The sequence below is a fragment of the Ascaphus truei genome, chromosome 7 (genome assembly GCF_040206685.1).
Source record: "Ascaphus truei isolate aAscTru1 chromosome 7, aAscTru1.hap1, whole genome shotgun sequence".
Classification (NCBI taxonomy): Eukaryota; Metazoa; Chordata; class Amphibia; order Anura; family Ascaphidae; genus Ascaphus; species Ascaphus truei.
Genome location: NC_134489.1, coordinates 5,906,170 through 6,194,527, shown reverse-complemented (window position 1 = coordinate 6,194,527; position 288,358 = coordinate 5,906,170). Strand labels below are relative to the sequence as shown.

General features: G+C 46.2%; 4 protein-coding genes across 6 annotated transcripts; 2 read left to right on the top strand and 2 right to left on the bottom strand.

Annotated features, from left to right (window-relative positions):
- Positions 1–113,021: 113,021 nt before the first annotated feature.
- On the top strand, positions 113,022–197,872 carry LOC142498662 (tyrosine-protein kinase receptor UFO-like). Of its 2 annotated transcripts, none has more exons than XM_075606915.1 (21): positions 113,022–113,263; positions 113,460–113,601; positions 124,256–124,454; positions 126,514–126,614; positions 127,789–127,971; positions 140,795–140,875; positions 143,184–143,299; positions 153,483–153,678; positions 163,316–163,455; positions 164,213–164,357; positions 168,725–168,751; positions 169,392–169,434; positions 169,771–169,862; positions 175,812–175,907; positions 177,905–177,982; positions 178,209–178,301; positions 182,045–182,166; positions 182,675–182,784; positions 191,995–192,154; positions 192,873–193,009; positions 193,918–197,872. In XM_075606915.1, exons 2-21 carry the CDS (start codon positions 113,538–113,540, stop codon positions 194,330–194,332), a joined length of 2,598 nt encoding a protein of 865 aa, XP_075463030.1. In that variant the 5' UTR covers positions 113,022–113,263; positions 113,460–113,537; the 3' UTR covers positions 194,333–197,872. The 2 variants fall into 2 exon arrangements, with proteins under 2 accessions (XP_075463030.1, XP_075463029.1); XM_075606914.1 differs by having other exon boundaries at positions 169,392–169,527.
- A 10,652-nt stretch (positions 197,873–208,524) lies between these two features.
- LOC142498660 (olfactomedin-4-like) lies at positions 208,525–220,617 on the top strand. Of its 2 annotated transcripts, none has more exons than XM_075606911.1 (5): positions 208,525–208,672; positions 211,086–211,235; positions 213,992–214,204; positions 215,381–215,531; positions 219,468–220,617. In XM_075606911.1, exons 1-5 carry the CDS (start codon positions 208,613–208,615, stop codon positions 220,310–220,312), a joined length of 1,419 nt encoding a protein of 472 aa, XP_075463026.1. In that variant the 5' UTR covers positions 208,525–208,612; the 3' UTR covers positions 220,313–220,617. The 2 variants fall into 2 exon arrangements, with proteins under 2 accessions (XP_075463026.1, XP_075463027.1); XM_075606912.1 differs by lacking the exon at positions 208,525–208,672 and adding an exon at positions 209,981–210,089.
- Positions 220,618–221,283: 666 nt separating this feature from the next.
- LOC142498661 (tyrosine-protein kinase receptor UFO-like) lies at positions 221,284–240,479 on the bottom strand. Its single transcript, XM_075606913.1, has 3 exons — positions 240,011–240,479; positions 239,148–239,284; positions 221,284–225,489 (listed from the first exon to the last, which is right to left on the bottom strand). The coding sequence occupies exons 1-3, from the start codon at positions 240,155–240,157 to the stop codon at positions 225,075–225,077; spliced, it is 699 nt and encodes a 232-aa protein (XP_075463028.1). The 5' UTR covers positions 240,158–240,479; the 3' UTR covers positions 221,284–225,074.
- A 38,177-nt stretch (positions 240,480–278,656) lies between these two features.
- On the bottom strand, positions 278,657–281,682 carry LOC142498606 (olfactomedin-4-like). The gene is made up of 4 exons (XM_075606812.1): positions 281,665–281,682; positions 280,722–280,934; positions 279,846–279,996; positions 278,657–279,696 (listed from the first exon to the last, which is right to left on the bottom strand). The coding sequence occupies exons 1-4, from the start codon at positions 281,680–281,682 to the stop codon at positions 278,891–278,893; spliced, it is 1,188 nt and encodes a 395-aa protein (XP_075462927.1). The 3' UTR covers positions 278,657–278,890.
- Positions 281,683–288,358: the final 6,676 nt, after the last annotated feature.

The window sequence follows — 288,358 nt, the reverse complement described above, 5'->3', positions numbered from 1 at the left end:
GATATTTCTTGTGGATAGCAGAGAAAAGAAAGAATTTCCGGCTCAAAATCAGTCCTTTAAATAATAATAAATCCGAATAAAGACCAAACCGTCTCTTGCAAAGTCCCAAAAGTGTCCTTGAGCAAACAGGCAGTGAAGGGGTCAACAAACGGCTCACACCAAATGATACAAATGAAACAAACAGATAATGGTGCAGTACACCAAAAAAGTTGACATTAAAACATTAAAAACTCACACATGACAAACATAACACACAATGACAGACAGACACTAGCAAGACTAAAATCTTAACAAAAAGCTATTTATTAACATTGAAATACTGGGTTCCAGAGGATACAGCACTTAGGTCCAGAGGGGTAAAATTGAAACCCTACTTACAGGACAGTGGATGGTAAAAGCAGTAAAGCTGAAGATCGCTTGTGGATAGCCATACCTTTTGGCCTGGGTTGTAAGTTGGTGTCACGACAATGCCGATCTGCCTGTTTCTTCTACATGGATACTGATTTTTTGAGATTCTCTTGAACCCTTCCCGAGGACATTTGAAGTTGCAGAACCCAGTTGTCCGCTGCTGGCACTCCGGATCTAGGGCCTGTAGTAGGGAGAGCTGAGTGATGAAAGCCATAGATTGTTAAGAAGGGTGAGTCCTGTGTCGACTCATTATGTAGGTTGTTGTGAGAGAACTCAGCCCATGGCAGGAGATCTGTCCAGTTGTCCCGAGTATCAGAGATGAAGCAACGGATCAATTGCTCGGGTGATTGGTTGGTCCACTCTGTCTGACCATTAGTCTGAGGATGGTAGCCGGAGTTAACATGGAGAGAGATCCCTAGTTGTTGGCAAAAAGCCCGCCAAAATCTACAAATAAATTGAGAGCCTCGATCTGACACAATGACTTGGGGTACTCCATGGAGGCGAAATACTTCCTTGATGAATACCTCGGATAGTTTGAGGGCATTAGGTAGGCCCTTAAGGGAAATGAAGTGGGCCTACTTAGAGAAGCGGTCAACCACCACCAGAATGGTAATCCTCCCTTTGGATACCGGTAGCTCCACGATGAAGTCCATGGAGAGATGAGTCGATGGGCGTTCTGGAATCGGGAGAGATTGAAGCAAACCTGATGTCCTGTTACTGGGGTTTTTATGTTGGGCACAAGTAGAACACGCATTGACAAATTCTTTTATGTCCTTACACATCCCTGGCCACCAGAAGGTTCGTTCCAGAAGATCAATCGTCCTCCTTGTACCTAGATGACAGGAGCTTTTAGATGAGTGACCCCATTCCAGTACCTTCCTTCGAAATTCTGATGCCATGTATAGGCAACATTTCTCACATTTTGAGGCCCTCCAGAATATCAGACTGAGCTTGCGTGATGTCATCTAAAGAGTCAAATGTATTAGCGGAAAGAATACATGCTGGGGGAAGTATGGTCTCCTCTTGGTACTCCGTCTTGTCCTCTACCAATAATGGCCAGGAGAGGGTATCTGCATTTATATTTTTTTGAGCCTGGTAGATATGAAATAATGAAATTAAAGCAGGGAAAAAATAGTGGCCATCGCACTTGTCGTGACCCCAAGCGACGAGCACTTCGATGTATAAGATGTTCTGTGATCCGTCAGTATGGTAACTGGATTCTCAGTGCCCTTGAGCAAATGCCTCCATTCCTTTAAGGCCATCTTGATCGCCCGGAGTTCACGATTGCTTACATCGTAGTTTTGTTCGGCGGACAAGAATTTCTTGGAAAAGAAAGCACAAGGGTGTAGTCTGGCCTGAGGAGTCTTCCTTTGGGTCAGTACTGCTCTGGCCCCAATATCAGATGCATCTACCTCAAGGGTGAAGGGCAATCCTGGGTCAGGATGCATGGCCACGAGAGCTGATACGAAGGCCATTTTCAGCCTTTCAAATGCCTGAATGGCTGCAGAGGGCCACAGAACGACGTCGACTGACGGCATATGAATGGCATCCAATAGAATCTTATCGGTGTGAACTTCTCCAGTCTGTAGCTGGAAAGGAATGGTTTAGAGAGAAATAAAGGATGGTTGTAAGGGCCAGCCATCAATAGCCTCCAGCCCTATTGGATGGTTCCTGTGTACCAGGGGAATTTTATTTCTCTCTGCGAATCCCTGGTCGATGAAATTCCCCCCTGACCCAGAGTCCAGAAAGACCATGCGGTGGTCTTGAAGGTATCACCGACTAGTGTGATGGGAATTAAGAGCCTGGTTGGCAGTTAGGGAGGAGATGAGATACAGTTCCCAGTGTGAACCTCCCGGCTCTCACTGGGATTTGGTGTTTCCCAATTTTAGAGGACAAGCCGAAGCCTGGTGTCCGGTGTTACCGCAGTATAGACAGAGGCCGGCGCTGCATCTGCGTTGTTTCTCGCTGACAGATAGTTGGTTACTTCCGAGCTACAGTACAAGGGTTCTTTCAGGTCCGGAGGAGGGAGGTTAGGGGCCCCTGTGAATTGACTGTGAAGAGGCTGAGTACCTTGATTGCACCAGATTCTCTCATTTCTCCTCTCCAGTAGCCGTTGATCCACCCGGATGCATAGTGCGACTAGTTCCTCCAGTTCTGTGGGCTGCTCCTGTGCTGCAAGTTCGTCCTTAAGCTTTTCGGACAAGCTTTGCCAGAAGGCAGCTGTCATATCAACAGCTGGTCTCGGTGGCTATGGTCCAAAATTGGACCTCGTACCGGGCCACGGGTGACAACCTTGGGAGATATTCAAGAGAGAGAAGGCAGCAGTTACCTTATGTCCGGGGGTGTCAAATACTCTGCAGAATTCCTTAGTGACGTGTGTGATGACTCCGGTGAGGTCCGGCCATTGCTCCCAGATGGGTGAAGCCCACGCCAAAGCATCATCGGTGAGCAAGGATACAATGTATGCCACCTTAGAACGCTGGGACAGAAAGCGGGATGGTATCAGTTCAAACTGAATAGAACAATGGTTCAGAAAAGCACGACAGCCCAGAGGGTAACCGCCATAGCGGTTGGGAGTAGGTAGTCGTGGTTCGGAAGCTGGGGTCATAAGCATGGGTGCTGGGACAGGCGCCGTTGAGGAGACAGTGAGAGGGGTCATGTTGGGTCTGATCGGTAATAGCTTGCACCGACTTTTGGAGTAGCTCCATACATTGGTCATTTTGTGGCAGGTATTTCTCCAGTTTGTCAAACATGTTGGCGTGTGCGCTCAAAACTTGATTACCTCAGCTGCGTCCATGTTTATGGGGCTGAGTATACTGTAACGGGTGCTCACCACAAACACCGACCTACAACTACATAACTGTGTGCAGAGTGGTAGTCGTGTAGCCAGGTCAGGGTAGGAGACGTCAGGATGGTCATGATACTCACCGTGGTCTAGGATAGGAGAAGGCAGATTGTCGTTAAGCGTAGCCGGGGTCCAGAGAGTACAGAAGGTGGGAGTCCAATATCAAGCCGAAGTCAAGGGGTCCGAGAAGGTGGGGTTCCAGGTACAACCCGAGGTCAAGGGGTCCGAGAAGGTGGGGGTCCAGTTACAAGCCGAGGTCAATGTGTAAGGAGACAAAAAGAAAAGAGGTTGGGGCGCTCCCTATTTGTATAGGCTTGTGATGTTGCCTGTGTGGTAGTGTGTAACCAAAGAAAGGGTAGTGTATACTTGCCCTTGTTGTTTTCTGCAGCTAGACCAGTAGAGAAGATAAAGCCCGGAATCTTCTTGTAGTTGCAGTGGAGGTGGAGGGTTGGTCAGCGCACGGGATTTTGCTCAAACGTAGAGATAAGAGGATAGGAAGATATGGAACACGGTATTAGTGTTTTAGTAATCGAACGGTACAATACAGCCAAAAGAACTTTGGAATTAAAAATGTATGAAAAATATATTTTTAAAATAGCTTAAAAATCTTTGGAATTAAAGAACCTTGGTAATTAAAAGTAAAAATATATAAATATATGAAAAAATATATTTCTAAAATAGCTTAAAAATAGATTAGAAAATCCTTAAATAAAATCCTTAAATAAAATTTAAATGGAATTGTGTGGTTTTTTATAAACAGAAGCAGAATATGTGCTATATGTGGATGACTAACAGGGTGTGTTTACATAGCCTGTTGTTGGTCTGAGGTAAAAAGGGGATAATGGGGCTGGTTAGCAGAGTTTAATGTGCAGTCTTTCCTTCACGGAATGCTGCTAAAAACAATAACTTTCTCACCCTCCTGGTGGGGGCAGTACGTGAGTTGCTTTTCTCCCGGGGGCCCAAATAGGAAGAAAAGGGCCGAACTCGGTGAGTGAGCAAAATAGAATTTATTAGGTACAGAAAACAAAGTCAAAATAACACTCACAGTACAGCTTTAAAACAGCCCAGCATCAGCCTGATCGTCCGGTGATATTCCTCTCACCAGTACAGCTCCCGTGGTCGCGTCCGACGGCGGGACCGGAAGAGGAGGTCTTACCGGATGTCAGCAGGCTGGCTGGGTCCTTCAATCAATGGGCTCCGGCAGGGAACAACTAGTTTCGCAATAATGCTTCGTCAGGTTCCTGCCGGATGCCCTGTGTCTTCCCTCTTTATAGGCAAATACCTAATTGATGATTGGATTGGTCATCAATTGGTATTGGTACAATTAAATAATAAAATGTAAAAACGACCTTTATTGAGTGTTGGGTGTTGGACTAATGCCCAATAATATGAAAGACCAATAATGCTAAACTCTAAATACATACATAAATATGTTACAAGTAGTGACAATGTTATACACAGTAGATAATTATGCACACATGATCTCTATCAGTTCTATGAGACCTTCCCTCGCTCGAGGTGTAGGCAATTAGTAATCTACAGACATCTTTAAACAAATCTCTTAAAATTGGTAGCAGGTGCAGCACAATACATTGTGAAGTAAACCTCTAAGTAATTCCTTCAGCAAATTAATTTCATACCTAAAGTGGCCCTTGCACTTAGAACTTCTGTGATGTGTGACATTTAAACTAAATGCAAAAGAGCTCATGCTCAGATGGATGGATTTTAAGTGATATATAAAAAAATATAAAATAATAAAATAGGAATATAAAAATGTGTTGTAAATAAAAATATTGTATAGATGAATATATGTGTAATTGGGGCTACCATATGGTATCGCTTATATGTTTAGACTATCTGTCCTGAAAAATATATATATATATATATATATATGGTGTATTACCCAGGTTTAGGTGATATATGTTAAAAAGTACCCCTGTGTGTTTCTTGACTCCCCCTTGTGGTTAGTTTGGAGAATGTCAATGGTGGCCGGAATAGAATTGGAGTAGAATTATTCCTACAAATGTGATAGTTCAGTAATTCAAACATAGTGATCAGTAATTTAATGATGTATGGAACTTGGATGTATTTTCAGTATGGTTCATTTGGGGATTTGACCCCACGATCATATTAGGCCTTACTTAAAAGCAGAGTGATAAGTTGGCTGTGCTATACAGAGGCAGATGGACCTCATGTACTTGTTTGCACATATGCGATCAGAGAGAGTACAGAATTCTGCAATGAGAATAACAAATGTGGGTAAAGAGTATTGGTGTGTTACCCAGGCTTAGGTGAAATGTTAAAAAGTATTAAAAAGTATCTCAATAATTGAGAAATGTGGGGTACTTGAATTCTTAGTGTGTGTTTCTAGTATTTCATTGGGGATTTGTCCCCACGATCATATTGGCCCTCACTCAAAAGCAGTGTGATAAGTTAACTGTGCTACGCAGAGGCAGATAGATTTCATGTACTCATTGGTGCATATGTGAACATAGAGAACGTAAACATAGAGATTACAAAATAATATAATTGTGTACGGTTAAGCGAATGAAAGTGAATCATCCAATTGCGAAGTTACTGGTTCCAAATTCGGGAAGGGGATTGAGAGAAAGAAGAGAAGAATGGAGAGAAGAAGAGAAACGTGATTAGTGTGTTAAATATACATGTTTCATTCAAGAAAAGCCCCAATGTCGATGTCAATGTTAAGTCCTTGGGGTGCTAGCGTCTTTAGTTTATAAATCCATAGTGTCTCCTTTCTTGCTAGTTTTGTAAGTCTATCTCCCCCTCTCCAAAGGGGAGGACTCTGTTCTATGGCTCTATATGTCAGGCCTGAGGGGTCCCCATGATGCTGTAGTGAAAAATGTTTTGACACGCTGTGGGTCATAACCTGTCGTCGGATGTTACCAATATGTTCCAATATACTGTACGAACCCTCAGTGGTCGGCTGGTGCGGCCGACATACTGTAGTCCACAGGGGCAGCTTAGTAAATAGACCACGTAGTCACTCTTGCAATTGATAAAGTGCTTTGTTTTAAATTGTTCGCCTGTTACATGTGATGAAAAGTCTATTTTGTCGTTTGACCCTTGTTTGCAAGCTTTGCAAGTACTGCACTTATAAAAACCTTTGGCTGTTGATAGCCAATTCTCGTCCCTTTTGGAGTTATCAGTTCTAAATAGGCTGGGTGCTAATTTATTCTTTATATTATCTGCTTTTTTAAAGATGACCTTGGGTCTTTCTGGGAGGTAGTTTCTAAGGGTGTCATCTCCTTGTAGAAGGTGCCAGTGTTTATTAAGAATTTGTTGTATTTTGCCTGAATCCTGGCTGTATTGAGTTAAAAATGCGACGTTAAAATTTTCTGTCGGTTGTTTTTGTGTTGTTTTTAGGATATCTCGTCGTTGTAGGAGACCTGTCTTCTTAATGGATTCATCTAGTGAGTTTTTGTTGAATCCTTTGTTAATAAACCGATTTTTTAAAATGTCTGCTTGTTCTTTAAAAGTGTTACCGTCGCTGCAATTCCGCCTGATACGGCGGAATTGGCCTGGTGGTATGTTAGATAGCCATTTTTTGTGGTGGCAGCTTGTTCTCAGTAGGTAGTTGTTGCAGTCTACTTTCTTGAAAAATGTTTTGGTTTTGAGAGAACTGTTCTCGACATAGATGGTTAGATCTAAAAAATCTACAGAGATGGGGTTTGTGCAGGCCGTGAATTTTAGATTGATTTTGTTGTCATTGATATATTCTAAGAACCGTTTTAGATCCTCCTCGCTACCTTTCCAGATGAAGAAGATATCATCTATATATCTCCGCCAAAGCGCCAGATCTGCGCTAAATTCATGTGTTGACCAGATTTTGTCCTGTTCCCAGGCGTCCATAAAAAGATTGGCGTAGCTTGGTGCAAATTTCGTGCCCATTGCGGTTCTGCATTTTTGTAGGTAGTACTTTCCATCAAAGTTAAAAAGGTTATGTTTTAAAATAAAGTTAATACTCTCTAGAATAAAAGATTTCTGTTCTATAAGAACGTTTGGGTCATTGCTTAATGTCCTATCAATGGCTGAAATACCATCCTCGTGGTTAATGGATGTGTATAGTGATGTTACATCACATGTGCATAGTATAAAATCTGGGCTCCATGCTGTTTGTTCTATCAGATTGATAGTTTGTGTGGTGTCTCTGAGGTATGATTTCATCCCCACAACGTAAGGTTGTAGGGAAATGTCTATGTATTCTGACAGTCGTGAGGTGAGAGAGCCTATACCCGAAATGATCGGTCTTCCTGGTGGGTCTATCAGACTTTTGTGTATTTTGGGAAGGAAATAGAAAATCGGCATCACGGGGAATTTGACATTCAAGTATTCATATTCCTTGGTATTTATTACCCCTATTTCTTTACCCTTGTCTAGGTGTTTTGAATATTCTGTACAGAAATTCTTATGGGGATTTATTCTTAGACTCTCATATGTAATAGCATCTGAGAGGATCCTGTCTGCTTCTTTTTTATAGTTGGTAGTATCCATGATCACTACGCCCCCCCCTTTATCTGCTTGTTTGATGGTTATTGATTTATCATCCTCAAGTTTTTTGAGCGCAGTCTTTTCTTTAAGTGTTAGATTATGTTTTATTTTACTTCTTTTGCTATGGGTAAGTTTTTCGAAGTCTTCTTCTATTTTCTGGTGAAATGTCTCGATATTATGGCTCTTAGCCCAGCTTGGATAGAATTTAGATTTTTCTTTGAGAGTTGTGTGTTTGAATGTGTTTTCATCTATTGTTGTAGGTGTACTGTTACTTGTGATTTCCCTACTTTGTGCGTCTTTGGATAGGAAGAATTTTTTTAGGGTCAGTTGTCTTATAAATTTATGTGCGTCTATGTATAGATTGAAACCGCTGGCTACAGCGGCTGGAGCGAAGTTAAGGCCCTTTTTGATGAGGCTACATTCATCAGCATTCAGACTTTTATTGCTAAGATTGAAGATGTTACTGGTTTCTATTGTGTTGCTGGCCTTTTTCTGCTGATTTCTTCCTCCCCGTTTTCCTCGTGTGGTCTATTTTTGGCCCTTGTGTTCGGGGAGTCTTGTTCCCTCTGTCCTTCTAAGAGTATGTATCTGTTCTGTGTCATTAGAGGGGGGGCTTTCCTCACTGGGGCCTTCTCTAAAAAAGGCCCAGAATGTCCTGAGTGTCTAGGTGGTGACCTACGATCTCTTCTTGGGCTACGTTCCCTTTCATATCTATTTTCTCTCTGTTCTAGCGGAGATCTTGCTCTGTGGTTCTCTATGGGAGATCTGGCCCTGTGGTGGTGCTCGTGGTAATCGCTGTGTTTGGTGGTGTAGGGTTTATATTTCCATTGGTCATCATATTGGTGTCCCTGTCTGTGTTGTCTTTTCTCTTTGTCCCTTCTGTATGTGTCTGTTCGCTTATTATCTCTTTCGTGGTATGTATATCTATTCTCATTTGAATCTCTGTGGTTCTCGTGTTCCCTTGGTGCCCATTCCCTTGATGGTGCTTGTTTTTCATCATGCCTGAATTTTACATTCTTATTATTCGTGTTCTTTGCGTTAGATTTATTGTAGTCTGTGTTTGTTTGGTGGCTTGAAGTACTAGGACCACTTTCTATATTTATGTCCCTACCCTTATATTCAAATGTTCTCTTACGTTCCCTTGGAGTGCTTGGTGGGATTAGTGTGAGTTTCTGCCATCTTGGATTTGAGCCGACTGTGTAGTCTTCCTCATCTCGTCTGTATTTTTTGTTTTTTGATTCTATTAGAAGTCTTTCTATCGTGTCAATTTCATCTGCTAGTTTTTTGTCCCTACTTTGGAAAGTTGGGTTTTCCATTATAGGTTCTAGTCTTTTCTGGATCAAAACCACCTCCCTGTCTATATCTGACAGGGTTTTGTTGTGATGCTCTATGATGAGTTTCATGAGGGTAAAGGAGCAAGTGTCCATACTCTCCTCCCACATGACATTAAATTCTATATCTGATAATTCAAAGGAGGCTTTTTTAGAAAAACGCAATCCTCTTGGGATGCGTTTTGCATCTAGGTATTTCTGTAGATATACCTTGTCCCAAACTTTTTTTGTTTCTTTTTTGAGGAGTGTCTCTAGTTTATCAAACTCGTTGTTGATGGTTTCTATGTCCCCCATCTCGGCCGTCTCGACTTCCTTTATTTTATTCTCTATATTATTGCTTCTAAACAATCTTTTAGTGAATATACTTTCCATAATTTCATTTGTGTTTTCTGTTTCTAGGGTTTCTTCTTCCATCATGTGAAGGTCAGGGTGCTGCCACCAAAGCGGGTTTAGAATAATGTGACAAAAAGAAAAGAGGTTGGGGCGCTCCCTATTTGTATAGGCTTGTGATGTTGCCTGTGTGGTAGTGTGTAACCAAAGAAAGGGTAGTGTATACTTGCCCTTGTTGTTTTCTGCAGCTGGACCAGTAGAGAAGATAAAGCCCGGAATCTTCTTGTAGTTGCAGTGGAGGTGGAGGGTTGGTCAGCGCACGGGATTTTGCTCAAACGTAGAGATAAGAGGATAGGAAGATATGGAACATGGTATTAGTGTTTTAGTAATCGAACGGTACAATACAGCCAAAAGAACTTTGGAATTAAAAATGTATGAAAAATATATTTTTAAAATAGCTTAAAAATCTTTGGAATTAAAGAACCTTGGTAATTAAAAGTAAAAATATATAAATATATGAAAAAATATATTTCTAAAATAGCTTAAAAATAGATTAGAAAATCCTTAAATAAAATCCTTAAATAAAATTTAAATGGAATTGTGTGTTTTTTTATGAACAGAAGCAGAATATGTGCTATATGAATATGTGCTATATATGAATACTTGAATGTCAAATTCCCCGTGATGCCGATTTTCTATTTCCTTCCCAAAATACACAAAAGTCTGATAGACCCACCAGGAAGACCGATCATTTCGGGTATAGGCTCTCTCACCTCACGACTGTCAGAATACATAGACATTTCCCTACAACTTTACGTCGTGGGGATGAAATCATACCTCAGAGACACCACACAAACTATCAATCTGATAGAACAAACAGCATGGAGCCCAGATTTTATACTATGCACATGTGATGTAACATCACTATACACATCCATTAACCACGAGGATGGTATTTCAGCCATTGATAGGACATTAAGCAATGACCCAAACGTTCTTATAGAACAGAAATCTTTTATTCTAGAGAGTATTAACTTTATTTTAAAACATAACCTTTTTAACTTTGATGGAAAGTACTACCTACAAAAATGCAGAACCGCAATGGGCACGAAATTTGCACCAAGCTACGCCAATCTTTTTATGGACGCCTGGGAACAGGACAAAATCTGGTCAACACATGAATTTAGCGCAGATCTGGCGCTTTGGCGGAGATATATAGATGATATCTTCTTCATCTGGAAAGGTAGCGAGGAGGATCTAAAACGGTTCTTAGAATATATCAATGACAACGAAATCAATCTAAAATTCACGGCCTGCACAAACCCCATCTCTGTAGATTTTTTAGATCTAACCATCTATGTCGAGAACAGTTCTCTCAAAACCAAAACATTTTTCAAGAAAGTAGACTGCAACAACTACCTACTGAGAACAAGCTGCCACCACAAAAAATGGCTATCTAACATACCACCAGGCCAATTCCGCCGTATCAGGCGGAATTGCAGCGACGGTAACACTTTTAAAGAACAAGCAGACATTTTAAAAAATCGGTTTATTAACAAAGGATTCAACAAAAACTCACTAGATGAATCCATTAAGAAGACAGGTCTCCTACAACGACGAGATATCCTAAAAACAACACAAAAACAACCGACAGAAAATTTTAACGTCGCATTTTTAACTCAATACAGCCAGGATTCAGGCAAAATACAACAAATTCTTAATAAACACTGGCACCTTCTACAAGGAGATGACACCCTTAGAAACTACCTCCCAGAAAGACCCAAGGTCATCTTTAAAAAAGCAGATAATATAAAGAATAAATTAGCACCCAGCCTATTTAGAACTGATAACTCCAAAAGGGACGAGAATTGGCTATCAACAGCCAAAGGTTTTTATAAGTGCAGTACTTGCAAAGCTTGCAAACAAGGGTCAAACGACAAAATAGACTTTTCATCACATGTAACAGGCGAACAATTTAAAACAAAGCACTTTATCAATTGCAAGAGTGACTACGTGGTCTATTTACTAAGCTGCCCCTGTGGACTACAGTATGTCGGCCGCACCAGCCGACCACTGAGGGTTCGTATATTGGAACATATTGGTAACATCCGACGACAGGTTATGACCCACAGCGTGTCAAAACATTTTTCACTACAGCATCAGGGGGACCCCTCAGGCCTGACATATAGAGCCATAGAACAGAGTCCTCCCCTTTGGAGAGGGGGAGATAGACTTACAAAACTAGCAAGAAAGGAGACACTATGGATTTATAAACTAAAGACGCTAGCACCCCAAGGACTTAACATTGACATCGACATTGGGGCTTTTCTTGAATGAAACATGTATATTTAACACACTAATCACGTTTCTCTTCTTCTCTCCCTTCTTCTCTTCTTTCTCTCAATCCCCTTCCCGAATTTGGAACCAGTAACTTCGCAATTGGATGATTCACTTTCATTCGCTTAACCGTACACAATTATATTATTTTGTAATCTCTATGTTTACGTTCTCTATGTTCACATATGCACCAACGAGTATATGAAATCTATCTGCCTCTGCGTAGCACAGTTAACTTATCACACTGCTTTTGAGTGAGGGCCAATATGATCGTGGGGACAAATCCCCAATGAAATACTAGAAACACACACTAAGAATTCAAGTACCCCACATTTCTCAATTATTGAGATACTTTTTAATACTTTTTAACATTTCACCTAAGCCTGGGTAACACACCAATACTCTTTACCCACATTTGTTATTCTCATTGCAGAATTCTGTACTCTCTCTGATCGCATATGTGCAAACACGTACATGAGGTCCATCTGCCTCTGTATAGCACAGCCAACTTATCACTCTGCTTTTAAGTAAGGCCTAATATGATCGTGGGGTCAAATCCCCAATGAACCATACTGAAAATACATCCAAGTTCCATACATCATTAAATTACTGATCACTATGTTTGAATTACTGAACTATCACATTTGTAGGAATAATTCTACTCCAATTCTATTCCGGCCACCATTGACATTCTCCAAACTAACCACAAGGGGGAGTCAAGAAACACACAGGGGTACTTTTTAACATATATCACCTAAACCTGGGTAATACACCATATATATATATATATATTTTTCAGGACAGATAGTCTAAACATATAAGCGATACCATATGGTAGCCCCAATTACACATATATTCATCTATACAATATTTTTATTTACAACACATTTTTATATTCCTATTTTATTATTTTATATTTTTTTATATATCACTTAAAATCCATCCATCTGAGCATGAGCTCTTTTGCATTTAGTTTAAATGTCACACATCACAGAAGTTCTAAGTGCAAGGGCCACTTTAGGTATGAAATTAATTTGCTGAAGGAATTACTTAGAGGTTTACTTCACAATGTATTGTGCTGCACCTGCTACCAATTTTAAGAGATTTGTTTAAAGATGTCTGTAGATTACTAATTGCCTACACCTCGAGCGAGGAAAGGTCTCATAGAACTGATAGAGATCATGTGTGCATAATTATCTACTGTGTATAACATTGTCACTACTTGTAACATATTTATGTATGTATTTAGAGTTTAGCATTATTGGTCTTTCATATTATTGGGCATTAGTCCAACACCCAACACTCAATAAAGGTCGTTTTTACATTTTATTATTTAATTGTACCAATACCAATTGATGACCAATCCAATCATCAATTAGGTATTTGCCTATAAAGAGGGAAGACACAGGGCATCCGACAGGAACCTGACGAAGCATTATTGCGAAACTAGTTGTTCCCTGCCGGAGCCCATTGATTGAAGGACCCAGCCAGCCTGCTGACATCCGGTAAGACCTCCTCTTCCGGTCCCGCCGTCGGACGCGACCACGGGAGCTGTACTGGTGAGAGGAAGATCACCGGACGATCAGGCTGATGCTGGGCTGTTTTAAAGCTGTACTGTGAGTGTTATTTTGACTTTGTTTTCTGTACCTAATAAATTCTATTTTGCTCACTCACCGAGTTCGGCCCTTTTCTTCCTATTTGGGCCCCCGGGAGAAAAGCAACTCACGTACTGCCCCCACCAGGAGGGTGAGAAAGCTATTGTTTTTAGCAGCATTCCGTGAAGGAAAGACTGCACATTAAACTCTGCTAACCAGCCCCATTATCCCCTTTTTACCTCAGACCAACAACAGGCTATGTAAACACACCCTGTTAGTCATCCACATATAGCACATATTCTGCTTCTGTTCATAAAAAACCACACAATTCCATTTAAATTTTATTTAAGGATTTTATTTAAGGATTTTCTAATCTATTTTTAAGCTATTTTATACAACAATGGGAAAGGGGGAAAGGGGTGGAAACCCTCGCATCAGCCTCTAATCAAGAAAGAATTAACAACGGTGCAATAAGGGGAAGGAGCAGAATTATAACAATTAAACAAAAGACACCCTATGGGCAGCACTCGTTGTAAGCAAATATGAATTGGTGATAAATTTAAAATTAAAATGCTTTAATCGTATAATTTAAAATAGGTGTCAAAATTGTTGAAAAAATGGTCAACTGACTGTGGTAACAAAATACAAAGAAAACAGACAAAAATATATAAAATACTATAACTGAGGTCTAGGGGGGGAGGTGGAGAGCCCACCTAGCTGCTAACTAGCAGAAATCAACAATCAAGGACTGTAATAGTCAACCCCCTAGTTCAGCAATAACAAGGTTAAAAGGCCTGTAAAGTGGATACAGGTGACGGAGAACTACCCATGCAAAGGTATATACCTATGTGCTATGCACAATAGATTGAGAGCTCACTAATTGCTATTTGATAGTCCACAATGAAGATGGTGAGGAATACCCTAAATTAAGGGTTAAAGCAAGCCTAACTATAGGAGGGTTAATATGGTGGACAATGTGTTATATTATGGTGTGCACAAGAGCTCACAAAGTGTGGTACTTAGCTCTGGGGCACGGTTCTAGTCCGTATCCAGTTATAGCCCCCTAACATAAATGTGCCACTTATACATGCTTAATAATACCTCACAATATACACATAGGTCAGTCAGTGACTATCAATAGCTAAATGTACAAGAGGTTACAAAAAATGTATTTTGCAGCTCTGGGGCACGGATCTAGTCCGTATCCAGTTATGGCCCCCTAATTCAAATGTGTCACAGTAACAGAAGATGGTGAGGAATACCCTAAATTGAGGGTTAAAGCAAGCCTAACTATAGGAGGGTTAATATGGTGGGCAATGTGTTATATTATAGTGTGCACAAGAGCTCACAAAGTGTGGTACTTAGCTCTGCGGCACGGTTCTAGTCCGTATCCAGTTATAGCCCATAACATAAATGTGCCACTTAAACATGCTTAGTAATACCTCACAATATATACATAGGTCAGTCAGTGACTATCAATAGCTAAATGTACAAGAGCTTACAAAAAATGTATTTTACAGCTCTGGGGCACGGATCTAGTCCGTATCCAGTTATGGCCCCCTAATTCAAATGTGTCACAGTAACAGATAGGTAAACAGACTGTGATAACGTAGTGAGCAAACATATAAATGAGCCGAGGGGAGAGGGAAAGCACGCAATGAAAAAAGTAGTCAGCAGCAATTGCATTTACACGTGCTGGGTGAGGTGAGGTAATTGGTTATATACCGCATCCCTGTGTTAAGCGAGCAGAGGGTGAGAGGCTCAGTACAGAGCCGAGACGCGTGTTAAGGGAGTCTGGGTCCATACATCATAGACACCAGGTACTTTATGTGGTAGCTTATGGCAGCAGGACTTCGAACAGGAACCACAGGTACAATTGCTTATGTCAGCGTTACTCCGCGATATTAACCCTGACGAGGGCTTAACACAGGGATGCGGTATATAACCAATTACCTCACCTTATGTTATGGGCTATAACTGGATACGGACTAGAACCGTGCCCCAGAGCTAAGTACCACACTTTGTGAGCTCTTGTGCACACTATAATATAACACATTGCCCACCATATTAACCCTCCTATAGTTAGGCTTGCTTTAACCCTCAATTTAGGGTATTCCTCACCATCTTCTGTTACTGTGACACATTTGAATTAGGGGGCCATAACTGGATACGGACTAGATCCGTGCCCCAGAGCTGCAAAATACATTTTTTGTAACCTCTTGTACATTTAGCTATTGATAGTCACTGACTGACCTATGTGTATATTGTGAGGTATTATTAAGCATGTATAAGTGGCACATTTATGTTAGGGGGCTATAACTGGATACGGACTAGAACCGTGCCCCAGAGCTAAGTACCACACTTTGTGAGCTCTTGTGCACACCATAATATAACACATTGTCCACCATATTAACCCTCCTATAGTTAGGCTTGCTTTAACCCTTAATTTAGGGTATTCCTCACCATCTTCATTGTGGACTATCAAATAGCAATTAGTGAGCTCTCAATCTATTGTGCATAGCACATAGGTATATACCTTTGCATGGGTAGTTCTCCGTCACCTGTATCCACTTTACAGGCCTTTTAACCTTGTTATTGCTGAACTAGGGGGTTGACTATTACAGTCCTTGATTGTTGATTTCTGCTAGTTAGCAGCTAGGTGGGCTCTCCACCTCCCCCCCTAGACCTCAGTTATAGTATTTTATATATTTTTGTCTGTTTTCTTTGTATTTTGTTACCACAGTCAGTTGACCATTTTTTCAACAATTTTGACACCTATTTTAAATTATACGATTAAAGCATTTTAATTTTAAATTTATCACCAATTCATATTTGCTTACAACGAGTGCTGCCCATAGGGTGTCTTTTGTTTAATTGTTATAATTTAAGCTATTTTAGAAATATATTTTTTCATATATTTATATATTTTTACTTTTAATTACCAAGGTTCTTTAATTCCAAAGATTTTTAAGCTATTTTAAAAATATATTTTTCATACATTTTTAATTCCAAAGTTCTTTTGGCTGTATTGTACCGTTCGATTACTAAAACACTAATACCGTGTTCCATATCTTCCTATCCTCTTATCTCTACGTTTGAGCAAAATCCCGTGCGCTGACCAACCCTCCACCTCCAATGTGTAAGGAGGCAAGAAGAATGTTCAAGGTGAAAGTGATCTCAAAGGCGCTTACACTCAAAAAGTGCTCACTATTTTTAAAGTGACAGTGAAATATAAAATATATATAAACAATGCTACTGACAACAATTAAGTGAATATAAATAATTGAAAGTGAACAAGCTTGCGTACTCAATTTGGAGCACCAGGTAGATGCGCAGACTGCCTGCTGACCAGCGAAGGGATTTCGGAACTGACGCATACACACGGGAAGGAGCCGAAGCCGAGACCGCGGATACAATCATTGGGGAAGCTTCGGAGCGTGTGGGTTTCCATGAGTGAAGAGGCATTAGAACAGAGGCTGAGGTGGTGAGCAGCAGTGATCAGCAGAGTATATCAACACACGATAGGGTTACGTGCCTTTTTATTGTTGCATTATTGTTAGTGCACATTTTTTATTTCTCATACATAAACATTTTTACGTTATTGATCTGTGCTATGGCTGTGCTTTCTCCTTCCTGTTGCTGAGGTACACCCTTCCTGATGCTCCTGTTTGAAGAGAATCCCATATTGCGTACACCAGATCTAAAGACATACCACTGCCACACTTTGCGGGATACGCTTTTTTACCACTGACATCCTGTGAGTAGGCTGCACATACGAGCCAAGACACAAATTGCTATACCACTAATTAGCACTAAAATTGCACTTAGATTTGTTTTTGTATTGTCTTTATCTCCCACATGCTCCCCCTGGACTGCACATTCAAGTAACAGACAAGGCACCAGGATGCTTGAGGCAAGCACTACGTCACAAGGAGGAAGTTTATGCTCAGCCAACTTGCAGCAGGGCTGGCTGGGCATATAAATGACAGGTAACCAATGGCAGAGAAGCACAGAGCTGTGAGTAATGAACATGATCCGCTTACTGAGCAGTGAGTCGTCCACTGATAGGCAGGGGAGGGGCGTGCCTGCAAGTGTGGACTAATGTAAGCAGCGACTGTAATTGCGACCATGCGGCTCTTGCGTGTAGCTTGAGTGTGACGCGTGCCACCTGTGTCGTCACGGGACGTATCACGGGGCGGAGCCTGAGGCCAATCCCTGTGGCGTCCCCCCGGCTGACATCATGGTGCCTGTGCGCAACTTCAGCCTACTGCGCGTTGGTCTTGGTGCTGCGGGATGTGTCACGGGGCGGGGCCTAAGCCCAAACCTTTCAACCTGTTATTATATACCTTGTGTGTATTCGTTGTATTGGGTCCTGTGAAGGGGTTATCCAGCGCTGCTAGGATGCCTCACAGGTGGAGGCGCTGTCACCAGAATGAATTAGGTACACTGTAATTAAAGGAAGAATCCAGGAAGGAACAACTGGTGCACTGCCGAGAAAAGCAACGCTGGACGTGGTGACCACACAAAATATTTAGTGTATAAAATACATACAAGTGGGAACTTGTATGTATTTTATAGATTAAATATTCTGTTTGGTCACCACGTCCAGCGTTGCTTTTCTCGGCAGCGCACCGGTTGTTCCTTCCTGGATTCTTCCTTTTCTACACATATTTTGCCTGGGAGCACGCCTTGCTGGAGTCACCGCTGCGCACCGTGAGTTGTTCTATCAGACTTATTCAACACTATTGTGCTGTATAAGCCAGTTGACTTACAGTATATGTACAGTTGTGTGAAAAAGAAAGTACACTGTAAGAGACGCGTGCAGAGGTACGCAATAGACACTGGTTTTCAGGTGAACTAAAATAAGGCTTTTATTGCGCCTGCTTCTTTAACACATGAAAATCATAAAAACGTATACAAATAAGGGGTCAAACAAAGCTTCTGCTCCACTTGGGAGTATTTCTAGTTAAACATATGCAGTCCAGAACTCCCTTTAGATTTGCATGTTTCCCAGCCCCAAACATATATCTTGATATGTGCAGATATACAACAGTCTTAGAAAGTAAAGCTTATCTGTCTCTCTGGTAGCTGTAGGGGGGAATCCTTCTCTGCTCTCCTGGTGCAGTCTTTTTGTCCTAAGGCTAAGGCCCCGGTCACGGTGCTGTAATGCGCGCCCGCGCTTTTGGCTGCGCGTTCCGGCGATTCCCCGGTCTGCAACTCACTGCAGGAGCAGAGACCGGGGGGGCGTGGCGGAGGAGTGACGGGGGCGTGGCCATGACGTCACCCGGCAGGTTCGCCCTCATTGGCTGAACCGCCGGGGGGCGTGCCTAGCCGCTCGACGCGAGTTCCTGCTCTCAATTCTATTGAGAGCAGGAGTAGCTCTCGCGCGAGCGCTGCGGCCCCCCTCACAGCGGGCCTGGCGCCATTGCGGGGAGGGCTCTCGTGAGCGCAGCGTCCGCCACAGCGGACGCTGTAGCAGGCAGCGGGGGCAAGGCCTGAGACACATTCAGCTTTCAGGTTTTAGAAGTCTTCTCCCTCTTGTTGCCTTGTTGTCTGGCTGTCAGTCTACAGTCGCTCAAGACCTCTCTGTCCCTTCCTGGTTCAGCCCACGTGTGAGCTCAGGAGTCTCTCCTTCGTGTCTCAGGAGGAGCCTTTTCTCATACAAACCTCCAATCAGCCTGGTGCTGGTCAATTAACCAGCACACTGCTGGATTAGAGGCAAGTTTTCTGAAAAGGGATAAGTCCCCTGTTACATACACCCTCTTTGAATTCTATGGTTTTACATATCAGGACATAATAACAATCATCTGTTCCTTAGCAGGTCTATAAATTAGGTAAATACAACCTCAGATGAACAACAACACATGACATATTACACCGTGTCATGATTTATTTAACACAAATAAAGCCAAAATGGAGAAGCCATGTGTGAAAAACTAAGTATACCTTATGATTCAATAGCTTGTAAAACCACCTTTAGCAGCAATAAATTGAAGTAATCCTTTTCTGTATGACATTATCAGTCTCTCACATCGTTGTGGAGGAATTTTGTCCCACTCTTATTTACAACGTTGCTTCAGTTCATTGAGGTTTGTGGGCATTTGTTTATGCACAGCTCTCTTAAGGTCCAGCCACAGCATTTCAATCGGGTTGAAGTCTGGACTTTGACTGGGCCATTGCAACACCTTGATTCTTTTCTTTTTCAGCCATTCTGTTGTAGATTTGCTGGTGTGCTTGGAATGATTGTCCTGTTGCATGACCCTATTTCGGCCAAGCTTTAGCTGTTGGACAGATGGCCTCACATTTAACTCTAGAATACTTTGGTATCACCCCTCCACCACCGTGCTTTACAGTTGGTATGGGGTGTTTGTGCTGATATGCTGTGTTTGGTTTTCGCCAAACATGGCGCTGTGCATTATGGCCAAACATCTCCACTTTGGTCTCGTCTGTCCAAAGGACATTGTTCCAGAAGTCTTGTGGTTTGTTCAGATGCAACTTTGCAAACCTAAGTCGTGCTGCCATGTTCTTTTTAGAGAAGAGGCTTTCTCCTGGCAACCCTTCCAAACAAACCATACTTGTTCAGTCTTTTTCTAATTGTACTGTCATGAACTTTAACATTTAACATGCTAACTGAGGCCTGTAGGGTCTGAGATGTAACTCTTTGTTTTTTTTTGCAATTTCTCTTAGCATTGCACGGTCTGAACTTGGGGTGAGTTTGCTGGGACGTCCACTCCTGGGAAGATTGACAACTGTCTTGTACTGTATGTTTTTCACTTTTGAATAATCTTTCTCACTGTAGAATGATGGACTTTAAATTGTTTGGAAATGGCCTTATAACCCTTCCCAGATTAATGGGCAGCAACAATTGCTTCTCTAAGATCATTGCTGATGTATTTCCTCCTTGGCATTGTGTTAACACACACCTGAATGCTCCAGACCAACAAACTGCTAAAACTTCGGCTTTTATAGAGGTGGTCACACTTGCTGATGATCAATTAATCAAGGGCATTTGATTAGCAGCACCTGTCTGCTACTTAGCATCTTAATTCCTATGAAAGTAGTGAGGGTGTTCTTAGTTTTTCACACATAGCTTCTCCATTTTGGCTTTATTTTTGTGAAATAAATCATGACACAGTGTAATATGTCATGTGTTGTTGTTGTTCATCTGAGGTTGTATTTACCTAATTTTAAGACCTGCTAAGGAACAGATGATTGTTCTTATGTCCTGATATGTAAAACCATAGAATTCAAAGAGGGTGTACTTTCTTTTTCACACAACTGTATGTGCATACCCCCAGGGTTGGTGTAGCTCAGGCGGTGCTGGTACTGTAGCTCCGCTTATGCGGGACGTCGCGACTGCCTCCCATCTCCCTGATTAGGGATCAGGCACATCTTACATTACTTCATGCTGTTACATCTTACACTTATAGACAGTGGTCGACAAATCACCCAAAAATCTACTCGCCGAACCAAAAAATCTACTCGCCACTTAGCCCCGCCCTCAGCCCTGCTTTTTAAAAAAGAAATTGAATAAATTCCTAGTCAGAACAACACTGTTTATTGTATTACATTGATACTTTACTACAATTAGTCCTGGTTTCATAGTTACGTGTGTGCGTGTGTGTGTGTAAATGTCGGATCTAGAATAAAAAGCCAGCTGTGAATGACTAGTTTCCTGAACCACTTAACCAGTGTCTGGACGTCCCCGCGTCACAATATCTAAAGCAGCAATCCTACTTGGGATCTTACCTGATCCGCAGTCCCTCAATGTCCAGGTACCCTCATTCCCGCAATGTTATACATTGGACAGGAGGTGTTTTCTACCTGTCTTCCAGGTTAGGTGGGATTCCGATGTCTCCCGTGTGAAGCTTGAGAGGTTATTTCGGTGTAGGTATAGGGCAGTTAAGATATACAGGGTAAATAAGATATCCAAATCCAGAGTGTGAGAGAATGTGGTTGTGAGAGAGAGTGAGAGAGAGTGTGTGTGTGGGTGCGACAGAGAGAGAGAGAGTGTGGGTCTGGGTGAGAGAGAGAGGGTGCGGGTGAGAGAGAGAGAGAGTGTGTGGGTGCAGGTGAGAGAGAGAGACAGAGAGAGAGACAGACAGAGAGAGAGAGAGACAGAGAGAGAGAGAGAGAGAGACAGACAGAGAGAGAGATCGACAGACAGAGAGAGAGCAACATACAGAGGAGAGAGAGCGACAGACAGAGGAGATAGAGAGCGACAGACAGAGAGAGAGAGCGACAGAGAGAGAGAGAGAGAGCGACAGACAGAGAGAGTGTGGGTGACAGGGAGAGGGTGACTGTGACGGAAGGTGACAGAGTGACAGGGAGAGTGACTGACAAGTGGACAGGGAGGGTGACTTACAGGGGGACAGGGAGGGTGACTGACAGGGGGACAGTGAGGGTGACTGTGACAGGGTGACTGTGACAGGGAGGGTGACTGTGACAGGGAGGGTGACGGGTGAGGGTGACTGTGACCGGGTGACTGTGACAGGGTGACTGTGATGGGAGGGTGACTGTGACAGGGAGGGTAACTGTGACAGGGAGGGTGACAGGTGAGGGTGACAGGGTGACTGTGACAGGGTGATTGTGACAGGGGAGGGTGACAGGGTGACTGTGACAGGGTGACTGTGACGGAGGATGGTGACAGGTTGACTGTGACAGGGAGGGTGACTGTGACAGGGAGGGTGATTGTGACAGGGAGGGTGACTGTGACAGGGAGGGTGACTGTGACAGGGTGACTGTGACAGGGGAGGGTGACTGGGTGACTGACTGGGGGGGTGTCCTACACACACACACTACATGATGCAGCTTTGGATGAGGGGGTGGGGGAAGTCAGGCGATCCGAGCAGGCAGCTCCCGCCGCCCCTGTACCCACCGGGAGCTAGCCGCGACTGCCACTGCCCCGCTCCCCCCCCCCCCCCACAGCCATCTCCCGTGCCGGCATACCGCCCGCCCCAGTGCGACCATCTCCCACGCCGGCATACCGCCCGCCCCAGTGCAACCATCTCCCACGCCGGCATACCGCCCGCCCCAGTGCAACCATCTCCCACGCCGGGCGAGGGAATGTTGGGAGGCAAAAGACTGCATTGCCCCCTCCCGAGGGAAGGAACGCCCCAAACCCAGCCCCTCCCCCCCACCACCTCCCGGCTCGGGCGGGCAGCAGCCAAAAGACGGTGGAGCGGGAAGCCGCACTCGCGCCCTCCCCCCCCCCCACACACACAGACAAACAAATGTTTAAGTGTAGGTGCCGGGGGCTTCACTGGACACGCCAGCGGAAATGCATGGGGGACCGCATGGGACACACAAGGGGGGCCGCAGGGGACATGCCAGCGGGGCCGCACGGGGGGCAAGAAAGGACCGCAAGAGGGGACGCAGGCACTGCAGACAGACAATGAGGCAGGGAATAACAGATACATACCTTTTCCTGAATTGAAAAGGAAGGGCAGCTTCAATTCAATTCTGGAAGAAGTCTTATTAGACGAAACGCGTTGGGACTCACATTTTTCTCTTGCAAGGACTGCATTAGACCCCTTGGAGCTATCTGGAGCTCTGTAACCCCTCCATGTGATATCCTATGGCCATCACTGGGGTTTATTGAGAGTGGGGATTCAGCTGTTTCACTGCAGCTTTTTGGCTGTCTGTGTGCAGCTCTGCATCTGCTTTTATCATATAAAGATTAATTTCCCTTTTCCTGCGTCATTTTCCTTTTTCTTCTGGAAGCATCCTGTGACTACAGAAAACCCTTCAAAGTTGGTTACTTGAACAACCAAAAGCGAATGATTATAACACAATATGTGAGTATATTTTGTTTAGTACTGTACCTATCTAATACTTATATATACAGTATCACACTATTTGTGCTCTATCTACTCTACTGAGAATATCCTGCCATCGGTGAGCCTGCAGGGCACCGGGAGTCCTGCTGTTGGAGAATGTATACATCATCGGAGGTACAATACACCTGGTTTTAATAGGTACAGGGCATACAAAATTGGTACAGTGCCTGCTAAATAGGTACAATTGGAGAGTTTGTGACAAGGAACTTTTACTATAAGAAATAAATACTGTATACTGTATGTCCGTGATTGCAACATTGAAATCAGTGTAATGTCACATGTTACCCACTGGATGGCAGTGCTGCAACACTGGATATCTCCTTAGTGCCTTATTGTTTAAACCCCATTCAATCTTTTGTCTCCTAAATTCCATGCCCTAATAACCTTGTGTTTATTTCGCTCCCACAATAGTCACTGTGCCTTTAGAAAGTAGTGGTACTGTGCCCAATTAAAATGAATTTAAAACCTGGTAAATCGCTTCTGGAGCTCAGGTTAGAAAGATATATACAGGATCAACACAGTAAAAACAATACATAATTAAAGTAAATGACGTGGAACTATAACTATGTGAATAAAAAAGGAGTTGTATAGTGGTAGACTGGAGTTGTAAATAAAAAAAGTATTGGTCCTCTGTGTGTGTAAATAAAAAGTAGTGCTGCTATATAAACCATCAAGCTTTAAAGCAGCAGTTCAAGCAATATCCTACATGTGCTTTTGTTTTTTGTTTTAATCAGTTCTGTACTATGAGAAAATACTTGTAGCATTTAAAAATTAAAAAAAAAATGTTTTAAAGACATTTTTAATGTTTCTAATGTAGGAAGCATTTCCAAAGTGACAGCTCCTTCCCGTTCTGATAGGCTTTGGCTCTTGAGCCCCGCCCTCTCTCTAGGAATGAGCCAATTGTATCTAGTAACTGCCCAGTCAATCAATTCCAAGACTACATTGCCCACAATGCTGTGCAACAACTGAATTAAATAACCTGGAGCAAAGCGATTGATTGAAGGAGAACGGGTCGATCTGCAGTTTAGCTAATCACTTGTCAGTGTGCAGATTGTAATGATGCACATATTGAATGGGGAAAAAATATATATTTTTTTAAAAACGGCAGCTTGAACTGCAGCTTTAACTACCTGGCTTTCAAAAGTGTTATATTGCAATACCCGGGAGGCGTACCATGCAGCCACCTATAGGTGGCATCCTACAGTGCATGGCTAGTGCTTATCTGTACTGCAGCCATCTTGGAGGGCAAAGTGGTGCTTCTATGTTTCATGGGGCATGGTGATAGCACTGCCCTGTGGGAGTTGTAGTTCTGGGTGTGTTTTAGGATTGAAGAAAGCTGCTCTGGCACCATCTGTTTTTCTGTGAGCGGTGACGTCCCAGGAATGGATTCCTGACACACAGCAGCACCCACCCATATTACATCAGCTGAGACCCTTGGAGAGAGAGAGAGTGCTTAACTCTCTCCTTTCCTGTCAGTGACGACGAGAATTGCAAGCTGTGAGTGTACATTGTTGTTTACAGTGGGATATAAATACTACATACAGGGTGTGTCCTTTTTTTGTGTCACCAGAGGGACAGCCTCATTGGCCCATTGGTCCCTTCTGTCTGTGTCACCCTGTAGATGTAGAGACAGGCTTAGTGACACTAGGGTCCCTTCTGTCTCTATCTCCTTGTAGTGGGATGGACACTCTCAGTGGCCCATAGCTCTCTCCTGTCTGTTACACTATAGATGTAGTGATAGGCTTAGTGATATTTAGGCCCACTCTGTCTCCTTGTAGTGAGAGAGACCTGCTCAGAGGACCATACAGATGTAGCCAGACCATGGTGTTGCTGTCCTGTGCGCTTGGGTCTTAGTGATCTTGTTCCCCATGCAAGTTTAACTCCTCTGGCTGCACAGGGGTTAATGCTGCAGGAAGGACACTTTGCCTATACACAGGCAAGTGAGACCGGACTCACTGCAGAGTAACGGGGTGACTCCCAGCTCTGGAATGGGTCCCGCTGGGCTCCTCTCGCAGCTCCTGCCACTGACAGACTAGCACACACACTGCTCCCTGCACACGTCATGTCTTCTTTTATTTATACAGCGCCAACAGTGCACGCAGAGTGTTACAGAACAAGTACAGAGTACAGAGAGATCCAATACAACGTGCATCAAACGCACGCGCACGTGATAGGAATAGGGGACTCTGCCCCACAGAGCTTACAATCTAAGTGACATTTTAAGAGCGAGACTGGGGCTATTTAATGTAGATTTGGAACGAAAATGCAGGAGCTTTTTTAAACGCGCATTGGGAGATGGGAATTGTTATTAGAATGATGCGGCGGGTCAAAAAATGTGTTTTTTTAAACAAGGTCTCTCTTAATGCCAACTTTCACTTGTTTGTATCTTATGACGAATAAAGATGTTTTTCTACCCTCAATAAATGTAATCATATTAACCTACCCCAGAGGTGGCTGCATCGGTATGATGGTAAAGCGTTTTGGAAAGAGAAGGCACTGCATAAATACACAGGGTATTATTCTGAATTCCCACTCACATGTGGTCCCATCAATGCCTCAAAATTGTAGTTGTTAATAATACAAAGTATTATTCAGGATTCAAACCCAGATTCCGCTGTGGTGATGGCTGCATGAGTCCGAAATATAATTATAGCGCTTTCTTGGAATTACAGGCACTATACTAATATCATAATATTCGGGCTTTCTGTGTGGCTTTAGGTATGAATCTAATGTGTACATTATTTGCTTTTAGAATTACATTTGAAAAAATACTAGATATTACTCTGAATACTCCCTCCATAGCTCTGTGGCACCCCTCTCCTGTGAGCCTGCGGGGGCGATGTTTGGGAGCAAGTTTTATGGGATATTTTGTAGGATTGGTGCCGAGTCCCTTGCAAGGAAACTCCATGGTAAGAACCCTAACATCCAACTGTTTTTCCTGGCAACTGAATGACAGCTCACTGGGGGAGTGGGAGGTAGCTGTGACATGAGGTATATGAGTTGTATCTTTCTACAGTCCCATGTTTCTTATGAGTATAACCCCTTCTGTGCAGGTTTGGCAGTGTGTGTGGGGGAGGCTGGCATTGACCCTGCCCGAGTTGTAACTGTGCTGTGTACAGGTCATGGTATAGGTGTGTGTGTGTGTGTGTGTGTGTGTGTGTGTGTGTGTGTGTGTGTGTGTGTGTGTGTGTGTGTGTGTGTGTGTGTGTGTGTGTGTGTGTGTGTGTGTGTGTGTGTGTGTGTGTGTGTGTGTGTGTGTGTGTGTGTGTGTGTGTGTGTGAGACGGGGAGACTGGCACTGCCTCTCTGTAACGGTGCTCTGTACAGGTCATGGTATAGCTGTTTGTGTGTGAGAGGGGGAGGCTGGCACTGCCTCTCTGTAACGGTGCTGTGTACAGGTCATGGTATAGCTGTTTGTGTGTGTGAGACGGGGAGGCTGGCACTGCCTCTCTGTAACGGTGCTGTGTACAGGTCATGGTATAGCTGTTTGTGTGTGAGAGGGGGAGGCTGGCACTGCCTCTCTGTAACGGTGCTGTGTACAGGACATGGTATAGCTGTTTGTGTGTGTGAGGGGGAGGCTGGCACTGCCTCTCTGTAACGGTGCTGTGTACAGGTCATGGTATAGCTGTTTGTGTGTGTGAGGGGGAGGCTGGCACTGCCTCTCTGTAACGGTGCTGTGTACAGGTCATGGTATAGCTGTTTGTGTGTGTGATACGGGGAGGCTGGCACTGCCTCTCTGTAACGGTGCTGTGTACAGGTCATGGTATAGCTGTTTGTGTGTGTGAGGGGGAGGCTGGCACTGCCTCTCTGTAACGGTGCTGTGTACAGGTCATGGTATAGCTGTTTGTGTGTGAGAGGGGGAGGCTGGCACTGCCTCTCTGTAACGGTGCTGTGTACAGGACATGGTATAGCTGTTTGTGTGTGAGAGGGGGAGACTGGCACTGCCTCTCTGTAACGGTGCTGTGTACAGGTCATGGTATAGCTGTTTGTGTGTGTGAGGGGGAGGCTGGCACTGCCTCTCTGTAACGGTGCTGTGTACAGGACATGGTATAGCTGTTTGTGTGTGAGAGGGGGAGGCTGGCACTGCCTCTCTGTAACGGTGCTGTGTACAGGTCATGGTATAGCTGTTTGTGTGTGAGAGGGGGAGGCTGGCACTGCCTCTCTGTAACGGTGCTGTGTACAGGTCATGGTATAGCTGTTTGTGTGTGCGAGGGGGAGGCTGGCACTGCCTCTCTGTAACGGTGCTGTGTACAGGTCATGGTATAGCTGTTTGTGTGTGTGAGGGGGAGGCTGGCACTGCCTCTCTGTAACGGTGCTGTGTACAGGTCATGGTATAGCTGTTTGTGTGTGTGAGGGGGAGACTGGCACTGCCTCTCTGTAACGGTGCTGTGTACAGGTCATGGTATAGCTGTTTGTGTGTGTGTGAGGGGGAGGCTGGCACTGCCTCTCTGTAACGGTGCTGTGTACAGGTCATGGTATAGCTGTTTGTGTGTGTGAGGGGGAGACTGGCACTGCCTCTCCGTAACGGTGCTGTGTACAGGTCATGGTATAGCTGTTTGTGTGTGTGAGGGGGAGGCTGGCACTGCCTCTCTGTAACGGTGCTGTGTACAGGTCATGGTATAGCTGTTTGTGTGTGTGAGGGGGAGGCTGGCACTGCCTCTCTGTAACGGTGCTGTGTACAGGTCATGGTATAGCTGTTTGTGTGTGTGAGGGGGAGGCTGGCACTGCCTCTCTGTAACGGTGCTGTGTACAGGTCATGGTATAGCTGTTTGTGTGTGAGGGGGAGGCTGGCACTGCCTCTCTGTAACGGTGCTGTATACAGGTCATGGTATAGCTGTTTGTGTGTGTGAGGGGGAGGCTGGCACTGCCTCTCTGTAACGGTGCTGTGTACAGGTCATGGTATAGCTGTTTGTGTGTGAGAGGGGGAGGCTGGCACTGCCTCTCTGTAACGGTGCTGTGTACAGGACATGGTATAGCTGTTTGTTTGTGTGAGAGGGAGGCTGGCACTGCCTCTCTGTAACGGTGCTGTGTACAGGTCATGGTATAGCTGTTTGTGTGTGTGAGGGGGAGGCAGGCACTGCCTCTCTGTAACGGTGCTGTGTACAGGGGAATGGTATAGCTGTTTGTGTGTGCGAGGGGGAGGCTGGCACTGCCTCTCTGTAACGGTGCTGTGTACAGGTCATGGTATAGCTGTTTGTGTGTGTGAGGGGGAGGCTGGCACTGCCTCTCTGTAACGGTGCTGTGTACAGGTCATGGTATAGCTGTTTGTGTGTGAGGGGGAGGCTGGCACTGCCTCTCTGTAACGGTGCTGTGTACAGGTCATGGTATAGCTGTTTGTGTGTGAGAGGGGGAGGCTGGCACTGCCTCTCTGTAACGGTGCTGTGTACAGGACATGGTATAGCTGTTTGTTTGTGTGAGAGGGAGGCTGGCACTGCCTCTCTGTAACGGTGCTGTGTACAGGACATGGTATAGCTGTTTGTGTGTGTGAGGGGGAGGCTGGCACTGCCTCTCTGTAACGGTGCTGTGTACAGGTCATGGTATAGCTGTTTGTGTGTGTGAGGGGGAGACTGGCACTGCCTCTCTGTAACGGTGCTGTGTACAGGACATGGTATAGCTGTTTGTGTGTGTGAGGGGGAGGCTGGCACTGCCTCTCTGTAACGGTGCTGTGTACAGGTCATGGTATAGCTGTTTGTGTGTGTGTGAGGGGGAGGCTGGCACTGCCTCTCTGTAACGGTGCTGTGTACAGGTCATGGTATAGCTGTTTGTGTGTATGAGGGGGAGGCTGGCACTGCCTCTATGTAACGGTGCTGTGTACAGGTCATGGTATAGCTGTTTGTGTGTATGAGGGGGAGGCTGGCACTGCCTCTCTGTAACGGTGCTGTGTACAGGTCATGGTATAGCTGTTTGTGTGTATGAGGGGGAGGCTGGCACTGCCTCTCTGTAACGGTGCTGTGTACAGGTCATGGTATAGCTGTTTGTGTGTGCGAGGGGGAGACTGGCACTGCCTCTCTGTAACGGTGCTGTGTACAGGTCATGGTATAGCTGTTTGTGTGTGTGAGGGGGAGACTGGCACTGCCTCTCTGTAACGGTGCTGTGTACAGGACATGGTATAGCTGTTTGTGTGTGTGAGGCGGGGAGGCTGGCACTGCCTCTCTGTAACGGTGCTGTGTACAGGTCATGGTATAGCTGTTTGTGTGTGTGAGGGGGAGGCTGGCACTGCCTCTCTGTAACGGTGCTGTGTACAGGTCATGGTATAGCTGTTTGTGTGTGTGTGAGGGGGAGGCTGGCACTGCCTCTCTGTAACGGTGCTGTGTACAGGTCATGGTATAGCTGTTTGTGTGTGCGAGGGGGAGACTGGCACTGCCTCTCTGTAACGGTGCTGTGTACAGGTCATGGTATAGCTGTTTGTGTGTGTGAGGGGGAGGCTGGCACTGCCTCTCTGTAACGGTGCTGTGTACAGGTCATGGTATAGCTGTTTGTGTGTGTGAGGGGGAGACTGGCACTGCCTCTCTGTAACGGTGCTGTGTACAGGACATGGTATAGCTGTTTGTGTGTGTGAGGGGGAGGCTGGCACTGCCTCTCTGTAACGGTGCTGTGTACAGGTCATGGTATAGCTGTTTGTGTGTGTGAGGGGGAGACTGGCACTGCCTCTCTGTAACGGTGCTGTGTACAGGTCATGGTATAGCTGTTTGTGTGTATGAGGGGGAGGCTGGCACTGCCTCTCTGTAACGGTGCTGTGTACAGGTCATGGTATAGCTGTTTGTGTGTGTGAGGGGGAGGCTGGCACTGCCTCTCTGTAACGGTGCTGTGTACAGGTCATGGTATAGCTGTTTGTTTGTGTGAGAGGGAGGCTGGCACTGCCTCTCTGTAACGGTGCTGTGTACAGGTCATGGTATAGCTGTTTGTGTGTGTGAGGGGGAGGCTGGCACTGCCTCTCTGTAACGGTGCTGTGTACAGGTCATGGTATAGCTGTTTGTGTGTGTGAGGGGGAGGCTGGCACTGCCTCTCTGTAACGGTGCTGTGTACAGGTCATGGTATAGCTGTTTGTGTGTGTGAGGGGGAGACTGGCACTGCCTCTCTGTAACGGTGCTGTGTACAGGACATGGTATAGCTGTTTGTGTGTGTGAGGCGGGGAGGCTGGCACTGCCTCTCTGTAACGGTGCTGTGTACAGGTCATGGTATAGCTGTTTGTGTGTGTGTGAGGGGGAGGCTGGCACTGCCTCTCTGTAACGGTGCTGTGTACAGGTCATGGTATAGCTGTTTGTGTGTGCGAGGGGGAGGCTGGCACTGCCTCTCTGTAACGGTGCTGTGTACAGGTCATGGTATAGCTGTTTGTGTGTGTGAGGGGGAGGCTGGCACTGCCTCTCTGTAACGGTGCTGTGTACAGGTCATGGTATAGCTGTTTGTGTGTGTGAGGGGGAGACTGGCACTGCCTCTCTGTAACGGTGCTGTGTACAGGTCATGGTATAGCTGTTTGTGTGTGAGGGGGAGGCTGGCACTGCCTCTCTGTAACGGTGCTGTGTACAGGTCATGGTATAGCTGTTTGTGTGTGTGAGGGGGAGACTGGCACTGCCTCTCTGTAACGGTGCTGTGTACAGGTCATGGTATAGCTGTTTGTGTGTGTGAGGGGGAGGCTGGCACTGCCTCTCTGTAACGGTGCTGTGTACAGGACATGGTATAGCTGTTTGTGTGTGTGAGGGGGAGGCTGGCACTGCCTCTCTGTAACGGTGCTGTGTACAGGTCATGGTATAGCTGTTTGTGTGTGCGAGGGGGAGGCTGGCACTGCCTCTCTGTAACGGTGCTGTGTACAGGTCATGGTATAGCTGTTTGTGTGTGTGAGGGGGAGGCTGGCACTGCCTCTCTGTAACGGTGCTGTGTACAGGTCATGGTATAGCTGTTTGTGTGTGAGGGGGAGGCTGGCACTGCCTCTCTGTAACGGTGCTGTGTACAGGTCATGGTATAGCTGTTTGTGTGTGAGAGGGGGAGGCTGGCACTGCCTCTCTGTAACGGTGCTGTGTACAGGTCATGGTATAGCTGTTTGTGTGTGTGAGGGGGAGGCTGGCACTGCCTCTCTGTAACGGTGCTGTGTACAGGTCATGGTATAGCTGTTTGTGTGTGTGTGAGGGGGAGGCTGGCACTGCCTCTCTGTAACGGTGCTGTGTACAGGTCATGGTATAGCTGTTTGTGTGTGTGAGGGGGAGGCTGGCACTGCCTCTCTGTAACGGTGCTGTGTACAGGTCATGGTATAGCTGTTTGTGTGTGTGAGGGGGAGACTGGCACTGCCTCTCTGTAACGGTGCTGTGTACAGGTCATGGTATACAGTAGCTGTTTGTGTGTATGAGGGGGAGGCTGGCACTGCCTCTCTGTAACGGTGCTGTGTACAGGTCATGGTATAGCTGTTTGTGTGTGTGAGGGGGAGGCTGGCACTGCCTCTCTGTAACGGTGCTGTGTACAGGTCATGGTATAGCTGTTTGTGTGTGTGAGGGGGAGGCTGGCACTGCCTCTCTGTAACGGTGCTGTGTACAGGTCATGGTATAGCTGTTTGTGTGTGTGAGGGGGAGGCTGGCACTGCCTCTCTGTAACGGTGCTGTGTACAGGTCATGGTATAGCTGTTTGTGTGTGCGAGGGGGAGGCTGGCACTGCCTCTCTGTAACGGTGCTGTGTACAGGTCATGGTATAGCTGTTTGTGTGTGAGAGGGGGAGGCTGGCACTGCCTCTCTGTAACGGTGCTGTGTACAGGACATGGTATAGCTGTTTGTGTGTGTGAGGGGGAGGCTGGCACTGCCTCTCTGTAACGGTGCTGTGTACAGGTCATGGTATAGCTGTTTGTGTGTGTGAGGGGGAGACTGGCACTGCCTCTCTGTAACGGTGCTGTGTACAGGTCATGGTATAGCTGTTTGTGTGTGAGAGGGGGAGGCTGGCACTGCCTCTCTGTAACGGTGCTGTGTACAGGTCATGGTATAGCTGTTTGTGTGTGTGAGGGGGAGACTGGCACTGCCTCTCTGTAACGGTGCTGTGTACAGGTCATGGTATAGCTGTTTGTGTGTGCGAGGGGGAGGCTGGCACTGCCTCTCTGTAACGGTGCTGTGTACAGGACATGGTATAGCTGTTTGTGTGTGTGAGGGGGAGACTGGCACTGCCTCTCTGTAACGGTGCTGTGTACAGGTCATGGTATAGCTGTTTGTGTGTGTGAGGGGGAGGCTGGCACTGCCTCTCTGTAACGGTGCTGTGTACAGGTCATGGTATAGCTGTTTGTGTGTGTGAGGGGGAGGCTGGCACTGCCTCTCTGTAACGGTGCTGTGTACAGGTCATGGTATAGCTGTTTGTGTGTGTGAGGGGGAGACTGGCACTGCCTCTCTGTAACGGTGCTGTGTACAGGACATGGTATAGCTGTTTGTGTGTGTGAGGGGGAGGCTGGCACTGCCTCTCTGTAACGGTGCTGTGTACAGGTCATGGTATAGCTGTTTGTGTGTGTGTGAGGGGGAGGCTGGCACTGCCTCTCTGTAACGGTGCTGTGTACAGGTCATGGTATAGCTGTTTGTGTGTGCGAGGGGGAGACTGGCACTGCCTCTCTGTAACGGTGCTGTGTACAGGTCATGGTATAGCTGTTTGTGTGTGTGAGGGGGAGACTGGCACTGCCTCTCTGTAACGGTGCTGTGTACAGGACATGGTATAGCTGTTTGTGTGTGTGAGGGGGAGGCTGGCACTGCCTCTCTGTAACGGTGCTGTGTACAGGTCATGGTATAGCTGTTTGTGTGTGTGAGGGGGAGGCTGGCACTGCCTCTCTGTAACGGTGCTCTGTACAGGTCATGGTATAGCTGTTTGTGTGTGAGAGGGGGAGGCTGGCACTGCCTCTCTGTAACGGTGCTGTGTACAGGTCATGGTATAGCTGTTTGTGTGTGTGAGGCGGGGAGGCTGGCACTGCCTCTCTGTAACGGTGCTGTGTACAGGTCATGGTATAGCTGTTTGTGTGTGTGAGGGGGAGGCTGGCACTGCCTCTCTGTAACAGCGCTGTGTACAGGTCATGGTATAGCTGTTTGTGTGTGTGAGACGGGGAGGCTGGCACTGCCTCTCTGTAACGGTGCTGTGTACAGGTCATGGTATAGCTGTTTGTGTGTGTGTGAGGGGGAGGCTGGCACTGCCTCTCTGTAACGGTGCTGTGTACAGGTCATGGTATAGCTGTTTGTTTGTGTGAGAGGGAGGCTGGCACTGCCTCTCTGTAACGGTGCTGTGTACAGGTCATGGTATAGCTGTTTGTTTGTGTGAGAGGGAGGCTGGCACTGCCTCTCTGTAACGGTGCTGTGTACAGGACATGGTATAGCTGTTTGTGTGTGTGAGAGAGGGGGAGGCTGGCACTGCCTCTCTGTAACGGTGCTGTGTACAGGACATGGTATAGCTGTTTGTGTGTGTGAGGGGGAGGCTGGCACTGCCTCTCTGTAACGGTGCTGTGTACAGGACATGGTATAGCTGTTTGTGTGTGTGAGGGGGAGGCTGGCACTGCCTCTCTGTAACGGTGCTGTGTACAGGTCATGGTATAGCTGTTTGTGTGTGTGAGGGGGAGGCTGGCACTGCCTCTCTGTAACGGTGCTGTGTACAGGTCATGGTATAGCTGTTTGTGTGTGTGAGGGGGAGACTGGCACTGCCTCTCTGTAACGGTGCTGTGTACAGGACATGGTATAGCTGTTTGTGTGTGTGAGGGGGAGGCTGGCACTGCCTCTCTGTAACGGTGCTGTGTACAGGTCATGGTATAGCTGTTTGTGTGTGTGTGAGGGGGAGGCTGGCACTGCCTCTCTGTAACGGTGCTGTGTACAGGTCATGGTATAGCTGTTTGTGTGTGTGTGAGGGGGAGGCTGGCACTGCCTCTCTGTAACGGTGCTGTGTACAGGTCATGGTATAGCTGTTTGTGTGTGCGAGGGGGAGACTGGCACTGCCTCTCTGTAACGGTGCTGTGTACAGGTCATGGTATAGCTGTTTGTGTGTGTGAGGGGGAGACTGGCACTGCCTCTCTGTAACGGTGCTGTGTACAGGACATGGTATAGCTGTTTGTGTGTGTGAGGCGGGGAGGCTGGCACTGCCTCTCTGTAACGGTGCTGTGTACAGGTCATGGTATAGCTGTTTGTGTGTGTGAGGGGGAGGCTGGCACTGCCTCTCTGTAACGGTGCTGTGTACAGGTCATGGTATAGCTGTTTGTGTGTGTGTGAGGGGGAGGCTGGCACTGCCTCTCTGTAACGGTGCTGTGTACAGGTCATGGTATAGCTGTTTGTGTGTGCGAGGGGGAGACTGGCACTGCCTCTCTGTAACGGTGCTGTGTACAGGTCATGGTATAGCTGTGTGTGCGAGGGGGAGGCTGGCACTGCCTCTCTGTAACGGTGCTGTGTACAGGTCATGGTATAGCTGTTTGTGTGTGTGAGGGGGAGGCTGGCACTGCCTCTCTGTAACGGTGCTGTGTACAGGTCATGGTATAGCTGTTTGTGTGTGTGAGGGGGAGACTGGCACTGCCTCTCTGTAACGGTGCTGTGTACAGGACATGGTATAGCTGTTTGTGTGTGTGAGGGGGAGGCTGGCACTGCCTCTCTGTAACGGTGCTGTGTACAGGTCATGGTATAGCTGTTTGTGTGTGTGAGGGGGAGACTGGCACTGCCTCTCTGTAACGGTGCTGTGTACAGGTCATGGTATAGCTGTTTGTGTGTATGAGGGGGAGGCTGGCACTGCCTCTCTGTAACGGTGCTGTGTACAGGTCATGGTATAGCTGTTTGTGTGTGTGAGGGGGAGGCTGGCACTGCCTCTCTGTAACGGTGCTGTGTACAGGTCATGGTATAGCTGTTTGTTTGTGTGAGAGGGAGGCTGGCACTGCCTCTCTGTAACGGTGCTGTGTACAGGACATGGTATAGCTGTTTGTGTGTGTGTGAGGGGGAGGCTGGCACTGCCTCTCTGTAACGGTGCTGTGTACAGGTCATGGTATAGCTGTTTGTGTGTGAGAGGGGGAGGCTGGCACTGCCTCTCTGTAACGGTGCTGTGTACAGGACATGGTATAGCTGTTTGTGTGTGTGAGGCGGGGAGGCTGGCACTGCCTCTCTGTAACGGTGCTGTGTACAGGTCATGGTATAGCTGTTTGTGTGTGTGTGAGGGGGAGGCTGGCACTGCCTCTCTGTAACGGTGCTGTGTACAGGTCATGGTATAGCTGTTTGTGTGTGCGAGGGGGAGGCTGGCACTGCCTCTCTGTAACGGTGCTGTGTACAGGTCATGGTATAGCTGTTTGTGTGTGCGAGGGGGAGGCTGGCACTGCCTCTCTGTAACGGTGCTGTGTACAGGTCATGGTATAGCTGTTTGTGTGTGTGAGGGGGAGGCTGGCACTGCCTCTCTGTAACGGTGCTGTGTACAGGTCATGGTATAGCTGTTTGTGTGTGTGAGGGGGAGACTGGCACTGCCTCTCTGTAACGGTGCTGTGTACAGGTCATGGTATAGCTGTTTGTGTGTGAGGGGGAGGCTGGCACTGCCTCTCTGTAACGGTGCTGTGTACAGGTCATGGTATAGCTGTTTGTGTGTGTGAGGGGGAGGCTGGCACTGCCTCTCTGTAACGGTGCTGTGTACAGGGGAATGGTATAGCTGTTTGTGTGTGAGGGGGAGACTGGCACTGCCTCTCTGTAACGGTGCTGTGTACAGGTCATGGTATAGCTGTTTGTGTGTGTGAGGGGGAGACTGGCACTGCCTCTCTGTAACGGTGCTGTGTACAGGTCATGGTATAGCTGTTTGTGTGTGTGAGGGGGAGGCTGGCACTGCCTCTATGTAACGGTGCTGTGTACAGGACATGGTATAGCTGTTTGTGTGTGTGAGGGGGAGGCTGGCACTGCCTCTCTGTAACGGTGCTGTGTACAGGTCATGGTATAGCTGTTTGTGTGTGTGAGGGGGAGGCTGGCACTGCCTCTCTGTAACGGTGCTGTGTACAGGTCATGGTATAGCTGTTTGTGTGTGTGAGGGGGAGGCTGGCACTGCCTCTCTGTAACGGTGCTGTGTACAGGTCATGGTATAGCTGTTTGTGTGTGTGAGGGGGAGGCTGGCACTGCCTCTCTGTAACGGTGCTGTGTACAGGTCATGGTATAGCTGTTTGTGTGTGTGAGGGGGAGGCTGGCACTGCCTCTCTGTAACGGTGCTGTGTACAGGTCATGGTATAGCTGTTTGTGTGTGAGAGGGGGAGGCTGGCACTGCCTCTCTGTAACGGTGCTGTGTACAGGTCATGGTATAGCTGTTTGTGTGTGTGAGGGGGAGGCTGGCACTGCCTCTATGTAACGGTGCTGTGTACAGGTCATGGTATAGCTGTTTGTGTGTGAGAGGGGGAGACTGGCACTGCCTCTATGTAACGGTGCTGTGTACAGGTCATGGTATAGCTGTTTGTGTGTGACAGGGGGAGGCTGGCACTGCCTCTCTGTAACGGTGCTGTGTACAGGTCATGGTATAGCTGTTTGTGTGTGTGAGGGGGAGGCTGGCACTGCCTCTCTGTAACGGTGCTGTGTACAGGTCATGGTATAGCTGTTTGTGTGTGAGAGGGGGAGGCTGGCACTGCCTCTATGTAACGGTGCTGTGTACAGGTCATGGTATAGCTGTTTGTGTGTGTGAGGGGGAGACTGGCACTGCCTCTATGTAACGGTGCTGTGTACAGGTCATGGTATAGCTGTTTGTGTGTGTGAGGGGGAGGCTGGCACTGCCTCTCTGTAACGGTGCTGTGTACAGGTCATGGTATAGCTGTTTGTGTGTGTGTGAGGGGGAGGCTGGCACTGCCTCTCTGTAACGGTGCTGTGTACAGGTCATGGTATAGCTGTTTGTGTGTGTGAGGGGGAGGCTGGCACTGCCTCTCTGTAACGGTGCTGTGTACAGGTCATGGTATAGCTGTTTGTGTGTGTGAGGGGGAGGCTGGCACTGCCTCTCTGTAACGGTGCTGTGTACAGGTCATGGTATAGCTGTTTGTGTGTGTGAGGGGGAGGCTGGCACTGCCTCTCTGTAGCGGTGCTGTGTACAGGTCATGGTATAGCTGTTTGTGTGTGAGGGGGAGGCTGGCACTGCCTCTCTGTAACGGTGCTGTGTACAGGTCATGGTGTAGCTGTTTGTGTGTGTGAGGGGGAGGCTGGCACTGCCTCTCTGTAACGGTGCTGTGTACAGGTCATGGTATAGCTGTTTGTGTGTGTGAGGGGGAGGCTGGCACTGCCTCTCTGTAACGGTGCTGTGTACAGGTCATGGTATAGCTGTTTGTGTGTGTGAGGGGGAGGCTGGCACTGCCTCTCTGTAACGGTGCTGTGTACAGGTCATGGTATAGCTGTTTGTGTGTGAGAGGGGGAGGCTGGCACTGCCTCTCTGTAACGGTGCTGTGTACAGGTCATGGTATAGCTGTTTGTGTGTGCGAGGGGGAGGCTGGCACTGCCTCTCTGTAACGGTGCTGTGTACAGGTCATGGTATAGCTGTTTGTGTGTGTGAGGGGGAGGCTGGCACTGCCTCTATGTAACGGTGCTGTGTAAAGGTCATGGTATAGCTGTTTGTGTGTGTGAGGGGGAGGCTGGCACTGCCTCTATGTAACGGTGCTGTGTAAAGGTCATGGTATAGCTGTTTGTGTGTGCGAGGGGGAGGCTGGCACTGCCTCTCTGTAACGGTGCTGTGTACAGGTCATGGTATAGCTGTTTGTGTGTGTGAGGGGGAGGCTGGCACTGCCTCTCTGTAACGGTGCTGTGTACAGGTCATGGTATAGCTGTTTGTGTGTGAGGGGGAGGCTGGCACTGCCTCTCTGTAACGGTGCTGTGTACAGGTCATGGTATAGCTGTTTGTGTGTGAGAGGGGGAGGCTGGCACTGCCTCTCTGTAACGGTGCTGTGTACAGGTCATGGTATAGCTGTTTGTGTGTGCGAGGGGGAGGCTGGCACTGCCTCTCTGTAACGGTGCTGTGTACAGGTCATGGTATAGCTGTTTGTGTGTGTGAGGGGGAGGCTGGCACTGCCTCTCTGTAACGGTGCTGTGTACAGGTCATGGTATAGCTGTTTGTGTGTGTGAGGGGGAGGCTGGCACTGCCTCTCTGTAACGGTGCTGTGTACAGGACATGGTATAGCTGTTTGTGTGTGCGAGGGGGAGGCTGGCACTGCCTCTCTGTAACGGTGCTGTGTACAGGTCATGGTATAGCTGTTTGTGTGTGAGGGGGAGGCTGGCACTGCCTCTCTGTAACGGTGCTGTGTACAGGTCATGGTATAGCTGTTTGTGTGTGCGAGGGGGAGGCTGGCACTGCCTCTCTGTAACGGTGCTGTGTACAGGTCATGGTATAGCTGTTTGTGTGTGTGAGGGGGAGGCTAGCACTGCCTCTATGTAACGGTGCTGTATACAGGTCATGGTATAGCTGTTTGTGTGTATGAGGGGGAGGCTGGCACTGCCTCTCTGTAACGGTGCTGTGTACAGGTCATGGTATAGCTGTTTGTGTGTGCGAGGGGGAGGCTGGCACTGCCTCTCTGTAACGGTGCTGTGTACAGGACATGGTATAGCTGTTTGTGTGTGAGAGGGGGAGGCTGGCACTGCCTCTCTGTAACGGTGCTGTGTACAGGACATGGTATAGCTGTTTGTGTGTGTGAGGGGGAGGCTGGCACTGCCTCTCTGTAACGGTGCTGTGTACAGGTCATGGTATAGCTGTTTGTGTGTGAGAGGGGGAGGCTGGCACTGCCTCTCTGTAACGGTGCTGTGTACAGGTCATGGTATAGCTGTTTGTGTGTGTGAGGGGGAGGCTGGCACTGCCTCTATGTAATTGTGCTGTGTACAGGTCATGGTATAGCTGTTTGTGTGTGTGAGGGGGAGGCTGGCACTGCCTCTCTGTAACGGTGCTGTGTACAGGTCATGGTATAGCTGTTTGTGTGTGTGAGGGGGAGGCTGGCACTGCCTCTCTGTAACGGTGCTGTGTACAGGTCATGGTATAGCTGTTTGTGTGTGAGAGGGGGAGGCTGGCACTGCCTCTCTGTAACGGTGCTGTGTACAGGTCATGGTATAGCTGTTTGTGTGTGCGAGGGGGAGGCTGGCACTGCCTCTCTGTAACGGTGCTGTGTACAGGTCATGGTATAGCTGTTTGTGTGTGTGAGGGGGAGGCTGGCACTGCCTCTCTGTAACGGTGCTGTGTACAGGACATGGTATAGCTGTTTGTGTGTGAGAGGGGGAGGCTGGCACTGCCTCTCTGTAACGGTGCTGTGTACAGGTCATGGTATAGCTGTTTGTGTGTGTGTGAGACGGGGAGGCTGGCACTGCCTCTCTGTAACGGTGCTGTGTACAGGTCATGGTATAGCTGTTTGTGTGTGAGAGGGGGAGGCTGGCACTGCCTCTCTGTAACGGTGCTGTGTACAGGTCATGGTATAGCTGTTTGTGTGTGTGAGGGGGAGGCTGGCACTGCCTCTCTGTAACGGTGCTGTGTACAGGTCATGGTATAGCTGTTTGTGTGTGCGAGGGGGAGGCTGGCACTGCCTCTCTGTAACGGTGCTGTGTACAGGACATGGTATAGCTGTTTGTGTGTGAGGGGGAGGCTGGCACTGCCTCTCTGTAACGGTGCTGTGTACAGGACATGGTATAGCTGTTTGTGTGTGCGAGGGGGAGGCTGGCACTGCCTCTCTGTAACGGTGCTGTGTACAGGTCATGGTATAGCTGTTTGTGTGTGTGAGGGGGAGGCTGGCAGTGCCTCTCTGTAACAGCGCTGTGTACAGGTCATGGTATAGCTGTTTGTGTGTGTGAGGGGGAGGCTGGCAGTGCCTCTCTGTAACAGCGCTGTGTACAGGTCATGGTATAGCTGTTTGTGTGTGTGAGGGGGAGGCTGGCACTGCCTCTCTGTAACGGTGCTGTGTACAGGTCATGGTATAGCTGTTTGTGTGTGTGCGAGGGGGAGGCTGGCACTGCCTCTATGTAACGGTGCTGTGTACAGGTCATGGTATAGCTGTTTGTGTATGTGAGGGGGAGGCTGGCACTGCCTCTCTGTAACGGTGCTGTGTACAGGTCATGGTATAGCTGTTTGTGTGTGTGCGAGGGGGAGGCTGGCACTGCCTCTATGTAACGGTGCTGTGTACTGGTCATGGTATAGCTGTTTGTGTGTGCGAGGGGGAGGCTGGCACTGCCTCTCTGTAACGGTGCTGTGTACAGGTCATGGTATAGCTGTTTGTGTGTGCGAGGGGGAGGCTGGCACTGCCTCTCTGTAACGGTGCTGTGTACAGGTCATGGTATAGCTGTTTGTGTGTGTGAGGGGGAGGCTGGCACTGCCTCTCTGTAACGGTGCTGTGTACAGGTCATGGTATAGCTGTTTGTGTGTGTGAGAGGGGGAGGCTGGCACTGCCTCTCTGTAACGGTGCTGTGTACAGGACATGGTATAGCTGTTTGTGTGTATGAGGGGGAGGCTGGCACTGCCTCTCTGTAACGGTGCTGTGTACAGGTCATGGTATAGCTGTTTGTGTGTGTGAGAGGGGGAGGCTGGCACTGCCTCTCTGTAACGGTGCTGTGTACAGGTCATGGTATAGCTGTTTGTGTGTGTGAGGGGGAGGCTGGCACTGCCTCTCTGTAACGGTGCTGTGTTTAGGTCATGGTATAGCTGTTTGTGTGTGTGAGACGGGGAGGCTGGCACTGCCTCTCTGTAACGGTGCTGTGTACAGGTCATGTTATAGCTGTTTGTGTGTGCGAGGGGGAGGCTGGCACTGCCTCTCTGTAACGGTGCTGTGTACAGGTCATGGTATAGCTGTTTGTGTGAGGGGGAGGCTGGCACTGCCTCTCTGTAACGGTGCTGTGTACAGGTCATGGTATAGCTGTTTGTGTGTGCGAGGGGGAGGCTGGCACTGCCTCTCTGTAACGGTGCTGTGTACAGGACATGGTATAGCTGTTTGTGTGTGCGAGGGGGAGGCTGGCACTGCCTCTCTGTAACGGTGCTGTGTACAGGACATGGTATAGCTGTTTGTGTGTGAGAGGGGGAGGCTGGCACTGCCTCTCTGTAACGGTGCTGTGTACAGGTCATGGTATAGCTGTTTGTGTGTGTGTGAGACGGGGAGGCTGGCACTGCCTCTCTGTAACGGTGCTGTGTACAGGTCATGGTATAGCTGTTTGTGTGTGCGAGGGGGAGGCTGGCACTGCCTCTCTGTAACGGTGCTGTGTACAGGACATGGTATAGCTGTTTGTGTGTGAGGGGGAGGCTGGCACTGCCTCTCTGTAACGGTGCTGTGTACAGGTCATGGTATAGCTGTTTGTGTGTGTGAGGGGGAGGCTGGCACTGCCTCTCTGTAACGGTGCTCTGTACAGGTCATGGTATAGCTGTTTGTGTGTGAGAGGGGGAGGCTGGCACTGCCTCTCTGTAACGGTGCTGTGTACAGGTCATGGTATAGCTGTTTGTGTGTGTGAGGCGGGGAGGCTGGCACTGCCTCTCTGTAACGGTGCTGTGTACAGGTCATGGTATAGCTGTTTGTGTGTGTGAGGGGGAGGCTGGCACTGCCTCTCTGTAACAGCGCTGTGTACAGGTCATGGTATAGCTGTTTGTGTGTGTGAGACGGGGAGGCTGGCACTGCCTCTCTGTAACGGTGCTGTGTACAGGTCATGGTATAGCTGTTTGTGTGTGTGTGAGGGGGAGGCTGGCACTGCCTCTCTGTAACGGTGCTGTGTACAGGTCATGGTATAGCTGTTTGTTTGTGTGAGAGGGAGGCTGGCACTGCCTCTCTGTAACGGTGCTGTGTACAGGTCATGGTATAGCTGTTTGTTTGTGTGAGAGGGAGGCTGGCACTGCCTCTCTGTAACGGTGCTGTGTACAGGACATGGTATAGCTGTTTGTGTGTGTGAGAGAGGGGGAGGCTGGCACTGCCTCTCTGTAACGGTGCTGTGTACAGGACATGGTATAGCTGTTTGTGTGTGTGAGGGGGAGGCTGGCACTGCCTCTCTGTAACGGTGCTGTGTACAGGACATGGTATAGCTGTTTGTGTGTGTGAGGGGGAGGCTGGCACTGCCTCTCTGTAACGGTGCTGTGTACAGGTCATGGTATAGCTGTTTGTGTGTGTGAGGGGGAGGCTGGCACTGCCTCTCTGTAACGGTGCTGTGTACAGGTCATGGTATAGCTGTTTGTGTGTGTGAGGGGGAGACTGGCACTGCCTCTCTGTAACGGTGCTGTGTACAGGACATGGTATAGCTGTTTGTGTGTGTGAGGGGGAGGCTGGCACTGCCTCTCTGTAACGGTGCTGTGTACAGGTCATGGTATAGCTGTTTGTGTGTGTGTGAGGGGAATCTTTTTTATTTAAATACAAAATACAATTATTTACAAATACACACAATACTTACAGAATAGCATCCAGAGAATCACATACACATTACATTTATATTACAGAGATTCCTTTCCAAAGAGATTTAAACACATTTCTCTCCAACCTCTCAGATTCCCTCTGCCGAACGCTCGTTATATCCGACACAATGTGACTCAGAATTATTTCTGCCGGCATCACATACTTTTTTAGCGATACCATACATCTAGCGTTCCATAAATGGTATATAGATATCACGTTAATCAGCCACAAGGTCCTATTGTGATGCTGTTTCTGGGTTTCTGGAAAGAGTCCGTATGCTACTTGGGGGTAGCTCTGTTTGGACAAAATAGGGATTTTTAGATGACTTGCAATTTTTTTCCATAAAAATAAAGAAAATGGACATTGCAATAAAAAATGCTCCATGGTTTCTAAAACATTACAGTTTTCCCGTGGACAATTCCTATCATCAACATTCCTGTATTTTAAATTCTGCCTGACATACATTTTACTATGAAATAATAACCACGAGACATCGCTCATTTTCTGCGGTAATCTGGGATCAACAAGTTGCTTTAATACCACATCATGGCTGGTCTCAGGGCATTGTCTTAGCTCCAGGCTTATTGGGGGTGTTCTCTCTAGAATACTTTTATAGAGCTGCTTCCTTGAAAGCTGTTCCATTTCAGTCCTAGTTATTTGTAATTTTCTAATAACTTTAACCATCCGAATAATATATGGCGGTAAATATCCAATATTTTGAGTCATTCTTTTGATATTTCCCCCCTCAAACCATTTGTCAAACAGCGGTGACAACCATTCCTTAAAAGAATTTCTCCATATACTTTGTGAGAAAATTCCCTGAAAATTAAAACATAGGAATACTAAATTAAAAAATAACTCCGGGTTCACCATATTAAGACCTCCCTTATTTCTAGGCCTGCAAGTGATGTGTCTGCTCACTAAATTGAGTCTGTTTCCCCACAGCATCTGAAAAAACAAATTATTTAAAGAAACTACAACTTTCTCAGGCGGGGGAAATACAAAACTTAAATAGATGAAAATAGGCAGCAAAAAAGTTTTAACAATCCTGATTCTGCTCTCAAAAGAAAATTTCCAATGTTTCCACCTGGTAACTTTGGCTTTGCATATGCCAAGTTTTTCTTCCCAGTTTTGCTCACCAGAATCCTGACTATTAAATTTGATCCCCAAAATGCGAATATTTTCAGGCTCGTACTTTATACCAGATGGGAGCTCAAATTTATTTTCTTTTTTTCCTATCCACAGTGCAATGGACTTACTTTTATTTATCTGGGAATCTGAGATGTCAGAGTATTTTTTAAATTCAGAAAGTACACTTTCATAACATTTTCTTGATGTTATTAGAATAGATACATCATCTGCATACGCTATACATTTTATACAAATCTTTGGTATTGGCTGGATGTCTCTATTATCTTCTAACATACGTAAAAAAGGGTCTATAGCAAACACATATAGTAAGGGGCTGAGTGGACATCCTTGACGTACTCCTGATCTAATATGAAAGCAGGATCCAATCCAGCCATTTACAATTGGTTTCCCTTCGGCTTTGTCATATAGAGTTTTCAACCATGATATGAACTGAGTTGGCAAACCATAAGTCTCTAAGACACTAAAAAGATACAAATGATTGACTCTATCAAAGGCCTTCTCCTGATCTAAATTAACAATGTAACCTTCTAAGGCCCCACTTTTTGCCTGCTCAAATATCTCTCTGACACTTATAAGAGAGTTGGCAATCTTCCTTCCTTGGATCCCACAGGACTGGCTCGTACTTATGAGCGTTTCCGCTACAGATCCCAACCTGGTACACAAAATCTTTGCTAGAATTTTATAATCCGTATTCAATAACGCTATTGGGCGCCAGTTTTTTATATCTCTACTGTCACCTTTTTTATACAGTAAAGTTAATATGGACTGAGACTGCGAGGATGATAATCCGGTCTCATTCAAAGCCTCATTGTACAGATCGCTCAGTACTGGGCTCAGAACCTCACAGAAAAACTGATAGAACTCGGAAGTTAAGCCATCAGAACCAGGAGTTTTGTTTTTTCCCAAGGATCTGATGGCTGTTTCTACCTCCGTTACAGAGATGGGGGAAACTATGGCCGCACAATCCTCTGGTTCTAATTTAGGTGTATTACATTGTTTTAAAACTTTATTAATGTTGCTTTTTGCTATCTTTTTCCCATTAAATATCTTCTCATAAAAAGAAGACACCAAGTCAAGTAATTTCGCCGGATCTGTGACAGATTCCTGCTTTTCATCCCATAACTCATATAAAGCTCTCTTCTGTTTCCTTTCTTTACACTGCTCAAAAATATCAGGTGTGAAACGTGTAAAATCCCCACATTCCCCCTCATGGGTCAGGGAGGAGAGGCGATTATACTGTAACTCCTTCATTTGTCCTTTTATGTCACGGATGTATTCTGCCTTTACCTCTTCCCCACTTTGTATTGCAGAAAAAGCGCGATATAATTTCAATCTGAGTGACAAATATTTTTTATACTTCAAACTATGATAATTATGCGCTTCCTTCTTGAAAAACACCTTCATTTCGTGTTTTGTTTCCTCCCACCATGCACTAGAGTTTTCATACAAGCTTATTAATGTTAACCTGGCTTCCAGGAGATCTTTACACCTAGCCACGGTCTTATCACACTTTAGGATATTGGCGTTAAATTTCCAATAACCAGGCCCGGACACACCAGACTCTTCCAGATTTAGGGTCACCGCCAGCAGAGCGTGATCCGAAAACTCCACAGGCTTTAAAATAACATTATTAAACTTTGTTTGTTTTTTTACATATATTTTGTCTATCCGACTTTTAGAGTCACCTTTTATATATGTATACCCCGCTTTATTTGGGTTTTGTGTCTTGAAGACATCTACCAAACCAGCCTGAGTGCACATATTGTTCAGAAATATGGAGTCATACTGAATACAGTCTCTGGTTTTCCCTCTATCCTGAACATATGAGACACAATTAAAATCACCGCCAAAAATGACTATTTTCGCTGTATGTAAATACGGCCTTATTAAAGAAAACAAATCTTTTCTTTCGGTTCTACTTTGAGGACCATAAATGTTAATTAGTCTGTAATCAATAGCTTCAATTTTAACATCTAACAAAAGACACCTTCCAGGCATTATGTCAACTAATTTGTTGCAAATAACTGAAATCCCTTTGAAAACAATGCCTACACCATCACATTTATCTGGCCCAAAGGACCAGAAAGAGGGGCCCCAAATCCAGTCCCTTCTACACACAAAAACGTCACTTGTAGTGGTCAAGCGGGTTTCCTGCAAAAAGAAAACATCATTATTAAAGTCCTTTAGAATAGAAAAGGCTTCAGTCCTGGTCTTTTTTGTCTTAATACTGTTCACATTAATAGTTGCCACTTTCAGCGGAGAGGGGCACTTTGGCACATTTAGTGAGTCAATCACCGTCCTTTTTTTTTCTTTTTAGCACCATTTTTCTTTTTGACCATTTTCTTTCTCCCGGGGGGGCTCTCTGATGGCAGATTTCTCTTATTCGATGGTCCGGCCATCTCAATGTCCTGAATAGATCCTGACTGCTGTGAGGCCTGACTGTCCGACATATCGGGGTCTGCGTCATCCATCTTTTCACCCCAACTCTTTTCCTCCAATACCTCATATGTATTGTGCTGCGAGATCTCTTCTTGGACAGTTTCTGTAGTTTTCTTTCCAGCTGAGCTGGTTTGGGCAGTCTTGTTTTTACTTGTTATTGTTTCCCATTCATTATTGCCATCTTTGTGGGGTTTGCAGCCATCTTTGCGGGGTTCGCCACCATCTTTGCGGGGTTCGTCGCCATCTTTGCGGGGTTCGCCGCCATCTTTGCTGGACTCGCCGCCATCTTTGCGGAACTCGCCGCCATCTTTGCGGGACTCGCCGCTATCTTTGCGGGACTCGCCGCCATCTTTGCGGGACTCGCCGCCATCTTTGCTCAGATCGCTCCTTTGTTCTCCATCTGACCCCCTTTGGGCTGGAAGTGTATAGGTCAGACCCAGAGACTTTAAAACCTCTTCCACAGGTGTAAGTTGAAGACTTTCTGATGACTCTGTGGTATTCTCTTTATCACTAGGAGATGCTGTATTCTGTTCACAAGACATTTCCTTCTGCCTGTAATGGTTGTGTTCGGCTTCTGGGCAATCTTTAAAGGAATGACCACATTTATAGCACAGGTTGCAGACAATGTCCTTGTCACACTCAGAGCTGTGATGACCAATAGAACCACACAAAGTGCACCTGATTTTGTCACATGCTGAGCTAAAGTGCCTGGGGGAATCACATTTAAAACATTTTTTAGGCTGTCCCCAATAAAAACATCGCCCGCGGTCCCTTCCAATATATATGGCGTTTGGGAGGTGACATGCCACATTGTGTGTGTATCTAAGTTTAACTTTAAACTTGTAGCCCCCATTCCAGAAACCTTCAGCATCCATACTTTTCACTGGATCAGACAGAACATCGCACTGTCTTTGCAGCCAAAAATATATATCTTCAACCGCTACAGTCTCAATATCAAAGATAATATTCACTTCCACGGTCACAGGGCGAGAAACCTGGATAACTTTAAAGAATTCCCATTCTGGATTATCCTTCACTTCTCTGTAACGAAACCAGAATTTTTCTAGCCCTTCTGGTGTCTTAAAGCTGACTTCGTAGTTTCTGCTATTAGGAGCATGTAACAAAGCATACACCTCACTGGGTTGGAAGCCAAGAGAAATTTTGATCAAGTCTTTTCCTACAACAAATCTGTCCGGTATAGGAACCATATCCCCCCAATAATGTAGTCTGACTACGTTCCTGCGCTTTCTGGCATCATCAAATGAAATATAAGATGTACCTGGGCGTCTTGTACTCCATGCTGACTGCTGGGGGGGAGCTGGCTCGGCCGCTCCTGTTGGTTTTGCTGCCATTCCTGCTTCAGCTAAGGACTTTGCTTTTGCCGCTCCTGTTTCTGCTAAGGGCTTTGATGCTGCTGCAGGCTGTATGGATTTCTCTCCCACTTTAGGAATCTCCATTTCTTGCGCCTCAAAAGCCTCTACTGCTTCAGCGTTCTCCACTGCTTCAGCCATTTCTATTTCAGACACTTCTTCTTGTGCCTGAGCTGTTTGCTGCTCTGTCTCAGGTGTATTGCCAGCATCATTCAGGCTCTCAACCTGGGCTGTTTGCTGTGTGTCTGACTTGGGTGTGGCTGCTAATTCCTGCACCTGTCTGCTCCCCTCAGCTGCTTGTAGTCTCTCTGTATCAGGTGCAGTTGTATGCAGTTTCTCTGTCTCCGGTGCAGCTGTATGCAGGGTCACTGCATCAGGTACAGTTGTTTGCAGGGTCACTGTGTCAGGTACAGTTGTTTGCGGGGTCACTGCATCAGGTACAGTTGTTTGCAGGGTCACTGTGTCAGGTACAGTTGTTTGCGGGGTCACTGCATCAGGTACAGTTGTTTGCGGGGTCACTGCGTCAGGTACAGTTGTTTGCGGGGTCACTGCATCAGGTACAGTTGCTTGCGGGGTCTCTGTCTCAGGTGTAGCTGTAGTTGCCTGTGCATTTGTGTGTATGTCCTTGCCAATTTGTGGGATAATAATTTCTGTGACACCAAGTCTCCTTTTCTCATGCTCTGCCTGCCTTTTACTCTTGGCTTCATTAGACCTTGAGCTGGTTTTAGCCGCAGTTCTCTTACCCGTCTGGTTCTGAGCCGGACTTTCAGTATTCTCCATTTCAGCTTCTTTCTGCCCAACATTTTCATTCATCTCTTTTTCCACATTTTCTGACTCTTTCTTTTGCAAACATTTCTGCACTTTAGCTTCCAGTGAAACTTTCTTATCCGCATTCAGATTAGCTTGAGACCTGGTTCCAACTCCTCTCCCTCCTCCAGGGTCTGCCGCCATCTTGGCTCACAGCTCCTCCCCTTCCTGTGTGAGAGGGGGAGGCTGGCACTGCCTCTCTGTAACGGTGCTGTGTACAGGTCATGGTATAGCTGTTTGTGTGTGAGAGGGGGAGGCTGGCACTGCCTCTCTGTAACGGTGCTGTGTACAGGTCATGGTATAGCTGTTTGTGTGTGTGAGGGGGAGGCTGGCACTGCCTCTCTGTAACGGTGCTGTGTACAGGTCATGGTATAGCTGTTTGTGTGTGCGAGGGGGAGACTGGCACTGCCTCTCTGTAACGGTGCTGTGTACAGGTCATGGTATAGCTGTTTGTGTGTGTGAGGGGGAGACTGGCACTGCCTCTCTGTAACGGTGCTGTGTACAGGACATGGTATAGCTGTTTGTGTGTGTGAGGCGGGGAGGCTGGCACTGCCTCTCTGTAACGGTGCTGTGTACAGGTCATGGTATAGCTGTTTGTGTGTGTGAGGGGGAGGCTGGCACTGCCTCTCTGTAACGGTGCTGTGTACAGGTCATGGTATAGCTGTTTGTGTGTGTGTGAGGGGGAGGCTGGCACTGCCTCTCTGTAACGGTGCTGTGTACAGGTCATGGTATAGCTGTTTGTGTGTGCGAGGGGGAGACTGGCACTGCCTCTCTGTAACGGTGCTGTGTACAGGTCATGGTATAGCTGTGTGTGCGAGGGGGAGGCTGGCACTGCCTCTCTGTAACGGTGCTGTGTACAGGTCATGGTATAGCTGTTTGTGTGTGTGAGGGGGAGGCTGGCACTGCCTCTCTGTAACGGTGCTGTGTACAGGTCATGGTATAGCTGTTTGTGTGTGTGAGGGGGAGACTGGCACTGCCTCTCTGTAACGGTGCTGTGTACAGGACATGGTATAGCTGTTTGTGTGTGTGAGGGGGAGGCTGGCACTGCCTCTCTGTAACGGTGCTGTGTACAGGTCATGGTATAGCTGTTTGTGTGTGTGAGGGGGAGACTGGCACTGCCTCTCTGTAACGGTGCTGTGTACAGGTCATGGTATAGCTGTTTGTGTGTATGAGGGGGAGGCTGGCACTGCCTCTCTGTAACGGTGCTGTGTACAGGTCATGGTATAGCTGTTTGTGTGTGTGAGGGGGAGGCTGGCACTGCCTCTCTGTAACGGTGCTGTGTACAGGTCATGGTATAGCTGTTTGTTTGTGTGAGAGGGAGGCTGGCACTGCCTCTCTGTAACGGTGCTGTGTACAGGACATGGTATAGCTGTTTGTGTGTGTGTGAGGGGGAGGCTGGCACTGCCTCTCTGTAACGGTGCTGTGTACAGGTCATGGTATAGCTGTTTGTGTGTGAGAGGGGGAGGCTGGCACTGCCTCTCTGTAACGGTGCTGTGTACAGGACATGGTATAGCTGTTTGTGTGTGTGAGGCGGGGAGGCTGGCACTGCCTCTCTGTAACGGTGCTGTGTACAGGTCATGGTATAGCTGTTTGTGTGTGTGTGAGGGGGAGGCTGGCACTGCCTCTCTGTAACGGTGCTGTGTACAGGTCATGGTATAGCTGTTTGTGTGTGCGAGGGGGAGGCTGGCACTGCCTCTCTGTAACGGTGCTGTGTACAGGTCATGGTATAGCTGTTTGTGTGTGCGAGGGGGAGGCTGGCACTGCCTCTCTGTAACGGTGCTGTGTACAGGTCATGGTATAGCTGTTTGTGTGTGTGAGGGGGAGGCTGGCACTGCCTCTCTGTAACGGTGCTGTGTACAGGTCATGGTATAGCTGTTTGTGTGTGTGAGGGGGAGACTGGCACTGCCTCTCTGTAACGGTGCTGTGTACAGGTCATGGTATAGCTGTTTGTGTGTGAGGGGGAGGCTGGCACTGCCTCTCTGTAACGGTGCTGTGTACAGGTCATGGTATAGCTGTTTGTGTGTGTGAGGGGGAGGCTGGCACTGCCTCTCTGTAACGGTGCTGTGTACAGGGGAATGGTATAGCTGTTTGTGTGTGAGGGGGAGACTGGCACTGCCTCTCTGTAACGGTGCTGTGTACAGGTCATGGTATAGCTGTTTGTGTGTGTGAGGGGGAGACTGGCACTGCCTCTCTGTAACGGTGCTGTGTACAGGTCATGGTATAGCTGTTTGTGTGTGTGAGGGGGAGGCTGGCACTGCCTCTATGTAACGGTGCTGTGTACAGGACATGGTATAGCTGTTTGTGTGTGTGAGGGGGAGGCTGGCACTGCCTCTCTGTAACGGTGCTGTGTACAGGTCATGGTATAGCTGTTTGTGTGTGTGAGGGGGAGGCTGGCACTGCCTCTCTGTAACGGTGCTGTGTACAGGTCATGGTATAGCTGTTTGTGTGTGTGAGGGGGAGGCTGGCACTGCCTCTCTGTAACGGTGCTGTGTACAGGTCATGGTATAGCTGTTTGTGTGTGTGAGGGGGAGGCTGGCACTGCCTCTCTGTAACGGTGCTGTGTACAGGTCATGGTATAGCTGTTTGTGTGTGTGAGGGGGAGGCTGGCACTGCCTCTCTGTAACGGTGCTGTGTACAGGTCATGGTATAGCTGTTTGTGTGTGAGAGGGGGAGGCTGGCACTGCCTCTCTGTAACGGTGCTGTGTACAGGTCATGGTATAGCTGTTTGTGTGTGTGAGGGGGAGGCTGGCACTGCCTCTATGTAACGGTGCTGTGTACAGGTCATGGTATAGCTGTTTGTGTGTGAGAGGGGGAGACTGGCACTGCCTCTATGTAACGGTGCTGTGTACAGGTCATGGTATAGCTGTTTGTGTGTGACAGGGGGAGGCTGGCACTGCCTCTCTGTAACGGTGCTGTGTACAGGTCATGGTATAGCTGTTTGTGTGTGTGAGGGGGAGGCTGGCACTGCCTCTCTGTAACGGTGCTGTGTACAGGTCATGGTATAGCTGTTTGTGTGTGAGAGGGGGAGGCTGGCACTGCCTCTATGTAACGGTGCTGTGTACAGGTCATGGTATAGCTGTTTGTGTGTGTGAGGGGGAGACTGGCACTGCCTCTATGTAACGGTGCTGTGTACAGGTCATGGTATAGCTGTTTGTGTGTGTGAGGGGGAGGCTGGCACTGCCTCTCTGTAACGGTGCTGTGTACAGGTCATGGTATAGCTGTTTGTGTGTGTGTGAGGGGGAGGCTGGCACTGCCTCTCTGTAACGGTGCTGTGTACAGGTCATGGTATAGCTGTTTGTGTGTGTGAGGGGGAGGCTGGCACTGCCTCTCTGTAACGGTGCTGTGTACAGGTCATGGTATAGCTGTTTGTGTGTGTGAGGGGGAGGCTGGCACTGCCTCTCTGTAACGGTGCTGTGTACAGGTCATGGTATAGCTGTTTGTGTGTGTGAGGGGGAGGCTGGCACTGCCTCTCTGTAACGGTGCTGTGTACAGGTCATGGTATAGCTGTTTGTGTGTGTGAGGGGGAGGCTGGCACTGCCTCTCTGTAGCGGTGCTGTGTACAGGTCATGGTATAGCTGTTTGTGTGTGAGGGGGAGGCTGGCACTGCCTCTCTGTAACGGTGCTGTGTACAGGTCATGGTGTAGCTGTTTGTGTGTGTGAGGGGGAGGCTGGCACTGCCTCTCTGTAACGGTGCTGTGTACAGGTCATGGTATAGCTGTTTGTGTGTGTGTGAGGGGGAGGCTGGCACTGCCTCTATGTAACGGTGCTGTGTAAAGGTCATGGTATAGCTGTTTGTGTGTGCGAGGGGGAGGCTGGCACTGCCTCTCTGTAACGGTGCTGTGTACAGGTCATGGTATAGCTGTTTGTGTGTGTGAGGGGGAGGCTGGCACTGCCTCTCTGTAACGGTGCTGTGTACAGGTCATGGTATAGCTGTTTGTGTGTGAGGGGGAGGCTGGCACTGCCTCTCTGTAACGGTGCTGTGTACAGGTCATGGTATAGCTGTTTGTGTGTGAGAGGGGGAGGCTGGCACTGCCTCTCTGTAACGGTGCTGTGTACAGGTCATGGTATAGCTGTTTGTGTGTGCGAGGGGGAGGCTGGCACTGCCTCTCTGTAACGGTGCTGTGTACAGGTCATGGTATAGCTGTTTGTGTGTGTGAGGGGGAGGCTGGCACTGCCTCTCTGTAACGGTGCTGTGTACAGGTCATGGTATAGCTGTTTGTGTGTGTGAGGGGGAGGCTGGCACTGCCTCTCTGTAACGGTGCTGTGTACAGGACATGGTATAGCTGTTTGTGTGTGCGAGGGGGAGGCTGGCACTGCCTCTCTGTAACGGTGCTGTGTACAGGTCATGGTATAGCTGTTTGTGTGTGAGGGGGAGGCTGGCACTGCCTCTCTGTAACGGTGCTGTGTACAGGTCATGGTATAGCTGTTTGTGTGTGCGAGGGGGAGGCTGGCACTGCCTCTCTGTAACGGTGCTGTGTACAGGTCATGGTATAGCTGTTTGTGTGTGTGAGGGGGAGGCTAGCACTGCCTCTATGTAACGGTGCTGTATACAGGTCATGGTATAGCTGTTTGTGTGTATGAGGGGGAGGCTGGCACTGCCTCTCTGTAACGGTGCTGTGTACAGGTCATGGTATAGCTGTTTGTGTGTGCGAGGGGGAGGCTGGCACTGCCTCTCTGTAACGGTGCTGTGTACAGGACATGGTATAGCTGTTTGTGTGTGAGAGGGGGAGGCTGGCACTGCCTCTCTGTAACGGTGCTGTGTACAGGACATGGTATAGCTGTTTGTGTGTGTGAGGGGGAGGCTGGCACTGCCTCTCTGTAACGGTGCTGTGTACAGGTCATGGTATAGCTGTTTGTGTGTGAGAGGGGGAGGCTGGCACTGCCTCTCTGTAACGGTGCTGTGTACAGGTCATGGTATAGCTGTTTGTGTGTGTGAGGGGGAGGCTGGCACTGCCTCTATGTAATTGTGCTGTGTACAGGTCATGGTATAGCTGTTTGTGTGTGTGAGGGGGAGGCTGGCACTGCCTCTCTGTAACGGTGCTGTGTACAGGTCATGGTATAGCTGTTTGTGTGTGTGAGGGGGAGGCTGGCACTGCCTCTCTGTAACGGTGCTGTGTACAGGTCATGGTATAGCTGTTTGTGTGTGAGAGGGGGAGGCTGGCACTGCCTCTCTGTAACGGTGCTGTGTACAGGTCATGGTATAGCTGTTTGTGTGTGCGAGGGGGAGGCTGGCACTGCCTCTCTGTAACGGTGCTGTGTACAGGTCATGGTATAGCTGTTTGTGTGTGTGAGGGGGAGGCTGGCACTGCCTCTCTGTAACGGTGCTGTGTACAGGACATGGTATAGCTGTTTGTGTGTGCGAGGGGGAGGCTGGCACTGCCTCTCTGTAACGGTGCTGTGTACAGGACATGGTATAGCTGTTTGTGTGTGAGAGGGGGAGGCTGGCACTGCCTCTCTGTAACGGTGCTGTGTACAGGTCATGGTATAGCTGTTTGTGTGTGTGTGAGACGGGGAGGCTGGCACTGCCTCTCTGTAACGGTGCTGTGTACAGGTCATGGTATAGCTGTTTGTGTGTGAGAGGGGGAGGCTGGCACTGCCTCTCTGTAACGGTGCTGTGTACAGGTCATGGTATAGCTGTTTGTGTGTGTGAGGGGGAGGCTGGCACTGCCTCTCTGTAACGGTGCTGTGTACAGGTCATGGTATAGCTGTTTGTGTGTGCGAGGGGGAGGCTGGCACTGCCTCTCTGTAACGGTGCTGTGTACAGGACATGGTATAGCTGTTTGTGTGTGAGGGGGAGGCTGGCACTGCCTCTCTGTAACGGTGCTGTGTACAGGACATGGTATAGCTGTTTGTGTGTGCGAGGGGGAGGCTGGCACTGCCTCTCTGTAACGGTGCTGTGTACAGGTCATGGTATAGCTGTTTGTGTGTGTGAGGGGGAGGCTGGCAGTGCCTCTCTGTAACAGCGCTGTGTACAGGTCATGGTATAGCTGTTTGTGTGTGTGAGGGGGAGGCTGGCAGTGCCTCTCTGTAACAGCGCTGTGTACAGGTCATGGTATAGCTGTTTGTGTGTGTGAGGGGGAGGCTGGCACTGCCTCTCTGTAACGGTGCTGTGTACAGGTCATGGTATAGCTGTTTGTGTGTGTGCGAGGGGGAGGCTGGCACTGCCTCTATGTAACGGTGCTGTGTACAGGTCATGGTATAGCTGTTTGTGTATGTGAGGGGGAGGCTGGCACTGCCTCTCTGTAACGGTGCTGTGTACAGGTCATGGTATAGCTGTTTGTGTGTGTGCGAGGGGGAGGCTGGCACTGCCTCTATGTAACGGTGCTGTGTACTGGTCATGGTATAGCTGTTTGTGTGTGCGAGGGGGAGGCTGGCACTGCCTCTCTGTAACGGTGCTGTGTACAGGTCATGGTATAGCTGTTTGTGTGTGCGAGGGGGAGGCTGGCACTGCCTCTCTGTAACGGTGCTGTGTACAGGTCATGGTATAGCTGTTTGTGTGTGTGAGGGGGAGGCTGGCACTGCCTCTCTGTAACGGTGCTGTGTACAGGTCATGGTATAGCTGTTTGTGTGTGTGAGAGGGGGAGGCTGGCACTGCCTCTCTGTAACGGTGCTGTGTACAGGACATGGTATAGCTGTTTGTGTGTATGAGGGGGAGGCTGGCACTGCCTCTCTGTAACGGTGCTGTGTACAGGTCATGGTATAGCTGTTTGTGTGTGTGAGAGGGGGAGGCTGGCACTGCCTCTCTGTAACGGTGCTGTGTACAGGTCATGGTATAGCTGTTTGTGTGTGTGAGGGGGAGGCTGGCACTGCCTCTCTGTAACGGTGCTGTGTTTAGGTCATGGTATAGCTGTTTGTGTGTGTGAGACGGGGAGGCTGGCACTGCCTCTCTGTAACGGTGCTGTGTACAGGTCATGTTATAGCTGTTTGTGTGTGCGAGGGGGAGGCTGGCACTGCCTCTCTGTAACGGTGCTGTGTACAGGTCATGGTATAGCTGTTTGTGTGAGGGGGAGGCTGGCACTGCCTCTCTGTAACGGTGCTGTGTACAGGTCATGGTATAGCTGTTTGTGTGTGCGAGGGGGAGGCTGGCACTGCCTCTCTGTAACGGTGCTGTGTACAGGACATGGTATAGCTGTTTGTGTGTGCGAGGGGGAGGCTGGCACTGCCTCTCTGTAACGGTGCTGTGTACAGGACATGGTATAGCTGTTTGTGTGTGAGAGGGGGAGGCTGGCACTGCCTCTCTGTAACGGTGCTGTGTACAGGTCATGGTATAGCTGTTTGTGTGTGTGTGAGACGGGGAGGCTGGCACTGCCTCTCTGTAACGGTGCTGTGTACAGGTCATGGTATAGCTGTTTGTGTGTGCGAGGGGGAGGCTGGCACTGCCTCTCTGTAACGGTGCTGTGTACAGGACATGGTATAGCTGTTTGTGTGTGAGGGGGAGGCTGGCACTGCCTCTCTGTAACGGTGCTGTGTACAGGTCATGGTATAGCTGTTTGTGTGTGTGCGAGGGGGAGGCTGGCACTGCCTCTCTGTAACGGTGCTGTGTACAGGTCATGGTATAGCTGTTTGTGTGTGTGAGGGGGAGGCTGGCAGTGCCTCTCTGTAACAGCGCTGTGTACAGGTCATGGTATAGCTGTTTGTGTGTGTGAGGGGGAGGCTGGCAGTGCCTCTCTGTAACAGCGCTGTGTACAGGTCATGGTATAGCTGTTTGTGTGTGTGAGGGGGAGGCTGGCACTGCCTCTCTGTAACGGTGCTGTGTACAGGTCATGGTATAGCTGTTTGTGTATGTGAGGGGGAGGCTGGCACTGCCTCTCTGTAACGGTGCTGTGTACAGGTCATGGTATAGCTGTTTGTGTGTGTGCGAGGGGGAGGCTGGCACTGCCTCTATGTAACGGTGCTGTGTACAGGTCATGGTATAGCTGTTTGTGTGTGTGAGGGGGAGGCTGGCACTGCCTCTCTGTAACGGTGCTGTGTACAGGTCATGGTATAGCTGTTTGTGTGTGTGAGAGGGGGAGGCTGGCACTGCCTCTCTGTAACGGTGCTGTGTACAGGACATGGTATAGCTGTTTGTGTGTATGAGGGGGAGGCTGGCACTGCCTCTCTGTAACGGTGCTGTGTACAGGTCATGGTATAGCTGTTTGTGTGTGTGAGAGGGGGAGGCTGGCACTGCCTCTCTGTAACGGTGCTGTGTACAGGTCATGGTATAGCTGTTTGTGTGTGTGAGGGGGAGGCTGGCACTGCCTCTCTGTAACGGTGCTGTGTTTAGGTCATGGTATAGCTGTTTGTGTGTGCGAGGGGGAGGCTGGCACTGCCTCTCTGTAACGGTGCTGTGTACAGGTCATGGTATAGCTGTTTGTGTGTGCGAGGGGGAGGCTGGCACTGCCTCTCTGTAACGGTGCTGTGTACAGGTCATGGTATAGCTGTTTGTGAGAGGGGGAGGCTGGCACTGCCTCTCTGTAACGGTGCTGTGTACAGGACATGGTATAGCTGTTTGTGTGTGTGAGACGGGGAGGCTGGCACTGCCTCTCTGTAACGGTGCTGTGTACAGGTCATGTTATAGCTGTTTGTGTGTGCGAGGGGGAGGCTGGCACTGCCTCTCTGTAACGGTGCTGTGTACAGGTCATGGTATAGCTGTTTGTGTGTGCGAGGGGGAGGCTGGCACTGCCTCTCTGTAACGGTGCTGTGTACAGGTCATGGTATAGCTGTTTGTGAGAGGGGGAGGCTGGCACTGCCTCTCTGTAACGGTGCTGTGTACAGGTCATGGTATAGCTGTTTGTGTGTGTGAGGGGGAGGCTGGCACTGCCTCTCTGTAACGGTGCTGTGTACAGGTCATGGTATAGCTGTTTGTGTGTGCGAGGGGGAGGCTGGCACTGCCTCTCTGTAACGGTGCTGTGTACAGGTCATGGTATAGCTGTTTGTGTGTGTGATACGGGGAGGCTGGCACTGCCTCTCTGTAACGGTGCTGTGTACAGGTCATGGTATAGCTGTTTGTGTGTGTGAGGGGGAGGCTGGCACTGCCTCTCTGTAACGGTGCTGTGTACAGGTCATGGTATAGCTGTTTGTGTGTGAGAGGGGAATCTTTTTTATTTTAAATACAAAATACAAATATTTACAAATACACACAATACTTACAGAATAGCAACCAGAAAATGACATAAACAATACATTTATCTTATAGAGATTCCCTTTTCAAAGATATCTAAACGCCTCTCTCCAACCTCTCAGATTCCCCCTGCTATATACACTTTACATCTGATAGATAAACAATATACACTTTACTGATAGATAAATAACACAAAGTAATCAAGCAAATTTCCTGCAAAAAGAAAATCTAATTCTTAATGTCCTTTAGACTAGAAAAGACTTGAGTCTGTATCTTTTTCCCCTTAACACTATTCACATTAATTAGTTGCCACCTTCAGCGGAGAGGGGCACTTTGGCACATTTAGTGAATCACCACCACCCTTTTTTTTTCTTTTTTGCACCATTTTTCTTTTTGACCATTTTCTTTCTCCCGGGGGGACTCTCTGATGGCAGATTTCTCTTATTCGATGGTCCGGCCATCTCAATGTCCTGAATAGATCCAGACCGCTGCGAGGTCTGACTGTCCGACATATCGGGGTCTGCGTCATCCATCTTTTCACCCCAACTCTTTTCCTCCAATACCTCATATGTATTGTGCAGCGAGATCTCTTCTTGGACAGTTTCTGTAGTTTTCTTTCTAGCTGAGCTGGTTAGGGCAGTCTTGTTTTTACTTGCTATTGTTTCCCATTCATTATTGCCATCTTTGCGAGGTTCGGCGCCATCTTTGCAGGGTTCGCCGCCATCTTTGCAGGGTTCGCCGCCATCTTTGCAGGGTTCGCCGCCATCTTTGCAGGGTTCGCCGCCATCTTTGCTCAGATCGCTCCTGTGTTCTCCGTCTGACCCCCTTTGGGCTGGAAGTGTATATGTCAGACCCAGAGACTTTAAAACCTCTTCTACAGGTGTATGTTGAAGACTTTCTGATGACTCTGTGGTATTCTCTTTATCACTAGGAGATGCTGTATTCTGTACACTACACATTTCATTCTGCCCATAATGGTTGTGTTCGGCTTCTGGGCAATCTTTAAAGGAATGACCACATTTATAGCACAGGTTGCAGACAATGTCCTTGTCACACTCAGAGCTGTGATGACCAATAGAACCACATAAAGTGCACCTGATTTTGTCACATGCTGAGCTTAAGTGCCTGGGGGAATCACATTTAAAACATTTTTTAGGCTGTCCCCAATAAAAACATCGCCCGCGATCTCTTCCAATATATATGGCGTTTGGGAGGTGACATGCCACATTGTGTGTGTATCTAAGTTTAACTTTAAACTTGTAGCCCCCATTCCAGAAACCTTCAGCATCCATACTTTTCACTGGACCAGACTGAATATCGCACTGTCTTTGCAGCCAAAAACATATATCTTCTACCGCTACAGTCTCAATATCAAAGATAATATTCACTTCCACGGTCACAGGGCGAGAAACCTGGATAACTTTAAAGAATTCCCATTCTGGATTATCCTTCACTTCTCTATAACGAAACCAGAATTTTTCAAGCCCTTCTGGTGTCTTAAAGCTCACTTCGTAGTTTCTGCTACTAGGAGCATGTAACAAAGCGTACACCTCACTGGGTTGGAAGCCAAGAGAAACTTTGATCAAGTCTTTTCCTACAACAAATCTGTCCGGTATAGGAGCCATATCCCCCCAATAATGTAGTCTGACAACGTTCCTGCGCTTTCTGGCATCATCAAATGACAAATAAGATGTACCTGGGCGTCTTGTACTCCATGCTGACTGCTGTGGGGGAGCTGGCTCAGCCGCTCCTGTTGGTTTTGCTGCCGTTCCTGCTTCAGCTAAGGACTTTGCTTTTGCCGCTCCTGTTTCTGCTAAGGGCTTTGATGCTGCTGCTGCTGCTGCAGGCTGTATGGATTTCTCTCCCACTTTAGGAATCTCCATTTCTTGCGCCTCAAAAGCCTCTACTGCTTCAGCGTTCTCCACTGCTTCAGCCATTTCTATTTCAGACACTTCTTCCTGTGCCTGGGCTGTTTGCTGCTCTTTCTCAGGTGTATTGCCAGCATCATTCAGGCTCTCTGCCTGGGCTGTTTGCTGTGTGTCTGCCTTGGGTGTGGCTGCTAATTCCTGCACCTGTCTGCAACCATCAGCTGCTTGTTGTCTCTCTGTATCAGGTAGAGTTGCATGCAGTTTCTCTATCTCCGGTGCAGCCGTATGCAGGGTCACTGCGTCAGGTACAGTTGTTTGCGGGGTCACTGCATCAGGTACAGTTGTTTGCGGGGTCACTGCGTCAGGTGCAGCTGCTTGCGGGGTCTCTGTCTCAGGTGTAGCTGTAGTTGCCTGTGCATTAGTGTGTATGTCCTTGCCAATTTGTGGGATAACAATTTCTGTGACCCCAAGTCTCCTTTTCTCATGCTCTGCCTGCCTTTTACTCTTGGCTTCATTAGACCTTGAGCTGGTTTTAGCCGCAGTTCTCTTACCCGTCTGGTTCTGAGTACTTTCAGCATTCTCCATTTCAGATTCTTTTTGCCCAACATTTTCATTCATCTCTTTTTCCACATTTTCTGACTCTTTCTTTTGCAAACATTTCTGCACTTTAGCTTCCAGGGAAACTTTCTTATCCGCATTCAGATTAGCTTGAGACCTGGTTCCCACTCCTCTCCCTCCTCCAGGGTCTGCCGCCATCTTGGCTCACAGCTCCTCCCCTTCCTGTGTGAGAGGGGGAGGCTGGCACTGCCTCTCTGTAACGGTGCTGTGTACAGGTCATGGTATAGCTGTTTGTGTGTGTGAGAGGGAGACTGGCACTGCCTCTATGTAACGGTGCTGTGTACAGGTCATGGTATAGCTGTTTGTGTGTGTGAGGGGGAGGCTGGCACTGCCTCTCTGTAACGGTGCTGTGTACAGGTCATGGTATAGCTGTTTGTGTGTGTGAGACGGGGAGGCTGGCACTGCCTCTCTGTAACGGTGCTGTGTACAGGTCATGGTATAGCTGTTTGTGTGTGCGAGGGGGAGGCTGGCACTGCCTCTCTGTAACGGTGCTGTGTACAGGTCATGGTATAGCTGTTTGTGTGTGCGAGAAGGAGGCTGGCACTGCCTCTCTGTAACGGTGCTGTGTACAGGTCATGGTATAGCTGTTTGTTTGTGTGAGAGGGAGGCTGGCACTGCCTCTCTGTAACGGTGCTGTGTAAAGGTCATGTTATAGCTGTTTGTGTGAGGGGGAGACTGGCACTGCCTCTCTGTAACGGTGCTGTGTACAGGTCATGGTATAGCTGTTTGTGTGTGTGAGGGGGAGGCTGGCACTGCCTCTCTGTAACGGTGCTGTGTACAGGTCATGGTATAGCTGTTTGTGTGTGTGAGGGGGAGGCTGGCACTGCCTCTCTGTAACGGTGCTGTGTACAGGTCATGGTATAGCTGTTTGTGTGTGTGAGGGGGAGGCTGGCACTGCCTCTCTGTAACGGTGCTGTGTACAGGACATGGTATAGCTGTTTGTGTGTGTGTGAGGGGGAGGCTGGCACTGCCTCTCTGTAACGGTGCTGTGTACAGGTCATGGTATAGCTGTTTGTGTGTGTGAGGGGGAGACTGGCACTGCCTCTCTGTAACGGTGCTGTGTACAGGTCATGGTATAGCTGTTTGTGTGTATGAGGGGGAGGCTGGCACTGCCTCTCTGTAACGGTGCTGTGTACAGGTCATGGTATAGCTGTTTGTGTGTGCGAGGGGGAGGCTGGCACTGCCTCTCCGTAACGGTGCTGTGTACAGGTCATGGTATAGCTGTTTGTGTGTATGAGGGGGAGGCTGGCACTGCCTCTATGTAACGGTGCTGTGTACAGGACATGGTATAGCTGTTTGTGTGTGTGAGGGGGAGGCTGGCACTGCCTCTCTGTAACGGTGCTGTGTACAGGTCATGGTATAGCTGTTTGTGTGTGTGAGGGGGAGGCTGGCACTGCCTCTCTGTAACGGTGCTGTGTACAGGTCATGGTATAGCTGTTTGTGTGTGTGAGGGGGAGGCTGGCACTGCCTCTCTGTAACGGTGCTGTGTACAGGTCATGGTATAGCTGTTTGTGTGTGTGAGGGGGAGACTGGCACTGCCTCTCTGTAACGGTGCTGTGTACAGGACATGGTATAGCTGTTTGTGTGTGTGAGAGGGAGGCTGGCACTGCCTCTCTGTAACGGTGCTGTGTACAGGTCATGGTATAGCTGTTTGTGTGTGTGAGGGGGAGACTGGCACTGCCTCTCTGTAACGGTGCTCTGTACAGGTCATGGTATAGCTGTTTGTGTGTGAGAGGGGGAGGCTGGCACTGCCTCTCTGTAACGGTGCTGTGTACAGGTCATGGTATAGCTGTTTGTGTGTGCGAGGGGGAGGCTGGCACTGCCTCTCTGTAACGGTGCTGTGTACAGGTCATGGTATAGCTGTTTGTGTGTGTGAGGGGGAGGCTGGCACTGCCTCTCTGTAACGGTGCTGTGTACAGGTCATGGTATAGCTGTTTGTGTGTGTGTGAGGGGGAGGCTGGCACTGCCTCTCTGTAACGGTGCTGTGTACAGGTCATGGTATAGCTGTTTGTGTGTGTGAGGGGGAGGCTGGCACTGCCTCTCTGTAACGGTGCTGTGTACAGGTCATGGTATAGCTGTTTGTGTGTGAGAGGGGGAGGCTGGCACTGCCTCTCTGTAACGGTGCTGTGTACAGGTCATGGTATAGCTGTTTGTGTGTGTGAGGGGGAGGCTGGCACTGCCTCTCTGTAACGGTGCTGTGTACAGGTCATGGTATAGCTGTTTGTGTGTGCGAGGGGGAGGCTGGCACTGCCTCTCTGTAACGGTGCTGTGTACAGGTCATGGTATAGCTGTTTGTGTGTGCGAGGGGGAGGCTGGCACTGCCTCTCTGTAACGGTGCTGTGTACAGGTCATGGTATAGCTGTTTGTGTGTGTGAGGGGGAGGCTGGCACTGCCTCTATGTAACGGTGCTGTGTACAGGTCATGGTATAGCTGTTTGTGTGTGTGAGGGGGAGGCTGGCACTGTGTCTCTGTAACGGTGCTGTGTACAGGTCATGGTATAGCTGTTTGTGTGTGTGAGGGGGAGGCTGGCACTGCCTCTCTGTAACGGTGCTGTGTACAGGTCATGGTATAGCTGTTTGTGTGTGTGCGAGGGGGAGGCTGGCACTGCCTCTCTGTAACGGTGCTGTGTACAGGTCATGGTATAGCTGTTTGTGTGTGTGAGGGGGAGGCTGGCACTGCCTCTCTGTAACGGTGCTGTGTACAGGTCATGGTATAGCTGTTTGTGTGTGCGAGGGGGAGGCTGGCACTGCCTCTCTGTAACGGTGCTGTGTACAGGTCATGGTATAGCTGTTTGTGTGTGAGAGGGGGAGGCTGGCACTGCCTCTCTGTAACGGTGCTGTGTACAGGTCATGGTATAGCTGTTTGTGTGTGCGAGGGGGAGGCTGGCACTGCCTCTCTGTAACGGTGCTGTGTACAGGTCATGGTATAGCTGTTTGTGTGTGTGAGGGGGAGGCTGGCACTGCCTCTCTGTAACGGTGCTGTGTACAGGTCATGGTATAGCTGTTTGTGTGTGTGAGGGGGAGGCTGGCACTGCCTCTCTGTAACGGTGCTGTGTACAGGTCATGGTATAGCTGTTTGTGTGTGAGAGGGGGAGGCTGGCACTGCCTCTCTGTAACGGTGCTGTGTACAGGTCATGGTATAGCTGTTTGTGTGTGAGAGGGGGAGGCTGGCACTGCCTCTCTGTAACGGTGCTGTGTACAGGACATGGTATAGCTGTTTGTGTGTGTGAGGGGGAGGCTGGCACTGCCTCTCTGTAACGGTGCTGTGTACAGGTCATGGTATAGCTGTTTGTGTGTGTGAGGGGGAGGCTGGCACTGCCTCTCTGTAACGGTGCTGTGTACAGGTCATGGTATAGCTGTTTGTGTGTGTGAGGGGGAGGCTGGCACTGCCTCTCTGTAACGGTGCTGTGTACAGGTCATGGTATAGCTGTTTGTGTGTGTGAGGGGGAGGCTGGCAGTGCCTCTCTGTAACGGTGCTGTGTACAGGACATGGTATAGCTGTTTGTGTGTGAGAGGGGGAGGCTGGCACTGCCTCTCTGTAACGGTGCTGTGTACAGGTCATGATATAGCTGTTTGTGTGTGTGAGGGGGAGGCTGGCAGTGCCTCTCTGTAACGGTGCTGTGTACAGGACATGGTATAGCTGTTTGTGTGTGAGAGGGGGAGGCTGGCACTGCCTCTCTGTAACGGTGCTGTGTACAGGTCATGGTATAGCTGTTTGTGTGTGCGAGGGGGAGGCTGGCACTGCCTCTCTGTAACGGTGCTGTGTACAGGTCATGGTATAGCTGTTTGTGTGTGCGAGGGGGAGGCTGGCACTGCCTCTCTGTAACGGTGCTGTGTACAGGTCATGGTATAGCTGTTTGTGTGTGTGTGAGACGGGGAGGCTGGCACTGCCTCTCTGTAACGGTGCTGTGTACAGGTCATGGTATAGCTGTTTGTGTGTGCGAGGGGGAGGCTGGCACTGCCTCTCTGTAACGGTGCTGTGTACAGGACATGGTATAGCTGTTTGTGTGTGAGGGGGAGGCTGGCACTGCCTCTCTGTAACGGTGCTGTGTACAGGTCATGGTATAGCTGTTTGTGTGTGTGCGAGGGGGAGGCTGGCACTGCCTCTCTGTAACGGTGCTGTGTACAGGTCATGGTATAGCTGTTTGTGTGTGTGCGAGGGGGAGGCTGGCACTGCCTCTCTGTAACGGTGCTGTGTACAGGTCATGGTATAGCTGTTTGTGTGTGTGAGGGGGAGGCTGGCAGTGCCTCTCTGTAACAGCGCTGTGTACAGGTCATGGTATAGCAGTTTGTGTGTGTGAGGGGGAGGCTGGCAGTGCCTCTCTGTAACAGCGCTGTGTACAGGTCATGGTATAGCTGTTTGTGTGTGTGAGGGGGAGGCTGGCACTGCCTCTCTGTAACGGTGCTGTGTACAGGTCATGGTATAGCTGTTTGTGTGTGTGAGGGGGAGGCTGGCACTGCCTCTCTGTAACGGTGCTGTGTACAGGTCATGGTATAGCTGTTTGTGTGTGTGAGGGGGAGGCTGGCACTGCCTCTCTGTAACGGTGCTGTGTTTAGGTCATGGTATAGCTGTTTGTGTGTGTGAGACGGGGAGGCTGGCACTGCCTCTCTGTAACGGTGCTGTGTACAGGTCATGGTATAGCTGTTTGTGTGTGCGAGGGGGAGGCTGGCACTGCCTCTCTGTAACGGTGCTGTGTACAGGTCATGGTATAGCTGTTTGTGTGTGCGAGGGGGAGGCTGGCACTGCCTCTCTGTAACGGTGCTGTGTACAGGTCATGGTATAGCTGTTTGTGTGTGCGAGGGGGAGGCTGGCACTGCCTCTCTGTAACGGTGCTGTGTACAGGTCATGGTATAGCTGTTTGTGTGAGGGGGAGGCTGGCACTGCCTCTCTGTAACGGTGCTGTGTACAGGTCATGGTATAGCTGTTTGTGTGTGCGAGGGGGAGGCTGGCACTGCCTCTCTGTAACGGTGCTGTGTACAGGTCATGGTATAGCTGTTTGTGTGTGTGAGAGGGGGAGGCTGGCACTGCCTCTCTGTAACGGTGCTGTGTACAGGTCATGGTATAGCTGTTTGTGTGTGAGAGGGGGAGGCTGGCACTGCCTCTCTGTAACGGTGCTGTGTACAGGTCATGGTATAGCTGTTTGTGTGTGAGAGGGGGAGGCTGGCACTGCCTCTCTGTAACGGTGCTGTGTACAGGACATGGTATAGCTGTTTGTGTGTGTGTGAGGGGGAGGCTGGCACTGCCTCTCTGTAACGGTGCTGTGTACAGGTCATGGTATAGCTGTTTGTGTGTGTGAGACGGGGAGGCTGGCACTGCCTCTCTGTAACGGTGCTGTGTACAGGTCATGGTATAGCTGTTTGTGTGTGCGAGGGGGAGGCTGGCACTGCCTCTCTGTAACGGTGCTGTGTACAGGTCATGGTATAGCTGTTTGTGTGTGCGAGAAGGAGGCTGGCACTGCCTCTCTGTAACGGTGCTGTGTACAGGTCATGGTATAGCTGTTTGTGTGTGTGTGAGGGGGAGGCTGGCACTGCCTCTCTGTAACGGTGCTGTGTACAGGTCATGGTATAGCTGTTTGTGTGTGTGAGGGGGAGGCTGGCACTGCCTCTATGTAACGGTGCTGTGTACAGGACATGGTATAGCTGTTTGTGTGTGTGAGGGGGAGGCTGGCACTGCCTCTATGTAACGGTGCTGTGTACAGGTCATGGTATAGCTGTTTGTGTGTGTGAGGGGGAGGCTGGCACTGCCTCTCTGTAACGGTGCTGTGTACAGGTCATGGTATAGCTGTTTGTGTGTGTGAGGGGGAGGCTGGCACTGCCTCTCTGTAACGGTGCTGTGTACAGGTCATGGTATAGCTGTTTGTGTGTGAGGGGGAGGCTGGCACTGCCTCTATGTAACGGTGCTGTGTACAGGTCATGGTATAGCTGTTTGTGTGTGTGAGGGGGAGGCTGGCACTGCCTCTCTGTAACGGTGCTGTGTACAGGACATGGTATAGCTGTTTGTGTGTGTGATACGGGGAGACTGGCACTGCCTCTCTGTAACGGTGCTGTGTACAGGACATGGTATAGCTGTTTGTGTGTGAGAGGGGGAGGCTGGCACTGCCTCTCTGTAACGGTGCTGTGTACAGGTCATGGTATAGCTGTTTGTGTGTGTGAGGGGGAGGCTGGCACTGCCTCTCTGTAACGGTGCTGTGTACAGGACATGGTATAGCTGTTTGTGTGTGTGATACGGGGAGGCTGGCACTGCCTCTCTGTAACGGTGCTGTGTACAGGACATGGTATAGCTGTTTGTGTGTATGAGGGGGAGGCTGGCACTGCCTCTCTGTAACGGTGCTGTGTACAGGACATGGTATAGCTGTTTGTGTGTGTGTGAGGGGGAGACTGGCACTGCCTCTATGTAACGGTGCTGTGTACAGGTCATGGTATAGCTGTTTGTGTGTGTGAGGGGGAGGCTGGCACTGCCTCTCTGTAACGGTGCTGTGTACAGGTCATGGTATAGCTGTTTGTGTGTGTGAGGGGGAGGCTGGCACTGCCTCTCTGTAACGGTGCTGTGTACAGGTCATGGTATAGCTGTTTGTGTGTGCGAGGGGGAGGCTGGCACTGCCTCTCTGTAACGGTGCTGTGTACAGGTCATGGTATAGCTGTTTGTGTGTGTGAGGGGGAGGCTGGCACTGCCTCTCTGTAACGGTGCTGTGTACAGGTCATGGTATAGCTGTTTGTGTGTGTGTGAGGGGGAGGCTGGCAGTGCCTCTATGTAACGGTGCTGTGTACAGGTCATGGTATAGCTGTTTGTTTGTGTGAGAGGGAGGCTGGCACTGCCTCTCTGTAACGGTGCTGTGTACAGGTCATGGTATAGCTGTTTGTGTGTGTGAGGGGGAGGCTGGCACTGCCTCTCTGTAACGGTGCTGTGTACAGGTCATGGTATAGCTGTTTGTGTGTGTGAGGGGGAGGCTGGCACTGCCTCTCTGTAACGGTGCTGTGTACAGGTCATGGTATAGCTGTTTGTGTGTGCGAGGGGGAGGCTGGCACTGCCTCTCTGTAACGGTGCTGTGTACAGGTCATGGTATAGCTGTTTGTGTGTGTGAGGGGGAGGCTGGCACTGCCTCTCTGTAACGGTGCTGTGTACAGGTCATGGTATAGCTGTTTGTGTGTGTGAGGGGGAGGCTGGCACTGCCTCTCTGTAACGGTGCTGTGTACAGGTCATGGTATAGCTGTTTGTGTGTGTGAGGGGGAGGCTGGCACTGCCTCTCTGTAACGGTGCTGTGTACAGGTCATGGTATAGCTGTTTGTGTGTGTGAGGGGGAGGCTGGCACTGCCTCTCTGTAACGGTGCTGTGTACAGGTCATGGTATAGCTGTTTGTGTGTGCGAGGGGGAGGCTGGCACTGCCTCTCTGTAACGGTGCTGTGTACAGGTCATGGTATAGCTGTTTGTGTGTGTGAGGGGGAGGCTGGCACTGCCTCTCTGTAACGGTGCTGTGTACAGGTCATGGTATAGCTGTTTGTGTGTGTGAGGGGGAGGCTGGCAGTGCCTCTCTGTAACGGTGCTGTGTACAGGTCATGGTATAGCTGTTTGTGTGTGCGAGGGGGAGGCTGGCACTGCCTCTCTGTAACGGTGCTGTGTACAGGACATGGTATAGCTGTTTGTGTGTGTGTGAGGGGGAGGCTGGCACTGCCTCTCTGTAACGGTGCTGTGTACAGGTCATGGTATAGCTGTTTGTGTGTGTGAGACGGGGAGGCTGGCACTGCCTCTCTGTAACGGTGCTGTGTACAGGTCATGGTATAGCTGTTTGTGTGTGCGAGGGGGAGGCTGGCACTGCCTCTCTGTAACGGTGCTGTGTACAGGTCATGGTATAGCTGTTTGTGTGTGCGAGAAGGAGGCTGGCACTGCCTCTCTGTAACGGTGCTGTGTACAGGTCATGGTATAGCTGTTTGTGTGTGTGAGGGGGAGACTGGCACTGCCTCTCTGTAACGGTGCTGTGTACAGGTCATGGTATAGCTGTTTGTGTGTGTGAGGGGAATCTTTTTTATTTTAAATACAAAATACAAATATTTACAAAAACACACAATACTTACAGAATAGCATCCAGAAAATGACATAAACAATACATTTATCTTACAGAGATTCCCTTTTCAAAGATATCTAAACGCCTCTCTCCAACCTCTCAGATTCCCCCTGCTATATACACTTTATATCTGATAGATAAACAATATACACTTTACTGATAGATAAATAACACAAAGTAATCAAGCAAGTTTCCTGCAAAAAGAAAATCTAATTCTTAATGTCCTTTAGACTAGAAAAGACTTGAGTCTGTATCTTTTCCCCTTAATACTATTCACATTAATAGTTGCCACTTTCAGCGGAGAGGGGCACTTTGGCACATTTAGTGAATCACCACCACCCTTTTTTTTTCTTTTTTGCACCATTTTTCTTTTTGACCATTTTCTTTTTCCCGGGGGGGCTCTCTGATGGCAGATTTCTCTTATTTGATGGTCCGGCCATCTCAATGTCCTGAATAGATCCAGACCGCTGCGAGGTCTGACTGTCTGACATATCGGGGTCTGCGTCATCCATCTTTTCACCCCAACTCTTTTCCTCCAAAACCTCATATGTATTGTGCAGTGAGATCTCTTCTTGGACAGTTTCTGTAGTTTTCTTTCCAGCTGAGCTGGTTAGGGCAGTCTTGTTTTTACTTGTTATTGTTTCCCATTCATTATCGCCATCTTTGCGAGGTTCGCCGCCATCTTTGCAGGGTTCGCCGCCATCTTTGCAGGGTTCGCCTCCATCTTTGCAGGGTTCGCCTCCATCTTTGCAGGGTTCGCCGCCATCTTTGCTCAGATCGCTCCTGTGTTCTCCGTCTGACCCCCTTTGGGCTGGAAGTGTATATGTCAGACCCAGAGACTTTAAAACCTCTTCTACAGGTGTAAGTTGAAGACTTTCTGATGACTCTGTGGTATTCTCTTTATCACTAGGAGATGCTGTATTCTGTACACGAGACATTTCATTCTGCCCATAATGGTTGTGTTCGGCTTCTGGGCAATCTTTAAAGGAATGACCACATTTATAGCACAGGTTGCAGACTATGTCCTTGTCACACTCAGAGCTGTGATGACCAATAGAACCACATAAAGTGCACCTGATTTTGTCACACGCTGAGCTTAAGTGCCTGGGGGAATCACATTTAAAACATTTTTTAGGCTGTCCCCAATAAAAACATCGCCCGCGATCTCTTCCAATATATATGGCGTTTGGGAGGTGACATGCCACATTGTGTGTGTATCGAAGTTTAACTTTAAACTTGTAGCCCCCATTCCAGAAACCTTCCGCATCCATACTTTTCACTGGACCAGACTGAATATCGCACTGTCTTTGTAGCCAAAAACATATATCTTCAACCGCTACAGTCTCAATATCAAAGATAATATTCACTTCCACGGTCACAGGGCGAGAAACCTGGATAACTTTAAAGAATTCCCATTCTGGATTATCCTTCACTTCTCTGTAACGAAACCAGAATTTTTCTAGCCCTTCTGGTGTCTTAAAGCTGACTTCGTAGTTTCTGCTACTAGGAGCATGTAACAAAGCGTACACCTCACTGGGTTGGAAGCCAAGAGAAACTTTGATCAAGTCTTTTCCTACAACAAATCTGTCCGGTATAGGAGCCATATCCCCCCAATAATGTAGTCTGACAACGTTCCTGCGCTTTCTGGCATCATCAAATGACAAATAAGATGTACCTGGGCGTCTTGTACTCCATGCTGACTGCTGGGGGGGAGCTGGCTCGGCCGCTCCTGTTGGTTTTGCTGCCGTTCCTGCTTCAGCTAAGGACTTTGCTTTTGCCGCTCCTGTTTCTGCTAAGGGCTTTGATGCTGCTGCAGGCTGTATGGATTTCTCTCCCACTTTAGGAATCTCCATTTCTTGCGCCTCAAAAGCCTCTACTGCTTCAGCGTTCTCCACTGCTTCAGCCATTTCTATTTCAGACTCTTCTTCCTGTGCCTGAGCTGTTTGCTGCTCTGTCTCAGGTGTATTGCCAGCATCATTCAGGCTCTCAACCTGGGCTGTTTGCTGCATGTCTGCTTTGGGTGTGGCTGCTAATTCCTGCACCTGGCTGTAACCCTCAGCTGCTTGTAGTCTCTCTGTATCAGGTGCAGTTGTATGCAGTTTCTCTGTCTCCGGTGCAGCTGTATGCAGGGTCACTGCGTCAGGTACAGTTGTTTGCGGGGTCACTGCGTCAGGTACAGTTGTTTGCGGGGTCACTGCGTCATGTGCAGCTGCTTGCGGGGTCTCTGTCTCAGGTGTAGCTGCAGTTGTCTGTGCATTAGTGAGTATGTCCTTGCCAATTTGTGGGATAACAATTTCTGTGACCCCAAGTCTCCTTTTCTCATGCTCTGCCTGCCTTTTACTCTTGGCTTCATTAGACCTTGAGCTGGTTTTAGCCGCAGTTCTCTTACCCGTCTGGTTCTGAGCCGGACTTTCAGTATTCTCCATTTCAGATTCTTTCTGCCCAACATTTTCATTCATCTCTTTTTCCATATTTTCTGACTCTTTCTTTTGCAAACATTTCAGCACTTTAGCTTCCAGGGAAACTTTCTTATCCGCATTCAGATTAGCTTGAGACCTGGTTCCAACTCCTCTCCCTCCTCCAGGGTCTGCCGCCATCTTGGCTCACAGCTCCTCCCCTTCCTGTGTGATACGGGGAGGCTGGCACTGCCTCTATGTAACGGTGCTGTGTACAGGACATGGTATAGCTGTTTGTGTGTGTGAGGGGGAGGCTGGCACTGCCTCTCTGTAACGGTGCTGTGTACAGGTCATGGTATAGCTGTTTGTGTGTGTGAGGGGGAGGCTGGCACTGCCTCTCTGTAACGGTGCTGTGTACAGGACATGGTATAGCTGTTTGTGTGTGTGATACGGGGAGGCTGGCACTGCCTCTATGTAACGGTGCTGTGTACAGGACATGGTATAGCTGTTTGTGTGTGTGAGGGGGAGGCTGGCACTGCCTCTCTGTAACGGTGCTGTGTACAGGACATGGTATAGCTGTTTGTGTGTATGAGGGGGAGGCTGGCACTGCCTCTCTGTAACGGTGCTGTGTACAGGACATGGTATAGCTGTTTGTGTGTGTGTGAGGGGGGGACTGGCACTGCCTCTATGTAACGGTGCTGTGTACAGGTCATGGTATAGCTGTTTGTGTGTGTGAGGGGGAGGCTGGCACTGCCTCTATGTAACGGTGCTGTGTACAGGTCATGGTATAGCTGTTTGTGTGTGTGAGGGGGAGGCTGGCACTGCCTCTCTGTAACGGTGCTGTGTACAGGTCATGGTATAGCTGTTTGTGTGTGTGAGGGGGAGGCTGGCACTGCCTCTCTGTAACGGTGCTGTGTACAGGTCATGGTATAGCTGTTTGTGTGTGTGAGGGGGAGGCTGGCACTGCCTCTATGTAACGGTGCTGTGTACAGGTCATGGTATAGCTGTTTGTGTGTGTGAGGGGGAGGCTGGCACTGCCTCTCTGTAACGGTGCTGTGTACAGGTCATGGTATAGCTGTTTGTGTGTGTGAGGGGGAGGCTGGCACTGCCTCTCTGTAACGGTGCTGTGTACAGGTCATGGTATAGCTGTTTGTGTGTGCGAGGGGGAGGCTGGCACTGCCTCTCTGTAACGGTGCTGTGTACAGGTCATGGTATAGCTGTTTGTGTGTGTGAGGGGGAGGCTGGCACTGCCTCTCTGTAACGGTGCTGTGTACAGGTCATGGTATAGCTGTTTGTGTGTGTGAGAGGGAGGCTGGCACTGCCTCTCTGTAACGGTGCTGTGTACAGGTCATGGTATAGCTGTTTGTTTGTGTGAGAGGGAGGCTGGCACTGCCTCTATGTAACGGTGCTGTGTACAGGTCATGGTATAGCTGTTTGTTTGTGTGAGAGGGAGGCTGGCACTGCCTCTCTGTAACGGTGCTGTGTACAGGTCATGGTATAGCTGTTTGTGTGTGTGAGGGGGAGGCTGGCACTGCCTCTCCGTAACGGTGCTGTGTACAGGTCATGGTATAGCTGTTTGTGTGTGTGAGGGGGAGACTGGCACTGCCTCTCTGTAACGGTGCTGTGTACAGGTCATGGTATAGCTGTTTGTGTGTGTGTGAGGGGGAGGCTGGCACTGCCTCTCTGTAACGGTGCTGTGTACAGGTCATGGTATAGCTGTTTGTGTGTGTGAGGGGGAGGCTGGCACTGCCTCTCTGTAACGGTGCTGTGTACAGGTCATGGTATAGCTGTTTGTGTGTGTGAGGGGGAGGCTGGCACTGCCTCTCTGTAACGGTGCTGTGTACAGGTCATGGTATAGCTGTTTGTGTGTGAGAGGGGGAGGCTGGCACTGCCTCTCTGTAACGGTGCTGTGTACAGGTCATGGTATAGCTGTTTGTGTGTGTGAGGGGGAGACTGGCACTGCCTCTCTGTAACGGTGCTGTGTACAGGTCATGGTATAGCTGTTTGTGTGAGGGGGAGGCTGGCACTGCCTCTCTGTAACGGTGCTGTGTACAGGACATGGTATAGCTGTTTGTGTGTGTGAGGGGGAGGCTGGCACTGCCTCTCTGTAACGGTGCTGTGTACAGGTCATGGTATAGCTGTTTGTGTGTGAGAGGGGGAGGCTGGCACTGCCTCTCTGTAACGGTGCTGTGTACAGGTCATGGTATAGCTGTTTGTGTGTATGAGGGGGAGGCTGGCACTGCCTCTCTGTAACGGTGCTGTGTACAGGTCATGGTATAGCTGTTTGTGTGTGAGGGGGAGGCTGGCACTGCCTCTCTGTAACGGTGCTGTGTACTGGTCATGGTATAGCTGTGTGTGTGTGTGTGTGTGTGTATGCCACTGTGTCTCTGTAACAGTGCTGTGTACAGGTCATGGTATAGCTGTTTGTGTGTATGAGGGGGAGGCTGGCACTGCCTCTCTGTAACGGTGCTGTGTACAGGTCATGGTATAGCTGTTTGTGTGTGTGAGGGGGAGGCTGGCACTGCCTCTCTGTTACGGTGCTGTGTACAGGACATGGTATAGCTGTTTGTGTGTGAGAGGGGGAGGCTGGCACTGCCTCTCTGTAACGGTGCTGTGTACAGGACATGGTATAGCTGTTTGTGTGTGTGAGGGGGAGGCTGGCACTGCCTCTCTGTAACGGTGCTGTGTACAGGTCATGGTATAGCTGTTTGTGTGTGTGAGGGGGAGGCTGGCACTGCCTCTCTGTAACGGTGCTGTGTACAGGTCATGGTATAGCTGTTTGTGTGTGTGAGGGGGAGGCTGGCACTGCCTCTCTGTAACGGTGCTGTGTACAGGTCATGGTATAGCTGTTTGTGTGTGAGAGGGGGAGGCTGGCACTGCCTCTCTGTAACGGTGCTGTGTACAGGTCATGGTATAGCTGTTTGTGTGTGTGAGGGGGAGGCTGGCACTGCCTCTCTGTAACGGTGCTGTGTACAGGTCATGGTATAGCTGTTTGTGTGTGTGAGGGGGAGGCTGGCACTGCCTCTCTGTAACGGTGCTGTGTACAGGTCATGGTATAGCTGTTTGTGTGTGCGAGGGGGAGGCTGGCACTGCCTCTCTGTAACGGTGCTGTGTACAGGTCATGGTATAGCTGTTTGTGTGTGTGAGGGGGAGGCTGGCACTGCCTCTGTAACGGTGCTGTGTACAGGACATGGTATAGCTGTTTGTGTGTGAGGGGGAGGCTGGCACTGCCTCTATGTAACGGTGCTGTGTACAGGTCATGGTATAGCTGTTTGTGTGTATGAGGGGGAGGCTGGCACTGCCTCTCTGTAACGGTGCTGTGTACAGGTCATGGTATAGCTGTTTGTGTGTGAGAGGGGGAGGCTGGCACTGCCTCTCTGTAACGGTGCTGTGTACAGGTCATGGTATAGCTGTTTGTGTGAGAGGGAGGCTGGCACTGCCTCTCTGTAACGGTGCTGTGTACAGGACATGGTATAGCTGTTTGTGTGTGTGAGGGGGAGGCTGGCACTGCCTCTCTGTAACGGTGCTGTGTACAGGTCATGGTATAGCTGTTTGTGTGTGTGAGGGGGAGGCTGGCACTGCCTCTCTGTAACGGTGCTGTGTACAGGTCATGGTATAGCTGTTTGTGTGTGTGAGGGGGAGGCTGGCACTGCCTCTGTAACGGTGCTGTGTACAGGACATGGTATAGCTGTTTGTGTGTGAGGGGGAGGCTGGCACTGCCTCTCTGTAACGGTGCTGTGTACAGGACATGGTATAGCTGTTTGTGTGTGTGAGGGGGAGGCTGGCACTGCCTCTATGTAACGGTGCTGTGTACAGGTCATGGTATAGCTGTTTGTGTGTATGAGGGGGAGGCTGGCACTGCCTCTCTGTAACGGTGCTGTGTACAGGTCATGGTATAGCTGTTTGTGTGTGTGAGGGGGAGGCTGGCACTGCCTCTCTGTAACGGTGCTGTGTACAGGTCATGGTATAGCTGTTTGTGTGTATGAGGGGGAGGCTGGCACTGCCTCTCTGTAACGGTGCTGTGTACAGGTCATGGTATAGCTGTTTGTGTGTGTGAGGGGGAGGCTGGCACTGCCTCTCTGTAACGGTGCTGTGTACAGGTCATGGTATAGCTGTTTGTGTGTGTGAGGGGGAGGCTGGCACTGCCTCTCTGTAACGGTGCTGTGTACAGGTCATGGTATAGCTGTTTGTGTGTGTGAGGGGGAGGCTGGCACTGCCTCTCTGTAACGGTGCTGTGTACAGGTCATGGTATAGCTGTTTGTGTGTGCGAGGGGGAGGCTGGCACTGCCTCTCTGTAACGGTGCTGTGTACAGGTCATGGTATAGCTGTTTGTGTGTGTGAGACGGGGAGGCTGGCACTGCCTCTCTGTAACGGTGCTGTGTACAGGTCATGGTATAGCTGTTTGTGTGTGTGAGGGGGAGACTGGCAGTGCCTCTCTGTAACGGTGCTGTGTACAGGTCATGGTATAGCTGTTTGTGTGTGTGTGAGGGGGAGGCTGGCACTGCCTCTCTGTAACGGTGCTGTGTACAGGTCATGGTATAGCTGTTTGTGTGTGTGAGGCGGGGAGGCTGGCACTGCCTCTCTGTAACGGTGCTGTGTACAGGTCATGGTATAGCTGTTTGTGTGTGTGAGGGGGAGGCTGGCACTGCCTCTCTGTAACAGCGCTGTGTACAGGACATGGTATAGCTGTTTGTGTGTGTGTGAGGGGGAGACTGGCACTGCCTCTCTGTAACGGTGCTGTGTACAGGTCATGGTATAGCTGTTTGTGTGTGTGAGGCGGGGAGGCTGGCACTGCCTCTCTGTAACGGTGCTGTGTACAGGTCATGGTATAGCTGTTTGTGTGTGTGAGACGGGGAGGCTGGCACTGCCTCTCTGTAACGGTGCTGTGTACAGGACATGGTATAGCTGTTTGTGTGTGTGTGAGGGGGAGGCTGGCACTGCCTCTCTGTAACGGTGCTGTGTACAGGACATGGTATAGCTGTTTGTGTGTGTGAGGGGGAGGCTGGCACTGCCTCTCTGTAACGGTGCTGTGTACAGGTCATGGTATAGCTGTTTGTGTGTATGAGGGGGAGGCTGGCACTGCCTCTCTGTAACGGTGCTGTGTACAGGTCATGGTATAGCTGTTTGTGTGTGTGAGGGGGAGGCTGGCACTGCCTCTCTGTAACGGTGCTGTGTACAGGTCATGGTATAGCTGTTTGTGTGTGTGAGGGGGAGGCTGGCACTGCCTCTCTGTAACGGTGCTGTGTACAGGTCATGGTATAGCTGTTTGTGTGTGTGAGAGGGGGAGGCTGGCACTGCCTCTCTGTAACGGTGCTGTGTACAGGTCATGGTATAGCTGTTTGTGTGTGTGAGGGGGAGGCTGGCACTGCCTCTCTGTAACGGTGCTGTGTACAGGTCATGGTATAGCTGTTTGTGTGTGTGATACGGGGAGGCTGGCACTGCCTCTCTGTAACGGTGCTGTGTACAGGTCATGGTATAGCTGTTTGTGTGTGTGAGGGGGAGGCTGGCACTGCCTCTCTGTAACGGTGCTGTGTACAGGTCATGGTATAGCTGTTTGTGTGTGTGAGGGGGAGGCTGGCACTGCCTCTCTGTAACGGTGCTGTGTACAGGACATGGTATAGCTGTTTGTGTGTGTGAGGGGGAGGCTGGCACTGCCTCTCTGTAACGGTGCTGTGTACAGGTCATGGTATAGCTGTTTGTGTGTGTGAGGGGGAGGCTGGCACTGCCTCTCTGTAACGGTGCTGTGTACAGGTCATGGTATAGCTGTTTGTGTGTGTGAGGGGGAGGCTGGCACTGCCTCTATGTAACGGTGCTGTGTACAGGTCATGGTATAGCTGTTTGTGTGTGCGAGGGGGAGGCTGGCACTGCCTCTCTGTAACGGTGCTGTGTACAGGACATGGTATAGCTGTTTGTGTGTGCGAGGGGGAGGCTGGCACTGCCTCTCTGTAACGGTGCTGTGTACAGGTCATGGTATAGCTGTTTGTGTGTGTGAGGGGGAGGCTGGCACTGCCTCTATGTAACGGTGCTGTGTACAGGTCATGGTATAGCTGTTTGTGTGTGTGAGGGGGAGGCTGGCACTGCCTCTCTGTAACGGTGCTGTGTACAGGTCATGGTATAGCTGTTTGTGTGTGCGAGGGGGAGGCTGGCACTGCCTCTCTGTAACGGTGCTGTGTACAGGTCATGGTATAGCTGTTTGTGTGTGCGAGGGGGAGGCTGGCACTGCCTCTCTGTAACGGTGCTGTGTACAGGTCATGGTATAGCTGTTTGTGTGTGCGAGGGGGAGGCTGGCACTGCCTCTCTGTAACGGTGCTGTGTACAGGTCATGGTATAGCTGTTTGTGTGTGAGGGGGAGGCTGGCACTGCCTCTCTGTAACGGTGCTGTGTACTGGTCATGGTATAGCTGTGTGTGTGTGTGTGTGTGTGTGTGTGTGTATGCCACTGTGTCTCTGTAACAGTGCTGTGTACAGGTCATGGTATAGCTGTTTGTGTGTATGAGGGGGAGGCTGGCACTGCCTCTCTGTAACGGTGCTGTGTACAGGTCATGGTATAGCTGTTTGTGTGTGTGAGGGGGAGGCTGGCACTGCCTCTCTGTAACGGTGCTGTGTACAGGACATGGTATAGCTGTTTGTGTGTGTGAGGGGGAGGCTGGCACTGCCTCTCTGTAACGGTGCTGTGTACAGGTCATGGTATAGCTGTTTGTGTGTGTGAGGGGGAGGCTGGCACTGCCTCTCTGTAACGGTGCTGTGTACAGGTCATGGTATAGCTGTTTGTGTGTGTGAGGGGGAGGCTGGCACTGCCTCTCTGTAACGGTGCTGTGTACAGGTCATGGTATAGCTGTTTGTGTGTGAGAGGGGGAGGCTGGCACTGCCTCTCTGTAACGGTGCTGTGTACAGGTCATGGTATAGCTGTTTGTGTGTGAGAGGGGGAGGCTGGCACTGCCTCTCTGTAACGGTGCTGTGTACAGGTCATGGTATAGCTGTTTGTGTGTGTGAGAGGGGGAGACTGGCACTGCCTCTCTGTAACGGTGCTGTGTACAGGTCATGGTATAGCTGTTTGTGTGTGTGAGGGGGAGGCTGGCACTGCCTCTCTGTAACGGTGCTGTGTACAGGTCATGCTATAGCTGTTTGTGTGTGAGAGGGGGAGGCTGGCACTGCCTCTCTGTAACGGTGCTGTGTACAGGTCATGGTATAGCTGTTTGTGTGTGTGAGGGGGAGGCTGGCACTGCCTCTCTGTAACGGTGCTGTGTACAGGTCATGGTATAGCTGTTTGTGTGTGTGAGGGGGAGGCTGGCACTGCCTCTCTGTAACGGTGCTGTGTACAGGTCATGGTATAGCTGTTTGTGTGTGTGAGGGGGAGGCTGGCACTGCCTCTCTGTAACGGTGCTGTGTACAGGTCATGGTATAGCTGTTTGTGTGAGGGGGAGGCTGGCACTGCCTCTCTGTAACGGTGCTGTGTACAGGTCATGGTATAGCTGTTTGTGTGTGTGAGGGGGAGGCTGGCACTGCCTCTCTGTAACGGTGCTGTGTACAGGTCATGGTATAGCTGTTTGTGTGAGGGGGAGGCTGGCACTGCCTCTCTGTAACGGTGCTGTGTACAGGTCATGCTATAGCTGTTTGTGTGTGAGAGGGGGAGGCTGGCACTGCCTCTCTGTAACGGTGCTGTGTACAGGACATGGTATAGCTGTTTGTGTGTGTGAGGGGGAGGCTGGCACTGCCTCTCTGTAACGGTGCTGTGTACAGGTCATGGTATAGCTGTTTGTGTGTGTGAGGGGGAGGCTGGCACTGCCTCTCTGTAACGGTGCTGTGTACAGGTCATGGTATAGCTGTTTGTGTGTGTGAGGGGGAGGCTGGCACTGCCTCTGTAACGGTGCTGTGTACAGGACATGGTATAGCTGTTTGTGTGTGAGGGGGAGGCTGGCACTGCCTCTATGTAACGGTGCTGTGTACAGGTCATGGTATAGCTGTTTGTGTGTATGAGGGGGAGGCTGGCACTGCCTCTCTGTAACGGTGCTGTGTACAGGTCATGGTATAGCTGTTTGTGTGTGTGAGGGGGAGGCTGGCACTGCCTCTATGTAACGGTGCTGTGTACAGGTCATGGTATAGCTGTTTGTGTGTGTGAGGGGGAGGCTGGCACTGCCTCTATGTAACGGTGCTGTGTACAGGTCATGGTATAGCTGTTTGTGTGTGTGAGGGGGAGGCTGGCACTGCCTCTCTGTAACGGTGCTGTGTACAGGTCATGGTATAGCTGTTTGTGTGTGTGAGGGGGAGGCTGGCACTGCCTCTCCGTAACGGTGCTGTGTACAGGTCATGGTATAGCTGTTTGTGTGTGTGAGGGGGAGGCTGGCACTGCCTCTCTGTAACGGTGCTGTGTACAGGTCATGGTATAGCTGTTTGTGTGTGAGAGGGGGAGGCTGGCACTGCCTCTCTGTAACGGTGCTGTGTACAGGACATGGTATAGCTGTTTGTGTGTGTGAGGGGGAGGCTGGCACTGCCTCTCTGTAACGGTGCTGTGTACAGGTCATGGTATAGCTGTTTGTGTGTGTGAGGGGGAGACTGGCACTGCCTCTCTGTAACGGTGCTGTGTACAGGACATGGTATAGCTGTTTGTGTGTGTGAGGGGGAGGCTGGCACTGCCTCTCTGTAACGGTGCTGTGTACAGGTCATGGTATAGCTGTTTGTGTGTGAGAGGGGGAGGCTGGCACTGCCTCTCTGTAACGGTGCTGTGTACAGGTCATGGTATAGCTGTTTGTGTGTGTGAGGGGGAGGCTGGCACTGCCTCTCTGTAACGGTGCTGTGTACAGGTCATGGTATAGCTGTTCGTGTGTGAGGGGGAGGCTGGCACTGCCTCTCCGTAACGGTGCTGTGTACAGGACATGGTATAGCTGTTTGTGTGTGTGAGGGGGAGGCTGGCACTGCCTCTCTGTAACGGTGCTGTGTACAGGTCATGGTATAGCTGTTTGTGTGTGAGGGGGAGGCTGGCACTGCCTCTCCGTAACGGTGCTGTGTACAGGACATGGTATAGCTGTTTGTGTGTATGAGGGGGAGGCTGGCACTGCCTCTCTGTAACGGTGCTGTGTACAGGTCATGGTATAGCTGTTTGTGTGTGTGAGGGGGAGGCTGGCACTGCCTCTCTGTAACGGTGCTGTGTACAGGTCATGGTATAGCTGTTTGTGTGTGAGGGGGAGGCTGGCACTGCCTCTCTGTAACGGTGCTGTGTACAGGTCATGGTGTATATGTGCATGTGTGAGAGGCTAGCACTGCTGATTTTGTGCTGTGACTCGTCTATATATACATGTCATGGTGTTCTAGTGCAGAGGTGCACAAACAGGGGGGTGCCACATTTTCGGGGGTGGGGGGCAGCACTTACAGAGGCCCGGCGCTCTTCCCCACAACATTTAAATTAAATGCCGGGGGTGCCAGGGGAGCTCGCGAGGCCACTGTAAATACCTTACCTGGTCTCTGGCGGCTTCTAGTGACGCATCGCCATGGCAACGTAGCAGCAAATGACGCCGTGGGGTCACATGAAAACGCCAGTGAAAAGATAAGGGGGGGGGCACAAGCAGGTGGGGAGAGCAGGCAGGAGGGCGCGGACAAAAAAGTTTGTACACCTCTGTGAATCTAGTGTTTGAGGGCGAGGCTGACACTGCTCTGCCTGCACTGTGTATAACTTGAACACAAATAAAAGTGTAAAGGGCGCACCTTACAACAACAACAATACTGTTACAAATGGGAAATACTCCTATAGATATAAAGTGGTTTAAACATATAATAGTGATACAGTATATCTAATCAATGTGATAAATAATACAAAATGTGGGAAGCGCAAATTCCAAGTGACGGAGAAACAGAAGAATAAAAAAAACACAAAAATAGTGCAAATATGTTTCCTCTAGATTATAAAGTCCTATATACTGTAGGACTCCGGAGGAAGCTAAACCAGCGAAGCGCGTAGGGTCACTGCCCACTGCTGAACCTGGGAGATGTAGCTGCACCGTTCCCCAAGTTGGAGACAGAGGAGACCGGAAGTGACAGAGACAAGTCACGGCTTACGCAGCTATTGATTGAGGTGATGGTGGGGTTCCAGCAGCTATTGCTTCATTGTCCTGCTTGAAGTATTGTTATACTGATGCAGCCACAAGTATCCGAACACTTGCCTTTGAAAATCTGGGGCAATACCCCAGTAATGCTGCAACATTTCTGTGACATTTCTGCAAATAGACTAATGGCCCATCGGATTAACACAGCGGGGGTCCCTGGCAGTCCCACTCAAACTGAATGAGACTGCCAGGGACCCCCGCTGTGTTAATCTGATGGGCCGTTAGTCTGTTTGCAGAAATGTCACAGAAATGTCACAGAAATGTTGCAGCATTACTGGGAGATTGCCCCAGATTTTCAAAGGCAAGTGTTCGGATCGTCGTTGCTGCATCTGTACTTTCATGCTCTTGTTATATGGAAACTTTGAAAGTGTGCATTTTAAAGTTCAGAATATTTAAACTTTTATAAAAAAAACAATCTTTTGGGATCGTTGCACTATTGTTTGCTCTTTTTTTTCAGGGACATCCGTTACCTGTACCTTACGAGCTATTGAGGAGGCTAGCAAAGTCTCCTGACGTACCTTTAGAATACAAAGTAATTTTCCTGTATGGTATTATGCAGTGGATGTGAGTGTCGAATCTGCTGTTTCCGTCCATATGCGCAAGTTCCCTACTAGCCAATAGGAGACTAGTGCAGTATATTTAAGAGTAGTGAGGGGAGGAAGACGCTACACTCCTGACGAAGCAAGTTAACCCTATCTTGTGAAACGCGTTGAGTGGAAGAGGAGGAGGAGGCAATCCGTTCCCGGTTGATCGTGACGCCAGACGCCGACTCCAGTCAAGCTGCACGAGAACCCCAGCGGCCGCTTGTGGGCACCGTCAGAGACTGCCAGAAACGGAGGAGATGCACACCGGGCAGCATTGGCTGTAAAGATACCCTTATGTGCCCTGAGTGGCAGTACAGAGTGTGAGTACGCCCTCAGGGGGGGCTTTTTTATGCGTCATTTATTAAAGGTGTTTTATATTACTACACCATCAGCCCCTTCTTTGTCTCCTTCCCCCCCCACCCTTCCCATTTTTCTTCCCCACCAGCTCTAGCTTGGCTACCAGGCAGTTCATCATCTGAAGCTGCTGCAGAACACCATTGGTCAAATCTAGGACACACTCCCTCATCCCTTGCGTTTTCAGGGTTTCCCCTTGACCAGGAGCACCGGTAACAGCAAGTATCTGCTATTTACTGTATGGTGTGCAGCGTTAATATTGTATTATCAATCCAGTGGAAACATATTTGCACTATTTTTTTTTTTTTAATTCTTCTATTTCTCGTCACTTAAAATTTGCGCTCCCCGAATTTTAAAGAAAACTGTGTATAACTGTCAGGTTTTGCAGTGTGTCAGTGTATATGTGAGTGTGAGGCTGGCATGCCACTGCCTGTGCTGTACCAGTTTAGCGAATCCATGTAGTATTTGGCAGGACAACGTGTATATGTGATAGGGAGGCTGGCACTACTCTTGCAGTGAATACAGAAAAATACTTCAACTTGTATCCAGATCCATGGCACTGCTGTACCATCACACAATAGCAGACAGTGTGTTTCCCAGAGACCCTGCGTCCTGGAGCAGCTCTGCATGAATAGACCTTCTCTCCCAGCCCGGCCCCTAGCTCTTTATCTCCAGCTTCTTGTTTTCAGATTCTTGTGTTTTGCTGTGGAATTTCTGGGTCACAGTTCTCTCTCTCTCTCTCTCTCTCTCTCTCTCTCCTCCCTCTTTCCCCCTGAAAGGAAAAAAAATAAAAACAGGTTTTGCTGAAGGAAAAAAGAAACACATTTTCTGTCCATGCTGCGACAGGGAATTTTTCCCAGGAAGTTGAGAAGCTGTCATCCATGAACTTGCACAGCAGGCTCTATCAGTGCTTAATGCCTCTTTACTGAAAATCCTTTCATATTAACTGGGTGTTTATTTCATATTGTTATAAGAAACTGGACGGAAATGGGAGACAAATAGACAGGAGGAGGGGGGAACAGGTGTGATGAGTGTCTGTTATTGTTATTATCATTTTTTTTGTTGGCATTTATTAAGAAGGCACCTATATATCCCACAGCACAGTACAGTTCGGGAAAAGTACAGTGACATCTACATATATTAAAAACTTAACACTTACTCATACTTACAATACGGTAACAGGGTAGAGACTCCAGAGGGTTCACAGTAAGTCATTTGGCACATCACTCATTGAAAGATAGTCTCATTCATTGGATGGAATCTCACTTATTGGAAGGTAATCTCACCCAATGGAGGGCAGGCTCACTCATTTAAAGGAAGACTCACTTGTTGGAAGGAAGACTCACTTGTTGGAAGGAATACTCCCTTGTTGGAAGGAAAACTTCCTTGTTGGAAGGAAGACTCCCTTGTTGGTAGGAATACTTCCTTGTTGGAAGGAAGACTCCCATGTTAGAAGGAAGACTCACTTGTTGGAAGGAAGACTCACTTGTTGGAAGGAAGACTCACTTGTTGGAAGGAATACTCACTTGTTGGAAGGAAGACTCCCTTGTTGGAAGGAAGGCTCACTTGTTGGAAGGAAGACTCACTTGTTGGAAGGAAGACTCACTTGTTGGAAGGAAGACTCCCTTGTTGGAAGGAAGACTCACTTGTTGGAAGGAAGGCACCCTTGTTGGAAGGAAGACTCACTTTTTCGAAGGAAGACTCACTCAATAGAGGAGAGGCTCACTTATCGGAAGGAAGACTCATTTATGGGCAGGCAGTCTTACTGCAATGGAGGAGAGGTTCACTCATTGGAAGTCAGTCTCACTCATTGGAAGGAAGGCTCGTTTATTGGAAGGAAGAATTACTCAATAGAGGGGAAGGTCACTTATCGGAAGGAAGGCTCACTTATGGGCTGGCAGTCTTACTTCAATGGAGGAGATGTTCACTTATTGGAAGGCAGACTCACTTATAGGAAGTAAGACTCGCTTATTGAAAAGAAGGCTCACTTATTGAAAGGCAATCTCACTCACTGGAAGGAAGACTCACTATTGGAAGGCAATATCACTGGAAAAATGAAACAACTTATCAGTGTAACTAACTTAGAAACATTCATTTTCTTATAGTAAAAATTTTCCTTGTTTATATCTTATGAAAAATGAATCATTTCCTTATTTTTGGCGCACCGAACTCATGCTTATCACATACTTAAACATTTATCTGTGTGACTAATAATTTCATCGTAATTACTTTACCACGGGCAAAAGAAATGTAGATCTGAGGACTGACACAGAAAAACCCGGAGCTTAATATTGCTAATTGTTTCAAAGCTCAAAATTCCACCTTACCCGTTACCCAAGCAGGACGCACTCCTGATGTTCTAAATAGCTGGAATACCTTCTCGTTTACCTCCAATGCTGTACATTCACCTCTAGGGAAATCATCAGCTAATCTGTCCCTGACCTATGACATCACTCACCGCCTGGGGCATTATTCAAACTCCTTCACTAATGCTGTTGTTTTAACCTCTGCACTGGGCAAGAGGCCAAAACCTCTTACTAAAAAGGGTCAGCCCTATGTATAATCAAAGACACCCAATTAGAGGGACATGTTTAATGGGTTAAAGGGTAAGGCCAACCTTAGACCAAAGTGACCCAATAAAAGTAACATGTTTAATGAGTCAAAAGGGTCTGTCCTACATAGGGCCATAGAGACCTAGGGGCCTACGGTATGTACTAATATCATAAAGTATACATCGTGTCCATGAAGGTTTGTGTACATGATGCATAATTTGTTGTCTGAAATTAATTTTGATGCGTTGCATCGCGATGAACACCCGATTGGTACAATTTAAATCAGAATAATGTGTGTTTTTCATAACTAGTGTTATAAAAATGATAACTCATTAGTTTAATGTTATTTATAGTTGTCATACTTTGAAAATAATGCAAATGTTGTTAAATGAAACATCCATGCGGCGTCAAATACATTTTTGATACATAGCAAGGTAATTCTGCGCTAACAATATAATTTAAAAAAGTACAATTTAAGATGAGATTTCTGTGTGCCAATAAATCTATTTACAAAGTGTTAGTGACATGATTAATGAGTTGAAGGATTCAGCTGCTCCTATGTGGAATTGACTGTTTGACCCATTAAACACAGGTATTGTCTATTTTTAACCTAATAAATTAAATTGGGGAATGCAGATACAGTATTTGCACTTGATTGATTTTGGATAGCAATGAAAGCCCCATTGTGAAATCTCTGCTGAAATATTACCTGTCCCTCGCTAATTAAGAGATCGGCTTATTCCAGTACATTGCCAAATACACTTCCAACTAAACAACTTTCTATTCATTATGCTAATTAAATCGCTCTCTTATTTTCAGTACAGCAGATGTTTCATGTAAAAGGAACATGCTCCAATGTTTAGTTATGCCGAGTATCCCTATACACTTCCAGTGCAATAATGAATGGGCTGCACAGTTTAATGAAGATATGGATCCATACATTTCCAGGCCCTGATAATGAACATGCTGCACTGCATAATGATATTGAGTACCGCTATACACTCATCAAGAGGAACAGGCCTGTACTGTATACTAGTGCTAATAATCTTTATACTCTTCCTGCCCCTTATAATAAACATGCTACACTGTATAATGGTGCTAGATATCTTTATACACTATTACTTTTATACTGAACATGCGGGCAATATAATAATGCAGAGTATCTCGTTTCAACTACAGTATGAGACTAAACTTAGCAAACATACAGTTACAGTATAATGTGGGGATTTGCATGAACACGTTCAGTCCCAGAGCCCTTAACACATCCCTGGTCCCTCCTGCACTGCATGGGTTTGATATCTTTTGGGGTGAAATGTCCCAGATGTTCATACAAAGCTGTTTGCGGAGTGTCCAGTGTCTTCAACCTCCCACCCCCCCCCCCCCTTCTGTTGACTGTATTATTTTAGTCTGTGTGGGGGACAGTCTCCCAAGAGAGATTTGTAAAAGAAACATGTTTGATAATGATCCGCAGACCTCCTGATCTTGTTGTCTCACAGGATGCAGTCCTTGAAGTTTCAGTCATGGCAATTGTTCCCTTGATGACAGATTCACACCACACACCCTCACGCAGAGAGGTAAGGCTTCCATCACACAAACTGCGCTGATGATGATTACTCGATCACTGGATCATTTCTCCTTAAGATGCAAAATGTGTCAGACAGCACCACCCGGTAAGAAACAATATTTGCGGTAAATAATAATCCGTGCCGAAGACCATAGAAATCCGTCCTGCTCGTCTCCTGCTCTCTACCCATAACTGTCTCCTTTCCACCTCTTTCACCTTTACTGCTTTCTCCCCTTAAACCCTTTTTCCTCACTGCACCTTATCTGTGGAACTTCCTCAAACTCCGTACACGCCATGCACCTTCAAGACAAATCTGAAAACCCACCTCTTAAATGAAGCATTCCAATAGCTTACACTTATGGCTACCGTCCCACAGTCACTCCTGCCAAGCACTGCCATCTCCTGCATTTATTTCCTCACCTTCGACTAGCACCCTCTCTATCCACCTTTAAGACCCATCTTAAAACCCACCCAACGAAGCATACTGTAAGAGTAGCTCTGTGGCTGATACTATACACCTCATACATCGACCTTGACCCCTTGCAGACACACTTACCAGAACACTGTCCTACTGTCTCTGTACGTTCTCCCTACTTACCAATTAGATTGTAAGCTCTTCGAGGCAGTGGCTCCTTTTCCTAATGTTATTTTTATGTCTGAGGCGCTTCTTCACATTGTGTTATTTGTATTATAGCACAATCAGCTATAACGCGATCCGCTTATAACGCGGTTTGAGCATGGACCCTGAATTTAAAAATAAATAAATTAAAAAAAACATTTTTTTTTAAATTTAAAAAAAATTTGCACACTGCACACAGACTGCACACTGCATACACTCACAGCACACTGCACACACTCACAGCATCAGCACACACTGCACACACTCACAGCTCACTCACAGCACACTGCACACACTCACTGCACACTGCACACGCTCACAGCACCAGCACACAGCACACTGCATACACTCACAGCACACTGCACACCCTCACAGCACACAGCATACTGCACACACAGCACACTGCATACACTCACTGCACACTGCATACACTCACTGCACACTGCATACACTCACAGCACACTGCACACACTCACAGCACACAGCACACTGCATACACTCACAGCACACTGCGCACACTCACAGCACCAGCACACTGCACACACTCACTGCACACTGCATACGCTCACTGCACACTGCATACACTCACTGCACACTGAATACACTCACAGCACACTGCATACGCACACTGCACACACAGCACGCTGCACACACTCACAGCACACACACAACACCACACATACAGGCCCCCCTACCTTTGGTGTCACAGTCCAACTTTGTGGGCAAGGGGCTGCTGGGGGGGGAGGGAGGAATGGTGCAAGGCTGGGGGATCGGCGCAAGGCTGGGGAGCCAGTGCGGGGATTGGCGCGAGGCTGGAGGATAGTTGCGGGGATCCGTGGTTGGCTGGTGCAGAGCTGCTGAGGGGAGTGCGGGGAATGCTGGGAGAACTACAGTGGCTGCTAGGGGCCATGTAGGGCTGCCGGCGCCTCACTCCACCTCCTCCCGATCGGGCGCGCGATGCCATTTTTTTTGTAAATTAGCGCGATCGGATCGGGTGGCCCCGAGGACCGCGCTATAACGGAGTTGAGCTGTATTTGTTATTTATCTTATTATGTCACGTGTATTACTGCTGTGAAGTGCTATGTACATTAATGGCGCTATATAAATAAAGATATACATGCATAAATACCTTCTGTCTCTGTAAGTTTCCCAACGTACCACTTAGATTGTAAGCTCTCTGGAGCAGAGATTTCCTTTCCCATGGTCTGACTTTGTTGTGCTTATTGTATTATAATTCCCTGTATCGTATTGTCTTTATAAAGCACTGAGTACACTGTGGGCACTATATAAATAAAGATATACATTCTGTATGTAGCCCTGTGTGGTTTGGGCTATAGGTCTGCCCTCCTCCTGGCAGTAATTCCTGCATAAGGGCAGGTTTGCCAGGATCAATCATGGGTTTCCCCACTTGAGGCAGTGAAGGCAAGTCATCAGGCCCTGTGTCCAATCAGAAGACACGGGCGGTGCCTGTTGGAACTACTTAGGGTATTGCCATTTCCTATTTGTGTGAGTCTGTCCCTGGAGTGGAAGGGACAAGGGTGACACAAACCAGCCTGCCAGGACAGGCAGGCTTGAGGCCTCCCTCCGGGGAGTAGAGTGTGCACCCCATACCTCCTACCCTGCCTAGAGGTTAGGGGAAGAGCTAGACCCACTCTTGGTGCCCTAGGCCGGGAGTGAGGTCATGGAAATCCTGAGGGAAAACAGCTTGCAGTGTAACCTGTCTACTGAGAAAGAGAAGAGACAATAAAGAGCTTGCACTTTACCTATACTCCTGCCTGAGAGTGAAGTGTATCAGGAGGAGGGGAAGGAGAACTCTCTTGTAGGTACTTCACCCCATACAGCTGGGGGCTGCAGGAGATGGAGGCTCTGCACCAGTAGAAGAGATGGAGGCACAACCCCAGAAGCCTGTCCTGTTCTCCCCCATGTAATTAGACTGTAAGCTCCTCAGGGCAGGGACTCCTCTTCCTTAATGTCTAAAGCACTTATTCCCATGATCTGTTATTTATATTATCTGTTATTTATTTGATTACCACGTGTATTACTACTGTGAAGCGCTATGTACATTAATGGCGCTATATAAATAAAGACATACAATACAATGTCATTGCGGGAGACTCAGGGCCCCCTGTTGCCAGCAGGTATGCACCACACTGAGACATGTAGCCTGAGCCTTAGACTCCCTAGGAGACCCTATCTGAGATTGGGTGGGGGTAGGAGGGTTACATGTACAAGAAAGGAGGTACGCAGCATCAAGTAATTAGAAAAAAGATATACTGTATCTCTTTAATGAATACATGTAAAGGATGTCCATAAAAGGAGTGGATAGTACCAAAAAAGGGTGGATGGGGGGGGGGTTCTAAATAGAGAGGCAATAATATGAAATTAGAGAAAACTAAACAAATACTTGTCCACTCCCATCAAAACACAAAGCAGGTCAATGTGCGAAAATGGAAAATAAAAAGGAAGTTGGGGGGGGAGGGAGAAATATATACAAAAAACAAGCCCAAAAGAGAAAAACATCACTACTAAACAGGAGATAAACAGGGGGAAAATAATTAAATGCAAAGGGGGGCACTGTTTCGGGGAGAACACCCCCTTCTACCGTCATGTTCCCACGGGTGCCCCTGTTGGACGGTGATACTTCCCTTTTCTTGTCCTAATGAAAAAAGTCTTCTTGAAGAAACAACTTCAGCAAGTCCCCTGTACAGCGACCATTAGTCCTGATTGGGGCCCATGGGAAAGGGACGGTAGAAGGGGAAACGCTGCACCCCTTTGCATTTAGTTTCTTTACCACTGTTTTTGATCTCCTTTTTAGTAGTGATTTTTTTCTCTTTTGGGCTTTGTTAATGTATGTATTCCCCCTATCTCTTCCCCCCACATCCTTTTTGTTTCCCCTTTTTGCATAGTAATCTGCTTTGTGAGTTTTGATGGGATAAGGCCGAGTTTACAGTAGGGCCGTCCTACAGCGATACCTGCACTCTGGTGCAAGAGACCAGAGATCGCGACTGGGGGGCGTGGTCGTGAGCGGTTCGCCCTCATTGGTTGATCCGCTCATGTGCCCGTGGCGTCACCCCTCGAAAAAAGTAGGCATTAATTAAAATATTTTAAAAATGTGACATTTGTGTATATTACACTTCGCAAAATAGGGTCTCTTGTTCTCCTTGTGGCAGTCAGTGACATCACTGCCATGCAGGGCCGCAGACAGCTTTCTAGGGCCCAGAACCAATGTTTCCACCGGGGCCCACAACCCACGTTTCCGCGGCCTTGCAAGAACCCCCCCCCCCTTCTCACACACAACCCCACTCTCACCCCACATCACACTCCCCAGTCACCCTTTCCTTTCCCCCCTCTCTCCCTTCTCCACCCCTCTCTCTCTACCTTCTCCCCCCTCTCTCCCTTCTCCCCCCACAACAGATGTATTAACTATTAACTGTATAAACATCAATAATATATATAAATATCTCTCCATATACCCGACATAGGAGTAAAAAAAAAAAAAAAAAAAGAATTCACTGGTTAATCTCTTGAGACTCCCGGTCTGTTTGCCCCAAGATTCTCAAAAATTATTTTTGCCCTAGCTCCTAGGCCTCCCCTCACTTGACCATCACCGGGTCCAAGAATGCAGGACCCCCGAAAAGGGTCGTGCTGGCTGAGCGGGTCGCGCCATAGGTTTCAATGGCGGCGGCAGAAGCAGCACGAGAAAACGGCTAAGTCCGAAACCCGGAAAATCATAAGCCCATATCTCCGGTTCTGAAGGGTCCAGAGGGCCGAGGTTTGGGGTGCTGCAGTCACTGTTCCGGCATGACCGCAGAACCTTTCCCGACCCTCTCCGACCAACCCGACGGAGTATGGACCACCATAAAGGTTCGTGAGTTTTTCCCATAGACTTCAATGGCGGCCGTTTCCCATTGACCGGCTATGGCGGAGAAGCCCCATAGGCTTCAACAGCGGCGGTGCCCCGTTGTAAGTCTATGGCGGCAGACTCCCATAGACGCCAATGGCGGAGGTTCACCATTGAAAGTCTATGACGGCGGAGCCCGTTGTTTTCAATGGGGAATAAGTGAAAAACTGTGATTTATTCTACAGCAGAGACATTTGCATTAAAAGAATAAACAGTTTATGTTGTATTTGTGTATCTCCGGTTCTGTAGGTCGCAGCGGGCTGAAATATGGCCACTATGGTGAGTCAGTTCCGGCATTAAGAACTGGGCCATTTCGACCCGCTGGACCAAACCAAACCTTATATTTTAATATGGTTGTATATTCAGAACCATACTGTATTTCAAAGTGGGGACAAAAGCCCGCAAGGATTTCTGCACACTAAGGAATGTAAATGGTCAGGGGGGCGACCCAAAGTCTAAGAACCAGGCCCTGATCAAAAGACTCAGCCACTCTAACTGTTTACATGAGGGCGGAGAAGCGTGAAGCTGGAGTGGTTTGTATAACTCACACCTATAACTCACACCTACAACTATGCTATAACTCACACCTACAAACAAAGAATATCCTGCCAGATACCCCATCTGGCAGACTGCCCAGCGCCCCTGATTTGGGTGTGGGGCTACAGAAATGAGACCCTCAGGGTCCCAGTACGCATGTGCCATCTAGCTGGGGGGCATGGGTTAATAATGTTCCCACGTTTGAGATTGGGTGCAGGTAATTGTTCTCCAATAGTCTGCACTCAATAGTAAGAATAGGGTTGCAAAGATATATATAAACTGTTGTCAACCCTACAGTCTTTGTCTTCTTGATACATCTTGATTGTTACCTGATTGCTGGAGAATTGCTATGTGACTACTTCTTCATTCCAACCCCTAAGTAAGTGTTACCTTCTTGTCTGTTAATTGTACTATATTGCTGTGTTCACCTATCTAAGGAATAAATATACTTTATTATATCTAAGCCTCGTTCAGTTCAACCCAGTTATTTGGTGTATATTAGATCTTGTCATAAGTTACCGTGACACCCTTCTCCCCCCCTCTCTCCCCCCTCTCCCTTCTCCCCCCCCTCCTCTCTTGTCTCCCCCCTCCCGCCCCTCTCTCTCCCTTCTCCCCCCTCTCTCCCTTCTCCCTCCCTATCTCCCTTCTCCCCCCCTCTCTCCCTTCTCCCCCCTCTCTCTCCCAACCCTCCCCACTCTCTCCCCCGACCCTTCCCCCTCTCTCCCCCCCTTGCTTTCTCCTCCCCTCTCCTCTCTCTCCCTTCTCCCCCCCTCTCTCTCCCTTCTCCCCCCCTCCTCTCTCCCTTCTTCCCCCCTCCTCTCTTCCTTCTCCCCCTCTCTATCCCTTCTCCCCCTCTCTCTCTCCCTTCTCCCCCTCTCCTCTCTCTCCCTTCTCCCTTCTCTCTCCCTTCTCCCCCTCTCTCCCTTCTCCCCCCTCTCCCTTCTCCCCCCTCTCTCCCTTATCCCCCCACCACACCACTCTGTTTGCCCCCCCCCCCACAGCAGCAGTCCATTTGCCCCCCCCACCCCACAGCAGCAGCAGCCCGTTACCCCCCCCCCCACAATCCCAGCCCGTTTTACCTCCCCCACCACCACCCCAGCCCATTTTACACCCCCCCACAACCCCAGCCCGTTTTACCCCCCCCCCCCACCACCCCAGCCTGTTTTACTCCCCCCCACCACACCAGCCCATTTTACCCCCCCCCCTATGTCCATTTTACACCCCCCAGCCCGTTTTACACCCCCTCCCACCCCACTCCAGCAGCAGCCCGTTTTACACCCCCACCCCTGCAGCAGCCCGTTTTACACCCCCCACCCCTGCAGCAGTCCGTTTTACACCCCCCCACCCCAGCCCTGCAGCAGCCCATTTTACACCCCCCCCACATCACCCCTGCAGCAGCCTGTTTTACACCTCCCCACCCCTGCAGCACACACACCTCTTAGCTCAGCACATCCTCCTCCGGTACTAAGCCCCGCCCCCGGCATGCTCTGACCTCCAACCAATCCCCTGCTTCTACTCTAAAGCCCCGCCCCCAGCATCCTGCTATTGAAAAAAAAATACTCACGGCCGCTGCATCCTCATGCTGCCCCCGCGCACTGCCGCCGACTTGCACACGGGACCAGGGGCAAAATCCGGGACATTTCTGGGACGGGCCGTCACCTGGGACAGCCCAGAAAAAAACGGGACTGTCCCGGCAAAACCGCGACGACTGGTCATCCTACTCCTTTTTCTAATGTTACTTTTATTCCCACTATGTGTTATATTATTATGTCACGTGTATTACTGCTGTGAAGTAAATGGATGGCGCTATATAAGTAAAGATATACATCCATTGTACGCACCACTTTACTAAATTACAGTGTTGGTGCTATATAGATAGAACTTTACAATAATAAAAGATAATAATAATACACTGGGAAAAATAAAGGATAGTTATTGAAAATACACTTTTAAAGCAGTGTGTGTGTGTGTGTGTGTGTGTGTGTGTGTGTGTGTGTGTGTGTGTGTGTGTGTGTGTGTGTGTGTGTGTGTGTGTGTGTGTGTGTGTGTTGTGTCAAATGAAATGTTAAAACCAGTCCTAAAGTGCTAAACTGTGAATGATGTGTATGGAAGTCCAAGACAGATTTAGATGATCTCATGGATCTCCAATTCAGCTTCTGAAGTGATTTAATCAAATCACACAAAAAGCTCTATAGCGTAACTCAATAAAACAATTTAATAAAATGAAAAAGTCACAAGGACTTGTACCCACAAGGGGAATATTTAAACTTGCATGTCAGAGTAATACTCTACTGTATCAGACGTCCCGTCGCGGAATGGATGGAGATCGGTACCGGCACACCAAGTGGACCATTGACACCTACCAGAAGAAAAACTAGAGAGGAGCAGACCAGGCAAACGTACCTAGCCCAATTAAGGCCTCGGGCATGGTCAGTGCTTATGCGCTGACCCGTGCTGAGGTGCGCTGCTGCTCGGCACTGAGCCTCTGCAGCCGCAATGAGAGCGGCTTTAGCAGGGGCTCGCGCACGCGTCCGCACGCTTGGGAAGCGTGTGTCTCACGGAGGTTTCAATTTGGCACTCGGCGGAGCGCAGGGCTGGTCACTGGCCCGCCACCGACACGCCCACGGACGGCGCGCTGTGTAAGGCCAGGGAAAGCACCGCTTTCCCTGAGCCTCAGTGCGCCTTCGTACTGATTAAACAACTATGTCCCAGGACTTAGGTGTATCCACAAACAATGTAAAGCCTGCCAATTGTCTGCATACAGAGCCGTGATCAGTCCAACCTCCTGCAATAGTCACTTCTTCTGCAACACCTGGTATGCGGACATCTGTGCCCGTCCCAATGCGTTTCGCCACATCCGTGACTTCATCAGGGATGTGATTGGATGGTCTGTAAATACCCAATGTTGCTAAGCAACAGGATACACAAATTAAACAATCAACTAGTTTTATGTGAAAACATGTCAGTATTAACTGGATACAATATAATAGAAATATACAACAACACTCTTACATGAATCCAAATGACAATGGATCCACAATGTTAACATATATTGTTAACGCATTCATTATTAGTTCTAAAATATTTAATGGATATTAAAAAGAAAAAAATTATAAAAATTAATTATTAAAAAAATTGAAAATGTGTACTATGTATGTATGTATGTATGTATGTATATATATATATATATATATATATATATATATTTTTTTTTTAATATATATATATATATATATATATATATATACTAAGAGAGAGAATGAACCCCGCATACACACGACTATATCAAGGTAACCAAAAAACTGACAACATGAATATTAACGAAATAGTATGTCAGGGGTGCTACATGGGTCTAATTGTATGTACAGTAAGCAAAAGAAAAAAGAAGCCCAAACTTATAGCACTCTGGTGTACCGTATGAGATAACAAAATACAAATGTATTCATTAGTAGTCACAAAACATGATTAAAGATAGCATAGAATATTTTAAATAAGCCATGAATCCCCTGTACGTAAACCACAGCATTAGCTCTATAGCAAAACAATCACATCAGACACAGTATCTCACATAAGAAATCACAGACAATATAGGTCTAAAGCATGAGGAAAGTGACTGCGCATATAACTCCCATAAAGCAATGTAAGAGAAAGGACTGAGACCAAAGTTATTCCATATGAAAAACCACTGCACTTGGAGTAAGGTAAAAGATTCCCTAATATGCTCCACCAGGCAAAACATGAATATAATGCTGCGGAAAAACAGGAGTAACCATGAGACTGTCTAGTAACAAAGTCCTAAAGCGAGTAGAGTATATAGTATATAGTATAAGTATGTTCCTGATGTTGATGTTGAAACTCTCTGTATAAGACTGAATCTGGCCTTGTTGAATTGATATATAAGTTAGTATGTTTGAATGTAAAAAGTATTTTTTTTTTTTTTTTCCTCTTAACTCTGTGCTGTTAATTGACCAAATGGAACAAGGTGACTGATTGGGGAGGGGGAGGGTCATGTGACCTTTTTTTGTGTATAATACTAACAGCTCAGCTGCATTGGGCAGGAACTGCATTAGGCAGTGAGGCATTTAAAGTGAGCTTTTTAAGTGATACAGTTAGACTACAGTTTGACTAGAGGTGACTGGGGACTGCTTTTTTCTGCAAACTCTTTAACTCAAGACAACAAATGATAAGCTATTCAGATCACACTATGATCCCAAGCTTGTTAGCCTGCATAGTTTAACCCCCCACCCCTTTACAACTTCTTTCACTGCAGCCTCTCCCAAAACTGACTGCACAAAACACTGAAACCCTGACTTGACCCTAGCATTGCAATGCAGCAAAACACATGACAAGGTACAGGTTCACCCCTGCTGTTTAGTCTGCACACACTCACTCTGCTCACAACAGCTCCTTGCAGCACTGTCTACCTCTGGCATCATGAACCTGCTATGTCTTCTAACTTTTTTCTTTCTCCTGGCCTCATGGAGATGTTACTCCCTCTCTCCACTACAAACTCCTCCATCCTGGCCCGCACCCAACATCACCATACACCCTGGACTACTCAAAAGCCTTTCATTATCTATGGAATGCTGGTGGAGAACTCTAAAAACCAGCACACCAACCACTGCTCACTCTAATGGAAAACACCACAAATTTACAACTTGTAAACAACTACCCAAATTTCTTCTCATACTATTACTCTCTCTAGCAGGTGATATTGAAACTAACCCAGGTCCTCCCATTTCAGCTCTGCCCCATGCCCCTGAGAATTCCACCTTTAAATTCCAAAAAGGGCTATCTGTCGCCCATATAAACATCCGGAGCCTGCTGCCCAAACTAGACGAACTAAGGGCATGGTGCCTTATGCATAAACCCAAAGCCATCGTTCTTACAGAAACATGGCTATCCTCTAAAACCCCTGATGCAAATATCGCCATTCAGGGATACTCCATTTTTAGGAGAGATAGGTCAAAGAGAGGAGGAGGGGTGTTATTTTATATTGCAGACACCTTACAATTTACACTGCTACATTGCCCACCAAGTCCACCCTCTTTTGAAACTCTAGTTGGCAAAATCTGCCTCCCCTTTTCTAAGCCCATCTTGCTTGCTGGCATCTACCGCCCCCCTAAAGCCCCTCTACAATCCTTGACTGATATCACCCAATTTCTTGCCTCCATTTCCTCTCTGAATGAGAAGAGTGAGCTGCTAGTTCTTGGGGATTTCAACTTCAATTGGCTTGACCCTAAAAACCACAAAATCCAGATACAACTCAAGTCACTTAACCTATCGCAACTCATTTCCCAACCCACACGAATAAACCTGAAGTCGCATAACCATTCCTTGCTAGACTGGATTCTCTCCTCAAACCCCAGCAGAATCCAATCCTCTGGCATCCTTCCTGACATTTTCAGTGACCATGCAATAGTGTACTGTGTAAGGAAAATTAAACCGCCCCATTCAAGCCCCAAAGTTCTCCTCACTAGAACATTTAAAAACTTTAACCCACAACAGTTTCTGGATGACCTTACCAACTGCCCATGGCACAGAATCGATTTAATCCCCGACCCTGACTCTGCGCTCGACTATTTCCAATCCGAGTTCTTAAAACTCTGCGATACCCATGCTCCACTACGCAAAATAAGGGTACGGGGGGCCCACCTTCCATGGGTTACACCTGACCTTATAGCACTCTACCAGTTCAGGGATGCCTTGTGGAAAAGCTACAAAGTAACTGGCACTACCAAGGATCTCAATCACTACAGATGCCTGCGGAACGTGTGCACAAGGCAAACAAGGCATGCAAAAGCACAATATTACTCTGACAATCTCCTCCAGAATACATCAAACCCAGCTAATTTCTGGAAGGTTATCAACAATATATTCCAGCCTCCTAACCATCAACAACCAAGTAATATCACTAAGGGGGATATTACTCTGACAAACCCCACTGACATTGCAAATGCATTCAATGATTACTTTGTGGGGTGTGCCACTAACTTATTAGCGAAACGCAGCACAAACCCCAAACCTGAATCTCATCCTGGGAGTACCCCTATAGTCCCACCCCCTCCCAACACTGCCCACAATTTTCAATTTAGCCCAGTATCTGAAGAGGAGATTACACAAGCGCTCCTCAAACTAAAACTAAGCAGCCAATGTGGACCCGACTTACTACAATCTAGGTTCCTACGACTTGGTGCCCCAGCCATTGCCAAACCAATTGCGTCCATAGTCAACTCTATCCTGTCTGCAGGCCATATCCCTAAGACCTGGAAAACTGCCAGAGTTGTCCCAATCTTCAAAAGTGGGGACAAAAACACTGTCTCAAACTACAGGCCAATCTCACTTCTCCCAATTCTATCCAAAGTTATGGAAAAATGTGTCCACTCCCAATTAAGCGATTTCTACACCAAGACAAATTTCCCTAGCCAATTCCAGTCTGGGTTTCGTCCCAAACACTCCACCGTAACTACCCTGCTAAAAGTTTGCAATGAAATCCAGTGTGGAATGGAACGAGGACAACTCACTGGTGCAGTATTCCTAGATTTTGCAAAGGCTTTTGACACAGTTGATCATGCTATCCTGCTTAACAAACTCCAGAGCTCTGGAATAGGGAAACATGCTTTAAACTGGTTTCAGTCCTACCTATCAGGAAGATCCCAACATGTGTCCATCTCAGGCTCTAACTCCAACCCCCTGGATATCACTTGTGGTGTCCCGCAAGGCTCTGTTCTGGGGCCCCTACTCTTCTCAGTGTTCATTAATGATCTTCCCACAGCTTGTAAGGAAGCCTCAATACACATGTATGCAGATGACACAATCCTGTATGCACACAGCCATAGCCTCTCTGACCTTCAACACATACTTCAGTCTGACTTTTTGAGACTCGAAAACTGGATTTCCCAAAACAAACTGTTTTTAAACACTGACAAGACTGTAACAATGGTATTTGGGACCAAGACTAAATTTGTAAAGCTTCCAGTGACTGAGCTCCTGATTAGAACCAACGCTAAAACCACCCTAACACCTGTCACTAGTTTTAAATACCTGGGCTTATGGTTTGACTCCCACTTAACATTCGGGATGCACATTGATACCCTGACAACCAAGACCTATGCCAAACTAGGGGTACTTTACAGGAACAAATCCTCCCTAAGTCTCCTGGTCAGAAAGCGTATTGCACAGCAGATGCTAATGCCAATTATTGACTATGGAGACATAGTATATGGCTCGGCTCCTCAAACCCACCTTAGCAAACTTGACACCCTCTACAATTCAATTTGTCGTTTTGTTCTCCAATGCAACTACAACACACATCACTGCGAAATGCTCAAAGAACTAGATTGGTCATCACTAGAGTCTAGGCGCAAAGTTCACCTTTCCTGTCTCACCCTCAAATACTTTCTGGGCAAGCTACCCAGCTACCTGAACAAGCTCCTCACCCCTACCACATGCAGTACCTATCACCTGAGATCAGACTCCAAAAGACTATTCATGGTCCCAAGACTCAACAAAGTATCCGGACGTTCCTCCTTCTCCTTCCGTGCACCCCAAAACTGGAACAACCTACCAGAGACTCTCATATCCACCACCAGCTTAAGTTCTTTCAAATCTAAGGCTGTCTCACACTTTAATCTGGTCTGTAACTGTTTTATACGCTCATAATATATATTTTCTTTAACTGTGCATGCAATGTCTTGTATATAAATGTATACCTTGTTCATTTATGTAACTGTATTTGTAACCATGTATTATTTGTTTTACTCTGTGCCCAGGACATACTTGAAAACGAGAGGTAACTCTCAATGTATTACTTCCTGGTAAAATATTTTATAAATAAATAAATAAAATAAATATAGCACTCTCCTACCACGCATAACAAGCAGCGTCAGAAAAATGCATAGAGCAGCAGCTCAAGGTATATTTACGTGTCCCAGAGAGGGGACAAACCAGGGGATTCTGCCTACAGCACCCACTCCTACGCGTTTCGGCGAGATGCCTTCAACTGGGAGCGGTCGGGTAGGCAGAATGAATAACAAGCTTAAAAAGGATGCTATAATTTAGAATGTAAAGTATATGTAATGGGAGGATGTAGCCAGGTCCCCTTTACCTCCTAGTCCGTGGGGTAGGGGATGGCTGCAGAGGAGTTCGGTGCTGCTGGAATTGCAGGCGGACCCGGCTGGACACAGGACTTGCTCCAGGTAAGCTGCAGGCTGACCGGGGGAGCTCCGGAGCTCCTCAGTGGCCCGAGTATTCAGGGCGCCCCCATCTTAGTGTCGCGCATGTGCATTGAGTGCCTTGTGCATGCACAGTACAACTGCAAGCAGCGTCCATCTTAGGAGAGGCTTCACGTAGGACTACGAGTCCCAACAGCCTCAGGTGCTGCTCAGAAATGGGGCAATACAGCCAATAGGGCTGGAGGATTCACGGCAGGCACAGGGAGCAGTTTGGCGCGAAGCAGAGCTGCACTTCAGTTGTTAGCAGGACGCCAAGGAGAGAGGTAGTGTCTCAGGTGCTAGTGGCCCTGAGACTAAGCCAGATCTCCCCTATAGGCCCCAGCTAGTCCTGACTCACAGTAGTGGCAGAGTGCGCATAGGGAAGGCCCCTTTAGTGTGCTCTTTAGTGTTCCTGTACTAGTGGACAGAGCCATGATCTGCAGCCTACAGTCTGAGACTAGGCCACAGGCCCCCCTAATAGACATTTACATGGACACACTCCAGCAGTAGATCCTTCCAGAGATGGACGCTTGGCGGATAAAGAGGATCCGGTAGACCACGTCGGGGGATCACAGTGCGGACTGACGGATTACCATCTAAGTAAGCCTGGTCTGGCCTAAAGGTACCCATGTGCACCAATGCCATAGACTGGGTAGCGCTACTCCACACACAGTTGTTGGGTGGGCCTGACCTTGTGGACACCTGGGTGGTTAGGTGCCCAGGGCACCTCAATACTTTGGGAGTTCCCCTGGGGTGGCGTATGGTGTGGGTATTTGTTGCCTTGTTGGGCATTGACTGGTATTGTATTGTACTGTGTATTGTGTTGATATGTGTGGTATAGTAAATCAGTATATACTTGTGTGCGTATTTTTATACACATTGTATTGGTTCCTTTGAGGGGTTATCCTGTTGCGCTAGGTACCCTCTCAGGTGGATGCGCTGTCACCAGAGAGAACGCGATCACCCCAGGCTCCCAGTGGCGGAGGATCAGGCCTCCTGCACGCCAGACAGGTATGCAGACTACTGTGCGTAGTCACGGGGAAAAGGGCTATATATATATACAGGTAAACCCTGTTATAACGCGGTCCTCGGGGTCCACCCCGAGACCACCGCGTTAGTAACGGGGTCGCGCTAATTTTTAAAAAAATGGCCGCCGTGCGCCTGTTCGGGAGGGAGTGAGGAGGGAAGGAAAGAAGAGGTGTCCGGAAGCTCTACATGCGGGCCACATGCCTCCTCCCTCCCTCTCCCTCCCAGCCCCCTCCCTCTCCCTCCCAGCCCCTTCCCTCTCCCTCCCAGGGCAAAGGGCCGTGCCCGTTAATTTAATACAGTACAGTATATGTTAAAATAAAAAAAACTGCACCGGCACCTATCGACAGGTCTGCCGGAAGTCATCAGCTCCGGCGCGAGAGGGAGGCCCGGGGAACAGCTGTAATCAGCCGCCTGGACCCCCGCAGCACCAACCCCCCCATCCCCAGCACCGTCACCTGCCCCAGCACCATCACCCCCCCTCGCAGGACCGGGCCCCCTCGCCCCGCCGTAGCGCAGGGTCGTCCTGCCACTCCGCCGCAGCACAGCGCAGGGCCCCGCCACCTCCCCACAGCACAATGACGTCCCACCCCCCGCCCCGGGGCGTACCGCCAACCTACCCCCACCTACCTGCCCCCCCGCGCTGCACCGGGCCATCCCACCAGCCCCCGCAGCCATCACCCCCACCGGCACGCAGCGCCCCCCCCCCTTGCAGCCACAGGCCTCACCAATCATCCCCAAGGTAAGGCTGATTTATGTATATGTGTATTGGGAGGGTGTGTGTGTGTGTGTGTGTGTGTGTGTGTGTGTGTGTGTGTGTGTGTGTGTGTGTGTGTGTGTGTGTGTGTGTGTGTGTGAGCAATGAGCAGTGTGTCAGTGTGTGCAGTGTGAGCAATGAGCAGTGTGTGTGCAGTGTGAGCAATGAGCAGTGTGAGCAATGAGCAGTGTGTGTGCAGTGTGAGCAATGAGCAGTGTGTGTGCAGTGTGCAGTGTGTGCAGTGTGAGCAATGAACAGTGTGTGTGCAGTGTGAGCAATGAGCAGTGTGTGTGCAGTGTGTGGCAGTGTGAGCAGTGTGTGTGCAGTGTGCAGTGTGAGCAATGAGCAGTGTGTGTGCAGTGTGAGCAATGTGCAGTGTGCAGTGTGTGTCAGTGTGAGCAGTGTGTGTGCAGTGAGCAGAGTGTGTGCAGTGAGAGTGTGTGCAGTGTGTGCAGTGTGCAAAAAATTAAAACCCGGGAGCCACGGGAAAACCGCGTTATAACCGAATCGCGTTATAACGAGGCGCGTTATAACGGGGTTTACCTGTATATATATGTAACGGGTTTTCTGACCTGGCCTGACCCCCCCAATCTCATATTGGCCCCTGTGGTCTAACCAGTCCCCATTACGGTGTAGTGTCTGGTGGTGCACCTGTTGGCTACAGGACTCCTGAGTCTCCCGCATGATGGTGTGTGGGGATTTGCCAACCCAGACAGGCAGCTGAGGTAGTGTGCTGAGTCCTACCTAGATCCAGTGCAGCGCCTCCACCTCATCAGGATCCCGTCGTCCGCTTGGGGATGAGTCTGACGAGGAACTCCTCTGTGGTGCAGCCCCCTGTGTAATCACTCCACACTTACACACAAGGGTTTCTTTTATCAGCAACATCTTTATTGCACGGTGGGCCAGCTGCCCTCCACAATGGGGTGTAATCAACCCTCCATTGTTCAGCTGCTTCCCTCTGAAAGGTTCCTCCGTTTCTAATGGAGTTGCTTCCACCTCTCCCCTAAGGGAGATTCACCAGCTTCTCTGTCTGCCTTGTGCTGCCAGACTCACAGCTCTGCATCAGACTACTGCAACAATGTTGCAGACCTCCATGTGCCTCTTACTGAACAGAGGCAGCCAACAACAGGAACTGAACTAACTTTAGACAGTGCTGTGTCTTATATCACCTAGGAACAGGCACATCTCTAACCGTGGACACCAGCATGTTGTCACTTCCTATGGGACATATGACACCTCACCAGGGTGTGAGGGCAAACCTCCATGATAACTACTGGCATTCCTGCATACTTACCAGGTTTACTGCCAGCATGAGAAAGAGATATGTACACCAATTTTATACATGGCTACATTCTCTCCCTGGTGGAACCCAACGTCCCGGCTGGGATCTAAATTTGCGGAACCTTCCTTCAGGTAGCACTGCAAAACATAACAACACACATTACAGTACATATCTTTTCATCACAAACATAACAGATACATCCTAACGTAGATGATGTATAACAACCAGGATTACTCCCTGCTGGAGTATCCATTACTGGTACTACCATACCCTCTTACGGAGGCTTGCACACAGCATGGTCCACTGGGCTTAGAGCAGCAATGCTGTAACCCTCTGGGTGACACTTCTCATATAACCCGCCAGGATCCCAATCTTCTTCCCCTGATCCTTCCTCCTCATCAGTGCCATATTCCCTATCCTCATCAGTGGAACCCATCTTAAACTCAATTTCTCCCTCCATGAGGGGCTCAGGGACGTATGGGTATTCCAGGCCATGCGAGTGTTTGTACTTGGCTATAATAGCCCTCTCGGCTCGGCTGCTCCTAGTCAGCTCTGCGTTCCCTGCCCTCCCTGGCAACACCCATGACAGGGGCTCGTCTGTGTCCACGGGGTCAGATAATATCCCAGGCCCCATAGGCTCTATATTATGCTGACATATCTGAAACCATCGTTCCTGCATCTTCCTCTTCCTCTGGGCCGGTGTAAATTCCCCCACCGCCCACCATCGGGTCTCCTTACGTTCCTCAGACCCCCACTCTAGTGAGTCCCCCTCTTCTGTATCCCCCCAAGAAGATACCCCAGAGGTCCTTGATGAAAGAGGCCTAGACCACCTCTCTTGTTTGGAGCTATCCTGAGACTTAACTACGGCCACACTAGGTACCCATCGGGACTCGGATACTTTTCCCAACCGCCCTCCACCCCTCGACCCACCATCAGAGGCATAGCTGTTCAGTCTCTCCCCAGTCCGTTCCTCACCGATTCCCTGGGACCTTCCCGACACTCCCAAACTGGATGTGGACCCACAGGAAAAGGTGACAGGGACAGGGGCTTTAGCTAGGGCATGTGGTTGGGCATAGGGACAGGAAATGGGCATCCGCGGGGTTCCGACCCGCTCTCTGCCTTCGGATAGTCCCGTATAATTGTGCGGACGTGCCGCTGGTTGGGCCTCACCCGTCTCAGCTCTCCTCGCAGCCTGCCAGCTCGTTGTTGACACAGGTGATCGGGAAGCACTGCCCGATCGCCGAGGCGTTGTGGTTCTCTTTCTGGTCGTTCCTCTACCTCCGCCGGAAGTGACGTCATCACCGGAACCGGATACTCCGCCATCTTGCGATGGATCCCCATGCGGGATCTCTTCCTCCACAACGACATCCGCCGCCGGAAGTGATGGTTCTGCTCTCCGCTCCGCTCGGGGCTGGGCTAGGCCTTCCTCCGCCGTTGCCACCACCGGCGCCTGGGGAGGGTAAGGATGTATCTCACCGCTCCGTCGGGTCGGGATGGGATCTTCTCCTCCTTCCGCGCTGTAAGTCACCACGGCCGTGGGACTCCGCCGCTCCGGTTGTCTCCGCACAGGCGATCTCGGCACCTCGAGACTCCGCTCCGCTGCGACACAGGTAAGTGATGGTTCTTTTGCAGCACCGCTGTAGTGGTCCACCGGTAGGCGCATCACCACTGATGTCGGGCTTGCCTGCTCCTCATCCGATATAGCAGACTCCGACGCTAGTAGTGGCACTTCCACAGGGGACCGACAGTGAGGTTCCGGGTTCTCACCGCGGTTGTAGACCCCTTTCTCTCTAGGCTCCGTTGCGATCATTAGGAGCGATCCCCATTCTCCGGGATCAACTGGTTCGGTGCAGGCCGCACGCGGGCCTTCAGCCGTCAGCATGGCTGTGTCCGCTCCCGCCTTGACTACCAGGGAGCCTCCTGGCAATAAATAGGGATATACCCCAATGTCTATCTCGCTCTTTGTTGTGCTGGTTACGGGAGACACTTTGCACAGTGGTCTCTCCTGTTCCATAGATAACGGGGCAGGTGATTCCTTATCTCCAGCTTCACTGGTGTGGTCTGCCGGCTGGGGCATCACCACAGCTGGGTGTTGGTCATGGGAGGCACTAAGTAACTTCTCCCTGAAGACAGCCTGAACTTCAGCAGGACTCATAGTGATATAGAGTCCCGGCTCCTCCTCCTGGTGAACAGAAATGGCTGATGACTGCTCAAAACTCGCTCCCCCTGGTGGAATTTAAAGGAGGGGCGGCACACTCTTTCACGTCATGGCCCCTAATTGGCTCTGAGTCCGTCACAGTCTTTGAGGGCGCGGCTACAGCTTTCGCGCCATACCTCCCCGCAGGGTGTGGTTTTCTCTTTGGCGCCAATCCCGGCCAACTTTCTGCAATTTTAGCATTTGCAGAATTTCCTGCAACTGGCCCACACGGTCTCCCAGGGAAGCGGGAACCGCCATTTTGGGTCGCTCTGCTATCCATATTAGCAGCAGCTGTAACTTCGTGTTTCTCTATCTTCTCCACTAGCCACTTCCAGGAAAGGGGGTCACCCCGCATCCAAGAGCACCTCATCATGACCACAACAGGATGGTCAGGTATCGCTCCTCTCAGAAATTGATCACAACAGAACACATCCACTTCGGTGGCCGTAATATGATCCCTTCTCCGCATCTCCCACAAGACTGCTCCAATCCGCAGGAGGAACTCAGATAGCTCCTCTCCGTCTTTCTGACGAAGACTGTAGTACCGCTTCATCAATTGTCCCCTGTCCTCTTTACACACAACGGACTGATTGAGCATTACTACTGACTCCAACGCCGTCGCCATCTTGCGTTGCGGTGTTTGTTCTGATTGTATATGGAGCTCCTCTCTGCGGGGCAGCTGCCATACCGGTCAATAAAGATTGCCCTGATGCACCACCTTGTGTACCTAATGTAGGCTGGACTCATGTATGTACTACCTCAGGCTAGGCTCACTCTCTCAGTGTCTGCTGTATCTCCTTCCTCCCAGTCTGTGCTCCCTACGGTAAGAGGTCTGGAATGGGCTAGAGTACTCTGGGGCTCCCATGCAGTACTTGGGGCGTCTACCTGTCTTGGTTAGCCTAGCTCAGACCCTCTCCAGGATTCCTGACCACGTTAAAAGGCTATCCCTTCTGGCATCCTACCAACTAGCACTACCTCAAGGTGACTAGGACAGCTATAGCCCGGCTCCAAACCCCCAACTCCTTTCAGGCCCCTAGGTCGTCCCTGAGAACTGACATACGCCATCAGCCCCCCCCCCCCCGACTGCCCCTAGGTCCGTCCCAACGCAGCACAAAGTGGCAGCAGACACTTCTCCCTGTTTCCCAGTGTGCCTAGCAAAAGCCTGTCCTGTTGACAGGTCTACTTATCTCAGCAGCGCCACCAAATGTAACGGGTTTTCTGACCTGGCCTGACCCCCCCAATCTCATATTGGCCCCTGTGGTCTAACCAGTCCCCATTACGGTGTAGTGTCTGGTGGTGCACCTGTTGGCTACAGGACTCCTGAGTCTCCCGCATGATGGTGTGTGGGGATTTGCCAACCCAGACAGGCAGCTGAGGTAGTGTGCTGAGTCCTACCTAGATCCAGTGCAGCGCCTCCACCTCATCAGGATCCCGTCGTCCGCTTGGGGATGAGTCTGACGAGGAACTCCTCTGTGGTGCAGCCCCCTGTGTAATCACTCCACACTTACACACAAGGGTTTCTTTTATCAGCAACATCTTTATTGCACGGTGGGCCAGCTGCCCTCCACAATGGGGTGTAATCAGCCCTCCATTGTTCAGCTGCTTCCCTCTGAAAGGTTCCTCCGTTTCTAATGGAGTTGCTTCCACCTCTCCCCTAAGGGAGATTCACCAGCTTCTCTGTCTGCCTTGTGCTGCCAGACTCACAGCTCTGCATCAGACTACTGCAACAATGTTGCAGACCTCCATGTGCCTCTTACTGAACAGAGGCAGCCAACAACAGGAACTGAACTAACTTTAGACAGTGCTGTGTCTTATATCACCTAGGAACAGGCACATCTCTGATGTCACTAACCGTGGACACCAGCATGTTGTTACTTCCTATGGGACATATGACACCTCACCAGGGTGTGAGGGCAAACCTCCATGATAACTACTGGCATTCCTGCATACTTACCAGGTTTACTGCCAGCATGAGAAAGAGATATGTACACCAATTTTACACATGGCTACATATATATATATATATATATATATATATATATATATATATATATATATATATATATATATATATATATATATATATATATATATATAAAAGCTCACTCCATGGCATCTCCAACTATCAGGGGAACTTGCCTGCATGCAGTGTGATTGTGACAAATCTATTACAGAGTGCTTTTCCTGGTAATGTACAGGTTAATAAAAGCTTCAATCAGACTTAGAACTTTTGCAACTTATATTGACAGATTTATTATAAATCATTCTTCCTGGCAATGCACAGGTTATTAAGAATTTATATTAGTGTAGGGACCCTTGAAACGTGGTCTGCCGTGAAGTTTGGCTCAAGGGCTTACAACAATTTGGCCAAAATGTTAAACTAAAAGACCATTTTATTTATTCATTTTATTTATTAGTTATTTATACATGTATATTTAGGCACTGTACCGTATATAAGTTTTTCTGGATGTGCACTGAGCTTTGTCTGTGTTTTATGTTATGTCTCTGGTTTTAAATATATATTGCCATGCTCAGTAGCACTCCTCTGTGAAACTTATATGCTTATATATATGTTGTGGGTATTTTGGGGGTTCAATTTGAGCTTGTAGGTGTTCTGTATGATATATATATATATATATATATATATATATATATATATATATATATATATATGCCTATAGGGAACCATGTTAAAAATGGTTATTGAGGCAAAAAGTGACACTGTGTGCTCATTTGCATGTCATTTCCCAGAATCCCTTGCTGCAGTGGAAGTGCTGTATGCTGGGTGATAATGGGGAAAGGCGGGGTTGCAGACCTGCCTAAGACATGCAGATGAGCATACAGTTATATTTGCATATTTGCTTTCCTGTGGAGGGTTTTTGTCACTTTTTTTACTCACCATAACTTAACTCAGTATTATGGTTTATATATATATATTTATTTGTGAAAGTGTTCTATGTGTCCGTGATTGTATGTGTCTCCCTGTGTCCCTCCCTGTGTCCCTAGCGGCAATCTCATTGGCTCCCTTGGCCCGCCCCCGCACACCTCTCATTGGCCGGACACACACATACACTCACACAGAGATACACACACACACACATGGTGACACACACAGGCAGGACACTGAGACACACTCAAAGATACACACACACACTGAGATACACAGACAGGACACAGATAGACAGACAGGACACACACACACATATACAGACAGGACACACACACACACCCCCCCCCTCTGTCCGCCCCCCCCATCACGTGTGCCGCCCTGCACCGGCTCCAGACGAAGGGAAGCGCGGCCCTCCTACCCCAGCCGCTCCCTTACCTCCCCGGCGCTACCTCCCCCTCAGGTAAGTCACAGCACTGCGCGTCCCGCCTCAGCTTATAGCGCCAGTAACTCTCCTATTTCAGGCGCGAAGCTGCAGGCCCACACAGTCCCACACAGGGTGCTTCCTGCCGCCGCCTGCACGCCTCACTCAGCCGGGCAGCACATCGGGGGACCAAGCGGGCGCCGGGGGGGGGGGGAGCGCGAGTCACGGGGAACGGGGGGGGGGGGCGAGTCACGGGGAATGAGGGAGCGACCACCCGCCGAACCAGCGGGGGGACGGACGCCCGGAGGGGGGGGGGGACGGACGCCCGGAGGGGGGGGCATGCACATACATAAATTATGACAATACATATGCCCACTGCTCTCCACCCCCCTCCCCCACTCCCCTTTCTCCCCCCCCCCCACTCCCCTTTCTCCCCCCCCCACTCCCCTTTTTCCCCCCCACTCCCCTTTCTCCCCCCCCACTCCCCTTTCTCCCCCCCCCACTCCCCTTTCTCCCCCCCCCACTCCCCTTTCTCCCCCCCCCACTCCCTTTTCTCCCCCCCCCACTCCCCTTTCTCCCCCCCCACTCCCCTTTCTCCCCCCCACTCCCCTTTCTCCCCCCCCACTCCCCTTTCTCCCCCCCCCACTCCCCTTTCTCCCCCCCCCACTCCCCTTTCTCCCCCCCCACTCCCCTTTCTCCCCCCCCACTCCTCTTTCTCCCCCCCACTCCCCTTTCTCCCCCCCCACTCCCCTTTCTCCCCCCCCACTCCCCTTTCTCCCCCCCCCCACTCCCCTTTCTCCCCCCCCCACTCCCCTTTCTCCCCCCCCACTCCCCTTTCTCCCCCCCCCACTCCCCTTTCTCCCCCCCCACTCCTCTTTCTCCCCCCCCCACTCCCCTTTCTCCCCCCCCCACTCCCCTTTCTCCCCCCCCACTCCCCTTTCTCCCCCCCCCACTCCCCTTTCTCCCCCCCCCACTCCCCTTTCTCCCCCCCCCACTCCTCTTTCTCCCCCCCCCCACTCCCCTTTCTCCCCCCCCCCACTCCCCTTTCTCCCCCCCCACTCCCCTTTCTCCCCCCCCACTCCTCTTTCTCCCCCCCCACTCCCCTTTCTCCCCCCCCCACTCCTCTTTCTCCCCCCCCACTCCCCTTTCTCCCCCCCCACTCCCCTTTCTCCCCCCCCACTCCCCTTTCTCCCCCCGCTCCCCTTTCTCCCCCCGCTCCCCTTTCTCCCCCCCACTCCCCTTTCTCCCCCCCCCCCGCTCCCCTTTCTCCCCCCCCCCCCCCGCTCCCCTTTCTCCCCCCCCGCTCCCCTTTCTCCCCCCCCCGCTCCCCTTTCTCCCCCCCCCCGCTCCCCTTTCTCCCCCCCCGCTCCCCTTTCTCCCCCCCCCGCTCCCCTTTCTCCCCCCCCCCGCTCCCCTTTCTCCCCCCCCGCTCCCCTTTCTCCCCCCCCCGCTCCCCTTTCTCCCCCCCCCCGCACCCCTTTCTCCCCCCCCCCGCTCCCCTTTCTCCCCCCCCCCGCTCCCCTTTCTCCCCCCCCCCGCTCCCCTTTCTCCCCCCCCCCGCTCCCCTTTCTCCCCCCCCCCGCTCCCCTTTCTCCCCCCGCCGCTCCCCTTTCTCCCCCCCGCCCTCCGCTCCCCTTTCTCCCCCCCGCCCTCCGCTCCCCTTTCTCCCCCCCGCCCTCCGCTCCCCTTTCTCCCCCCCGCCCTCCGCTCCCCTTTCTCCCCCCCGCCCTCCGCTCCCCTTTCTCCCCCCTGCCCTCCGCTCCCCTTTCTCCCCCCGCCCTCCGCTCCCCTTTCTCCCCCCCGCCCTCCGCTCCCCTTTCTCCCCCCCCCGCCCTCCGCTCCCCTTTCTCCCCCCCGCTCCCCATTCTCCCCCCGCCCTCTGCTCCCCTTTCCCCCCCCCGCCCTCTGCTCCCCTTTCCCCCCCCCCGCCCTCCGCTCCCCTTTCTCCCCCCCCGCCCTCCGCTCCCCTTTCTCCCCCCCCGCCCTCCGCTCCCCTTTCTCCCCCCCCCGCCCTCCGCTCCCCTTTCTCCCCCCCCCGCCCTCCGCTCCCCTTTCTCCCCCCCCCGCCCTCCGCTCCCCTTTCTCCCCCCCCGCCCTCCGCTCCCCTTTCTCCCCCCCTGCCCTCCGCTCCCCTTTCTCCCCCCCCCCGCCCTCCGCTCCCCTTTCTCCCCCCCCCCGCCCTCCGCTCCCCTTTCTCCCCCCCCGCCCTCCGCTATCCTTTCTCCCCCCCCCCCGCCCTCCGCTCCCCTTTCTCCCCCCCCGCCCTCCGCTCCCCTTTCTCCCCCCCCGCCCTCCGCTCCCCTTTCTCCCCCCCCGCCCTCCGCTCCCCTTTCTCCCCCCCCCGCCCTCCGCTCCCCTTTCTCCCCCCCCGCCCTCCTTTCTCCCCCCCCGCCCTCCTTTCTCCCCCCCCGCCCTCCTTTCTCCCCCCCCGCCCTCATTTCTCCCCCCCCCGCCCTCCTTTCTCCCCCCCCCGCCCTCCTTTCTCCCCCCCCCGCCCTCCTTTCTCCCCCCCCGCCCTCCTTTCTCCCCCCCCCGCCCTCCTTTCTCCCCCCCGCCCTCCTTTCTCCCCCCCCCGCCCTCCTTTCTCCCCCCCCCCACCCTCCTTTCTCCCCCCCCCACCCTCCTTTCTCCCCCCCCCGCCCTCCTTTCTCCCCCCCCCGCCCTCCTTTCTCCCCCCCCGCCCTCCTTTCTCCCCCCCCGCCCTCCTTTCTCCCCCCCCCCCCGCCCTCCTTTCTCCCCCCCCCCCCCCGCCCTCCTTTCTCCCCCCCCCCCCCCACCCCCCCCTCCTTTCCTCACCTTTCCTCCCCCCCTCCGCTCCCCTTTCCTCCCCCCCTCCGCTCCCCTTTCCTCCCCCCCTTTCCTCCCCCCCCTTTCCTCCCCCCCCCTTTCCCCCCCCCCTTTCCCCCCCCCCTTTCCCCCCCCCCTTTCCCCCCCCCCTTTCCCCCCCCCTCCTCCCCCCCTTTCCCCCCCCCTCCTTTCCCCCCCCCTTTCCTCCCCCCCCCTTTCCTCCCCCCTTTCCTCCCCCCCCCTTTCCTCCCCCCCCCTTCCTCCCCCCCCCTTTCCTCCCCCCCCTTTCCCCCCCCCTTTCCCCCCCCCTTTCCCCCCCCCTTTTCCTCCCCCCCTTTCCCCCCCCTTTCCTCCCCCCTTTCCCCCCCCTTTCCTCCCCCCTTTCCCCCCCTTTCCTCCCCCCTTTCCCCCCCCTTTCCTCCCCCCTTTCCCCCCCCCTTTCCTCCCCCCCCTTTCCCCCCCTTTCCTCCCCCCCTTTCCCCCCCCTTCCTCCCCCCCTTTCCCCCCCCTTTCCCCCCCCCTTTCCCCCCCCTTTCCCGCCCCCTTTCCCCCCCCTTTCCCCCCCCCTTTCCCCCCCCCCTTTCCTCCCCCCTTCCCCCCCCCCTTTCCTCCCCCCTTCCCCCCCCTTTCCTCCCCCCTTCCCCCCCCTTTCCTCCCCCCTTCCCCCCCCTTTCCTCCCCCCCTTTCCTCCCCCCCCTTTCCTCCCCCCCCTTCCTCCCCCCTTTCCCCCCCCCCTTTCCTCTCCCCCTTCCCCCCCCCCCCTCGCCTTTCCCTCCCCCCTCCTCCCCTTTCCCTCCCCCCTCCTCCCCTTTCCCTCCCCTTTCCCTCCCCCCTCCTCCCCTTTCCCTCCCCCCTCCTCCCCTTTCCCTCCCCCCTCCTCCCCTTTCCCTCCCCCCTCCTCCCCTTTCCTCCCCCCTCCTCCCCTTTCCTCCCCCCTCCTCCCCTTTCCCTCCCCCTCCTCCCCTTTCCCTCCCCTTTCCCTCCCCCCTCCTCCCCTTTCCCTCCCCCCTCCTCCCCTTTCCCTCCCCCCTCCTCCCCTTTCCCTCCCCCGTCCGCCCCTCCTCCCTCCCCCCTCTTCCCCGCCCCTTCCCCTCCCCCTTCCCCTCCCTTCTCCCCCCCCTTCCCCTCCCTTCTCCCCCTTCCCCTCCCTTCTCCCCCTTCCCCTCCCTTCTCCCCCTTCCCCTCCCCCTCCCACCCCCCTCCCACCCCCCTTCCCCCTCCCACCCCCTATTGAAATAAACTTATGAGTGCTAGTAAAACAGCACACATAAAAAATAACAACCAAGGGGGGTAACAGGGGAGGAAAAGGGAAAATAAATATAACACTCTAACCCTGTATGAGATAGTCCAAAAAATGAAACACTAAAGCATGCTGAGGTGTCAACAAGCACTATGGCAAGGAGCAATACGGGAGACAGATATGAGTAAGTCTGCTGCCCAGCTCGGCATCTATGTTGGTGCTAAAAAGCATATGAAAAAGCCTGTGCTGTTGAAAAGTCCTGTAATTGACAAAAGAATACTCATCTGTAGACACCCATGTTTCAGTCCTTATAGAGCCCAGTCTTTATAGAGCCCAGTCTTTATAGAGCCCAGTCTTTATAGAGCCCAGTCCTTATAGAGCCCAGTCCTTATAGAGCCCAGTCCTTATAGAGCCCAGTCCTTATAGAGCCCAGTCTTTATAGAGCCCAGTCCTTATAGAGCCCAGTCCTTATAGAGCCCAGTCCTTATAGAGCCCAGTCTTTATAGAGCCCAGTCCTTATAGAGCCCAGTCCTTATAGAGCCCAGGAGAGGAGTAATTCCATCTAGAGTCTCAATGAGAAGTCAAATGTCCAGGAAATACACCAAAAAAATAATCACTAGCAACATAAGTCAGGGGGGGTCCTGCCATCAGGGACACTCGATGCGTTTCGCCCTTAAGGTGGGCTTCACCCCGGAGTGATCTGGCACATTTCAGGGCACTGCCATCAGTGTTTGTATGGTTTAAATGTTAGTGTTTTCTACTGCTACTGTATTAAAATCATAGACCTTTCTTCAATTTTACTTTGGTTCCCGTTTTTTTGTGTTTGATTCTCATATGTTACTTTAGGCATATTTTGAGTGCTGTTATAAGGGATCTTGTTAGTCTTTTTTGTGTGTCTATATACATATATGTATATATATATATATATATATATATATATATATATATATATATATATATATATATATATATATATATACATATATACATGTAGAGGTATCAGTACCGTGTTAGCCCTTCCATATTTTCATGTAGAGGTATCAGCTTGCTTCATTCATTGTAACATCGCCGGAAGAAGAGATCAGTGTATCTCGAAAGCTTGCACAAATAAAAGCATTTCGTTAGCCACAGAACGGTATCATCTATTTATTTTTTGATTATACATATATATATATACAGACTTCTTGATACCTGCTTTAAAGGATTAGCTACAGTGTTGAGTTATTTACAACATGCCCCTTACATTGTAATTGAGTAGTATAAAAGGTGATGAGCAGCTGAGTGCTTTCACCCTTAGGCTGCGCTTATAGTGCCGGCGACGGTGACGTCACGCTGCGGTCGCTGGAAAAATCAAATTGAGATGACTTCCAGCGATCGTGACCAAGCCGTCACTCCGTCGCATCGCCGCGCTTACTATAAACGCACGCAACGGCGGCAATGCATTTGTTTTGACGCGACATCGCTGTCACCTGCACTATACTGTAAGCGCAGCCTTAGGATGTGTCTGCTTGTAAAATTAAACCTGTAACCGCTGCTTTGCCAGAGAGGCTACCAATGTAATGTACCCCTGTCTCTCTCTCTCCTCCCCTCCCCTATCTCTCGCTTTTATTTAACTCTTCAGCAGCTGCAAGGAACGCTCCTCCCTACACTGAAAGTAGGAAGAGCTACGAAGGAGTTATTCCATCCTCTCCTATTGTACAATGTGAAGAGTGGGTGGGTGTGAGTGTGTGTGAGTCAGAGCAAGGGAGAGAGGAAGGATCCCTCACTCTACCCCAGCCTCATACACTTACAAGACTGTTCTCACACTCACCACTTTTCATTCTTTATAGTATCGACTTTTATAGGGGCTCTACATTTCACCCACTTCAAGACTAACAGGACTTTGGGAAGACGTGAAAAGAAATGTCACTTTTCAAACTTTTTTCGTGACTGTAAAAAGTGAGTTTTTTTGTTTTAATAAACTATTTTAGTTTTTTATACTTTGTTTTCCCCTATTCTGAGGATTACGCACTTTTTTCCCTGTGTCTCTGTGTTTTGGGGACGCACATATTTTTGTATCTGGGGTGTCAATGCGTTGAGGTTTAGGAACCGGAGTTTTGCTGTGTTTGATTTCTGCTTCCTCTGCTTTATTCAGCTCTCACTTCAGATGAGGAGTTAGCCGCACAGATTTCTCTGTTTGGGAATTCAGTGGGGACTTTGCCTTGTCACCAGGATGGGACAGATGCCTGTGCTGCTCCTGTTGCTGGGAACCTTACTAGGTGCCTCTGCACAGACTGGTGAGTACAAAGGCTGCTCGAAGCTATTGTTTGTTGTTTATCTGTGGTGAGACAGAGAGAGATAGAGAGAGACAGTATGAAAGGGGCAGGGTACAGTCTGAAACTAGGCACTGATAACATGCACTTGTAACCTTGAGACATCAGGGACACATATCTCGCAGAACCTCCTAATATACAGATACATATACCTCTCCCCGCTTCCTAATATACAGATAGCAGAGACACAAACCTCTCACCCCCTCCTAATACACAGACATTATGTATGTATAATTTTGTTAGTATAGCCCCAACCCTGTACTCAGCACTTTACAACATTTATAGGAGGTAAACAATATACATTATAAACAATCGGAATAAGTGCAACCGTTAAATGGCAACATAAGGCTAAAAAAGACCATGCCCCAGGGAGCTTAGCTTACAATCTAATTTATTGTATCCAAATCACTTAAGTATCATGGATACATCCCTCTCATCCCTCATGATACATAGACATTAGGGACACATACTATCCCTAACCCCCTCCTCCTAATACACAGACATGAGGAACATGAGAGAGCAGAGGTGGGTTAGTGAGTGAAGACCCTGGTTCAATTCCTGGTGTTAGCTCCTTGTGATCTTAAATAAGTCACTTTGGGGCCTATGCAGAGAGCAGCGCTATTTCGAAATTCGCCATTTTTTGGAGAAAATCGCGCAGAAAGCAGCAGAAAATGGCGAGTTCCGAAAAACGCGCCAATTTTTCTTTTCTATTTGTAAAACTCACCTCGCGGCTGGCGAGAACCTCAATCTCGGCAGTTTTAAAAATATCCGTATGCAGAGAGGCGCGAACGGCATCTAGCGGCTGTTCGCGCCAGTAAAATGGCGCGATTGTCTCCTTTTTGCCTCGCCAGAAAAAACTGGCAAGAAGCTGCCGCTCGCGGCCATTGCAAAGGGGAAAAAAAAGGCGCGAATTTGTTTTTACACGTTTCTGAAGCGCGCATCTCGCCAATTTAAACTCGCCACACGCATCCATGTTAAACATAGCAGAATTCGCACTTTTCTGCATATGGAGAATAAAACTCTCCAAAAAAGCTACTTTTTAATAAATTCGCCAATTTTAAAATTCGCTGCTCTCTGCATAGGCCCCTTTATCTCCATCTGCCTCAGTCACCAAAAATATAGATCGTAAGCTCATCTGGGCAGGGTCTTTGTCTGTAAACATTCCTATGCGCTACATGAAATAAAGTTGTTTTGTTTTTTTCTGTTACATACTTCTCCACTCCTAATAGACATCAGTAACATATACCTCCCAACTCCTCCCAATACACAGACATCAGTAACATATACCTCCCAAATCCTCCCAATACACAGACATCAGTAACATATACCTCCCAACTCCTCCCAATACACAGACATCAGTAACATTTACCTGCCAAATCCTGCCAATACACAGACATCAGTAACATATACCTCCCAAATCCTCCCAATACACAGACATCAGTAACATATACCTCCCAACTCCTCCCAATACACAGACATCAGTAACATATACCTCCCAAATCCTCCCAATACACAGACATCAGTAACATATACCTCCCAACTCCTCCCAATACACAGACATCAGTAACATATACCTCCCAAATCCTCCCAATACACAGACATCAGTAACATATACCTCCCAAATCCTCCCAATACACAGACATCAGTAACATATACCTCCCCACTCCTCCCAATACACACACATCAGTAACATATACCTCTCAACTCCTCCCAATACACAGACATCAGTAACATATTCCTCCCAACTCCTCCCAATACACAGACATCAGTAACATATACCTGCCAAATCCTGCCAATACACAGACATCAGTAACATATACCTCCCAAATCCTCCCAATACACAGACATCAGTAACATATACCTCCCAACTCCTCCCAATACACAGACATCAGTAACATATACCTCCGAAATCCTCCCAATACACAGACATTAGTAACATATACCTCCCAAATCCTCCCAATACACAGACATCAGTAACATATACCTCCCAAATCCTCCCAATACACAGACATCAGTAACATATACCTCTCAACTCCTCCCAATACACAGACATCAGTGACAAATATCCCCCCCCCCCCCTAAATATCTTGTACACTGCATGTTTTTGAGTTCTGTAATGCTTCGTCCATAGTGCAAGCTACGTAGTTCGCGCTGAAGCAAACACTAGGACGGCTAGGCACATGAGCTACAGGGAGAGCAGCGCTTCGCAATAAAAACAAGGTTCGGTTGCAAGCGCGACGACGGGGAGGAGGAGGAGCGCTGAGGCTAGCACGTCCTACTATGGACAAAGCGTAACACCAGCTGTATGTTTTCAACAGAGAGTTTTTGTATGCATGGTAAACTGCATAGGTTAGGGCAGGGGTGCGAGATTTTTCATGGGCGCGGGCGGTGGCATTTAAATTAAATGCCGGGGGATCGCGTGAGGCTCCTGCAACACTCCACTTACTGTGCTTCAGCCGGCTGTGTGACGCGTCGCCATGGCAATGCGGTGTCAAATGACGCTACGTGCCGCATCATTTGACACGAATGCAAGGTAGGGGGTGGGCTCGAGAACCAGGGCAAGCAAGACAGGGGGACACAGCAGCAAACGTTTGCACTCCCCTTGGTTAGGGGACTTCCATAGAGGTTGCTTGGAAGTAGCTCCATCCAGCAGGAGTAGAGGAACTACAGTGTTACCTAATTTTTATGTGCAAAATGTTGAAGGATCTGCATACCGTTCTCCCCCTCCTAATATAGAAATACCACGGATACACATCTCTCACCCCCAACTATTGCACAGATATCAGGAAAATATACTTTTTACCACCTCCTAATACACAGACATCAGGCACACATACCTGTTACCCCTACTAATACACAGAAATCAGGGACACAGACCTCTTACCTCCTCCTAATAGACAGACATCAGGGACACGTACCTGTTACCCCTACTAATACACAGAAATCAGGGACACAGACCTCTTATCTCCTCCTAAATACACAGACGACAGGGACACCTATCCCCTTGCATTCTTCTAATACACAGACATCAGGGACAGATACCTCTCACCTTCTTCTAATACACACACATTGGAGACACATACAGTACATCTCACATTTTTCTAATAGACATCAACAGGGACATCTGCCTCTCGCATTCTTGTAATACACAGACATCAGGCACACATACCTCGTGTCTCGTCGAATACTCAGACAACAAAGACAAACACCTCTCACCCACTCCTAATACACAGACATTGAAAAGACATACCTCTCCCCTCCTCCTAATACATGCATATCAGGGACACATACCTCTCCCCTCCTCCTAATACATGCATATCAGGGACACATACCTCTCCCCTCCTCCTAATACATGCATATCAGGGACACATACCTCTCACCTCCTCCTAATACATGCATATCAGGGACACATACCTCTCACCTCCTCCTAATACATGCATATCAGGGACACAGACGTCTCACCTCCTCCTAACACACAGACATCAGGGAAACAGACTTCTTATGCCACGCTTATAGTGCACGCAACAGCGACGCGACGGATGATGTCACCCGTTAAAAGCAGAATTTCGCTTTGCAGCGATGTCGCTAGCGACCTTACCATTGATTGGTTCAGAGGCTGTCACATGTGGCGATAGCCTGTGAAAAATCAAATTTGACCGGCTACCAAATTTTTGGTCGTGACGTCGCTCCTGTCTATAAGCGCTGGCGACGGCGACAATGCATTTGTTTTGGAGCGACGTCGCCATCGCCAGGCACTATAAGCGCAGCCCTACCTTCTCCTAATACAGAGACATCAGGACATATACCTCTCACCTCCTCCTAATACACAGACATTGGCGACACATACCTCTCGCATTCTTGTAATACACAGACTTCAGGCACACATACCTCTCACCTCCTCCTAATACACAGATACTGGAGACACATACCTCTCACCTCCTCCATACAGACAGACATTGGAGACACATACCTCTCACCTCCTCCTAACACACAGATACTGGAGACACATACCTCTCACCTCCTCCTAATACACAGATATTGGAGACACATACCTCTCACCTCCTCCTAATACATAGATACCGGAGACACATACCTCTCACCTCCTCCTTACAGACAGACATTGGAGACACATACCTCTCACCTCCTCCTAATACACAGATATTGGAGACACATACCTCTCACCTCCTCCTAATACATAGATACCGGAGACACATACCTCTCACCTCCTCCTTACAGACAGACATTGGAGACACATACCTCTCACCTCCTCCTAATACACAGATATTGGAGACACATACCTCTCACCTCCTCCTAATACACATATACTGGAGACACCTACCTCTCACCTCCTCCTTACAGACAGACATTGGAGACACCTACCTCTCACCTCCTCCTTACAGACAGACATTGGAGACACATGCCTCTCACCTCCTCCTTACAGACACACATTGGAGACACATACCTCTCACCTCCTCCTTACAGACAGACATTGGAGACACATACCTCTCACCTCCTCCTTACAGACAGACATTGGAGACACATACCTCTCACCTCCTCCTTACAGACAGACATTGGAGACACCTACCTCTCACCTCCTCCTTACAGACAGACATTGGAGACACCTACCTCTCACCTCCTCCTAATACACAGATACTGGAGACACATACCTCTCACCTCCTCCTTACAGACAAACATTGGAGACACCTACCTCTCCCCTCCTCCTTACAGACAGACATTGGAGACACCTACCTCTCACCTCCTCCTTACAGACAGACATTGGAGACACATACCTCTCCCCTCCTCCTTACAGACAGACATTGGAGACACATACCTCTCCCCTCCTCCTTACAGACAGACATTGGAGACACATACCTCTCTCCTCCTCCTTACAGACAGACATCGGAGACACATACCTCTCACCTCCTCCTTACAGACAGACATCGGAGACACATACCTCTCACCTCCTCCTTACAGTCAGACATCGAAGACACCTACCTCTCACCTCCTCCTTACAGACAGACATTGGAGACACATACCTCTCCCCTCCTCCTTACAGACAGACATCGGAGACACATACCTCTCACCTCCTCCTTACAGACAGACATCGGAGACACATACCTCTCACCTCCTCCTTACAGACAGACATTGGAGACACATACCTCTCACCTCCTCCTTACAGACAGACATCGGAGACACATACCTCTCACATCCTCTGAATACACAGAAATTGGAGGCACATGACCTTGGAGAGTGCGAGGAAGCCCCCCGCCCCCTCTCTATTCTCAGTGACCCCATAACATAAATAAATGTCCACAAACAGGGTCTGGAAGTACAAAGCCGCAGCTATTTATTAAAACATAAGTTAACCCAATAAGTGCCAATCCCCTACCAGAGTGCTCGCTCATTGGTTAAAGGCCAAAGGTACTCCAACCAATGGCCGAAACCCCCCCAAAAGCCGGGTACCGTCTGGCCCGGCCCTTTATCAAGAATGGGCCCCAGCAACTCACGTTTAAATGAGCCCTGCCCACTCGCCACTCCCAACCACCACCGACTTTACTCACCATTGAGCTCCGTCTGGCAAGGTTACTCACACTCCCCCGCCCTCCCCCCAACTGCCACCGCGACAAAGGAAACAACGCACCTCAACATTTTTTTTACCCCGTAGGGGTAACATAAATGGAGACTTGTCCTCCTCGCTCAAGGAACTTCTGTCCTTTTCTCTCATATATCCTTCAATATACATATCACCTAGCATACAGGGCTTCCACTGCAGCAAGGGATTCTGGGAAACAACATGCACATGAGCGCACAATGTGTCACCTTTTGCCTGAAAGACCATTTACATGGAGCCCATATAAGCAAATGCAATGCTGTTCACACAGCTTTTAAGCACATCATGGGATTTGATGCAATGCCAGTCAAACCACTCACAGACATGTTTCAACCTTAATGGGTCTCATCAGTGTGAGGTTGCTTTATACTGGCTTTGCCATTTTCAAGGCTGGGAAGGTTTACTATATACATTTTACCATATACACCCAACATAACTTAAAATGTATATGGAAAACCTACCCAGCCTTGAAAATGGCAAAGCCAGTATAAACCAACTCAGCCGGCTGTGTGACACGTCGCCATGGCAACGCAGCGTCAAATGACATCGCAGGGTCATGGCGTGATGTCACATGACCGCCGCACACAAGAAAGCAAAGTGGAGGGGGGGGGGGGCACGGGCGTGAGCGCGAGCACCGGGGAGATCAGGCAGGGGGGGGGGGGGCGCAGCGCGAATAGTTTGCACACCCCTGACACAGACATTGGAGACACATCTCTACACTCCCCCACACCTATATCAGAAACATTGAAACATTGTACTATATAAAGAACATTATACAGTATCTTTTTATATTCCATGATCACCCAGTTCCTGTGTGTGCAGTTTGAAGGCTCCAACAACCTTTGATTAGATAGTAAGCTGCGTAGGGGAAAATATATTCTATACCCAGTATCCTGCTTAACATAAACACACTTTTATTATTTTTAAACAATTTGTAAATTCTTTTTATAAATTAAAATTATTTTCTATTATAAGAATATTATTTTTCGCAACATTTTTTTTAGCGTTAACCCTTTGATGTTAGAGGAGCCAGCAATACATTGAAAAGCGCGTGCTGAGCATTGTGAAACCAATTCAGCATGTTCATTGTCAGGGGAAAGACAAGTACTGAAATACTCCGTTTTGTTATATCCACATCATCATTATTTATAGGTCTGCAAGTGTACAAAGACACTCACTGCCAGAATGCCCCCCGAATTGTAGTACACCTTCACTCACTGCTGGGCAGGCTCATGCACTAGGCAGGGGTGCGCAAACTTTTCTTTGTGTGCCCCCTATCTGCTCTCCCCCCCCCCTGCTCGCGCCTCCCCCCCTCCCTTACCGCCTCTCTGGTATTGATGATGTCATACGGCATCATGACATCATGTGACATTGCGTTGCCATTTGACCCCGTGGCGTAATTTGACACAGCAGGTAAGAGGGCGTTACAGAGCCCTCACGCCTCCCCCGGCATTTAATTTAAATGTTGTGGGGAAGAGTGTGGGGCCTTTGTAAACACGTTGTCCTGCCCCCCCCCACCCCCAGAAAATCTCACCCCCCCCGTTTGCGCTCCCCTGCACTAGAGGGTGGTCTCGCTAATTCTCACCATGGAAAGCCTCCCGAATTTCCATCATTGAATTCCCAATTATTCCATGGATTGTCACAATGTTGGATATAACCCCCAAATGTGACTCATACCTGTGAGCCCACTGCATATCTGCATATATGGGCGCCACTTGGCTCCGGGGTTTCACAGTTAGGGGAAACTCCATCAAATCTGCAGGAAGGATCATTTTACCTTATTAGGAATTAAACCATCCCTCCATCCTTCTACATTACTTCAAAACACGAATAAAACTGTTTCCAACTAAAAATATAAAACCAGCAGAGACCAACGTGTCGTGTTACAGGACAGGACCACTACTTGTTATATAGATTGTTATGTTTACATCGAGTTGTCAATATTCCTATCTATTTCTCATTTCCCAGAAGCCCTGTCTGCAGTTGAAAGCACTGTATGCTAGGTCAGGGGTGTGCGCAAACTGGGGGGCGCAGGATTTTCTTGGGGGGGGGGGGGCGGGGGGGGGGGCGTTTGCAGAGGCCCCGTGCTCTTCCTCAAGGCATTTAAAGGAAACGCCGGGGGATCGCTCGAGGCCTCTGCAACTGAACTTAACGAGGTTCAGCCAGCTTCAGATGACGCGTTGACATGGAACGCAATGACGCTGTGGGGTCATGGAACGTCACGACCCCGCTTTGACGCCCATTGCCATGGCAAGGCGTCACATGATGTCGCGTCACATGACCCCGCTTATGCCGACAGGCAGGTAAGGGGGGCGTGAGCACCGGGGGTGTGGATGCAGGGGGGTGCAGCATCAGACGTTTGCGCGCCGCTGTGCTAGGAGATAACGGTGAAAGGCAGCGTTGCAGACCTGTATAAGACATGTGAATGTGCTCACAAGTGATATTTTCATTTGCCGTACAGTATACGGTTGAGGGTTTCAGTCACTTTTTTTTGACCCACCATAACTTATTTAATGTATGTTTGAATAAGAAACAATGGGTTATGAAACCAGGTAAATGTTCTGAACTACAGTATAATGATGTGTACTGCAGGGTGTTCCAGCGCTGCGATCTGTGTATAGAGTACCTGTTTGTACAAGGTAAGACCGTGCCTACACAGCACTGAGTGGTGAGATGGGCTTAAGGGTGAGTCCCATTCCTTATAGGACCATATTGACCGAATGACAGTGACATGTTTAATGGATTAAAGGGAAGTTGCTCCTATGACCAAGTGACCTAATAAATGGAGATAAAGGGAAGAACAATAAGAAGAGAATGACACAATGCCCTAATAAAACTGATTCGTTTTTACCGGAAGCAGATTGGTGAAAATGTTACTTGACGGGTTATTGCATCTTTGTGAGGAAGCCAGTCACATTGATAAGACGTTTGCAAGAAAAGAAAACCTTGTGCGACTAGAGATGGACGAACCGGTTTGCAAAGAATCTGACACATTTTTGTAAACATTTGCAAATCCGCGAATATTCCTTGTCGCGGTTTTCTGTAAAACGTCCTCGCAAAAGCATGGCAATCTGCCAAAGATTTCATTTCGCTTGAAAGAAAATATATATATATATATTTATTTTTACCATTGATTCAACTGATGTTTCCAAACATTGGTCTAATTCTGTGTGGAAAATGAGAATACTTTGCACAAACACCGCTGGTTGCTTCGTCTGGTCTCAGAGGGGCCCGCGGATATTTGCTGCGGATTCTACATTGTGCGAATAATGTGCCGTCTCTGCTAGGGACTGACCCTTTAATGCCATGGCCCTTTGTATCCTAAAATGAGAATAAGAACTGAGAGAGGAAGTGAAGAAAGGGGAAGATGGTGGAAGGTGAATGGGTGAAAAGGCAGAAATCAGAAACTGAAAGAGTTATAAAAAGGAAAAGCACAGCCCATCAAAAATCCCTCTGCCGCTGATAATAATCATGCTGTACTGTATAATAGTGATGAGTATACATTGCCAGCCCCTGGTAATGAACATGTTGTTTTGTGATGATACGGAGTATCTGTATACACTTTTAGCCACTGATGATAAACATGCAGTGCCGTATAATGGTGATGAGTATCTGTATACTCTAAGAACATGCTGTGCTGTAGGATGTTTCTTAGTTTCTCTATACACTGATGATAAGCATGCTGTGTTGTATAATGATGCTAAGTATCTCTATACACTGATAATAAACATGTTGAACGGTATAATGATGTTGAGTAATGAAGCCAAGCCCTCCATGGGAAGTCTTTGTATGGAGATTTCTTGACAATGAGGCCCTGTGGTTTGGTGAGTGAGTCACAGGCCCCCATTTAATGCAGGGGATTTCAAAGACAATTACTGCTAGTGCAGAAGGAAACGTCTTAATCATTTTAAAGGAGCCGTACCTCCGACAAGCAAAGTGAACAGTTTCATGTTTAATAGGTTAAATACAGCACCATTTTCTTTGAAGAATCACACAAGTTTTATATTTTTAAATAATTTTTAAACTTGTGACATAACCATGATGAACAAAACCTTTTTGCGTTTTTACGATCCAATGTATTTTGATGAAAAGACTGTTTGTCAGCCCTCAGAGGCACAGCTGAAATGATCTTTAATCCTGACCTGTTGGGGGGTCGTGAGGCCTGGACTTGAGAACCCCTGAGTTAAACAGGTGCTTTTAACCCTTTTAGTGCCAGAGTGGTGCAGCCCCACCGGCATTCGTTATCGCTTGACCTCTCTCCAAAGCAGTCACGTGATCACTCTGTCGCTGCTGACAAAACGGGGTGAGTCATGCCGCTTCCATCCGCCACCATTTCAGATCGCGTCTGTGGAGCAGCGCAGGACGCGATCTTCCTTAAGAGAATGAGCAATTCATTTTGACGTAGCTACTATGTCGTAGGGCACCCAAAGGGAATAGGGGGATCAATCTTTCTATGGAAGCCGATTACACGGAGTTAACTTTTTTTATTTATTTTTTAATGAATCTGCTGCATAGTATTAATCCTGACTTTCCCCTCCCAATGATGGGTATATTTGTATGGCTACTGAAAGTGGAGAAAGGACTATAGCAAGATTTGGTAACAGTTAACACAGATTTGTTTTATAACTTGTGCTCATTTCTGTTTCATATCAAACAGTGGTTCCCCACTTCTGTCCTCAGGAACCGCCCACAGATCAGATTATAAGGATGTCCCTGCATGAGCACGGGTGGCCCAATCAATGGCTCACTTTTTTTGACTGAACTACCAGTGCTGAAACATGGATATAAAAACTGTCCGGCTGGGGGTTCTTGAGTACTGGAGTTGGGAACCATTGTTATAGAGGATAATTTCATAACGGTCTATGGACACCAACAGTTATTGTAGAAAGGGATCCCATCAAAGTCTATGGGGACAAATCTTTTCTTGTAGAGGGGGATTTCTTGAAGTCCGATGTAGATCTTGACATATAGGATCCAAATAACATCTCCTCTGCTTCTTCCTCCCAGGTGTTTATTTCACAGAGGACCCCTCCAACTTGACATCATCCCTGGGGAAGGACATTGTGCTAAGGTGCAGCGTGCGGGTAATGGGGGAGCGTCCCGAGGTGGACTGGCTGCGAAATGGGGAGTCTCTGTACTTAGCTGACATCAACCAGATTCAAGTGCCACTGAATGACGAGGAATGGATGACCATAAGTGATCTGAGGTGGGTGAGAGGGCCTTCTTATGACAAGTGATAAACCCCTCTCCCACATGTTCAGTCCCTCTTAGGAACCCACAGGAAGCAAAAGCAGAGAAAGCAAATACACCATAAATTTATATAACTGAGTTTCATAATCAGCTGAGCACAATGATTGTTTAAGCCGCAGGGGTGCGCAGACTGGGAGGTGCTTCCCCCCCATTGTCTGGGGGGGGGCACTTACAGAGGCCCAGCGCTCTTCCACAAAGTATTTAAATCAAATGCTGGGGGAGCGCACGTGGGCTCTTTATGTTACTCGTCTTGTCTCCGGCGATGTCAAATGACCGCCGCGGGGTCACACGACATCACGTAGGAGTTAGAAACTTACACATACATCAAGGGTTTCAATAAGGTGCAGGAGTGAAGCAGAGGGAAGTGACAGAACAAGAGGCCATTCTCTTTAAGCTGGAGGATGGAACGTTCTGATGAAGAACTTCTTCACTGAAAGGATGGGGGATTCAGGGAGTAGCCTTGCAGCAAAGGTGCCTGAGGCTGGTACAGTAAGGGAATTTAAAAACATGCCCGAGATAGATATATGGGGGTCCTAAATATGAAAGAAACTAAAAGATCTCAGAGGGTCTGAGTTTTTCCATCAGATTGCATGGGCGGACTGGGTGGGCCAAGGTGCTCTTCTCTGCCATCAAATTCTAGTTCATTTAATTACACTGTAAATGAAGTTTAACAAAATACTCGCAGATTATCCTTGTCCAATCACATGTCACTATTGTTCGGTCTCTTTGGTATTGCGTACGACTGACCATTTAAACCATTAAACACATCAATTTGCTTAGGTTTCCTAAATCCTACATTGGGTCTGATTCTTTAACCCATTAAACACGTCACTGTCATTAGGTACACCAGTTATTTTGATGGTACCACCTGTGCTGAAGCAGGGATAGCCTTACAATCCGTCCTGTGGGTGGCCCTTGAGGGCTGGAGTTGTGCACCCCTGGTCTAACCCTTTATCAATGCTAAGCGAGCGGCCATTTATATTTCCTTGTAGGCTCGTCTAGAAAAAACCCCCAATGTAATATAAAAGCGAGTGTGGATAAAGATCCACCCCCCTTAACAACCCCCAACGCCCAACCCCCAACCCCCCCCCCCCCCACCCTCCGCCCCATTTGGATTTGGCATCTGGGAGGTTAATGAGCAGTGTCTGGTCAGGTCTCTACTTGCGCATTGACTTCATCTCTGGCACGGATTACCGCAACTTCACCACGAAAGGAGCCGCATGCACCACTGCAGACATAGCTCCTCTCTCCCCCCCCCCTTCATTAACTTTATGAACAAAGGGGGGAGGTACCGCCCTGGGGTCAGACAGAGGCAGAGATTAAGGGGCCACTCCCTGTACCTGTCCTCAGGTCACTTGTCACCTGGCTTGCCAGTGGCTGGAGTCCAATCAGATTTGTCTGCAGTTGTCCATTAACCCCCTAACTGCCAGAGACGCTGTGATCCCTACTGGTTAAAGGCTAATTCATTAGAAAGGTCCAAGCATTAGTATTCAGCACAGTACCAGGTAGTTAGCGCAGTTATTTCTTACACTGCGAGAACTGATTGAGCATCCTGACCTGCATCCCCCTGTACTGTCCTCTTCCACCTCCCTCCTAAGGCTGCGCTTATAGTGCCCGGCGACGCGATGTCGCTCCAAAACAAATCCACTGAATCCGTCGCATGCGCTTATAATAAGCGCGACGGAGCGACCAAAAATTTGGAAGCCAGTGAAATTTGATTTTTTTTAGCGTCGCCACATGTGACTGTCTCTAAACCAATCACAGAGCGCTGTCCTCCGCCTTGGTGACATCACTGGCCTAGTCGCCAGCGACGTCACTTAAAACTAAAGTTCAACTTTCACCAGTGGCGATGGGTGACGTCATCGGTCGCGTCGCCGGCACTATAAACGCGACCTTACACACATACAGCTCAGTCCCTGGACCTCTATCCTGCAGCATTTAGTCTCACACCCCAAAGTTTTGATAGGTGCCATTTATGGCTGTGATAAAAATGCCCCTGTCCCTTCCCCTCCCAGCATCCCCTCGCTGCAGCTCTCTGACGCCGGACGCTACCAGTGTGTGGTCATCATGGAAGAAGAAAAGATCTTGTCTGAAGAGGCTTATCTGGAGCTGGAAGGTGAGTGTGTGTATACATGTGTTTGTGTGTGTGTGTATATATATATGCATGCACATGCAGATGAGCATACAGCTATATTTGCATATTTGCTTTCCTGTGGAGGGTTTTTGTCACTTTTTTTACTCACCATAACTTAACTCAGTATTATGGTTTGGCCTATCCTATAAGCCTCTCTTGCATTCCCAGTAAAATCAACCCCACACTGATGAGACCCATCAAGGTCAAAACAGCTGTCTGTGGGTGGTTTTCTGGGTATGCACCTTAACCCTGGCTGTGCTCAAAGCTGTGACCATGCAGCAAGCTTAAGCCTATAGGGAACCATGTTAAAAATGGTTATTGAGGCAAAAAGTGACACTGTGTGCTCATTTGCATGTCATTTCCCAGAATCCCTTGCTGCAGTGGAAGTGCTGTATGCTGGGTGATAATGGGGAAAGGCGGGGTTGCAGACCTGCCTAAGACATGCAGATGAGCATACAGCTATATTTGCATATATATATATATATAATATACATATACATACAGTGGTTGACAAATCACCAAAAAATCTACTCGCCACCTAGTACCAAACGTGTGCTGCTTGGGCCAATATTTACTCGCCCAGGGGTTTAAATCCACTCACCCGGGGCGAGCAAATGTATAGGTTTGTCGAACACTGTATATATATATATATATATATATATATATATATATATATATACTGTGTATATATACTGTATATATACGGTATATATTTGTGTGTTTATAGAATGACAGAAAGTGGTTGATTTGTGATTGTACGTGTGTGTTACTTTTATTTAACCCCCACACTACCGCTACTATTTTTTTTTTATTTACAATCTTACCATTACACATTCCACTCGAAAAGAAAACGTGGTGTATTTTACAGATCTCCCCACCCCCAACCACACCCTTCCTGTTGTTACAGCATTTATATTGCTACAGTCTTTCTACAAAGAGCTTGCAATCTAATGTTTGCTGCCTTTGGCACAGGGGGGTAAAGTGACTTTCCCAAGGTCACGGGGAGAGCTGACACTGGGTTTCAAACCGGGATCACCTACTTCAAAGGCAGTGGGCAGTAGAAACTCCAATAAATGTTGCCAAGCAGGTCCCTCTGACAGCAAAGGGGTTCCCAAACTGTCTGTCACTAACCCGCTTCTTGCTCTACCCTTGCCAGGCCTGCCCTTTTTCACGGAGGAGCCCCAAGACCTGCACACCAACTCCGACATGACCTTTAACCTCAGCTGTGATGCCCAGGGACCCCCCGACCCCGTTCATGTTATATGGCTGCATGACGGGGTGCCCCTAAATTCCCTGGATGATGATGTGGCATTAACCCCTTCTATTCTGAATGTGAAAGGTAAGAAGGGGGCACTACCCATGTGACAGGAGGAGAGGCGCTATATATATATATATATATATATATACATATATATATATATATATTATATTATATATATATATATATATAACATATATATATATAAGGTTACTATCCTGTGTATAACATAATAAAGTAGGAGGGCCTGGTCTAGTCTATACTTTTACTCTAAGAACATGGGTATCTACTCTCCCCGAGGCTCCTCTCCTCTTGTACTCCTGGAACCTGACTTTCTAGAACAGTCCCTTTTCCTTACATACCCCTGCGTGACGTCTGGATTCCCATAGCAACTCAGGGTGAAGCCTAGCATACACTAACCATGCTAGTAACCCTTTAGGATCGGGGTTACGTGTGTATATATATATATATATATATATACTTCACCCAAACACCAGGTTACTATAACAACCAACTTTTTGGGACACCGAGGGACCTTTATCAGGGCAGTGTGCCTACTATACATACATTTTTTAACGTGTGTGCATATATATATATATATATATATATATATATATATATATATATATATATATATATATATACACAATGCTTTTTCTCTGGGGGTACGCAGGACTACGCCGTATCTCCACCTTTTTCATACGGCTACAGTGTAAGCCAAGGGTGCGCAAACTGAGGGGCACAAGATTTTTTAAAGGGGGCTGCCGATTTGTGGTAGCAGAGCGGCAGCAGCAGAGGTGGGTGGCGGGAGAAGATGACGGCAGCCCGCCAGTGGTCCGACCCACAAGTCTTCAATGACTTCCGGTGTCTGCCGTTGCTACCGCGTGTTCCTCCCTGGCAGTCCTTATCTGCCACTGTCCAACTCCTCTGCTGCCCTCCTCCACTCTGGTGGGCCACCATCATCCTCTCCCGCCGCCCGCCTTTGCCACCACCGCCACCCTCCTCCACTCGCGAGGTCCACTACCGAAGCCAGGTATTAATGGGGTGAGAGGAGGAGGTAAAATGTGGGATGAGGAGGGTGAAATGAGGGGTGAGGAAGTGAAATGAGGGGATAAGGAGGTGAAAGGATGGGATGAGGAGCATATGAGGGGATGAGGAGCAAATGAGGGGATGAGGAGGAGAGCGGATGAGGAGGGGAGGGGAGGAGTGAGGATGAGGAGGAGTGAGGATGAGGAGGAGTGAGGATGAGGAGGAGAGAGGAGGAGGAGAAGGAGAGAGGATGAGGAGGAGAGAGGATGAGGAGGAGAGAGGGAGAGGATGAGAGACGGGGAGAGGGGATGAGAGACGGGGAGGAGGGTGGGGGGATGAGAGATGATGAGGGCGATGGGTGAGAGAGATGAGGTTAAGAGAGAGGAGGCGGGTGAGTTAGAGAGAGGAGAAGGGTGGGTCAGAGAGAGCAGGGTAAGAGGGAGGAGGAGGGAGGGTGAGAGAGATACATTACAGTCGATATTATCTTTTACTACTACACTGATTTATTTTAAAAACTCATATACAATTTGTCATGTTTTGCCGTTTTAAAAATGTTGAAATATGCAAGTATTTGACATATTTGTATTCACATTTATATTGTATACCATTTAATAACGGGGTTTTTTTTCATGGGATTTGGATTACATCAGACAGGGAGGGCCCAACTAATATCACGGATGAAAAGGCAGTCTCGACTTAAAAAGTTTGCTCACTCCTGCTAAGCTATTCACACAGTATCTGTCAGCGCATGCATGAGCTCTCACGCACATGCGCAGACAACTACTGTGTTAATAGCCTCTCACAAAAAGATTGTTGGAGGACCACATTATCCCCACCTTTTTTCGCAGAAAAAAGCAGTGTATATATATATATGTGTGTGTGTGTGTGTGTGTGTGTATGTATGTATGTATGTATATATATATATATATATATATATATATATATATATATATATATATATATATATATATATATATATATATATATATATATATATATATACAAATCTCTCTGTATATTAGTAGGTTCAGACATTCCCTTCTCCACAGAGCTTACACTCTGTTGTTTGATAAGATGACTTGTTGAAGGTCTCAGGGAGTTAACACAGTGTGGGATTGAGGTGACAGAGTTTAGAATATGGGGGAGACAGTATGAGAATAGCAGATGTTGCAGGGCAGGATGGGGGTTCAGTGACAGCTGTGTGTGTGAGAGAGGCTGGACAGGAATAGTAGAGAAAGCAGCAGGTCAGGATGGAGGTGCAGTTACAGAGCGGTGTGTGGAGTCCATACACGAGTGGTAGCGGTGACAGTACGGGAATAGCAGAGAGGCTGTAGGGCAGGATAGAGGTGCAGTGACAGAACTGTGTAGCATAGTAGAATGGAGGGGTGGGTGTGAGCTCTGTAGAAGTATAGCAGGGCAGGATGGCGGTGCAGTGTGTGTGGGGGGGAGGAGTCAGTACATGGAATAGCAGAGCAGACTGCAGGGCAGGATGGCGGTGCAGTGTATGTGGGGGGGAGGAGTCAGTACATGGAATAGCAGAGCAGACTGCAGGGCAGGATGGCGGTGCAGTAATGTGTGTGTGGGGGGGGGAGGAGTCAGTACATGGAATAGCAGAGCAGACTGCAGGGCAGGATGGCGGTGCAGTAATGTGTGTGTGTGTGTGGGGGGGGAGGAGTCAGTACATGGAATAGCAGAGCAGACTGCAGGGCAGGATGGCGGTGCAGTGTGTGTGTGGGGGGGGGGAGGAGTCAGTACATGGAATAGCAGAGCAGACTGCAGGGCAGGATGGCGGTGCAGTGTGTGTGTGTGTGTGGGGGGGGGGAAGAGTCAGTACATGGAATAGCAGAGCAGACTGCAGGGCAGGATGGCGGTGCAGTGTGTGTGTGTGTGGGGGGGGGGAGGAGTCAGTATATGGAATAGCAGAGCAGACTGCAGGGCAGGATGGCGGTGCAGTGTGTGGGGGGGGGGGAGTCAGTACATGGAATAGCAGAGCAGACTGCAGGGCAGGATGGCGGTGCAGTGTGTGTGTGGGGAGGGGGGGAGTCAGTATATGGAATAGCAGAGCAGACTGCAGGGCAGGATGGCGGTGCAGTGTGTGTGGGGGGGGAGGAGTCAGTATATGGAATAGCAGAGCAGACTGCAGGGCAGGATGGCGGTGCAGTGTGTGTGTGGGGGGGGGAGGAGTCAGTATATGGAATAGCAGAGCAGACTGCAGGGCAGGATGGCGGTGCAGTGTGTGTGTGGGGAGGGGGGGAGTCAGTATATGGAATAGCAGAGCAGACTGCAGGGCAGGATGGCGGTGCAGTAATGTGTGTGTGTGTGTGTGGGGGGGGGGAGTCAGTACATGGAATAGCAGAGCAGACTGCAGGGCAGGATGGCGGTGTAGTAATGTGTGTGTGTGTGTGGGGGGGGGGGAGGAGTCAGTACATGGAATAGCAGAGCAGACTGCAGGGCAGGATGGCGGTGCAGTGTGTGTGTGGGGGAGGAGTCAGTACATGGAATGACGCTGCAGGGTGGAGGTGCAGTCACTAAGCTCTTTGTTAGTGCATAGCTGCATTCCTCACATACTGTAGAAGCACTAACACACAGGCTGAGAGATCAGTTAAACATTCCCACAGCACAGCATCCCCTCTTAATCCTGTAACATGATTAGGCTGAGGAGTGACTCAGGGGACCACAAAGCAGATGCAGGAGTGACAGGGCTCTGAGTCACTGACATGTGGGGGTCAGCAAGGCACCTTTTCACCCCCTCAGATGCACAGTATACAATGCAACCGAGTCTTATTGAACTAATGTCCAAGATACCATCAAGAGATAGAGGATTCGCAGGAATTCTGATTCCAACATTCCAGCGATTTGTTTCATTCTCAATGGGGCCATATTTAATAGACCCCGCAACAATTGTTTTACATCAACACTGCAAACCTTTGGAGAGTTTGACTGCAAATGTTGTGAGTAGAATAAAAAAAGGGAACATCGTTTTCTAAAAGAAAAATATTCTTTGAGTGATTGAAGTGGGTTCGAGATTTATACGGCAGATCTCCTAAAATCCCAATAATTGTGTCCCATACATGTTCCTACAGCCACTTTCCAATAAGTTATTTAGAAGGTGCCGCCATATTCCAAAGCTCAATGCAATGACATGGAACGTATCATACACACGTTATCAAATAAAGCTAGAACTTCTTGATGACAGATCCTCCACAGGACACTCACAGCGAACCTGAGAGCTAATGACATGTCGTTAATGAGGGCTCTTTTTTCAATAATGAGGGGTCTTTTTTACTGGAACAAACATTTCCTTGTTGACAGATGCATCTTTAAAAAAAACAGCTGTCTGCATTCTTCCCTCACCCCACCCCACCCCACAGAGGTCGGTCGTTAAAGTTTTAGTCCTACTTAGGACCATGGTGACATTTGGTGATTGATAACTTAACCCTTTTACTGACAGAGTCAGACCCTTTAACCCATTTAATGTCACTGTCTTGAGGTCCCTTTGGTTTTATGTGGGACATGTTTGATGGATCAAAACCTCCCAGGTCTCTTCTTCATGTGTACAGAGCTTTCTAAACCCAGAGGTCTCTTCTTCACGTATACAGAGCTTTCAAAACCTCATCGGTCTGTTCTTCATGTGTACAGAACTTTCCAACCCCTGCAGGTCTCTTCTTCACGTGTACAGAACTTTCCAAGCAGAAGGATTGATAAATGTGTGCCTACCATTTTATTCTCCCTCATTCTGACAACTTGCCAGGGACTTTTGTATGTTCCTTTATTATCCCTATTCTTAGATCTGGGGTTTTTTTTCTCACACGTCTTTCTGTGTTTTCAGGGGGAAATTCATCATTTCCATTGACATCTGCCACGGAAGGGGGAGGTGGGGGTTGGATATTGTAAAACTCCAAGCTTGGCAGGGAGAGAGTGCAAGCAACCAAATGCAAACCAGAAGCACCATCAGTGCCAGTGGGGCCAGCAACAAACGGTTTAAGCTGAAAACAGTTCCACTCGGGACACATTAAGTAAAATGTTGATTTTTAAAGCGTCAGTATGCGCTGATCACCATTTTCTGAGTATTTTATTTTTCACTTACTCTAAGGGATCAGGGGGCAAGATAGTAACATTATATGAGTTCAACCAGGGATGGCCAACTCCAGTCTTCAAGGGCCACCAACAGGTCAGGTTTTGGGCATATCAGTGCTTCAGCACAGGTGGCTCAGTCATTATGATTGAACCCCCTGTGCTGAAGCAGGGATATTTTGAAAACCTGGCCTGTTGGTGACCTCCCCTGCGTTAAACTCATAAAAGGCCTCGGGGTGGGGTGTGGGGGGAAAAGGGGGGAATGCTGGTTTATAGGGACCTTCCCATTTATTGCGTATACTTAGAGGTGAAAACAGACACCATATTGTACAATATGGGAAATATATATTTAATGTATACATGTAATGTAATATATTTAAATTATATTTAATCCTTGGAGCAAAGTGATTTAAGGATAGTCACATCTTTAATAGGTTAAATGTTGCTGATTGACAACTTGTTTTGTTTTTCGATGAAAACATTTTTTTAAAACTTTTAAGCTCTAGGGTTTGGTTGTTTACAAATGTTAGTGTCTTTTGATGATGACTGTTTGCCAAATAATTATGATTAGTCATACAGATAAACAGAAGTAGCTGGAATCCATTGTTCCTGGAGAAAAGCAAAACATATTCACTTTTCACAAGGTACAAATAAATGACATAGCCGGTGTGAATCTTTTGTAAGGAAACAATTACACAACCTAACAAAAATAAATGAACATGCAGGGGAGGAGGATCTTTTTGAAGCAGATACAGAAGAGCCTATGATGCTATGTAGAGAGGGGGGAGACGGGGGGGACAGAGAGACAGAGGTATGAGGGAGTTATGGAGGTGGGGCACTGGGAATGCTTCGCCCTCTCTGATGTCACTGAGTTGACCACATAGCAGCTGTGTTTTTGTCTCGCTTACTGCGTCTAGCAAGGGGGGGGGTGATCATTTACAGATGTTGCTGTACCCTCCTGGATACAGCACATCTGGCACGAAAGGGGTTAGAGCCTCTGCCCAGCTCTGCATGCTACCTGTATGACATGTCAATGGGGTCTAACATCGTTACAAAGTACTTACATAGTAGATGAGGTTGAAAAAAGACATACGTCCATCAAGTTCAACCTATGCTAAATTTAGATGACAGATACTTTATCCTATAACCGTACTTACAGTATATTGATCCAGAGGAAGGCAAACAAAAACCCCCAGTGTCATATCATCTAATTATATTATTTCATAAGGGGAAAAATAAATTCCCCCCTGACTCCAAGAATTGGCAATCGGATTTCTCCTGGGATCAACATCCTTCCCATGTTTACTTATTCGGTATATCCTTGTATACCTTTCTTTTCTAAAAAGATATCCCAACAAATTTGAACAGATCTATTGTATCTGCCATCACAGTCTTCATACATAGACATACAGTCATGTGAAAAACAAAGTACACCCTTTTTGAATTCTATGGTTTTACATATCAGGACATAAAAATAATCATCAGTTCCTTAGCAGGTCTTAAAATTAGGTAAATACAACCTCAGATGAACAACAACACATAACATATTACACCGTGTCATGATTTATTTAACAAAAATAAAGCCAAAATGGAGAAGCCATGTGTGAAAAACTAAGTACACCTTATGATTCAATTGCTTGTAAAACCACCTTTAGCAGCAATAACTTGAAGTAATTGTTTTCTGTACGACTTTATCAGTCTCTCACATCATTGTGGAGGAATTTTGGCCCACTCTTCTTTACAACGTTGCTTCAGTTCATTGAGGTTTGTGGGCATTTGTTTATGCACAGCTCTCTTAAGGTCCAGCCACAGCATTTCAATCGGGTTGTGGTCTGGACTTTGACTGGGCCATTGCAACACCTTGATTCTTTTCTTTTTCAGTCATTCTGTTGTAGATTTGCTGGTGTGCTTGGGATCATTGTCCTGTTGCATGACCCAATTTCGGCCAAGCTTTAGCTGTCGGATAGATGGCCTCACATTTGACTCTAGAATACTTTGGTATACAGAGGAGTTCATGGTCGACTCAATGACTGCAAGGTTCCCAGGTCCTGTGGCTACAAAAACAAGCCCAAATCATCACCCCTCCATCACCGTGCTTGACAGTTGGTATGAGGTGTTTGTGCTTATATGCTGTGCTTGGTTTTCGCCAAACGTGGCGCTGTGCATAATTGCCAAACATCTCCACTTTGGTCTCGTCTGTCCAAAGGACATTGTTCCAGATGTCTTGTGGTTTGTTCAGATGCAACTTTGCAAACCTAAGCCGTGCTGCTATGTTCTTTTTAGAGAGAAGAGGCTTTCTCCTGGCAACCCTTCCAAACAAACCATACTGTACTTGTTCAGTCTTTTTCTAATTGTACTGTCATGAACTTTAACATTTAACTTGCTAACTGAGGCCTTTAGAGTCTGAGATGTAACTCTTGGGTATTTTGCAATTTCTCTGAGCATTGCACGGTCTGATCTTGGGGTGAATTTGCTGGGATGTCCACTCCTGGGAAGATTGGCAACTGTCTTGAATGTTTTCCACTTTTGAATAATCTTTCTCACTGTAGAATGATGGACTTTAAATTGTTTGGAAATGGCATTATAACCCTTCCCAGATTGATGAGCAGCAACAATTGCTTCTCTAAGATCATTGCTGATGTCTTTCCTCCTTAGCATTGTGTTAACACATGCCTGAATGCCCAGACCAGCAAACTGCTAAAACTTCGGCTTTTATAGAGGTGGTCACACTTGCTGATGATCAATTAATGAAGGGCATTTGATTAGCAGCACCTGTCTGCTACTTAGCATCTTAATTCCTATGGAAGTAGTGAGGGTGTACTTAGTTTTTCACACATAGCTTCTCCATTTTGGCTTTATTTTTGTTAAACAACACATGACACAGTGTTGTTGATCATCTGAGGTTGTATTTACCTAATTTTTAGACCTGCTAAGGAAAGGATGATTGTTATTATGTCCTGATATGTAAAACCATAGAATTCAAAGACGGTGTACTTTCTTTTTCACATGACTGTATGTGATAAGAGAGTGTCTCAGACACAAGGTGGCTGGGAGTGAGAAGGGGAAGGAAATATACTTTTCTGTCTGTCTCTCTCCCCCCACACCCTCTCGCTCCCCCCCCCCCTTTTTTCTCTTCTTCATACTCTATACCTATCCGTCCATGGGGCCTATGCAGAGAGCAGCGGTAAGGTGAATAGCGGCATTTTTTGAAGAAAAATGCCTGTAGAAAGGCAGGTACTGGCGAGTTTTAAAAAAAGCGCCATTTATTTTTTTTATTTGCAAATTTCGCCGCGCGGCTGGAGAGAACCTAAATCTCTCCAGTATTGAAAACTGCCGTATTCAGAGAGGCGCGATCGCCATCTAGCGGCTGTTCGCGCCAAAAAAATGGCGCGATTTTCAACATTTTGCTTCTCCAAAAAAATTTGGCAAGAAGCTGGAGCTCGGTGGCCGGTGGGGGAGAAAAAAAAAAACGCGATTTTTTTTCCACAAGTTTCAACAGCGCGCATATCGCTGGTTGAAACTCTCCATATGCAGACAGGATTCTAAATGCAGTTTTCGGACCTTTCTGCATATGGAGAAAAAAACTCTCCATTAAAGCTACTTTTTATTCCCCTCTCCAATTTTAAATATCGCTGCTCTCTGCATGAGGCCCCATGTGTTACTCTTCCCTCATCCTCCACTTTCACTCTTTTTTCTTGTCCCCTGTTTTTCTCACTCAATCTGGTATTTTCTCTCCCCTTTCTCACGTGCTCTCTCTTTTTCTACCTCTGTCTGGTATTTCCTCTCTCTCATTTTCTAGTATTCTCTCTGTATGGTATTTCCTGTGTCTCTTTTCTAACATTCTCTCTCCCTCTCTGGCATACTCTCTCTCTCTTATTCTCGCTCTCTCTCATTCTCGCGCTCTCTCATTCTCTCTCTCTCTCATTCTCGCTCTCTCTCATTCTCGCTCTCTCATTCTCGCTCTCTCTCTCTCTCTCTCTCTCTCATTCTCGCTCTCTCTCATTCTCGCTCTCTCTCTCATTCTCGCTCTCTCTCTCATTCTTGCTTTCTCTATCCCTGGCATTCTCACTCTCTCTCTCTCTCGCTCTCTCTCTCATTCTCGCTCTCTCTCTCATTCTCGCTCTCTCTCATTCTTGCTTTCTCTATCCCTGGCATTCTCACTCTCTCACGCTCCCTTAAGCCCAAGTCCTATTATTTTAAGAATCTTCCTCAAAGCTAAATTTAAACAGGAAAAATTGGTTAGAAAAGTGAGTTGTTTTTTTTAACAAGCAAGAATTCAGTCTGTTTAACCCATATAGTGCCAGTAATTCATTGCACACTTTAGTACAGATATACATTGCTCAAACACCTATACAAACACACACATGTACACTATATTCTCACACACAGACACAGCACAGATATACATGTTACAGACAGAGTGGCTATATACAGTACAGCATAGCCAGCGCCAGCCTCCTGGACCACACACTTCTATACGATGACGTATACAAAGCATGGATCCTGCACATGTAGTGTGCCAACCTTCCCCTCACATACACACAGTGCTACATACATGTCATGTATAGCCAGCACAGATATCGTCCAGGCAGCAGCAGTGCCGGCCTCCCCCTCACAAACTGTACACACATACACCATGACATGTATACACAGCGCGGGTACAGAATGGGTAGCTGCAATCTCAGTCTCCCCCTCATATACACACATACACCATGACATGTATACACAGCGCGGGTACAGAATGGGTAGCTGCAATCTCAGGCTCCCCCTCATATACACACATACACCATGACATGTATACACAGCGCGGGTACAGAATGGGTAGCTGCAATCTCAGTCTCCCCCTCATATACACACATACACCATGACATGTATACACAGCGCGGGTACAGAATGGGTAGCTGCAATCTCAGGCTCCCCCTCATATACACACATACACCATGACATGTATACACAGCGCGGGTACAGAATGGGTAGCTGCAATCTCAGGCTCCCCCTCATATACACACATACACCATGACATGTATACACAGCGCAGGTACAGAATGGGTAGCTGCAATCTCAGGCTCCCCCTCATATACACACATACACCATGACATGTATACACAGCGCAGTTACAGAATGGGTAGCTGCAATCTCAGGCTTCCCCTCATATACACACATACACCATAACATGTATACACAGCGCGGGTACAGAATGGGTAGCTGCAATCTCAGGCTCCCCCTCATATACACACATACACCATGACATGTATACACAGCGCGGGTACAGAATGGGTAGCTGCAATCTCAGGCTCCCCCTCATATACACACATACACCATGACATGTATACACAGCGCGGGTACAGAATGGGTAGCTGCAATCTCAGGCTCCCCCTCATATACACACATACACGATGACATGTATACACAGCGCAGGTACAGAATGGGTAGCTGCAATCTCAGGCTCCCCCTCATATACACACATACACCATGACATGTATACACAGCGCGGGTACAGAATGGGTAGCTGCAATCTCAGGCTCCCCCTCATATACACACATACACCATGACATGTATACACAGCGCAGGTACAGAATGGGTAGCTGCAATCTCAGGCTCCCCCTCATATACACACATACACCATGACATGTATACACAGCGCGGGTACAGAATGGGTAGCTGCAATCTCAGGCTCATAGCATAGGTACTGTACAGCACGGGCAGCAGCAGTGCCAGCCTACACCTCAAACACACTGCTACGCCATTACATGTATACATAGCATAGGTACAGCACGGCCAGCAGCAGTGCCGCCTACACCTCACACACACTGCTACGCCATTACATGTATACATAGCATAGGTACAGCACGGGCAGCAGCAGTGCCGCCTACACCTCAAACAACTGCTACGCCATTACATGTATACATAGCATAGGTACAGCACGGGCAGCAGCAGTGCCAGCCTACACCTCAAACACACTGCTACGCCATTACATGTATACATAGCATAGGTACAGCACGGCCAGCAGCAGTGCCAGCCTACACCTCAAACACACTGCTACGCCATTACATGTATACATAGCATAGGTACAGCACAGGCAGCAGCAGTGCCAGCCTACACCTCAAACAACTGCTACGCCATTACATGTATACATAGCATAGGTACAGCACGGGCAGCAGCAGTGCCGCCTACACCTCACACACACTGCTACGCCATTACATGTATACATAGCATAGGTACAGCACGGCCAGCAGCAGTGCCAGCCTACACCTCAAACACACTGCTACGCCATTACATGTATACATAGCATAGGTACAGCACGGGCAGCAGCAGTGCCGCCTACACCTCAAACAACTGCTACGCCATTACATGTATACATAGCATAGGTACAGCACGGGCAGCAGCAGTGCCAGCCTACACCTCAAACACACTGCTACGCCATTACATGTATACATAGCATAGGTACAGCGCGGGCAGCAGCAGTGCCAGCCTACACCTCAAACACACTGCTACGCCATTACATGTATACATAGCATAGGTACAGCACGGGCAGCAGCAGTGCCGCCTCCACTCTCCCACATTAGTATCATGTGTTACTGCAGCAGTCTAAGCTGTTTTTTTCCCTCTCTCCCATTTAATATGTGTATCAATGATAAATAATTAGCTACGTTGTCGATCGATCTGTTCTCCTGTGATCAAATCAGTGAAGATTCAGCTCGGGTGGTTCACTAAATGGCGGTCAGTGCAGCAGAAGAGGACCAAAGTTCTGTGGGGAAGATCATGTGACCAGGCAGTCACTAGATACAATTGGTGCACTCCAGAGAGAGGGCATGGGTGTGCCAGAGCCTGTTTCAGAAGAGGAAGGAGATGTGACTTTGTTAATGGTTGCTGTAGAAACAAAACATGCTTGTTACATTATAATACATTAAAAATGTCATCCAGAGTTGTTTAAAAAAAAAATGCTACAAGCATTTTCTTATAGTACAGAACTGATTTATTAAAAAAAAAATAAAAAAAACATAGCCATTGCTTGGACTGCAGCTTTAAAGAAGTGTGAAGAGTTTTTGATAACACACTCTGGGTTGATAGTCTACATGTCTGGTACATTGTAACATTTATGGCGTTCCAGATGTTTCCTAGCTTTCAGAAACTGCCCCTGTAGTGAGGGGGCAGATACAAAAATGTATGACGTCAAAACAATCCAGGGTTTAATAGGTTAGATCATCTTAATTATAACATATTACAGGGAGTACTTGTACTTGTTCTTTTTCTTATGGAATGATTTAAATTATTTGAAGCAATTGTATGTTGTTTTTAATAGCAAAAATATTCCCTTGAGGCATACACACACACACACACACACACACACACACACACACACACACACACACACACACACACACACACACACACACACACACACACACACACACACACACACACACAGTGCGGGCAGCTTCAGTGCCAGCCTCCAACTCACACAAATGGGGAGATTCATACCCTCACACACACAGTTAATCCCTCATCTATACAGAAATAAACAGACTCACACTCCTATAGACACACACACACTAACACATATCTTAAGAGAGATACACTTATATAGTTACACACACTCAGACTCAGAAAACTTCTGCATGCACTCACATACACAGACACACTTGTATACAGAGACACTGCAACAATAATACACTGATACACAGACTTAAACACACACAAGACTCTCACCCTTTCAGTCACTAGGTCACACTCACAGGCTGCAGCCTTGTGTATCCTGACTGTTTTCTCTCTCTCTCTCTCTCTCTCTGTGTCTCTCCAGGGCTCAATAAGTCCTCACTTTTCTCCTGTGAAGCTCACAATGCTAAAGGGGTCACCACGTCCAGGACCGCAGCCGTGAAAGGTAAATGACAGCTCAGACAGGTAGCAGCCCCTTCCCGGCAGAGGGGCCCGGGACCCCTTGTAAGTCAGTGAGAGTTTTACATATCCCCACTGTATGTGCACAGTGCTAAACGGATATCCTTTATACCAAACCCTTTTATAGGCTCAGCCCCTCAAAGTGTATAGCACAGTGTACAAAGAGGCAGTGCCAAGGGATCAGTGGTGGGTACATTGCACCAGGAGTAAATCTGGAACAGATAAACGTGCTGGAAGAACTGCAGCGTTAAAAGCCAGAACAGATATTGTAAGGAACAAGGGGCCAAGATGAAAACTCGTTGCAGTTCCGTATAATATTAATCAGCATATCTTTTTCTTCGCATGCAGCACTGATAGTGTACACAGCACTGATAGTGTACACAGCACTGATAGTGTACACAGCACTGATAGTGTACACAGCACTGATAGTGTACACAGCACTGATAGTGTACACAGCACTGATAGTGTACACAGCACTGATAATGTACACAGCACTGATAGTGTACACAGCACTGTACATAGAATGTTGCAGGTGCGAGTCCCTGCCCTGTGGCGTTTACAATCTTATGTTGGCGCCTGAGGCACAGTGAGGTTGATTGACTTGACCAAGGTCACAAGGAGAGTGGACACTGGGATTGGAAACAGGGTCTCGGCGTTCGGCTGTCACTAATGAAATCCACCTGCCTGAAGGCTGTGACAGATTACCAGATTACCGTATCAGAAGCGGGAAAAATCCGTCTGATTCACTTGTTTGTCTGTGAGGTTAAAGCCAAGCAGTCTGACTCAGTACCCAGTCACCCTGCTGGCATGCACGGGGGAGGTGAAAGGGGTCACAGGAGGCGTCTTAACCTCTTAATGTCACAGTGGCCAGCAAGGCATTGCAGAATAATGGGGTTGAAGGTGTAATTCCTCTCCCCCCCCCAAAAAATGACTTGTCTTAAAGGAGCAATCCCACCTAAATCCTAATTATTTTCTTTTTTTTACGGCATTGAAACAGGGGATCCTCTAAGGCCGAGTCCATAGAAGGACAGGCCGTGCTGAGGCGTGCGGACGCTCAGCGCGGAGACCCCGCATCCTCAATGAGGATGCCTTGAGAGGGGGCTCGCGCGAGCATCCGCAGGCGGGCTCAGGCTTTGGAGTTTTCAGCCGAGCGCCAAGCTGTTTTTCAGCGCGCTGTCGGCTGAAAACCTCCAATGAGAGCGGGGCTGCGTCAACGTCACGGCGCCGTGACCTCAACTTCAGTGCGTCGCGGGCGATTGGCCCAGCGACGTCACTGCCCCGCCTCCCTCAGTCTCCCCCCACCTCCGGTCGCGGACGCTGGCTCGCCTGTATGTGCGTGGAATCGCACAGCTTCTGCAGGCGAGCCTCAGAGTCAGCGCGGTGCAGCAGGGCTCCCCCCCTCTATGGCCCGGGCCTTAGCTAAACCGCACTACTTGTAACTCCGGCGAGCCAGGGTAACCGCGATCAGTTTAGCAGTGTTTTCTGTGGGAATTTAAATGGGTATCTAATAGGAGGTCACCAGCTATGATGTAACCGGCCCCTTCTGGCCGGCGGGCCAGTGAGATTAGTGAGCCATTGGTTTCCCCTGGGGGAGAGCAGACACACTGGTATCTATGCGCAGACGGGATTGCTGCTTTAATAGTGAGTGCAATGTAATGCACTTTAAACCACATTCCCAACTGTATGTTGATATTTTTTTCCTAGATGGTTTTTATTTCAGTTTTTTTTAAGAATCTGCACAGCTTGCAGTAGACTGTCCATGTGGCAACCCCCACTGATTATTCTCACGGGCCCCACTCCAGAACACAGAACTGAGCGGTTTCATATGGAAACTACATACTGCAGGGCCCTATAACAGAAACGGACTTATTCTGAGGTTCTCTGAAATGTAATAATGTCACAATATTTGAGTCATTTAGCTGCCATGTTAACTTGATTTTTAGGCTTATTTTTAAGGAATAAAGCTGCAATTTTACCCACAGACCTTAAAGGCTGCTCCTATGGCAACTTGGCACTGAACCATCCATCAACTTTTGTGCCATTTAAAAATTTATTTTTTTAATATTGCTCTTATAGCTGGAGAAGTGGTTAAACTAATGCAGACTCATTCTGAACACTTTAGCTGGTCCCACATTACATACAGTATGCAATGCTGCAATAATCAGAAGGTAAACAAAAAAGAGTTTTAAAACAGGTCACAGCACACTACCCTTGGTGGCCATTTTTAACACCCCCAAGGAATGTTTGTCTGTGGAGGACCTGTTTTTAACACCCTTCCCTGGTCTCTCTCCCAGTCCTGCCAAGAAGGCCAACAGAGCTGCAGTTAATATCCCGGGGACCAACAGAGCTGGAAGTATCGTGGGAGCCTGGAAGAAGTGGGACTCACCCCCTGTATGTGTGCACTGTGCAGGTAAGTACAGACAGTTAAAGGGTCAGTCCCTCCCAGAACCAAAGTGTACTAATGGCAGTGACCTGTTTAAGGCTGCGTTTATAGTGCTGGCTACGGATGACATCACCCATCTCCGTAGCCCTTTCAAAAGTTGTAATTTGAGTTTTGGAGATCTCTTGACAGACACACAAACACACAATCACACACACACACATCCCCCCTCTCCTTGCATCAGAAGCTATCTGATTGGTTACAGCCTGTCACATGATGAGACCGTCGCTGTAAAAATCAAATTCTACGGACTACAGAGATTCAGGTCATTCTGTCGCGCTGTCGCGCCTACTATAAGCGCATGCGACGGATTCAATGCATTTGTTTTGACGCGACGTCGCCAGCACTATAAGCGCAGCCTAAGGGTCAGACCAAAGTGAACTAAGGCTGCATCCACGCTGCTGCTGAGCACGCTTGATGCATTTACTTCAGTGAATGTGAATCTGCACGGCCACACTCACGCGACACACGTGCTTGTGCACGGGCACGTACGCTCTCCCAAGCTCAGCGCTTGGGGAGACAAAGAAAATTGATTTTGAAGCAAGCTCAACAGCAGTCAATGCGCGCACACACACACACAGCCACACACACAAATACACACATTACACACAGAAATAGCCCCGATCCACGCCCCCCCCCCCCCCCCACTCACGCTTCGCAAAATGATGATGGACAGCCTGCGCTCATGCTTGGAGAGTTGGTGATGTCACCGCTCTCTAGCATTAATGCACTCATCGGCAGCACGGCCGCAACCTAAAGGCAACAACATGTTTAAGGGGTCAGCACCTTTTAGCATCAACGTGTACTAACATCAGTGACATGTTTAAGGGGTCAGTCCCCCTAAGGATCAAAGTGTCAAATCTGACAACTATAAGTTAAAATCATGTTTTAGAGTTAGGGCCTCATGCAGAGAGCAGCGCTATTTAGAATTGGAGAGGGGGAAATTTTTTTCGCTTTATTGGAGAGTTTTTTTCTCCATATGCAGAAAGGGCATAAAACTGCATTTACAATCCTTTCTCCATATGGAGAGTTTCAACCAGCGCTATAAGCGCTATAAGCGCTGTTGAAACTAGTGGGAAAGAAATCGATTTTTTTTTTTTCTCCTCCACCGGCCGCGGAGCGCCAGCTTCTTGGTGGAGAAGGAAAATGTTGAAAATCGCGCCATTTTTTTGGCGCGAACAGCCACTAGATGGCGATCGCGGCTCTCTGCATACGGCAGAAAAAAACACTGGAGAGATTAGAAACTCTCCAGCCGCGCGGCGAATTTCAAGCAAAAAAAAATAAATGGCGCTTTTTTTTAAAACTTGCCTTTTTCTGCTGCTTTCAGCTCGATTTTCGCCGGAAAATGGCGAGATTGCTATTAGCGCTGCTCTCTGCATGAGGCCCTTTGTTTGTAAACAGTGTCAGCTGAGACTTGGGAGGGGTTTGAGTTCCCCTGGCTGCTCCCTTTTGTCTGCTGTTGCCTTGTGGTGAGCAAGCACAGGCAAAACCTTTTCTCTTCCCCCCTCCCCTTATTTATATGTCACTCTTATAAGAACACAGTGAGCTAACGCTAAATAAAACACGTGACTGGCACCTCCCCATTCAGAGGCCCTGAAGAAATTCAGTTTGAAATTGACGTCCAAAACAACTAAAACAACCAAATATGTACTATTAGCACGGTTATATTTGTTTATGGAAGCCAACTAGGTCAGTCAGTTCTTTACCAAAGGTTTTTTTCTCTGACCAGCTACTAGGGATTGCACCTTTAAGACTATGGGAATGGGGTGTGCTTTAACAATGATTTATGAGGGTGGATTTTAATGCCCAGGAGAAAGCAGCCTTTCAACACATCTCTTTTAATGGGCAGCACAGGTGAGAAGAGACATCTGTTGACTGAGAAGCTGTTTTTACAGGTGGGGTTGGTGATTAATTAAAGGGGGAAGATTTTGAACCCCAGTTTTGGGCAGAGCAAATATGTGGAAGGCACACATGTTAACCCTATTGTGGCCAAAGGGATGATCAAATCTTCATAGAGCAATATAACGACATGTGGAGAGCGATATAATAACGTGCAGAGCGGGGTAACGTCATTACGTGCAGGGTACGATGTCATTACTTGCAGGGTACGATGTCATGACATACAGGGAGTGATGTCATGACATACAGGGAGCGATGTACATACAGGGAGCGATGTCATAACGTACAGAGCATTATAAATATACAAAGACACTGGGTCTAAACCCTGAAACGCCGATATAAACAATGATGATACAAACAGACCCGCACATGTTCTATAATGCTGTGAGTTAGCACAGGAAACAGTAGTAGATCTTTTAAATCCGCTGTCCCACTCGGTTAAAAAAAAAATGTTATATTGTGGAAATCACCTTCACATTATTGTAAAACATTAGTGTAATTTATGGGGCCACCGAAATAGGACTACCACTAACAGAAAATAAACTATTAAAAAGGAAGCAACCTTTGCAATGAAGTGACTTATACAAGCTCAGGTAATTTTGTGTACAGGAAGATGTCGCTGTAATATATACAGTAATATAACGCTGGTTATGAGCCCTCATCTCCACAAGCATTCTGCATGTATCCTACAGTAGGTTTCTAAATATACACAAAGAGGAAATGTAATAAGCTGAATTCAATGTTTTCTTGTTGTTTTGTCTGAATCAAAACTAACTACTTCTGCTTTCCTTTATCCGAGTACGAACACAGGACTAATGAAAGAGGAGAGATAGTTTTAACAGGCTAATTGGCTTCCTTAAACTAATCTAACCATGCTGATAGCAAGTACACAGCTGCTAATGTTTCCCTGAAAATTATTTGCAAATTGCATTTATTAGGGGCCTCTGAACAGAGAGGACTGTTTATCAATTAAGTGTTTTCTTTATGCTGATCCCATCCTGACTTTCTCAGAGAGACAATAAAGATAAAGGTAGTGGGAGGGTGCTTGCCTGTGCAAACTCTTGTTGAGCCCACAGTGACATACTGTAAGGCTTCGCTTATTGTGCCGGCGACAGCGATGCGACGTTGTGGCAAAACAAATGCATTGCCGCCATCGCGTGCGCTTATAGTAAGCGCGACATGACAGAGCGATGGATTGGTCGCGATCCCTGGAAGTTATCTCTATTTGATTTTCCAGCAACCGTCGCCTGTCCGTCGCGTCGCCGGCACTATGAGCGCAGCCTTAGGCAAAAGGGGGCAGCTTGAGGAGATCTAACCCCTCCCAAGTCTCGGCTCATCAGGTTTACAAAGTAAATTAAACATTATTACAAATATTTATAGGTATCGCATTTGGGGAAAAAAATCACCAGTAACCCAGATGTAATACCTTAAACATATCACTGCCACTAGTAACATATCACTGCCACTAGTAAACATATCACTGCCACTAGTAACATATCACTGCCACTAGTAACATATCACTGCCACTAGTAACATATCACTGCCACTAGTAAACATATCACTGCCACTAGTAAACATATCACTGCCACTAGTAACATATCACTGCCACTAGTTTCATATCACTGCCACTAGTAAACATATCACTGCCACTAGTAACATATCACTGCCACTAGTAAACATATCACTGCCACTAGTAACATATCACTGCCACTAGTAAACATATCACTGCCACTAGTAACATATCACTGCCACTACTAAACATATCACTGCCACTAGTAAACATATCACTGTCACTAGTAAACATATCACTGCCACTAGTTTCATATCACTGCCACTAGTAAACATATCACTGCCACTAGTTTCATATCACTGCCACTAGTAAACATATCACTGCCACTAGTAACATATCACTGCCACTAGTAAACATATCACTGCCACTAGTAACATATCACTGCCACTAGTAAACATATCACTGCCACTAGTAACATATCACTGCCACTACTAAACATATCACTGCCACTAGTAAACATATCACTGTCACTAGTAAACATATCACTGCCACTAGTAAACATATCACTGCCACTAGTAACATATCACTGCCACTAGTAACATATCACTGCCACTAGTAACATATCACTGCCACTAGTAAACATATCACTGCCACTAGTTTCATATCACTGCCACTAGTAACATATCACTGCCACTAGTAACATATCACTGCCACTAGTAACATATCACTGCCACTAGTAAACATATCACTGTCACTAGTTTCATATCACTGCCACTAGTAAACATATCACTGCCACTAGTTTCATATCACTGCCACTAGTAACATATCACTGCCACTAGTAAACATATCACTGCCACTAGTAAACATATCACTGTCACTAGTAAACATATCACTGCCACTAGTAACATATCACTGCCACTAGTAAACATATCACTGTCACTAGTTTCATATCACTGCCACTAGTAACATATCACTGCCACTAGTAAACATATCACTGCCACTAGTAAACATATCACTGCCACTAGTAAACATATCACTGTCACTAGTAAACATATCACTGTCACTAGTTTCATATCACTGCCACTAGTAACATATCACTGCCACTAGTAAACATATCACTGCCACTAGTAAACATATCACTGCCACTAGTAAACATATCACTGTCACTAGTTTCATATCACTGCCACTAGTAAACATATCACTGTCACTAGTAAACATATCACTACCACTAGTAACATATCACTGTCACTAGTAAACATATCACTGCGACTAGTAAACACATCACTACCACTAGTAACATATCACTGTCACTAGTAAACATATCACTGCCACTAGTAAACATATCACTGCCACTAGTAAACATATCACTGCCACTAGTAAACATATCACTGCCACTACTAAACATATCACTGTCACTAGTAAACATATCACTGCCACTAGTAACATATCACTGCCACTACTAAACATATCACTGTCACTAGTAAACATATCACTGCCACTACTAAACATATCACTGCCACTAGTAAGCATATCACTGCCACTAGTAAACATATCACTGCCACTAGTAAACATATCACTACCACTAGTAAACATATCACTGCCACTAGTAAACATATCACTGCCACTACTAAACATATCACTGCCACTAGTAAGCATATCCCTGCCACTAGTAAACATATCACTGCCACTAGTAAACATATCACTGCCACTAGTAAACATATCACTGCCACTAATAAACATATCACTGTCACTAGTAAACATATCACTGCCACTACTAAACATATCACTGCCACTAGTAAGCATATCACTGCCACTACTAAACATATCACTGCCACTAGTAAGCATATCACTGCCACTAGTAAACATATCACTGCCACTAGTAAACATATCACTGCCACTACTAAACATATCACTGCCACTAGTAAGCATATCACTGCCACTAGTAAACATATCACTGCCACTAGTAAACATATCACTGCCACTAGTAAACATATCACTGCCACTAGTAAACATATCACTGCCACTAGTAAACATATCACTGCCACTAGTAAACATATCACTGCCACTACTAAACATATCACTGCCACTAGTAAGCATATCACTGCCACTAGTAAACATATCACTGCCACTAGTAAGCATATCACTGCCACTAGTAAACATATCACTGCCACTAGTAAACATATCACTGCCACTACTAAACATATCACTGCCACTAGTAAGCATATCACTGCCACTAGTAAACATATCACTGCCACTAGTAAACATATCACTGCCACTAGTAAACATATCACTGCCACTAGTAAACATATCACTGCCACTAGTAAACATATCACTACCACTAGTAACATATCACTGTCACTAGTAAACATATCACTGCCACTAGTAAACATATCACTGCCACTAGTAAACATATCACTGCCACTACTAAACATATCACTGTCACTAGTAAACATATCACTGCCACTACTAAACATATCACTGCCACTACTAAACATACCACTGCCTCTAGTAAGCATATCACTGCCACTAGTAAACATATCACTGCCACTAGTAAGCATATCACTGCCACTAGTAAACATATCACTGCCACTAGTAAACATATCACTGCCACTAGTAAACATATCACTGCCACTAGTAAACATATCACTGCCACTAGTAAACATATCACTGACCCTAGTAAACATATCACTACCACTAGTAACATATCACTGTCACTAGTAAACATATCACTGCCACTAGTAAACACATCACTACCACTAGTAACATGTCACTGTCACTAGTAAACATATCACTGCCACTAGTAAACATATCACTGCCACTAGTAAACATATCACTGCCACTAGTAAACATATCACTGCCACTAGTAAACATATCACTGACCCTAGTAAACATATCACTACCACTAGTAACATATCACTGTCACTAGTAAACATATCACTGCCACTAGTAAACATATCACTGCCACTACTAAACATATCACTGCCACTAGTAACATATCACTGCCACTAGTAACATATCACTGCCACTAGTAAACATATCACTACCACTAGTAACATATCACTGTCACTAGTAAACATATCACTGCCACTAGTAAACACATCACTACCACTAGTAACATATCACTGTCACTAGTAAACATATCACTGCCACTAGTAAACATATCACTGCCACTAGTAAACATATCACTGCCACTAGTAAACATATCACTGACCCTAGTAAACATATCACTACCACTAGTAACATATCACTGTCACTAGTAAACATATCACTGCCACTAGTAAACATATCACTGCCACTACTAAACATATCACTGCCACTACTAAACATATCACTGCCACTAGTAAACATATCACTGCCACTAGTAACATATCACTGCCACTAGTAAACATATCACTGCCACTACTAAACATATCACTGCCACTACTAAACATATCACTGCCACTACTAAACATATCACTGCCACTAGTAAACATATCACTGCCACTAGTAAACATATCACTGCCACTAGTAAACATATCACTGCCACTACTAAACATATCACTGCCACTACTAAACATATCACTGCCACTAATAAACATATCACTGCCACTAGTAAACATATCACTGCCACTAGTAACATATCACTGTCACTAGTAAACATATCACTGCCACTAGTAAACATATCACTACCACTAGTAAACATATCACTGCCACTAGTAAACATATCACTGCCACTAGTAAACATATCACTGCTACTAGTAACATATCACTGCCACTAGTAACATATCACTGTCACTAGTAAACATATCATTGCCACTAGTAAACATATCACTGCCACTAGTAAACATATCACTGCCACTAGTAAACATATCACTGCCACTAGTAAACATATCACTGCCACTAGTAAACATATCACTGCCACTAGTAAACATATCACTGCCACTAGTAAACATATCACTGCCACTAGTAAGCATATCACTGCCACTAGTAAACATATCACTGCCACTAGTAAACATATCACTGCCACTAGTAAACATATCACTGCCACTAGTAACATATCACTGCCACTAGTAAACATATCACTGCCACTAGTAAACATATCACTGCCACTAGTAACATATCACTGCCACTAGTAAACATATCACTGCCACTAGTAAACATATCACTGCCACTAGTAAGCATATCACTGCCACTAGTAAACATATCACTGCCACTAGTAAACATATCACTGCCACTAGTAAACATATCACTGCCACTAGTAAACATATCACTGCCACTAGTAAGCATATCACTGCCACTAGTAAACATATCACTGCCACTAGTAAACATATCACTGCCACTAGTAAACATTGGCCCTAGAAAGGACTGACCTTTTAATGATCAAACACTTCAAAAACAATGATCACACATACATGACATGCTGCACTGGTTAAAAGTGTGTGTCTAATTGAGTGGAGAATGCAGCATTGACTCCAATGCTGCAGTGATTAGGGCTGCAGGTTTAGAAAATCCCAATGTTTTTTAATTTGGGGATTTCTCCCAAAACAGGAGGGCATAGAGGGATTTCACAATATGAAAACTGTATGTACAAAGTAAATGAGGTATCTACATGGGAGGTCGTTTTAAACATGACAGTTTGGGAACGTACAGCAGAGAAGGTGTCATTTGACTGAGCTCTTTCATCTTGTTGCCGCATCAGTCAAGGGGATTTAATGTTAAAAATGGTTATTGAGGCAAAAAGTGACACTGTGTGCTCATTTGCATGTCATTTCCCAGAATCCCTTGCTGCAGTGGAAGTGCTGTATGCTGGGTGATAATGGGGAAAGGCGGGGTTGCAGACCTGCCTAAGACATGCAGATGAGCATACAGCTATATTTGCATATTTGCTTTCCTGTGGAGGGTTTTTGTCACTTTTTTTACTCACCATAACTTAACTCAGTAGTATGGTTTGGCCTATCCCATAAGCCTCTCTTGCATTCCCAGTAAAATCAACCCCACACTGATGAGACCCATCAAGGTCGAAACAGCTGTCTGTGGGTGGTTTTCTGGGTATGCACCTTAACCCTGGCTGTGCTCAAAGCTGTGACCATGCAGCAAGCTTAAGCCTATAGGGAACCATGTTAAAAATGGTTATTGAGGCAAAAAGTGACACTGTGTGCTCATTTGCATGTTATTTCCCAGAATCCCTTGCTGCAGTGGAAGTGCTGTATGCTGGGTGATAATGGGGAAAGGCGGGGTTGCAGACCTGCCTAAGACATGCAGATGAGCATACAGCTATATTTGCATATATATATATATGTCTGTGTTTTGTGGAGGAGCTGAGTCTTGGCTCCTTTCTGTAGGGATCAACAACAAGAGACCCCATGTATGAAATGATTAAGATTGGGGCTGGATACTGACTAGGAGAGAGGAAAAATGCCTTTATTTTAACACCTTATTTTTAAGCTTAATTATTTATAGCAGTTTACATATAAATAAATGTTTATTTACTTAGGGTTCTGCCACATTTTCCCCACATAAAAGACAGACAGACAGACAGACAGACATTCAGATAGATAGATAGATAGATAGATAGATAGATAGATAGATAGATAGATAGATAGATAGATAGATAGATAGATATTGGTTGTTTTCACTTTAAAGTAACAATCCCAACCGGGAAAATTTTTGTTTTATTTTAGATTAATTTTAGTTACAGAATTGGAAGCAGGGGATCCTCCAAAATGAAGCTGTGCTATTTTCAGCTCCAGGGACCACCCTTTCCTGAGATACATCCCAGCGTACTCATCTGTACTCCCTCTTGGGGAACCAATATGGCCACCAAATGTTGTGGGACAATGTGAATTCCCAGCATCCTCAGTTGCGGCTTCCTATTGGACGATGCCGAGTGCCATATTGCTTTCTACACAGGAAACTCCTGCACCAAAAACGTTCATTATCTCGGGAACCCCAGAGCTGTTCCCCAGAGCTGAAAATAGCGCAGTTCAGCTCTGTTGGATCCCACTGTCTCAGTTGTTTAAAACATTATAATAATTTACAATTCTGGCAGAATAGCAGCTTTAATGGTCAAGTTGCCCCAAAAATGACCTTGAACATGACCTTAGAGATGTAGCAATACTTAATGTCTCCGGCACCAGGCTAAGATGCGTAACCGCCGCCCCGGCGCCGGCGTTATCGCTGTGGAGGGTCCGATCTGAAAGCATGGACTTCCTGCAGCGATTTTGCGGCAGCACTATTTCCGGAGACATTAAGTCCTGCTACATCTGCATTTTTATGTCCTTGCTGTTTCTCGTTTTTATTTTCATTTGTATTTAGGAAGGGCTCAGACACTGCACTCTTGTGTTCTCTGCTGTTTATTCTCACTTGCTCCACTCCGCCAGGCAGCACAGAGCTGATTTTTTTTCAACTGTAACAAAGGGGCTTATGCAGAGAGGTACGGGAAGGACAATTTCGCCAGGTTTGTGGCAAAAATGTCCGCATTCAAAGAGTTCTTGGCGAGAACTTGGCGGGAAAAGTCAAATCCGCCAGAATTATGTACTTTCCAAAATTATTAGCCAGACGGGTGTCGAGAAGCTTGATTTCGCCATTTTAAAAACACGCACTATTCAAGTAGCTCTGATGCGCATGTACGCGCCAATCGGAGCTACTATATGGCGCATATATATATTATATATAATAAAATATCGTTGGGTGTCCTCCTTATGTGCGTTGTCTCTGTCTCCCCATCCTCTCTTTTCCCTTCTCCCCTCTGCTGTGGCTGTAAAGGCCTCGCTGCCCCAAACGGACCTCAGCACAGCCCCGCACCACAAGATCTACAACCAGAACCTGAACGTGCCCCCATTCACCCACGTGATAGGAGGCCTGGCTCCCTTCACCACATACAGTGTGCGCGTGGCCTGTCGGAGTAGCGAGGGGGTGTCACACTGGACCGACTGGGTCGCCATGGAAACCATGGAAGGAGGTATGACACGAAGATGCACATGGGTCGTGAGTGTGTGTGTGTCTGCGCGTGTTTGTATCTCTCTCCCTCCGAGAGAGCAAGCTGTATATAGAGGGAGAAAGATACATATTAACCTGTGTGTTTTCATATATATTATTAACTATATAGACACCTAACTATATACACACACAGATACATACATACTGTAATTAGAAATGTATATGTGAATATATAAATATAAGGCAATCAGGCTGCCACTAAAGAATTGCTTTCTATGGATTCCAGTGTATTGCTGAGCACCCGGGCAATATATATATATATATATATATATATATATATATATATATATATATATATATATATCCATAACTATATATATGTGTGTGTGTGTTTGTATATATTTAATTTCTAGAGAAACAAAAGTAGACTGGTCTTTGTTTTTAGCATGGTTACGTCTGTTTACGGAAGGCAATTCAATTGTTACATTCTTTACCGAAATGTTGTTTGTTGACCCCTTTAAATGAATTGGTAATTTAAAAAAAATAATAATAATATTATTATATAAAGTTGCAATGAGCAGATCTCATCGCTGGCTGATTTCTGACTGAATCATAATAAAACTCAGATTCCAGCTCTAAATAGAAGAATGCAGTTGCTCAGCTCTGTTTTTCTTATGCAAAATATACTTTGTTTTCATAGCTGCAAGTAAACACACACACATGGGAAGAATTGTCCTTTAAGCTGCTGCCTTGGAATGAAAAAAAAAAACAATGTTGCAAAAAGTTCAGAGCAGGACAATGTGTCTCATCCCATGCTGGGTCCCTCACAGAACCAAGGTCTCTGTCTATTTGTATCAGCCCATGAGGGCAGAGGGAACATTCCTTACCTGTTCTAGTCTCTTTGTACAGTATCAGCCCATGAGGGCAGAGGGAACATTCCTTACCTGTTCTAGTCTATCTGTATCAGCCCATGAGGGCAGAGGGAACATTCCTTACCTGTTCTAGTCTATCTGTATCAGCCCATGAGGGCAGAGGGAACATTCCTTACCTGTTCTAGTCTCTTTGTATCAGCCCATGAGGGCAGAGGGAACATTCCTTACCTGTTCTAGTCTCTTTGTATCAGCCCATGAGGGCAGAGGGAACATTCCTTACTTGTTCTAATGTAACAGACAAGCAACATTGTGTGCATTTAACCACTTCGCTGCTGGGTTATGTTTTCAATCATCACGCCAGCGGTAAGCGTGTCCGAGGCCTTATGTTTTCAATCATCACACAGTGTTCAGTGTGGGGGGCGCAGGGAAACGGGGGTTGCACGGAGGTGCAGGATACTGACACTGCCAAAATACTGTAGCTTTGTATAAACATTGGGGAACATTTCAGCCTCGAAATATATCAACCCCATTCACTGCCATCGGGGTTCAGCGATATGTTATGGCAGGGGTGGCCAACTCCTGTCCTCAAGGGCCACCAACAGGTCAGGTTTTTTTTTTTAAAGATATCCCTGCTTTAGCACAGCTGGCTCAGTCAATAACTCAACCAAATATGCACAAGCAGAGATATCCTTAAAATATGACCTGCTGGTCGCCCTTGTCAACAACTGAGCCATTGATTGAGTCACCTGTGCTGAAGCAGGGATATCTTAAAAACCTGACCTGTTGGTGGCCCTTGAGGACTGGAGTTGGCCGCCCCTGCTTTAGTGTTTGGCACTGAAGAGGTTTAATTAAATGAATCCCACATTACAGCACAGGGTGTCCTATCTGTCACAGTCTTCTCTGATTCTCTTTGTGACTGCCTCTCTTTCTCTGCGCCTGTCCCTGTCCCCTCTGCTCTTCCTCATGTTAAATGTCACTTTCTCCCGTGGCCCTGCTCTGTGCCACATGCTGGAGGAAGCATAGGAGTCTGGGAGACTTCCTCCCCCTACCCCCCCACCACCGGCCTCTTGCACAGCCCACAGGTTAATTGATAAACAAGATGCATACACTTCTCTCTTTGTCAGCAGTCCTGCCACAACCACAATGCTGCATTTGCTGACTGTGTCTTTTCTAGCGTTCTGCTTGTGGGATTAACACTAACACAGGTTATACTCCACAGCTCAGCTGCCTCATTGGGATTTAACTACTTTTTGGCAGTGAAAGGGGTTAAGCTGTGGTATAAGGAGAGGGGGGTGGTGGACTCAAGTTGTTTTTCTTGAGTCTCTGTAGTCCTTCTGCAGCCAAGACTGGTAAAGCTCGAACATTAACAGATAAAGGGTAGAAACAGAAGGCTGCAGAACTAAATATGTACAAATGGAGAGGTGTAAAGCTAGAGAGAAAGGCGGGTACTGATGGAGAGGAGGAGGAAGATAGTTTAACTGAAGATGTTGAAATAAAAAAATATTCCAATTGCACCAACAGTTGGATAAAATAGAAATAAAAAGTGAATATGTAACATTTCAAGAGAACAACATTAGTGCTCCAAAAAGGAAAAAAATAATCAATGCAAGTTAATATAACATGTATCAAATAAGAAATATATCTGCGTTAGGCTAGAAAAGGGGCAGCCAACTCCAGTCCTCAAGGTCCGCCAACAGGTCAGGTTTTAAAGATATCCCTGCTTCAGCATAGGTGACTCAATCAATGGCCCAGTTGTTGACTGAGCCACTGTAGGAGCCACCTGTGCTGAATCTGACAAGTTGGTGGGCCCCCGGGGACTAGACTTTGGACAGCCCTGGGTTAGAGTGGGTTAAAAAGCTGTTGTTGCACTTGTTGCCGTAGTGGTGAATTTCCCACAATGGCCCATATTCTTCAAAAGTTCATAAACTTGTCCATTGAGCACAGACAAAAGAGACAAAAGAGAACGGGAAGAACCCAATATGGTGTAAGCATATCAATAAACAATGGGAAGAAAACACAGTTATTCAATTGCACTCACAAGCATTGTATGGCCAGTATAATCACAAGGTAGGACTCTTCTTGACCCAAATTGCTGAAATTATCTTTCTTTGGAAACTATTAGCATTGAAAATGAGAAATAATGGATAAAATCACACACGGTAACAAATTTATTACACAGCCATTAAAAGTCATGTTGCACTCACATAGGCATTAAGAGTAAGGGCCTCATGCAGAGAGCAGCGCTATTTGCAATATCGCCATTTTCAGGAGAAAATCACGCTAAAAACAGCTGAAAATGGCGAGTTAGGAAAAAAGCGCCATTTTTTTTTTCTATTTGAAAATCTCGCCGCGCGGCTGGCGAGAAACTACATCTCGCCAGTCTGAAAAATATCCGAATTCAGAAAGGCGCGCTCGCCATCTAGCGGCTGTTTTTGGCGCGATTTTCTCCAATTTTCTCTGCCAACTAAAGTTGGCAAGAAGCAGGAGCTCGCCGGCTATAGGGAAAAATATAAAAATGCGCGATTTTTTTTTCCCCTTTCAGCTGCGCGCATCTCCTCATTTACAATTCTCCACATGCAGTAATGCTAAAAATAGCGGATTTCGCCCATTTCTGCATATGGAGAATAAAACTCTCCATTAAACCTACTTTTTCTTAAACTCTCCAATTTATTCTAGCGCTGCTCTCTGCATAGGCCCCTAAATGCTTATCTGCCTCTCATATTTATGAATTGCCACCTGGAGCCTTGTCCTTGATCCTGTCTCCATGACTGGTTAGCACTGCCCTTCGATGACTTCAGTAGAACTTGTGATATTTGTCTCGGATCTCCAAGGTAGGTATCTGGTGCCTCACCTCCTCGCTGCCAAAATTCTGACCTTACGCTTTTTGCTACAGTATGGCTTCTTCAGGAGTTATAGGTAGGAAGAGACTGCCTCCTTAAATACCCTAAAGCCTAAGCCTATTCTAACCAAATTTAAGCGCATATATGGAAATAGTATATATAGCCAGACTTGTAATAAATATAGAGATAAGTTAATAAAAGAACTACTGTTCTCAGAGTCCGTGCCTTTACATGGCCTCAATATTGACATTGATCTGTGTTCTTTTCTCACTTGAGGTATTACGTTATTTATTATTACAAATGTAAATGTCATATTTTATTAATCTTATTTCTAATTGTTAATAAAAAATAAAAATAAATTAAAACCTTTAGGGGTTAAGTGAAAATTGTGCACTCACTGGTATGTTCCCAATTGGTAATTGTTCCTATATATAAATATATATATAGTATATAAATAGTCAATATAAATCTAGTATGACTCAAAAGTGCATATCCATACAGAATATAAAGCTCTAAACAGTATACAAGAATAATGCAATATGTAACCTACCTGTATCAGACCTCCTAAAATACAAATTCTTAAAAATATATATAAGGTGCTCATATACAGTAGTGTCCATATAAAGTCCATTCCTTATGATATAGGAAGGGTGTGGGCAAAAGCAAAAAAGGGGGGAGAAGTGAAAGGGAATACCAGGAGAAAGAAAGAAGGGGGGGGCGTAAAAAATAAAAATATCTAAATATGAACATTTCAAAACAGGATTGATGTGAAAGATAAAAAAAACTTCTGGAAAGATACAGCTTCAAAAAAGGATCTCCACGGCCTTGGATTTTATCTATCAAGCAAGAAAGAAGTGCAAACTGCTGTAGTGAAGTACGTAACAAAAGTGTATTTGTAATTAATAAAAACAACCCTTATAGAGGTTAAATAATATTAGAGCCACGAAACGCGTAGGAGTGGTGCTGTGCTTTAGTTGTTTAAATTGTGGGTCGTGTGAGACGAGACCTCCCAGTCCTACCAAGAATTTGCCAAGGCATCGGAGAAAATCCTCACATCATCGACAGTTCATGATAAGCTCTCATTTATTTTACCCTCTGTAAGGGCACGTCTGTTGCTTTCATTAATTACAAATACACTTTTTGTTACGTACTTCACTATGGCAGTTTGCACTTCTTTCTTGTTTCTTATATTTTGTATATTGTAGTTAAGTTATTTTGGGTAAAAAAAGTGACAAAACAACCTCCACCGAAAAGCATGTAGCAAATGGAAATATTACTGTGCGCTCAATTGCATGTCTTATACAGGTCTGCACCCCGCCTTTCACCAGTATCGGCTGCTCGAGGCTGTTGTCTCGAGCAGCGGAAATTGGACTCCAGAAGCATTTACCATTCATAAGCCTCACGAGTGGGGTCCTCGTATACGGTAATACAAATTCTGTATTTTATGTTTGGGTTCTAATTAGAAACCCTTAGAGAGAGAGCGCCCTAGTATTTTCTATAATACATTTCACCATTATCGCCCAGCATACCGTGCTTCCACTGCAGCAAGGGATTCTGGGAAATGACATGCAAATGAGCACACAGTGCCACCTTTTGCTTCAAATCCATTTTGAAATGGACCCCTATAAGCTTATGCTTGCTGCACTGCACAGCTTTTCAGCACAGCCTGGGTTAAGATGCATAGCCAGTAAACCTACTCATAAGGCAGCTGTATCGACCTTTTGGGGCTCATCAGTGTGAGTGAGACTGGTTATACTGGCTTTGCAATTTGAAGCTTGGATAGGTATCCACCACACATTAGTTAAGTTATGGTGGGTAAATAAGTGACAAAAAACCCTCCACCGTAAAGCATATAGCAAATGGAAATATTATTGCGTGCTCATTTGCATGTCTTAGACAGGCAGCTTAGCACCCTTTTCTTCTTCTGGTCCTATGATTTTCATTCATCTCTAAATTTACTACACATCTGTAAGGAGCTTGACCTTATTTAGGATAGGGTATTTAAGAAGGAAACCACCTACTATCCGCAACCCCTGAAAAAGGAATAGCAAAACGCACAGTGACAATATCTGTAGCAAGGAAATGAGGGACCAGATACCACCGAGATCCAAGGCGGATGAGGCAAGGTCCGCTGACAACATGAAGCGGGCAGAGCCAACCAGTGACGGAGACGCTGTATCGAGAAAAAGTATTTTGGTGCCACCTCGTTACCATGTAAGGCAGATAAGGCCTCTTTGTTCATTTCTATGTGATGGCAACATCTCTTACAGTATTTATGTCATAAATTGGTTATACTATATGTTTTTTCTATATATTTCTCCTTTCCAATGCTTAATGTTTCAAAAGATAACTCCAGTAGAGGACATAAAAGAAAAGTCCTATCTTGTGATGATACTGGCCATTATCAAGACTATTGTGAGTGCACAAGAAAGTCTTTGTTTTCTTATCATTGTTTGTTGATCTACAACAACAGTGGTTTTCAACCTTCTTGTTGGTTATGGAACCCTATAATTATATAGTGAAATTCTGTGAAACCCCAACCCTCTCTAATAGCGCGTCTGAGATCAGATGCATTGTAAGGAACCCCAACCCTCTCTAATAGCGTGTCTGAGATCAGATGCATCATAAGGAACCCCAACCCTCTCTAATAGCGCGTCTGAGATCAGATGCATTGTAAGGAACCCCAACCCTCTCTAATAGCGCGTCTGACATCAGATGCATTGTAAGGAACCCCAACCCTCTCTAATAGTGCGTCTGAGATCAGATTCATTGTAAGGAACCCCAACCCTTTCTAATAGCGCGTCTGAGATCAGATGCATTGTAAGGAACCCCAACCCTCTCTAATAGCGCGTCTGAGATCAGATGCATTGTAAGGAACCGCAGCCCTCTCTAATAGCACGTCTGACATCAGATGCATTGTAAGGAACCCCAACCCTCTCTAATAGTGCATCTGAGATCAGATTCATTGTAAGGAACCCCAACCCTCTCTAATAGCGCGTCTGAGATCAGATGCATTGTAAGGAACCCCAACCCTCTCTAATAGCGTGTCTGAGATCAGATGCATCATAAGGAACCCCAACCCTCTCTAATAGCGCGTCTGAGATCAGATGCATTGTAAGGAACCCCAACCCTCTCTAATAGCGCGTCTGACATCAGATGCATTGTAAGGAACCCCAACCCTCTCTAATAGTGCGTCTGAGATCAGATTCATTGTAAGGAACCCCAACCCTTTCTAATAGCGCGTCTGAGATCAGATGCATTGTAAGGAACCCCAACCCTCTCTAATAGCGCGTCTGAGATCAGATGCATTGTAAGGAACCGCAGCCCTCTCTAATAGCACGTCTGACATCAGATGCATTGTAAGGAACCCCAACCCTCTCTAATAGTGCATCTGAGATCAGATTCATTGTAAGGAACCCCAACCCTCTCTAATAGCGCGTCTGAGATCAGATGCATTGTAAGGAACCCCAAACCTCTCTAATAGCGCGTCTGAGATCAGATGCAGTGTAAGGAACCCCAACCCTCTCTAATAGTGCATCTGAGATCAGATTCATTGTAAGGAACCCCAACCCTCTCTAATAGTGCATCTGAGATCAGATTCATTGTAAGGAACCCCAACCCTCTCTAATAGCGCGTCTGAGATCAGATGCATTGTAAGGAACCCCAACCCTCTCTAATAGTGCGTCTGAGATCAGATTCATTGTAAGGAACCCCAACCCTCTCTAATAGCGCGTCTGAGATCAGATGCATTGTAAGGAACCCCAACCCTCTCTAATAGCGCGTCTGAGATCAGATGCATTGTAAGGAACCGCAGCCCTCTCTAATAGCGCGTCTGAGATCAGATGCATTGAAAAGAACCCCAACCCTCTCTAATAGCGCGTCTGAGATCAGATGCATTGAAAAGAACCCCAACCCTCTCTAATAGTGCGTCTGAGATCAGATACATTGTAAGGAACCTCAACCCTCTCTAATAGCGCGTCTGAGATCAGATGCATTGTAAGGAACCCCAACCCGTTCTAATAGCGCGTCTGAGATCAGATGCATTGTAAATTCTTCTGTAGTTGGTACAATTTTCAAATGACATGAAAACTGGAAGGAACGAGTGCCCGCTGTTGAACAACACAATATTAGGTTCTTCCCTGTTATTTCCCCCTTTTTTGTCTCTCTCATCCTGTTTGTGACCAGTGGACACATGTATGAACTTTTAAAGAGACTGAGTCAGGAAAAAGGGGGTAGAAGGAAAGAAATATGAAGGATGGCTCAAAGACAATGAAAAATACATGTGGGGAAAAGAAGAGAAACACGAGAGGAAGGCAGAGAAGTAAAGACTAAAAATAAAGCATACAATAGCGAGCATGAAAGCAGGAGAGAGAAATCAAGGGAGAAGAAAAGGAAGAGAGAAGACAAAGACTGTTGTAAAAAAGGAGGGGGTGAGAAAAGGGGATATGAGAGAGCTTCCCACAGGGAGACAGCTTACCACATGCGGAAGTAGTTTTAAAGCTTCAAGAAAACTGGAAGCAGAGGTCAGCCCTGTCCAGAGTTGCAACATGCTTATTGTTGCAGCCACAGTCATGACAGAAGGCGGAACATTTCACTTTTACAAGGTCATAGTCCCTTCCCTGGGTAGGTGCCATGAGCTCTGCAATTACTTGCAGTTTATCCACTGTGATTTTTCTCGTGATAGGAGTTTGCAAGTGAATATTTCCATAAATACTATAGCAAAGGACCCCTTTGTGAACCCCCCCCCTCCCCCAACAAACTTTGCTAAAGGTACAATCCCACGCAGACAGCCAAAAAACATTTGTTCAAGAATGTAACAATCTTATTAGCGTCACTAAACAAATTTTTGCTGTGACCCCCCAAAAATGTGAAGTTACATAGTAGATGAGGTTGAAAAAAGACATAGGTCCATCAAGTTCAACCTATGCTAAATTTAAATTTAAAAGTTCTGGTTTCCCTGTAAATCGATTACAAATGACATTTCTACGGGGCCTCTCAATGGGGTAGTGTTTGTAAACCCCGTGAGAGCTGATGGCTACTTCCACCTTCGGGGCCACACACCTCCCGGCACTAGCAATCATTAAGTCACTTCCATTGATAGAGGGCCCTTCCGTTTAGATTGTGGTTATAGACAAATAAGCAAAATCCCATGAAATACAGGGTAGGGTATAAGTGCCCCCCACCCAGTGTCACCCTTTATGAGGTACGCTGTACATCAGGGGTGGGCAACTTCAATCCCCAAGGGCCATCAACATGTCGGGTTTTCAGAATATCCCGGCTGCAGCACAGATGGCTCTACCAGTTGCTCAGTCGAACACGATAGAACACTGAAAGGGTTAATCAAGTGTTTTCTTTATGCTTATCCTAGCCTGTCCTTATCAGAGTGCCTAGAAAGATAAGGAGAGAGGGATGAAGGGGTCTTTGCCTGTGCAAAATCTTGTTGAACACACAATGATTTCAGACAAAAGGCAGTCCCTCCCAAGTCATTGTCAGCTCACCATGATCGTAAGCCCGTTTTCAAATATTTCCAGGTTTGATTTGGGTAAAAAAAAGCATTAATCACCCGAATGTTAGCCCTTAAACATGTCACTGCTATAAGTTTACTTTGGTCCTAGGAGGGACTGACCCACTAATCATGTCACGGTGTCTAGTACACTTTGGTCCCAGGGGAGATGGTCTTCTTAAACATGTGACTGCCAGTAGTACGCTATGATCTTCGTAGGCAAAATAGCGCCTTAAACATATCACTGCCATTAGTACACTTTTGCCCAAGGAGGAACTGACCATATGTGTTTTAAAGTAGCATGGAATGTATCTTTCTGAAGGTATCTCTGTGTATTTTTTGTATCCCTGTTATATTCTGTGTTTTTAAGGCTTTTCCTCCATTCACTACTAAAGAGATGTTAGTCAAAGTTAATATGGGATTAATTGTTCTGTCTCCTGACAGTCCCATCTGCCCCTCCTGAAAATGTCACAGCGTTCAGGAACGGGAGCATAGCCACTGTGACGTGGGCACAACCGCGAGCATCTGTGAACGGCATACTTAAAGGGTACAAACTGGCCTATCGCACCAAGGACCTGCCAGAGGTAAAACTACACATTAGCTGGGGACTGGCACTGCCTGCCCTGCACCCGTTTCAAATATACATTTCATGGTGTAGGAGTGTGAGTGTGTGTATGGAGGTGAGGCTGGAGTGTGAGTGTGTGTATGGAGGTGAGGCTGGCTCTTCAGTAGCCCACACTATACCTGTGTTGTGTATACATTTCATGGTGAAGGTAATGTGTGAAGGGGAGGATGGCTCTGCTGCTGCCCGCGCTGTACATGTCATGGTGTAGCATTGTGCGTGTGTATGAGGGAGAGGCTGGCACTGTCGCTGCCTGTGCTGTGTATACATGTCATGATGTAGTAGTGTGTATGTTTAAGGTGAAGACTGGCACTGCCACTGCCCACCCTATAACTTTGCTGTGTGTACATCATGGTGTAGTAGTGTGTGAGGGGCAGGCTGTCACTGCCTAGGTTGTGTGTACATCATGGTGTAGTAGTGTTTGATGGGGAGGCTGGCACTGCCTAGGCTGTGTGTACATCATGGTGTAGTAGTGTTTGATGGGGAGGCTGGCACTGCTGCTGTCTGCGCTGTACCTGAGCAGGGTATAAACATCACTTTGGTAGGGAACTGTGAAAGAAAAGGCTGTGTGTGTGTGTGTGTGTGTGTGTGTGTATGTGTTATATACAGTATATATGTGTGTGTATATGTGTTATATACAGTATGTGTGTGTATATGTGTTATATACAGTATATGTCTGTCTGTGTGCGTGTGTGTATTTATATATCTATGCCCTGCAGGTTGTGGTGGATGCTGGTCTAACCAATGAAGTGATTCTGGAGATGGTGCTTCCTATAGAAAACCTGACCGTGCGGGTGGCACCTTACACTGTAGCAGGTGACGGCCCCTGGAGTGACCCTGTGACAGCATCTCTCAATAGTTACGGTACAGAAGCTCCCTCTTCCTTCACCTCTGGCTGGTCACCCCCTTTAGTCTCCTCTAGCCCTTCTCTGCTGCCTCATACTTACATGCAATGTCTCTGCTGCCTCATACTTACATGCAATGTCTCTGCTGCCTCATGCTTACATGCAATGTCTCTGCTGCCTCATGCTTACATGCAATGTCTCTGCTGCCTCATGCTTACATGCAATGTCTCTGCTGCCTCATACTTACATGCAATGTCTCTGCTGCCTCATACTTACATGCAATGTCTCTGCTGCCTCATACTTACATGCAATGTCTCTGCTGCCTCATACTTACATGCAATGTCTCTGCTGCCTCATGCTTACATGCAATGTCTCTGCTGCCTCATACTTACATGCAATGTCTCTGCTGCCTCATACTTACATGCAATGTCTCTGCTGCCTCATACTTACATGCAATGTCTCTGCTGCCTCATACTTACATGCAATGTCTCTGCTGCCTCATACTTACATGCAATGTCTCTGCTGCCTCATACTTACATGCAATGTCTCTGCTGCCTCATACTTACATGCAATGTCTCTGCTGCCTCATACTTTCATGCAATGTCTCTGCTGCCTCATACTTACATGCGATGTCTCTGCTGCCTCATACTTACATGCGATGTCTCTGCTGCCTCATACTTTCATGCAATGTCTCTGCTGCCTCATACTTACATGCAATGTCTCTGCTGCCTCATACTTACATGCAATGTCTCTGCTGCCTCATACTTACATGCAATGTCTCTGCTGCCTCATACTTACATGCAATGTCTCTGCTGCCTCATACTTTCATGCAATGTCTCTGCTGCCTCATACTTACATGCAATGTCTCTGCTGCCTCATACTTACATGCGATGTCTCTGCTGCCTCATACTTACATGCGATGTCTCTGCTGCCTCATACTTACATGCAATGTCTCTGCTGCCTCATACTTACATGCAATGTCTCTGCTGCCTCATACTTACATGCAATGTCTCTGCTGCCTCATACTTACATGTAATGTCTCTGCTGCCTCATACTTACATGCAATGTCTCTGCTGCCTCATACTTACATGCAATGTCTCTGCTGACTCATACTTACATGCAATGTCTCTGCTGCCTCATACTTACATGCAATGTCTCTGCTGCCTCATACTTACATGCAATGTCTCTGCTGCCTCATACTTACATGCAATGTCTCTGCTGCCTCATACTTTCATGCGATGTCTCTGCTGCCTCATACTTACATGCGATGTCTCTGCTGCCTCATACTTACATGCGATGTCTCTGCTGCCTCATACTTACATGCGATGTCTCTGCTGCCTCATACTTACATGCAATGTCTCTGCTGCCTCATACTTACATGCAATGTCTCTGCTGCCTCATACTTACATGCAATGTCTCTGCTGCCTCATACTTACATGCAATGTCTCTGCTGCCTCATACTTACATGCAATGTCTCTGCTGCCTCATACTTACATGCAATGTCTCTGCTGCCTCATACTTACATGCAATGTCTCTGCTGCCTCATACTTACATGCAATGTCTCTGCTGCCTCATACTTACATGCAATGTCTCTGCTGCCTCATACTTACATGCAATGTCTCTGCTGCCTCATACTTACATGCAATGTCTCTGCTGCCTCATACTTACATGCAATGTCTCTGCTGCCTCATACTTACATGCAATGTCTCTGCTGCCTCATACTTACATGCAATGTCTCTGCTGCCTCATACTTACATGCAATGTCTCTGCTGCCTCATACTTACATGCAATGTCTCTGCTGCCTCATACTTACATGCAATGTCTCTGCTGCCTCATACTTACATGCAATGTCTCTGCTGCCTCATACTTACATGCAATGTCTCTGCTGCCTCATACTTACATGCAATGTCTCTGCTGCCTCATACTTACATGCAATGTCTCTGCTGCCTCATACTTTCATGCAATGTCTCTGCTGCCTCATACTTACATGCAATGTCTCTGCTGCCTCATACTTACATGCAATGTCTCTGCTGCCTCATACTTACATGCAATGTCTCTGCTGCCTCATACTTTCATGCAATGTCTCTGCTGCCTCATACTTACATGCAATGTCTCTGCTGCCTCATACTTTCATGCAATGTCTCTGCTGCCTCATACTTACATGCAATGTCTCTGCTGCCTCATACTTACATGCAATGTCTCTGCTGCCTCATACTTACATGCAATGTCTCTGCTGCCTCATACTTTCATGCAATGTCTCTGCTGCCTCATACTTACATGCAATGTCTCTGCTGCCTCATACTTACATGCGATGTCTCTGCTGCCTCATACTTACATGCGATGTCTCTGCTGCCTCATACTTACATGCAATGTCTCTGCTGCCTCATACTTACATGCAATGTCTCTGCTGCCTCATACTTACATGCAATGTCTCTGCTGCCTCATACTTACATGTAATGTCTCTGCTGCCTCATACTTACATGCAATGTCTCTGCTGCCTCATACTTACATGCAATGTCTCTGCTGACTCATACTTACATGCAATGTCTCTGCTGCCTCATACTTACATGCAATGTCTCTGCTGCCTCATACTTACATGCAATGTCTCTGCTGCCTCATACTTACATGCAATGTCTCTGCTGCCTCATACTTACATGCAATGTCTCTGCTGCCTCATACTTACATGCAATGTCTCTGCTGCCTCATACTTACATGCAATGTCTCTGCTGCCTCATACTTACATGCAATGTCTCTGCTGCCTCATACTTACATGCAATGTCTCTGCTGCCTCATACTTACATGCAATGTCTCTGCTGCCTCATACTTTCATGCAATGTCTCTGCTGCCTCATACTTACATGCAATGTCTCTGCTGCCTCATACTTTCATGCAATGTCTCTGCTGCCTCATACTTACATGCAATGTCTCTGCTGCCTCATACTTACATGCAATGTCTCTGCTGCCTCATACTTACATGCGATGTCTCTGCTGCCTCATACTTACATGCGATGTCTCTGCTGCCTCATACTTTCATGCGATGTCTCTGCTGCCTCATACTTACATGCGATGTCTCTGCTGCCTCATACTTGCATGCGATGTCTCTGCTGCCTCATACTTACATGCGATGTCTCTGCTGCCTCATACTTACATGCAATGTCTCTGCTGCCTCATACTTACATGCAATGTCTCTGCTGCCTCATACTTACATGCAATGTCTCTGCTGCCTCATACTTACATGCAATGTCTCTGCTGCCTCATACTTACATGCAATGTCTCTGCTGCCTCATACTTACATGCAATGTCTCTGCTGCCTCATACTTACATGCAATGTCTCTGCTGCCTCATACTTACATGCAATGTCTCTGCTGCCTCATACTTTCATGCAATGTCTCTGCTGCCTCATACTTTCATGCGATGTCTCTGCTGCCTCATACTTACATGCGATGTCTCTGCTGCCTCATACTTACATGCGATGTCTCTGCTGCCTCATACTTACATGCAATGTCTCTGCTGCCTCATACTTACATGCAATGTCTCTGCTGCCTCATACTTACATGCAATGTCTCTGCTGCCTCATACTTACATGCAATGTCTCTGCTGCCTCATACTTACATGCAATGTCTCTGCTGCCTCATACTTACATGCAATGTCTCTGCTGCCTCATACTTACATGCGATGTCTCTGCTGCCTCATACTTACACGCAATGTCTCTGCTGCCTCATACTTACATGCAATGTCTCTGCTGCCTCATACTTACACGCAATGTCTCTGCTGCCTCATACTTACACGCAATGTCTCTGCTGCCTCATACTTACATGCAATGTCTCTGCTGCCTCATACTTACATGCAATGTCTCTGCTGCTCATACTTACATGCAATGTCTCTGCTGCCTCATACTTACATGCAATGTCTCTGCTGCCTCATACTTACATGCAATGTCTCTGCTGCCTCATACTTACATGCAATGTCTCTGCTGCCTCATACTTACATGCAATGTCTCTGCTGCCTCATACTTACATGCAATGTCTCTGCTGCTCATACTTACATGCAATGTCTCTGCTGCCTCATACTTACATGCAATGTCTCTGCTGCTCATACTTACATGCAATGTCTCTGCTGCTCATACTTACATGCAATGTCTCTGCTGCTCATACTTACATGCAATGTCTCTGCTGCCTCATACTTACATGCAATGTCTCTGCTGCCTCATACTTACATGCAATGTCTCTGCTGCCTCATACTTACATGCAATGTCTCTGCTGCCTCATACTTACATGCGATGTCTCTGCTGCCTCATACTTACATGCAATGTCTCTGCTGCCTCATACTTACATGCAATGTCTCTGCTGCCTCATACTTACATGCAATGTCTCTGCTTGCTTTTCAGACGGAAACATTCCCCTGCACCAGCAAGGTAAGTGAGAGTGCGTGCTGGGAACCAGGTGCTGCCACCGATCTGTGTCACTGTCACCTTCCTGTGGGAAAGAAAGACTTAGAATTCACGTCTGTCTGTGTCTCTGAGGGACAGGCCCCACTTCCCATAGCTCCCTTGCATCTGTACCACTGTGTCTACTTAAACTGGGAGGGACAGATTAGTCTACATGCACCACAGATCCCTGCTGTCTGTGTTAGGCTGCGGCCCCAGTGCACACGCTGCGCGCACGACGCGGTGCCTGGCGGCGCTCGTTCTCTGCATCAGTGCGATCTGATTGACTCCAGGCTACGACAGGGACGCATGGCAGGGGTGCGGCCATGATGTCACATGGCTGGTTCGCCCTCATTGGCTAAGCAGCTGCCGTGACGTGGCCAGTGCTCGGCTGCCGCACCAAAAGACAAAAATCTGGTCTTTTGGCCAAGGCGGTCGCGCATCGCGCTTTGTGAGCGCGCGCACACATAACGACTGGGGCCTGCCCCATAGAGGGCTGTACTTTATGTGCGGCATGCACGCCATCGCGCACGCAGCCGTGGCCCCCGGGGATGAAGCCGTACCCTGCAGTAGGAGGAATCCCCCCTGTGTCTGTATAACTATATAATGCAGTGTCCCCTCTCCACAGCTGTAAGAGAGAACTCTGCTCCCGTCTTCTCCTGGCACTGGTGGTACGTTGTCATGGCGGTAGCTGTGGCATTTTCCTGTGCCATTTTTGTTGCTATTTTTCTGGCGCGTCTGCGAAAGAAGGAGACGCGCTATGGGTAAGTGCTGGAGGGTATCATGTTACTGCATTTAAATTGGATTTTTAATGCAGTGGCTTTCCAGAGTTGGGTAGCTGCAAAAAAACGATGTCGCAGGGTCACTTCTAGGGCAATAAGGCACTTATAAGAGGGGGTACTGCCTTGCAATATTATAGAGTCACTTTCAGGGCAGTAAAACACCCAGGGGTTGGGTTACCGTATAAAGAGAAACAAGGCTGATGCAAGTGTTATGTGTGATTTCAGGGAGGCATTTGAGCCCACAATGGAGCAAGGGGAGCTGGTCGTACGTTACAGAGTGAGGAAATCCTACAGCCGCAGAACCACAGAGGCTACGTGTAAGTAATCTTTATATACATATACATATATATATATATACAGTATATATATAGTGTTGCAGAAGGAGGGAGGGGGGTAGGGTGAGAAGTGCAGGAAATCAGGGACATTTAAATACCGGTATATCAACCCCATTCAGTGCCAGAGGTGTCAACGACGTGTTAGGGGGATGTCCTCTGTGTCCTTTCTACTGTTTCTCACTGACTGACCTTTTTAGCGCACCCCCCACTCCCTTTCTATCTCTGTACACAAATCAGGGACGTCTCCCTGAAATGAGTTGAGGATCAAGAGGGGTAGCCAGTAAGCAGTAATATGATGGACAGAACGAAAAGAGAACGGGGAGGTGGAGGACCCCGCAGGGCCTCTCTCATTACTCTATCCACTTGGCTGCGGTTCAGGAAAATGTAGCTCATTTTATATGTTCTGTGATGGAGACAACAGGGAACAAAACAGTTACGTAGCTGAAGCGGGACCCTCAGTCTGACGTCTCCTTTCAATACATGTCCCTGTCCTTTCACTTCGTCCACATTACCAGCTGCCTGCAGTGTGATCAGAAAGGAGTTTTGGTTCTGGTTTTTGCCATAACTCGATTGTGTGGTTTTGGATTTTTTTAGTAAATTATGGGAAAAAAACTAAAACTAAGCAGGAAAATAGCAAAATAAAATGTAAACATTGCCTATAATAAGTATAAATAATAAAACAATTAGAAAACAAAAACAATATATAACTTAAAAACGACATGATTAATAAAAGAGCAAGAAATATGGCCTGTTTTGGTTTGAAATATTTGGGAGGTTTTGGTTCTACAATATCTTAAGGGTTTGGGTTTTGGAATGTAAGATTCTGCTCGGTTCTGATTTCACGCCCTACTTTTTGCCCATGCCTAGTTTGAAAAACTTGTCTAATGCAAGACGGGTCATCAATAAGGTGCATAGTGGAAGCATTTTCCATAAAAAGAGGAATGCTAGAACAATAGGTCCTGCTCTGAAATGGGAGGGTGGGAGTTTTGGGGCAGAAGTACGGAAGTGTTTATTCATTGTGAAGCTCAGACCCCATTTGATCCCCTTGTTTCTATCCCAAGCAGTTATATTGTATTAACCTCCATTGCTTTTGCTGGGAGATTGGTCTGTGTATCACACTACCCTTCCTAACGTCTCCCTGAGCCTCCCACCAGCCAACTTCAGAGCAGGACCTCTAGTTCTACCATTCTTCTTTTCTACAGGAAATTCTTGTAGCGCCTGCAACTTACTGAAACGTTGTTGTTTGTGAAAGTTTCTCCCACATTCGCCTCTGTTCTTTCTCTCTTATATTCCCTCACTTCTCTCTCTCTTATATACCCTCACTTCTCTCTCTCTTATATCCCCTCACTTCTTTCTCTCTTATATTCCCTCAGTTCTTTCTCTCTTATATCCCCTCACTTCTTTCTCTCTTATATTCCCTCAGTTCTTTCTCTCTTATATTCCCTCACTTCTTTCTCTCTTATATTCCCTCACTTCTTTCTCTCTTATATTCCCTCACTTCTTTCTCTCTTATATTCCCTCACTTACTTTCTCTCTTATATTCCCTCACTTCTTTCTCTCTTATATTCCCTCACTTACTTTCTCTCTTATACCCCCTCACTTCTATCTCTCTTATATCCCCTCACTTCTATCTCTCTTATATTCCCTCACTTCTTTCTCTCTTATATCCCCTCACTTCTATCTCTCTTATATTCCCTCACTTCTTTCTCTCTTATATTCCCTCACTTCTTTCTCTCTTACAGTATATCCCCTCACTTCTTTCTCTCTTATATCCCCTCACTGCTTTCTCTCATATCCCCTCACTGCTTTCTCTCTTATATCCCCTCACTTCTTTCTCTCTTATATCCCCTCACTTCTTTCTCTTTTACAGTATATCCCCTCACTTCTTTCTCTTTTATATTCCCTCACTTCTTTCTCTCTTATATTCCCTCACTTCTTTCTCTCTTATATTCCCTCACTTCTTTCTCTCTTATATTCCCTCACTTACTTTCTCTCTTATATTCCCTCACTTCTTTCTCTCTTATATTCCCTCACTTACTTTCTCTCTTATACCCCCTCACTTCTATCTCTCTTATATCCCCTCACTTATATCTCTCTTATATTCCCTCACTTCTTTCTCTCTTATATCCCCTCACTTCTATCTCTCTTATATTCCCTCACTTCTTTCTCTCTTATATTCCCTCACTTCTTTCTCTCTTACAGTATATCCCCTCACTTCTTTCTCTCTTATAACCCCTCACTGCTTTCTCTCATATCCCCTCACTGCTTTCTCTCTTATATCCCCTCACTTCTTTCTCTCTTATATCCCCTCACTTCTTTCTCTTTTACAGTATATCCCCTCACTTCTTTCTCTTTTATATTCCCTCACTTCTTTCTCTCTTACATTCCATCACTTCTTTCTCTCTTATATTCCCTCACTTCTTTCTCTCTTATATTCCCTCACTTCTTTCTCTCTTATATTCCCTCACTTCTTTCTCTTATATCCCCTGACTTCTTTCTCTCTTATATCCCCTCACTTCTTTCTCTCTTATATTCCCTCACGGCTTTCTCTCTTATATCCCCTCACTTCTTTCTCTCTTACAGTATATCCCCTCACTTCTTTCTGTTTTATATCCCCTCACTTCTTTCTCTCTTATATCCCCTCACTTCTTTCTCTTTTACAGTATATCCCCTCACTTCTTTCTCTTTTATATTCCCTCACTTCTTTCTCTCTTACATTCCATCACTTCTTTCTCTCTTACTGTATATTCCCTCACTTCTTTCTCTCTTATATTCCCTCACTTCTTTCTCTCTTATATTCCCTCACTTCTTTCTCTTATATCCCCTGACTTCTTTCTCTCTTATATCCCCTCACTTCTTTCTCTCTTATATTCCCTCACGGCTTTCTCTCTTATATCCCCTCACTTCTTTCTCTCTTACAGTATATCCCCTCACTTCTTTCTGTTTTATATCCCCTCACTTCTTTCTCTTTTATATTCCCTCACTTCTTTCTCTCTTACATTCCATCACTTCTTTCTCTCTTATATTCCCTCACTTCTATCTCTCTTATATTCCCTCACTTCTTTCTCTCTTATATCCCCTCACTTCTATCTCTCTTATATTCCCTCACTTCTTTCTCTCTTATATTCCCTCACTTCTTTCTCTCTTACAGTATATCCCCTCACTTCTTTCTCTCTTATATCCCCTCACTGCTTTCTCTCATATCCCCTCACTGCTTTCTCTCTTATATCCCCTCACTTCTTTCTCTCTTATATCCCCTCACTTCTTTCTCTTTTACAGTATATCCCCTCACTTCTTTCTCTTTTATATTCCCTCACTTCTTTCTCTCTTATATTCCCTCACTTCTTTCTCTCTTATATTCCCTCACTTCTTTCTCTCTTATATTCCCTCACTTACTTTCTCTCTTATATTCCCTCACTTCTTTCTCTTTTATATTCCCTCACTTACTTTCTCTCTTATACCCCCTCACTTCTATCTCTCTTATATCCCCTCACTTCTATCTCTCTTATATTCCCTCACTTCTTTCTCTCTTATATCCCCTCACTTCTATCTCTCTTATATTCCCTCACTTCTTTCTCTCTTATATTCCCTCACTTCTTTCTCTCTTACAGTATATCCCCTCACTTCTTTCTCTCTTATAACCCCTCACTGCTTTCTCTCATATCCCCTCACTGCTTTCTCTCTTATATCCCCTCACTTCTTTCTCTCTTATATCCCCTCACTTCTTTCTCTTTTACAGTATATCCCCTCACTTCTTTCTCTTTTATATTCCCTCACTTCTTTCTCTCTTACATTCCATCACTTCTTTCTCTCTTATATTCCCTCACTTCTTTCTCTCTTATATTCCCTCACTTCTTTCTCTCTTATATTCCCTCACTTCTTTCTCTTATATCCCCTGACTTCTTTCTCTCTTATATCCCCTGACTTCTTTCTCTCTTATATTCCCTCACGGCTTTCTCTCTTATATCCCCTCACTTCTTTCTCTCTTACAGTATATCCCCTCACTTCTTTCTGTTTTATATCCCCTCACTTCTTTCTCTCTTATATCCCCTCACTTCTTTCTGTTTTACAGTATATCCCCTCACTTCTTTCTCTTTTATATTCCCTCACTTCTTTCTCTCTTACATTCCATCACTTCTTTCTCTCTTACTGTATATTCCCTCACTTCTTTCTCTCTTATATTCCCTCACTTCTTTCTCTCTTATATTCCCTCACTTCTTTCTCTTATATCCCCTGACTTCTTTCTCTCTTATATCCCCTCACTTCTTTCTCTCTTATATTCCCTCACGGCTTTCTCTCTTATATCCCCTCACTTCTTTCTCTCTTACAGTATATCCCCTCACTTCTTTCTGTTTTATATCCCCTCACTTCTTTCTCTTTTATATTCCCTCACTTCTTTCTCTCTTACATTCCATCACTTCTTTCTCTCTTATATTCCCTCACTTCTTTCTCTCTTATATTCCCTCACTTCTTTCTCTCTTATATTCCCTCACTTCTTTCTCTCTTACATCCCCTCACTTCTTTCTCTTTTATATCCCCTCACTTCTTTCTCTCTTATATCCCCTCACTTCTCTTTCCTTTATATCCCCTCACTTCTCTCTCTCTCTCTTATATTCCCTCACTTCTTTCTCTCTTACATCCCCTCACTTCTTTCTCTCTTACATCCCCTCACTTCTTTCTCTTTTATATCCCCTCACTTCTTTCTCTCTTATATCCCCTCACTTTTCTCTCTCTTATATCCCCTCACTTCTATCTCTCTTATATCCCCTCACTTCTTTCTCTCTTATATCCCCTCACTTCTTTCTCTCTTATATCCCCTCACTTCTATCTCTCTTATATCCCCTCACTTCTTTCTCTCTTAAATCCCCTCACTTCTTTCTCTCTTATATCCCCTCACTTCTCTCTCTCTTATATCCCCTCACTTCTATCTCTCTTATATCCCCTCACTTCTTTCTCTCTTAAATCCCCTCACTTCCATCTCTCTTATATCCCCTCACTACTTTCTCTCTTACATCCCCTCACTTCTTTCTCTTTTATATCCCCTCACTTCTCTCTCTCTCTCTCTCTTATATCCCCTCACTTCTCTCTCTCTTATATCCCCTCACTTCTCCCTCTCTTATATCCCCTCACTTCTTTCTCTCTTATATCCCCTCACTTCTTTCTCTCTTATATCCCCTCACTTCTTTCTCTCTTATATCCCCTCACTTCCATCTCTCTTATATCCCCTCACTACTTTCTCTCTTGTATCCCCTCACTTCTCCCTCTCTTATATCCCCTCACTTCTTTCTCTCTTATATTCCCTCACTTCTCTCTCTCTCTCTCTCTTATATCCCCTCACTTCTCTCTCTCTTATATCCCCTCACTTCTCTCTTTTATATCCCCTCACTTCTTTCTCTCTTATATCCCCTCACTTCTTTCTCTCTTATATCCCCTCACTTCTTTCTCTCTTATATCCCCTCACTTCTATCTCTCTTATTTCCCCTCACTTCTCTCTCTCTCTCTCTCTCTCTCTTATATCCTCTCACTTCTATCTCTCTTATATCCCCTCACTTCTTTCTCTCTTATATTCCCTCACTTCTTTCTCTCTTATATCCCCACACTTCTTTCTCTCTCATATCTCCTCACTTCTTTCTCTCTCATATCACTCTCTCCATCCATTCTCTCCCAAACCCTTATCCCACCTGTTTTTCTCTCATATCTATCTCCCCTTTCTCTCGTCCCCATCCCTCCTTTCTCACATCCCCCTCTCACTTATCTCTTTATCATACTCATTCTTCTTCCTTTCTCTAATATAATCTGTTCCTTACTTTATTCCTCCATCCCAAAATCACTGCCAATAAGAAAGCCCTGATGAGATGGATGTAGGGTGCATGATGTAGGGTGCATGATGTAAGATACATGAATTTACTCTTTCCCTCTACTGTTCCTCAGTAAACAGACTGGGCATCAGCGATGACTTGAAGGAGAAGCTACGAGATGTCATGGTGGATAGGCACAAGCTGGCGCTTGGCAAGACCCTGGGGGAAGGTGGGTGCCCAGATAAATAGGATGGCACAGAAAATGACTATGCTATTGGAAATGTGTGTGACATTGAAAGACTTGGGGCTAACTGATGCTGTAGGAAGAAATCTCTCTCAGCTTCAATTTAGGGACTTATTCTAAATGCGACAAAGCAGCCATTTGGGCCATTTTCAGATGAAAATCCCTACTGACTTCAGTAGGGACTTGCATTCGGGAACAGCCATCTCTGTGTGTACAATTAATAGCACAAAGCTCACTTACAGATTATGATATATAGAGAGACTGCATAAGGAAGACTGCTCTAAATTAATGACCCTGCCGTGTAGTGAGTTTCCCTGCCTTGACCCAGCCTTGTACTGAGTGACCCAGCCTTGTACTGAGTGACCCAGCCTTGTACTGAGTGACCCAGCCTTGTACTGCGTGACCCAGCCTAGTACTGCGTGACCCAGCCTTGTACTGAGTGACCCAGCCTTGTACTGAGTGACCCAGCCTTGTACTGAGTGACCCAGCCTTGTACTGCGTGACCCAGCCTTGTACTGCGTGCCCCTGCCTTGAACTGAGTGCCTCTGCCGTGAACTGAGTGCCCCTGCCTTGACCTCAGTGCCCCTGCCTTGACCTCAGTGCCCCTGCCATGAAGTGAGTGCCCCTGCCTTGAAGTGAGTGCCCCTGCCTTGAAGTGAGTGCCCCTGCCTTGAAGTGAGTGCCCCTGCCTTGAAGTGAGTGCCCCTGCCTTGAAGTGAGTGCCCCTGCCTTGAAGTGTGTGCCCCTGCCTTGAAGTGTGTGCCCCTGCCTTGAAGTGAGTGCCCCTGCCTTGAACGGAGTGCCCCTGCCTTGAACGGAGTGCCCCTGCCTTGAACGGAGTGCCCCTGCCTTGACTTCAGTGCTCCTGCCTTGACTTCAGTGCCCCTGCCTTGACTTCAGTGCCCCTGCCTTGAACTGAGTGCCCTTGCCTTGACTTCAGTGCCCCTGCCTTGTACTGAGTGCCCCTGCCTTGTACTGAGTGCCCCTGCCTTGTACTGAATGACTGCCTTTTAATGAGAGAGATCACAGGAAACTGTCTACTAATGAGGTAGGCTGGCCTAAAGTGAATAAGACTAACTCCTAATAAATGATAACCTCTTTATGAGTGAGCCTGCCTTCCAGTGTGAGTGGAACTGCCCTTCAATAACTGACACTTCATTCCAATGAGTATGACGCTCCTAATGATTGAGACAGTGCTGCAGTGAGCTAGACCTGGCATGTTTGCCCATGTACGGGAATGCTGACACAATACTCAGTAACATGAACCCTGCAGATCTCACTTCCGTTTGCTGTCTGGAAAAGCCATCGGAAAACAGCCCTTGGTGGAATGGTTTCCTTTCATTCTCTCCTGGGATGCTGGTATCAAGCCAAAAATCCATCATTTATTCCTGAAGGGGCAGCCACACAGTCTTGTTAACCGTTACAGCACAGGGCATACTGCTCTGTGCTGTTTCCCATGGAGGAAATAGCAGCCATTTACTTTTAGCCCTTAAAATGTAAAGATTACAAGTTGTTATCTCATGGAAAGCAAGGTTAAGGTCACTGCATACAGCACGAATAATTAAAAGGGCACGGTGACAAAATATAATGTTAAATAATAGAGTATTAGGTATTTAGGCTTAACAGGAAAATTACATTTTTTTTTTCACTGAATCTGTTTTACATATAATTACCTTAACTGCTGTAAAGTTAAGTAACTTGTTATAACCTATTTATCTGAGGAAGGAAATTCTACTTGAAATAATTGTCACAGAAATGCTGAGTAGCCGAGGGTTAGATTTACAAATGATAACCAAAAACAAAGGATTTCTTTGAAATAGTGAGGGGGGAGAATGTGGCTCATGCTGAAGGGGCTGGATGAGTGTTGGTCTTCTGGAATCCTTTTGCTCGTTATAAGTTTGGTGGGGGAGTGTGCCCTGTGCCCTGGGATAAACGGTGAGGAGCACAGGCCGGCATGTGATGGGATTTTTTTTATTTTCTAGGTGAATTTGGCTCTGTCATGGAGGGTCAGTTGAATCAAGATGACTACATCCTCAAGGTTGCTGTAAAAACCATGAAGAGTGAGTTTTATCAATGCTCCCTTCTGTCTGTCCCTGAGTTACATTGCAGTGGGAATGGTCCCTTCCGTTTGTGTCACTGTCACCTTGTCTTTGGAGGGACAGTCTTTGTCCTATAGTTCCCTTCTGTCTGTAACTGTATCATTATGCGGTGGGAGAGACAAGGTTTGTTCTGTATCCCTCCTGTTGTGTGTCACTGATTTCACCTCTTGCTTTCCTCCCCTCCCAGTCGCTATCTGCACCCGCACTGAGATGGAAGACTTCTTGAGCGAGGCCGTGTGCATGAAAGAGTTTGACCATCTCAACGTCATGCGCTTGATCGGTAAGGGGGAACCTCTTTCAATGTCCAAACACTGTTTGGCTTAAATCTTAATCATGTTTTGTAATTTCTAGTCCCGAAAACCTTTAATGGGGTTGTGTCACGGGAGACCAGGCAATTTGCACATTTTCTACCAGGATCATATGATTGAGCAAAACAAGCAGGTAAAATAAATTGTAATTTATTCCAGGAAAAGACATACACACAGTGGATCACAATATGCAATAGAAAACACACTTACTGGGGATCTGGGCTAATGAACTAAACTTTCCTAGTCCAAATGGCTACAAAATGAAGTCTGTACGAGCCCTTTTCAGTGGCCGGGAGGTACTCACAAATGTCCTGGAACTCAATTCGGCATACAGTTCCAGCCGCGACCCCTACTGTACGTTCCGTTTTCAGAACATGGCCTCTGAAAAGGGGCCTTGAAATCTCTGAAGCCGGCTCGCGTCTCAGAGCATCTTGAATTTGCCGCTGGTGGTTTGGTGCTTAGAATCTGAGGTCCTGAATGGCTGCTTGGTTTTTTATAGGTTTTGGAGTCCCATTCACAAAACACTACAGCCAATCAGCGTGTGGGAATTTCTCTGCCAGCCTATCACCGATTTGCCGGTACTCTGAAGACGGGCGGGCACAGATTTCAGTTCTGCTAAGGGGCATGCGTCAACGTGGCACCTCTGCCTCTTAGCATATTGAACCCTCAGCTGTGCCAGGCTCCTCAAAGTCTGAGGCAGGGCAAATGATGGCCGGATAGCCCTTTGTTATACCAAGACATGGGTACTCGAGTGTAACTCCAGTACCCCGTCTGTTCTAGAACCTTAACATCTTTGAGGCTTTCAAGTCCAGGATCTGAGCAGACAGAGTGGCACCAAGCCTGGTGGCCAGCTGGTCTCTCGGAACCCGGGACTTGGAAATCCCACAGTTCATACACAGGTTACAAGCATACAGTATATACCTATTAAATGCAATCCTTTAATAAAATATACCTTTACACTGTATCTGGTGCTAAAAATGGCTAAGTCCCCCTTTCTGGTGTCAGGGATAGAATGAGATATACCCTCTACTCTTATCCCTGCCACACTGTAGAAACCTGACTTTACATTTGGCACACAAATAAAACCCTCACAGCTTTATCACATAGCTGGAGCACACCCTAAACCCCTATACCCGGGTCAGGGTGACTTGGGCATGAACTGGGCATCCCCTCTTATACTAGGGACCCCGGTACTGTTCTGGGGATACCTTGATTCCCCTATGCCCTTTTTACCTTTCTGGTCTGGATTGAAGCAGGGACTCCTGGTGGTGAGTCGCAAGAACATTCCCAGGGTAGGATTTTGACCGGAGCACCGGGCTTCAATGTATCCGAGAATCACACCTGATTCTCGGGCACATCTGGGGTATCCCGTAACTCGGGGACCCCGCTACATAGCCACAATCTGAAAAGACTTTCTCCGTAAAACCTACCCTGAAACCCCTAGCCAAGCAATCTCTGCTTGCTAGCACTCCTGGAAAGGCAAAAACACAAAAACTCTTTATTGTCGCATAATTTACACACAGTCACAGTAATGCATGTGCAACAGCCAGGTCCAAGAGCTGGCACTCTAGGACCCCAAAACACGGATCAGGGGTAACCAAGTGGGTTTAAACTTTATTATTGAGCCTGGTTACCCCCTCACGTCACAGTTAGGCAGAAAAATACCTAGACAGAATACATTTCCATCTCTGCATCCATGGGGACAGATATAGAACTGGCCACTTCAGTTTACTGAGTCAGTGTAACAATCCCATATGAGACCTTAATTGGGACAACATTGACAAGCTCAAATGTGGATCTGAAATCGTGACCCAGTGCACTGAAATGTTACCCCTTTGTTAACAGAGGTGTCTGGAACACATTGTTGAAGGGTTATCGATGTGTTGTGCCTTCTATTTTTGAGCGATATAGGTATCCAGGCAGATCTCGTCTGACAGTCGTTTGAGGTGCAGTATAGTGGTTAAAGTGTTGAATGCACAAGTTTGCAGGCTCTATTCTAGCCCCACCCATTTATTGCTAAGTCTGCATGATCTTAAATTAGGCCTTTTTGGGTCAAATTTACTAAAAGCTCTGCAATAAGACACTCTCGCAGTAGAAGACACCTCACACACTGTTAACTTGAATAGGCCACAAGGTATCGAACAGCACAACTTACCTCCCTGGTCAAATGCTATAGTGTTACACCCCACTAGACAAAGTGGGCAGCTGTGCTGTTATTGGGGTAATCCTGCAGTGCTGAAAGCTCTGTGTTTTATGTCCCAGGCCATCTCTGGCAGCAGAGTGGTTAAACTGCATTGAGAAATAGTTGAGTGTCATGGGATTGAAAGGACCACAACCCATTATGGATGTCTGCACAAGATTGTGAAACGCTCTCTATATAAAATCCCCAAAATGACCAGATCCTCCCTTGTTTGTATGAGTTGTAGGTTTACCCAGAGAGATTGATGTATGTGTATTCGAAATCTGCACTCGCTTACGCCAATCGGTGTCCTGTCCCCTCTCGCCCTCTTGAGGTGGAACCTATGAACAACATCTACTTCATTATAACAAGCATCTTTCAGTGAATCTTTTACAGTTGATATTAACCATTCTGTTTCCTATGTTCGTTCCTGCCTCTGACTGTTTGTTTCTTTATCCCCACCCCTTGTGAGTGTTTTCTTTCTTTTTATTCTCTCTTGATCACTTTTTTTTTCCTGTCTCTGATTCTTTTACATCTTTATCTTTCTATCTATCTCTCTCATTCACTAAGTCTCCTTATACATTTCCTTTTCCTCTTAATCTCCATTGTTTTGCATTTTCTCTCCATATTTGTCTTTTTTCTGTCTCTCTCGCTCTTTCTCTTCATCTTCTTAGGTTTTTCTATCTCTTTAGCTTTTTTCTGTTTCTCCCCCTCCATCATTTTCTCTTCCTCTCTCTCCCTTTACAATGTCTGACCTCTAAAAGAACTACTCCCTATGTTCCACTGAACTGTTTTGCTGAAGAAATCACCCAGCTGGTTTTGGGTGGGTCTGAGTTAATGCAATATTTTTGCATTTGTGGCTAGATGTGTCCTGAGTTCTGATTACATTATCCCTTTAATGGGACAGTTCAATCTTGGACCAAAATGTACTAATGCCTTGTTTAAAGGACCAGTTTCCCCTACAGGTTCATTATTTTTTGTTAAAGATTTATTTCCCCTATTGTGCAAAATGGTATCTGTTTCACCTCTCTAGTTTTTCCCTGCAAAGCCAATTATTTTTTTTAATCTTTTTTAAAGCTGCGTATTTTATTCCTAAAAACGTAATGGTAACATTAGTAAACCTCAAAGAACCTTATATGAAAAGATTCAGATAAGACATTAGAGAGAAAAGGGAGGTGCAGGGGAGATGTCTCGAGTAAAATGTTAAATATGCTAAGTACTGGGTTACTGGCCTGGTCCATCTTCTCCTGGGAAACCAGATGTGATGTGAGCAAGAGAGAAAGCGGATGGAGAGAGAGGAGGGAAAGGGGGTCAAGGGGGAGACAGATGTGGAGGGAGAGAGTTAATAGGATAAGGAGCAAGTGAGGGGAGAGATGAATGATTTAGGGGAGAGAGAAAGATAAACACTGTTAAGTACATGTGCCATTTGTCGGTGTCACTGTGTCACCCTGTTGAGGAGAGACAGACTCCATGTCCATAGCTGCCTTCTGTCTGTGTTACTCAGCTCAAGTCCTTGTTCCTTTCCCTGTCTCCCAGGTGTGTGCCTACAGAATACAGAGAATGAAGGCTATCCATCTCCTGTGGTCATTCTGCCATTTATGAAGCATGGAGACCTGCACAGCTTCCTCCTGTATTCACGCCTGGGAGAGACCCCTGTGGTATGTGGTGAGCCCTGCAGCCCCCTCCATGCAGTGTGCTACTTATGGTATCTCCACACATGTAGGATATTGTCAGACAGCTGGTATTGTGTATCCTTCTCATACTGTATCTACCATTGTCCCATCCCTGAGCTAATCATCTATAACTGTACAGGCCCAGAGATGCCAGTGTTAATGTCCCCAAAGCTGTCCTGTCATAGAGGTGTGAGTCTCAGTGCCTCGTGAGCTGGTCTATCCTATCGCTGCCAGTCTCTATGCCCCCTGAGCTGTCCTTTTCTAGAGGTGCCATTCTCTGTCCTATCCTAGAAATGCCAGTCTCTTTGCCCCTGTACTGTTCTGGAGGTGCAAGTCTTTATACCCACGTCAGGTCTGTCCTTCTGCCCCAATTAAATAGCAAGGAAGTCTGTTGGGTTTTCCTAATGGGATTAGATCTCTCTCCCCCTATTGGAGTTAGAATCAGACAGCTATTTTCTAACCCTAAGACATGACATTTTGCTCCCTCTCTCAGTTCCTTCCCACACAGACATTGGTGAAGTTTATGACGGACATAGCAAGCGGCATGGATTACCTGAGCAGCAAAAACTTCATCCACAGAGACCTGGCAGCACGAAACTGCATGTGAGTCCCGGGAGCAGCTGGGGAGCAGGTCCACTTTCATGTGTACTCTGCCTTTGTCACTCTGAAGGGATGGGGTATAGGCACTATAGGATTCAGATCCATGCAGTCAATCTCACCACGTGGTGGGAGGGACAAATGTGATGTGCCATAGCTCCCTTCTGTCTATACATACCTTTCTGTGACATTTCCATTCTTATGATAGGGGTGAGTGACTCTTTCCCCCCTTACTAAGTGTCCTCTCTCACTCTCTGCTTCTCCCTTTTTTCTTTCGTTACTCTTTTTCTCTCTTGCTTTGACTCACACCCCCTCTCTTCACCCTCATACTGTCCTCCCCTCTCAGTCTCTGCTTCTTGCACTTGCTGTGCTCTTGTTTTTTCTCTCCCTATCTCACGCACTCTTCTCCCTTTTTTGTTGCATTTTCCCTCCGTGCTTTTTTGTCCCTCTCTTTCTACTCGCTCCTGCTGCTTTCTCTCCGTCTCTACCTCCCCCCTCTTGTTGGTTTTTCTCATTTCTGTACTTCTTTTGTTGTGTTTTCTCTCTGCCTCTTTCTCTCTTCTCCCTGTTGCTGCATGCTTTCTCTTTTTCTATCTTCTCTCTTTTACTGCATTTTCTCCCTCTCTCTCTCCCTCTTTTTCACCATATAAGATATACTGTAGGGGCGGTATCACAAAAATTGTGTGGTGCTCTAAAAGCCTTAGGCCAAAATGCTTGATTAGCTCACAATATCAAACAGTCCTCAGATGGAATCCCGCTCTGGTATCATAATAATTTTAAATACACCTCCAGAAGAACATCAAAGTCCCACAAATATTCGAATTAGCTGGAATAATTGCTATAAGTGGTGTATAAAATGAAAGCCAAGAACTCACTTTGTGTGCAGCGTCCTGATGAATAAATACCTTCGTCCTGGGGTATGAGGTGTGTTTCCGTTTTCACAGCATACATGAGAAGAATTGAAGAAAACCGAGCACCACTTCCAAGCAGGTAGAAATTAGTCAGGCAGAGAGCGTACCCATGATGAACAAATTATCACATTTCTTGGATCATATAAAAAAGCAGCATATTAGGGCAAGAAAACCCACACCTACGCGTTTCGAGCATTAGCTCTTTATCAAGGTGAAGAAAATATTACTCACCGGGGTGTATAAGTACCTGTTCTGTGCACTCCAATACCGCGGGAGCTGTGACGTGGGAGCTGTGACATCAGCGCGCAGAGGCAGAGAATAACAATAGCAAAACTTTATTAACACAAAACATAAAAACACTAAAACTACGGCTGAGAAAATGCTTATTGGGGTTAAAAACTATGACAAATAACAGAAAATAGGTCAAATTAATTAACTAACATTCAAAATTATAAGCAATGATAATAAACATTCAATACAAGCAATTCCCTGACGAAACATTATATCGCTTTGTGTAAATCACAGCAACATGACTGATAAGTCAAGGAGACAAAGATAGCAAGTATGCTTGTAAAAAGAATAGTATATGTGCTTAAGTATACCGATAATAGCAAAAAGAAAGAATGATTGAGTGAGCTATATAAAAATAAATGGAAAATAATATATAAACTTTAATAATTAATAATATAACGATATCATTACTTAAGTGATATTTACATTGATCATTTTGCCAGAATTAAATAATCTCTTAAATCTATTTAAATAGCTCCAAGGAAAATTGGATAGTCCTGAAAGAACAAACAGTAATATTAATATTTGCATACATGTATAACTCCTAACTATAAATGATCAAGCAATAAATGTATGCATGTGTAAATGGAGACCATCAATGTAGGAACGGACCAAGATCCCAGTCTGACTTTAAGCCTTGGGGTAATCTAGTCTTTAAAGTAAAAATCCAAAAAAGATCACTTTTGTCCAATATTTTTGTTCTATTGCCTCCTCTAACAGGATTTGGAATATGTTCAATGCCCATAGAAGTAAATGAGTCTTCACTGCCCAGACTACAGTTTGAGAAATGTTGTGAAACTGGATGAGTGAGATCATTTTTACTAATGAGGCACAAGTGCTCCATAATGCGGACCTTTAGGGCCCTGTGGTTCGACCCATATATTGTTTACCACATCCGCAGTTTAATAAATAAATTACGAATGTGGTATTACAATTGATGAAGGATTTGATTTGGATTTTGGATCTAGTGACACTAGAGGTAAATTGTGTGACTGCTAAGCATTTAGATACCCCAATAAGCATTTTCTCAGTCTTCAGTGTTTTTATGTTGTGTGTTAATAAAGTTTTGCTATTGTCATTCTCTGCCTCTGCGCGCTGATGTCACAGCTCCCGCGTCAATTTTGACACTCCAAGAAGGAGACGGGATTGGAGGTTACAGTGCACAGAGCAGGTACTTACAGCCATACCCCGCATTAATGTATGCAATGGGACCGGAGCATGTATGTAAAGCAAAAGTGTGCTTAAAGTGAAGCTCTACCTTTTCCCCACTTATCGATGCATGTACTGTACTGCAATCGTCATCTACGTGCATAACTGATGTAAATAACGCATGTGTAACAGGCTCTATAGTCTCCCTGCTTGCGCACAGCTTCGGTACAGGTAGGGAGCCGGTATTGCTGTTCAGGACGTGCTGACAGGCGCATGTGCGAGCTGCCGTTTGCCTATTGGGCGGTATGTCCTTACTTGTGAGTGTACTTAAAGTGAGTGTCCTTAAACCGGGGTATGCCTGTATACACCCCGGTGAGTAATATTTTCTTCACCTTGATAAAGAGCTAATGCTCGAAACGCGTAGGTGTGGGCTTTCTTGCCCTAATATGCTGCTTTTTTTTTATATGATCCAATATTTTTGATTATTTTTTCATCATGGGTACTCTCTCTGCCTGACTAATTTCTACCTGCTTGGAAGTGGTGCTCGGTTTTCTTCAATTCTTCTCTTCTAAGATATAGGGGCCTATACACTAAGCGCTGATAAAAAAAAAATCTCTGTACTGTATAAATTGCCATTTTATACAGTGTTGCTATCACGTTATGCATAAAGCCCAGAATACCAGTGATAGAAACATTTGCTAAACTGGCGAGTAGCCGGCGACGTCCTGATTGCCTCGCTGAAAAGGACTCACCCGGCGATTTCTTTCTGCAGCAGGGTGAGTCCCTGCGCAAATCTCTCCAGAGATCTAACATTTTTAATATAAAATGTTATACTAGTGTATTGTAGCAGGGGGTCTCCGGAGCATAACCACATTGATTTGGGGTCCGAGGACCCCTGCTTCCCGAGATACAGGCCCCGTTATGGGGTTCCGGTATCACCTATGCATTTTATTCCCACAGTCACGTGACGTGGGACATTTAAATACATAGGAGATACTGGCACCCCATAACGGGGCCTGTATCTCGGGAAGCAGGAGGTCCCCGGACCTTAAATCAACGCGGTTCTGCTAAGGAGACCCCCTGCTGCAATACACTAGTATTAATACCCCAATAAAAAATGAAACAAATTTGTTACCGTAGATGAAGCGTTTTGATTTCAACCTCGGTGACCCCCTGCTTCCCGAGTAACAGGAGTTACAGACCCTGGTAGGGGGCATCGGGTGGCGGTATCGCCGCCATTTTTAAATCATCCGCACCACGTGACCGGGGGATTTAAATAATGGAGATACCGGCACCCCATATCTGGGCCTGTAACTCGTGAAGCAGGGGGTCCCCAAGACTGAAATCAATGCGTTCATCTCAGGAGACCCCCTGCTTCCGCACACTATTAATACAAATTACATGAAAGCAGCTTCATTACTTTAGCAGATAGTCGCAAAGGCAATTAAGGGGTTAAGGCACAATAGCAGGTTTATTGAGGGCTGAGGGGGTGAGTAATTGGCAAAATAACTATTATCCATATATGGATAATAGCTCATTTGCCCATTATTAAAACAAACATTAGCCAGCCAGCATAAATAAACTAAATAAACCTTTCTACTTAGCCCTGTCATCATGAAGGGCATCCTCGTCAGCATACTGCAGGTCCATGTCCTCCGATGCCAGCAAGAATACATGAAAAAATACAATGTAATGGTCTTTAACCCCTTAATCACCTTAGCGGTTAATAACCGCTATAGTAATTAAGTGGTTAACCCACCCTCCCCCGCTACCCACCGGGAAGCCTAACCACCCACCCCGGGACCACTAGTCACACCCTGTACCCATTGATTGGCATAGTGGTACATCATGCCCGTATAATATGGGCATGATAAGCCACTATAGCAGCCAATGGTCACCCTAATCAAAAAGCATGAATGACAAAAATACACAATAATAAAACATATACACAAGCACCTAAATACCGCAATTCAATAAATAAAAGCATTAGCCAACAAATCAATTAATTAATTAATTAATTTTAAACAATAGACAACAAAACAATAAATTCATTTTAACCAGTAGCCAACAAATCAATTAATTCATAAATTCATAATTCATAAAACCAGTAGCCAACACAAAAAATGTTGTAATAAAAACAATAAACAATAGGAAAATGAAATCAAAACAAACCATCCAAATTACAAACAATTTAAGCAAAACAATAAACAGACAAATAATAAACAACAATCAATAGAAAAAAGGCTATTGCCAAAACAATGCATTGACTGTTACTGTATTTATCTGTACCCTAAACGGGCACAGATTAATACATTATCAGCAATGGGCAATGAAAAACATAAAAATAAAATAAAAAAATGAACAAACTTGAATGTATATAGATGTAATTTTTTTCCAATATTTTTCTTACCTATAGAAGCGTTGACCCTCCGAATCCCGGCGTTTCAGGAAGCTCTCGTACCCCGATGTCATCAAAGTCAATCCAACGCCATCCACCTTGAAGATCCAGAACAGGTAGCAAAATTCTTCTTTCTTTTATCTTCTATCACCTATCTTCAACTGTCATTATTTCTTAATTTTCTTTAATCTTCTATCTTCATCTGTCAATTCATAACCCCATGGTAAATCCACAACACAATGTTGTCTCGTCGGTTTCTTGAGGTAAAATGAGACATCAAAGCCTTATATTTGACCTGTGACATAACATTTTCAGGTCAGATGGTACAGCTCCAATCTGATTGGACGCTTTATCATGTGCCCGCCTCTTTTTTTTTTTTTTTTGGTGAAGGATATGACGTCATCTCCAAGGAAGGTACGTCACATCCTTCAAACCACATGACAAAAGGATGTGACATCATCCCTTAAAGTGACGTCAAATCCTTTAGAACTAATGTAACCTATCATACAGTATGGTACAGCAACCAATGTGATTGTCTTCAATCCCATTGGCTGTAATACCATGTGATATAGTAGCCATGTGGTTTGAAGGATGTGACGTACCTCCCTTGGTGATGACGTCACATCCTTAACCAAAAACAAAAAAGAGGCAGGCACATGATACAGCGTCTAATCAGATTGGAGCTGGACCATCTGGCCTGAAAATGTGACGTCGCAGGCCATATATAAGGCCTTGGCGTCTCTTTTTACCTCAAAATGCCGACGAGGCAACATCGTGTTGTTTTACCATGGGGTTATGGATTGACAGATGTAGATAGAAGATTAAAGAAATAATAACAGATGAAGAGAGAAGAAGGTGATAGAAGATAAAAGAAAGAAGACTTTAGTTACCTGTTCTGGACCTTCAAGGTGGATGGCGTTGGATTGACTTTGATGTCGCGGTACGAGAGCTTCCTTATATGCCGGGATCTGGTGGGCCAACGTTTCAAAAGGTAAGAAAAAAATTGAATATATGTAGATGTAGTTTTTTTATTTTTATGTTGTTCATTGCTTATTGACCGATGATGTATTCGTCTGTGCCCCTATAGGCTACAGATAAATACAGTGACAGACAATGCTTTTTTGGCAAATGCTTGTTTTCAATTGATAGGAAAAAATAACTATTTCTGTTTATTGTTTGGATTAATTGTTTGTAATTTTGATGACTTGTTTTTATTTATTTTTCCGATTGTTTAGCATTTTTATTTAAATATTTCTTTTGTTGGCTTCTGGTTTTAATTGATGAATGGGCTATTGGTTTTATTAATTAATTGATTTGTTGGCTATTGTTGTTATTTATTGAATTGTGGTGTTTAGGTGCTTGTAATACATTGGGATGATGTTTTAGCAGGGAAAATGTAGAAGATAAATGGGCAGTCTTTAAAACATTGTTAGAAAAGCACACTTATCAGTTATACCCTTGGGTAATAAGTATAAAAGAAATAAGTTAAAACCAATGTGGCTAAATAAACAGGTAGGGGAGGAAATGGACAAGAAGAGGAAGGCGTTTAGATTCTTTAAGTCAGAAGGGACAGAGACATCGTATCAGAATTATAAGGAATGTAACAAAAATTGCAAAAGGGCAATCAAATTAGCAAAAATGGATAATGAAAAAAGGATTGCAATAGAAAGTAAGATCAACCCCAAAAAGTTCTTTAAGTACCTTAATAACAAAAACGAGAAAAGCAAATACTGTATTGGACCCTTTCAGTGTGAGATGGGCAGGCAGATTGTTGGAGATAAGGAAAAAGCAGAGGTATTAAACAAATTCTTTGCCTCTGTGTTTACCAGGGAAGAATCATGTTCAATAGCAGTGCCGCAGGAGGAAGCCACAATCTCCATATTAATGAACAATTGGTTAACTGAGGAAGAAGTTCATAAGCGGCTTTTAAAATATTAAAGTAAATAAGGCACCTGGCCCCGGTGACATACATCCAAGAGTTCTCAAGGAGTTAACTTCAGTAATAGCATTACATTTAATATTCAAGGATTCCTATTTCCACAAGCTCAGTACAACAAGATTGGCGTAAAGTAGATGTGGTGCCTATATTTAAAAAGGGAGCTAGATCACAACCGGGGAATTACAGACCTGTGGGCCTTACTTCAATAGTGGGGAAACTACTTGAAGGTTTAATACGGGATAATATTCAGGAATACCTAATGGAAAACAAAATTATTAGTAATAGTCAGCATGGATTTATGAAGGATAGATCATAAACCTTATTTGTTTCTTTGAGGAGGTAAGTAGGAATTTAGACAGGCTAATGCAGTTGATTTCGTCTACTTAGATTTTGCAAAGGCTTTTGATACGGTTCCACACAAGAGGTTGGTGTACAAAATAAAGCAAATTTGACTCACTAATAATGTATGCACCTGGATTGAAAACTGGTTGAAGAATAGACAACAGAGGGTTGTCATAAATGGAACTTTTTCAGGTTGGGCTGAAGTCGTGAGTGGAGTACCTCAGGGATCGGTACTGGGACCCCTGCTTTTTAACTTGTTTATTAATGACCTTGATTTTGGCATCGAGAGCAAAGTCTCCATCTTTGCTAATGGTACTAAATTGTGTAAGGTAATAGAATCAGAGCAGGATGTAATTTCTCTCCAAAAGGACTTGGAGAGACTGGAAACGTGGGCAGGTAAATGGCAGATGAGGTTTAATACAGATACATGTAAGGTTATGCATTTGGGATACATATAAACAGGCGCCTTACAAATTAAATGGGGATACATTGGGGAAATCCTTGATGGAGAAGGATTTAGGAGTGCTTGTAGACAACAGGCTTAATAATAGTGCCCAAAGTCATGCAGTAGCTGCAAAGGCAAAAAAGATCCTACAGTATCTTGCATTAAACGGACAATGAATGGAAGGGAAGTAAACATAAATTATGTCCCTTTACAAAGCATTAGTAAGACCACACCTTGAATATGGAGTACAATTTTGGGCACACTCCTTAGAAAAGACATTCTGGAACTAGAGAGAGTGCAGAGAAGAGCCACCAAATTAATAAAGGGGATGGACAATGTAACTTATGAGGAGAGGCTAGCTAAATTAGATTTATTTATATTAGAAAAGAGGCATCTAAGAGGGGATATGATAACTATATACAAATATATTCGGGGACAGTACAAGGAGCTTTCAAATTAACTATTCATCCCACGGGCAGTACAAAGGACTCGGGGGCATCCGTTTAGGTTGGAGGAAAGGAGATTTCACCAGCAACAAAGGAAAGGGTTCTTTACAGTAAGGGCAGTTAAAATGTGGAATTCATTACCCAATGAGACTGTGACGGCAGATACAATACATTTGTTCAAAAAAAGGTTGGACATCTTTTTTTTTTAGAAAATAAAGGTATACAGAGATATACCAAATAAGTAAACATGGGAAGAATGTTGATGCAGGGATTAATCTTATTGCCAATTCTTGGAGTCAGGAAGGAATTTATGAGATATCATTGGCTGATGTGACTCTGGGGTTTTTTATTTGTCTTCCTCTGGATCAATAAGTAAGTATAGATATACTGTAGGATAAAGTATCTGTTGCCTAAATTTAGCATAGGTTGAACTTGATGGACGTACGTCTTTTTTCAACCTCAACTACTCTGTAACTAATGCATGGGATTCATGCCGGGGTCTCCAGTGCTCATATTAATGGGAATCAGCTTCAGAGACTCCCGGCATCAATCAGATGCAGGAAAAGCGCATTTTTCTTTCTAAGTCCCCTCTCGCCGCTTCTCTGCAGCTTCTCACCACCTTCCTGCCAACTTTTCCTGGTGGGACGATTTTGAGAGGAAATCTCTAATCAAGAGCCTCGATAAGCTAATCGGGGCTACTAGAAAAACACAAGTTTAAAAACCTGCCGATAAGTGGCTTATTTCCGCTCGTTTGGTGATTTTTTTTTTCTTGGGAATTTTTTTTGCCGAAAACGGCTTTTATCGCAGACTTATTGGGGCCTACTGAATTGCTGTAGGCTTTTTTGGCGATAAGGAGGCGATAAGTAGCTTATCTCTGCTTAGTGCATAGGCCCCATAATTGGCAAATGTTTCAAAGGTTTTTTTTTGTTTTCCTTCCTTTGTATCAATATAAATATAGGACGAGTATCTCAGCCGATTAAATTTAATATAGGTTGAACTCGATAAACATGTCTTTTTTTCAACCTCATCTACTATGTAACTCTATTTTCTCCATCTTGTTGCATTCTTCTCCCTCTTGTTGTGTTCCCTCTATCTTCTCCCTCTAGCTGCATTCTCCCTCTCTTCTCCCTGTGTTGCATTCTCCCTCTCTTCACCATTTTGTTCTGTTCTCCCTTTGTGCTCTCGCTACATTTTTCCTCTCTCTTTCTGAGTTCCTCCTCTCTCTTCTCCCTCTTACTTCATTCTCTCTTTCCCCCCTATTGCTGCATTTTCTCACGCTGTTTCTCCCCATTCAGGCTGAATGAGAACATGAACGTCTGCGTGGCTGATTTCGGCCTCTCCAAGAAGATCTATAATGGCGACTATTACCGGCAAGGCCGGATCGCCAAGATGCCAGTGAAATGGATTGCAATAGAGAGTCTGGCAGACAGAGTTTATACCACCAAGAGTGATGTGGTGAGTCTGTAGATACAACAGTGTCGAGGAACTCACTGCTACCCTCAATAAATGAGCCAGTACCTTATTACATAATGTCTGATATTTTGATATTTAATGGGTAAAAGATAAAATAGCAACAGTCCACACTCCAGAGGTCTTGAAAAGCATGTGAAGATCCTACATTAAACCTTCATATGTTTTCAAGACCTCTGGAGGGTGGACTGTTGCTGTTTTATCTGAATGCCACGATGTGTGGATATTTCGGCATCCAAGGCAGTTTGCAGTGTTTATGCTGTACATGACGTCATATGACCCCGCAGCGTCATTTGATGCAGCTCTAAGGTAGGGAGGGGGGCACGGGCGACGCAGTAGGGAAGACGGGGTCGCAGCACAAAAAGTTTGCACTCCCCTGGGCTAAGGGACTGATTCTATACAGCATGTGTCAAACCAGCCGATTGGGTTGACTTGTCCGAAATTTTTCATTGACCTCAATGGGGAATTGAGGGTGAAAATGGCCTGGTGAAAATGGCCTGATTGGCCACTTCGGCAAATATAGGATCGGCCCCTATGTGGTCAGACCCATGTGGGATCAAAGTAACCTAATGGCAGTGGCATATTTAATAGATTAAATGGTCAGTCCAATGTACAGTAGGAACAATGTAATAGATTAACGGGTCAGACCCATGTAGGATAGTACTGTAAACTGTTGTATAACCCTTCTTTGTCCCAACCTCAGTGGTCTTTTGGAGTCACCATGTGGGAAATTGCAACCCGCGGCCAGACACCTTACCCCGGGGTGGAGAACAGCGAAATCTACGACTACCTGAGACAGGGGAACCGGCTGAAGCAGCCTCCAGACTGCCTGGATGGACTGTGAGTTGCAAAAAAAACCGCGCCTTTGTAGCATATTAGTACAATTTTAGTGGCGTATTGGTCCTGGAGAAGTGTAGACTACTTGCAGGATATGATACCTTTTTAATGGACCAGCATGCGGGTTCTTCTTAGGTGAAACTTTAGCGTACAGATTAGTGCATGTGAAGAAGAGACCTGTGAGATTCAGAAAGCTTTGTAAAAATGAAGAGACCTGTGATTTTTGGAAAGTTTTGTACACGTAAATAAAAGAACTATAATGTTTAGAAAGCTCTGTAAACCCTGTTACATCTATGATGAACTCTCTTAATGCGCCATTAAAAGTTATAGCAACCTACATGGTATCTAATATAATAATAATAAGGATGAGTTCCAGCTAGCTGTGCTCTTAAGTTAAATATATGAGTTGTGCTCATCCTTGGATCTGGGGAGATTAGTATCTGTGTGTGGTGGCAACTTTATTACTCTTTGGCCCCCCATATATATCAAATTAATCCCCATTAAGGTTAAAGTAAATCTAGAAAAAAAGGCAAGGATCTAAAAGTCTGTGAGGTTTCACAGTAGATAGGGGAATAGGAGGGTAGATCAAGTGGTTTTTATCTGTCATCAATATCTATGTTCATATGTAAGTTTTGTGCTCTCTAATAAAAACAACAAATTGTGATTAGACCTTAGTCACCAGATATGAACGTTTTTTACACTATTTACGATAAGCTAGTACGCGTAACCTCCTCATGCTGGAAGCAGGGAGTGGGTGATGGGGTGGGTCATGGTCTATAGGTGCTCTGCTCTGTAGTGTATTTAGAATCATCTAGTGCTGTAGCTGTTGCAGACAGGATACTGGCCTGGTCTGACCCTACACTAGTACTCCTTGTGTTCTTCTGTAACTTGTGCTGTTGTCCCCTCTTCAGGTATGAGCTGATGTCTAGCTGTTGGCTGCTGAATTCCAAGGAGCGCCTGTCCTTTGAGACCCTCCACGGAGAGCTAGAGAGGATCCTCAAAAACCTCCCACCGGTCAAGGACGCCGAAGAGATCCTTTATGTCAACATGGAAGACACTTGCTCCCCCTACTCTGATGATGATGAGGAACTAGGAGCAGTGGGAGGCGTGGATGCCAAGGATTTTGATGACCTCTTTTTGAAAGCCGGATCAGTCACTGCAGAAGTTCATCAGTCAGGGAATTCTAACCGTTATGTCATGTGCCCAGCCCACGAGACTACCAGGCTCCTGGGGGTAGCGGCATCTGTGGAACATCCACCCTTCATTTCTGCCATAGAAGAGGGGACTTTGGAGGAAAGGGTAACTTCTGAAGGATCCAGACAATGACCATAAATGGACTAATGCATGAAGAATCTGCTCAGAGGAGGCTGTGAATCTCAATATGGCATGCTTAACACATTATCCGTGGCCTCTAATCTTCCCTTAGAAAACTACCTTCTCAATCTATGCTCCAACCATTCCTGCTCCTTTACGTGGCATTAATCATATGGGAAACCTACTCTTCAGTAAAATCCTCCATTGGTCTTCCATCTTGATGGCTCTCCTTTCCACTGTATTTAGTAGTCCATCATTGTTAAAAGATGACTACATATCCCAGAGTGCCTTGGGAATGTGATCTTAGAGATATGTGACCAAAGACCAGATGGGCGTCCCATACATCATGACCAGTACTTCAGTTGATTTCCTATAACTCCTCTTGCAGTGATGTAGCCGTGATGAGCATTGTATATTGTGGTACGGATATTAGACTATTTAAATGACTTTGTTCTTACGATGGGACGAACAGGAGTGCAGCATAAAAATATAGAACATTCCTATTTTACACTCCATGAACTCGGATAAAAAGAATTGCAAGAATCCAGGACAATTCTGGAGTGGAGGTTCTTAAAGGAACTGTCTCAGAGTCCTTCACTTTCTTTCTGACCCCATTAAGAGGAGATGTTTGAATTCGGTTTTCTCTGAATGGTTTCAATTTCAATTCCAGTGGGAATTTAAAAGTTAGACCAACGTAGGACCAAAGTGAGCTAATGATTGTGATACGAAAGGGTCAGTCCCATGTAGGTCAAAAGTGAGCTAACGACAATGATGCATTTAATGGGTTAAATGGTCAGCCCTAGGTACTGTAGGACCGAGGTGCCCTAACAGTGATGTGTATAAAGAGTCAGTCCCATTTAGGACCAAGTGACCTAATGACTGTAACATGTCTCATGGGTTAAATGTGTATGATTAGTGGGTTAAGCAGTCGATACCTTTAAATAATTTCGGAAAGGTCTCTGGCAAATGTATGTAAGTTGAGATTTTGGAGTTTGTTTTAGTTCTTTTATCTACCTGCCTTGTGTGTATTTTAATTGCATGTGAGGAATCCTTCGGTTAGACTGTCTGGTCTTCTGACAGAGAGGGTGTGAGCGTAAATCTGATTGCATTATCATGGATGTGGTGGGAAAGGATTCACAATAACCATCCATCAATCACTAAGATTTAACCCATTAAACATGTCCCTGGCATTAATGTACTTTAGTCATTTTCAGGATGACTACTTACAGTAAGTAAAACTGACCTTGCATCCAAGGGACACAGACTTCGTAACCAGTTTCTTGGACATGCACGACCAAGTGAAGGAATAGCTGAGAGGTGTGCACACGGAACTCAAGCAGGGAAGAATTCACTTCCACTATAAAGACCAGTATTATTTTTTTAAGTTACAAAAGACGCACATTTGCACTATAATGTATGTATCTGCTTTTTGCCATAATAATAATCGCTTGCATTTCTCTGATGAAGGGCACCAGCAAAAAGGTACATTTCATATATACTTTTGATATTGTTTGTTGAGAAAGGGAAGCAGATCCCATCTGTCATTGTGTGCAGTAGGAGGAACACAATTAGTGTACCACAGAACCCCTCTGTCACACTATCACCTTGTTGTGGGGGATCTGACTTAGTGAGCCATAAGTCTTTTCCATACCTTCTATTACCCTACAATGGAACGGACAGACCCTGTAGGACACAGGCCCCCTTTGTCTCTGTCACTGTGTCGGTTTGCAATGGGAAGGACACAGTAAATCAGAAGTCCCTTCTGTCGAACAGGGAACAGCTGTGCACTGTGAAACCAGTTACATGACACTGCCATAAACCCGTGTGTCCCTTTCAACTGCAATAATCACTGTCACTTGTCCCCAGATTGTATCACTTTGTCCCATTGTTCAATAGAGTGTAACATCATAAAGAAAAAGGATCCTTATGTTCTGTATATTGTGACATGCCATTCAATGCACATGTAAAGTGTCTCTAAAGCAAAATGATTTGTCATGCATCTGCCACTTTCGATCCTTAGTGCGCTGTAAAAACAGAGCTTCCAATGCACAGAGCGTGTCACAGGTATGACCACGACCCACACACCTCCTTCTCCACTGCTCCCTCACCACAACAGGCCTGGTGAAATCCCAACAGCACTAGTGACCCGCTATTTGCCTGCTTTCTCAGGAGAGGGCGCCACTATGTACAGCTGGTGTGCAGTGGTCGAAGTGTGATGGTACTACAGGGTACAAAGTACCACTACTTTTTATTCACAACCCCACATTACCACTACTTTATTTTATATACAACCCCAGAGTACCACTGCTTTTTTATTTAAAGCCCCAGAATACCACTACCTTTTTGTATTTACATGCTTCCTTTTTAAACCCCATGCCAGGATGGCCTTTCTCAAGAACAAAAATGAGGTCAGAAGAGCATTGCCTCTGTGTTCAGCGGGTTTACAATTTCTTGCAATCTGTCACAGCACCAGTGCTTTTTTTTGTAATCCCTTCAGCCCACTGTTTCTAAGTATAGATGCACAGAAGTGGTGTGGCGCAGTGGCGAAACTACCATATGTGCGGCCTGATTGGCTGCACTAGGGCCCACCACCTTGAGGGCCCATTCTCCAAGCGCTGGAATGCGGTTTCGGAACCTAGTTTAGTAGACGGATCACAGTTCCGCCATTTCTAAAGACCACCCTCTCTGCACGCACCCTACCTGGGTCCTACCGGTGGTCCCTTACCAGGTGGCGGACGGACCCCAACCAAGGGGTCCTAACACAGAAGTTAAGCCCCAACGGAAGTCGGGCCCAACTTCCACAATCACTGACGGGGCGGGCTCCCTCCATAGAGAGAGAGGGGGGGCTTTAAAAAACAAACTTGCACCGGTGCCTAATTCCGAACCCGATGGGGTAAGATATATTTGTTAATGGTGCAATCACATAATTGTATACTGAAAAATCATGTTATAGTGGTTTAACCCATTCACTGCCAGTGGGCCTGCAATGCTTTGTGCACTCTTGAAAATGAACAGATGTCACTATATAACGATACTGAGTATCTACATAATCTCCCAACACAGTGAAAATAGTCTTCACTGTTTTAAAGATGGTGAGTATCTCTATATACACTGAGAAAGAACGTGCAGCGCTGTATAATTATGCTGAATATCTCTATACACTGATAATGAACATGCTGTACTGTAAAATGATGCTGAGTATCTCTTACACTTATGCACTTAAAGCCCCGATATTGAACATGATGTGCTGTATAATGCTGATGGGTATCTCTATACACCTTTACAGCAACAAAATGGACATACACTATCTCTGTTCATAGTTATTAATCGTGAAAATAGTTTTAATTCATTTTATGGGACTTAAGGGACATTTTGGGACAAAATGACATTTGCATTAACTCTAGGATTGTCAATATTTTAGAAACGTGTACAATCATTTTTATGAATGTATATACATGTTTTTGTATATGAAATGAAATATATATTTCTTGATATTTTTCTTTACACTTTGTGGATAGAAATGCCTAAACATTCAAATAAATGCTTATTTTTTAATCGAGAAATATTAATCTCTTCATCTGTCCGTTCTAACACTGTCTACTTTAATCAGCTGTTCTAAACAGTTCCACTGCTAGACAGACTAGTAACACATTTCTGAGTGTATCTTGCGTATCACAATTTATGCTGGAGGACTGTGAGATGGGCCAGCATTAGGGCAAGAGGAGCAAGGCCTTCGGGAGGGGCCCCACGCTCCCTCCTCTTGGGACCGGGATCCAACTTCTGCCCAACTGGAGGAGCATGTGGCCCCCGGACCAGCAGGATGCCTCTCACCCCAAGGTAAGTGTGTACTCCTCACCCAAAAGTGTGTATATTTTTTGGGGGGGGTTTTTGGAGAGGGGCCATACCTTCTCCAGAGCGGCTCTCCTCCTGCAGCATCATGTTGCCATGACAACGCAATGTCACACGTCGCTGTGACACTGCAGAAGGAGGGCCACTCTTCAAGGTAAGTACCTCCACCACTTTCACCGGACGTCAACGTGCCGCCTTGGGACCCGCACATCCCAATACTGGCCATAAGATGTGCGTCCCCAGTGCCACTAGGTAATATGATCTAGCATGGAGTGCTCTTTCAAATATTTTGTCTCTATTGCGGTGATATGATGGGTCATTTGAACATGCCTTTATAAAGAGACTGAATTTAGCCAAGTACTTTGCATCAATATATGTAACTGTTATTATGGAGCTGTTCTATGTAGCATAGTAAAAAACAGAAATTGTGAGGCGCTACTTATGAAGGTGAAAATGTATATATATAAATCAAAAATATTGTGATAAATTACAAAAGTGCTCAAATATAATGAAAACTGGCAAACTTTGTTGCTCAACCCTCTTAGGAGAAGATCCAATTATCTCCTATCTGGAATGGTGTGTAGAAACTTGTGGGGAGCGCAGGTATCACCATAAACATATTTTCAAAATGATCCAGAGGCGATCATAAAAGACATCCCAATGTTGCACTCAGCCTAATAAAACTTTAAACACAATATAGATGTTAGCCACTATGCGTGTAGCACTCACACCAGGGAGAAAGGTAGCAAAAAGGGAATGAAAAAACAATAAAATTTTATTTAAACTCTTCTATAAAAAGTGTTAAAAAAGTAGAGCAGTGATCTGCATAGTAAGGTGGAACTTCAATATGCTTAACCCATATGTAGCAGAAGGTGTATGTGGTAAGTATCACCTATCTATTTAGACCTCTTGTGTATAAGTATCAGGTCTCTAAAGCCACTTAAATATGGGAGGGTCTAGAATGTAATTCCTATAGATGGAACATACACAGTAAGCTGTGATTGCATACAGGCATACCCCGCATTAAAGTACGCAATGGGACCGGAGCATGTATGTAAAGCGAAAATGTACTTAAAGTGAAGCACTACCTTCTCCCACATATCGATGCATGTACTGTACTGCAATCGTCATATATGTGCATAACTGATGTAAATAACACATTTGTAACAGGCTCTATAGTCTCCCCGCTTGCGCACAGCTTCGGTACAGGTAGGGAGCCGGTATTGCTGTTCAGGACGTGCTGACAGGCGCATGCGCGAGCTGCCGTTTGTCTATTGGGCAATATGTCCTTACTCGCGAGTGTACTTAAAGTGAGTGTCCTTAAACCGGGGTATGCCTGTATATCAGTCCAATAATATACATTAACGGTTGTATTAAACAGGTCCTGATGTCGTTAACATACACAAAACCTCTATATCAAACAATCCTTAATAGGTAGCTATAGAGTGTCACAATATCCCTGAATAAATAGGGCAAAATTCCCTCTATCTCTGGGCAATGCAGCCGTCAATCCGGCTGTTCAGACACATACAATCAGCTCCTATTCAGCTAATTTGGCAATGCCTGCAGCAGTGTAACCGCAGCACTAGAAACAAAGTAACAAGATGACTCTAAATGTGGTCAAATTGTATCCATGCGGTGGTTAATATCATAACCAGAGCCGGTCATGCGTCTATCGTGAGATGAGTATGAAAAATACAACCGTGTATCCGTCTGTTTAGGCAGAATTCAGCATGCTCTACTTGGGGTTGTGCTCCGATCTGGCAGACATCATCAGTAAGAGCATCACCAACAAGCCTGACAGCTGTTTCGCGTTTTAAACCGGCGCTTCATCAAAGGGGAGGAGTGTTACTACGTTCACAGTTTCAGGGTTTAAATACCTCCTTTGGGGGCGGGTACCATGTGTAAATACATGAATATTCATTATGTCTGTCCCGTTTGTAGTGGCTATTTAAAGGGATATCCGTGTGTGTCTGATATATTAAAGTTGAATGAATAGTACATATTCAAACATATGGTGTCAGCTATAATAGGTACTATATAACAGTGTCCAAAACGGCCCATAAATCACATGATCCTATAAGGTATAAATGGTAGAGGCTACCATAAGAGGCAAACAAGATGTACATGGGCAAGATTAACCTGTTAGTGAGGAGTGTAGGAATGGAATCTACATCTTTGGATCGCCCAAAGGGGTCAATGCGATCCTGCTAGTAGTTAACATATGTTATACTGACTAACCTCACTGCTGTGTTCTCTTAGTATTTGAGTCAGATAAAAAGTGAAAAAATAAAGCCCTCATTAAGACCTAAGGGGCTCAATGTTTTGAGTTTGTAGATCTATTTACATTCTTTTTGGAGAAGTTGTTTGTTCCAATCTCCTTTACGTGGTCCTTGGGGGATTTTCTCAATACCTGCAAAATGCAGCACTTTGCAGTTCCCATTATGGATACCGTTTACATGTTTGGAGATAGGGGTATCAAGGTTGTTCCGAATTGATTCCAGATGCTCTAGGACACGGACCTTGAGTTCTCTATATGTCTTGCCCACGTACATCTTGTCACATGTACATTTTATAAGGTAAATGACACCTTTGCTGTTGCAATTAATAAAATAATTGATTTTGTAGGTATTCTCTTTGTGAGTGTCTGAGAATGTTTTGGTGGTAGGCATAAATGTGCAGGCTTTGCAGTGGCCGCAGGGAAATGAACCTGGTTCATATTGTTGAATCTCTTGATACAGTTAAAACTCTTGAACGCACTAGTTTCTTTATTGATAAAAAGAATTACAAATATAAAGGGAATAGAAAGAACATGACCAAAAAAATGGAGAATAGGGTACCCTTTTTTATTACACAACAGTGTAAACAGTCAGATTCCATTAGAGGTATTATTCACAAACACTGGCACACCCTTAAATTGGATACAGATTTACATCATGTGGTCAAAGATGGACCGAAATTCGTTTTCAAAAAAGCTAAATCATTGGCAAGTTTTTTGTCACCAAGTTTATTCCGTTCAAATCATCCACAACATATTTCTAATATACCAAAAGGTTTTTATAAATGTGCTCATTGTGTCATCTGCAAATATGCCATTCCATTGAAAAGCATCCAAACATGTAAACCTAAAAGGAATATCAAAGTGTCTACATTTATTAACTGTAACTCGAATTTTATTGTGTACATACTGAACTGTGGTTGTGGTAAGCGCTACATTGGACGCACCATTAGACCTCTAAAAGTTAGGATTATGGAGCACGTTAGAGCCATAAAAAAATCGTACCATTACACATCCAGTGTCACGTCATTTTGCATTGTGCACAGGGGGGTATCCAGAACTTCACCTTCTTGGCTATTGAGCATGTTCCTCCACCCATTAGGGGAGGTGACAGACTGAACATGCTCAATAGACGAGAGATGTTCTGGATCTTTAGCATGGATTCCTTACACCCGAATGGGATTAATCAAGATTGGGAATGAATACACTTTTAATAATAGCATTTCATTTCTTAGATCAATCTTTATATTCTTATGTCTTTATATTTAGATTTGTATTCATACTTTAAGTTAAATTAGGGGTGATTCTTTTATTTTTATTTTTTCATTATTTATGGGTTATTTGGCTTGTTATATTATTATTAAAGTGTTGTATTTCATACATCCTTAATATATCATTTTTTGAATTATCTTTTATATATTCATATATTTGGGTTCTGGATGTGTTTGATAAATTTACTAGCTGTGATGTATTTTTTATTCTAATGGTCTATCTAATTGCAGTTTATTTACATATATATAGTATTCCTGTTTTTTGTACTATTTCATATATATACAGATGTATCTCTTTAAATAATATGGTTCGTTATCCATTATTTAGTTTTATTATAAGATTATTTATCTTTTTTTCTATTTAGTTAATAGGTTGTTTATATCATTACATATTATTGAGTTAATTGTTACAAGATGTATAACTGAGGATATGAGTTAGGGTTCATGTGTGGGTATTAGTATTTATGTCCCCACTTATCAAATTTAGAGTTCACTATAGTTAGATTATGTTTTTATTTCTTATTTTTAATTTTCTTTTTTTTGTATAATATATTGTTCTTTTGTTTCATTTAGTGCTTTGTTTAATATATCTATTAACCTTTTGTTATTCTGTTTGTCTTGTATCTGTTTAAAATATTGATTTAGCATCAAGTTGTACATTTGCTTTCCATATCCGCCTTTGCCTTTTCAAAGCGGAGGTATTTCTACCCTATGAGGCCACCCTAGTATATACGGGGACTCCGCTTCAGCCAGATTCTGTCTGACTGAATTTTGGCGCAAAAGCACTTCCGCATTGACTAGCATATAAGGGGGATCAGCGGGGACATAGGTCGCTCTTTGATAAAGCGCTATTCAGCGCGAAATGCATTAGAGGACCCTTTTTATGTACAGTAGAGGCAACTCTTATTCGAACAAAAACCAGTGGCTAATTCCCCAAAAGACCCAGGAAACACCCAGGTACATGCTGGGTACATGCCTTAAACTTTTAAACTTTCCTTAAACTAGCCCCAGCATTGCTGCATTGATTAATGGCCTATCAGATTAACAGCGGGGGATCCCTGGCAGTCCCATTCAAACTGAATTGGACTGCCAGGGATCCCTGCTGTGTTAATCCTATGGGTCGTTAGTCAATGCAGAAATGCCTCAAACGTGCCTCAAACTAGCCCAGAACATACCCAGCACACACCCAGCACACACCCAGCACACACCCAGCACACACCCAGCACACACCCAGCACATAACCAGAATGTAACCCGGCTAGTTTACAGCAAATTTTCGAATAAACGTTGCCTCTACTGTAGCTTTTGCTACCATGCATCTCTATTAAAGCATTTTTAATTTTCAAACTGCCTCCAGCCCTACTTTTTTCAGCTGTGCTCCTCCACTTCTTCACGCATATTTGATCTACACCACGGACGGATGCACGCACTCATGGAGTTCAAGGGGTCTATCATGTGAGTTATTTATCTATATATACTACATTGTGACTGTGACTTTAGGGTATCTGCATGGCTCCAGCCTTTGGTTCAGGATACCATCCCTCTCCATAGTGATTACACTAGGAGTCCCTTTATATAAGGGCTTTATTGTGGTTTCATTTTGAGGGTGGTTATATGTTTTTCTGTCCATATCTGGCTTTATTTGGTGAGCTATATGCCCTGTCACATGTCTATATACTTGCACTGATTTGACTTAACCCTTGACTCCTGGGCTATATTGCCAACATTGGATCATCCTGGGAATTAGAAGCACCATACGGAGATTTATTTCTCATCTTTTGTTATGAGTATTGTTTTGCATGCAGTAAAATATTTACCCATGCGTTTCTCTTTCTCTCCCTGTAGATTCATATTTCCATCAATGGTTCAGCTGAATTGGGTGGTATTCAGCTACACATTTGGTGGATGGACAGGGATTCGTTTTTGGGAGCCAATGAGGACAGACACTGGGTATCTCCTCTGAACACAGACGCATGGATGATGAACACCCTGCTCTTCTATCCCACAAACGAAGACCTCCTGCTCAACAAGGGAGCCACAGAGAAGAACAGTTCCAACAGCAACGACTTCACCAGCTGCGGACATGGTGGTGGTGCTATTATGTTCAACAATTTCATGTACTACAACTGCTACAACAACACTAAGGACCTTTGCAATCTTATGCAAACAAAAAGCGCAAAAAAAAGGAAAAACACAATTAATAAAGATAATGACCTTTATAATAAACGTAAAAATACATACTAAAAATCGTTACCTAAAATAAGGGTTCAGATGAACCCACACTTCACAAATGCAGAGCACTATCGGGGATACCCTGAATCAAAGCCCCAAGGTCTAATGATGTTAAAAAGTCCTGGGATAAGGCTGGATATTACCACAGCTTACATTGAATTCAAACAGGGACCGCACTCCATGCAAAGTAGGGGAAAACACCGCAGTCTGCCGAGCTCCCGTCGTCATGGCCGCTCTCCGCTGCGTGATGACGTCACCTCCTTACTTTGCGTGGAGTGCGGTCCCTGTTTGAATTCAATGTAAGCTGTGGTAATATCCAGCCTTATCCCAGGACTTTTTAACATCATTAGACCTTGGGGCTTTGATTCAGGGTATCCCCGATAGTGCTCTGCATTTGTGGAAGTGTGGGTTCATGTGAACCCTTATTTTAGGTAACGATTTTTAGTACGTATTTTTAAGTTTATTATAAAGATCATTATCTTTATTAATTGTGTTTTTCCCTTTTTTTGCGCTTTCTTTTTGTTTGCATGTTTCGTATCTACCCCGCTGATCACGGGAGAGTGAAAGCTGCAGAGGGAGACCACTTATTGTGAATCAAGGGGATTTATTGAGACTGCGCGCATCTGTGCTACCCTTTGCAAACTTAACATGGAAACCTACACAGTGAAATGCAAGACACTCCCCAATGCCGATTTCAACAACCAATTCTCCTATGCATCCTCATTCTGGCAGACATTGACCTCTCCGTTTGTATACCCCTGAGGAAGTGAAAAGAAATGAGATTTGTAATTCATTTCCAAGACAAAGGAAAACGGACAAATCTTCGCTATTTGCATGGTTAGATTTGTTTAAGGCTGTCAAATAGCCTATTCATGATTTATTTAACAAAAAGTTGATCTCTGGTCTGGGACTGCATCTTTGAAGTCTCCCAGCTACAGAACCGGGCTAAAGAAAAACAGCACATGATTTATCAGAAGGAAAATAGACTGTACAACTTTGCAGCAAGGAGACCCGGGGGATATCAAAAATAAGCTACTCTAGTGTTTTAGATGTAAGAAGGAAATCTTACCTAACTTAAATGCAAAACAAACACAGTGAGGCATGCATCTTGCCACACCTCTGTAATGTCACCAAGGACACACAATGCATGACTTGGGGACAAATTCCTTCTACCATTCACAACATGTTCTCAGGCTTAGAGAATTACTTAACATCCATTACCCAATCCAGGTAATCAGTCACAGCATTAAACTGAGTCACAACAACGTCATTGTACATATCGATAAAGCCCTATGCATGGTACAGCATTTCCCAATCAGTTCTTTCAGATTAAATAAAACTCCCCCAACGTTTAGTTAGCACATTAATAAATGTGAGTTTGTTCCACTTATTTTCAGCTTACCAAAGATTTAGGGGGGGAAAACACGTTTCATTGTATTTTCGTTCTCTTTTCATCCTGGCCTCATTCAATAGTTTGTTTCTGACAAATGTGCACGTTTTTCCCCCTCCGTCGCGTATTAAAGATGTTTGCCATTGTGATTGTACTCAAACGACTTCATAATCCATTGAAAAAATCCGACAAAACGTGTTATATTGCTCTGGGGTTCAAAGGCATTGGAAATTCTACATGCCGACAGGAACCTTTAATCCTTTGCTAAACTGCATTTTTCGGAGACACTGCACAATTTTTAAGGGGACTTTTAATAATCGAGGTAAAGAAAGATGTCTAGTTTGCTTACAAAAATGTAACTATATGTATTTTAAAAAGTAGGGTTACTATTCAATAAGCAATGAAGTCGATCCCAGTGATGGGAGAAGAGATTAGCTATATTCAATTAGGTGGGAGTAAAAACTTCCCCAGCACTGGGACGTAGATTCATAGCTTTTTTTATTAAGGGTCTGAGTTAGAGATCTCAGTGATTTCAGTCCTTCGAGAAAAAATGTGTTGGTTTTTTTTGCAACTAGACATATTTCAATGGAAAAAATACTCATTTATCATTGGGACTCCCCTGATGTCCATGGTACTAAAAATCAGTGACAATGCGGCACTCACCAATAATCATTATATGATGCAGCATGTTCAGTTTCACTAGGGAATGGGTTAACGCTGCATACATTCCCAAGAGAACTATATCATAATGTAAGCAATGTTTCACAGCGCTATGTACTTGGATGTTGCTGTACATATAAAAATATACATACATACTGCAGTAGAAATTTAGACAGGCAAGAAAAATTGGGATGACCCAAAAACACAGTGCATAAAAAGCCTTGTGTGCAATCACCAAGACATATTCAAGTGTGGTAGAAATAATTGGAGAAAAATGAACTGCGCAAATAATAGCATTAATGCAAGCAAGATTATTAATAGACACTCAAAGAAATGAACTCCCTGCAGCTAGTAAGATCTCTCACCCGGAGAGAAGAAGACTAAATAAGAACAAACCTAAAGCGCATGGGAGAGAAAGAAACAGTCTGTTTTTAAGGGAGAAAGTCCTGCTGAAATAACTGCACTTACAGAGTGGTTGTCAAATGTAAGCGATGGCTCTACTTGAGTCTAGATGATAGTCTGCCCTGAGTGACAAGAGACCAGCTGATTCCTGCATCCTAAGGCTGCGCTTACAGGGCCGGCGACGTTGACGTCACGCTGCGGTCGCTGGAAAAATCTAATTGAAGTGACTTCCAGCTATTGCGACCAAGCCGTCGCGCCGTCCATACTATAAGCGCACGCGACGGTGTCAATACATTTGTTTTGACGCAAAATCGCGTTGCTGTCGCCAGCACTATAAGCGCAGCATTTGGTGCAATCTCGCGTCAAAACAAATTCATTGCCGCGACGCGACAGAGCGACGGCTTGGTCGCGATTGCTGGAAGTTATCTCAATTTGTTTTTCCAGCGCCCAAAGCCTGACGTCGCCGTTGCGTTGCTGTCGCCGGCACTATAAGCGTAGCCTTAGGTGCAGGAATCAGATGGGCTCTGGTCACTCAGGGCAGACTGCTAGGCACCGCTGGGCTCTTTTTCCTTTGAAGCAGCTTTTAACTGCTGGGCTCAGCTGGGTTTCTTGCAGTCGTCCGCCGAGATAGTGAGAGTAGTGGAAAAGAAAACAAAATGTACCATAGCGCAACGAGTTTAATATCAAAATACACAGTAAAAACACAATGCATGTACTCACAATGTGTCAGTTGAAAGAGGGCAGAGGTAGCACTTCACAGCGATTGTCTGATCTCCTTTCTGTCCTTCGGTCTGGAAAAAACATTCTGCGGTCTTCACTTCGGTGCCTCACTGAACTTCCACGTCATGTGGGCTCAAGTCTCGTCTCATGGGGCTGGGCTAAGGACAGTCAGTAACGATCCGTGTGGAGTGCCAAAGTACTCAGCTTCTCAGCTACCATTCTCCACCAAACTAGTTTCACCTGAGGCCGAGATTCATTTAAGATCCCTGATGAAGTATCCGTGAATACGAAACGCGTTGGAATTGAGTGTGTGCTGTATCACTATTTTATTGCTTGTTACAATATTTAGCTCAATATTGCTTTCTTGGCTATTTTGCTATTTCGCTGCAAGTTGTTCAAGCTATTTAGAAGATGCTGTTGATTCATGTTCAACTACAACAGCTGTGGTGTAGGCCATGTGATCCAGCCACCTTTCACTTACACCCAGACAATGATGACACGTGGAGTTCAATGGTGAGGACCGGAGCGGGTGCATTCCCTAACGGAGCTGATCCTCATTCAACGTGTTGTAGGCGTTTGTTTGCCGTGACGATCGGGAGTGCGAGCCATATAACGGTTGGACTTCCCTTTCTCTCCTCTTGGAACGTGATTGTTTGTACTGTACCACCGAGCCGGGAGCGGGTGCCTTCTCTACCAGCGCTACCTTCTGTGTACGGACACTCACCACCTCGCTTTGCAGTTTGGCAAAATTCTTTTTCCTTGGAAACTAAGATCCTATCGTGATCTGGTATCAATGTATCTCTCATAGCGCAACACTGTTACCCTCTTATGTAGCACTGCTTACAGTATGGGCTGTTTTATATATCCTAAAGATTTATGGGAGTTTTTGCGCTGGTATTTTTTCATCACCATTTCCCTCAAACATTGATGTTTTGAGTCATCAATTTATACTAGCTGCATTTTTTCACATTTAGACCCTACATTGGGCTAATTATTAAAAATCACCATTATACTCTACCTGGAGTTACCACTGTTAATTTTGAGCGCACCTTTACCTATTTTTCACAACTCCATTCAGTGCCAAAGGACCTGAGATGTGTTAGGGGCTCCGGCACTGACGGGGTTAACAGAAATCCCAACATTACAGCTCTGCAGGTCCTCTCACTGTGATGACCCCTTCTCCTTACAGGAAGATGTGCAGGAGACATCTGATCCCCAGCATAGGAAGGGTTAAGGTGGCATGTACCGGTCACGTAAATCTTGCCACATCTTTACATACCAAGCAATAGAAGAACATTACGTAACCAATGTCAATAGAGTTTCTCAAGAGGTCAGTAACAATTTGGTGTTGGAGGGGGGAGAGATGTGGGGTAAGAGGCAAAATTCCAGCAGGATGCTCCTCCCTTACCCTAAATCCAGGAGGGTTGCTGCCTTTATAACAGGGAATTGCAGGTGTCACAGAGCTGAAAGGAAACAGTCACACAAGACAAGATGCTGGGGCTGCTTTTGCTCATCACGTTGGGAGTCTACCAGAGTAATGCTGTCTCCCTGGTGAGTATTATTGCACATTATAACTGCTTTCCTTTTTAGAACCCCACAGTACCACTGCTCTTCATATACAGAAACCACAGTACAGCTCATCTTTATGTACTGTACATAACCCCAATACCACCACTTTTGCATTTTCAAATCAGGTACCAATACCTTTTTATTTACAAACTCACACAACTACTCATTTTTATTTTCAAACGGAATCTCCGGTTTGAAAATTCTTATTTACACACACAAAGTACCAACACTTTCTAATTTACATCTACAAAGTACCCGTTTTCTTTTTTACACACACAAAGTACTAATACTTCTGTATTTACACACACAAAGTACCAATAGTTTTGTATTTACACACACAAAGTACGCATATTTTCTTATTTACAAATACAGTGTACAAACACTTTCTCATTTAGAAACATAGTTCCAGTACTTTTTTTAATTAACAAACCAGGAAGATCACTATTTTATATTTACAAAGCAAAAGTTACACACCAGCTATAATTTTCTCCTGAATCCTATCAGTACCAGAGTAACCTGCAGCACTTTCAGTGAGTTATAGAGAGCAGGTACTGTATATGGAGCAGTGAGAGAAACGCGAATATCTCACATATTTCTTCTTCTGCATGTCAGAAAAGATCAGAAGTAATTTATCTCTCTTCTAAGCGAAGGACTGAGTCTGTGATTAAAGTCACTGGTTCTAATCCTGGTGCCAGCTCATTGTAACCTTGGGCAAGTCACATAACCTCCTTGTGCCTCAGGCACTAAACATAGATTTGAAATTCATCAGGGCAGGGAATGTCCCATGTAAAATTCCATTTACAGTGCTGCTTTGTAAAGCGCTTTGGGTCCCATTGAGAGCAAGGCACTATATAAAATAATGTTATTAATATCGTTAATTTTAAGAAGCTACTGCATGCAGATGTTCCTGCGGCTCCAAACTAATTGCACTCTGCACCCCTCCATGTATCTGGTATACAGGCAGTCCTCGTTTTACAACGCTTCGCTTTACAACGAATGGCTTATCCAACGCTGTGCAATGCATACCTATATTCATTTTTACAACGCCAAAACGGCTTATCCAACACTCTTACGACGCTTTGCAAAGTTGTTTATGTGTATATAATATATATTATACTATATTATACTATATAATATATTATATTATATATTATGATATATTATATATATAATACAGTATATACACTATATAATTTATGTGTGTGCTGCATATCTTATTGTCTGCGTAAAATATTTTGTGTATTTTAGCATTGAAAATGCCTTCAGGAAACGGAACCTTTCATTTAAACAGTGTTCCTATGGGAAAACGTGTTTCGCTTTACAACGTTTCGCTATCCAACGCCTTTTTGAGTAACGCATTGTGTCGGATAACCGAGGACTGCCTGTACATGAATTCCAAGTCAGGAGTATTTTGAGTTTATTCATATGTAATCCCTTCAGTAAAATAATGAATATTACAGGACACCAAGTAGTGGCTTTTGTAAAAATGTCTGACACTTTAATCATTAATGACTAATGATTATTGACTGTAAGTAATAGAAAGCATAGTTCTGGGGATTTATCAGGACTTTTATGATGTTTACGCTTATTCTGAATCTTAACTAGTTTATGCTTTTTACAAACCTGTACAAATTGGTACTTTTGTAACTTAAAGGTCTAATCACTGATAGCCGGTCACAATAAATCTTATTAGCATGCTAATAGCAAATATTTGTCGGCTTTCAGTTTCTTGAAATAGACCAGTTGAATTTAGTAGAGGTCTCTTAATGAGGAAATGTTCATCAATCAAGTATGCTCGTTATCCTTAAGTAATCCTGTCCTTTTTAGAGTGTAAATAAAGATAAGGGGAGGAGATGGAACATGTTGTCCCATGCACACTCTTGTTACACACTGCAATATCAGACATAAAGGACCAGCCAGGGTAAATCAACTCCTTCCCCCCACCCCAAGTCTCAGCTCTACATACTTGCAAGAAACTTTAACAAAGGGTTTAGAAACACTTATACGTGCCAGATTTTGATTTTAAAAAAAAGATATAAATCACCCTGATAGGACCTCTTAAGCATCCCACTACTATTAGTACACTTTGGTCCTAGGAGGGACTAACCCCTTAAACATTTCTCTGTCATTTGTACACTTTCGTCCCTGGACTGACCCTTTGACTGAATGACATTATCATCAACATCTCATAGGTTGGGGTCTTTGGAGTTTGACATCTGTTGACTTAATCTTCAATGTTTATTCTACTTCCTTCCAAATATATGAGGGAGAGAGAATTAATATCTGGGGCAGATGGTCAGTATGCCAGACTCTGTGCTGACATGGACATTGGCTTACAGGGGTACATTTCAGTATGTTTTGCTTACCTTCAACCAATGTATCTCTCCTTGTACAGGTGCAGAACTCTACAGGGTCGCTTAATGAGGAGGGGGTCTGTCAGTGCTCCGTGATCCTTCCAGATTCAGCCTTCCCTGTGCATCGCATGGAGTACCTGGAAATAGCAAATTATAACCTGAGCAAAAGTGTCCAGCAGGAGATCAGCAAGGTATAGTAAAGAGAGGAGACACTGGGGGAACACTCCATCATGCCATGCTCATGTGTAAATACAGCCAAGATTACCCTCTAGTACACAGGACATCGCTCTGAGAGGAGGTCAGGGCAATAGTTTCAACTGATACTTAGGGGTAGACATACTTAGGGGAATGTAATACCTATGGGTAGGACTAGTAAGAGACTTTTTAAACTACACTGGCACAGAGAGAGATGTTCTTATTCTGCGTCTCGTAGCGAAAATTTATTGAGGTGCTGTGGTCTTATTTTGTCCTATCTGTGATATGAGGAGTGTGAATAGGGAGAGTTACAGTATGTGGAATGCTTATGTAACGGTGTTTCCCCTACCCAAATCGCATATTGCCCTAACCTGTGGAAACTGACCAATGTTACATGTGGTGTAGTGTGGTGCACCTGCAGGCTTACAGGACTCCTGAGTCTCCCGCGATGTTATGGGGGAAATCATCAGGACTGTCTCTCCAGGTATAGCTGAGTCATATTCACTCTTGGTACAGCGCCTCCATCTCTTCCAGACCCCCAGTGTTGTAGGGAGGAGTCTCTGAAACAGAACCTCTATGTGCATTGTAAGAGACGTGTTCAGAGGTATGCAATGGAGACTGTTTTAAGGTGAAATTAAAATAAGGCTTTATTGCGCCTGTTGCTTTAAACACAGCAAACATGTAAATCAGCAAACAAAATCCGCTCCACTCTGGAGTATATATACACTTGTGATCCAGTTCTCTTTAACTGCGTGGTTAGCACAGAGATTCACCAGCCCAAATAATAGAGACATTTATCAATATACGTAGACATAGATAATAGTCTTATACGAAAAGTCTTAACTGTTAGCTGGGCTGCTGTAGGGGAAACTTCCCTGCTCTCTTGGATCCGCACCCTTGTGTGCTAAAGCAATTTCAGGCTCCAGGTTTAGAATCTTGTCCCCCTTTGTCTTGTTGTCAGCTTGCTGCTCACGACATCTGTCCTTCCTTGGTTCAGCCAGTTAATCTCCCTTCCTGTCTCAGAGGCAGGCTTTTTCTAACACCTGTAATCAGCCAGGTGATGTTAGTTAATTGCCTACCAGCAGTTAACCACCACACTGCTGGATTAGAGGCACATTTGTGAACAGGGATAAGTCCCCTGTTACATGCATCTTCTCCTTGAATGAATCCAAGCTCAGGCAAGAAGAGTTATTTGGCAACAGCATACTTTATTGCATCAAACAGTAGCAGACTACCCATCATTGCAGCCGGTCTTCAGCCGCTCATTATAGGTTGCCAACCCAAAGGATGTCCCTGACCTTACACTCCCAGGCAAGGGCACTGAAAGCAGGTCTAGCTCTTCCCTTACTCCCTGTTGGAGTAAGGGGAATAGTCTCCCACAACGCTCTCCTGAGGGAGGGCCACAAAACTTGCCAGAGCCCTGGCAGTTTGCTGGGTCAGACTAGCCTCACTCATAGGTGGTGCAGCACCGCCTAAATACAGGAAGTTCTGTGAACTAAATAGCTCCAATAGGCACCACCCCTGTGTCACTGTAATTGGACACAGAGCCTGATGACATTATCGTCACTGAATACTACACAGTACATGTGTGTGGGGGAAAAGCCCCATGATTACTCCTGGCAAACCTGCCCTTACCAGGGATTATTGTACAGGAGGAGAAAGAACTATAACCCCAAAACTACACAGGGTTACACTTATATGGAGTAATAGGAGTTATAGGGAGCAGATATATACAGAGCAATAGGAGGAGTTATAGGTATCGGTTATATGAAGTAATAGGATGAGTTATTGGTAACTGTTGTATAGAGCAATACAAAGGGCTTTAGGGAGTGATTATATGGAGCAATAGGAGGAGATTCAGAGAAGTTATAGGGAGCGTTTATATGAAGTAATATGAGGAGTTATAGGTATCGGTTATTTGAGGTAATAGGAAGAGTTATAGAAGGCACTTAGAGCAATGGTAGATGTTATAAGGAGTGTTTTCTGGAGTAAATATTGAGTGTTTATATGGAGCAATTGGTGGAGTTATAGGGAGGGATTAGACATGATGCACATATTATAATGGGATGTATCAAACTTTTTGTTTCTCTGTGTCACCACCATTTTCTTACATTCTAAGCACTTTGCCTAATCTTAGAAGAGTTTTGACTTCCTGCATGACCTGTAATAAACTTCCATTAATTCACAGATTTCTTACATCTGACGCAAGCAGAATATGGCCTTGCATCTGGGGGGGTAGAACCATAACACAACTTCTGTTTAATGCCACACCACTGGCCGTTAATTGACACAAAAAAATATATCTATAAAGTCATTAAGTCCCTTATATCTACTGGACTTGTAAAGTAGCAATCCATGCTGCTTCTATATGTTTTTTTTAATTTTATTATATTTTATTTTAACCTTGGTACTCCCAAGATACAGGAACATATGGTTTGAGATATTACATTTTGAAGCTCACTTACAATATTTTTTGCCCTTGAGAAAATAATATGGTCATGAGAGTCGGTGTGACTGGATGACTATCAGACATCTTTGTTTGTCCTTGCAAGTACTGTGGAATATCTAGGCAATCATTGGGTCCCCAAGGTTTAGAGTGCCAAAGTTCTGCTCTGGGGGCTCCTATGGTTCATACAAGGTAAAAAAAAAAAAACAAGAAAAACTTGATTGCTGCTTTAATTTACTTTCCTCCAATTGGTTGCCATACGACTTTAACCAAAGCCCTGCAATGACTCTCTTATACTTTCTGCAGATACATAGCTACCAGGTGTCACTGACTGGTCACCTGGAGAAGCTGAGGAACTTGACCAGGAGGGTGGAGCTTATAGAGATGGGAGGAGTCTCTTACACTGAGCTGGACTTTGAGCTTCTGAAGCTGGAAATCAGAGAGATGGAGTCTCTGGTGGTGCAGCTCAGATCTTCCATGGATGGTTCTAATGCTCTCGTTGAGACTCTTTTTGTGGAGGTAACTGGACCATTCTTGGAAATCAGTAGAACTATGACAGCAACATGGAGTTTGGGGACTACAGAAATATGGACCATGTGGTCAACATCCTCCTCTTATTTCCCTACATACTGTACTTAGATCCTAATTCATCTGTATTCTTTATTCCTGTACCGCCCAGTAATACCTTGGGTCTGTCCTAATTAATTAAAGAGGCAGATCAACGTAGAGGGACAAACTAAAATAATGTTATCTTTGTCATCAGCTTCCTTAGAAAAGCCAATGGCCATTGATGGTCTTACTTATTTGTATCTTGTGAAATATTAATAAGTTTAGCTGTTGCTTGTCTCCAGGAACACTGAATACAGCTACGTATACCTGATTAACTATAGAAACATATAGGCGTTTTCATAGGACTTGTCACATGCTAGTGCCAAATCAGCACCATTGATGGCAAATAAGAACCACTTGGCCCACCTAGTTTTCCGATCTGTTACTTAACCTCAGAACCTATTTGAGCTATACGTCTATGCCAAGCATTTCTTTATTTCTTTCTGTGTAAGACTTGACCTCCACTGTTGGGAGGCTGCTACGACAATCCACCACTCTTCCAGTGAAGACGTATTTACTCACAGTTCCCCTGAGACTACCACTCCAGAATAACAGCCTGACCGCTTGTTCTACACTAGCACTTCCCTTTCTCTGAAATACGTTTCCCTCCTGCATCTTCTTGAAACCCATAATGTATATGAAAGTTTCTTTCATATCCTGTCTCCTGTATACTATACTCAACATGTAAAAATCCTTTAGTATTTTCTAATGTTTTCTGCTGTACTGTGCACCATTTATGTAGCCCCATTGGCATTACAATTGCAAAAAGCAGAAGTTTCCTATTCTACTGCCCATGCTATGTTCTTATAAATGATGGTATTTGGTGCCCTTTTTTCCATATGATATTCCGAGTTTGCATCAGCAGTTTATTCCTTACCCTTGTGTAGTGAATTGTTTAGGGTATTTGAAACATAAGTTTGTGGGTTCAATTCCAGTCTGTGACACTTAGCTGCCATATACTGTAACCTCGGACGTACTTGACTTAAGATGTTTTATATATCTTTATATCTTACTTGAGCTATATAAATTTAAGATAAAAACCTGGGTCACCGACCTAATTGACTGTCTCTCTTTAATATCCTACAGATTCATAACATTTCCATCATGGTGAACCAGCTGGAATCATTTGATAAGAACAATGTCCTGGCAGTGCGACGGGAAATAGTTTCCATAAGGAAACGGCTGGAGGAGTGCGAGAAGAACCAAGTTAATCCTGTGCCGCCTCCAGTCAACTACGGTCAGTCAGAGGGCATGTATTCTATCAGCGGTCATACTGACCAGAACTACAAGGGATCACGTCCCGATTCAATGGGATGGAGGGGTTGACATTTTCAGAAGTAAAGAGATGATGCATTTTTTTCAATTTATTATGAGGGAGGATTTATTTTTAGTATATTAAAAAAAATGCAGTTCACGATAACTTAAAAAATATCCACACTGTACAGTATAGTATCTGTTTTCACCTTGGGTTTTATTCCTAAAAGAAGAGCCCGAAACACGAAATTTAAATCCACTAATCCCTTTCCACTCTGTGTCATTACTTGACTACAAAAAGCCTTATCAGAGAAGATCAGGATAACAGGTAGCTTTGTGTATCCTGGAGCAAGTAAGAATAAGCAGCAGTAGTTACCATGTAGACCAGGCCTGCACAACTTGTAAAGTGAGAAGGGCCGAACTGCTCCAAAGAAAACTGATTTGGGCCGCACGGGTAAAATAATAATCATCATAATCATCATCATCATCTTTCCCCCAGCACCCCTCATCATCATCCTCATCATATCTTCTCTCCTCCCCCCCCACAGATCATCATCATATCACCCCCCCACAACTCAGATATGAGGTTGATGATGAGGGGTGCTGGGGGAAATATGAGGATGGTCATACCAGATATGAGTGCTTTCCTGGGGCTCAAGACAAGTGTTCCATTGCCCCTCCCCCCCCCCAGTGTCGGCAGCCTTTGCGAGACTCCCCCTTTCTCTCACACACCCCTCTCTCCCCCTCACATATAATACTCCACATCACACACAGACACAGACACTGACCCGCACAGCCACTCTGACACTGACCCTGACCCGCACAGCAACTCTGACACTGACCCTGACCCGCACAGCCACTCTGACACTGACCCTGACCCACACAGCCACTCTGACACTGACCCTGACCCGCACAGCAACTCTGACACTGACCCTGACCCGCATAGCCACTCTGACACTGACCCTGACCCGCACAGCCACTCTGACACTGACCCTGACCCGCACAGCCACTCTGACCCGCACAGCCACTCTCTGACACACTCTGACACTGCCACACTGCCACACATTGACACTGACACTGCCACACTGACACAGCAATACTGACACTGACACAGCCACTCTGACACTGACTCTGACACACTGACACTGCCACTTGCTCTGAGGTGCAGCTGCATGGGGGGGGGGAGGGGGGTGTCCTACCTTTCACTGTGGAGCATGGGTGGGGGAGGAGCGGTGAAGCCATCTTGGGCCCTGGCAGCAGGCACCTCACTTCCTGCTCTCACTAACAGGCTCCGCTGTCACTAACACCCTCTGCAGTCAGACCCCACCCCCACCCTCTGCAGTCAGACCCCGCCCCCACCCTCTGCAGTCAGACCCCGCCCCCACCCTCTGCAGTCAGACCCCGCCCCCACCCTCTCCAGTCAGACCCCGCCCCCGCCCTCTGCAGTCAGTCCCCGCCCCCACCCTCTGCAGTCAGACCCCGCCCCCACCCTCTGCAGTCAGACCCCGCCCCCACCCTCTGCAGTCAGACCCCGCCCCCACCCTCTGCAGTCAGACCCCGCCCCCACCCTCTGCAGTCAGACCCCACCCCCACCCTCTGCAGTCAGACCCCGCCCCCACCCTCTGCAGTCAGACCCCGCCCCCACCCTCTGCAGTCAGACCCCGCCCCCACCCTCTGCAGTCAGACCCCGCCCCCACCCTCTGCAGTCAGACCGGCCTCAGCTCTGTTCCTTCTGTCCTCTCTGCCTCCAGGGGATCGCATCAAACTGCTGCCGATCCTTCCCTAATAGGCAGACTGGGCTCAGGGGGTTGGGGGGGTGGGGGGAAGGAGGGAGGGCATCACGATGCTAGCGCTCCTTCAATGTGTCGGCAGAGCGGGCTCAGGAGGGGGTGGGGAGCGTGTCAAAATGCTGGCGCTACTTCCCTCCTGTGTCTGCAGAGCGGGCAGGGGGTGGGGGGCATCGCGTGCCGCACAGGGAGTCCAGACAGGCCGCATGCGGCTTGCAGGCCGTATGTTGTGCAGGCCTGATGTAGACACGCTACTGCAGGTGTTAGGCCTGTTTAACGAAAAATGTAAATACAATGAAAAGTAGGTAGGAAAATAAAATAAAAAGAAGGTTGGCAATCTGCTTTAAAGAACTTCACAGAGCGCACTGCACTTTGAACTCTTTTGGTACCAGAGGGGCCTGTAACACATTTTGCTGTGAGCAAAGGGGTTAAGAAATTGAAGACCTCTCCAATAGGAAGTTGTTTTTTTAAGGGGAGGAATTAAAACTACTAGATGCATTTAGTATGTCTCAGATGGGTAAGAAAAAAGGCAATACAACTAATTCCATTTACAGGGGCATGGTCTAGTGCAGAGGTCGGCAACCTGCGGCTCCCGAGCTGCATGCGCCTCTTTCGCTCCTACTTGCGGCTCTCTGTAGGTTGCCGATCCCCAGCTGCTGCCTGGGATGAGATCAGAGGAGTGGCCTGGCAGCAGCAACAGCAACAGCGAGGACGGGGGGGGGGGGGGGGTCAGCAGCAGAGGAGATGATTGGCCTGGCAGAGAAGGGTGGGGGCGGGGTTAGCAGCAGAGGAGCCCTTTGGTAAGACCCGAAAGCAGTTAGTACGTCTGGTGTCTGCTACAAGTGCCAAAGATGGACTCCCCCCTGCTCCACTGACAGGCAGGGTCTGGAGAGACACAGTGCTGGGAGAGAGGGACACAGTGCTGGGAGAGAGGGACACAGTGCTGGGAGAGAGGGACACAGTGCTGGGAGAGAGGGACACAGTGCTGGGAGAGAGGGACACAGTGCTGGGAGAGAGGGACACAGTGCTGGGAGAGAGGGACACAGTGCTGGGAGAGAGGGACACAGTGCTGGGAGAGAGGGACACAGTGCTGGGAGAGAGGGACACAGTGCTGGGAGAGAGGGACACAGTGCTGGGAGAGAGGGACACAGTGCTGGGAGAGATGGACACAGTGCTGGGAGAGAGGGACACAGTGCTGGGAGAGAGGGACACAGTGCTGGGAGAGAGGGACACAGTGCTGGGAGAGAGGGACACAGTGCTGGGAGAGAGGGACACTGTGCTGGGAGAGAGGGACACTGTGCTGGGAGAGAGGGACACTGTGCTGGGAGAGAGGAACACTGTGCTGGGAGAGAGGGACACTGTGCTGGGAGAGAGGGACACAGTGCTGGGAGAGAGGGACACAGTGCTGGGAGAGAGGGACACAGTGCTGGGAGAGGGACACTGTGCTGGGAGAGGGACACGGTGCTGGGAGAGGGACACTGTGCTGGGAGAGGGACACGGTGCTGGGAGAGGGACACTGTGCTGGGAGAGGGACACGGTGCTGGGAGAGAGGGACACGGAGAGGGACACGGTGCTGGGAGAGCGACACAGACAAACAGACACACTGACTGGGGAGGATGAGAGACACACTGACTGCCCCCCCGTCCCCCCGCTAGGGAGAGCGGCTCAATGTAAGTGTATATGTGTGTGTGTATTTGGGGGGGGGGAAGGTTAGTGCGTGTGTATTTGGGGGGTAGAGTGTATGTATTTGGTGGGGGCCGTGTAGGTGTTTTTTGGGGGGATTGTACATGTGTATGGGGGTTTTTGTGTATGTATGTATGTGTGTATTGTTTATTTGTAAATTACACAGTTTTGCACAGAAAAACAATGAAAAAAACTAAATGTAGGGACTTATTGTGACATGCATTTTATTCCCCCCACATACTTTGTCGTGTGTTAATGCTTATACAATATATACCTATTAGTGTGTGTACAGTATATGTATGTGTTTGAGGGGGTGTAATATTCATGCTTGTGTTGCGGCTCTCTTCCTTGAGAGGTTGCAGACCCCAGGTCTAGTCGTTAGGAGCTTTTAGATTCTTATACTCATTCTGAATTTAACTTTCCTGTTGTGATAACCTTGTTTTCTGCAGGTACTTGTACACATGGAGGAATTGTGAACATCAGCAAACCCTTTGTGGTACAGCTGAACTATTTGGGCTTCACCTACAAATTTGGTGGATGGGGCAAGGACTCATTTTTGGGCGCCAATCAGAATGTGCATTGGGTAGCCCCTCTGAGCACAGACGGACGGATGATGAACGTCCTGCGCTTCAACCCTACATACGATGACCTTTTGTTGTACAAGAGACCCACAGACAAATCCCTTCCCAAACTCCTCTACGGAAGCACCTATGATTATTCCAGCTGTGGGCAAGGTGGGGGTATAATTATGTTCAATAACTCCATGTATTACAATTGTTACAACTCCAGGGACCTATGCAAATTCAACGTGGACACCAATGTGGTGGAACGCAAGACGCTAACAAATGCCGCATACAACAACCGATTCTCCTATGCATCCTCAGTCTGGCAGGACATTGACCTGGCCAGTGATGAATATGGTCTTTGGGTCATTTACTCCACAGAGGAGAACGCTGGGAACATCATCATCAGCAGACTCAACTCCACCTCCATGACAGTGGAGAAGACCTGGTCCACCTCCCAGTACAAGCTTGGGGTGACCAATGCCTTCATGGTATGTGGAGTCATGTATGCCACTAGGGCTCTCAATACACGGAGCGAGGAAATCTTCTACATGTATGACACAAAGACAAGCAAAGAAGGACGGCTAAACATCCCTCTGGACAAGATGATGGAAAATGTGCAAAGTATGTCCTACAACCCTAACGATCACAAACTTTACATGTACAACGATGGCTACCTGGTCAATTATGACCTCTCATTCAAACCAGTGCATGACCTCGCCTTATCCTAAATGGGCATCCCTCTTCAAATTTCTCACTTTTTAAGAGAATTGATGAGTGATTGCAGGGTAACCATGGTCTTTGCTGTATTTTCCTTTTGCACCCAATTATTGCGTTCAGTTTCTGCTTTGGGGCAGGCTCAGGACAGGGGTCTCAATAGCTCATAATATGTCTCTAATCAATGCAAATAATATCATTTTGCACAAAGATATGATTCAAATTTCATGACAATGTAATTTTTGTAAATGCAATATACACCATGCAAATAAAATATTGATGGTAATAAAACCAATTTCTCCATTGGTTTGTTAATCAACTACATGTAAGCAGTCCATATTTTTACCCTCGACTCTTTTCTAATTATTGCTTTATATAACCGCTGCTTATAACTCTTCTCTAACTCTGCTTATTACTGTATATAACTGCTCCCTATAACCCCATATAACCACTTCCTACAACTCCTCCTATTGCTCCATATGTGTTTCCTATAACTCCTTATATTGCTTCGTATAACCGCTTCCTATAACTTGTCCTATGCTACATAGAACAGCTCCATAATAACAATTACATATATTGATGCAAAGTACTTGGCTAAATTCAGTTTCTTTAAAAAGGCATGTTCAAATGACCCATCATATCACCGCAATAGAGACAAAATATTTTAAAGAGCACTCCATGCTAGATCATATTATCTAGTGGCACTGGGGCCGCACATCCTATGGCCAGTATTGGGATGTGCGGGTCCCAAGGTGGCACGTTGACGTCCGGTGAAAGTGGTGGAGGTACTTACCTTGAAGAGTGGCCCTCCTTCTGCAGTGTCACAGCGACATGTGACATTGCGTTGTCATGGCAACATGACGCTGCAGGAGGAGAGCCGCTCTGGAGAAGGTACGGCCCCTCTCCAAAAAAAAACCCCAAAAAATATACACACTTTTGGGTGAGGAGTACACACTTACCTTGGGGTGAGAGGCGTCCTGCTGGTCCGGGGGCCACATGCTCCTCCAGTTGGGCAGAAGTTGGATCCCGGTCCCAAGAGGAGGGAGCGTGGGGCCCCTCCCGAAGGCCTTGCTCCTCTTGCCCTAATGCTGGCCCATCTCACAGTCCTCCAGCATAAATTGTGATACGCAAGATACACTCTGAAATGTGTTACTAGTCTGTCTAGCAGTGGAACTGTTTAGAACAGCTGATTAAAGTAGACAGTGTTAGAACGGACAGATGAAGAGGTTAATATTTCTCGATTAAAAAATAAGCATTTATTTGAATGTTTAGGCATTTCTATCCACAAAGTGTAAAGAAAAATATCAAGATATATATATTTCATTTCATATACAAAAAACATGTATATACATTCATAAAAATGATTGTACACGTTTCTAAAATATTGACAATCCTAGAGTTAATGCAAATGTCATTTTGTCCCAAAATGTCCCTTACGTCCCATAAAATGAATTAAAACTATTTTCACGATTAATAACTATGAACAGAGATAGTGTATGTCCATTTTGTTGCTGTAAAGGTGTATAGAGATACCCATCAGCATTATACAGCACATCATGTTCAATATCGGGGCTTTAAGTGCATAAGTGTAAGAGATACTCAGCATCATTTTACAGTACAGCATATTCATTATCAGTGTATAGAGATATTCAGCATAATTATACAGCGCTGCACGTTCTTTCTCAGTGTATATAGAGATACTCACCATCTTTAAAACAGTGAAAACTATTTTCACTGTGTTGGGAGATTATGTAGATACCCTGATCGTTATATAGTGGCATCTGTTCATTTTCAAGAGTGCACAAAGCATTGCAGGCCCACTGGCAGTGAATGGGTTAAACCACTATAACATGATTTTTCAGTATACAATTATGTGATTGCACCATTAACAAATATATCTTACCCCATCGGGTTTGGAATTAGGCACCGGTGCAAGTTTTTTTTTAAAGCCCCCCCTCTCTCTCTATGGAGGGAGCCCGCCCCGTCAGTGATTGTGGAAGTTGGGCCCGACTTCCGTTGGGGCTTAACTTCTGTGTTAGGACCCCTTGGTTGGGGTCCGTCCGCCACCTGGTAAGGGACCACCGGTAGGATCCAGGTAGGGTGCGTGCAGAGAGGGTGGTCTTTAGAAATGGCGGAACTGTGATCCGTCTTCTAAACTAGGTTCCGAAACAGCATTCCAGCGCTTGGAGAATGGGCCCTCAAGGTGGTGGGCCCTAGTGCAGCCAATCAGGCCGCACATATGGTAGTTTCGCCACTGCGCCACACCACTTCTGTGCATCTATACTTAGAAACAGTGGGCTGAAGGGATTGCAAAAAAAAGCACTGGTGCTGTGACAGATTGCAAGAAATTGTAAACCCGCTGAACACAGAGGCAATGCTCTTCTGACCTCATTTTTGTTCTTGAGAAAGGCCATCCTGGCATGGGGTTTAAAAAGGAAGCATGTAAATACAAAAAGGTAGTGGTATTCTGGGGCTTTAAATAAAAAAGCATTGGTACTCTGGGGTTGTATATAAAATAAAGTAGTGGTAATGTAGGGTTGTGAATAAAAAGTAGTGGTACTTTGTACCCTGTAGTACCATCACACTTCGACCACTGCACACCAGCTGTACATAGTGGCGCCCTCTCCTGAGAAAGCAGGCAAATAGCGGGTCACTAGTGCTGTTGGGATTTCACCAGGCCTGTTGTGGTGAGGGAGCAGTGGAGAAGGAGGTGTGTGGGTCGTGGTCATACCTGTGACACGCTCTGTGCATTGGAAGCTCTTTTTACAGCGCTCTAAGGATCGAAAGTGGCAGATGCATGACAAATCATTTTGCTTTAGAGACACTTTACATGTGCATTGAATGGCATGTCACAATATACAGAACATAAGGATCCTTTTTCTTTATGATGTTACACTCTATTGAACGATGGGACAAAGTGATAAAATCTGGGGACAAGTGACAGTGATTATTGCAGTTGAAAGGGACACACCGGTTTATGGCAGTGTCATGTAACTGGTTTCACAGTGCACAGCTGTTCCCTGTTCCACAGAAGGGACTTCTGATTTACTGTGTCCTTCCCATTGCAATCCGACACAGTGACAGAGACAAAGGGGGCCTGTGTCCTACAGGGTCTGTCCGTTCCATTGTAGGGTAATAGAAGGTATGGAAAAGACTTATGGCTCACTAAGTCAGATCCCCCACAACAAGGTGATAGTGTGACAGAGGGGTTCTGTGGTACACTAAGTGTGTTCCTCCTACTGCACACAATGACAGATGGGATCTGCTTCCCTTTCTCAACAAACAATATCAAAAGTATATATGAAATGTACCTTTTTGCTGGTGCCCTTCATCAGAGAAATGCAAGCGATTATTATTATGGCAAAAAGCAGATACATACAGTATAGTGCAAATGTGCGTCTTTTGTAACATAAAAAAATAATACTGGTCTTTATAGTGGAAGTGAATCCTTCCCTGCTTGAGTTCCCTGTGCACACCTCTCAGCTATTCCTTCACTTGGTCTTGCATGTCCAAGAAACTGGTTACGAAGTCTGTGTCCCTTGGATGCAAGGTCAGTTTTACTTAAGGAGTCATCCTGAAAATGACTAAAGCACATTAATGCCAGGGACATGTTTAATGGGTTAAATCTTAGTGATTGATGGATGGTTATTGTGAATCCTTTCCCACCACATCCATGATAATGCAATCAGATTTACGCTCACACCCTCTCTGTCAGAAGACCAGACAGTCTAACCGAAGGATTCCTCACATGCAGTTACAATACACACAAGGCAGGTAGATAAAAGAACTAAAACAAACTCCAAAATCTCAACTTACATACATTTGCCAGAGACCTTTCCGAAATTATTTAAAGGTATCGATTGCTTAACCCACTAATCATACACATTTAACCCATGAGACATGTTACAGTCATTAGCTCACTTGGTCCTAAATGGGACTGACTCTTTATACACATCACTGTTAGGGCACCTCGGTCCTACAGTACCTAGGGCTGACCATTTAACCCATTAAATGCATCATTGTCGTTAGCTCCCTTTGGACCTACATGGGACTGACCCTTTCGTATCACAATCATTAGCTCACTTTGGTCCTACGTTGGTCTAACTTTTAAACTCCCACTGGAATTGATATTGAAACCATTCAGAGAAAACCGAATTCAAACATCTCCTCTTAATGGGGTCAGAAAGAAAGTGAAGGAGTCTGAGACAGTTCCTTTAAGAACCTCCACTCCAGAATTGTCCTGGATTCTTGCAATTCTTTTTATCCGAGTTCATGGAGTGTAAAATAGGAATGTTCTATATTTTTATGCTGCACTCCTGTTCGTCCCATCGTAAGAACAAAGTCATTTAAATAGTCTAATATCCGTACCACAATATACAATGCTCATCACGGCTACATCACTGCAAGAGGAGTTATAGGAAATCAACTTAAGTACTGGTCATGATGTATGGGACGCCCATCTGGTCTTTGGTCACATATCTCTAAGATCACATTCCCAAGGCACTCTGGGATATGTAGTCATCTTTTAACAATGATGGACTACTCAATACAGTGGAAAGGAGAGCCATCAAGATGGAAGACCAATGGAGGATTTTACTGAAGAGTTGGTTTCCCATATGATTAATGCCACGTAGAGGAGCAGGAAAGGTTGGAGCATAGATTGAGAAGGTAGTTTTCTAAGGGAAGATTAGAGGCCACGGATAATGTGTTAAGCATGCCATATTGAGATTCACAGCCTCCTCTGAGCAGATTCTTCATGCATTAGTCCATTTATGGTCATTGTCTGGATCCTTCAGAAGTTACCCTTTCCTCCAAAGTCCCCTCTTCTATGGTAGAAATGAAGGGTGGATGTTCCACAGATGCCGCTACCCCCAGGAGCCTGGTAGTCTCGTGGGCTGGGCACATGACATAACGGTTAGAATTCCCTGACTGATGAACTTCTGCAGTGACTGATCCGGCTTTCAAAAAGAGGTCATCAAAATCCTTGGCATCCACGCCTCCCACTGCTCCTAGTTCCTCATCATCATCAGAGTAGGGGGAGCAAGTGTCTTCCATGTTGACATAAAGGATCTCTTCGGCGTCCTTGACCGGTGGGAGGTTTTTGAGGATCCTCTCTAGCTCTCCGTGGAGGGTCTCAAAGGACAGGCGCTCCTTGGAATTCAGCAGCCAACAGCTAGACATCAGCTCATACCTGAAGAGGGGACAACAGCACAAGTTACAGAAGAACACAAGGAGTACTAGTGTAGGGTCAGACCAGGCCAGTATCCTGTCTGCAACAGCTACAGCACTAGAGGATTCTAAATACACTACAGAGCAGAGAACCTATAGACCATGACTCACCCCATCACCCACTCCCTGCTTCCAGCATGAGGAGGTTACGCATACTAGCTTATCGAAAATAGTGTAAAAAAGTTCATATCTGGTGACTAAGGTCTAATAACAATTTGTTGTTTTTATTAGAGAGCACAAAACTTACATATGAACATAGATATTGATGACAGATAAAAACCACTTGATCTACCCTCCTATTCCCCTATCTACTGTGAAACCTCACAGACTTTTAGATCCTTGCCTTTTTTTCTAGATTTACTTTAACCTTAATGGGGATTAATTTGATATATATGGGGGCCCAAAGAGTAATAAAGTTGCCACCACACACAGATACTAATCTCCCCAGATCCAAGGATGAGCACAACTCATATATTTAACTTAACAGCACAGCAAGCTGGAGCTCATCCTTAATATTATTATATTAGCTATCTTGTAGGTTGCGTAACTTTTAATGGCGCATTAAGGGCCTCATGCAGTAAGCGTCGATTAAGTGAAATCGGCAAGCTTACCGATTAGTCATGTTAATGGCGATTTTTCCTCTCCGTATGCAGTAAGTGCCGAATACATTCAAAATCAACCCGAAAACAAATCCGCCCACTCTCACGATGATTAGCCGATCACACACAGGTGTATCGGCGTGCGTGGCGGGGTGCTGATAGGTTGCCCAATCACAAATCTTGCTGAATCAGGCGAAACAAGCATGTATTGGATTGCGCGCCATATTTAAAGGCAACGTGTACTGCTAATCATTCTCTGTGTTGTTGGGAGTGAGAGAGAGAGAGACGCACAGAGCTGGCTGATTGAACATTTGCATATTGACGGAGAGACTTGTTGTGTATTGGGTGAGCTTTGTCCATTGTTGTTTTGTTTACATCTTTGTCTTGTTTTATATGTGGAAGTGTTTCGTGTGATTGGCTGTACATTTATTGTCTGTTTTTTGTGAGTGCTGGAAGTATGCCCGCAAAGCGTGGGAAGAGTGATGCTGGTGGGAGTGGGAGTGCTACTCGTGCGAGTACGCGTCGGAGTGAACGTACTGTTCAGGGGAGTGATGTTGCTGGTGCACCGAGTGGTGTTGCTGGGAGTGGGAGTGCTGTTGCTGGGAGTGGGAGTGTTGTTGCTGGGAGTGGGAGTGCTGTTGCTGGGAGTGGGAGTGCTGTTGCTGGGAGTGGGAGTGCTGGTGCTAGGAGTGGGAGTGCTGGTGCTAGGAGTGGGAGTGCTGGTGCTGTGAGTGCTGCTGGTGGCGCAGTTGCTGATGGGGTGGATGGTGGTGGCGTGCTTGCTGGTGGGCAGCTTTTGGAGTCTCTTCCATTGGAAGAAGGAGAGTCCAGTCAGCACCAGCCAAGCTCTGACCCTAAACCTGCTCGGAAGAAACGTGTGGAGAAGTCACGTAATCCTCGCTTCAATGACCAGGAAAATACAGCTCTTGTCACTGGCATTCTGGAGCACTATGACAGTATATATGGACATTTACTAGGTAAGTGTACCTTTACATTTATTATTCAAATACATGTAATCCTAGGTCATCTGAGTTTTGTTCATATGCAAATATGGGTTCAGAATATCTTTCTATGTTAATTAGTCTGGAAACACAGCTTTTTATCATGCCTTACAAGGACAACTAAACACAGGCGGTCAATTTGCCATAACTGCATACAATATGAATGCAACCTTGCTTACATGTATAGGTTTAGTATTACATATTACACCTAAAACAGCATGTTTGCTATCTCTTGGAACAGCTAGCAGTGTAGGAAACTGGTGCTTCTATTATTATTAATTTACCTCATATATTTTATATGTTTTTCAAGGGCGGACAAGTTCAGCAAGCAGAAAAGAAATGTGGGACACAATAGTCATTGGTGTCAATGCGTGTGGGAATCATGTGAGGGACAAGCGGAATTGTCACAAGAGATTTGATGATATTAGGTCCAAATTGAAAAAGAAAATACAACACCAATGCGTGCATGCTACTGGCACTGGAGGTGGGCCGACACCACAACGTCTCATATTAAGTCCATTGGAGGAGCTGCTTCGGGCAAAATTACTTCCCGTCGTCGTGGAAGGTTTACCTGGTGACCGTGATATAGGAATTTATCCCTCACAATTTCCACCACGTGAGAAATATTAATGTACTAGGCGTGTCGTTGCTTACAGTTATTTTGCATATTTACACTGCTTTTTATACTGTCTTCACAATATAAGCATACCTGCATCTATATATGTATATGTCTGATTCTGTATATATATATATCTCAAAATAGACATATATGTTGTAGTCCTACTAAAAGCAGTAACTAATATAGCACGTGCCATTGTGTGCTCATTTACATGTGAATTCCCAAAATGCATGCTGCAGTGGAAGCAATTGATGGTGGGCGAAGATGGGGAACAACAGGGTAGTACACATGTGTAACACATGTTAATGAGAAATTATTACTAGCTACAGGTACAGAACATAAATATGTATAATATTATTGTGTATTTTATTTATTTTACTCCGACAAACATGACATTACTGCCTATTTTAAGCATGCATCAAATATATTGCATGCAACGGCCTACAAACATCACTTGCACTAACACATCTATAGTTGTTTATGAAAAGGTCCATTTTTGCTTTAAGTCATATACAGACAGCATAATGAGGCACACGTATCATATGTTATGTCATTGTTTTCATAACTTAAAAACTGCACACGACTATTTAGCTCATCTACCATTGTGTTAAAGCAGCTGCAATTAATATCTCATCACAGCATACACTTCAACAGAGGGGGTGGGGTTCAGCACACACACTAATTACAGCCTCATTTTAGGGTCAACTTAGTTCACACCATTTTCACCTGTTTCAAGTAATTGAAAGGTGTAGCTGATTAGGCTTTTTGGGGAAGTGAATACCGTTCTTACAACCTGACTAGCACAACTGAAGTTAATCACACTCATTTGAAAGCTTCACTTTAGCTACTAAATGCCCCAACAACTCATTACTTATCAAAGCGTACGTCACACATTAGTTCACTCATATCTATAGTTGAACTACTATCAACAACACATTATCACACACTGCATGTGTTGTCTTGTTTAGTCACAGCCACATTCATGTGTGCCACATCTTATATTAATGTACCACACATATCCTCTACCAAAAACAACACTTTTTGCAATATGACAACCTTCATGATAACCATTGTGAATGGTCATCTCATGATAGTTATGTACATTATGATACTGATATCACTACACAACATATGATTTTTATGTACACATTTTATCTATTTATCCTCACGCGTTAATGCAGGAACATAGTATGTTTTATGTTAGGGAACTCAAAAGTTCTAAGTACACAGGCATGTACATTGTTATTACAACTATTTATGTTCACTTTCACACACACATTTTGGGTTAAGGAAATGATGCTGTTAGGTACTCATAAATACAGAACATACAATAACTGTTTGTTCAATATTTACACATGTAAATGTAACACTTATGTTATTGTTATATATAGTTGCCCCTGAAGGACATGTGTCACCTGAGACTGAACAAGTGTCTTCACCTGGGTCAGCCAGCTCAACACACCTAGAAGGTGAGTGTATCAGTTGGTGGCCATATAATATGTGCTCTTCTATATGTTATGTTGTCATGTTCATTATTTGTTTTGCACATCTTCTTTAAATAGGATTACTTAGTGTCAGTGAAAATGAAGTGTAAGGCAACATGTATTGTGTTAGTGATGTTAACTATCATGTAGGAGTTGTGAGTTTACAGCAAGTTTTCATTCACTCATATTTCATACTGAGTCCAAACATTATTCTTAAGTCAAGGTAGTTTTTAATGTGAGGTTATAAAACGTATGGAAACATGTTAGTTGTTACTTATGACACAGTAGAATTACATAGTAACACAGCAGAGATTAACATGCCATTTAATAATGTGTACATTTATTTGTAGAACATGATGAAGAGGATTATGATGATGATGATGATGCCGCCGCCGCCATAGACACACAAATACAAGCAAGTGACCATGAAGAGGTTCCAATTGAAACTGTTTTACCGCCAAATCGTCCAGCAAATACCACATATGATGCAATTGTAGCTTCTGAGGGAAAAATTGTGGAAGCAGAAAATCGTCGCCATTCTGACCTGATGACAGTGCTGGAAAGGATGATTGCACTGCAGGAAGAAACAGTTTCACAATTGGCACATCTCCACAGAGTCTTCATTGAAGTGCCTAAACAGTTGCAAAAAATCAACACCTCATTCGAAGCATTAGTTGTTCAGCAAACACAAGCTAATTACTGGAGAATGACTAATGTACCACAATTCAACACCTCACAGGCAGGATCTGTTCATGCAGGTCAGTTTTCACCACATGCTTCTGATATTCATTCACCAGGCCCAAATGTTACCGGTCAAGTAGCAGACATTGCTGTGCAGGTTCCTGACGACATCCTACCGCTGCAATCTGTACAAATTCAGCAGCTGACACCTACAAAGGAGGCCACAAAAAGAAAACACAAGCAGTTACTACTGACCAGTTTTTGGTCAAAAACAACAAAAGACACACATGAAACAGACCAACCATCACTTGTGCAGTGTCTACCAACTTGCTCACATGTGTCAGTGGGCACAAGCCCTGTCCGTGAACAGTCACTACCCAAAAGCCCTGTAGGTGAGTCACTGCCCAAAAGCCCTGTAGGTGAATCGCTGCCCAAAAGCCCTGTAGGTGAATCACTGGCCACAAGCCCTGTAGGTGAATCACTGCCCAAAAGCCCTGTAGGTGAGTCACTGCCCAAAAGCCCTGTAGGTGAGTCACTGGCCACAAGCCCTGTAGGTGAGTCACTGCCCAAAAGCCCTGTAGGTGAGTCACTGCCCAAAAGCCCTGTAGGTGAGTCACTGGCCACAAGCCCTGCCCGTGAAGTGCCAGAGGCCACTCAAAGTGGCTCTGTTGTGGCTAAAGTTGGTGGCAAAAAAAAAAGGAAAATTCAAGAGACAACAAGCAGGCCTGTTACTCGCTCGCAAAAGGAAAAAAATAAATACATTTTATAGTTCACAAAATATGTCTTTGGCCTTGTTTTGTTGACTTCAGATTATCTAATTACTATTGTATGTATGCTGAAGACTGTGTTGTTTCCAAACTTTCAAGTATGTTCTTGTACACGTGAAGTTTTGGAAATGTTAACACTCCTAATTAATGAATAGTGTTATAAATATTGATGTATTAATCGTCTGTTCAGTAATGGTCCACCAGGAGCCAGTTGCTAAGTTTAGAGAAGCTGCCATTGACTTTGCAGCAAAACATTGCATTTGGGTGTGTTAATTGATGTAATCATTGCATGTGCATATTATTTTCATGCAATTATAAAAGCACCTATTTAACTGCAAACATCTTTCTTGTACGTGTACAGCAGGATTTTGTGTTAAATATTACTTACCTTTGGTGGCCATTGTAATGTTGTCCTTTAATCATTTATGTGTTCTTGTTTCAAGAACATCTCTGAATTGATACTAATATATATGTAGTATGTATTGATATATGCACACACACACACACAGACACACACTGTGTGTGTGTGTGTGTGTGTGTGTGTGTGTGTGTGTGTGTGTGTGTATATATAGTACTATCTAAACTGGTATAGATGTATTTACAAAAAACATACACTTCATGCTTCCTTGTGAAAACACACTATTTTAATAATACAGGCCTAATGTTTGACAACTATACTAAGTGTGAGCCTCTAACATTATTGGGTGCAAACAAATGTTTATTACTTAATTCACTCATGTTTATCACCATTTAAATAGGTTTCATACAAGGCCTACTTACTGCCATCAATATGTTGTGTGTACTCCTGCAATATAAAAAAAAAAACTATATATATATATATATATATATATATATATATATATAACTATATATATATAACTATATATATATAAAACTATATATATATATATAACTATATATATATATAACTATATATATATATATAACTATATATATATATATAACTATATATATATATATATATATATATATATATATATATATATATACACACATATATATATATATATATATATATATATATACATATATATACACACACACACACACACACACACACACACACACACACACACACACACACACACACACACACACACACACACACTATACATATAGTACAATATACACTTTATATATATATATATATATATATTTATGAGAGAGATATATTTATATATATATATATAGATACACACGTATTTAAATTCATGCAGACAGGTAGTTAACCAGACTTTCAAATACACACACAAATGTATGTGGGAAAAAAACATTTCATTTTGCAGGTGTGTGTATTTACTGATATGGCTGTCTAAGCACTATTTTCACACAGTGCTCTTTGTTATTTTTCAAGAAAACTCAATGTTACTGAAATAAAAGTGTAGGAATGTTTTCACAAACGAGATAAAAAAATGATACATGTTTTTCCCACATTCGCCTATCACTAACCACAAAAGTTAAACCAATTAAAAGGACACATCCAATTGGCGTTTGAAATAAGGAGTAAAAGTAGTTACTTTTGTTGACCTTGAAAACGAAACACAGGAATTTGTTAGCCATTGAGCAGAATCATTTTGATGAGCAAAGAACACAGAACTGCACACATCTTTTGTGCTACTCTGACATGGCTGATGAATTCGTTAACAATATGAATCCCCTCTTAGGTTATAAGTACATGGTTTCAGAAGCAATTTTGAACAGTCGCGGACACAAAGCGAGCACACGCCAAATCTATGATTTGATTCGAGCAAAATATCCTTATTACCAAGACCGTAGGCATGCGCGGAATTTTAATTCATCAATAAGATTCACTTTATCAACTAATGACTTTTTTGAACGTGTGCAGGATAAGCTAGAACACACCTATGGTTTCTGGAAGATTGCAAAGGAAAAGCATTTTACCCTGAAAGAGGGCACATATATTGTTGTGAAAGGCATATTTATTCCTAATGCCAATAGCAATGGATCCGCTACTACTGTTCCGTGTGAATCGATACCTGCTGCAATATCTGCACCCTCCATTCCTGAAACCCACATTGTACAAGAACAAAAGTACTATGATTATGTACCAAGCCTTTCAGCTGAAAATGCATTGGAATGGGAACCCGAAGAAATGAACCTACCTCCCGACCAATTGTTTGAAGAAAGCAGTGGCGATTCCTATGAGCGCTTCATGGAGGAGATGTGTGTCATACTGGATTCAGCGGGTGGGTCAAGCGTGGATGAAAATGCCTTGCATTTCTGGAGCGACCAGTTGCAGCCAGACGATGAGTTAATTCTAGAAGAATGGTAAATATAACAACCGTTATGTGTTGACTGTGCGTTTAAATGTTTTTTTTTTTTTTTTTTTAACCACCATTTTCACTTTCAATGCGTGGATACAGCGTAACATTGCAGACTGCATAACATGTAGCGATCACAAAGAAATTGTTGCCGAATACAATATAGTATAACCTGAAAGAGTAGTACACATTGCTGACGGAATAAATATACGTACTTTCCTATCCCTTTAACCATATTAGCAACATTTTAACATAACTCTAACACATACCTGTTTTGTTATCATGCAACATTTAAAAGCGGGTCCACCACGTATGACGTGGGACCCTTGTCATGGCCCAAGGCGTCCTTAAAAAGGATTACGGATGTAAGTCCCGCCCCCAAGCGACGTGCGCGCCTCAAAGCCTATTGGCTGTCATGTTTTGTTATAGTAACGGTAACTGCAGTGTGTCATACAGTGGGGGCGTACACTGGGCGTTAGCCGAATGTTAATTGAGTGGGAGGAGTGTTAGCGTGCGTTTCACGCTGGTTTAACATGACGTCACACGTATTGCATTTGCGCATTGTGTTATCGGCCGTCCTTTCTGTCCAAACACGTCTGTTTAAAAAGAATACAGATGTACTCGTTTAGAACGAATGTAGTTTCGTATTCATTGTATTTGAAATAAAGATTTTATGTTTAATGGTATTTTCAAGATGTATTGAACGCACAACGTACGCTTTGTTTTGCGCATGCGGTAACAGTTAGTGCAGCCAAGCCTGAAGTGCGTGCGCACACTAAGATGTGCGCGCACATTTTTCAGTATAAAGGCAACGTTCACATCATATACATAGTTATGCCTGCTACAAATTTAAAGAAACATTACATACTGATGTACACTTGTACTTCTAACATATAAGTGAGTGACGTGTGTATGTACACAATCATATAGAGCTGTGTAATGCGTTGTCACGGATACATATATAGTAAGGTGCCATATTTGACCATCATGTGTTTGCTGTATTTCAGAGATGTCGGGGAAGATACAATCGGATCAATGTATGATTTCAGAAGAGTCTACCTTTATATGAGATGATTGTGAGGAGGAGCCACCGACTACTATACTACATATGGAACTAATTTTATATTGCTTGCAGCGCTTATTAACAAACAATTAAAAATGTGATACCCTTATGCCTATATTGCATAAGCACTTAATTAACATAATGATGTTGCAAAATAGTGCCTCATGAATTTTTATTGAGTGTTCTTTAATGACTACTATCATTTTATGGCATGGTGTGTTTTATATATAACAACCATTCCCACTCTGCTAACACATTTGTGAATTCTATTGTGTAATGGAACGTATGACTGTCGAAACTATGTAACAATAATAATAATAATAATAATTATAATATGAGCATGTTCATGTATAGCGCTGCTAGTTGTACACAGCGCTTTACAGACACATTTTTCAGGCTGAGGTCCCTGGCCCGTGGAACTTACAATTTATTTTTTGCCGCCTGAGGCACAGGGAGATAAAGTGACTTGCCCAAGGTCACAAGGAGCCGACACCGGGAATTGAACCAGACTCCCCTGCTTTAAAATCTCAGTGCCAGTGTGTGTCTTTACTCACTGAGCCACTCCTTCTCCCAATGTAAAGGACACTTACAACCAACTAGCCATTTATTGTTAAAAATCTCTTGTTACATGGGTATGTTGATAAAATGGTTTGGGACTGTAGCAAATAATGTTATTGGCCAGATGTTGTGGTCCCCTACAATGCATGATGTTCTGATTATGACATCAACATCATGTAATGAAGTACGTTTCTGTGTATATTTCATTAACCTAACTAACTATAGTTTACTGTGTTTATTAAACGTTCTAAAAATACATAGTATAGTCAATATGATGATATAAGCTACCATAATAAAGCTGGTGTTATCATTTGTCGGTGTTATACATGGATCCTACACAAATTGATACAGACACAAACAGTTGTCTTACAAAGTGTGTCTATGCTAATGTGCACGTGATTGACGTTACAATTGTGAGAATACTTGATAATTATCATCATGATAATGATGAAGTGACGTGATTTCTATTGCGAAAATATTACCAACATTGTCATATTGGTAAATTAGAAATGCTAAATGACAGTAACATTTGCAACAAAATTGTGTTTTCTGTTAACAGTTTTACACTTGGTACATGTAGGACACATCCACACACGTGTGACTTATACATACACATGTCACAAATGTAAATTAATGTTGACTATTAATTCCTAGCATTAAAAAACACCTACATTGCTAAATCTAAGATGTAGTACGCATTGTTGTGATTACAGGCATTCATGCATGGAGTGTTATGATCAGTCAATTTCATCCGTGATGAATGATCTCCCGTAAGTAAACACATAAGTACAGTTATCCCCTTTTCTCCAAACACCTCTATATTACATTAATGGAATTTATAAGGAAACATACATAAAATGTGATGAAATGTGAGTAATCATTTTCTAATACAATGCACATGAAAGCTCAAGAGTAGCTAAATGCATATACATGATACAGAAAGTACATGTATGTTACATTTGTGTTAAAACCAATATGTAGGGTTTTTACTTCAAATAATTATAGGAAGATTGAGGTAGGCACATCTTATGAGAGATGTCAGCAAATATACATACCATGATCAGTCATACTGGAGATATACCTATAATGCAAAGGAACAATATATAAATTGCAAACATTGACGTGCCATCTTCAGTACCGTAAACAACACAGCAAAGTGTGTATTTGGTGTTGAATGTGCAACACCATGTATATTTAATGACATTCAAAATGTAAATCAGCCTGGTGTACACATCATATGGATGTACATGTTACACTGCACCAATAACATTGTATGTAAGCATACTAGAAGAATGAATGAGTATGGGCATAATATGTGTATTGTGTTAGCATAAGGAACAACACAATGCTAAAATATTAGTGATTTGTTACCCCAGTTGTATTCACATACACACAACTAAAGTACAATTGAAGAGGGATTATATAACCTGTGCAACAATAACATACCGGTGCCACATCCCTTTGTGCACACAGCAGAGAAAAGAAAGGTGTGCAACCCATATTCATCTGTGTCCTACCAGAAGGGTATATAAAAAAACATTATTGTTAAGATAACATAATGTAACTATAAAAGTATAACTTGGAACATATATGTTTTTACTTACAAGAAAAAAATGAATTGATGAGATTCTGGCGTGTCTGGCCACCACTGGCTGTTTGTTCATTTTCAGCAGCTACATGGGTGGGATGCTCGTCTACCAAAGGCTCAGCTAGGTCTGATTGTACATTGTGCCTGAGTGCAACATTGTGCAAAATGCAACAGGCAAGGATAATATCAGACACTTTTTGAGGCTTGTATAGAAGAGCCCCACCAGTTCTGTCCAGACACCTAAATCTGGTCTTGAGTAGGCCAAATGTCCTCTCTATAACAGATCTTGTAGATATATGTGCTGCATTGTACCTGTCCTCTGCTTCAGTTTGAGGGTTTAGCACCGGAGTCAAGAGCCACGGCCTAATTCCGTATCCTGAGTCACCTATAATGAATGGAGCACACATAAGCTGACATTAGTGATCAAATTGTACAATGCCAACATTCCTAAATAAAAATGTGTTTTGTGTTAGAACATGTAAATGTGTACTCACCCAGCAGCCAACCATGTTCAAAATGTCCCTCTTCGAACGCATGGAAGACTGAAGAGTTCCTCAGGATGGAGGAATCGTGACTGGAACCAGGGAATTTGGGTACCACATGCATTATCCTCATCGTCGCATCACATACCACCTGTACATTGAGTGAATGGTAGTGCTTACGATTGCGGTACACATGCTCACTCTGACTAGGTGCAATCAAAGCAACATGTGTGCAATCGATTGCACCCAGCACACATGGTATCCCTGCTATATTATAAAAGCCAGTCCTGACTTCCAGCCACTCTGTCGCCTCTGTAGGAAAATGAATATAATTCCTAGCGCGTCTATTGAGTGCATAGAGAAACTGGGTCAAGGCCCGCGAGAATGTAGATTGCGAGACCCCGCCCACTATGCCCACAGTTGTCTGGTATGACGCGGAAGCAAGATAATGTAATGAGCACAGCATTTTAACAAGCCCAGGGACTGCACGACCTCTGGCTGTGAAAAAATCTAAATCTCCCCTTATCTCCTGATAAAGAGATAAGATTGCTGCTGAACTCAAACGATAGCGACTTACAATCTCCTCCTCACTCATCCCATCTAACAGGGTTCTCTCCCTGTACAGACGCGGACGAGGCACAACTTGTCTCCTCTGTCTTCTCCTCTGATCTCCTGTCCCTCTACCTGTCCCTCGGCCTGTCCCTCTCCCTGTCCCTGTCGTATCCGCGTGACTGTCCCTGTCACTGTCCCTCCCTTGCCCTATATGATTCTCTTCATCATCAAGCATGTCATAGAAAAGAATGTTCCTCCGTCTCCTAAACAATCTCAACATTTTAAAATGAGTAGCTGTGAATGAGCAGGTAATGGGCGTCCTTTAAATAGGTATGTGATGATGTCAGGTGACATAGTAAAATGCAAGGTGTTACATTAACATAATAAAGTACTTCTGTGGCAAGCTGTGTGCAGTTCTTGTTATAAGTATTTGTTGTGTGTATTCTGCAGGGAATGATGATATTTGGCAATGATGTGACGTGAACCTTTGTAGAAACATTGCTTGCAAATAAATAGTTGCATGTGCAATGCATGTAACACTTGTGAACGCAACAGTCAGTCATGTAATTAGGCAAAAAGGCTGAGATTGACGTGGGAAAAGTTTTGTGTAACATGTGTAATTAGGCATGTTATTGTGACATGTTGACAACAATGAATAGTCGTGTGCATATGCATGCATTTGTGTAATGAGGATAGTTGCTATAGAATGAGTTTACAAGGTGTCCCAATGCTGAATTACTGTACATGTGTGTATAAGTTAGGTTGAAGTGCTTGTAATGCTACGGTTACAATGTAAACATGCAATGTGATTGAGCGTCCAATAAGTGACGTCATGAAAATAGGGAGGACCCAAAACTAGATGTAAACATGAGAAGACAGATGTACATGAACGTTTAAAGATGCGTGTCACATTACAAGCATTGTGTAATGTAAAGGAACATGAATATACGGTGTATGTGTGACATGTGTGTCATGTGTAACATCATGTAAATAATTGTTGCTCAGTTCATAAAAATGTGTGATATGATGTGAGGTTCTCCTTTAAGAGTTGAGTATAGTATTTTCCCTTGGCACATCATCACATGATGAGTAATGTGACCCGCAAATGCTGCAAACATGTAAAAGTATAATGTTATGCAAATAATACACGTCAGCTGTGACACAATGCAGGGAATGCCCCCACACTGTAATGCAAATGACGTTTGTATTGTGAGCAATGAAACGTAAACAGTACTATACTGTTATACGTCCCCGCTCCATTGACTCCATTGATGTACAGAAGTTTTTTTTTTTCTAAGTGCCGTTCCGGCAGCCTTAGCGATCGTTCTCCCCTCCAAACTGCCAACTTTAGTTGGCGGGAGAAATTGGCCATAACATCTCAATTTCGTAGTGCCGATCAGCCCCGATAAGCTGTTTTTTTTTGTTGAATCCAGCCGATTTAAAAAAGTGGCGATCAGTGGCGAAAACAGGCTTATCGGCAGCCGACTGGCCATAACAAAATAATCGGCTCCGAAACCTGGCGAAATCAAGCACTTATCGGCGCTTACTGAATCTCAAACCCAATTTTGCCTATAAAATGGCGATAATTCCCTTATCAACGCTTACTGCATGAGGCCCTAAGAGAGTTCATCATAGATGTAACAGGGTTTACAGAGCTTTCTAAACATTACAGTTCTTTTATTTACGTGTACAAAACTTTCCAAAAATCACAGGTCTCTTCATTTTTACAAAGCTTTCTGAATCTCACAGGTCTCTTCTTCACATGCACTAATCTGTACGCTAAAGTTTCACCTAAGAAGAACCCGCATGCTGGTCCATTAAAAAGGTATCATATCCTGCAAGTAGTCTACACTTCTCCAGGACCAATACGCCACTAAAATTGTACTAATATGCTACAAAGGCGCGGGTTTTTTTGCAACTCACAGTCCATCCAGGCAGTCTGGAGGCTGCTTCAGCCGGTTCCCCTGTCTCAGGTAGTCGTAGATTTCGCTGTTCTCCACCCCGGGGTAAGGTGTCTGGCCGCAGGTTGCAATTTCCCACATGGTGACTCCAAAAGACCACTGAGGTTGGGACAAAGAAGGGTTATACAACAGTTTACAGTACTATCCTACATGGGTCTGACCCGTTAATCTATTACATTGTTCCTACATTTGGACTGACCATTTAATCTATTAAATATGCCACTGCCATTAGGTTACTTTGATCCCACATGGGTCTGACCACATAGGGGCCGATCCTATATTTGCCAAAGTGGCCGATCAGGCCATTTTCACCAGGCCATTTTCACCCTCAATTCCACATTGAGGTCAATGAAAAATTTCGGACAAATAAACCCAATCGGCTGGTTTGACACATGCTGTATAGAATCAGTCCCTTAGCCCAGGGGAGTGCAAACTTTTTGTGCTGCGACCCCGTCTTCCCTACTGCGTCGCCTGTGCCCCCCTCCCTACCTTAAAGCTGCATCAAATGTCGCTGCGGAGTCATATGACGTCATGTACAGCATAAACACTGCAAACTGCCTTGGATGCCGAAATATCCACACATCATGGCATTCAGATAAAACAGCAACAGTCCACCCTCCAGAGGTCTTGAAAACATATGAAGGTTTAATGTAGGATCCTACATTAAACCTTCACATGCTTATCAAGACCTCTGGAGTGTGGACTGTTGCTATTTTATCTTTTACCCATTAAATATCAAAATATCAGTCATTATGTAATAAGGTACTGGCTCATTTATTGAGGGTAGCAGTGAGTTCCTCGACACTGTTGTATCTACAGACTCACCACATCACTCTTGGTGGTATAAACTCTGTCTGCCAGACTCTCTATTGCAATCCATTTCACTGGCATCTTGGCGATCCGGCCTTGCCGGTAATAGTCGCCATTATAGATCTTCTTGGAGAGGCCGAAATCAGCCACGCAGACGTTCATGTTCTCATTCAGCCTGAATGGGGAGAAACAGCGTGAGAAAATGCAGCAATAGGGGGGAAAGAGAGAATGAAGTAAGAGGGAGAAGAGAGAGGAGGAACTCAGAAAGAGAGAGGAAAAATGTAGCGAGAGCACAAAGGGAGAACAGAACAAAATGGTGAAGAGAGGGAGAATGCAACACAGGGAGAAGAGAGGGAGAATGCAGCTAGAGGGAGAAGATAGAGGGAACACAACAAGAGGGAGAAGAATGCAACAAGATGGAGAAAATAGAGTTACATAGTAGATGAGGTTGAAAAAAAGACATGTTTATTGAGTTCAGCCTATATTAAATTTAATCGGCTGAGATACTCGTCCTATATTTATATTGATACAAAGGAAGGGAAACAAAAAAAAACCTTTGAAACATTTGCCAATTATGGGGCCTATGCAATAAGCAGAGATAAGCTACTTATCGTCTCCTTATCGCCAAAAAAGCCTACAGCAATTCAGTAGGCCCCAATAAGTCTGCGATAAAAGCCGTTTTCGGCCAAAAAAATTCCCAAGAAAAAAAATCACCAAACGAGCGGAAATAAGCCACTTATCGGCAGGTTTTTAAACTTGTGTTTTTCTAGTAGCCCCGATTAGCTTATCGAGGCTCTTGATTAGAGATTTCCTCTCAAAATCGTCCCACCAGGAAAAGTTGGCAGGAAGGTGGTGAGAAGCTGCAGAGAAGCGGCGAGAGGGGACTTAGAAAGAAAAATGCGCTTTTCCTGCATCTGATTGATGCCGGGAGTCTCTGAAGCTGATTCCCATTAATATGAGCACTGGAGACCCCGGCATGAATCCCATGCATTAGTTACATAGTAGATGAGGTTTAAAAAAGACGTACGTCCATCAAGTTCAACCTATGCTAAATTTAGGCAACAGATACTTTATCCTATATCTATACTTACTTATTGATCAAGAGGAAGACAAACAAAAAACCCCAGAGTCATATCATCCAATGATATCTCATAAGGGGAAAAATAAATTCCTTCCTGACTCCAAGAATTGGCAATAAGATTAATCCCTGGAGCAACATTCTTCCTATGTTTACTTATTTGGTATATCCCTGTATACCTTTATTTTCTAAAAAAAAAAGATGTCCAACCTTTTTTTGAACAAATGTATTGAATCTGCCGTCACAGTCTCCATGGGTAATGAATTCCACATTTTAACTGCCCTTACTGTAAAGAACCCTTTCCTTTGTTGCTGGTGAAATCTCCTTTCCTCCAACCTAAACGGATGCCCCTGAGTCATTTGTACTGCCCTTGGGATGAATAGTTAATTTGAAAGCTCCTTGTACTGTCCCCGAATATATTTGTATATAGTTATCATATCCCCTCTTAGACGCCTCTTTTCTAATGTAAATAAATCTAATTTAGCTAGCCTCTCCTCATAAGTTAGATTGTCCATCCCCTCTATTAATGTGGTGGCTCTTCTCTGCACTCTCTCTAGTTCCAGAATGTCTTTTCTAAGGAGTGGTGCCCAAAATTGTATCCATATTCAAGGTGTGGTCTTACTAATGCTTTGTAAAGGGACATAATTTACTGTATGTTTACTTCCCTTCAATTCATTGCCCGTTTAATGCAAGATTCTGTAGGATCTTGTTTGCCTTTGCAGCTACTGCATGACTTTGGGCACTATTATTAAACCTGCTGTCTACAAGCACTCCTAAATCCTTCTCCATCAAGGATTTCCCCAATTTATCCCCATTTAATTTGTAAGTCGCCTGCTTATATGTATCCCAAATGCATAACCTTACATGTATCTGTATTAAACCTCATCTGCCATTTACCTGCCCACGTTTCCAGTCTCTCCAAGTCCTTTTGGAGAGAAATTAAATCCTGCTCTGATTCTACTACCTTTACACAATTTAGTATCATTAGCAAATCTGGAGACTTTGCTCTCGATGCCAACATCAAGGTCATTAATAAACAAGTTAAAAAGCAGGGGTTCCAGTACCGATCCATGAGGTACTCCAAACACGACTTCAGCCCAACCTGAAAAAGTTCCATTTATGACAACCCTCTGTTGTCTATTCTTCAACCAGTTTTAATCCAGGTGCATACATTATTAGTGAGTCAAATTTGCTTTATTTTGTACACCAACCTCTTGTGTGGAACCGTATCAAAAACCTTTGCAAAATCTAAGTAGACCAAATCAACTGCATTAGCCTGTCTAAATTCCTACTTACCTCCTCAAACAAACAAATAAGGTTTATGATCTATCCTTCATAAATCCATGCTGACTATTACTAATAATTTTGTTTTCCATTAGGTATTCCTGAATATTATCCCGTATTAAACCTTCAAGAAGTTTCCCCACTATTGAAGTCAGGCTCACAGGTCTATAATTCCCCGGTTGTGATCTAGCTCCCTTTTTAAATATAGGCACCACATCTGCTTTACGCCAATCTTGTCGTACTGAGCCTGTGGAAATAGGAATCCTTGAATATTAAATGTAATGCTATTACTGAACTTAACTCCTTGAGAGCTCTTGGATGTATGCCACCGGGGCCAGGTGCCTTATTTACTTTAATATTTTAAAAGCCGCTTATGAACTTCTTCCTCAGTTAACCAATTGTTCATTAATATGGAGGTTGTAGCTTCCTCCTGTGGCACTACTATTGAACTTGATTCTTCCCTGGTAAACACAGAGGCAAATAATTTGTTTAATACCTCTGCTCTTTCCTTATATCCAATAATATAATATAATATACCAATAATAATACCCATCTCACACTGAAAGGGTCCTATATTTTCTTTTCTCATTTTTTGTTATTAAGGCACTTAAATAACTTTTTTAGGGTTGATTTTACTTTCTATCGCAATCTTTTTTTTTTTTTCATTTTTCATTTTTGCTAATTTGATTGCCCTTTTGCAATTTTTGTTACATTCCTTATAATTCTGATACGATGCCTCTGTCCCTTCTGACTTTAAGAATCTAAACGCCTTCCTCTTCTTGTCCATTTCCTCCCCTACCTGTTTATGTAGACACATTGGTTTAGATTTGATTCTTTTATATTTATTTCCCATGGGTATACACTGATAAGTGTGCTTTTCTTTTCTTTTAAAAATATTTTTCCTTTAGTGGTGTCTTTTGATGCACGGACAGGTATAACAATCACAACATGGCAGAACAGTTTGCAAAGAAACAAATTACCGGCACATAACAGGGAGGCATTTGGAGACACACAATAAACCTATTTTCCATTTACAGTGGTGAAAAGAGAGGGGATGATGAGGGGTGGGTAGATAGTTGGGAACTACATGGGGAAAAAGCAGGGGGGGAGGGGTGAGGGGAGCGGGGAGGGATTGTGGCGGGGGGGGGGGCGCATCGGCCCTCGGTAGTAAGGGTTCTAGTGTTGCAGTAGGGCTTGCACCAGTGTCGGGGCTCCCGACCCCGGGCAAGGCTCCCAGGTTCTATAAAATTGAGGCATTTTTTGCCTCAGCATGGCTGTCAGTCTCTCCATGTTCATGACCCCGTCTATCCTTGTAATTACTGTTCTCCTGGAGGGGGCCTTAACTTGTTTCCAGGCCGCAGCGATGAAACATCTGGCGGCCGTAAGGATCGCAGATGAAAGTCTGGCTATAGGGGCAGGGAGGTCTTCAATTGGTTTCCCCAGCACGTAGGTCAGGGGGTCCAAGGGGACCTCTAAGTCCAAAGTCTCAATCAAGAGGCCCTGGATCCGGGTCCAGAAACTCTAGATCTCCGGGCATGTCCACCAAATGTGGGACATGTCACCCCTTTGACCACATCCCCTCCAGCACACGTCGGAGGTGCCTGGGTAGATCTGGCTCAGTCTACTCGGGGTCAGGTACCAGTGGAATAGGATTTTGTAGATATTTTCCTTCGTGACTGAGCAAATTGATGTTTTGGTAGCAGCCTCCCAGACATCCTTCCAGTCCTCCAGGTCTATGGGGGTGTTTAGGTCTTCGCTCCACTTTTGCATATAGGAGTGGGTGGGGGGGGATTGGGCTGCCTCCAATAAGTGTGCTTTTCTAACAATGTTATAAAGACTACCCGTGTATCTTTATCCCACATGTTTCCCTGCAAAAATAATCATCCCAGTGTATTCCTTGTAGATTAGTCCTGAGTTTATTAAAATCTGCCTTTCTAAAAATTAAAGTATTTGTTGAAACCAAGTAATATGTGTAACGGTGTTTCTGGCCCGGCCTGACCCACCCAATCTCACATTGGCCCCTGTGGTCTAACCGGACCCCATTACAGTGTAGATATGCCTGATGGTGCACCTGTTGCCTACAGGACTCCTGAGTCTCCCGCATAATGGTGTGTGGGGAGGACCCGTCAGACAGGCAGCTGAGGTAGTGTGCTGAGTCTCACCTAGTTCCAGTGCAGCGCCTCCACCTCACCAGGGTCCCTGCGTCCGCATGGGGATGATCCTGACGAGGAACTCCTCGGTGGTGCAACCTCCTGTGCAATCATTGGACTCTCACACACAGGGGTTTCTCTGATCAGCTCCATCTTTATTGTCACGGTGGCATAGCTGCCCTCCACAATGGGGTATCTTTAGCCGATCATCTCGCCCGTGCTCCCCTTTGATAGGTATGTCACCTAAATCAGGGATTCACTATTCCCGCAGGAATCACTGCCCTGTGCCAGGTCCCTGGACACAGTCTCCCATGGAGTTACTATAACATAACTGACACTCTGCAGAACTTGAACTCCTCCCTGAACCTTGAAGAACTTTCCAGCAACTGTACTCGCCTTGAACGCTGACAGAACTAACTCTTGACACAGTGCTGTGCCTTATGTAACTTCTGAGGCTGACACACCTCTGACATCACTAACCATGGAGTCAGAGCATGTGACCAGTCCCATCCATACACAGGGCACCCCACCAGGGTGTGAGGGAAAACCTCCATGATTACTGCTGGCATGCCCACACTTACCAGGCCTTGCTGCCAGCAGGAGAGATGACTGTAGGCATTTTACATGACCGCTACATTCTCCCCCTGGTGAATCCCATCGTCCTCGCTGGGACCTAAATTTGTATACCTCTTTCCAGGAAGCACTGTAACGGAAAACATAATTAACATCACACAAACTTCCTCATAATGCAGTACACATGAATACAGTCATCCGCCAAGCCCGCCCCGACCAGCAGCCACAGACCCACGTGATGCACAGTACCACCTAAAAATAGTGATAGGGGTCCGGTTTCTTTACTTCTCTACCCCCCATATCCAGAACTGTTACTGAGAAATGCCTGGGTAATCCCCTCTCTGGTCTATATTTTACTCTGTGTTTATAGATATTTCTCCCAATGGCCCATATGCGGATTAAATGTTCTATCCGTTCCTCGGCCTTCTTTCCTATCACGGAACTCCCTCTCCCCACTAGGTGCATTTCTATGGCCTCCCTAAGCCACCTATCCCGGTTGTCCTCTATCTCATCCATGAGAGGCTCAGGGACATACGGGTACTCCAACCCGTGGGAAGATTTATACCGAGCCATTATGGTTCTCTCGGCCCTACAAATTCTAGTCAGGTCAGCCTTACCTCCCCTCCCAGGCAGCACCCATGATAGGGGTTCGTCAGGGTCCACGGGGTCTGACAAAATACTGGGACCCATAGGCTCTATTTCCCTATTCTCAATCTGCAGCCATCGCTCCTGCAGCTCTCTGTCCCTCTGTTCTGGGGTAAACTCTCCCACCGCCCACCAATAGTCCACTACATCCTCTCGCCGGATGAGGAACCGAGTGCGGTCCATCCAGGCCGAGTACCCTTCAAATAATGGGGCCCACCACCGGTTCTCCCGGAATCTGTTTGACCCTCCTGAGTCCCTATCATCGTCCATGGAAAATACCCCTGATGACCGCTCAGACCGCGGTACAGACCACCTAAACGACCCCGAGGCCTTTACTACGGGTTGGGGTGCTGTAGTTGCCACTCTCAATTCTCCCCCTCCCCTTGAATCGCCCTCCGTAGCGCCACTGCGCTGCCTTTCCCCAGTCCGTCTTCCCTCTCTCCCTTGTGAATTGTCCACGTACTCCAGGCTAGGCGGTGAACCCGGTGACCGTGGGATGGGGGTAGGGGTGTTAACTATGGCGGGGGTTTGGGCATAGGGGCACGGAACGGGACCCCACGGGGTTACGACCCGCTCCTGGCTGTCCGTAGACTGGTCCAAGGATGATGTCTCACCCTCCTCAGTCCTGAGATCGTCTCTCCAATTTCTGGGCCTTGTAAGGGATCGGGGACCTTCCCCCGATCGCCGAAGCGTCGCTGCTTTTTCTTCATGGGTTCCGCCGTCGCCACCGGAAGTGACGTCCTCCCCGGAACCGGAAACGTCACCATCTTGCGTGGGACCCCCATGCGGGATCTCTTCCTCTATGACGACATCCGATTGCTCCGCCGTCGTTGCCGGAAGTGATGCCGTCCCTCCACGTGCGCTTTGGGCCTGGCGCTGCCCCTCCAGCGCTTCGCCGTCCGTTGTAACCAGGTAAGTAATAGGGCTGCTTGGCTTACCCGTCTGCAGGGGTGTAGGCGTCTCTCTCCCGTCTCCGCCAGGTCCTGGTATGGCGGGACTCCGTCGGTCGGGTCGCCGATCTGCGGGGGACGTCCTGCCACTCACCCCACGGGGTGTCGTCCTTCCGGTCTGCCTTTTCAACTCCGCTTTTACCACCGCCAGCTCACGGAGGTCCTCGTCTGAGTAGTCCCCTTTTCCTGACTTAGGGGTCTCCGGGCGGGGTGACAGTCTCTTTTCCCCGAACGCGGGGGTTGATTCAGCCGCCTCGATCGCTACTGACCCAGCCGACTTGACCGGCTCCAGTCCCTTGTCTCCGGGACTCGCGCGGTTGATCCATAGCGCGCCCGGGGACTCGGCGGAGCGCCTTGTCACGTCCACCGGGGGGTCAGCAGGCTGTATAGGAATAAATGTGGGCATAGGCCACAGGTACAAAGTCCCGCAATGAGGGCAACGTGCCGCCGTATTGACCGTTCCTCCGGGCAGCCCGCATTGTAGGCAGAGCCCGACCACCGTCTCGGTGTTGGCCACCCTCACTACTAGCACCCCGCCGGGCACTGAGTAGGGCTGTGTAGAGACCATTGTGCCCACAGTGGAGGAGCAGGCCATTCTCTTTACAGGAGCCACTTCCTGTACAGGTCTCTCCTTCTCAGTGGTTCCTCGCAACTGACTGATGGAAGTTGCTGGATCCGCCACTCCCTGCTTCGGCTCCTCCCTTCTCTGACAGAGCTGGAACCCGCCCCCAGGGGTTGCAATAATGGGCGGGTCCCACAGGGGAATATCATGCCCCTTAATTAAGGCCGCACCTCTCTCAGTCCTGGTGGGCGCGGTTAGCGTTTTTGCGCCAATTTCCCCACAAGGGTGGGGGTCTTTTCCCGCGGCTAGTTCCCGCCTTTTCCTGGCTGCCGCCCTCTGTGCAAGATAACCATCCTTTTTGCACGGCTCTTCCACGGCCGGAACTACTTTTTGTAGTGGCACCGTCTGGATATCAGTCCCTGGGCCCAGTGGGTGCATTCCCACAGGCCATAGTTGAAAGTCACTCCCCCTGGTAGAAATCAGGGGAGGGTCCCATAGACTAAGCGGTTGACTCAGCACAGGGGCTGAGTTAGTCACTGTCCATCCCGGCGCAGCCATAGCTTTCGCGCCATGCCCCCCATCAGGGCGGGGCTCTGCTGTTCGCGCCATTCCCGGCCAGCTCTTTGCAAGTCCTGCATCAGCCATTTTTTCTGCGACTGGCCCATGCGGTTTCCCTAGCAAGCGGGAACCGCCATTTTGATTGACTTTTACGCCCAAAAAGTACATTTGTTTGCTCTCCTCGCGGGGTTCTCCCCCAATTTTTACAATTTCCTCACACTCTTCAAGGGTGGCCCCTCGCTGTCCCAAACAGGATAAAAACGGGGCAGCCACGGCCTTCGCTCCGCTCCAGAGCAGATTGGTCAATGATAACTCGGCGACAGTCTGCTCTTCAGTGGGTTGCACGCCACGGGTGCCCTCCCCATCAGCCTCTGTCCGCCATTTCATGTTCTCCGCCCCACGCGGATCCTCCACTCTCTCGTAACAGTTATCGTACATGGGGCTCCACTCTGCGGGGCAGCCACCACACCGGCACAATAAAGATTAGCTTCAGATGCACCACCACATGTGTACCTTATCTAGGTGTAACCCAGTGTTGCACTACCTCAGGCTAGGCTCACTCTCTCAGTGTCTGCTGTGACTCCTTCCTCCCAGTCTGTGCTCCCTACGGTGAGTGTCCGGAATGGGCTAGGTACTCTGGCTCTGCCATGCAGTACTTGGGGCATCTACCTGTCTTGGTCAGCCTAGCGCAGACCCTCTCCAGGATTCCTGACCATGTTAACAGGCTATCCCTTCTGGCATCCTACCAACTAGCACTGCCTCAAGGTGACTCGGTCAGCTATAGCCCGGCTCCAGACCCCTCACTCCCTTCAGGCCCCTAGGTCGTCCCTGCGAACTGACAATATCCCGTCAGCCCCCTGACCACCCCTAGGTCCGTCCCTACGCAGCACAAAGTGGCAGCAGACACTCTCCCTGTTTCCCAGTGTGCCTAGCTAGAGCCTGTCCTGTTGACAGATCTGATCTCAGCAGCTCGCCTCCAAATGTAACGGTGTTTCTGGCCCGGCCTGACCCACCCAATCTCACATTGGCCCCTGTGGTCTAACCGGACCCCATTACAGTGTAGATATGCCTGATGGTGCACCTGTTGGCTACAGGACTCCTGAGTCTCCCGTATGATGGTGTGTGGGGAGGACCCGTCAGACAGGCAGCTGAGGTAGTGTGCTGAGTCTCACCTAGTTCCAGTGCAGCGCCTCCACCTCACCAGGGTCCCTGCGTCCGCATGGGGATGATCCTGACGAGGAACTCCTCGGTGGTGCAACCTCCTGTGCAATCATTGGACTCTCACACACAGGGGTTTCTCTGATCAGCTCCATCTTTATTGTCACGGTGGCATAGCTGCCCTCCACAATGGGGTATCTTTAGCCGATCATCTCGCCCGTGCTCCCCTTTGATAGGTATGTCACCTAAATCAGGGATTCACTATTCCCGCAGGAATCACTGCCCTGTGCCAGGTCCCTGGACACAGTCTCCCATGGAGTTACTATAACATAACTGACACTCTGCAGAACTTGAACTCCTCCTTGAACCTTGCAAGAACTTTCCAGCAACTGTACTCGCCTTGAACGCTGACAGAACTAACTCTTGACACAGTGCTGTGCCTTATGTAACTTCTGAGGCTGACACACCTCTGACATCACTAACCATGGAGTCAGAGCATGTGACCAGTCCCATCCATACACAGGGCACCCCACCAGGGTGTGAGGGAAAACCTCCATGATTACTGCTGGCATGCCCACACTTACCAGGCCTTGCTGCCAGCAGGAGAGATGACTGTAGGCATTTTACATGACCGCTACATTTGTTTTTTGAGAATTTATTTCAAATGAGACCATGTTATGATCACTATTACCCAAATGTTCTCGAACTTAAATGTTATTATTACTTCTACCTTTTTGATATTACCAAATCCAGTATTGCCCCTCTCCTGGTTTGTTCCTCAATAATTTGGGTCGTGTCATTGTTGTTAAGCACACCCGAAAATCTGTTTTCTTTTGCTGTAATGCTAATCTCATTGCCTGTATCTGTGTCTAGATAATTAAAATCACCCATTATGCAAACATGACCCAGTTTTGATGCCTTTTCCATTTGCAAAAGTAATTTGGCTTCCTCTATCTCACAGATATTTGGTGGTTTATAGCATATTCCCACAAACATTTTCTTTATAGTTTTACCTCCACTGCTAACTTCTATCCACAAGGTTTCTACATTTTCATCATTCCCATGAATAATGCTGAGTAATGGAGTCTTGAAATTATCCACTGTGTATACTGTAAGTATTCATTAGCACATTTCTAATTATCGATAAGTGCATTCCCTCCTTTATTCTAAAGCCTTATTTGCAGTTGTGGAATGGGCTGTTCAGTGGTTTTCTTTGTTAGAAAGTCCTTTGAACATGATTAACTGTTTGTGGCTCTACACACCTTTATTGACTTGTGTGCATAACCATTAGCATTCATGCTTTGTCAATCAACTTTAAAAGCATTGTGAAACGTTTGCCAAAACCTCTCCCACTGCAGAACACAAACTCCATAACCAGCCCTATAACAATGCTGTTGGTCTAACAATAGGTGAAAAGAGTATTTATCGTCTAGATCAGGGGTACTCAACTCCAGTTCTCAAGGTTCACCAAGAGGTCAGGTTTTAAGGCTATCCCAGCTTCAGCAAAGGAGGCTAAATCAAAATGACATAGCCACTGATTGAGCCATCTGTGCTGAAGCAAGGATATTCTTAAAAGCTGACATGTTGGTGGCCCTTGAGGACAGCAGTTGAGCAACCCTGGTCTAGATTAAGAGTAGTAAGGTGGTTATTATAACCATTCATCTTGACAAAGGACCGAAACGTTGACCTGATTACTTAAATAAATACTTCCATTTTTCTCCAAGTCTTCTACTGTATAGTACTGGCTAATAATAATTTTCCTATATGAAGAGTAATAAGGTGGTTATTCTAACTGTCAGGGAATTCCCTAGCTGCTTCTGAAAAAGAGAGCTGAGAATACATCAAATGCAAGCAAAACATGGGGTGTTTATGTAACATCACTATTTTATTATTGTGCAACTGTAACGTTGCTGACTGCAAAACAGGATACGGACCCGCAAGGCAGACGTAGGGAGTAATACACCGACCTTGGCCTGGGATCAGAGACCTGAGATGCAGGGGTAATCAAGTACGTTCCAGAGTCGAGGCATGCAAGGGTAGTCAGGTCCGGTTCTGAGTTTGAGGCAGATTCAGTTCCAAGGTCAAGACAGGCAGCGGGCAAAACAAAGGCAATGGAGAGCTCAGACAGGACAAGGTAACCAGTACTTTGCACGAGCAAAAACTAGTAGTAACTGCCTGCTATTTAAGGCCACATGTAGCTGCTGGCAATGAGAGCCAAAGAGAGGCTGATTTCTTGTCAGGGGAGTAAGGGCAGGATTTGCCAGGAAGCAGGATGGTGTGGTAGTATCAGACCAGATGATCTCACTTCCTGGATGTTCATACAGATTCCTTAAAGTATCCCCCCTTCAGGGTCAAACTCCGGGCGACCAGGTCCTGTTTTTTCTGGCTGACGACGATGGAACGCCTTGACTAGAGCTGGAGCATGAAGATCCTGAGACTTCACCCAGCTCCTTTGCTCAGGACCATACCACTTCCAATACACTAGATAATTAATTGATCCTCTGGAGTTACGAGAGTCAAGTATCTCTTGCACTTTGTATTCAATCTGACCCTCAACATTTACCGGACTAGGAGGGGGAGGATCCTCAGAAAAGCGATTCCTCACCACAGGTTTCAGTAGGGACACATGGAAAGCAGTGGGAATTTTCAAAGAGATGGGGAGCTCCAGCTGAAAGGTGACTTCATTTATCTTCTGGATGATGCTGTACGGACCAATGAACCGTGGTCTGAGTTTAGCATAAGGCTGGCATAAATGGATGTTTCGCATTGAAAGCCTTATCCCTGATGGCATATGGGTGTCATGGCCTCTGGTGCTTATCCTCTGATTTCTTCTGTCTGTCGGTAGCTGAGCAAAGGGTTGCCTGTATCCCCTTCCAAAGGTCCTGTAAATTCTGTGCCCTGGTATCCGCCGCTGGGAAATCTACTGGTGGAGAATGAAGGGGAAGGGTACAGGGATGGTAACCTCAAGCTGCAAAAAATGGGGAACAGCATAGGGAGTCATGTGAAAGACTGTTGCGGGCAAACTCTGCTAGGGGTAAGAGCTCTGTCCAATCATTCTGATGTTCAGTTGTATAGCAACTGAGGTATTGCTCCAGGGATTGATTGGTGCCCTCGGTTTGCCCATTAGATTGTGGGTGGTAAGCAGATGAGAAATGGCAGAACGCCTTCCAAAATTTTGAGAAGAACTGAGACCCCCTGTCTCAGACGATCTGTAAAGGCAGTCCATGCAGACAAAATACCTCCTTAGTGATGATGTCTGCCAGTTCCAGGGAGGAGGGAAGCTTTTTTAGGGGTACAAAATGAGCCTGTTTTGTAAAACGATCCACAATAACCAAAATTGTAGTCATGCCTTGAGATGGGGCGAAGTTCCACAATAAAGTCCATGGAAAGGTGCGTCCAAGGACTGGAGGGTATAAGCAGTGGCTGTAGAGGCCCACAAGGAAGTGTTCGAGGAACCTTATTTCAGGCACACACACTGCAGGCCGAGACGAAGTCCTGTACCTCTGTTTCTAATTCTGGCCACCGAAAAGTCCTCTCCAGGAGCTCACATGTTTTCTGAACCCCCCACAGTGTCCTGCAAGCTTGGATTCATGTCCCCATTGAAGCACCTCCTGCCGAAGGAGAGGGGGAACAAAAAGTTTGGATGGGGAATGGTTATTCCATCGGGAGCCTTGGTCTGGGCTTTTTGAATACGATGAAGAATCTACAGTAAATAGCAGACACAATCTTAGATGAGAGAATGATACGTCCACGAGGAGGAGTCATCCCAGGAAGGAGATCGATCATCCAATCAAACAGTCAATGCACAGGTAATTCTTTGGCCTGTCCCTTGAAGACCCACATAAGGTCATAGTAACAGGCCAGGAGACCGGGTAAATCCTCCAGTGCCGGTAGCAGAAGAGTACCCACAGGATGACAGGGTGAAAGACATTTTCCATGGCAGGCAGATCCCCAAGTTATTATCTGACCCTAAATCCAGTCGATCTGTGGATTGTGGGTACCTAGCCAGGGAAGTCATAGAACCACATCGATGCCTGGGGAATTGATGACGTCCAGCTGGACGAGTTTGTGGTGCAAAACACCAACTATAGCCTTGATTTGAACCGTCTCTTGTGGTACGACCCCTGTTCCCAACGGTCTACAATCAATGGAAGAGATACTTATGGGTACGTCCTTCCTCTGGAGAGGAATCTTGATCCGTCGAGCAAAGGCCTTATCCACAAATATAACAGCAGCTTTGGAGTCCATGAAAGCCTTGGTTATCACAGAATGATCTTGCCAGGATAGGCAGATAGGGACCATCAAATGACATGGAGATGGGGAGAAGATGCTAATACCCAGAGGAAACTCCCCTACTTGCTCTGTGCACCAGCGTTTCCCGACTTCTTAGGAAAAGTTCGTACCATGTGACCCTTCTCGCCGCAGTATTGGGACAACCCCAAGGATCGCTGGTACTGCTTCTCCCATTCTGTCAAACGCAAATTGCCCAATTGCATGGGTTCGGTTGGTTCTCCTGGCGTTTCATTGGATGGAGCCAGTATAGGTAGAGTCAGCAGAAGAGACCGGAATCTGTGAGAACGATCCTGCTCCTGACGTATCTCTCTCATCTGAAGGTATACTGTAGGCACATGCAAAGGATGATCAGTCCTTCCAGACCTGCGGATAGGTCTCTGTGCGTCAATTCGTCCTTCAGCCTCTCCTCAATGCCCTGACGGAAAGCAGCCTTCAAAACCCCCTCATTCCAATTGGTCTCTGCTGCCAGGGTCCTAAACTCGATAGCATATTATCCCATATGTTTTCACTGTAGTAGTGCAAATTCAGCAGAAGCCGCACAGCCGAGGTATCAAAGATTGTCATGAAGGTTTGCATAAAAGCGACGGAATCGTCCAACAAGGGGGAATTTTTTTTCATAAAGAGGTGACGCCCAAGCTAATGCTTCATCTATCAGGAGCGAGAAGATATATGCCACTCGAGGGCAGTGTTAGAGAAGGATGACTGTTGTGTGTCGAACTGCACCTGGCACTGGTTCAGGAATCCTCTGCAAGCCAAGAGGAGCCCTCCATAGCAGACAGGATTAGGGATTGGAGGCTCCCTTAGGACCACAGATACTGGTGCAGTGTCACTAGCTGAAGGCAGGGCATAGATGGGTCACCCTGGGGGTACAAAGGTGACTGCACAGGGTTTGCATTGTAGCAGAGATTGAATCTAGTTTCTGATCCAGCATAGCTAGATGGGTGGCATGGGTACCAAGAATCTGGCCCCGACGGGTAAAGGCGTTCGCAACCTGCAAGACAGGATACGGACCCGCAGGGCAGAGGTAAGGAGTAATACACCGACTTTGGCCTGGGATCAGAAGCCTGGGATTCAGGGGTAGTCGGGTAAGGTTACGAGGTCGATGCAGGTGACAGGCAAAGGATAGTGTAAGGTCTTGCTGCAACTGGGGAGTGGATCCCAGTAGCTGGAAATGGCAGGGCAGGCAGTGAGAGGCATAGTCGGGTTCACAGGCAAAAGTCCAGGGTAGGCAGCGAGAGGCGTAGTCAAAAGGGCAAGCTGGTGTCTGGCAACGATAACAAGAACAACAATGAGCAGCAAGGTAGTGAGCTAGTCTATCCAGGAAGCACCAGTATAAACAAGCAAGGAGGAACAGGAAGAGGAGGTTTAAATATTTTTTTTTTTTATGTTTTATGATTACTTTGTGGGGTGTGCCACTAACTTATTAGCGAAACGCAGCACAAACCCCAAACATGAATCTCATCCTGGGAGTATCCCTACAGTCCCACCCCCTCCCAACACTGTCCACAATTTTCAATTTAGCCCAGTATCTGAAGAGGAGATTACACAAGCGCTCCTCAAACTAAAACTAAGCAGCCAATGTGGACCCGACTTACTACAATCTAGGTTCCTACGACTTGGTGCCCCAGCCATTGCCAAACCAATTGCGTCCATAGTCAACTCTATCCTGTCTGCAGGCCATATCCCTAAGACCTGGAAAACTGCCAGAGTTGTCCCAATCTTCAAAAGTGGGGACAAAAACACTGTCTCAAACTACAGGCCAATCTCACTTCTCCCAATTCTATCCAAAGTTATGGAAAAATGTGTCCACTCCCAATTAAGCGATTTCTACACCAAGACAAATTTCCCTAGCCAATTCCAGTCTGGGTTTCGTCCCAAACACTCCACCGTAACTACCCTGCTAAAAGTTTGCAATGAAATCCAGTGTGGAATGGAACGGAGACAACTCACTGGTGCAGTATTCCTAGATTTTGCAAAGGCTTTTGACACAGTTGATCATGTTATCCTGCTTAACAAACTCCAGAGCTCTGGAATAGGGAAACATGCTTTAAACTGGTTTCAGTCCTACCTATCAGGAAGATCCCAACATGTGTCCATCTTAGGCTCTAACTCCAACCCCCTGGATATCACCTGTGGTGTCCCACAAGGCTCTGTTCTGGGGCCCCTACTCTTCTCAGTGTTCATTAATGATCTTCCCACAGCTTGTAAGGAAGCCTCAATACACATGTATGCAGATGACACAATCCTATATGCACACAGCCATAGCCTCTCTGACCTTCAACACATACTTCAGTCTGACTTTTTGAGACTCGAAAACTGGATTTCCCAAAACAAACTGTTTTAAAACACTGACAAGACTGTAACAATGGTATTTTGGACCAAGACTAAATTTTTAAAGCTTCCAGTGACTGAGTTCCTGATTAGAACCAACGCTAACACCACCCTAACACCTGTCACTAGTTTTAAATACCTGGGCTTATGGTTTGACTCCCACTTAACATTCGGGATGCACATTGATACCCTGACAACCAAGACCTATGCCAAACTAGGGGTACTTTACAGGAACAAATCCTCCCTAAGTCTCCTGGTCAGAAAGCGTATCGCATAGCAGATGCTAATGCCAATTATTGACTATGGAGACATAGTATATGGCTCGGCTCCTCAAACCCACCTTAGCAAACTTGACACCCTCTACAATTCAATTTGTCGTTTTGTTCTCCAATGCAACTACAACACACATCACTAGAGTCTAGGCGCAAAGTTCACCTTTCCTGTCTCACCCTCAAATACTTTCTGGGCAAGCTACCCAGCTACCTGAACAAGCTCCTCACCCCTACCACATGCAGCACCTATCACCTGAGATCAAACTCCAAAAGACTATTCATGGTCCCAAGGCTCAACAAAGTATCCGGACGTTCCTCCTTCTCCTTCCGTGCACCCCAAAACTGGAACAACCTACCAGAGACTCTCATATCCACCACCAGCTTCAGTTCTTTCAAATCTAAGGCTGTCACACACTTTAATCTGGTCTGTAACTGTTTCATACGCTCATAATATATATTTTCTTTAACTGTGCACGCAATGTCGTGTATATAATGTATACCTTGTTCATTTATGTAACTGTACTTGTAACCATGTATTATTTGTTTTACTCTGTGCCCAGGACATACTTGAAAACGAGAGGTAACTCTCAATGTATTACTTCCTGGTAAAATATTTTATAAATAAAAAAAATAAATAAATAATATATGTCAGGCTGGAGGCATGGGACAGGTGCAGATGATTATCTCATTATGATCTGTAGTGAGTTGTCTACAGATGAAGGCAGTCTGGATCAGCAGTCGTGTTGGCAGCAAGGAAGAACTGCCGGATATAAGCAGGAAGGACTCGAGTTCAACTCGCATCTGGGACATCTCTGACACTACTCCCCCCTCTCAAAAAATGTCCCCTGGACGATCCTTTTTTAGGTTTGTCTGGGTATCTGCAGTGGAAGGCAACGACCCGCTGTGGGGCATGGAAAAAAAATTCTGGTTCCCAGGACCTTTCCTCAGGACCATAGCCCACCCACTGGACCAGATACTGGAGTTTTCCCCGAAATAGTCTGGAGTCCAGGATCTTCTCAACAATGAACTCCTCATTGCGTCCAGGAAGAGGGTTCACACGGAACAGCTTCAGAAGCGAAGTGTGGAATACTGGGTGCACTTTAATGGATTTTTGAAATTCTAGTCAGAAGGACATGGAATTCACTAGTGCCGAAATCCAGAAGGAACAAAGACATTTTTGGCCCAATTTGATGGTGGGGATCTTCAGTCTTAAGTTTTGGGTCGAGAGCTGACCTTATCTCCAACCATAAATTTCAGAGATGGTCTGCGGTGTTGATCCGCTGCCCTCTTGTATCGTGTCCAAGACTCCTGAAGTGTCTCTTTTAGAGTATCTTGGATCTTTTGTAGGGCAACAAGTTTCTCTGTGACCACCGGAATGGGTCCAGAAACCGGAAAGCAGGGAAGAAATGTTGGGTGAAAACCAAAATTCGCAAAAAATGTGCTCTGCTGCGTTGAGGAGTGATGCGAGTTATAAGATAACTCAGCTACGGGTAGGAAGTCAGCCCAGTCATCCTGGAGGTGGCAAACTAAACAACGTAAATATTGCTCTGGGAATTTGATTGGTCATTTCAGTCTACCCATTGGTTTGTGGGTGATAGCCGGAATATACATTTAAACTGGTAGAAAAATGTACTACACAGCACTCGTGGAAGATGACTGAAAAGAAGTCAAATGGGGTGGTGCACAGGAGAACAGGGAGGACCCTATTTCCTCCCAAATAACAAAGCACAACAAAATGTTCCCGGCACTCAAAAGTGAACAAACATGAACCAATGGATAAGCCAAAGCGATTTTAATGATACATATAGGATGCACAACAAAAGCCAAAAAAAAAAAAACGAACAAGATGGTCAAGGTATACTCAAAGAGGGAGATAAACAGGGAAGGGAGGGAAGGAAAGGAGGGGGAGGAAAAAGGGGATGGGGGCGGGTAAAAAGTCCAAGGCAAGGGGGGCAACGTACGTTTCGGGGTATAGACACCTTCTTCAGGCCCGTTCCCAGGGAGACCGTAGTCCCCTGGTACTTCCTTCTACAATGCAACTAAATCCCTGAGATAAACAAATACAGACTGTTTACTGAATCTCTGAGATAAACAAAGTCCATCAGTTAACCAATGAGAACAATGTATATGAGAACTGCTGAGTACAAATTGTGACAGCTACAACGCTAATAACTGGCAAAGCGGGGTTTTGGGGGATATGAGCCCAAAGTCAAAGCTGCAATGAAGACCCATATACAGTACACAGCACTATCGCTATCCTGGGGCCAGCAGACCTGATGCAGCAGATAGCCCGGTTCAAACAGCCCAGCAGGCTATCTGCTTATCCGTGAGTTTGCAAGATATCGGGAGTATCCTGTCGTCAGAGACCTTATACACCATCAGAAGCATCCTGACATCGGATACTCTTCAACAATAGTCTGGTTAAACTGATTAACCGAAACGCCTGTTTGACCTTACTAAATGTGAGTGCACTACCACTTCTGATTAAACTGTTTCCATTTAGGATTACACTATTGTGTATGCTCTCACCCCCCCCCCCCCCTTCTTCACCTTTTTTTTCATATTATCTGGATGTGAGCGCGTATTGGATCCTCCTACTCTAAATGCTGAAAAGAAGCTGTTTTGTTTTTGTGTGCCATATTTTAAGGCTCAATAAATAAGCCTTTGCAAGAAACCCACGTGTGGTTGCATGTACCCTGCAACACTGAGACTAAGGCTATATCTGAATATATTCAGGAGAACTTAAAGAGAGGGTTCATTAGAGCTTCTTCCTCTCCAGCCGAGGCTGGGTTATTTTTTGTTAAGAAGAAAGGTAATCACTCTGTCCATGCATAGACTATAGGGTGTGGCAGGAGGGGATTAACCAGGCCAATAATAAAGTTATTATGCCCGGCGGGTTAACCCTAATCCCTGTTGGGACTGAAGGGGTTAAACTGTATTGTCCCCATCGTAACATGTTTTCCCCTACACTACCTTTATAGTCCCTATTTTGCAGTTTAGCCGCTAGCTGCTGTGGAAATGAATAAATGAAAATGTGCAAATTCTACTTGTGACACATGGGGGAGCCTCTAGCGCTGAACGCAGCGCTAAGTGAAGAAGCGTGTCTATGTCTGGGTGGCCGCTTTGAAGTATAGATAACACTTCCTAACCCGTAGACCTCTAAACCGCAAAGTCAATTATATAAGTTGTTTGTGGTCTAGCTGAAGTGGTTTTCTGTCAAAATGTATCCACCGGTCTCGTTAGCCACTTAATCTGAACGTATTGGCATAGGAACTAGGTTAAACCGCAGTCCACATCAAAGCCCGTCCAGTTAAGAGGCTAACTTGTGCTAGGAGTGATCTAGCAATCTCATTTTGGATCCCAGGTAGCTGAAAAAATATGACATACATACATATTTGTTTTATATTGTTTATAAAGGTAGAAACCACATATAAAGAATAAAATGTGTTTCAGTAGTGGTTTTAAATGTGAAGACAGGAAAAAATTTCTGTCAGCCCGGTAATCAATGCTTTAACATACAAATATGTTAAAAGTGAATGAGCTGAGGGATTTTTTCATCTCCGTACTTCAGAGGCACCCTACAGAGTTGGTGCCTCAGTGTCTATGAGAAGTTCGGAGTTGAAAAGCCTCAGAGATCCTAGGTGTTAGGATGGCCGGGATAATGTAAGTACCAGATACCGGTGTGGAGTATGAGCACTTCACACTTGGTGGCCAAACCCCAGACTTAATGTCGCCAGGTAAGGTGTTGGACCCAGTGTGCTAAGGAGCTCAGGTGTGAAGTTAGCACATGCTCCGTGCAAACCAGGAGGCAACTTCTGCCCTCTTTGCAAAGTACTGGCAAGTCGGGGATAGGTGGGAGAAATGTTCCCACGGGCGGGATTGGTTGTGCATGTTAGGTATAGGACCCTTAACCCTATAAAAATGCCTGTTGGCCAGTCCCTAGCAGATTCACCTGATTCATCTAAGATTTTACCAAGAAACATCCAAGGTTTAGCGTCAGCGGTTCCAAAGTGTGAGGGGTTAACCTACATCGTAATGAAGATTTGCACCCTCTTCTGGAATTCGTTAGAGTTAAGGGTTCCCGAACGAACCCTGTAAGGACTGAACGAACGTTGTCCTTTTGGCAGAGATATAGTGTTGGTAACTTGCGCCCCTAGCCAGGGACTGTTACCCGGATCAATTTGCGCACCCACTTGCATGCGTGCAGGGGTGCCTAGAGACTTTGTTTCGTTCCAAGGACATTTGATTTAGTTTCCCCATCCCAGTAAGTGTTTTATTAAGTGTAACTGTGAAGATTTGTGTGTTTGTCTGAAAAGAAATAAATTACAATTTATTTTACTCATCTTGTGTGCTCAGTCCAGAGTCCTGGTATTAATGTGTGTATAAGTCTTGGTCTCCCGTGACATACAGTAGGGGTCTTAACAAAATAACCCTGAAGAATCGTAACCCCTTGCCACTCATCTCAGAATTATTTGATCGGCTACAAGGTTCTTCCATTTTTTCCAAACTCGATCTTCGTGGGGCCTACAATCTCATACGCATTAGACAAGGGGACGAATGGAAAATGGCCTTCAATACGAGAGACGGCAATTACGAATATTTGGTCATGCCTTTCGGGCTCTGTAATGCCCCAGCTGTCTTTCAAGAATTCGTGAATTATATTTTTCGGGATGTCCTCAACATTTTTGTAATAGTCTACCTAGGGTCAGACAATATTCTTTTTTTTTTTTATAAATCTATATCCGAGCATATCCAGCACACTAAGCCAGTTCTCTCCCGTCTACGTGAGAATCATCTCTATGCCAAGATGGAGAAATGTCTTTTTCACCAAACATTCCTTCCTGGGATACATTATCTCTGATTAGGGTTTCTCTATGGATCCTGATAAATTTAAGGCAGTGGTAGATTGGCCCCAACCCACTTCTCTTAAGGCAATACAGTGGTTTCTTGGCTTCGCCAATTATTATCGTAAATGTATCCATAATTTTTCCACCACCGTGGCTCCTATCACTGCTTTTGATGAAGAAAGATGAGGACACTTCCTCCTGGTCTCCTGAGGCATGCCAGGCCTTTGAAACCCTTAAGAAAGCGTTCGTCTCTGCTCCTATCTTACGCCATCCGGACCCTAATCTTCCTTTCATGTTGGAAGTAGATGCCTCGGATATTGGAGCAGGAGCCATACTCTCACAGAGACAGTCCCCTCAGGATAAGCTACACCTTTGCGGGTTCTTCTCAAAATAATTCTTGCCTGCAGAACAAAACTATGATGTTGGCAACAGGGAACTCTTGGCCATCAAACTTGCACTGCAAGAGTGGAGATGACTCCTAGAGGGTACTGAAAATCCTATATCAATTCTTACGGACCATAAAAATATATTATATTGAGGGTGCCCGTCACCTCGGCTCCCGTCAGGCTCGCTGGGCATTGTTCTTTCCCAGATTCAATTACATAATTTCCTACATTATTGGTACTAAGAATCTAAAGGCTGACGCCTTATCCTATCAATTCGTCAGTGAATGTAACATATGCGCTACCCACAAACAAGAGAAGACCCCGGTACTGAGATGGGAAGGTATGAAACCACGCACCGACAGCAGCGGAGGCATGCCTGGAAGGCGGATTGTCAGCGTAACTGGGTATGGGGAGGAGAGAGTGGGTTAGTCCGTATACTCACCGAGGTCTTGGTTTATAGAGAGCAGCGTAGTCGAAGACCGTTAAGCCATGGTCTGGGATTGGAGAGTTGAGAATCGCGAAGTCAGTGTAGCCGAGGTCTTGGGTTTGAGAGGTAAACGTAGTTGAGGGTAAGCCGAGGTCGATATCCAGAGGGGTTTCACTAACAAACTGGGTCGGTACATGCGGAGACAAACTGCAAGACAAGACTGGAACAGGATCGATGGAGAAACCGGAGCACAGCCCACCAGTGCAAAACAGGACACGAGGGTCTTCTTTATAACGGTTTATTGATTTAAAGAACATAGGGCGGAGTTCCCAGAGTTTCTCTATGAACTCTGCCTTATGTTCTTTTAATCAATAAACCGTTATAAAGAAGACCCTCGTGTCCTGTTTTGCACTGGTGGGCTATGCTCCGGTTTCTTCATCGATCCAGATTACTATCTCCTACCTGGATGCACGCCACTGTGAATACGCTGTCGGAAGTCCTCATTTGCATACCAACCGAGACCTCCTCCCCGGTACACACAGCAACCTATCTGGTGGTTGAGGCAGGCGGTTACACACTACTGACGAGCCGTACTGAGGCTGCATCAACCCTGCGGCAGGTTCATCGACTTGGGGGCTCGTCTATTCCCTCCTACAATACAGAGGGATTCGCCCTTGCTGAGGCTGCTGAGCTCCTTCACAGGGTTTCCCCTTCTGCCTGACGCCGCGTTGCCCGTCATCAGAGGCTGCTGCTGAAGGAGCTGCTGTTTATCGGCGTTTGCAAGGGGATTTGTATATCCACTACACAACTGTTCTACATACCTGTGAGTAACAATATAACAACGCGATCGTGCTGCATGTAGCAGCCAGTTGACAACAAGCCTTCTTACCTATACATTACTTGACCTTTATATCGTTCCAATTGGCATTTGCTCACAGGTAGACTCACATAGTGTGTCTATCACAGCATTCAGAGACATCAGTATACAGCGTATTCTCAGCTACACACCTCTATTTTTTTAGAGCACCAGACTTTTTGGACTGCCTCACGGTCTGAAAATCTATATAAAGACTGGAACAGGAGCTAGGCGCAACGGAACTGTGAGGCACACAAGGCTACAAGAGATTATGCTGAGCAATGCAGAGTACGAGCAAGGTATAAATAAGTCATAGCAGCCAATAGGACAGGGGGTGGAGCGGAGGCGCGGCCCCAGCGGAAACCGCGATAGGCACAGTAGACAAGTGTCAATCAGGTTACTTGCAGCACAGCTGGGGAGCGGTGCACGTTGTCGCGTTAGCGCACCGCTGACGCGAGCCGCGCGGTGCATCCAGGGGGGGTGGAGATACGCTCCGAGGCAACTCAAGAAGAGCTGCGTGTGCAGTCGCACTCTGTAAACAGAGCAGGGGTGCGCGCACGTGCTGGTGCCAAGACGGAGGGCTGAGTAGCAGCAGGTAAGGAGGGAACACGTTGCAAAGGACGTGTTCTCTGATTCCTTACAGTGAAGAAAAGTCCAAAGATATTCCTGAGACCATCTTTCCCGCCAAATATGTTATTTCTGCTAACTCTTTTGATTTGCTGGACAAGATCTTGGAAACTCAGACGCTCATTCCCGAGGGTTGTTTGTATGCTGCACCTCAATTTCACCAGAAAATCCTTGAGTGGGGTCATTCCTCTAAGTCGGCCGGTCACCTGGGTACAAAGAGGACTTCCGATTTGATCAGACACACCTTTTGGTGGCCTAATACAGTATGTCTAAGGATATCAAGGAATTAATCAACTCCTGTGCGATCTGTGCTCGAAATAAGTCCGCCCGCAACAAGCCGCCTGGTCTGCTTCATGCCTTACCTATTTCGGACCGACCGTGGACTCACCTCTCAATGGACTTTATTGTCGAGATCCCTGTTTCTCGTGGGATGAATACTATTCTCGTTATTGTTGATTTTTTCCAAACAGGCCCATTTCATTCCTCTCAAGGGTCTTCCTAACTCTGCCACCTTGCCAGATATTTATATCAAGGAAGTATTTCGTATTCATGGAGTCCCACTCTCTATAGCAGCGGTGCGCAAACTGGGGGGCGCAAGATTGTTTAAGGGGGGCGCAGGCAGCCGGCGACGATTTTTTGCCTGGAGCAGAGAAAAACAGTTGTTAGCTGCAATTTCTCTTTCGGCCATTAGGTGGCGCTGTGCTGCACAGCTCTTGCAGTTATTCCTTTATTCTTATTGCATGCAGCGTGATGAGACTGTGAGTGTCAGAGTGTGACATGGGGAGGGGGGTGAGTGTGACATGGGGAGTGGGGTTGAGTGTGTGAGTGGGACATGGGGAGGGGGGTGAGTGTGACATGGGGAGTGTGGTTGAGTGTGTGAGTGGGACATGGGGAGGGGGGTGTGTGCAAGTGTGACATGGGGAGAGGGGTGAGAGTGTGACAGTGTGACATGGGGAGGGGGGGTGGGATGGGCGTGTGAGTGTGTGGGGGGTGAGTGTGACATGGGGAGGGGGTGAGAGTGAGTGTGACAGTGTGACATGTGGGGTGGGGTGAGAGTGTGACATGGGGAGGGTGGTGTATGTGGAGGGGTGAGAGTGTGACATGGGGAAGGGGAGTGAGTGTGGGGAGGTGATAGTGTGACATGGGGAGGTAGAGTGAGAGTGTGAGAGTGTGACATGGGGAGGAAATGGGGATCCTTTCTGGGTGAGTTTGGTAATTGGGGGCGATTATGCCTGAGAAATTCTTAATAAATCGTCTGTAGAAATTAGCAAACACTTTTTCATTTTTTTGAACTGGCCATTCTATTATGGACTGGATCTTGCCTGGATCCACACTTAGTCCATCAGGGGAGATGATATATCTGAGAAATTGCATTCGGGTTTTTTCAAATTCAGATTTCTCCAACTTAATGTATAGTTCATGCTAGGGATGTACCGAGTACCCGGAATTACCCGGTACCAAGCGTTACCCGGCACATTTCCAGCTACCCGGACATTATCTGGACCCGGCAACTGAGAAGTGGGCTCGGCGCCGGGTAATACCCAGCGTCGGGTTATGTCAGGGTAGCTGAAAATCTTATTACTTACCTTTCAGCCGGCGTGGGACAGTACAGTAGGATTCAATAGCGGAGGTGGAGCAGAGGACGAGCGGGCGGAACGGAGGTGGAGCAGAGTTGGGAGGAGCGGAACAGGTGCTCTGCAGAGGTGGCGTGGAGGAAGAGCGGAGGTGGGGCGAGTGGAAGAGGGCAGAGGTTGGACGGGAGCGGGCGGGAACGGAGGTGGAGCAGATTTGGGGGGAGCGGAAGAGGTTCACTGCAGAGGTGGAGCAGAGGTGGGGCGAGCGGAAGCGGAGCGGAGGTCGGGTGGGAACGGAGGTTGGGTGGGAGCAGAGGTTGGGCGAGCGGAAGAGGTGCAGAGGTGGGGCGAGCAGAAGAGGAGCGGAGGTAGGGAAGGAGAGGAGGTTGGGAGGGAGCAGAGGTCGGGAGCAGAAGTCAGGTGGGTAGATTTGTCCAAAAGGAATAGCCGCGCCTGGGAGTAACTCGATGGGACAGTCATTGGGACGATGAGGATGAAGTTTATCAGCTTTTTTCTTGTCACCGACATCTAGGAACTCTGAGTATTGGATGGGCTACAGATTTTCTTTGGTGGTAGATATCTGGTGCATTCTTATACATTCTGGTGCAGGATTTTTAGGCAAACAGGAAAGTTGGCAGTGCTCCGAAGGGAATGTGACTGTCCGAGTCTTCCAGTCAATTTGTGGGTTATGGATCATTAGCCATGGGATTCCTAAAATCACTGGAAACTGGGGTGAAGGGAGGAGGTAAAATGAAATTGTCTCCTGATGATTAGGGTCCATAAGCAACGTCAAGCTGTAGATTTTATGGGTGACAGGTCCAGAGCTCAAAGGAGAACCATCAACGACTTCCATCCATATCGGAGACTCTTTGGGTAGGGATGGCACCGCTCCTCAATGCAGCAGAGCCCATTTTTTGCAAATTTTGGTTTTCATCCAACATTTCTTCCCCGCTTTCTGCCCCATTCTGTCAGTCACAAAGAAACATGTGGCCCTACAAATGATCCAAGAGACTCTAAAAGAGACACTTCAGGAGTCTCAGACACGATACAAGAGAGCAGCGGATCAACACCACAGACCATCTCCGAAATGTATGGTTGGAGATAAGGTCTGGCTCTCGACCCGAAACTTAAGACTGAAGATCCCCACCATCAAATTGGGCCAAAAATTTATTGGCCCCTTCTGGATTTCGGTAAGAGAAGGAGGAGCGGCCGGATACTTTGTTGAGCCTTGGGGCCATGAACAGTCGTTTTGGAGTCAGTTCTCAGATGATAAGTGTTGCATGTGATAGGGGTGAGGAGTTTGTTCAGATAGATGGGTAGCTTGCCCAGAAAGTATTTGAAGGCATGACAGGAAAGGTGAACTTTGCGCCTAGACTCTAGTGATGACCAATCTAGTTCTTTGAGCATTTCGCAGTAATGTGTGTTGTTGTTGCATTGTAGAACAAAACGGCATATTGAATTGTAGAGGGTGTCAAGTTTGCTAAGGTGGGTTTGGGGTGCCGAGCTGTATACTATGGGGGTGTTACGCCGGTGCTGCCCGCAGACCAGACCCGTTCCTTTCACTGAGGTGAGGAACGTATAGAAGCACGCACCCGCAGCAAAGGGAGCGTGTCCGGAGTGTGGTGATTTTGGCGTTGCCAGGCCAGGTGTATTTAGCTAGCAATACTTGCCGGTACCGGTGTAGAAATGCCGTTGTTGTTGCCGTTAGCCAAAGTCTGGGATTGGAGAATTCCGGAAGGTCGTTTGTCCAAGCAGGGGTCTAGAGCCAGAGAGAGACGTCCGCCAAGCCAAGTCGTAACCTGAGAGAATAAGAGAGAAAACGCCAGAGTAGTAATCCAAGTGAAAACTATGTCGAGCAAAGAGTAAGAGGAAGAACTGGCATTCTAAAGTGTGACTGGCCAATCAGAGGTGGGGGCAGGCCTGGAGGACTGCGTGGAGCTATCCTGGATAGGTCCCCTTGATTGGCAGGCAGGTGAGGACTCTTGTCTTTGTAGGAGGTCCTCTTAGTGTGCTGGGGGCGGGTCTTCACTGCAAGAGCAGTGAATAAATTAACCTCACCCGGCGCGCGCTGTTCAGGCGCGCGGCTGGGGAACACGGCGGCCACATGCGGGACTGCAGACCCCGCGGACATCCGAGGACGCAGAGCACGGCGGGGAACCCCCAGGACCGCCGAAGGTGAGTGACGCCAGCGAGAGGCGCGCGCCACGGTAGCGGGAGTAACCGCAGGAGAAGGGGGACCAGGGCGCGGATGCCGCGATCCCTGAATCCTCACAGTACCCCCCCCTTCAGGATCGGCCTCAGGACGATCCTTCCATGGTTTTGATGGAAACTTCTTTCGAAAGCGTTTGAGGAGTCCTGGAGCATGAATATCTTTCAGGGGTACCCATGACCTCTCTTCGGGTCCAAAACCTCTCCAGTGGACCAAGAAGTGGACTTTACCTCTTGAAAGACGGGAATCCAGTAGAGCCTGTATTTCATACTCTACGTTACCCTGTACCATCACAGGATCTGGTTTAGAAGTGTGATCCGGAAAGAGGCTACTGGAGATAAAAGGTTTGAGAAGTGAGGTGTGAAAGACATTCGGAATTCTCATGCTTTGAGGAAGTTGGAGTAGAAAAGAAACCGGATTAACCTGCTCCAAAATGGAAAGGGGACCCAGGAACCTAGGAGCCAATTTGAGGGAAGGCGTTTTGAGACGGATGTTCTTGGATGATAGCTAAACCTTGTCCCCGGGTTTGTATTCGGGTGCCGGACGACGGTGACGATCAGCCTGATTTTTAGATGTCAAGGATGCCTTTTGTAATGCAGATTGTATTCTGGACCAAGAGTCTTGTAGGAGAGCAATATGTTCGTCCACGGCTGGTACCCCAGAGGATTCTTTAGTAATAGGTAGGCGAGCCGGATGGAATCCGTAGTTGATAAAGAAGGGGGTCTCGTGAGTGGACTCATTCCTGGAAGAATTGAATGCGTACTCAGCCCAGGTAAGTAATTCTGCCCAGTCATCCTGAGAATTAGAGACGAAGCACCTTAAGTATTTCTCGAGGGATTGATTAACCCTCTCGGTCTGTCCGTTGGATTGAGGGTGATATCCAGAAGAAAAGGAAGACGAGATACCTAGTCTCTTGGTGAAATTTCACCAGAACTTGGAGACGAATTGGGAACCCCGATCGGACACGATGGATGTGGGAATCCCATGGATCCGGAAAATCTCTTTGGCAAAAATATCCGCAAGGGCGGGTGAGGAGGGTAATCCTTTGAGAGGGATAAAGTGTGCCATCTTGGAAAACCGATCCACTACAACAAGAATGGTATTCATGCCATTCGACCTAGGCAACTCCACAATAAAATCCATCGAAATGTGGGACCAGGGACGCTCCGGAATAGGTAAAGGTAAGAGAAGACCCTGAGGTTTCTGACGAGGAATCTTGTTACGCGCACATACACTACCGACACACTTTATTGCAGCACGGCTAGCACCGCAAGCCGGGGGATGCCCCGGCATGCTAGCCGCACTCCCTCAGCGTGCCGCGCATCACCGATGCACGGTCACGCGTCATCGGGTGCCTGCGCCCCCTGCACGCGCGTCCAGGGCTCCCCGAGGGAGCCCTGGTGTCCCGCGATGTGGGGGACGGCGGCAGGGGGTTCCGGGGGACCCGGCGGACCCGGCAGCGGGAGGGAGAGCGCCCCGATCGGAGGGCGCTCTTCCGCTGCTTCGGCGCACGCCCGGCACCCTCCGGCACGCGCCAGGTTACTGCTGCGCCCGAGAACGGGCAAATGCTCGAATAAACTCGGCCGAGTTCCCTATTGCCCACGTCATAATTCCTCTCTGCCGATGAAAATCTTTTGGAGAAAAACCCGCAAGGATGAAGTTTATCCTGGGAAGAAAATTTCTGCGACAGAACCGCCCCAGCCCCACAGTCCGAAGCGTCAACCTCTAAGGTGAAGGGGAAATTCGTGTTAGGGTGTCGAAGGATGGGAGCAGAGACAAAAGTTTGTTTCAGTGTCTCGAATGCCGTGACAGATTCTGGAGACCAAGATGAAGGGTCTGCACCTTTTTTGGTCAGTGCCGTGATAGGAGCGACAATGGTAGAAAAATTGCGGATAAACTTCCGGTAATAATTAGAAAAACCCAAAAACCGTTGAACAGATTTGAGGGAATTGGGTTGTGGCCAATCCACGACGGCCTTTAGTTTCTCTGGGTCCATGGCCAAACCTTTGTTGGAGATGATGTATCCGAGAAAAGAAGTGGTAGACTGATGAAAAATGCATTTCTCCATTTTAGCAAACAACCGGTTCTCACGGAGGCGTGAAAGCACAAACTTCGTATGGATGATATGATCCTGTAAGTTTTGAGAAAAAATAAGGATGTCATCCAGGTATACAATGACAAATATATTAAGAACCTCTCGAAAGATGTCATTGATGAAGTCCTGAAAAACTGCCGGTGCGTTGCATAACCCGAAGGGCATCACTAGATATTCGTAGTGTCCGCTACGGGTGTTGAAGGCAGTCTTCCATTCATCGCCCTCCCGGATGCGGATGAGGTTGTATGCCCCACGGAGATCCAGTTTAGTAAAGAGATTGGCCCCCTGAAGTCTATCAAAGAGTTCGGAGATGAGTGGGAGTGGATAACGATTCTTCACCGTGATATGGTTCAGACCCCGGTAATCAATACATGGTCTGAGAGTACCATCTTTCTTTTTGACAAAGAAGAATCCAGCCCCCGCAGGAGAATTGGAATGACGTATGAAGCCCCGCTTAAGATTCTCACGAATATATTCGTCCATAGCTTTGGTCTCGGGCAACGAGAGAGGATAAGATTTGGCTTTAGGCAAGGTATAACCAGGTACCAGATCAATCGGACAATCGTAGGAACGATGAGGAGGTAGAAGTTCAGACTGAGCCTTGCTGAAAACGTCCAAGAATTAGGCGTATGGAGAAGGTAACTCCCTCCGAGAACTTGATGTGTTGGCTAATAGAAAGGATGGTTGCTTGATAGAGGAAAAAGGTTTCTCTGACCTTGACCTCCAGTTAATAGGGTTAGGAGAAATCCAATCGATGAGTGGATTATGCTTCTGTAACCAGGGCAAGCCAAGTGTGATAGGTGTTCCTGGGGCATGAATAACATCAAAACCCAGAGTCTCTTTGTGAGAATGAGTAGAAAGGGTGATAGGTCCGGTCTCTAAGGAGATATAAGCCGGGGTGAGAGGTCGATTATCAATCCCGACCAAGGCAACGGGAGAGTCCTTCCTGGAAAGCGGAATATGATTTTGCTCAGAAAAGGTTTGATCTATGAAATTCCCTCCTGCGCCGGAATTGATAAATGCAGCAGTGGAGGTGCGGAAAGTCGGTCCTGAAAGGGAGACGGGAATAGTCAATCTTTTGGGAAGTTCCCTTCTGGGAGGGGGACAAGGAGATTCAGTACCCAGAGAGCGCCCATTCGTACTCACTGGGCTTAGTCGTTTCCCGGAGATGGAGGATGGTTACGGGTACGCTGCTCAGAAGCTCCGCAATGATGGCACGATTCCCCAGTAGAGCGAAGTTGTTGTGACGGTACCCGAGGTTGCTGAACTCCAAGTTGCATCGGCTCTGGAGCCTCCAGCGCCGGTAACGGGGATACGACGGGTCTCTGGTTAGTAGAGAACCTGGAAAAGGAAGCACGGAAAGGCGTAGCCCGGGGAAGCTGATGCTGAGCGCGGCGTACCTGAAGGCGCTGATCCATACGAGTAGCCAGGGTGATGAGATCCTCCAGTAACTCTGGCCTGGTGTGGGAAGCAAGTTTATCCTTCAGAGACTCCGATAGACCTTTCCAGAAGACGGCGACTAAAGCCTCCTGACCCCAATGAGTCTCAGCTGCTACAGTTCTGAATTCCAAGGCGTATTGACCCACAGGCCGACGTCCCTGTGTAAGCTCTAGCAGGGTATCAGAAGCAGTCTCTTGACATGCGGGGATATCAAAAACCTGTCGAAAGTCCCGTCTGAAGGCCGCGTAATCGCGGGTAATATCAGGGCGTAGTTCCCAGATCGGAGAGGCCCATGCCAGTGCATTAACTGTGAGCAGACTATATACGTAGGCTACCTTTTTCCGGCCAGTAGCATACAACTGGGGAGCCATCTCGAACTGGATCTCGCACTGGTTGAGAAAGCCACGACAGGCGTGTGGATCCCCTGCATAGGGCCTTGGAGCCGGAATCTTCGGAACTGAAAATGAAGTGGAAGATAAGTCAGGCTCCGCCGGGGGTGCAGCCGCAGGCGGAGCCTGTAAAGGGCGGTCCGATACCTGTTGGGAGAGGAGAGCCACTTGATCCGTTAAGGCCTGTATTTGTTGGTACATGGCCGTCATCATAGAGTCCACAGTCTGGTCTGCGTCTTGTGGGCTCGACATAATGTTACGCCGGTGCTGCCCGCAGACCAGACCCGTTCCTTTCACTGAGGTGAGGAACGTATAGAAGCACGCACCCGCAGCAAAGGGAGCGTGTCCGGAGTGTGGTGATTTTGGCGTTGCCAGGCCAGGTGTATTTAGCTAGCAATACTTGCCGGTACCGGTGTAGAAATGCCGTTGTCGTTGCCGTTAGCCAAAGTCTGGGATTGGAGAATTCCGGAAGGTCGTTTGTCCAAGCAGGTGTCTAGAGCCAGAGAGAGACGTCCGCCAAGCCAAGTCGTAACCTGAGAGAATAAGAGAGAAAACGCCAGAGTAGTAATCCAAGTGAAAACTATGTCGAGCAAAGAGTAAGAGGAAGAACTGGCATTCTAAAGTGTGACTGGCCAATCAGAGGTGGGGGCAGGCCTGGAGGACTGCGTGGAGCTATCCTGGATAGGTCCCCTTGATTGGCAGGCAGGTGAGGACTCTTGTCTTGGTAGGAGGTCCTCTTAGTGTGCTGGGGGCGGGTCTTCACTGCAAGAGCAGTGAATAAATTAACCTCACCCGGCGCGCGCTGTTCAGGCGCGCGGCTGGGGAACACGGCGGCCGCATGCGGGACTGCAGACCCAGCGGACATCCGAGGACGCAGAGCACGGCGGGGAACCCCCAGGACCGCCGAAGGTGAGTGACGCCAGCGAGAGGCGCGCGCCACGGTAGCGGGAGTAACCGCAGGAGAAGGGGGACCAGGGCGCGGATGCCGCGATCCCTGAATCCTCACAGGGGGCTATGCACTAAGCAGTGCGTTTAAGTGCCGGCGTGAAAAATGTTGTTCACGTCCGCTAAAAATTGAAGCCAGAGGTGCGATTCACTAAGAATTTCAGTGCTTTCTGGATCGGCTGAGCTCCAATTTGTCCGATTGTGCGTGCTTTTTTTTCCTCCCCTGCTATCGTGCTTAAAGTTAAAGCGTGATAGCTAATAGGAACAAAACGCCGCCTGTAACATTTGCATGGAGATGCTGCATCTCCGTGCACGGCTGCTACAGGCGATCGTACAGTAAAAATATTCATTTTATTAATAATGTAGATGAGCAGGGGGTCTCCGCAGCTGAACTGCATTGGTTTCAGCCTCGAGGACCCCCTTCTTCATGAGATACAGGCCCCTTTATGGGGTGCCGGTATCCCCTGTACTTTTAAAGATCCCGCGTCACGTGACTGGGGGAATTAAATACTGCAGGGGGATCCCTGCACCCCATAAAGGGGCCTGTATCTCAGGAAGCAGGGGGTCCCCGGACCTCAAACCAATGCGGTTCAGCTCCGGAGACTCCCTGCACATCTACACTAATATCCAAACACACATATCAATAAACAATAATTCATTACCATAGCGGATAGCCGCTAAGGTAATGAAGCTGTTTGAATGTATTTTTAATAACAGTGTGCGGGAGCAGGGGTCTCCTGAGCTGAACCGCATTGATTTCAGCCTCGGGGATCCCCTGCTTCCCGAGTTACAGGCCCCGGTATGGGGCATCGGGTGCTGGTATCCCATTGTTTATATGTCACACGTCTCGCGACGTTGACGCAATAAAAATGGCGGCGACACTGGCAGCCGATGCCCCAAACCGGGGCCTGTAACTCGGGAAGCAGGGGGTCCCCAAGGCTGAAATCAATGCGGTTCAGCTCAGGAGACCCCCTGCTCCCGCACACTGTTAGTAAAAATACATTAAAGCAGCTTCATTACCATAGCGGCTATCCGATAAAGCAATGAAGGGGTTAAGGCACAATAGCATGTTTATTGGGGACAATTGCCACCAATAAACATTGCAATACACAACATAAACACCCCCTGTGCCCCAACAACTTCTATACCCCCCTAACATACATAACCTAGCTAAATTTTAGGGGGATATATAGGAATGATACTACAGGCCAGCGGTGGCCCTCAGGTGGTCCCGCAGGTGCTCGGGGGTCCCCGCTTGCCTGCAGTGCCACTTCTGTGCTACCAAAAAAATACAACAATACTTTTAAATAAATACAGGCCTGTCACAGTGGAACAGAACTTATACCTCAAACACTCTGGGTTTAGATTGAATAAGACTTTTGGTAAAATAAACTTGCAGGTTTATTTCTTAGAAGACAGACATGCACAATTAAGCAACTAACAATTGATATATATACAGAAATGAAATATTCCAATGTTAGGAATAGCAGTTCATTCAGGAATCCGGAAAATCACGACAAGCACAGGAATAAGGGGTGCAAGCAATTATATAGATGCAGGACCCCATTCCTAACATGGCAGTTCAGTTATTGGTGAACAATTACCTTGTCCCAATCACAGGTTGCCAGGTAACGTGAGAAGCAGGGTTTACCCACCCCCTCATTAGTATACCCCTCCCCTGGTCCTACTTGGCCAGCCCTTTTATTAAAAAATACTGTATGACAAGAGGCCTTTAGTCTTTTCAACCCCTAGGTGACCACCTAGTACATGGCTTTGCGCGAGGCTTAACACAGTGCGCTGATACGCTTTTGGCACTAACAACTGTTTTACTCTAACAGACTGTTTTTCCTCAAGGCGATACAACAGATCGTTATCCACCTAAAAGTAAGGATAAGACAAGGGTCTGTCTGGATTAGTAGGGGTTCCATTCCTTACTGAAATGGAATTTCGGGCTACTGACAAAGTGGGATCAGACCACTGGGCACTCTTAAAGTTACCTGGGCTAACCTCTAAATCAATAAGGTCAATGTCTGGTTCCGGTCTATTAGATGGTCCGGCACCATTTTGTTCTGGGTTGTCACCCACTAGTGCTTTTACAGTGTATGGCTGTTTACTCCCAGACTTATTTGTGCTGTCTAGTTCATCTCCCAAAATGTCAGCAAATGGGAAATCATCATTACATTCATCTGATGAACTAGTGGCAAGTTTTTCAGCAGCTGGCCATAAATTTAGAAATTGGGGAAAATCTCTACCAATAATCATGTCATGGGCTAATTTTGATACAAGACCAACTCGCCAAATTACAGAGCCACACTGTGACTCAACCTGTACTTCAGCAGTGGAGTAGTTATGTACATCCCCATGTATACAGGAAATATCAATCTGTTGGGAGTCATCTACCTGAATACAATTTACCAAATCTGGGTCTATGAGGGTAACCATACTCTCTAAGTCAAGTAATGCCTGAACCCTTTTTCCCTCTACCTGCACAGAACACCAAGGGTAACTATTCAGACAACCATTTTTGTTTGCAGAACACACAGTTTGGGCATACAGTGAGTAATCATCCTCATTATTACTACCCACATTACAATTCATGGGTTCAACCATTCTGGGACAGTCCTTTGCCATATGTCCAAACTTCCGACATTTAAAACATTTTACAGCATAGTCCCTTATAGGTTCTTCCCGCTTAACAAAGTTCCTTTCTCTGGTAGTTATGTCCCTGGGGTTATAGACCTCAACCTGTTCATCAAAATTCCCCCTTTTCCCTGGAACAGTCTTACCAATTTTGCTGGGGCTCTGGACCTTCCGGTTTGAGGCTGCCCTTGGATAGGGGGTTGAAGCCATTCTCCAGCTGCACTGTACCATTCTACCAACGCGACTAACTGGTCAGCCATTTGGGGATCACTCTGACTGACCCAGCGACGAAGGGCAACAGGTAAGCCTCTTAGAAATCGGTCCATCACTAGTTGCTCCACAATGGCTGGATGTGTTAATTTCCGGTTGTAACCACTTTCTGGCAAGATGTATTAAGTCAAACATCTGTGATCTTGTGGCTTTATCAAGGTTGTAGGTCCAGGAGTGAAACCTCTGGGCACTGACCGCCGTTGTCACCCCTAGGCGTGCCAAGATCTCTTTTTCAGCTCGCTGTAATCACTGGCTTGAACTGGTTCCAGATCATAGTATGCTTTCTGGGCCTCCCCACACAGGAACGGTGCTAGCAGGCTTGCCCATTCAGCCACAGGCCATTTTTCTCTCTCCGCCGTCCTCTCAAATGCCATCAGGTAGGCCTCTACATCACCTGCAGCCACCATCTTTTGCAGGTACAGTAGTTACTCACTCTAACCACCTTAGGATGTGCTTCTGCGGCATCCCTGGTAAGCCTCTCAGATAGGCCCTGGATCTCCTGATGTAAAGCATGGGCAGTATTTTGCTGCTCCTCTCTAAGCAGTTGATGAGCTTCAGCCTGGGCCAGCACCAGTCTTTGCAATGTTGCCATGTTTTCCTGCTGTGTGGCATTAGTTTCTTGCTGTAAGGCATTACTCTCAGCCAGCCTGCTGTTTGTTTCTTTCTGTATGGCATAAGCCCTCAGCCAGCCTGCTGTTGGTTTCTTGCTGTGTAGATGTGGCTTGGATCAGGGCTGTGACTACTTCCTCTATTGCCTTTTGCATCTTACAGGCTTGTCAGTGTGATGCCCGCATTCTCCACCATATGTGACAAAGTACTTTCTTGCTCTGTACCTTTTGTCCAAGGATCAGCACTGTCACACAGCCTTCCAGGTAGAGGAGACAGTCTTCTGACACAGAGGTGAAAAGCTTGGCCTGTTTATTTTGCCATACAAATGCTACAGCAGATAACAGGAGTAAATCAAACAAACAAAACAAAAGTCTTTTTCTCAGCATAACACAGCTTTTCAGCACACCCTCCTCTTGGGATTAAAACAGCCCTGTCTTGCTCTGTTTAGAGCAAGCTTTTAATCATCTCCCTGCTCAATCAGCTGCTCCAGTCCTGTGAAAGCTGGGAGAGCTAAAAGTCCCGGTCTGGATTCCCCTTGGTAAATCTCCAAACCGTGGAGTGGAGCAGAAACCCTGCACTAATTTAGGGCCGTAATATCCTCTTTTCACTACTGTTCCCTCATATCTGTCACGGGGGGGGGGGGGGGGAAGGGTATTTATGTATTTAAATGTATAGGACGAGGTTTATTTTTCTTCCATACAGGGTTGGTTCCTTAGGTCTGCCGGGACCTCTGGAGACCGCCTGAGGTCTCCTCGGAGTTTCCACAGGAACCAGCCTGGCGAACTCATGGGGGACACCTGCGGGGAAGAACCGGTGGCCCCATCTGTGGGGGCGCCGCGGACCCGTAGGGACCACCCTAGGGCCACCAGAACCCCGTGGGAACCACCCGAGGCCCCTCAGTCACCTGTGGGTCTGACCCAGGGCCCCCCAGACACCCGTGAGCGTACCCGTGGAGACCCCATTGTGGCCCACGGTGACACGAGGAGACCACCTGGTGAACCACGGCGCCTGGCGGGGACCACCCGTAGGCCTCCAGACCCTGTTTGAAACCTTGTGTTGGGCTACTGTGAGGCTTACGGACACCCGTCAGGGCCACCGGGGACTCCCGTGGGCCTGGGGTAGTAACCCTGTATGTAAAAGAATAAATCAGGTATTTATGGGGGGGGGCCCAGGGGGTGGGTTATGTAGTGTTTATTTAATATAGTGATGTTTATTGTGGTTAACGGGGGTGGAGGAAATGGGTATTGTCCCCAAGCCAGGCTGGGTAGGCCTCCTTGTGGGTAGTGGGTGGTTAGGCCTCACGGGGTGGGTAGTGGGGGAGGGTGTATATGCCTCCCGAGTGGTGGGTGAGGGTGGGTTAACCCCTTAATGACTATAGCGGTAAATGACCGCTAAGGTGATTAAGGGGTTAGGGGACATTACATTGGCTATTTTGATTGTTTTGTATGTTTTGCAGCTTAGGAGGGGACATGGGCAGGATGAAGATGAGGATGAAGACGGCGTTCATCGTGGGTGCCTGGAAAAGGTAAATGTAATATGTATTTACTGCATTTATTGTAATTTATATGTATTTTAAATGGGCAAATGCATTATTATCCATATGTGGATAATAGTAATTTTGCCCATTACTTACTGTATTTTATGTTAGGGGGCAGGGGGAGGGGGGTGTGTTTAGTTAGAAATATTGTTTATTTTTTTGGAGGCACAACATTGGTACCGCAGGCCCGCAGGGACCCCCACACTCCCGCGGGGACCCCCGCTTGGTCAGCCAGGACACCCGCGGGACCCCCGGACCCCTGCGGGGTCAGCCGGGGACACCCGCGGGAACCCCAGCTTCCCTCGGGGACCCCCGCGGGGTCAGCCGGGGACACCCGCCAGCCTGTTGTATGGGCGCCTGCAAAAATGTAAACAAAGACATTTTTCAAAGTCCAGCTTTTTTTATCACCTGCCTTTAGCTGGTGAGCTTTATTCAGCGCAACTTTCCCGCAGAAGGGCAGAATTCAGCGTAAATAGCTGATCGTACGAGCAAAGTTGGACTTTGAAAAATTTCTTGAAAAAAGTCAGTTTTAGAGCGCAAAGTGCCTGTTTGCGCGGCTCTGTTAATCGCGCTCGGCGGAACTTCACATTCTAAGAGCACTTTGCGCTCTTAAAATGACTTATCACTGCTTAGTGTATAGCCCCCTATGAATTGTGCACTTTTCTTGTTTTTTCTATTTTAGTGCCATGAGATGCTGAGCCATCTTTTTTGATTATCAGCCAACTCCCAAAATATAAAATTCTTGCACTCAGGTAAATGTACTTATTTATTTCATAGTGGTCGTTATTAGTTTTTGCGCTTTATACTGCTCACAGTTTATTGTCATTATTCACAATCCTTAGGACACGATTTATTCTCTTTTGTACACTATCACAGCTCTTTTGTTGTATACATTTTGCCATGCTCAGTAGGACTCCTTTTGACACAAATATATATATATATATATATATATATATATATATATATATATATATATATATATATATATATATATATATATATATACTGTATACAACGTGGTGGGTTCTGGTGTTAGAGCTTTGTGTGTTTATTAATTTTCAACTAGTATCAGTTGTTTGAAGGTTCGTGGTCCCTCTTTCCAGGGTTTAAGCTCACACCACCCCACTTTTTAAGTAGCAGTTTTTTCCACGTTCCTGTGCAAGACAGTTCTATTAAGGCCCTTCTCCCTCCACTGCAGAGGTAAATGAGAATTTTCACAGGTAGTGTTAGGATATTAGACTGGGACTCACCTTACACCCCCCTCAGAAAAGTGAGCTCACATGTGTATGTGGTTCGGCTCTAACCGCCGATACACAGTAATACTCGTCTCAGTCTGTATGGAAGTGGCAGTTCCCAAACAGGCCAAAGGTACCGTTGTAAATTGCAAAGAACAAGCCAGGAGCCCTGTATGGACCTCGTTTAACCAGGGTAATACAGATGATTATTCCGAGGCAACAAAGGGGGACCGGGTCCGACACCAGTAGCTCAATTAAGCCAATACACTTCTATTTGAGTGTTAAGAGTGGGCACTTATATAAGAATTCTCTGCTTCCATAAATACTAGAAAATTGGTACAATGTTGTCGCATGAGTCTGGAATGTCCCTGTGCCTGGGGACATGAAACAAAAGACTGATGTTGTACTATTCTGGCGCCCATTATTTCCATCCTTGCTACTGTACCTCATTGCCCAGCCACCTGAATCCAGCACCCTGAGTCATGCTGAGTAGCCAATACTACACAACGATGTAGTTTCCCTTTACGTTGGGCAGGGAGGGTTACATATACAGTAATGTACCAGTTCTAAAACGGCAGTTTTTCTCACAAGAAAGAAAAATGAAAAATGTATTTATTATCTAGAATAGATTGTAGTAAGATGCCAATAACAGCTCTAAAGGAATTCCATTGGTTTGTGGAAAAAGAGTTTTAAATGTATAAAACAACACTAGAGGAAGTGATTAATTAGCATCATTGTTTTATTGACATGAACCAAATTACTTTGTGTATCACATTAAAAGGATAGTTTATTATGAAACTTTGTTATTGACATTGAAAAGGCACCACAATAAACCAAAGTAAATGGGTGAAATGGAGTTGAAAGAAGACTCAGAATAAGGCATGTTAAACCCTTGATGGGTTAAAGGCTCCCTCACCAAGAAAATAAAATAAAGATCCAACTGTTATATGGGATGTTAAATCTCTGATTCGATGGGCATGAAAGAGAGATTATATGTCACCAGGTAACCATCATTATACATGTAGAGCTTGTGATCATTAGGGTTGTAGGACAGACTTTGCACATTTTCCATCATCTTGTCAAAGGAGACGCTCAGCTTCACTTCTTTGCTTGTCTTTGTGTCATACATGAAGAAAATCTCCTCTTTTCGTGTGTTGAGGGTCCTAGTGGCATACAAGACTCCACATACCATGAATGCATTGGTCACGCCAAGCTTGTACTGGGACGTGAACCAGGTCTTCTCCACTATCATGGAGGTGGAATTAAGTTTACTGATGACGATGTTCCCAGAATTCTCCTCTGTGGAGTAAATGACCCACAAACCATCTTCATCACTGGCCAGGTCTATATCCTGCCAGGAGGAAGATGTATAGGAGAATCGATTGTTGAAGGCAGCATCTGTAAGGGTCTTACGTACCACTGTGTTGGTTTCTATGTTCAGTTTGCAGAGGTCTCTGGAGTGGTAACAGTTGTAGTACATGAAATTGTTTGAAACAATCATACCACCACCTTGTCCGTAACCAGGGACAGACCTATCTCTGGGATTTTTGTAGAGCAAGAGGTCATCGTAAGATTTATAGAAGCGCAGTGTGTTCATTATCCGTGAGTCTAAGTTCAAGGGGGCTATCCAGTACATATCCTGATTGGCGCCCAAGAATGAATCCTTGCCCCAGCCTCCAAATTTATAGCTGAAGCTCATCCAGTTCAACTGCACCATGAAGGGTTTGGTGATGTTTACAATCTCTCTATGTTTACAAGTACCTGTGGACCATAAAGTTTGAATCGGTATTAGGACCTTGCATAGATTTTGAATGCCTTGAGGGTTAAAAAAAAAAATCACAATCTGCAATATCATGGAAATGTTTGCAGGTTTTATGTTTATAATTGGCTATACAAAGTCTCTGACTTACCATAGTCAACTGGAGGAGGGATGGGTTTTGCTTCATTATTCTTACATTCTTCCAGCACTTTCCGAAGCGACACAATTTGCCGTCGTACCGACAGGATGTTGTTCTTATCGTATGACTCCATTTGGTTTACTATGATGGAAATGTTCCGTATCTGCAGGGAGTAAAGAGAAGAAGTGTTTAACAGGGGAACCCCAGATTCACCAGTTTAATCTCTTTGGGAGCAACATGAGAATTCGTCAAATATCAAATTATAATGGACAAAGCTTTCCAAACCTCAAGTGTACAGCACTTTTCATACCTCACAGATCTCTTCTTCATGTGTACAGAATTTTCTAGACCTCACAGGTCTCTTCTTTATATATGTGCAAAACCATTTAATAAGAAATCTGTGAAAACCATTTAATAAGAAATCTGTGAGATTTCTAAAGCTCTATACACTAAATTTTTAATCTATGCAATAAATCTGCAACAAATGTACACTTCTCTCATCCAGGCCCATTAAAATGTACTACAAATCTACTTTTCACTATGACTGATACGACTGCTGGAACTTTAAACTTCATTCTTTTTGGGAAGTATGTGTATATGGGGATCTGGTAAGAAAGTGTATATGTGTAACCTGGTAAACAGCTCAAAGTTCTCCCATTCAGTATGGGTCCTGAAAAAGTGCAAATTAGTAATGGATTTTGATACTTCATAATTAACCTATGTGTGAATTCTTTATAAATGAAATTATAATGGCAGAACAGTAGTTGGTAAGTGAATGACAATTACTTCATCAATGTATTTATGTTTACCATATTGATCTCAGAGAGCAGTTTGTATTTCTGAAACATTTTAGCATGTTTCTCCACACATATGTCACATGTTAGTTACCTCCACATACAGAGAATCCACCTTCACGTTGGATCCATTCAGAGAAGCTCTGAGATCCACCACTAGAGACTCAATCTCTCTCATCTCCAGCTTAAGCAGCTCAAAGTCCAGCTCAGTATAAGCAATTCCTCCCCCCTCCATCACCTCCACCCTCTTGGTCAATGCTCGGAGCTTCTCCAGGTAGACAGTCAAGGTGCCCTGGTAACTTTGTATCTGCAGAAAACACAGTGGCAGTGACTCAGAAGCGGGATTGCCATCAGATACTGCCATTCCATTTAAGTGTAGGAAAACATAAATCTAGGAGCAGGCATTTCTCATTTCCTGTCTTCGCAGCAATGTGCTGGAAGTCAGATTATCTCCAGCTATTGCTATACTTACTCTATGTCATTTAGTAGTGTGGCATGCTTATTGATGATGAAGGAATTTTCTCCACCCAAACATAAAAAGCTGGTGTTCCCCATTGTATGATAGGCTGTATTTACTAAGCAGAAGACATGTGCAAACTTATCACACAAAGTCATGAACCATGTGAAATGTACCTCTTTTTCGCAGCATAAAAATGTATGCACTTTTTAAAAGTTTGCTAACGAAACCAATTATATTGCATTTTCACTCAATCTTATTGATATGTGAAGCTTACTACTGTATGTTTGCAAATTCACTACATTTGCTTTATATCAAGACTATGTATAGGGCACACACCATGTGACATGTGCTTTTATGCTTTCAGTTTTAACAGGTACACTCAGTGAATTATTACAAATATAATAATGTCGAGTTTGTGGCATGGTGGTTGTGGTGATAATCATTGTCACTGTGGCCATGGGGAGGGAGGGGTGCAGCTGCAAAAGATTAGTAACTGCTGCTTTCAAAACAGGAACAATTGCATTTGACTTCCAGCTTTCGCGTCTAAAGAGGAATAAAACTGAAAGGAAGGATTTACCAACATCATTATCGTCATCCTCAAGTCAGGACAAAGAGGTCACCTCCAGGGTGGAACTGGTTGTCTAAAAAAGAATGGCATGTTGCTGGCACATGTGTTCTTACTAGTGTGTGTGAGAGGGAAGATGATTCTAATGATGCGTAAAAGATTTGTCTGAATGTGGACAGCCATAAACCTCTGGGTGTATAAGAACTACCTACTGTACAAGGAAAGAGTCAGAGTCTGATACATCATCAGCAAATCATGAAGATAGGATAGATGGTGAATGGGCTTTGGCTCTTCTATTTCAAGACTCTATGGAGGTGGAGGGAGGATAGATGGCTGAGGGAGTGATTGAGGCAGAAATGGAGAAGGTCAATGATCATGATGAGTGGAGTGTTGAGTGTTTGTGTGGTGCACAAACTGCATAAGTAGGGGAAGGAAGTGACCTTGATGGAAGTAGTGACAGAGCCAATGATGTAATCCTTAGTGCTACAACAACTGTTATGGTGTTGGTGGCAGCAGCAGCAATGAAGAAGGTGATGATGATCATAATCATAGTCAATCAGTCTGTGAGTAACAGGCAGCCATGACCACCACAACTTAAAGCAGTAGTGCTCCTCTTATTATTAGCAGTGCACCAACAACAAAAATTGAGATACCTACAGTTTATATTCTATATTTTAAAGTAAAAAGAAAAAAAACATACGTCCACCATCAACAACACCCTCATTGTCCGCCTCAGAAAGAGCACACACTGTTGGGCAACAGCAGCCAATGTCACGTCATTTGTCGTCATCCATTATCACCGCCACATTGCCCATGTTGGAGTAGAGGCAAATAAAATCTTACCTATCTTACAAAGATCAGCACACAATACTACATAACACACAACTGTTGTGGTGGAGGAGGAGAATGATGATGATAAATATGTTACTACCGGTGGAGGTGATTGGTGGGAGTGATATCAAATGGGAAGCTTCTAGAATGCTGCTTAGATCAGCAGCAGCAGAACCCTCTTTGTTACAAGGCAATCTGTGTCAACCTGGCTTTTTAAAGAACTCACAAATAAACCGTTTTGTGGTTTTTAAAACATACAATAGATGGTTTAGATGAGGATGTAGTCCCCTGTCTATGCCATGTGAGGCAGGGGAAATCAGGAACTCATTTGTGTTCCCCTGAACTTGTAGGAAACATGAACCGTCATAAGTCTACATGGTAAAAAAGTAAGAAGGGCACAAGCAGTAGCACAGATGTGAGGAGGAATGCCCAATGCCTGGTTGTGAACCAGATGACTCAGAGGGTTTTGGTGGTGTTGGTGAAGGTCATCATGAAGATGTACTTGGTATTAATAGTAATGATGAGAAGGAAGCTGTGAAGGCTTCTCCAGCACAGGCTGCTACTAGCAGTGGCAGCATAGGCATAGAGGAAAGCACTCCAAGAGGCCCTCTAACATGCGTAGGAAAACACATGGTGGATCAATAATGTCTAGTTCAATACAACAACCCACAGTTTGTGAAGCTTTTGATAGGGTGTGCCCTTATCACAGCTCACACAATGCCAAAATGCTTGCAGTTGATACTGTATGCTGCCTTTCAGCTCTCTTGAGCACAAGGACTTCAGGGATCTACAAAAATTGCATTCATTTGCACCATGCCTCGCTGTTGCTACTGTCACACTACCCATTGGGTGTTCTTTCCTCCATCTTGCTAAATGAGATGGTGTGTTGGTGATGGAGGCCGTAGTAATGCTGAGAGTCAGGTAGGCCGTGGCAGCATTTATAGGAGAATGGAAAATATATAATCCACCACAATTAAGGAAAGATGAGAGAAGAGAAAAGTATCAATTAATTTGTTATACAAAATACATAGTCATGAAATTTTAATGATCAATTAAAAAATAGTGCTTGTAGATATAATTATATAGTAAATAGTGGAATGATTTATACGAAAATGATACAATCATACAATACTGGAACAGATTTTGTAGCAGGTACTTAGATTATACAGGTTACAGAAAACGATAGCTTTTTATGGATGCAATGCCCACTGCTTCTTCAAACAGTTCACAATGATAGAGAAGAAACAAGAAAACTAAAGCACAGTAATAGAGTAAAATGATTTTTACCAAAAATATAAGAGTTTGCTAAAGGATTATAAACAATTACAATAAAAATGATTGAATACACATGTATATCATTATAGAGAAAACAGCAAATATCAGCCATAAAGGGTTTCTCACAAGTGCCTGGTATGGCTCCAGCCTTCTGAATGGGATCATAAAAGAAAACATTGAAAAATATGGCTCTTTTAGTTTTAGAGAAGAATGTATTTAATTTTTCTTGAAAAGTTCCATATTTTCCAATGTTTTCCTTCATGGTTTCACTGTAATTGATAACTGATAGGGACAGTTAAGCAGACCTATAAAAGGACATGAGAGGGATCAATAATCCATTCTCTGATGAAGCAGTGTCATACTGCAAAACACATTGGATTGGATTGAAGGAGTGAACCAGGCTACGGCTGACAGGAAGCCGGAAGACACCCTGGACATAGTGTGCATCGGGCTGTTATATAGTGGCCACTCGCACTCCGCAGTGCGCGCGCGGCACTTATAACTGGCTGAGGTTAGTCAGCCTTTCTATAATAGGGCCGCGGGTGCGCATGGCAGTGAGCGTGGAGCCAGCCGACAGGGGAGAAGATTCCAAAGGTATTAATAAAGAAAACAATAAAGTTTAATTAATAATAAACAACAACGCAAGTTTTATATATATATATATATATATATATATATATATATATATATATATATACATATATAATAATAATATCATGTTCTTGTATAGCGCTGCTAATTGTACGCAGCGCTTTACAGAGACATTTTGCAGGCACAGTTCCCTGCCCCAGTGGAGATTACAATCTATGTTTTTGGTGCCTGAGGCACAGGGAGATAAAGTGACTTGCCCAAGGTCACAAGGAGCCGACACCGGGAATTGAACCAGGCTCCGCTGCAGCAATCAGTGTCAGTCTGTGTCTTTACTGTGTGTGTGTGTGTGTGTGTGTGTGTGTGTGTGTGTGTGTGTGTGTGTGTGTGTGTGTGTGTGTGTGTGTGTGTGTGTGTGTGTGTGTGTGTGTGTGTGTGTGTGTGTGTGTGTGTGTGTGTGTGTGTGTGTGTGTGTGTGTGTGTTTTTTTCAGTCATGGAGTGTTTAAAATCCCAAATGGTGAGGCAGCAATACTGTTCAGGATGTATATACAGGTAAACAGTTATACATATATGTATTTACTAATATCCAAAGCAGTATGGTATGTTTAAAGGAAGTGCGTGAAAATTCCATTATATAAATCAATACAGAATAAGGGTGGTGTATCAGTACCTGATACAAAATGTGTTCATTTGTAAAAAAATATATATTTTTTTTAATTAAGATTGGGCACTTCATTAATAAAAAAAAATCCATTCCATTGTAGAAAACTCATAAATTAGTTTTTTTTAATAAATCATTCCACTATTTACTATATAATTATATCTACAGCACTATTTTTTAATTAATCCTTAAAATTTCAGAGTTATATTTTTAGTATAACAAATGAATTGATACTTTGTTTCTTGTTTCCAGCAGCAGCTCAGTTAATTGAAAAAAAGTATAGGGTACTGTATACAGTTTTTTTATTAAGAGTACTAAGCATTGTCACAAAGCCAACGTTAGCTGGGGGAAACCCCTCTCCACCTACAGCGGGACCCAGGACAACAGAGTGGGGGATAGATTGAAGCCCACACTAACACCTGCCGGGGAGCCCCGCAAATCCAGCCGAGGCCCACAAAATGGCCACCAAATAATTACAATTTTAGTAGGCCGAGCAGCAGTGTGCCGGTGAAGAGAGCAACCCCACAGCAGCCTGCACAGGAATTAGGGTAAACTGTCCTGTCCTCTGGGGGTGACAAAGGTTGGAGAGTGCAGAGGCATCAGGCAGGGGTGTGCAGGCTATTAGAGTGATAACAAAATGGCTGCCGCTAGTCTGTGGGAGAGCGGAGAGAAGCAGAGGCAATAGAACCTGTGGCGCCGGTCTTCCACCCCCGAGGCCACAGGCAGCGCATTTACCTACTCAGCGGTGCTCAGCTTGGAGGGTCCTCTGACAACACCCCCCCCCCTCCCCAGTTGACAGCAGGGAGCCCATGGTGGGGTCTCAGATCGAGAGAAGCACCAACGCACAAAATAGCCACCGGACCCAGGAGGACCCATGCAGTGGCTAATCCGTATGCAGATACAGAAGGGGGGAATAACGGAGGCCTCTGAGAGTGACTGGAAGAGCCACATGGGTCTGTAATAGGAGAGGTTTAACTAAATGGCCCTTTTTCAAGAGATATATAGGTACAGTATTTCACTGTGTATTTTTGTCATATTGGATGTAGCTTTGGGCTTCTTTTTTGTATACATTTAGCCACGCTCCCTAGCTATCCAATTGACATATATATATATATATATATATATATATATATATATATATATATATATATATATATATATATATAGACCATACGATACCGGTTGCAGCACGTCATCAAGAGACAGCACGATTTAAGTAGATCATACATTTTCTATATTTGATAGAAGACACAAAAACCGACGTTTCGGTCCCCCAGTGGGACCTTTCTCAAGGTGGTGCAGACCGGCGTATGGTATCCTTGACTACCTGAGGGCGCTCCAGATAGCCACGTCATGGTTGTACATGTGACCTTCATCTGGATGACTATTGGTGTTTTCCTACCCCAATGCAGCTGGTCGTTTTTGCGGGCTTTTTGTGATTTTTAATTGGTTCTCTTGGAGATGGTTTGCACTTTGGTGAGGGTATAAGTATCTGTCACGGTCATTTGACCACCGTACCACCCTGAGGAAGGTCACTTACATAGACCAAAACGTTGGTTGCGGTGCCCTGTATGTACAATACACTTCTTGGACTTTAACTATCTGTGTGCTGTCTCTCCTTTACTGGACCAAAATCTGGTCATTTTACTCCTGACGAAGTTGGCAGTAAGCCAACGAAATGAGCACGAGAAAGGTGGAGAAACAACCCCAGACAGTTGGAGAATCGTGACATCAGAGCTGAAGGGGAACCGAGTGCAATTTCCATTGCAATTTTTTAATATCCTTTTCTGTTTATTCACACTGTTATAGTGGTCATTTCACGAGTGCTTATTGCTTGCTCTGTTCGTGCTATTAGCCCTTTTTACCACGAGGTGGTGCTGTTGCATTGTTTTATATTTGGGGAAGCGCCTTACAGTTGATTTCTTCTATAAATCTTGGAGCACTGTAAGACCGCGTTTATAGTGCCGGTGACGCGACTGACGACGTCACCCGTCACCGTCGTCATTGGCGAAAGTTGCACTTCAACTTTTAGGGACATCGCTGGCGACAAGGCCAGTAATGTCACGAAGGGGGAGGGCAGAGTGCAATAGGCGCTCTGTGATTGGTGTAGAGACAGTCACATGTGGCGACTGTCTCTCCCAAAATCAAATTCTACTGACTTCAAAATTTTTGTTCGCTCCGTCTCGCTTACTATAAGCGCATGTGACGGATTCAATGTATTTGTTTTGGTGCGAAGTCACGTTGCCGTCGCCGGGCACTATAAGCACAGCCTTAGTCTTGCACTGTCCACTGTTCCAAATAACGGACATGCTCAACAGCCTGTCACAGCATGTCTTTATGTACCTCACCCCAACTAAAAATGTACACCACACAACAGACAAGACAGCAACATGCATTGCCATGTACTATTAACAAGGACCTAACCCTGAACTACTCTGCTGTCTACTCTGTCTTGTTCTGAATCTCTGGATTTTTTTTTCTCTGAGTGAGTTTTGGGGAAGAACAGCCAGGTACTTTGTCGAGAAGAAAAGCCTGAGCTACTTCCCACAGGACTCCTCCTAGATGTAAAACTCCTAGATGAGGTGTCTGACAGTGGAGCCTGCCTGGGCTTGGTGGGACTTCCAAATGCTGTTCTACCCATGCCTCCTCCCTCCAGTGCCTTCTCCTCAACCTGCACATTAAAACCCCAAATAGTGCAGAAAGAGTAGCAGCAAAGGTATTCGGTGTAGCAGTCTGGTGGTAGACCAAAAGAGAAAAGAAACACATGCTGTAAGCCTAAGGCTGCGGCCAGGCAGGGATCGAGTGCGCTGGCGCTCATGTGCGGTGACGTCACGCTGTCAGCTCGGCAGGGAGATTTGTGACCGGCTAGGTGCGCGCGCAGGGGGTGATTCGGGGGGCGCAGTCATGACGTCGCGGAGCTGGTTCGCCCTCATTGGGTGAACCGCTCACGTGACGCGCTTGTGGACGACAAATTCAAATTTGCTTGCTCGCGCCTGCCCACTCACCACCACCCTGGCCGAGGCCTAAGCATTTGTAGCCCTTCTGGTGGGACTACTATGGTAGTGTAAGAGTTAAGGGCCCTAGAGGGTTAACTGTGTGAGCTCACGCAGGTTAACTCCCCTCACATGATATAGGGTGACTTGGCAGAAATGAAGTCACGCCCATTTTAATATATATAAACAAAATAAAGTACAATATAACCTTTAAAAGGATGTACAGTAAGGCCCCAGGTATACGGCAGGTTCCGTTCCAGGGGCCCGCCGTATAGTGAAAATCGCAGGAAAGCGGATCTGGCGATTTTCAGTTCTCTGCATGCACAGAACGGCGTTTTCGCAGTTCTGCGCAGGCGC

What these genes read in the sequence shown, in the direction of transcription:
- LOC142498662 (XM_075606914.1), top strand. Translation starts at nt 113,538, where the DNA reads ATGGGACAGATGCCTGTGCTGCTCCTGTTGCTGGGAACCTTACTAGGT. An exon ending in ATGACCATAAGTGATCTGAG is followed by an intron (nt 124,455 to 126,513) that starts GTGGGTGAGAGG and finishes TTCCCCTCCCAG; the next exon opens with CATCCCCTCGCTGCAGCTCT. An exon ending in ATACCACCAAGAGTGATGTG is followed by an intron (nt 192,155 to 192,872) that starts GTGAGTCTGTAG and finishes TCCCAACCTCAG; the next exon opens with TGGTCTTTTGGAGTCACCAT.
- LOC142498660 (XM_075606911.1), top strand. Translation starts at nt 208,613, where the DNA reads ATGCTGGGGCTGCTTTTGCTCATCACGTTGGGAGTCTACCAGAGTAAT. An exon ending in AGAGTAATGCTGTCTCCCTG is followed by an intron (nt 208,673 to 211,085) that starts GTGAGTATTATT and finishes CTCCTTGTACAG; the next exon opens with GTGCAGAACTCTACAGGGTC. An exon ending in GCCGCCTCCAGTCAACTACG is followed by an intron (nt 215,532 to 219,467) that starts GTCAGTCAGAGG and finishes TGTTTTCTGCAG; the next exon opens with GTACTTGTACACATGGAGGA.
- LOC142498661 (XM_075606913.1), bottom strand. Translation starts at nt 240,157, where the DNA reads ATGAACGTCTGCGTGGCTGATTTCGGCCTCTCCAAGAAGATCTATAAT. An exon ending in ATACCACCAAGAGTGATGTG is followed by an intron (nt 239,285 to 240,010) that starts GTGAGTCTGTAG and finishes TCCCAACCTCAG; the next exon opens with TGGTCTTTTGGAGTCACCAT. An exon ending in CCAGACTGCCTGGATGGACT is followed by an intron (nt 225,490 to 239,147) that starts GTGAGTTGCAAA and finishes TCCCCTCTTCAG; the next exon opens with GTATGAGCTGATGTCTAGCT.
- LOC142498606 (XM_075606812.1), bottom strand. An exon ending in TGGATTCTCTGTATGTGGAG is followed by an intron (nt 279,997 to 280,721) that starts GTAACTAACATG and finishes TACTCCCTGCAG; the next exon opens with ATACGGAACATTTCCATCAT. An exon ending in CCCTCCTCCAGTTGACTATG is followed by an intron (nt 279,697 to 279,845) that starts GTAAGTCAGAGA and finishes TATGGTCCACAG; the next exon opens with GTACTTGTAAACATAGAGAG.